Source organism: Pongo pygmaeus, chromosome 13 (assembly GCF_028885625.2).
Source record: "Pongo pygmaeus isolate AG05252 chromosome 13, NHGRI_mPonPyg2-v2.0_pri, whole genome shotgun sequence".
Taxonomy (NCBI): Eukaryota; Metazoa; Chordata; class Mammalia; order Primates; family Hominidae; genus Pongo; species Pongo pygmaeus.
In genome coordinates, this window is record NC_072386.2 from 104,374,053 (window position 1) to 104,617,845 (window position 243,793).

Consider the following 243,793-nt stretch of genomic DNA (forward strand, 5'->3'; position numbering starts at 1 on the left):
GCACCCGGTATATGGCAAATGCTCAGAACAGATTCAAAGGATTCAAAAGATTCCTCCCAACTCTGACACACTCTGGGAAGGGGCCCAGGGAAGCCTGAATCACCTGTTCCTCCATCGAAGTCGTATTTTAAGGCAATGAGCTGCCGTTATAAACATCTTGGTGTCCCTGTAATGAAAAGCAGAGTACTCCAGGATCTTTGGCTCATATTTTTTATTTGGCGTTTTGTTTTTGGTTTTGGTAAATTTTAGTGTCTACTGAGGCTTTTCTGATTTTTCAACATTTATCCACAGGTCTTGACCTTTACCATCTCAGGGAGGTAGATATTTCCAGTGATTCATGCAGTAGAAGCAATGGGCCATGGATCTCTAAGTCTGGAGACCAGCTTGGCTGTCTTAACAGGGCTCCCCCATTTCTCAGAGAAAGAATTATAACCAGGCTATATGTGCAGGCTGTGTGAGCCCAGAAAATGACAGTTACTGCTTTCCAGGAATGGGAATAAACAGATATTCACTGTACTCTCCTGGAAAAACTGAGATTGCCTAGGGGCCAATTTTGAATCAGGCAATCCAATATTTGAGCTTTTTGCCGGAGAAACAAAATGAGACATTGCTATGCTAAGAAGTTGCTAACTGAGTCAGTTTTGCTGGCGGCCTGCTCTGACGTGACTTCTGTGCTGACATTATTGCTCAGACACCAGGCCCACACAATGGCTACCCTGCTGACTGCCACTTTGCCACCAGAATGTGGGGCCTCCCTAGCACATCAGCAGGCTGAGTTCTGAATTCTCCGTTTCATTTCCTACTGATATAGCGGAATGCTGCTATTCTCCTTTTATAAAGAAACCATTGGTTTATATTGCCCCTTATTTGGGTTTCTTCATTACCATCTCTCAGAGCACAGTTTTAATTTATAGAATCTTGGCAGCTTTATCTAAATGATTTCTTATTTTGAAATTTAATTTCATTGTGATATTTTTGAGAAGAATGAAAATCGGTGATGAGTGTGGTAGACTGAGTGCATTCATGGTGCCAGTTCTGTATCCCTTCCTGTATTCATGCCTGATACTGTGTAATTGTGCATATTCTACCAGTCTGACTCAGGGTCAGCTATGGGACTTGTCTTTACCAATGGGATGCTAGCAAATGTGATTTAAACAGAGACTTGAAAAGTATCTGCACAATTGAGCTTGTCTGCTTTTGTTCCTCTGCCATTACCAAGTATGGGTGCCTGTGCTAGCCTGCTGGAGGATGAGAGACACGTGGACCAGAATCAAGTGGCCCTACTTGTCCCAGTCAACCTAGGTTAGCTAAGAGCCAGCTAAGCCCAGATATGTAAGCAAGCCCTGCTAAGACAGAAAGAACCTTTCAACAGATCTGTGGACTTGTGAACCAAATTCTTGCTCATTATTTGAAGCCACTGAGTTTTGGGTTTGTTTGTTATACAGCATTGTTGTGATAATAGATAGTGGCTTAGAATACGCAGTGGCAGACCTGCCCTTCCGGAGCAGAATCCAAGGGAACACAGCCCATGCACAACACCTCCCAGGGACTCTGGAAACAGTGATAAACAGAGAAGGAGAGGACCTTACTAAGGAGACTCAAACACTTCCACCGTGTAGGTAGGGGACCCACGTCAGTGAGATTCAGCAGAATAAAGTAAATATAAGTACAGGCTCCAGAGTTGGGCTCCTGGGTCCAAAACCCAGATTCATTTATGAGCTTCATGTTCTTGAACAAGTTACTTTACCTTTTTGTGTCTCCATTTCCTCCCTTGTAAAACAGATAGATACGTCATAAGGTTGTTAGGAGGATTAGATTTAAAATTTTTTTCAATTCATTTTTAATAACATGTATATATATTTATGGTATACAGCATGATGTTTTGAAATGATGTGGTGTGGCTAAATTGATCTATTTAACATATGCATTATCTCACATGCTTTTTTTGTGTTAAGAATACTTAAAATCTACTCTCTTGGTTATTTTCTTACCACATTTTCTTTATCCATTCATTTGTTGATGGACAGTTAGGTTGATTCCATATCTTGGTTATTACGGATTATGCAGCAGTGAACATGGAAGTCCAGATACCTCTTTGACATACTAATTTCATTTCTTTTGGATCTATATCGAGTTGTGGGATTGCTAGATCATATGATAGTTCTATTATTAATTTTTTGAGAAATCTCCATACTGTTTTCCATAATGGCTGTACTAATTTACATTCCCACCAACAGTGTACCGGGGTTTCTTTTTCTCCACATTCTCACCAACACTTATCTTTCATTTTTGTTTTTATAGTAGCCATTCTAATAAGTGTGAGGTGATATCTCATTCTGGTTTTAAGTTGCGTTTCCCTGATGATTAGTGATGTCGAGTATTTTTTCATGGACTTGTTGCCCATTTGTAGGTCTTCTTTTGAGAAATGTCTAGGTCCTTTGCTCTTTTTTTTTCTTTTGAGACAGAGTCTTGCTCTGGCGCCCAGGCTGGAGTGCAGTGGGATGATCTCGGCTCATTGCAACCTCCACCTCCCAGGTTCAAGTGATTCTTCTGTCTCAGCCTGCCAAGTAGCTGGGACTACAGGCACCTGCCACCACACCTGGCTAATTTTTTGTATTTTTAGTAGAGACGGGTTTTCACTATGTTGGCCAGGATGGTCTCGATCTCCTGACCTCGTGATCTGCCCACCTCAGCCTCCCAAAGTGCTGGGATTACAGGTGTGAGCCACTGTGCCCAGCCCCTTTGCTCATTTTTTAATAGGGTTATTTATTTTATAGCCATTGAGTTATTTGAGTTCCTTACATATCTGGGGTATTAACCCCTCATTGGATGTTTGGTTTGTAAATATTTTCTCCTATTTTTTAGGTTATCATCATTCTGATGATTATTTCCTTTGCTGTGCAGGAACTTTTTAGTTTGATGTCATCCCATTTGTCTATTTTTGCTTTTGTTGACTATGCTTTTGGTTTCATATCCCCAAAAAATTATTATCCAGACCAATGTCATGGAATGTTTCTCATTTTCTTCTAGCAGTCTTACAGTTTCAGATCTACTTTTAAATGTTTAATCTATTTTGAGTTGATTTTTGCATACGATGTGAGATAATGGTCTCATGTCCTTATGTATGTGGATATCCATTTTCCCGACACCATTTGTTGAAGAGACTGTCCTTTCCCCATTGTGTGTTCTTGGCATCTTGGTCAAACATCAGTGATCTTAATGCACTTGGAATGGCTCAGTGCAAGCCCTAGGTAAGTGTTTGTTAAATAAATAAATAAAGTGTGACCTCATTTATACCCACAGGCTGATCAAGACTGGGGGACGTCTGGATTACATTTGTCTTTTGGTAGGAAGGATATATTTGCATCATGGAGGGGCTGTTTCTCATTTCATGTAGTCAAACATTGACTTCTGAAGAACTGAATGCATAGTCAATAGCTCTCAAAAATCTGGGGAAAGACAATGTTTTCCTTTTGAAAACTCACGCTATTGTATCAATATCCTGGGCTCAGTTAATTCATCTTAATATGTTTGGGGGCAGTGCTCAATGTGAGATTTCAGGAAAGGCAGGGGGAATAATATTATCCATTCTTTAAGAGGCAGGGAAGGGTACACTACATTTCAGAAAGATATCCATTCCAAATTATTGAAATAAAAGTTTTGATGCTTAGAGAGGTAATCCTCAACTCCTTGAAAAAACTCAGCTAAAAATATTTCTTTGAAGAATCTCCAAAGCCATGACTGTATTGCATTATTATTATTATTATTATTTTGAGACAGAGTCTCGCTCTGTTGCCAAGGCTGGAGGGCAGTGATCTCGGCTCACTGCAACCTCCACTTCCTGGGTTCATGTGATTCTCCTGCCTCAGCCTCCCAAGTAGCCGGGATTACAGGCACATGCCACCACACCCAGCTAATTTTTGTATTTTTGGTACAGACGGAGTTTCACCATGTTGGCCAGACTGGTCTCCAACTCCTGACCTCAGGTGATTCACTCACCTTGGCCTCCCAAAGTATTGGGATTACAGGCATCAGCCACCGTGCCAGACTCCGTTATTTTTAAAAGTAACAGATGCAAGTCAAAATCTCATTGTCCTGCTATGGTAGGGAAGGCACAAGGTGTGTGTGTGTGTGTACATGTGTGTGCAGAGAGCTCCTTTCTCCTGAGTAAGAGTCTCTGCTGTCCCAGAGAGAAAAATGAGATTGTGCGATTTGAACAAGAGCTTAACCTCCATCCTCCTGCTGAGTTCTCTGACCACGCTTTTCTCCCTCCATCCCTCCCCTCCTTCTCCCCAATAGACATAGGTCCTTAACCAGAGCCTTTTGGGAACAGGTAGAAGGTAGAGAGATTTGAACTGAGTAAAACTGGAAGAATGTAACCATCCCCATGTACCCAGATAATGGAAAGAGGAGTAGCCATTGTCTAGAACTCGATTAAATCCTTATAAGCAATAACATGAAATCTTTAATAGGAGCTCTAAATTGCTAAGAAATTTACTGTTGGTGGGCAACCAGGGGCAAGACTACACCCCTGGCACAAGAGTTGACAAAAGGTCCATGGAAATTGCCTGGACGCTCTTAAGGAACACGAAAGACCTGAAGACCCAGCTGTGATGTTAGCTACTAGGGGGTTACTTATGTCATGGATCATGAAAAGGTCATATTTAATGTACAGTTTTAAATTGAGACGGCACTTTGGGAGGCCGAGGTGAGCAGATCATCTGAGGTCAGGAGTTCGAGACCAGCCTGGCCAACATGGTGAAACCCTGTCTGTACTAAAAATACCAAAAAAAAAAAAAAAAAAATTATCTGGGACTGGTGGCGGGCGCCTGTAATCCCAGCTATTTGGGAGACTGACGAAGGAGAATCACTTGAACCTGGGAGGCAGAGGTTGCAGTGAGTGGAGACTGCGCCATTGCACTCCAGACTGGGCAACAAGAGTGAAACGCCGTCTCATACAAAACAAAAAAAAAGAGACTCTCTGGTTCATTCTTTATAGCTGTCTTAAAAACTACCCCAAAATATAGTGGCTTTAAATAATAACCATTTTATTATGCTTCGGAATTCTTGGCCAGGAATTTGGACAGGGTGTGGAGAAGCTGACTTGTCTCTGCTCCACAATGTTTGGGACCAGGGGACTTAATGGCTGGGAGGTGAGTCAAAAGCTGAGGACTAGAATGATCTGGAATCTCTTCACTCACTGAGTGCCTGAGCAGGGAGGACTCAAAGACTAAGACTGTGAATTAGTTCTCTAATTAGTAGCAAATTATCACACACGATGGTTTAGAACAATACACATTTATTATTCCACAATTTGGATGGGGAGGACTCTGCTCATGAGGTTGCAATCAAGGGCTAGTGTTTCATTGCAGGCTCAACAGAAGGATATGCTTCTAAGCTCACTTACATAGTTGTTGGCAGGATGCAGTTCCTTTTGGGTTGCTGGACTGAGGGTTAAGGTTCCTAGTTGCCTGTTGGGCAGAGGCTGTCCTCAGTTCCTTGACATGTGGAACTCCCATGCACGGCCACTTGTTTCATCAAAAGTGGCAAGACAGAGTCCACTAGGCAGATGGGAGGTATAATCTCATGTAACATAGTCACAAAAGGGGCATCCCCTCACCTTAACAGTATTCCATTGATTAGAAGCAAGTTACAGTCTCACCCTCACTAAGAGGAGAGGATTATGCAAGGGTGAATACCAGGAGATGAGTGTAAGAGGAGGGGGGCATCTTAGAGTCCTTCTGCCACAGATGCCCACCAGAGTGGCTACACGTGGCCTCTCAACATGGCTTAGCTTCTTCACAACATGGCAGCCTCAGGGAAGTTGGATTCTTACAGAACAGCTCAGGGATCCAAGTATGAGCAATCTAATGAAAAAAGTGGAAGCAACATTGTCTTTTCCTAGACTTCTACTGTCTAGGAAGTTACTCCTTATCACTTCCACAGTGGTCTATGGGTTGAAGCAGTTGCAGGTCCATCCAAATGCAAGTGGAGGAGAATTAGATTGCAGCCCTTGAGGAAGAGAGACGAGGTTACATCGTAGGAGCACGTGGGATGGCTAATGTTGTCCCAGCTATCTTTGTTCTCTGCCAGGCAGCTTTATGTGGACAATAAAGGGATGACACAATAAAAGGAAGTATGACTTGCTAAGGTTGACTATATAAATGATTACTCAAGCAATGACACTATGGATAGTGAAAGGGGTGCTATTAGTAAATACACTGAGACAAAGGCATAAATCAGAACTGGCCAGGGCAAACTAGGATGCCTGGTTAGCCTAGACCTGCCAATATTCTCTCTGTTCCCACAGGCTGTGTGGAAGTAGTGTCACTTTATCAGGTGAACTTAGCTTGGGAATCCCAAGTGTTATCCAGCAGGGATAAGCACAGTGGTTCTTCACAACAGTGGGGCTAAGAGCACTGTGGAGAAGCCCATTATGAGAAGGAACATGCAGTCAGGAAGGTGACTGAAGAGGAATGCAAGACAAATACTTTTTCAGTTACAAGCGACAGAGTCTTTCCTTAAATTATTTTAACAGAAGCAAAATAAAATAAAGCAAGCAAAAAGAATATGGATTGACTCACATAACTAAAAAGTTCAAAGGAACTACAGTTTCAGTTCTGGCTGGATCTAGGGGTTCTAACCATGTCATTGGGACTGTGTCTTCCCATAGCTGGGCTCTGCTTTCCTCTATGTCAGCTGAATTCAGGCAAGCTCTTTCCACACGGCACCCTTTGGCTCCCCTAAACTTAAACTATATCCTCACAGTCATCTCAAAGGAAAAGAAAACTTTCCTTTCAAACTCTTAAATCTGGATCTCATTGGCTTGGCCTGTCATATGACCATCTTGCCAAGGGGACGGCATATATGAATGGCCAGGCCTGGGTCATTTGCTGATGGCACTCAGGGGTAGAGCAAGTCCACCCAGAACACATAGACTGAGCATGAGAGAAGGCTTTTTCTCCAAGAAAAATTGAGACACTGTCACCAGAATGGGGGGAATGGAGAACAGATGCCCTCTATAGCCCTCTTTCCCAATAAGCTAAAAAAGAGGGTAACCTTCAAGGAGGAAGAGAGAAATCCACCTTTAGATAATAACTGCCCAGATGCTAGACCTGGCCAATTCTGGCATTTACTTCTCATGCCAGCACTAGGAAGTCAGTAAAATTAGTTGTCTCATCACCCTTTGACAGGTGCAGAAAATGCAGCATATTGGCGGAGGAAGAGGGTAGATGTATCAGTTATCTATTGCCACAATAACGCTGTGTAACAAACCACCTCCAAAACTCAGTTACAAAAAACAATAAGCATTTACTTAGCTCTTGAGTTTGTGGGTTGGAGGTTTAATCTGGATAGTTCTTCTAGTCTCCTTTGAGCTCTCGCACTCTCTGGGGGTAGCTGGCTCTTGGCGGGGGGATCACACATGTGGTGATCAGCTAGAATAACTCCGTTTCACTTTTCTCTCCTATTCTTCCAGAAGACTAGCTTGGGTATACAGTTGTCCCTGGGTATTCATGAAGAATTGGTTCCAGGACCTCCACAGAAAACAAAATCTACAGATGCTCAAGGCCCTTATATAAAATGTTGTCATATTTGCCTATAACCTATGCACATCCTCCTGTAAATTTTAAATCGTTTCCAGATTACTTACAATACCTAACACAATGTAATGCTATGTAAATAGTTGTTATTCTGCATTGTTTAGGGAATAATGACAAGAAAAAAATCTGTACGTGCCCAGTACAGATACAACCATCATAGGCCTAACTATATTTTCAATCCATGGTTGGCTGAATCTACAAATGTGGAACCCATGGATATGAGGGCCAACTGTATTCTCACGGTGAAGGCATAAGTGCAAGAGCAGGTGCAAATTCAGTTGCACAAGCACTTTTATTTTTATTTAGTTATTTTTTTGAGATGGAGTCTCATGCTGTCGCCCAGGCTGGAGTGCAGTGGTGTGATCACAGCTCACTGCAGCCTCAAGCTCTCGGGCTAAAGTCATCTTTCCACCTCAGCCTCCTGAGTAGCTGGGACCACAGGTGTGCACCCCTATGCCTGGCTAATTTTTAAATTTTTTGTAGAGACAGGGTCTCACCCTGTTGCCCAGGCTGGTCTTGAACTCCTGGCCTCAAGCAATCCTCTTGCCTTGGTCTCTCAAAGTGTTGAGATTACAAGCGTGAGCCATTGTGCTTGACCTGCACACGCACTTTTAAAGTCTCTTCTTATGTGAAATTTGCTAACATCCCACTGTCCAAAGTCACATGGCCAAACTGGGATTCAAGGAATGGGAAATAGAGTCTATCTTTTTAGTGAGAACTGCAAAGTCACATGACAAAAAGAGCTAGATTTGAGGAGGTGTGCAGAATTGGTGCCTTTAATGCAATCAATTTCCCACAAAACAAAGAGGGTAGGGTGACTTCTTATGACTCTTTAAGGTTACTAAAGATAGATGTATGGATTTTGTTTCTCAACAGAGTTAGCATGAAATTCAGAAAGGACCAATCATCATTCTACCTCTATTAAAGCAGCTTTTTAAAACAGTCTTTCTTTAGCCACTGTAGAAAATGTTATGGTGATTCCTCAAAAAATTGGAAATAGAATGACCATAAGATCCAACAACTTGACTTCTGAGTATGTACCCAAAAGAATTGAAAGCAGAGAACTGAACAAATACTTATACATGAATATTCATAGCAACATTATTCACAATAGGTAAAAGGTAGAAGCAACCCAAGTGTCCATCAATGGATGAATGGATAAATGACATGTGGTATAGCCATACAATGAAATATTATTCAGTCTTAAAAAGGAATGAAATTCTGCCGGGTGCGGTGGCTCACGCCTGTAATCCCAGCACTTTGAGAGGCTGAGGCGGGCGGTTCATGAGGTCAGGAGATCGAGACCATCCTGGCTAACATGGTGAAACCCCGTCTCTATTAAAAATACAAAAAATTAGGTGGGCGTGGTGGCAGGCGCCTGTAGTCCCAGCTACTAGGGAGGCTGAGGCAGGAGAATGGTGTGAACCCAGGAGGCGGAGCTTGCAGTGAGCTGAGATTATGCCACTGCACTCCAGCCTGGGTGACAGAGCGAGACTCCGTCTCAAAAAAAAAAAAAAAAAAAAAAGGAATGAAATTCTGATCTGATACACACTACAACATGAATGAATCTTTAAGATTCATTGTGCTAGTGAAATGAGCCAGATACAAAAGGACAAGTATTGTGTGGTTCCACTTATACGAGAGTGCTTAGAATAGTCAAATTCATAGTGATAGAAAGTAGTACAGTGGTTGCCGGGGGCAGGTAGGAGGAATGGGAAGTTAGTGTTTAATAGGTGTAGCGTTTCCATTTGGGATGATGAAAAATTATGAAGATGAGTAGTGGTGATGGTTACACAACAATGTGAATGCACTTCATATCATTGAACTGTACACTTACAATGTTTAAAATGGTAAATTTTATGTTATATATATACTTGCACAATTTTTTTTATTTTGAGACAGAGTTCCGCTCTTGTTGCCCAGGCTGGACTGCAGTGGCACGATCTCGGCTCACTGCAACCTCTGCCTCCCGGGTACTCCTGCCTCAGCCTCCCTAGTAGCTGGGATGACAGGCGCCTGCCACCACACCCAGCTACTTTTTTGTATTTTTAGTAGAGACGAGGTTTCACCACATTGGCCAGGTGGGTCTGGAACTCCTGACCTTAGGTGATCTGCCCGCCTCGACCTCCCAAAGTGCTGGGATTACAGGTGTGAGCCACCGTGCCCGGCCTCACAATTTTTTTTTAAAGTTCCTTCTCTTGATGTTGCTATTCAAAGTTTTGGTTGCGCCAACAATCAATCAACTAATATTGTTTTGCTGCCTTACCTAATAATTGTAGTGAGCTGTGCTGGCCATAAAGAAATAATTTGCTCAGTCCCTTTTTTCAGTGACCTCACAGTTAAGTTGGGAAAATGGAATGTTAAAATAGAATAGCAAGGCCCAAAGAGTTTAAGAACCAATAATACAAGGCAAGGTGGTAACCATACCAAGTGATGGGCCAGTGACTACCACAGAACCTGAGAGGCAGGGAGCTTTTAAAAATTCAAGTATCCAGATTCTGCCTGGATCAGAATCTTGAGATTGAAGAGAAGCTGGAAAACTTGTACTTTTCAAAAGCTCCCAGGAAATTCAGATGCCTAGCCAGGGTTAGAGAATCCCTCTAAAACTATACACAACAAAATTAATTTTAGGGGTGGAAAACCCGGTTTGAAGAATTACAGCTTACTGGGAACATTGGAAATTGCAAAACTTAAAATAACTTTTACCTGGTAGAAATAAGCAACAGAAAATAAAGCACAAAGACTAACACTGCATCCAGTAAATATTGACTAAACATGGATGGAAGACCCTACATCTGCATGACAAAATTGAGATCATAAAATTTGCCTAGGAAAATTGGACCTCATGGGAATAACAGCTACAAAAGAACATATTCATGTTACGAAGAAAGATCATCAGCAAATTTTGATGTGGACAAGCTACTGATCAATGAATCAAATTTTTTTCCATTGAATATACAATGAAAAGATTCCATTCCAATGAAAATAATTTCAGTGTAGGCTTCTAGCTTTTTCAAACATATTAAATATTTCACTTTCGTTAACTTGTTATTTTGAAATAATTTCAAAATTATAGAACAGTTCCAAGAATAGGACAAAGGCCTTTTGCATACCCCTTGTTCAAATTTGCCAATTCATATTCAGTCACATATAATTGCTTTATCTTATATATATATGTATGCATATAGACATATACATATGTGTATATATTTTTTGAGAGTTGCAGATAATCATGTGCCTTTCCATCAGAAGTGTGTACTTTCTAAGAGTGAGAAGGTGATTTTACACAACCAGAAAATGATGATCAATCCAGAAATTTAACATGAATACCTACTATTCTCTAGTATAGAACTATATTCAAATTTCACCAATTGTCCCCAAAATGCCCTTTATAGTAATTTTTTTCCCACTCTGATCCAGAAGCCAAAAAAAAAAGATGGTTCAAGATCACTTTTTGCATTTAGTTGTCATACTTATCTCTTTAGTCTCCTTTAATTTGAAACAGTTCCTTGGTCTTTCTTTGTCTTTCATAACATTGACATTTTTGCAGAATACAGGCCAGTTGTTCTGTAGAATGTCCCTTGATCTGGATTTGTCTGATGTTTCCTCATGATTAGATTTGGGTTATGCATTTTTGGCAGGAATTCTGTGTAAGCACTGTTGGTTGTCAGTGCATCCCATCAAGAGTCACATGCTGGCAGTTTGTCCAATTACTGGTGAAAGAAACATTCCATTTTACTTTTCTATGCCCCACTCCCCTCATCTGCTAATGGAGATAACTGAGGGACATAGCTGGATGGCTTCATGGCTGAGCTGTCATTCCAGACATGCCCCGCCCACTGGATAGTTTTGCAGATGGAAGCTGTTGAGATCAACATCATCATTAATATCATCATCTTGACAATCTAGGATACCTACTGTGTGCTGGCATTCATTGTTTTTTCTAACCCTCATGTAAAACATGCACGTCTGTGTTATTATCCCCATTTAACAGTTAAGGAAACTGGGGCTCAGAGACAGTGGCGTGATGTGCTCAGGATCACATGGCTGGAAAGGGACTGAGCTGGGATTGGAACCCAGTTGGGTCTGAGTCCAGACAGAGCCTGAGCCCTGTACTATGACACATTGTAATTGCATTCACAAGTGTGTTTCTCAGCAGAAAGGATGGATTATTAAAGCCTCCTTTGGGAGCACCAGATGGCGAAGGAGAAAATAAGGTGGACAAACTCTTGCCATCTTTATTCCTTTTCTTTTTTTCTCATGGCCTGGGCCCATCTCCATTCTGAGATCCAGCTGAATTAAACTGCCATAGTGGGGGGCACTGCCAACTGGATTTGGGGAAGCTGCCTTCAAAGCTGACTTTGCTCCCTTCTCGGCTGTCTAGCCCTGCTCAAATGAGGTGACTCCACCCTCATCCCATCACAGAGCCTGAGTTTCCTTGTACATGTTGAAGTCGATATGGGCTGGAAATGGTAATCATAATTGCCATGCATTGGGTGCATAACATGAATTAAGGCTTTAAATAACCCTGTGGTATTAGGTACCTTATTTTGCCCAATTTTACAGATGAGAAAAACTGAGGCTTTTATAGTGGCTAATGTTACAATCTGCACAGGTCTAAGTGCAGAGACTAGATGAGATCTTCACTAGGATGCCAGGCTTTCTCTAGGCTTCATGGGCTGGCAGGCTCCATGTAACAGGTTTATGAAACATAAGAAGCATTTATTGTTGACTCCTGGGACGGGCTACATAGATTTTTGCCTCAATGCTGATTCCTTATCTGGGCGATCAGTTTGATCTCTTTCTTTCTATTTGCCAGTATCTTGCCCTGGATCTTCTTTCTCTCCGTTTTCCCTCCTGGACTCACCTCCCTGGGGGACTGCCAAGGCCTAAGGTACCTGCTTCTCTGGAGACTTCACCATGACCTGCAAGTTCCCTCCTTGAGGAAGTACGTTGCTGCTGGTTGATCCTAGCTCCTTCCAATTTCTCCCTGTGCGGGGATGGGGAAGTAGAGGAATGGAAGAAAAAAAGAAAATTCCAGTGCAAAAGTTGGAAATTTGCACCGGATCAAGACACTTGAGCCTTAAAATGGGGGTGACTGTCCCTTCTCTGCCCACTTTGGAGAAATAGTCAATCAAATGAGAAAATGCTGCCAACTTGTTTGATAAATTGCGAAGGAATTTTCTAAGACCGGATGGTATGATTTTTTTCCCCCTTTGTGTAGAGACTTGAAAGCCCAAGTCACCCTGGCTGGGCTGTTACAAGAGAGCATTTCCCTTGTTTTTTAGGTTTAAGGAAAAGTAACTCAGCTTGAGGAAGAAAACACCATTTTGTGAAGACTTAGCCTTCATTATTTTCCATGCCCTTTTGAGCCGACTGTTTCTCTATAAAGGCAACTTCTCCACCAAGACCTACCCACCAGATCTTAGCCAAGCCCCCAGGTTCTGTCTGGGACCCAAAGGCTTCTTCTGAGGCAACAGCCACCACCTGCTTGTGACACAAGTTTGACATCTGCCCATCACCTACTAGAAAAATCCTCAGCATCGTAACCTCCTGTGTTTTCCAAATGTTGCCAGACTCTAGCACAAAGAAATGCAGCTTTGGTGTGTCTCCACATCACATCCTCAGTCTCAGCGAACCCTCACAGTCCTCTATGAGGAACATTGGAGGGTTCTGCTCAGCCCCCCACGTCCCTTCTCTCAAGGCTGGGTCTCAAGAGGCTCTGTGTGTTTTGTGACCCTGCCATCTTTGGCCATAGAGGATCAGCTCCTGGTGGCACCTGAGCCAAGCTTGACTCACTCCATTCTCTCTCCCGAATTTGGATTAAGCGCAAAGACTCCAGTCAGTACTTGCTGCACTGAGAGGATGGTATGCTGACCATTTTGACTTCGTGCCCAGGGAAGCAGAGACGACCCCCAACCCAGAGAGAGGGTGGGAAGGAGGGAGAAGTTAGGACTGAGATGTCAAGAGACCTGTGGCCCAGAGTGATGGAGAGAGAAAGCCAGCCCCTGAAACTTTTCTAGTTCCTGGCTCCGAATCCCCTCGAGGCTTTGTTTCATTTCCTGCCCTTGGATACCATGATCCACCTTCTAATTTTCCTTTTTTTTTTTTTTTTTTGTTTGTTTAGCATGATTTCTTTTCTATTGGTTACAACTGAAAGAGTGTTGATAAGACTGGTAGGTTTTAGAATCCCCATTTTTCAAAGACAGACACTAAAGCTCAGAGATGAAGCCCTGAGGCCAGGATCACCTGGGTAGTGAGGGGTAGGGGAGATTCCACCTGCCGACGTGTGTGCTTTCTCTACACGAGACACTTTTTTTTTTTTTTTGAGACGGAGTCTTGCTCTGTCGCCCAGGCTGGAGTGCAGTGGCGCGATCTCGGCTCACTGCAAGCTCTGCCTCCCGGGTTCACGCCATTCTCCTGCCTCAGCCTCCTGAGTAGCTGGGACTACAGGCGCCTGGCTAATTTTTTGTATTTTTAATAGAGACGGGGTTTCACCGTGTTAGCCAGGATGGTCTCGATCTCCTGACCTCGCTACACAAGACACTTTCTAAGGACTTTACACATTACATCATTTAATCCTCAGAGCACCCCATGAGGTAGATAAAGCTGTTAGTATCATTTTATTTATTTTACTTTATTTTATTTCTTTTTATTTTATTTTATTTTTTTGAGACAGAGTCTTGCTCTGTAGCCCAGGCTGGAGTTCAGTGGCTTGATCTTGGCTCACCGCAACCTCCGCCTCCCGGGTTCAAGCGATTCTCTTGCCTCAGCCTCCTGAGTAGCTGGGACTACAGGCGCGTGCCACCACACCTGGCTAATTTTTGTATTTTTAGTAGAGATGGGGTTTCACCGTGTTAGCCAGGATGGTATCGATCTCTGGACCTTGTGATCTGCCTGCCTTGGCCTCCCAAAGTGCTGGGGTTACAGGCGTGATCCACCGAGCCTGGCCTATCATTTTAAAGATGAAGAAGTGGGGGCAAGAAGTTGAGCCATCTGCTGGAGACGACACCGCAGGTGAGGAGGACCAGAGTCAGTGAATCTGGGAACTGATGCCAGGGGTTGGGCTCTTAAAATGATGTAGTAATGCTAGTCCTGGAGGCAGTGGGCTAGGCACGGAAGGAGTAAAAAGTTTCCAGAATTTGATAAACTCAGGCATGCCGAGTTGAGCCACAGACCCTCAGAAGATGGGAGAGCCTGTGGGGGTCTCTCCCGAACCACGCTTCCACCGATGTGAGCATCTGTTCTTCCACACCCCTGACCAACAGTCATTTTTCCAACGCTGTATCACAGAGCCTGCTCCATCATAGAGCAGGTCTGGTCTTGTCCCCTGGGCGATCACAAAATATGTTGGCTCCTCCACCCACACACCCTCCCCCTTGAAGCTCTGCCCAGAGCTCGCCTGGTGTTTGTGGGGGTCCTCCCCTTCTCGTGGCTTCCCCACGCTGGTCACAGTGTCATTGCTCTCGAAAGTGAGGGGGCTAAGATATGACCACAGTGCACCTGATGGGACCATAGCCACCTCATGCAGTACCTAGCCACTTTCTTGGGCAGGTCCTCAGGACACTCCAAAAGTTCCATGAGGTGAGTATACCCTCAGTTAATTCCTGAAGGGAGACAAACCACAGCTCTGGGTGATTGCATAGTTTCTGCTGTGGTTTGGGAAATATGTGGGTTCATTTATAAACTGGATTTTGTCAGGAAGACTTCAAGCTCAGCCATTGTCCCCTGAGGATACCCTTCATGGTCCATCTGGTACAGAATGAAGAAAGGACACACTCTCCAAGGCCGAGGCCCCTGGGGAGGAGATGCTCCTATGGTTGAGATGTGCTGATAGAAGGCCCAGCTCCTGGGACCCATGGGTGGTGGAGAAACAGAAAGGGCTTGCAGTGATTCCAGAAAAAGAAGGCTGAGAAGGACCATGAGCTTTTATAGGCCAGAGGTGCCTGAAGACAGGCTGTGGATTATTCCAGGTTGGTGGTCACTGATGCTCTTGAGTGAAAGCCACAGATTTTCTCCCCCAAAATGCACATACAGACATACATTTGGTTAAGGAGTACTTCTTGGTTCCCCAAACCAATGCAAAGTCCCCATTTAAGAATCCCTGCTCTAGAGAGAACCTGCCATCTAATTAAGACCCTCCTGGAATCTTCGCTGACCCCCGCCCGGGCTGGGTGGGACCCTTCCTTGAGCTGCACTGAGCACTTCACTGTTGGCACTGTACTGCAAAGGTTTTAAGAAGGTGGCCCTTAGACCAGCAACATCAGCATCACCTGGAAACGCATTAGAAATGCAAACTCTTGGTCCCTAACCTAGACCAAATGAATTTGAAACTCGGGTGGGCTCAGCAATCTGAACAGGCTCTCCTGCTGATTCCAAGGATCACTTGCATTTGAGAAGAGCTGCTGCAAATAGTTCTCCTCTTCATGGTATGTGTCTGTCCTACTAGATACATGGCACCCGGCACATAGTAAGTGCTCAAATGAATAATTATCGTATCAAGTTTTCCTGACTCTCAGGGCAGGAGTTTTTCCTTGGTACCATACAGCTTTCAGTTGTGGTAACTGAGACCCCATGTCATTTTGGATCTGGTTTCTACCGTAAGGCCTAAGATCAGGCTTGGCTCCACTAGGCAGAGGAGGGGACCCAGCCTTGAGGCAGGTGCCCAGAAACCTTCACACAAGGATCGAGCCAGACAGACATCAAACCTGGAGCATCTCTCCAGGTAACAAGGCCCCAGCCACCTGGTGGATGAGAGGCAGGTGGACTAGGGGCTGCCTGGCCAGCACATATGCTCAGGGCTCACAGGACCCAACTCTGCCACGCTCCGCAAGCTGCCCCCACTCACCTTGGTGCCTGCTGCACACCAGCCTGGGCAGAGGCTGCCAAACCTCTGGCAGGGACATACTTACCAGGTTGGCGGGGAGAAAAATGGCCACTTTCAATTTCAATTTTTAACGAATCTCCAACTTTTAGGGGTCTGGGGGAAAGTGGTTAGAAGACTCCTCTTTTTTTTTTTTTTCTTTTGTGAGACGGAGTCCCACTCTGTCATCCAGGCTGGAGTGCAATGGCGTGGTCTCGGCTCACTGCAACCTCTGCCTCCCGGGTTCAAGCAATTCTCCTGCCTCAGCCTTCTGGGTACCTGGGACTACTGGCTGGTGTGTGCCACCACACCTGGCTAATTTTTGTATATTTAGTGGAGAAGGGGTTTCACTATGTTGGCTAAGCTGATCTTCAATTCCTGACCTCGTGATCTGCCTGCCTCGGCCTCCCAAAAGGATTATTGGCGTGAGCCACCACTCCCGGCCAGAAGACTCCTTTTAACGTCTTGTGTATGAGTGTTTGTTAAGGGGGGCAACAGTTGTGTTTCTTAATTTCATGTCTTCCATATAGGGCTAAATTCCCAGTTTAACTTATTAGGGAAAGGAGATGTCTTCTACACAGTGCCTCCGTTTCCTAAAATTTTAAAAATAACTTTTTTGAGGGTTGTAGGGAAAACATTTCTGTAACCCTTCCTGTCTCATATTGCTCCAGTTCTTTAAACATTACAAAAAAGAACATTTGATTTTTGAAGGTGGGGGCAGAAAGAAGATACCTGTTTACTCTTAATTTCCAATGCTTTTATTTTTGAAAAGTACCCTTGTAGTTTTCTTTTGGGGAGGGGCAAAGAAGGATTTCTGTTCACCTTGCATCTCATAGAAGAGCAATTCTTAACATTTTTATTCCAAAAATCAACCAGTTGTGGGAGATGTAGGATGGATCCAGTAATCCCTCCTTGTCTTTATAATAGGGCAGGTCCTTCATACTTTCAATTTTTAAAAAATCTGATTTTTTAGGAGAATAGGGAAGAGAATAGAAAAAAATCCCTTTTAAACTTTCCCAAGTCACAAGGAGGCAGTTGCTCAAGTTAAAAAACAACAACAACAACAAAAAAAAAACTGGCTATTTTGGGGTGTTGGAAAGAAATATCCTGGTTCACATTTTATTTCACATGTAAGTTTCTCAAATTTTCCTTCTCTAAATCAACCTAACTGGGGGATACGGGGGGGCGCTAATACCCCTTAACCTTTAACCCCTCTTGTCTTACTGTAGGACCAGTCTTTCAAACTTTTATTTAGAAATACATATATATATTTTAATTTGGCAAGGATAGGCAGAAACAGCTGCTTCACTGGCATTTCACATAAAAGCGGCTCCTCAAATATTTATTTTAAAAATCAGTCTGGCTGGGGGGCTAGAGTCCCCTTAACCCCTCTTGTCGGACATGGGGCCAGTCCTTCAAACTTTTATTTTATTACATTAGTTTTTTTGGTAGGAGTGGCAGGGCAATAGAATATTCCCAATAAGCCTTCCAGTCTTCCAGCAAGCCAGCTCTTGAAAACTTTTATTTCAAAAATCAATCTGGTTTTTTTTTGGGGGGGGTACAGCGGGGTACAGAGTTCCCATTAACCTCTTGCGTTCCGCCGAGAGCCGGCTCCCTGAACTTTTTTTCCAGCGTGAAAATGACATTTCCGAGGGGCTGGGGGACTGGGGGAGGGCAGAAGGGAGCCGGGGAGCGGGCGCGGGGGGCGCGGGGAGGGCAGGGCGCGGCGCGGGAAAGTTTGGGGGGCGGGTGCGCCGCGGCACGGGGGCTGGCGGACGGGAGGGCGGGCGCGCCCCTGGACCGGCCGGCTTTGTGTGCCGCGCGGAGGCCGGCAGCGCGGAGGCCGAGGCCGAGGCCCCGAGCTCGCGGGCCGCACGGCGAGGCCGGCCCGGGGGCGGGCAGGGCGGCGGGGGGCGGCGGCGGCCCCGCGAGGGGCGGCTCGGCGGCAGCGGCTGCCGCGGCGCGGCCGGTTCGGGCCGGGGGTGGGGGCGAGGGCCGGCGCCCCCCCCGCGCGCCCCCAGCGCCCCCGCCCCCCCGGCCTGAGCGGGGCGGGCGGAGGAGGGAGCGGCGGCGGCGGCGGCGGCGGCGGCGGCGGTGGCGGCATTGTGCGCGCACCAGCAGCCCGGCCCGGGAGGAGCAGGACGCGCCGGGGCCGCCTCCTCCCGCACGGACCCATGAACCAGCCGGGCGGCGCGGCGGCTCCGCAGGTACGACGGGGGGCCGGGGGCATGCACCGCGCGGGGGACCCCGGGGGGCCGGGGCCCGGGGCGCTGCGCCACTTCATTGCAAGATTTGCAAAATGCAAAGTGCCTGGGCACGTTTGCGGGCTTTTTGTGGGCGCAATCGGGAGGGTCGGGGTCCGGAGAGCACCCCCCCGGGCGCTGCGGGGTGCAAGGAGGGTGGGGGTGACGAGGGGGTCTTTTGGGGCCCCCACCCAGCGCCCCCTCCGGCCCCGGGCTCGGACCGGAGCCCAGAAAACAAAGCGGCGAGAGAACAGAGCAGCCATTTCAGTTTGGACAATTCACATTTTGCAAAAATGCAACCCCTTCCAGCTCTGCCCCCTCCCCCCCAAATTTGCAATTTTCCCCTGACCCTCTCTGCGCTCGGGGTCCCCGATGACCCCCCGGGAGGTCTTTCCCTCCAGGTCCCCCATTTTTGCAACAATCTTTTTTTTTTTAGGCCATATTTTCCTTTCTCAATTTTTTTTTTCTAATTTTTCTTCAAACGGTAGTTTTTTCCCATTAAAACGACGCCACCTAGAGGATACTATTTTGTAAATAAAAAAAGAAATTAAAATTGAAAAGAAATATTTTTTATTTCTTATTTTTTCAAAAGTTTGCACTACCAGGCAGTGGAGGGGTAAGAGATTCTTTTTTTTTCTTTTTTCGGGTGAAAATTTTCACTTTGATCTTTCCAGAAGCATGGAGACAATTTTTATTTCTGAAGCCAAATCCAGATAATATGTAAATGAAAATTAAGCTGGAATTTGAATGAATTCAGTTCTTGGAGGGGAGAAAGCAAAAAACCTCCTAAAAGCAAAGTCAGTTTGGGTACCCAACTCATTTTAGTTTGAGAAAAAAACTAATTGGAATAAAGAAAGGAGGGAAATTGTTGAGTTTAGGGAAAACTGAGAGAATTGGCTTTATGAAGCAATTAGAAATTGTACTTCATTGTAATTTGGAACTTGTTTAGCTCAGCGGGCAAAAAAAGACTAATTTCTCTATTTGGCAATATTTAAAGTTTTTCTATTTCCACGAACGAAGGATTTAAAAGAGAAAATAGAACCTAAAATGTTGGCTTTGGACACACCCAAAAATTGTAGTTTTTTTTTTTTTTTTTTAATTTTGCATTTACATTTTACTGCGTTTAAATCCTAAGATTCTAAAGAAAACAGAAACTGGAAAAGTTACAGTGAAATCCTTTCTTTCTTTTTTTCTGTATTTGTTGGGTTTTGTGTGTGGTTTTATTTTTTTGTTTTGATGGAATAATTAAGACTGTTTTCTGATTTTGTTTTCTGAAAGGTCTAGGCATTTCTTTTTTGTTGTTGTTTTATCCAGAAAATGTCAGGAACCTTTTTTGAGCACTATTAAGTGGAAAAAATGTAAATTCATACATTATACAAATTGAGTAGCCCACAGATTTGTAGGAGAGACCGCCATTAAAATAAGATATGCATAATTAACATTATTATGAAAAAACTAACAGTGGATTCACAGAAGCTCGTTTTTTATGACATGCAACTGAATCAATTGATGAAGACAAGGATTGAGGAATCCTTGGTAAGGAAGAAAATTTTCCCTTTTCTGTCTTGTTCACTCTTCCAATTTGAAAAATTTATTACTTAAAAAAAATTTAGATTGGTTTCAGGCCTCTTTGATTGTGATGTGGGGTTGGTAGTTTATCAATATTTGTTATTTTTCAAAAACCTGATTACTTTCAAAGGGGGAAAAATCCATTAGCCTTGATCATTTTGGGGGGTTTGTGACCAAAAAAAAAAATGCACAAATTTTACTGACTTAACAAGAAAAATATAAAAGAGGGATGGGCAAAAAGGAGATGAAAATTCTGATTCTTATCCATCTTCCTTGGTAGAACACTTACTTTGCTGAAGAAATGTGATAAAACACCAACTCAGCTGGTTTTAGCAGCAACAAAATAAAGGAAAAATAATCAAAATACAAACAAAAGCCAAACCCAAGGTTTGCCTTTGGAATATGAAAACATATATGCAAACAATATTTCATATGGAGGTTTTGGCCTTAAAATGAATCACATGAAGGTGAAACAAAAAAGAAAAAAAATGTAAGAAGGCAAATAAATATTGACTGAATTGAAATTTGACAGATGAAAATAAAGTACCCACCCAAAGATGAAGGGTTTTTGTGATAAATTAGTATCTGATTGAACTTGCTGGGGATTTTGAGCCTACCCCCCAAAAGTTACAATTTTTCTGTCCAAAAAGAGCATATTGTTAGGACTTGCAGGGCGGGATCTTGGAGGGACCTTGGATTGGAAATTGATGGTGGGTCACCTGGGGCAAGAAAGGAAACCCTGTGCTCCTTTTGCCAGCCACTAGCTGGTCTTGGAAAAACTGGTGGCCCCAGTCCATAGATTCCCAACCCTGTTTTGTGGAAATTTGGATGTTTAAGTGGAATAAGTCAAATATATTATCTCTGTGAAATATATTTGACAATGGCAGAGGTTTGATATTTCCCATCATCGCCATTGCATTTGGGAGATTTTATTTTTTTAGTAACGAAATCCTTCAGGGCTGACTGGTCACATTCTGACATATTTGGAATGAGCTTTTTTTTTTTTTAAGTAGCATAATTAAAAAAATTTTTTTCTGTTGAATTATTTAGGCCGATGACTAGGACGGTCAAAGAATTTATAATTTCCAAGGGGCTTTGGAGGCCTCATGAGGCAGAAGGCCTGAGTTTAGCAGTGATGAAGGAGAGATGGGCTGGGGAGGGGTGGAGGGGGATAGGGGCATCTGAGAAGAAGTCAGGGTTGTAGATAACAGGTTATTTCTGGTGCAAGGAATGAAAATATTGCAGCACGTCCCTTTGTGTGGCCTGGATCTCCTGACACACAATTCTGATTCCCTCATTCCATTCTGCTGAAATTTTGTTCTGTTGTCTATGGCTAGAAGTTGAAAATCATTTCTGGTTTTGTAGACCTGTTTTTTTTTTTTTTTTTTAAATTGGTTATTCTGATCATGTTTGTTGTAAAGGAAGTAGAGGTGCATGATGGTTCTGTTGGGGGCGGGGCCAGTTTTCTTTTGTTTCTATTGGTGTCTCTCTCTGGATTGAGATCTGACCTTGGCCTTGGCTCTCTCACCTCCTATTTTAGGTGGACGTGTGACCAGAAATGGATATGTGAGCTAATTTTTATTAGCTCCTGTCTGTTCACCACATTCTCATAGATTATTGGGCAAAATATCTGGCAAATTGGACTTGAGGGGTGGTAATTTGATGATGGGCTGAATTATTTTGGTGAAAGATTATTTATATTCAGTTTCACAGTGGAGACTCTTATTACTTAATGTTTTGCTTTTCTGCCCGAGGAGGTTTTTTTTTTTTTTTAATTTTTTCTAATGAGGTTTGAAATTTCAAGGGCCTGCTTTATAGCTTGACTTTGGAGCAAGCTAGGAAAAGAGGTTTGCTTATACTTCCAGCCCTGCACAGAGATGAACTTGAACAAGGGTTCTTGCTTTTGCAGAACGAAAGCAACAAAGATGGCTGGTCAGTATAAGGCTGACCTCTCCCTCGTCCTAGAAAATAAACAGCCAATGGCTTGTTTCACTTGAGAAACTGGGTTTTAAAACTCCTCCAGTGTCAGATACAATATTTTTCTCACTTTTGACTCAGCTCTTGGCATGCTGCTTCCTCTGACCTCAGAATCTTTACGTCTTCTCCTTGGTGGGTGATAAGAACTTCCTTGCCATATTTGATTGGATAAGCCGACTTTTCATGGTTATGAGGAAATTTTGAATTTTTTCCATGTTCTTGTGATGTTTCGGGTCAGTTGTACCTTCTTTCTGGTGATATAAAATGAAGTGGTTCTTTTCGGGAGCCCTAGCCCCCACAAGGTCTTGCTGTGTGACCTTGGACAAATCACTTTTTCCTTCAGAGCCTCAATTTTTGCATTTATAAAATGAACCTTTGGGATCAGATCAAGGATAATAATAAATAGGTTTCATTTCTGAATGTAACTCCAAGGAATTGGTTATGGCTGCCTGGATCACTGTGTTGGGAAGGATTCTGAGGCCATATCCTGACTCCCATATTCTAGAGAGAGGGGTGCAGTGGCCAAACAGCAATGTAAATCAGAGTGGAGAGTGTACCTCTTAATTACCATTCCCAGGCGAGACCTTGAATCATGGGCCATTAGTGGGTTGTGAAGTCAATTTAGTGAATCACAATCAGAATTTTTTAAAAACAAGAATAGACTAGAATATAGGGGAACAAAAAATAGCAGAGGCATACCACAGGGTACAGGTGAGTATCCTCTCTTGAAACTTGTATTTATATTTGTGGATGTATGTGTGTGATTTGAAATAGATTTCCTCCTGTGGGTCACGGCCAAAAGAGTTTGAAAGGTACTGGAGTAGCTGAGCCGCTATGATGTGCCGCAGGTATACTGCACTTTATTGCTTATACTTTATTTTTGCATTTATTATCTCAATTAACTTTTAAGTGAACCCTGTGGGTTAGGTGTCCTGTGCCACATATTTTGAGCCCTGGTTGAGCCCACTTCTAGGGCCACCTATGAAGGAAGCTCAGCCACATGGGCGGCCCAGGCACATACCCCAGCTTGTTGGCCTTGGATGAGTCTGGAAGGACATATGGAAAGGCAGATGCAAGTTTGAAGGCAGCGTCTTTGCAAGGTCTTCTTGCTGGAGAGGAGATCTAAAGTGTGTGGAGTCCTTGTCTTTTGTTCCCCACTTTTAGTTTAAATTGCCAGAGAAATTTTTCTGGAGTTAGAGAGTTTGTGTTTGTGCTATATTTAATTTAATCAGACAAAAACACAGTCTGTATTTTTGTGTGTGTGCACTTCCTTAAAAATCCCAGAATTTCTGTCTTAGTCTTCTCATCTTTTAAATGTGTCAGGTCAGCGCTAATGGAAATATAATTCAAGCCCCCGATGCGAGCCACATGTAAAATTTTTAATTTTCTCACAGTGTATTAAGGAAAGTAAAAGAAACAGGTGCCACTGATTTTAACATATTTAACTCAGTATATCCACAATACTATCCTTTCATCAAGCCATCCATATGAAAATTATTAATGTGACAAGTTACATTCTTTTGCGGGAGTGATGTTGAGTCTTTGAAATCTAATGTATTTTACTCCTATAGTACATCTCAATTCTGACCAGCCACATTTCACCTGTTCAGCAGCCACATGTGGCTGGTGGCTACCATATTGGACAGCTCGGGATTGGACCAGTTGTCGTCATCACTGGCTGGCCCCAGAAGGGTAGCAACACCTTTCAGACCTCTTGGTTTTGTTGGTGAGACTTCCTATCTGAATCTCACATGCTCTGAGGCATTTCAGCCTGTAGCGATCATGAGTTCCATCCATATAGCTCTCCTGGCTAGAGTAGCCCACATTTCCCTTTTATTTGTCCCAAAGCAGTCTTCTGCCAGGGTTAGGCCACTGTGCTGTAGTTAAAAATGACAAATGATGGCTAGTAACTCCAGGATGATGTGTTGCAGCCTGTGAGCTGTTGAAGTCAAGGAGTGTGATTCCGGGGGGCTGTTGTTTTTTGAAGTGCATTTTAAATAGAGTGTTGCCAGAGAGAAGGATGAAGTTGCAAAAAGGCAGCAGGTGGCCAGAAACAGGACTGGGGTCTGAGGAAAGGAAGGAGATCAGAGGTAAAAGATAGCCTGGCAATGAAATCTATTTCTGAGCTGAAAACGTGGCATCAGCAGGAAATCCCCCCAGGCCAGGCCTTAGGTCAGATGCATAGAGATTTTCCAAATCCACCCCAATTGGCAAAATGGAAAGCTGGGTTTGAGGTCTGCCAGACCAGAGTTTGAAATCCAACCTCATGGTGTGGTTAGCTTTGTGTGACTTCAGGAAAGTCACTCTGGTTTTGGAACCACAGCTTCTACATCTGGGAAAAGAGGGTTAATGATCCCAGCCTTGCAGGGTTGTTTTAGGATTAAATGAAGGGGTCACATGTGGAGACTCTCAGCCGGTCTGAGGACCTGAGAAGGTGGTCGATGCATGTGAGTTGACTCAACCCAGTGGCCAGGGATTCTCCATTTGGGGAGATTAAGTCCCACTGACAACACTTGGGGTAGTCCTGGAAACCTGGTGGCTTACCGTTAGCGGGCAAAGTTAGGCGACAAGTGAAAATGTAAACTCTTGGCTGTTGCTTTAAAACAGCCTGCCATCCATGGGACTTTCTTGTTAAAGCATTCTGGATGCTTTCATTCCGGGCCTGCTCTAGCTCCTTGGAATGTTTCTGGATTTGTTTCTGAGCCTGTGGCAAGGCTTTAAAAGGCATACATCTCAATCGTGGGTGGACCTGTATGTCTTTGAGCTTCTACTCATGCTGGGCCCCCTGCCTCTGGTGCCCTTTCCCTCATTCATATCTGCTTCATGAGAAACCAGACCCTCCTCGAGATCAGCTGCACTTCTTCTTCTGTCAACTCCCCCACCAAATTACCCCAGGTAGACTTCCTCTCCCTCTGCCCCCGTGGTACCTCCCAAACACTGTGGACCCCACAGGTCAGAGTTGGTTGTTTGCATTTCTGCTTCTCCAGCCAACTTGTAACATCCGTGAGGGTAGAGATCACCGGTTATTCATTTTAGGGTCTGGCGCAGAGCAGCAGCTCCATAAATATTTGATGACTTCATTTGATTTTTGGAAATAGCTCAGATCAGTGGGCTTTGGGTCTAGTGAAGAGTGGATGACCAATTTGGGCTTGGCCATTTGGTCAAAGCCAGTGTTTTATAAGGGAGCCCGAGGCACTTTTTCTTATAGCTGGCTCTGAAGCCATGGCTCCCCTGGTATAGTAAGTCCAACAGGGATCCTTAGATGGGGAAATGCTCCTTTACATGTCTTGGGGGATTTTTAAAAAGTTCTTCTGATGACTTTCACCCCTGCCCTCCTCACTCCTTTTGTATAAAGTATTTCTTTAAAGTGGATGGGGGGCCACCAGATTCCTGATTTGCAGGTATGGTGAATGGGGCACAGAGTGCCCTGTATTTATGCCTGGTCTTCTTAGCCAGATGTCCTGGAACTGAACACCAGGGGCCTGTTTGCAGAATATCCGGGCACATGGGCTCCTTCAACTTGAAGCAGCTAAGTGTGTGATGTGACCCCATCTTTGGTTGAATTTTGGTTTGCAGATGTCAAAGATTCAACGAACATTTATGGGAGAAAACAGAACCTTCTGTTTCTTTGCTTAGTTTTTTTCAGCACGTTTTATAAAACACTGTCGTTTTTAACACTCTATGGCCAATTTCAGCAAGCAAGCATAGAATCCTAAGTTAAGTTAGACATCTATCCTCAATGTTCACATTCCCATGTTTCCATATTTCTGAAATGAGGATGTGCCTTACAGTAGATTCATTCTTCTAGTGAACTTTTTCTCCCTCTTATTTCTTCTTTAAAAGCTGTTATAAAATCGATGGTGCATTTATCAGTTGAAAGCATCTTGGGATTGAGTGTTGTTGTCCTCCTGGTGGGGAGGACTATGACCTGTGGGGACTCCATGCTCTGTTTACCTCACTTTTCTCTGGGCTTGGCCCCCCCACCCTGTACAGTGAAGGCAGGACTTCACCTTGGGAAGAAACATCTGGAACTCTGACTTAGCCATACTTTCCTGCCATGTCTGTGTGTAAGTTTTGTAATTTTGCTGTGGCCTCTCTAAAAGGGGCAAGTAGCCCGTGGGAGGGAGGTGAAGTCCTGTAAATGGGGGGGGTTCTCTTCAGTACAGCCACGTGCATGAGCTGGCCCGACAACAGCGGAGCACCAGTTTGACATTTCCAAGGGTAGAACGAGCAGAGCATAGTCAGAGAGCCAAGGCACAGCTCCCCTCTGTGCTCCACCAGTTAATCATTTTATGGTGTTTGCCAAAGTACTTCATTTCCCTGCACCGTATTTTCCTTATCTGTAAAGGTGAGATGATAATATATTGATGATGATGACGACGATGATGATGCACAGGGTTCTTGTGAAAGTTGTGAGAGATGTAAGAAAAAAGTTTTGTAAAGGGCAAAGTTCTTTTCACTTGCAGCATGTTATATGTGCATCATCTAGTCCAAGGATGGTAAATAAGTAACATACATGCTGCCATTCCCCATCCTCCAGCCTGTGGCAGACATCACTAATTGACCATGGCAGTCCTTACCATTGAGTCTGGCCAGCGGCCTCAGAGTCCTTAGTATTATATAATGCTACCCATCAGTTGGGCTTAGATGGGACATGAAGCCAGTTTGTCCTTCCTTATCGACACACATACACACCCACCCCCCATGGGACATGAAGCCAGTTTTTCCTTCCTTATCGAGACACACACACACACACACACACACACACACACACAGAGAGAGAGAGAGAGAGAGAGAAACTGAGGCCTTGGGAAGAAGGTGGAGTGACTTACCCAAGACCTCAGTGAACAAGCGGAAGTGGGACTAAAAGCGTCAGATTTCTTCACTCCTCAACCAGTGCTTTTCCTGCCCTGTGCGTATACACTGTATCAAAAGGAATTAAAATTAATTTGGTCTTGAGAAATAGCGAGAGAATCCTGACTCCTCCCTTCCCTGTTATAATTAGATACCCTTGGGGTTGTCATCAAAGCAGGGCTAGATGACCTGCTTCTCTGCCTGATCCTGGAGTGATCAGGTTTCAAAGGGGAGACGCCTGTGGCTAGGCAGCTGGATTGGATGGTGTCTCTCAGCAGTGTAAGTGACATGGCAGTGGGGCAAGGCAGGCCCTGGGGTTCCTGGATGATGACCTGGGTTTGGGACGAGTTTGCTGCTTGCACACTTGTAAGTCCACAGACAAGTTCTTTAGTCCTTGCGTATCTTAATTTCTGCATCTGAGAGATGGGCTGGTAATGATTCTTCACAGAAATGACATAAGATAACATGTTTGAAAATGCTTTGTAAACTCTGACATACGTGTTACTTTTTAAATATACATTACTTTTTATAACCAGTACCAATTATTAGTGCTATGCTGGGTAAGTTGTGTAAACCGAGTCACAGACTAAGGGCCACAAGGTGAGTGGGTCCCTTCTCTTGTATGTTATTTTATCTTTTTGCCAGCCCAGGGTTCAGAAAGTTTGGAGTTTGTGGGCCTTTCACAGATTCCTTCCTGTTTGCATCTGTCCCCAGCCTCATCCTGTTTCAATCATGTATGTGGCCTGCCTAGCCCTGGAAGGCCTTGGGGTCTGGGACCCCAACACAGCCTCTACTTGTTCATCTGTTAAGTGGGAGGACGGGCCATCCTTAAACCCTTCCAGGCTTTTTGAAAGCATCGTATGAGTTAATGGACTAGAAAGTGCTTCATGAACAGCAAAGAACTGGAGAAACGTGTTGGCGACAACTCCTTTCTTTTCTTAAAAAGGAAAGGAGGGAGGCTGAGGTGAGGATGGTATTGAGTCGACAAAAAAATGATGTAAATATTTTGGCTGACAAAGCAGAATGAGGCTTTCTATATAAGCTAAAGCGAATAAATGGAGTCAGGTGATGCTTGGCCCCCCATTCAGCTATAGAAAACACAGGGAAAAACATTGCTTTCTAGTGAAGTGAGCCCTTTGTCAGGGGTCGATCTTTGATTACCAGGGGTCAGCCCTGTTCCTGGGTGAGGACCCAGGGAGGAATGAAACCTGGTGTCTCCCCCAGGGGTGGAAATGGCTCCTGCAAAGTGGAGGAGGCCTGAGTATCTCTTGGCAAGTCCCCGGCTTGCAGTTTGCTGGTAGCACTCAAAGTCAAAAGTGCTTTTGGCTTGCTTACTGGATGTGTTATTGTCCAAGACAGCATATCTGAGGAGCTAGCCATTCTTACCTCTCAGCTTTGAGCCTGTGCCATACAAATTCCTGCCTGTCCCAACATTTTTGTGGAAAATTGGGAGACTAAGGGTGGGAATTTTTGTCAGGTGAAAGTTTGCAGAGAATTTGTATTTTGTTTTATTTTGGACTCAGAGTTTTTGCAAGCCAAGAAGATGTAGTTGGGGAACTTAGAATACCCAAAAAGAATAGACGAAGACATTTTTGGATGTTGGGGAATTTTTTTTTTTTCGTTAATTTCATCAACTGGGAAAAATAACTATAAAAATTTAATTGTGTTTATGTGGGTGTTTCTTATAATGTATGCTGGAAAAGCAGAAAGTGAAACTGATCTGAAATAAAACTGAAACTAGTCTGAAATGAGGCCTCAGGGAAGAGAAACTTCCCTGGGGTGCTACTAGCCTTCGTTGGAATTTGTTGTGAGGCCTGCCTTTGTTTTATCAGAGGGGTCTAGAGCTATAAAGGTCACAGATAGCATCTAAGCCTGTGCCATCCAGTACGTATTGGTATCCACTAGTGGCACATAGCTAGGAGTAGTTGAAATGTGGGTAGTCAATCCATACAAGATTTCAAAGACTTAGTAGAAAAAAAAGACTATAAAAGTAATAATTTGAAAATACTACAGGTTGAAATGATATTTTACCTATTAGATTAAAAAGATATATTATTAATACTAATTTCACTGGTTTCTTTTTACTTTCTACTTTTTTTTTTTTTTTTTTTTAACAATGTGGCTACTAGGGAAATTTGAAATTCCCTCCATGGCTCATATAATATTTCTATTGGACAGTGCTGATCTAAGCCAACCTGCTCCTTTTATAGTAGAGGAAGTGGAACCCCAGAGAGGGCAAGTGGCTTGCTCAGGGTCACACAACACCGTCATCAGATACCTAGACAGACTGCAGGACTCAGAACCTGGCATGAGATGATGATATAGTGGTGTAGACATTAGTGTAAGTAGGTGGTTGAAATGGAGGAGGTAATGGGAGTTTTTAAGACAGAGAGAGAGAAAGAGAGAGAGATTAGTAATTCAGGGAAAAAATTATATTGTTTCCCACTTTGCTTTTCCCTCCCCTAAACATTAGTTGAACACTTTGAAAGAAAGCAAATCCAACAAGATGAGCAGAAACAAATCTAAAAGATAATCCCTGACAATTTCTCTGCCTACCAAAAAATTCCAAATTCGTTTTTGAGTTTGAACTGTGGTCTTTTTGGATCGGGTTGCAGTTCTGGGCTTGTTTGGGCGTAGAGACCCAGGTCACATTGGGGGCTGTGGATTTTGGGTCCTGCGGGGACTGGAAGCCATTCTTTTGCTAAGTCGTGTCTGCTTCCTGTAATGATTTGGGAAGGAAGGCTGCTAGAAGACCCAGAGGGCATCCTTTTATAGTGGGCAGAGCTGGCAGGGTGGGAGGTCATCTCCCTTGACTTCCAGCCTGGATCAGAGACCTGGAGGTGGGTGAGTGGCCCAGGCGGGTAGCAGCAGTCTGTAGTTTTCCAATTCAGTACTCCTGCTCTTCATGTTTTGAAAGGAGTTTGAGACATGTGTTGGAAATTCAGCTTTATAAAATTTTATTTTTTTTAATTAGGAACTTTTCAAGGACTGAAATTTAGCATTCTTATTTATCTCACATTATTTTTGCACAATGAAATTTGTCTGCCTTGAAATATAATCATTGCACATTTGCTGAGTGCTTATTATATGACAGGCCTTGGACTAAGCATTCAATATCTATTATCTCATTTAAAACAGTCACCTTGTAAAGTAGGGATTTTTTTTTTTTTTATATGAGAGAGTGGAAATTCAGAGGTGAAAGGAATTGCCCAAGGCTACACAGCTGGTAAGTGGCAGCTGGATTCAAATTTAGGTGGCCACCATATTCTAAGCTCACAACAGCCCTTTGAGGTGTTGAATCTTACCATTCCCATTGTACCGCTGAGGAAGGCACAGTAACTTGCCCAGGATGTGGAGTCAGTGGATGGGCTGGAACTTGAGACGCGGCTACCCATTTGTCTGTGGTGGATTGTTCTGAGCCATGGCGTCTGGGGAAGCTGCTCTCCCTATTTTGTGGGGCCTGGGTCTGGGACTCCCTGGCTTTCAGCCCCCAGCTCCCCATGTGCCTCAGCGGACCAGCGGGTTGTGTGTTCCATGCTCACAAAGCCTTTAATACCACGTTTGAAAACAGTTGCAGAAGGTTTGCTGTAATTAATTACATTTGACATACTTGGAACCGGGGCCTCCCGGATTCAGAATGCAAATTTATGCCCAGACAGATGTAAGGTATGCTTGGAGCCAAGAGCTCTGGCATGTCCCAGTCAGGGCCTGCAGCATCGCTCGCTGCCCTGATGGGACAGTAACAGGCCATGAGAGGTGGAGTCAGGATTCAACCCCAGGGATACCTGGAGCCCACAGGCTGTTGGAGGAGAAATAGCCCTGGGCGCTCTCCAGTCTTGGGTACATTCTTTGCTCTCTTTGGACCTTAGTTTTCCCTACTGTACAGTAAGGGCTTGGACTAGGTTGTCTCAGAAAGCATGTGCTGTTAGTTTGGGCAGGAGGGCAGTTAATCAGAGAATCAGAGGGCAATTGGAAGTATAAACAGCTGAGGTAAGAGAGGCTTGGAATAGCCAGGTAAGCAGGAAGCCTTTGGAGCAGACAAGAGAGATTTACAAGGTAAGGTCTGATTTAAGTAAAGGATAGTACTGATTGCCAGGGTTCCACGTGCAGAAATCCTCCAATCAGCGCCAGTTCATCTTCCCACCCACATACACTCACCTCACTGTCTGTATTAGATAGTTATTGCTGTGCGACAAATCACCCCAAAATTCAGTGGCTTAACGCAACAGTGATCATTTATTGTCTCATGGTTTCTGTGGGCTAGGAATTTGGCAGTGGCTCAGTTGGTCAGTTCTGGCTCACGGTCTTTCTGTGGTTTTGGTTATATGGTGGCTGAGGCAGAGTTATCTTAAAGGGTTCTCCTTGCTCATATTTGGTGCCAGGATTCTGAAGACTTGAACAGCTGAGCTCCTTGGGCCTGTCTCCCCGCTACCATCTCTCTCTCTCTCTCTCTCTCTTTCTCTCTGTCCCTCCCCAAGTGTGGTCTCTCCAGCATAGAGGCTTCATATATGGCTAGACTTCTTACGTGGCATCTTGAGGCTGCAAAGATGCATGTGCCAAGATAGATAGCACTAAGCAGCTGCAGCCTCACCTGTTATGACTTAGCCTCCAAAGTCATACAGCATCACTTCACCATATTGTATTGATTGAGGCAGTTACAAAGGTGTGCACCATTCAGAGGGCAGGACATCAACTCCATCTGTCTGTGGAGGCATGTGAGCTTTACATTGAGCATGTAGGATGGGATATATCTTGATGTGGCCATCTTTGGAAAACAAGAGCCACCATACCATCAGTGTGCCCATCAATCTGTCTGACTAGCTATCTGCCTTTCCATGCATCTCTCTCTCTACCCACTCACCCATTCCATCTTTCCACCCTTCAGACGTCTGTCCTTCTATGTGACTGTCTGTTCTTCTGTCTATCCCATTCAATCACCTAACACAGTTTGAGGACCTGTGTGCCAGGCACAGCTATGTGCATTCAATAATGAGCTTGGAGGGAGAATGAGACTAATGTTGATTGAGAACCTAGTGAATGTTAGTCCCTTGATCTTCAAAACAACTCCATGACTTAGAATTATCATCTTTATTTTCCTGGGAAGAAACCAAGACACGAGCTAAATAACTTGCCCAGGGTCATTCAGCTAACTAGTGTCAGGGCCAGGACTTGAACTCAGGACTTCCTGACTACACTGTCTCTGCATAGGATACAGGCTCTCTTTTGGTTTCTGAGTGTGAGATGTCTACTAAGAATTAGTTCTCCACTTCTTTTTTTTTCCCAAGTGAAAATAGTTTTTCTTCCCTGACTATAAAAATAACATGTTCATTACAAAAACATTCAAGCAGTACAAAAAAATGAAGATTATTCTTTTTAAAAAATCACCTGAAATGCTGAGATAACCACTCTTCATATTTTGATGAGCATTATTCAAGCCATCTCTACATATTTAAGTACATATGATTTTACACAAATGGGATTATATTCCATGCTGTTCTGAGGCCTGATATCTTTTTCTTTTTAAATTCATAGATATATTTTTCATCAGCAGCAAATGTAGATAGGTCTTCATTATTATTTTACTGACAACATTGTGTTTCCACTGTATGTATGGCCCAAAATTCAGTGTGCGATTAGATTTTGGTTATTTCTAATTTGTCATTGTTATAACCTACTCTGTGAGAACATCTTTTTCGTACAGCTTCTCACTTGTATGATCATCTGCTTAACATCACTGTGTGGAAAGCTGACTGCAGGACCACAGTGGATTTTTATTCTACATGTAGACAGAACTTGCCAAGTGTCTCCCAGCCGGATGGTATCCATTTACATTTCTATTAGGAGATTGTGAGTGCCCATTTTACACATCCTGGCCATCACCTTGTGCTTATATTTTAAATCTTTGATGGCCTGATGGGCAAACTAATGAGGTTGAATATCTGTTGGTATATTTTTATATTTTGGTTGGTATGTTTTACTTGCATTATATTTTGGTTGATATGTTTTACTTGCATTTCTTTTATGAATTGCCTGTTCAACCTTTTTGCACATTTTTCTCTTGAGGTGTTTATCTTTTCCTTTACATTTTTAAATAAAAGCTCTTTGGATTTTGGAGATATTGACTTTGTTATTTAGATTCCATTTTTTTCCCCAGACTTTTTAAAACTTAGTTAATGTTATTTAGTGCAAGTGGTGGTTAAATGCAATGTTTACTTTTTAAAAATATTTATATTTGTGTGTTTTGGATTCTTTGTGTGTATGTGTATATGTGTGCCGCATTTAAAAAGACTTCTCCATATTAAGAATTTATAGTGGAAAGGCAACCTGCAGAATGGCAGAAAATATTTGCAAATCATATGTATTTGGTAAGGGGTTAATATCTGGAATATATAAAGAAATCCTATAAATCAACAACAATGAAAAATAACTCCATTAAAAAATGGGCAAAGAAGTTGAATAGACATTTCTCCGAAGAAATATACAGATGGCCAGTAAGCATATGAAGAGATGCCCAACATCATTCATCAGTTCAAAACCACAGTGAAGTATCACCTCATACCCATTAGTATGGCTGTTATTTTAAAAAAAAAAGTGTTGGTGAGGATGTGGAGAAATTGGAACTCTTCTGTGCTGTTGGTGCAGCTGCTATGGAAAACAGTAGGGTGCTTCTTCAGAATATTAAACATAGAATTACCATATGATCCAGCAATTCCGTTTCTGGGTATATATCTAAAAATTCAAAGCAAGGTCTCAAAGAGATGTTTTTCCACCCATGTTTATTGCAGCATTATTTGCAATACCCAAAGGTGGAAGCAACTGAAATGTCCATCTACAGATGAATGGATAAACAAAATATGATATATTCAGCCTTCATTTTTAAGGCTGAAAAATATTCTATTAACACTACTGGATTGTACATTTAAAAATGGTTAAGATGGTAAGAGAAACAAGTTAAACATTTACATAACCTAACAAATCAACAATATATGATAGAATATTATTCAGCCTTAAAAACGGAGGAAATCCTGTCATTCTTCAACATGGATGAAACTTGAGGACATTCTGCTTGGTGAAATAAGGTGGTCACAAAAAGATGCATACTGTGTGATCCCACTCATAAGAGAAATCAAAGTCAAACGCGGAAACAGAAAGTGAAATGGTAGTTGCCAGCAGCTGTTGCAAGGACAATGGGCAGTTGTTAAATGGGTGAGAGTTTCAGTTTTGTAAAATGAAAAAGTTGTAGAGATCTGTTTCACAACAGTGTGAATGGACATGGTTGTCCCTTAGTATCCGTGGGGGATTGGTTCCACGCCCCGCCCCCCCGTATAAAAATCCGTGGATGCCCAAGTCCCTGCCATCAAATGGTGTATTTGCATAGAACTACGAACATCCTCCTCTATATTTCAGATTATCTCTAGATTATGTATGGTACCTAATACAATGTAAATGCTGTGTAAGTACTCTATATTTAGGGAATACGACAAGGAAAAAGTCTGTACATGTTCTGTACAGATGCAGCAGTTCATTTTAATCCAAGGTTGGTTGAATCCATGGATGCGGAACCCATGAAGACAGAGGGCTGCCTGTATACTTAACACTGCTGGATTGTACATTTCAAAATGGTTCAGATGGTCAAAGAAAAAGGTTAACACTTCCATAACCTAACACATCAAGTTTATCTTGTAGGAACATACAAGAAATATTTACGTCTTTATACCATGCAATATATGCATAAGCGGTCGCAGTAGAATTGGGTTTATAAATAATACGAGATAACTGGAAACAAGGAGAAAAGCATTTACAGAAATTATACATTTCTTCTTTTTTAAATAGGTTTTGTTATACTTAAATGGTTTATCTATTTGGAATCTATTTGGTTTAAAGGAGGGACACAGGGGTCAGGCTCTATTTTTTCCCAAGTGGTGAGCTCCTTGCTGTAACACCAATAATTGAATGATCCATCTTTTCCTGCCTGATTTGAAATGCTGTCTTTATCTTACGTTAAACTTCCATATACTTAGGACTGTTTCTGGACTGTCTGTTGTGTTCTCTTGATGTACAGATGTACAGGTATCACACTGTTTTAATTTGATCACTTTAAAGTAAACGTTAACATTAGAATCATGTCTTAAGAGCAGACTTATGAAATAGCAGATAAATTACTGCACTGCCTGCTGTGCTCACTAAGTTGGGCCGCTTTCTGGTGGACTCCTTCACTGGGCAGACTCGCCTTGTTAGCCAGACTGGCATCAATGCCATTATAGATAAGGAAACTGAGGTTGAGTGAGGTTAAGAAACTTGCTGTAGGAAGTAGCAGAGCAGTGATTGGAGCCTGAGTCTGTCCAACCCCAAAGCCTATGGAGTTCCGTTCAAAACATGCTCTGGACGTGCCGGTATCTTTCCGTAGGGACTATATAAGTACCTTATTGAATCAGATAGAATATGATAGTTGTGGCTTATCTGAAATGTTTCCCTGGCTGCAGTTAGTTGCATGCTAATATATGTTTTAATAAGTTAATTTTTAAACAATCTAGTGATATTATAGAGAAATCAGAAAATAAAAAGATCATCCTAAATAAATGTCAACCCTCATATTTGCCATTAAAATTTGGACACCTTTCCTTCTGGTTATTTTGTAAGCATATTTTTATTATTTAAGTCATAAAGTATTAGAGTTTTGTTCCTGCCTTTTCCTTCCTCTATCTTCTCTGTTAGGCTGCTTTGTCTTCCTAATGACAAAGCCATTTTTCAAGACTACATAATATTCACAGACGAGAATGAAAATAATTTATTTAACTCATACTCTATTGTTGAACATTTAGGTTGGTTCTGATTTTTCACTTATAAAATTATACTGTAATGAACATCTTCTACACATAAAAATATTTTGTTATTTTAAAACCATCTCCTTCTGATACAGTCCCAATGAGAGATTATTGGGTCAAGGGTACATATTAGTTTAACACATTTCCATATTTCCACCTGCCCGTTTTCTGGCATTTGTTGATACTAGGCTTTGGGAAGCTTTGTTCATTTGGAAGATAAATGTAATATATTCTTTAAAAAAGGCTTTGCTGACTTATTATTATGAAAGGAGTTTGTGTTCAGTGAGGAAAACATAGAGTATGTATGCAAAAAAAGAGTCGTAATTCCACAGTGCTCCAAGATGATTTTGTCAATTTCATATCTATTCTTGCTTTTTTTAATACAAATAGTAATTTTTCAGTAAATTATCTTTAAATCTCACATTTTATTAGCCAGAATTCTCTAAAAACCAGTTTTTCTGCATTTATGCTGATAGTTTGTATTTGGAGGATGATTCCTTGTCTTTCAGAATCTTAAACACCTTTTCAATTTATCCATCCACCTGACTGACCATTACATATTTGTGCCAACTATGGGCAGTGACCCTTAATAGGTGCCAAGGCGCTGAATCAATATGAATTTTGTTCACAGCCTTCTGGAATGTGCTGTAGAAAGTTCAGTGCTCTCAGACTGATTGCCAAGGGTGGTGGAGGGAAAGATGAATCTTGGTAAAGAGAATCCAAGGCAGCTTCTTGAGGGAAGTGGCATTTGAACTTAGCTTTGTATTTGTAATTGTAAATGTCTTGAATTTATAAAATGACTTGGATAGGACAATATTGTGTTTTTTCCACCCAGTAACATGGTCTGTTTCTTTATTCATTCATGCTCCTTTATGAGACTCACGTTTTGGAGTTTTCCAAATAAGTTTTGAGCATTTATTTTTAAGTTTATTCCTAGATATTTGATATTTTTGACTGCAGTTGTGACTGAGATCATTGCCCTCATTGAATATTTTGCCTAATTAATGTGGGTACATAGAAAAACTATTGATTTTTATGTGATTGTTATGTTAGTGGATAACTTACTGTATTACCTTCTTAGTTCCAACAGTTTCTTGTGGTTTCTAGGTAGGCGATAATATCATATGCAAATAATATTCATTTCCCTTCATCTTTTACAATATTGTACTTTTTTCTCTTATATTATGCATTGACTAGACCTCCTGGAACAATTTGAATAATAACAGGGATAACAAGTATTCTTGTATTATCTTATTTCTTTTTTTAGTGGGAAGGATTCTAGCGTTTTGTAATCAAGTATGATATTTTATTTTGGTTTCAGAAATGTATATTTTTTTATCACTAAGTAAGCATCCTTCTGAGTTGCCAAGAGTTTTTTATTTTTAAAATTTGTGAAGATGGAGGTGAGTGATACGATAGAGGAGTGATTTTCAATTTTCTGTATTTGAGTGTTTCTTTTGCAATGGAGTGTGAATCATTCCCCTCCCCCGCTATAAAGCTATTTAGTAATAAGAGGGGGTAAAAGGATGATAAATTTTTAACAAATGCCTTTTTATTATGTACCCAGATGGCCATATGGTTTTCTTCCTTTGATCTGCTGATGTGATGAATTATATTAACAGATTTTCTAATATTAAACTATCCTGGAAGGAACCCATTTCGTTCATGGTGTTTTTATTCTTTTAATGTATCCTGGGTCCAATTTGCAGTGTTTTGTGTCTATATCCATTAGTGAGATTGCCCTGCAGTTTTATTTTTAGTGTGCTGTTTTTGTCATTTCTTAAGGCGGGGGGGTTATGCTAGTATAGGGATTATAAATTAGAAAGCTTTCCAGCGATCTGAAACATGGAGGATAAATACATTTAAGATTATGTACTTATTGGTAGTGGTCGCTGAGATTGCTGTGTTGAGAAGGATTCTGAGGCCTTGTCATGTGTAAACAATTTAGTGTTTTGTAAGAGTGTAGGAAATGAGGGTTTAAGTGTGCATGCCAGATGTTTATTCATAGTCCCTGCTTGGAATGATTAATATTGCACAGGAATTATCTTTTCAGAGTTTAAAATAACTTGCCATTAAACTCTGTCTTGTCAGGTTTTTGGAGATAATTATTTTCTACTGTAATCCTTTCTTCAATAACATTTTGGCTTTTGCTCTTTTCATGCCCGTTTTGACCATTTATATTTTCTGAGAAATGTATTCATTTCATCAAGACTTTGAACTGTATTTGCATAGAACAGAATATAGTGTTATTTTCAGAATGTCTTCTGTATGGTTCTATTTCCTAAACTGATTTTTTTTGTAGTTGTATTATTTTTTTCTTTATTCCTTGGTTGAATGACTAGTATTCAGGGAGTATTTTGTGTTGATTTCTATTGTTTTATTCTTTCCCCCTTAAATTTTTAAAGTTACTTGTCAATTCTAACTATTTCCAGGTAATTATGCTTTTATGTTAAGTAAGCCCACCATTCTGCTTTCTTTAGATTTTTAAAAATTCTTGAGTGAAAGCTTGGCTCCTTATTTTTCTGTTTAGTAATAAAAGTGCTGAGTTGATCAATGAATTTTCCTCTGAGTACATCTTTGGTCACATCTGTAAGTGACCAAAGTCACTTACTGTGAAGTGTCGTTATTATTTTCTCCCCTAAATATTCTACAGTTGTATAGTTTTGATGTTCTCTGTAGCCTAAAGATTATTTAAAAGTATAATTTAAATTTCTTTGTGACTCCTTTTTCAATGTGTTTATTTTTATTCATTTTTAGTTTATTCTGTTGTGAGAAAGATTGCCAATAATAGTTTTTGCTTTTTGTAATTTATTGAAATTTTTGGATTCCTGTTAAATATTGTGGAAATGTTTCATCTGCTTGCAAAAGAAGTAATTTCTGTTTTTAGGGTTTTTTGCTTGTATTCACACATTACATAAGCCACTTTTATATATCATTGACTTTATTCATTGTATTTTTCAGATTCCCCATAGGGCCTTAGATATATTATTAAGTTTTTCTAATTATTTCAAGAAATTGAGAGCCTGTTAATGTCTTCTAATATTATAATATTTCTTTTGATTTTACCATTTGCTTTATATATTTTACTTTATGTATTTTATTACTAGGTCATTTAACAGAAATATACCTGCCTGCTACATTTTATTATGGGTTGTACCCTTAATCTGTAAAAATAGACCCTCCTTGACCTGTTTTATGCTTTCTACTTTCAGTTCTGGATTTTCTAATTTTTATAGTTCATTTCCTGCTTTTACCTTTAATTCTAGTGATTTTTATGAAAGCACTTCCTGCTTTCTATTGTTGGAATTTACCTTGTATAGATTTACATATTTATTTTACTTTTGCTTGTTCTATGTACTTAAAAAATAGCTACTATGTATTTCTTTTGGATATCATGCTTTTTTATGCTTAAAAACTCAGAGTCTTGAGATCTGTGTTTTTTAATATGGAACTTACACCTGTTTATATTTATTATCATAACTCATGTGTTTTGTTTCATCTAATTACAGTTTTTCCCCCTATGTACTAGTACAACTAAGAAGATGTTTTTGATTCCTTCATATGTGAATGGCAGTTTGGATAAATATAACATTTTTGGGTTATGCATTTTATCCTTCAGTACTCAAGAGATGTTCTGTAGTCTTATGTTATTAATATTTTAGAAGATAATTTCGAGGATACACGATATTTTGCTTTTGTGCTTAATTCCTGCCCCATCCCCAGCCTTCCTGAATGCCTGTATCATTCTTTTTTTCACCCTTGAAATTTGAGGCTTATTCCAGGCTCTGTGTTTTAATGTCTTTTAATTAGTTGCTGGGAACATGGCATGTACTTTCAGTCTACAGATTTCTTTCTTAATAATAGGAAATGTTTTGTTCCATATGTCCCATTGGTCTCATCTTTTTAAAATGGCAGTTATCTCTATATATCCGTATACCCCTATTGTTTGCCTTCCATGATTATCTTTACTTTTGGTTATTTTAATCTCTTTAAATTTTTTTTAGTTTTATATGTGTTTCCCCAGCTTTTCCTTTGCATCACTTACTCGGTTTTCTGCACTGACAGTTCTGCCCTTTACTTCTTTGGATACTGGATTTTGTTTTGTTTTGTTTTGTTTTTTTTGAGACGGAGTCTTGCCCCGTTGCCCAGGCTGGCTGGAGTGTGGTGGCGCGATCTCGGCTCACTGCAACCTCTGCCTGCCAGGTTCAAGTGATTCTCCTGATTAGCTTCCCGAGTAGCTGGGATTACAGGTGCCCACCACCATGCCCGGCTAATTTTTGTATTTTTGGTAAAGACAGGGTTTTTCCATGTTGGTCAGGCTGGTCTTGAACTCCTGACTTCAGGTGATCCACTTGCCTCGGCCTCCCAAAGTGCTGGCATTACAGGCGTGAGCCACTGTGCCTGGCCTGATACTGGTTTAATGGTGTTATTTGATTCCTTGCACTTTTCATTCCTGGAGCTTCTCTTTCTGTTTCACTCTGTTCTTGTCTTTAATTTTACTGAGCACACAAAGGAGTGTGTCTGAGATGTCTTTCTGTTTCCCAGAGTAACACTGTGCTCTGTATGTTTCTTCTCCGAATCTTGAGCATGATGCTTAACTCCTATTTTTGTCACCCCATTTTGTTTCCTTCACCCTCCCCCTGTTTGCCTCATTTATTCTTTCAAAATAAGGGAAGTCTTGTGTTTGGCATGTTTGACTTGGCCTGGTGTATATCCTAAAATGATGTCAGTAGCTACTTCCTCTGATTTTTAGTCTTTTTTTTTTAAGAGATGGGGTCTTGCCTTGTCACCCAGCCTGGATCATATCTCCCTGCAGCCTTGAACTCCTGGGAACAAGCAATCCTCCTGCCTCAGCCTCCTGAGTAGCAGGGAGTACAGGTGTGCACCACCACGCCCAGCTAATTTTTAAATTTTTTGTAGAGACAGGGTCTTGCTATGTTGCCCAGGCTGGTCTCAAACTCCTGGCCTCAAGCGATCCTTCTGCCTCAGCCTCTGGAATAGCTGGGACTGCTTCCTCAAACCTTGAGTGGAAAGAGGAGGGCTAGATGTTACACATTTATAGACAGATCAGCGATGCAGCAGCCCGAGGTTAATGAGGTGAGGCTGAGACTGTAGTTACCTCAATATGTGGTTCTTTCCTTTGGCTTGGTGCAGCTGCGCTGGGAAGTGCCCAGTGGTTTATGCTCAGATTCTTTCCTGGTAGGATTGCAGGGTGGGTTTGAAAGCCCTAGCTGGAAGTTGCTTAGCTTCTCCTGGCATTCCCTGTAGGTCCTGTCACCTTGGTTTTCCTTTTACCAGCCTGCCTCAGAGTCTCAAGGAGGGTGGCTGTGAGATGGTCCCTCATGATGTCCCGTGATTTGTCCCCACATCTGTAACATCTAGCAGAAATTCCTCAGTAGGTGGCTTGTGCATGACTCCTTTCCTAGATTTTAAGACCTTTTTTCCCCTAGGTTTTTTTTTTTTTGTAAAGTACACAAATTTACCATCTTAACCATTTTAAAGTACAGTTCAGTAATATGAAGTACATTCACATTGTTGGGCTACCAATCTCCAGAACTCTTTTCGTTATTCCAGACTGAAACTCTATGCCCATTAAACAGCCACTCCCCATTTCCCCTTCCCCCAGCCCCGGTAGCCTCCATTCCACTTTCTGTCAGTGACTTAGATCAGGGGTCCCCAGCCTCCAGGCTGCAGACCAGTACAGGTCCGTGGCCTGTTGGGAACTGGGTTGTATAGCAGGAGGTAAGCCAGCATTACCTGAGCTCCTCCTCCTGTCAGATCAGCAACACTGTTAGATTCTCATAGGAGCACGAACCCTATTGTGAATTGTGCACACGAGGGATCTTGGTTGCACTCCTTAGGAGAATCTAATGCCTGGTGATCTGAGGTGGGACAAACCATCACTCCCCCTACCTCTGTCCATGGAAAAACTGTCTTCTAAGAAACTGGTCCCTGGTACCAAAAGGTTGGTGACCGCTGACTTAGATGACTCTAGGTACCTCATAGAAGTGGACTCACACAGCATTTGTGTTTTTGTGGCTGGCTCGTTTCACTCAGCATAATGTCCTCAAGGTGCATCTGTGTTGTAGCACATAGCAGGTTCCCTCTTTGTTAAGGGTTGAATAATACTCCCTCATATGTACATACCACATTTTGTTTATCCATTTGTCTATTGATGGATATATCAGTTGCTTCCACCTTTTGGCTGTTACGAATGATGTTGCTATGAACATGGGTGGACAAACAGCTCTTTGAGACTCTGCATTCAGTTTTTTTTTTTTTGGTATGTACCTAGAAATGGAATTGCTGGATCAATGGTAATTCTGCATTTAATTTTTTGACACACTGCCATTTCTATTTTTTTTATTTTGTTTTATTTTTTGAGACTGAGTCTTGCTCTGTTGCCCAGGTTGGAGTGCAGTGGTGTGATCTCGGCTCACTGCAACCTCTGCCTCCCAGGTTCAAGTGATTCTCGTGCCTCAGCTTGCTGAGTAGCTGGCTGGAACTACAGGTGTGCGCGAGCACACCTGGCTAATTAATTTTTGTATTTTTAGTAGAGATGGGGTTTTGCCACGTTGGCCAGGCTGCTCTCGAACTCCTGACCTCAAGTGATCTGCCCACCTCGGCCTCCCAAAGTGCTGGGATTACAGGCGTGAGCCACGATGCCTGGCCGACAAACTGCCACTTATAAATGCGATTAACCCTAACAGTTTTTTGCACAGTAGTTAACCTCATCACTACTTTGGGTGGGTTGTACAGGGATTCTTTCCTTCATCTTACAGATGAGTAAACAGGCACAGAGAGGAAGAGGAAAAGTGACTTCTCTGAGGTGAGGCAGCAACCCAAGAGAACCTGGCAGAGCTGTGGCCAGAAGCCAAGCTCCTGTCTCCTAGCACTGTCCTCTCCCGCGAACCCAAGCTCCTGTCTCCTAGCACCGTCCTCTCCTGCGAACCCGAGCTCCTGTCTCCTAGCACTTTCCTCTCCCGCTGCTGCGAGAGAGCCTTTGTTGCACTTGAGGGTCTAAACTTTGTCTCCAGTTCTCAGGGCAGAATCTCTCCTTTTCCTCAAGTTCTCCTGCCTCATTGGGCCTCAGCGTCTCCAACTTTAAAACGGGCATCTCCTTGCCCCTTCTCCTGTCTAGGCAGCTGTGCTCTCGCCCTTCTCTGTGCGGACTTGGCCAGCCCGGTGCTTTGCTAGACACTTGCAGGGAACTGCTCTTGCGGCTGAGCTAGCATCTGCTTCCCCATCTGGTCTCAACTTTTTTCTTAATTACCCACTGAATTGGCTCTAACAAAATGCTGACAACTTGAATGAGACATTAGCTGATACATCAGCGCCCGTGCCAGGGCCTCATGGGCTTTTCCGGGACATGCCAAACCCGGGCCCAGCAAAAGACCTTGTTCCCTGGCCAGAGTCCCCGTTCTAGCTGAGTGGAAGCTCCAGCCAGGGGACAGGGTTATCACGGGGTCTCGTAGCTCATAAACGCCACTGCTTAGTGGCTGAACTAAGGCTTACGGCTTCTTAAGTGTCCTGGTGGCTGGGTCCCAAACCTGCAAGCAAGTTTTGTTCTCTCTCCTGGTGCCTCCTTGGTCCGTAATCCTCTGAGTCTTTTATTCCAAACTCCTGTTCTCCGGACTATTTCTGTTTTGCTTTGTTTTTCCTCTGCGTGTCTAACTGGTCTTGAAGCTGGGATACTAAGTGTGTCGCAGTGCGGGGGACATCGAGCTGAGCATCTGTGGCCTTGAGGTGCCTCTTCATGCCTTTTTGGACCTGTTTTTGCATCTGCATAAAGGGGTCCAATGCAGTGTAATACAAACTCTCTTTCTAACTTTCTGTGATTCTGAGAAGTAATGGCAGTGCTTCCATTTTCTCAACTAAGTAGGGTAAGAACAATCAGAAGCTGCCTACGTGAGGGTGAAGAGTGCAGACACCAGAGTTCGGCAGCCTGGATTCAAGTCTTGCCTCTGCTCCTTCCTCCCTGTGTGGCTCTGAGCAGTTTGCTAAACCTCTCTGTTTCCTCTTTGTAAATTGCAGGGTCAGGGGCTGGTTCAGAGAACCCCATGTGGAGTTAGTTATGAAGATTAAATGAATTAATACATGTAAACACTCAGCATATAGTAAGAACTCAGATGCTACCTGTTTTCTTTCCCTCCCTTTTAAAAATCATATGCCACAAGTTAATTTTGCTCAGTTTAGGGTGTGTGGCTATCTTTGTTCATGTAGGGTCCTTTCTAGCTTTATTTAGTTTTTATCCCCATTTTCTCCACCTTCTCTGCTCCTCGCCTACCTCCAAGCCACATTCTAATGTATTTAACATGCATCTTTTTGTTGATGTGTTTTTAGAGACATGCACTATTGTTTTGTGTGCATGCTTTAAAAATTTACATAAATAATACAGTGTTTGAATCTCATTCTGTTTCTCACTTTTGTGCCTCTGCTCTGTTTTTGAGATCTGTCCACATTACTTCCAGCTGCTCGGTGCAGCCACCACATTTTACCTATTCACCTCCGAGCATTTTAATCAACACCCACTGTCCCATTGTAAGGAACTACCGTAGTTGATACAACCAGTCCCCTTCTGATGGGTGTTTTGGTGTTCCTAGTTTTCTGGCTATTATAACCGGAGAACCAGTGCTGCTTGTGGTGTAGGGCTGCTGGTGATGAATTCCTTAGCTTGTGTACTTCTCATTTGCCTTAACTGTCCCCCCTCACCCCAAATAAAACTGCAATGAACATCCTTGTACATGTTTCCACATGGACCCCTGGGAGGCCTTTTTTATGATGTGTACCCAGGTGTGGAATTTAGGATAGAATGAAATAGAGAATATTTGAAGGAAGGAAAAGGAGGGGAGGCTGGTCTTGAACTCCTGACCTGAACTGAGTAAGTCATAAAATCACTTTGCTGATAAAGAATTTGACTGCCTGTTGGGCTTGCCTTGAATCCCATCTAAGGACCTCTTTTGGTTTTTTAATTTTTAACTTGAAATGCATGAGTGAATACATGTTCTTTGAAAACAATGCAAATGACACAGAAATAAGCAGAATGAAGAATAAGAATGGAAAGGACCCCTTGACATTACTTTCCATTCCCCTAAGCCCCGTTTCCAGTATGTAAGTCCTGATGACAGAGGAGTATATCACCCTAGGTCTTTTTCTTATACATTTACAGGTACAACTGTGAGCCATTCATACTGTTTTACAGCTTAGCTTTTCTCACTTAATAGGGTGTTCGCAAGGTCATTCTATGTTAGCCCCAATAAATCTGTCTCTTTTTTTTTTTTAATCAACACTCAGTATTTCATTGTAAGGATCTATCATAGTTTATGTAACTAGTCTTCTGGTGGGTATTGTGGTGTTCCCAGTTTTCTGGCTGTTATAACCAGAGAACTAGTGCTTCTTATGTAGGCCTGCTGCTGATGAATTCCTTTTGGTTTTGTACTTCTTTATTTTGCTTTTGTTTTTGAAAGATATTTTTGCTAGCTATAGAATTCTAGGTTGACAGGGTTTTGTTTTGTTTGTTTATTTGTTTGTTTCAGTACTTTAAAGATGTTGCTTCACTGTTTCCTGGCTTGTTTCTGATGGAAAGTTGGCTGTTATTCTTTGTTCCTCCGTGTGTAATGTCTTCAAAATTTTTTTCTTACTACTTTTAGGATTTTCTCCTTATCTCTCATTTTAAGCAGTTTGATTAATGATGTGTCTGTTTCTTCTACTTGGGATTTATTGAGCTTCTGGGTTCACACCAAACTAGAAAACTTTAGGCCATTATTTCTTCAAATATCTTTCTCTCCTCCCCTTCTTCACCCCTCCTTTTTTTTTTCCAAGGACTCCAATTGCATGTGTATTAAGCCTTTTGACTCTGTCCCATAGCTCATTGATGCCCTATTTTTTCCATCTTTTATTTTTCTGTGTTTCATTGTTAATAATTATTGCTCTGTCTTCATCAATGTTTTCTTCTTTAATATCTAACCTATTCTTTTTTTTCTAACCTATTCTTAATACTACCCAGTGTATTTTTTAAATCCCAGGCATTGTATTTTTCATCTCTAAAAGTTTGGTTTGGGTCTTTTTATATCTCCTGTGTCCCTATAACATGCTTATGTTTTTTTCTCTACCTTCCTGAACATATGGAGTATATTTATGATGGCTGTTTCAACATCCATGAAGTCTATTATATGTCATTTTTGTATCTCTTCCTATTAATTTTTCTGCTGCTTTCATGCCTAGCAATTTTTGATTCTGAATTTTGATTCTGAATTTTACATGGCTGATCGTTTTGGTGCTGGCTGTTTTGGGGTTTAAGTATTTTTGTGCTGTGTTTTGCTCTGTTATTGGTGAAGTCTTAGCTGTATTTGTTTCCTTTGACTGCTCTAACAAATTATCACACACTTAGTTGCCTAAAACAACACAAATTTATTATCTTGTAATTTTGGAGATCAGAAATCTGAAATGGGCCTCACTGGATTAAAATCAAGGTGTCAGCCGAGCTTCTAGAAGCCCTAGGGGAGAATCTGTTTCCCTTTCCAACCTTTAGAGGCTACCTACACTCTTTGGCCCATGGCTTCTTCATCTTCAAAGCTAGCAACATTGGGCAGAGTTCTTCTTATGTTGCCCATCTTTCTGGCTCTCTCTCTTCTGCCTCCCTCTTCCACTTAGAAGGACCCTTGCCTTGAGCCCACTCCAACCATCCAGCATAATCTCTCTATCTCAAAGTCATCTGATTAGCAAGCTTAATTGCATCTGCTTGTAGCCTAACACATTCACAGTTCTAGGGATTAGGACACACATGTCTTTGTCGGGTGTGGGGAGGGCATTATTCTATTTCTGCCTATCACAGTCATTAAATTACTTGGAAACTGTTTGTTCTTTTTTTCCCAAGACTGCCTCGCTCTGTCACCCAGGCTGGAGTGCAGTGGCATGGTCTTGGCTTACCATAACCTCTGCCTCCCGGCTCAAGCGATTCTTGTGCCTCAGCCTCCTACTGGAGGCACACGCCATCACACCTGGCTAATTTTTGTATTTTTAGTAGAGACGGGGTTTCACCATGTTAGCCAGGCTGGTCTTGAACTCCTGACTCAAGTGATCTGCCTTTGCCTCCCAAAGTGCCTATTTGATCTTTGAGGCTTGCTATTCAGCCTTGTTCAGCAAGACCAGAGCAACCTTCAGAATAGAGCAGGGTTTGGCAAACTATAGGCCAAACATGGGGCAAATCAGGCTTGCCATCTGTTTTTGTAAATAAAATATTATTGAAACACAGCTATGCTCATTTTTGTGTACTGTCCATGGCTGCTTCCACTCCACAACAATCCATGAAACCTAAAATATTTATTTTGTGACCCTTTATAGAAAAGGTGTTCTGACCCCTGGTCTGCAGGCTAATTTTCCGCCACTATTACCATATCTTTGTGAGTCCTCAACCTGATGCCCTGTATATTATGAAATTTCTCCACTTTGGCTGTTGGGAGTGTGAACTGTTCGTAGCCCTGGATGAGCTCTGAGAATGGTTCTGCTTGGTTGTTTCTGATGGTTCTTTCTCCAGCCTCAGGTGCTTTCCTTATACACACGTGCTGATCAGCACTTGGGTGAAGCTGTTGAAGAATTGCAGCTCATTCTCTGCAGCATTCTCTTCTCTGATTCCCTCTCTTGCATGTTTCACCTTCCTTGCTCTTCCCAAATTCTAAACTCTTACCTCCTCAACTTCAGGAGACCTCTGAGCCCTGCTTGGTTTTCCCCTCCCAGCCCTGCAGCTTCATCATTCTCCAGGCAGGAAGCTGGGACAATCGTAGGACCCACCTTGTTTGCTTCCCTCTCTTAGGGTGTTTTGCCCTGTGTTGCCTGTTATCCAGTGTCTAAAAATCATTGTTTGATATATTTCGATCAGTTTCTTAGTTGTTTAAGGTGGGTGGTGAATCTGGTCCCTCTTACTCCATCGTGACTAGAAGCCACGTGCTTCTTATATCAATATTATTTTGCATTGATGAGAGTACTTTTGGAAGATAGCATACCAGAAGAGGCATTGTGGGGTCATAGACTCTGTGCATTTCAAAGATATTACCAAATTGGTCCTTGTCAAGGCTGCGTTGTTTTATATTTCTGAGAGTCTCATTCTCTTAGCAGGGGTTGTAGAGACGGATGATGAACATGAAACTGCTTTCAGCTCCATAAAGTGCTGGGAAGATGCCAGAGGTTATGGCTCTGAAGAAAGGGCTTCTCCTGGCCGTTCCTCCTTTGGCTTGGGGTCTCTGATGGGCATTTCACTCTTCCATGCTATAGTCGGGCTGTAGGGTCGTTTTAGTCACTGCCATCATGTAGGACTGTTATTTCCTTAGCAAGTGCGGGTGGCTGAGGAGGAGGCTTCCTTTAGACTGCTGCTTCCTTTCCTGACATCTACTGAACCTACGAATGCCACATAATGTTCCAAGTGCTCCGTATAGTCATTGTGATGTAATTTAATTCTGCACCACAAGCTAGAGAGTTCGAGATGAAATGGAAACTGAGAGAGGTGGTGTGGTTTGCTTAAGGTTAGGCAGCTAATTCCTAGCAAAGTGAGGATTCTTTCTGCCTTTAAACCAAACCTGCCAGTTTATACAACAAACCATCCATTATAGTCAGGACCCCTTAGGTTTTAAGTGACAGAAACTCATCTCAAACTTGCTTAATCCAAAAGGGGATGTGTATTGGCATACCTACTGAAAAGTCCAGGGGTTAGCCAATTTTAGGCATGGCCGGCCCACATATGCAGATGATGTCATCAGAAATGTGCTGTTCTCCATCTCTCAGCTCTTGTTTCCTTGTGTTGACTTCTTCAGGCAGGCCCTCTCCAAGTGGTGGCAGAAATGGCTGTAGCAGCACCATGCTTATTTTTCACCCCCAGTGGAGCAGTCCTGGAGGAAAGAGAGCATCTCTTCCCCAAGGGCTTTAACGGAAGTCCCAAGGAAGGCTCTCATTGGCCCAGTGAGGGCCATAGGCTCATCCCTAAGCCAATCACAGTGCAAGGATGGTGTGTTGTTATTATTGGATGGCCCTGGGTTATTTGATTCTCTTGCTGGAGTTGGGGGCTGGGGATAGCCCATTGACACCACTTAGGTTGTGGGGACCTGAAGGGATGAGATAGTTCTGTACTGCAAGATGGGATGCTGAGGAGGCAGAAACAAAACTGTCCACTGTATCCCCTTTGGTCTCTAGAGCAAGCTCAACCACTCTGGCCCTTGTAGCTCCAATTGTTCATGATGTTCACAGGTCTGCTTGGCCCCTGCCCTGGTGAGTTGCTTCCTGGCCTGGCTTGACAGTGGCATTCTGCCCTCCCACTTGCTGGCCATTCACTGTTGTCTTGCCACCCCGGGCAGGGACTTGCCCAGGCGATGAGGCTTCCTGGCTCTCATTCCCTTTTGCTGAATCCTTATCCAATAATCAGAACCAAGAAACCCAGGCCCAGCAGGCTGAGGACACCTCCACACCACCTCTTTCATCATGAGTAGGCAAGTGCTTTCCAGAGGGTTGTCCAGGACCCCCTGCATGAGAGGCCCCTGGGGCCACCTGTAGACTGGTGTTTCTGCATCTCTGGGAGGTACAGTTGAATGTCTAACCAACTCCCCAGGTGATGCTTCCACACGGAATGTTGAGAGCCGCAGTTAGATGACTGTCCTCAAATGAGCTGGGGTTTTCTTTCAAGGACTCTCTTTCCTTCTGATGGGGTTGTTTGATTTATCCCGATTTGAGGATTCCCCTCCTTCTCATGAGAGCTGCCCCCTTCAGAATCATGGGGGTGTCACTGTGGGAGCTTGAGTCTGCAGTGTGGGATCCCTTTCTCAAGAGGTTGGCATGATTATTTTCCATCTAGTGCTTTGTGGGTCTCAAGACTTAAATTGGGAGGAATGTTAAAAGCAAGGATGACGCACAGTGTGCCTGCATTTCCACGAAACAGTGACACCCAGAGCCTCAGCAGGATGGATCCTGAGAACTGGGAGACTCGGGCAGTCAAAAGAATCTTCACGTCTTGAGCCTTTGGCTTGGGAAAGCTCAGTGACTGATGTAACAGCACATTTCACTTGTTCGTTAAGACCCTAACGCTTATAGAGAAAAACATCATCTTTACCCACTACGAGATTTCAAAAGCCTTTTCAGCTAAAGAACCCTTTCATAAATGCAATCTCACACAGGTGCTCAGGATGTTAAATACGTAGATAAAAGCAGTTTAAAAAAATGGAGGAGGGAGGACCATATTATGACTTTTGTGGGCCTTAGGCACTTTTGTCTTCATGGGCTCCTTCCTCCATACAAAAATATTAAAAATTATTTTTTGTGACTGCATTGGTGTAGAGGTGAATATATTAATATTCTGTGTTATACATTTTTTTGACCTGAAAGCTCATCTTTTAAGTTCTGATTTTAAAAGGAATGAAAGCATTTTTGTGGGTCTCTAAAAGTTTCTCTGGCCCTGGGTGCTGTGTCTGATGGGGAAGTCAGCACCGAGGGAGCAGGTTCCTATCTGCTTGGCCCCTCTCTGGCTGGCCCCTGAGGCAGCTGGAGGAACCCAGTTTGAAGACCGCTGCACAGAGTTATCTCTTGCCCCTTCTCAGGCTCTGCTTCTGCCTCACTGGGTTAGAGTAACGATCACAGAATCATGAGATACCATAATAAGGATGGACTATCAGGGCCATTCATACCCCAGCCACCCTCACCCTCCAAGAAACAGGTCTTGCCCTTCAATCTCTTAAGTGCTATTCTTGCTAAATGGTCATCTTTCCTGCCTCTGCTTGGGCCCCTTCTAGGGACAGTGATTTCATGACTGTTTTAGTCCTCCTTTTTGGTCTCCTATGGGGCTTCAGTAAGTTCCTGGGTCAGTCTCCATTTATACCCTGAAGCCGGTGAATCCCTTAGTGGCCAAGTCATTGCTGAGCTGGGATAGGAGCCAGGAGTCTGGGGTTCAAGGCGCAGCTCTGCCCCTCGGCTGCTGTGGGACCTGAGCAAGGACACTCTCTCTCTGAGCCTGAGGTGCCTCATTTGGGAAAGGAACGGGTTGGAGGTAATGGTCCTGTCTCCTGTTGCAGTTGTATGCGGTGATGCTAACGGAAGATCGAGGCGTGTCTCGGCCTGATACCTGCAGCTCAGGTCATTCTGGGACTTGTGGCTCTTGCTTGGTGGTTGGGGGCTAGAGGCTTTGTGTGTCCCTGTCCCCCTGGGTCTGGGTGGAGTATCGTGACTGGGACTTTGACCACAGGTGTGGGTAAGGAAGGGGAAAAATCAGGTGGCTTCAGATCATGGCTCCACTCCTTATGCCCTACGAGATGGGCATAAGGAGTATTATGTTGCAGACGGACTTTTCCTGAGATTTATTTAGGGAAACTTAGGGCATCTCAGGGCTCAGTGGGCAGCTGTCTAGAACCCTTGGGGTGTCATGTGATGCCCACTGAGGTTGGGAGAGAGGGGAATGAGGGTGGTGACTTGCTTTCCTCCCTGGGACTTGCTAGCCCAAGCTTGAAGGTGCCACCGTCTCAGGGCCTGGGCTTGCTTAGGGATGGGTGGTGGCTCCACAGGGTGGAAATGTTCATTCCTTTCCCCTGAGTCCAGCGCCTCCTAGCCCCTGGTGCTTGCAGGAGGATGCTCCCATGCTGTATCCTGCTCCCCGATACTCACAGCCTAGCCTTTTTTTTTTTTTTTTTTTTTTTTTGAGACGGAGTCTCGCTCCGTTACCCAGGCTGGAGTGCAGTGGCACGATCTCAGCTCACTGCAACCTCCGCCTCCCGGGTTCAAGTGATTCTTCTGCCTCAGCCTCCCGAGTAGCTGGGATTATAGGCGTGCGCTACTATGCCCGGCTAATTTTTGTATTTTTAATAGAGATGGGATTTCACCATGTTGGTCAGGCTGGTGTCGAACTCCTGACCTCATGATCTGCCCACTTTGGCCTCCCAAAGTGCTGGGATTACAGGCATGAGCCACCGCGCCCGGCCAGCCTAGCCTATTTTTATGAACTCACCACTTTCCGTCTGGCTGCCCCTTATCCCTGCTATACTAAATGGCTCTCCTAGATACACCTTGATTTTCCACCTCCCCACTTTGCTCATGCTGTCTCTCCTGCCGAGGCTGTTGGTGCCATGGCCTCCCAGACCACAGAAAGAGAGTAGGGTGCAGGATGAGTCTCCATTCTGGCCTCTAAGTAGGGGAGCCTCCTGACCAGCCAGCTTCTAATTCCAGGTCTGTGTTTGTTCACCTGGTTCCTGCTCTTCACTCTGTAATTATTGATTCCTGCCGAGTCCACTTAGCTCGAGCCAGCTGGGGTGGACCTGCAACCCAGCATCAGCTTCCGGGGCTTAGAAGTTCCTGGAAACAGTGACTTATTATTGGCCTAATAATGAGCATGTTCCTGCCAGCCAGGTGTGTTCAGGTGTGCGAGGCTGCCGTGAAGGACGTCTTCATGGGCATGCATTTATTTTCCTTTCGCTTGGATCTGGCTCTTCAGGGTTGTTTCCTCTCCCACCATTACATTTTTACTTCAGTAATTCGTCCAATTATCTACCAAGGACAAAATCACTTTCCTAAAGTGGTTCATCTGAAAGCCCTTTTTCTCCATCCTCTCTCCTGTCCTTCCTTCACACCTGTGCTCAGGACCCGTCCTCCCATCCCAGCTGACAAGAAGCTCAGAGCCCAGCCTAGCCCAAATCTGAATGAATTTCAAGTTAGCATGGAACTTTCTGCTTTTTCTTTCTTTTTTTTTTTTGAGATGGAGTCTTGCTCTGTCGACTAGGGTGCAGTGGCACGATCTCAGCTCACTGCAGCCTCCGCCTCCTAGGTTCAAGTGATTCTCCTGCCTCAGCCTCCTTAGTAGCTGGGATTACAGGTGCCCGCCACCACGCCAGGCTAATTTTTTTTGTATTTTTAGTAGAGATGGGGGTTCACCATGTTGGCCGGGCTGGTCTTGAATTCCTGACCTCAAGTGATCCGCCTGCCTTGGCCTTCCAAAGTGCTGGGATCACAGGAGTGAGCCACCGCGCCTGGCCTGAAACTTTCTGCTTTCTAATCACTGTCTTAAAACACAATTAAACCAAGTTTGTTTTTCTTCGTTATAACAAATAGCAAGTGCTCTTTATAGAAAAAGTTAGAAAACACAGAAAATTGTATGAGGAAGAAAGAAAATCACCTAGAGATCCCTACTCAGATGTTGATACTTTTGACATTTTGAGCTTTTTTCCAAGTATTGTTTTTGTTTTGTTTTTTTGAGACGGAGTTTCACTCCAGTCACCCAGGCTGGAGTGCAGTAGTGCAATGTCGGCTCACTGCAACCTCTGCCTCCCAGGTTCAAACGATTCTCCTGTCTTAGCCTCCCAAGTGCTGGGATTACAGGCACCTGCCACGATGCCCAGCTGATTTTTGTATTTTTAATAGAGATAGGGTTTCACTGTGTTACCCAGGATGGTCTCGAGCTCCTGACCTCAGGTGATCCGCCCGCCTTGGCCTACGAACGTGCTGGGATTATAGGCGTGAGCCACCGTGCCCAGCTGGTATTGTTTTTTTTTTTACTAATAGGTGGGATGGATACAAGTTCTCTCCTGATTTTTTTAAAAAAAGCTCAACATTATAAGATTCCTGTTTCCCAGTGTTATTGTAAGCCTTGAGGGTTTTGACTGTAGGTATTCCATGAGGTGGCTGTACCCTCGACAGCCCAACAGTGGCCTGTTTTGGGGGATGTTTTGCTATTTACAGTTTTTCCCTATTGTAAATATTGCTGTAAAGAATATCTTGTAAGTGAATTCATTTTCATGTTTTAGATTGTTTCTCAGACTTTTTAATCTAGAAGGAGTCTTGGTGATCACCCAGACCACTTCTTTAGTGTTAGCTTGTCCTAGAACCCGAAGGAGGGCCTGAAACACAGATTGCTGGGCCCCACCCCCAGAGATTCTGCTTCAGCAGGTGTGGGTGGGGCCTGAGAGTCTTCATTTCTAATAAGCTCCAGCTGGTGCTGATACTGCCACCGACCACACTTTGTGTGGCAGGAACCAGCCTCTGCTTCAAGGGAAGTTGGGGCTAAGGAGATTGGAGGAATGGTGAGGAGTGGCCATTTCCCAGGCCAGACCAGTGAGTGACTCCCATGCTGGGGCACTGACCCCACTCTTGCTGCCCCTGTCCCCTGAGAACATGCAGGAGAAGGCAGCATTCATCTACACAAAGGGATCTCCTCCATTTAAGTTTGATTAGGATGGGATTAGGATGGGATTTCAGCAACTCAGGCCTGGCAGATGCTGGCAGCAGACGTGTGCTTAGCGCTGGGTTATGGGTGGGGCCAGGGTAAGAGCCAGTTTAGGAAAGAAACTGTCAGAGAATATGGTGAATCATTTTAAATGTGAGTGAGTGACAGTCTTTCTAGGATGCAAGGGGTTAAGCAGGCAGCAGGCACAGCCTCCCCGGAGCCAAAGGGGGAACTCAGGAGTAAGTCGGGACTGCCTAATTAATTCAATTAAACTATTTTATAAGCTCCGCTGGTGTCAGTAAATTGTTAAAGTCTATTAAAAAATCAGTGGAACGTGATGAGGGTTGGGGATGCCACATCACCTTCCTAGAGTTCCTCCCCTCGTCTTCCTCCCCTGTCGTGGGATGCACCAAAGGAGGGATGGGAAGATGTCAGAGGCCCTGTCTGGTGCTGCCACTGACCTCTGTGGGTGCCGAGACAGATCCCACCCCTCTTGGCCTCATTTTCCCCATCTGTACAGTTAAGTGATGGACCAGCTCTTTAACATCCCTTTGGCAACAGTTACGAGGATTTTCTGATCTCTTCTGGCCTGGGCTGTTTTGTACCAGGGAACCTTGGGCCTTCAAGAAAACCCTCCAAGGTCAGAGGCGGCTGTTACTCCAGACATTCTGCTTGGTCTCTGCTCTTCCTTCACAGCAGGTTCATCTGGACAGTTTCCAGGGGCAGCTGTCAGGGCAAGTGATCTATGAGGGAGGTTCAAACTCTGGAAACAGGAGAGTGAGCAGAGTGGATTTCACCAGGAACCGCTGCCACATGTAAGAGCTGCTTTCTCTAATGCCTGTGCTGAGTGAAGGGAAGCTGCCCCTAGAATCTCACTCAGTGCCCACCTGCCCACACGCGGGGAGGTGGTATTCCCCCCTTTTACAGATGAGGTTACTGAGGCTCACAGAGTTGAAGCGATCTCAGTGTTAACTGGTAAGTGGTAGAGTTGAGATTTGAATTCAGGACTGCTGTCCCTCAAAGTCTGTGTGGTTGACTGCCTTCTTCTGCAGATAGATTTAACATAAAGCTACATCCCCCTGACAGACCCTGCAATGTGCAGCATTGGAGTCATGGGAAAGAAAACACTAGCAATGTTCTTTAGCCAGTATCCAGTTGTGAGGAACCTGCAGGAGGGGGTGACAGCCCTACCCTTGGAAGTATGAAAGCAGTTGCTGGCTGACCACTAAGGCAGGCCTCTTACAGCCAAGATCCTGCAGCTCTAGGCCCGGCTATTGCTTCATACTTTTCAGCAGTTTATGCCAGGCTTGGGAACTTGGCAGATATCACTCCTTGGTTCTTGAACACTGCAGTCAGTGTCTATCTTTGGTCAGATCTTGTTTGGCTAAACCAGTAGGGCAGGCAGCAATGGTCTTGAGGGAGGGAGGGTGGGTGCTGTGGAAAGACTGTTGTCTTGGGTTTGAGGGTAGACTTAATGAGCTGTGGATCTTAGGCAAGTCCCTTTCTCTCCTAATCTTAGAAGTTGAGCCTTGTTGCCCTTACTTCTGAAATGTGGCTCAGGGGACATGGGAGAGGAAGGTGGAGGTGAATTGAGGGCTAGATAAACCTGTGAATGGAACACACTGTGTTTTAGAAATTCACAGTGGCCATTGGGTCTTTAAAGGCTCTGAAAAGTCCTGCAGCAAAGAAAATAGATGAATTTTGTTTATTCAGCCTCCCCCAACCTGGACCACCCTTTCCCCCTCTAAGCACACTTTTTATTTAACATCCTGCTGGCTAAGATAAGGAGACATAAACACCGAGTTATTACCCTAGGAGAGAGCTGCTTTTTAAGGCGGTTGCTCCCCCGGTTCTTTCTGTGATGAGAACACCCTTTCTGTAAATGGGATAAATTGGCCCTTAGCAAGGTAATGTCTAAGTCTTCTAAGTCGGGTTTCCTTAAACCAAAGTCCATGTTTGTTCCAGGATCCCAGAGGCCTGCCAAATTGCAAGAGCCTCTTTTGGTTCCCTCTGGCAGCCAGGCCTTCAGGATGCAGGATATAGGCACCTTGGGGCTCTCCTCACGTGTGCTTATCTGTAGAGCCATTAATCTCAGAGCCACTAAGCGCTGAAGCAGAAGAACCCATTGGGTGGGACTTTGAAGTTGCCTCAGTGCATGCAACAAAATCCCAATCATTCGGAGTTGCCGGTTTATGATTTTGTAAACTGCAGTTGACCTTTTCAAAAGATTTGCTAGGGAAAATGCTAGTGTAAACAAGATCTTCAGGGGAAGAGCTCTAAGGTGTGTAAGGAATCATTCTATTTTTAAGCCTTTTGAATGCTCCCATTGGAATATAAACACTATGCTAATTATAAAAACACCTTTTCTGTTCCAAACGGGTGTAACAAGATAGAGAGGGCTGGGTAGGCGAAGGGAGGAGTGTTTAAACAGAGGTTGAACCAGAGATCAAACACCATCTGGCCACAATAGTTGCTCGTCTTTAAAAATTCTGATGTCCCACCTGTTTTGACAACTTGGATGTAACAGTCAGTAGGAGTGAGCTAGACTGGCCCCCTCATCTTCCCAGCACTGGCCTCCAACCTGACTGGCTCATGAAACTTACCTGCATAGCCCCTGATCCATTGAAATTTGCACCCCTGTCTAAGAACAGTTTTCTCTAATATTTTAAGGGCACAGTTAGCATAAAATTGCTCATTTTCTCTCCATTTAACTATAGAGGGAAAATCTTCTACCTTACTTAGCAAAACTTTCAAAGATAAACAGTTTTAGCAGCAACCGATCATTATTGAGCACCTACTATGCATTAGGCTTTGTGCAAGGCGCTGGAGTTTGGCCTCCATGTAGCTTGTTGCCTGCTATAGTCGGCATCACTGAGTGCATCTGAGGTTGCTTTCTAGCCACCAGCCAGGTGTCACTCAAAGCTTCTTCCCTGCCTGTCGTATGATGGACCTCAGCAGAAGATTCTGAAAATAGTGGAAGTGGTTCTTGCCGTTGACATTCGCTACTGTCAAAGATGAGATGAAGGACTAGATGAGCCCCTGAGAAGTCAGGCTGTTGGTTCCCTTTGAGCTTTGTGGATGCCAAGGTGAAGGGGTGGAAGAACTGGGGAGAGACTGGTGGCTTGAGGAGGGTCAGGGACACCAGCTGGAGGAGGTGTGCAGGCTTGCGGGTAGTTAATGCTGAGATTGGTAAAGGGGAAAGATAAAGCCATCCGAGGCTCTAAGGAAAAGGTAGAAAGATTCTAATTAGCCAAGGCTTTGTATGCAAATGGCATTTCAAGATGCTTAAAAATACCTTTTGAGGGAAGCTGAAAATATTAGGTGGTCTACTTGAACAGGGAGTATTTGGGGAGTGGTGGGACATAAAAGGTGTGTGTGGGGTCTCTAGGGGAAGGAGGAAAGGAGAGAGGGATAGAGAGAGGTAGATGTATGGACAGATGGACAGACAGACAGATACTAGCTATTCTTGTGGAGGACCCTGTAAACCAGGTAGAGAATTTTGCTAACCAAGGAAATGAATAATCCCCATGAGGGCACAACCTGTGTTTGCTTTATTCATTACTATGTCCTCTGTTCCCAGCATGGGCTAGACATAGTAGGTGCTTATTAAATATTCGTTGAGTGAATGAATAATGATAATTATAGTATTTGTCACATTTATCTTTATGGCAGCAGCTATATAAGGAGATAGTATTATCTCTTTGTGCTGACAAAGGTGGGCCATTCTGAGACATGCGCGTGCGTCCGTGTGTGTGTGTGTTTGTGTGTCTGTGTGTGTGTGTTGCAGTGTTGGAGAGAAGGGCAGGAACACCAGAAAGCTTTTTTTGCAACAGCTCTGTGAAATATTGATCAATTTGATTCCATTGTATGACCCAGGGACAATTTTACTAGCAGAAAATATGACCGTGTTGTATGGCTGCAATAAAAAATCACAGCCGTGAGCTCAGGCCCAGAAAACGAAACAAGCTGATGATGTAGCCTGGACCGGTGGATTCTGCGTCTTTCTGCTAGAGTTCATTTGCTGTTTGTGCCTTCGTGGTCCTGATGATAAGGTTACAGGTCTCAGCCAAAAACTTACAGAAGAAAAGCCTAAAACTGATTTCAGTTTGACCCCTCGTAAGCTTCTCTTGCAGTTAGGAAATGCCCAGTTGTTCAGTTGTAGAGGTAAGTATACCAGTGTAGGCTGGGAGCTGTCCCATGGAAAGGGAAGGACACTGAAGGTTTTGAAGCAGAGACATGATTGATCAGTGAGTATCGTGGCACTTAACCGTGGAGAGTAAGAATCATGCAGGTGGCAGTTACCCTGGTGTGAGCGTGCCTAGGAGATGAGAACTGATGAGCTTTTGGTCCCTCTCAGAATGAGAACATGTCATCCACCTAACTGTGATTCTCGTGTTGCAAGGTGTGTATCCTTCACCCAACATGGTCCCTTAACACATCTTCGTCTGGTGCTCAATCAGAAAAACATTGCTCTGTCCCAATTCTGGAGGACGAACTGGATATTAGGCTTCTAGAAAACTGGGAAGACAGTCTCCAGCAATGGTACCGTCTTAAGAGATTGTTCAAGTGAAACTTAAACTTTATATACTGGCTTGAGGACTGAATCTTTCCTAAGATGCTACTCTGCCGTGCCTTTGGGCGGCTAATCTGGCATCTTGTTCAGAAGGAACGGGGGCATGGAGAGGGTGGAATGGGGTGGCCAGCTCCCACCAAGGCAGGAATGGAGCTGAGATATTGCCACAGTTCAGTCTGACTTTGTTTTTTCTCTGTCACACCAGACATTGCAACCTCAGGGCCTTTGCACTTGCTGTGTCCTTGCCCAGCATGCTCTTTCCTAGTTATTTTCTTGGCTCATCCCTCTGGATATATCCTTCTTTGCTTAGCAAGCCTTCTCTCTATCCATTTTTTTTTTTTTTTTTTTTTTTTTTTGTGAGATAGAGGTCTGGCTTTGTCATCCAGGCTGCAGTGCAGTGGCTAAATCTCCACTCACTGTACTCACTACCTCCCGGGCTCAATTGATCCTCCTACCTCAGTCTCCCATGTAGGGAGGGACTACAGGCATGTGCCACCACACTCGTCTATTTTTTTTTTTCTTTATCTTTTGTAGAGGTGAGATTTTGTCATGTTGGCCAGGCTGGTCTTGAATTCCTAGGCTTAAGCAATCCACCTGTCCCGGCCTCCTAAAGTGCTGGGGTTATAGGCATGAGCCACCGTGTCTGGCAAGCCTTCTCTTAAGTACTGTTTAAAATTATACTATCTCCCCATTCCAATGAACGCTTTTTGGCTTCATTTTTCTTCATAGTACTGGTAATCATGTAATGGTTATTTTACTGTTTAAAAAACAATTTGTATATACTTCCTCTCTATCTTCCCACCTCTCTTTCCCAAGAATGTAAGCTTTGTGAGGGAAAGGCTTAACATATTTTTTAAAAAACTGTCATTTTGAAAGAGTTCCAGACTCATAAAAACCTCCAAAAATACTAAGAGTTTCCGTACATCTTCACCTGGCTTCCTCAAATGTTAACTTCTGTGCCCATAGTATAATGCTCAGATTATACTATGAAATTAATATTTATACAAGAAATTGGATTAATATAATACTGTTGACTAATCTGTAGACCTATTCGCATTTCACCAATGGCCCCATTAATGGTCTTTTTCCTGGCCTAGGAGCCGATCCGGGATCCCACATTGCATTTAGTTGTCTTACCTCTTTAGTCTTCACCAGTCAGGGGCAGATCCTTGGTCATTCTTTGAATTCTGTGCCCTTGACTCCTTTAAAGAGTCCCCACCAGTTGTTTTATAGAATGCTCCTCCTGGATTTGTGAGACATTTGTAGGATGACTGAGGGTGTGCATTTCCGGCAAGAATACCCCAGAAGTGATGCTGTTTTCTTCTTACTGCATGACATCGGGGACATAGGGTATTGATGACTTACTACTGGTGATGTTAGCGTTGAACACTTAGTTAAGGTGGTATCTGCCAGGTTCCTTCTCTGTAAAGTTACTCTTTTATTCTTTGCGTTAATAAGTGTTTTATGTGGCGATATTTTGAGACTACACAAATATCTCATTTTTCATCATGCTTTTCTGTCCACTAATTTTAGCATCTATTGTTGCTTCTTGCCTACAACGGTGATAACTGTGGTGTTTGCCAAATAGTGATTTCCTATTTCCATCATTCCTTCTATATTTATTAATTGGAATTGTACTGTAGAAAGATCTCTCCTTTCTCCTCCATTTATTTATTTATTTACCTGCTTATTTAGATCAATTTAGACTGCTGGATGTCTATTTTATGGGTTATAATCAATTACCATCATTATTTTTTTTCTGATGCTCAAATCATTCCAGATTTGGCCAGTGGCAGCCCCTTTACGCAAGCTCCTCTGTCCTTTGAACAAGTCCCTGTCATTCTTTGAGCATTTCTTACTTTCTGAGTCTTCAGGATGTACCAGGCTCATTTTGCACCCCAGCCCTGGAATCAGCCCTTACCCCATGGCACAGAGCAAAGGTTTTTGTCTGTATCACTCACTGTTGTATTCTTAGTGCCCATGGTGTCTGGCACGTTGTGGAGTCACAGTAAATAAATTTGGTGTGAATGAACGAATGAGAACTGGAAAGGAAGACTCAGTGGTCACCTTCCAGAGGCCATAATTCATATCCTCACTGGCCTCCCCTACTTAGTCTGAATTAGCAGTTTAGGAGGGGAGGGGCTTTCCCTCATCTCCTCACGTTTTGTCCCTTTCAGCTTATTTTCAGTTTTATCCAGTCTGAAAAGGATCCCAGGGCATCCCCGATCTCGTAGAGCAGAAAGAGCCAAGAGTGTGAGCAGCCAAGGGGAGCAGGCTGGCAGGAAAGTGAGACAGGGCTGGCAGAGCCTGGACCTGCTTGTGGCTAATGACTTGGTTGAACAGCAGCCGCGGCAGGGAGAGATGCTCTGGTGGCTGATGGCAGAGGTCCTGGGACCCCCACTGGTGTGTCTATAGCTGGGGGCTGCCGAGAGCCTCTTGCAGTCTCCCGAGATATGCAGGCCTCGCTTGAATATTTAATGAATTTTTCTTTATAAAAGATTAAAACTCAGCCACATTGGCTTTGAGAAAGCCTGTGATAATCAGATTTTTATTTATGAGTTGAATTGTATGTGTGTGTGCATCCCTGAGGAGGAAAACTGGCTGGCGGGCTTGCCATCCGTGCTGGCAGGCTGTTATGCCAGGAGCGAACTTGGCGAGTGGTAGCCTTTTCATAGTCAGGAGAGGCCTGGTAGGCCCCTGGGCCGGCTGCTGCTGGTGTCCTCCAACGGCGGGGCCAGCCCTCTCCGTGAGGAGGTGGAACTGTCCCCGTGCCGCCTCGATTCCACGGTTCAGATTTGCAGAGCAGACAGATGCCTATGTTCTTGCTGATTCTACACAGTGGTCCTGGGAAGTGGGCCAGGCAAGGAGGGTTGCCTCCAGTTTGCAGATGGAGAAACTGAGGTCCAAAAAAGGGAAGTGACTGGCTCTTCATAGTCTAAGGAGTCTGGAAGTCATGAACATTGTAAAAGTATCACAGTCGACTGCAGAGCTGATACACAGCCTTTGCATCACCCCAGGCTCCCCTTCTTATGCCATCCTCGTGGGTGGGGATGCTGAAGGCTGCAGCCAGGGTCTGGTCCAGCCTGGGCTACACAGGGGCCTGACACCTGGTTGGACCTTTGAACCTGGGGAGCATCGGGGCCCTGGGCCGAATGTCAGGGCCTCTATAGTTCCTGGGTCCAGAGTGGGGAATCACTGTTGGAAGAGATCCCAGGCATCCCAAGTTCATTCTCCCTTGGGCCTTTGTACTCCCAAGTTCCTGACAGGCCTCACTCAGCCAGTTGCCATGGCGATGCAGAAGTCACCTGCTTGATCTCTGACACTTTTGTTTCAAGTGAAGCTATTGGCGTGGAGCCCTTTAGGGGCTAGGAGACCCCTTAATGGTGATTTATGGTGGGGAGGAGCCTGCGGGGTGCAGTCCATGTAGTGTGCTGTAGTGCTTGGGAGAAGGTACTGTAACATAGAAGTAGATCTTGATTTTTTACTTATTTTCAGAGACACAATTTTTTTTTTTTTGAGATAGTCTCACTCTGTTGCCCAGACTGGAGTTCAGTGGTGTGATCTCGGTTCATTGGAACCTCCACCTTCCAGGTTCAAGCGATTCTCCTGCTTCGGCCTCCCAAGTAGCTGGGATTACAGGCACCCGCCACCATGCCTGGCTAATTTTTGTATTTTTAGTAGAGACAGGGTTTCACCATGTTGGCCAGATTGGTCTCGAACTCCTGACCTCAGCTGATCTGCCTGCCTTGGCCTCCCAAAGTGTTAAGATTAGAGGCATGAGCCACTGTGCGAGGCCGAGAGTTGCAGTTTTTAATGAGCTTACATCATAAGGTGGTGGTAAGGATTAAATGAAAGAATGGATATGAAGTGGCAAGCACAGTACCTAGCACATGGGAAGAGACACATCAATGACAGTTTGTGATAGTATCAATAGGATTTAGCATTGGAGATTTGTGCAGTTTGCCATGTGGCTAGTTGTGGTTTTGCTAAGCCATACATTTGTGTCCCACCTAGCTGAGGGTGACAGTGCTACCTGGGTAGCCCATTTCACAAGTGGAAGTCAGTTGTGTGGTGTGTTTCCCTTGCTAGCATGCACGCTCCATCAGGTTAGGGACAATGGCTGACCTATTGGTGGCTCCGGCTCAGCATGTGTCTCTTAGAACCTGACACATATCAGGTGTTCAATACCTTTGCTATTTTAAAAAGTTACTTGAACATATGTATTCATTTATCATGCAGCTTTGGCATCCACTAGACCAAAGCTGGAATCCTGGGTCCTGTGTCTCCCACCTAATACTTGGGTGTTCATAGGCAAATTATTTCACCTTTCTGGTCTGTTTCCCCATCTGTAAAATCAGGCCAGTGTTATGCACCTAGATTCTGCTCTGGACTTCAGAGAGAATGAGTGCAAAGCATACAGGCAAGCCTGTCCCAGGGTAGCATTTGTTGGGGACTGCCTGTATGATGTCTGGTTTCACTGAGTGGAAGGGTTTTCATGAGGTCAGAGATTGAGAGTTGACTTAGCCATCCACATGTTAGGCTGAGGGTGTTCTCTCTTTAGCCAGTCACTTGAAAGGCTTCTTCTTGGTTATGGCCCAGCAGAGAATCCAGTCTGGTTTTCCAGAGTCTCAAAACACCCACATCTGAAGGAGGAACCCCAGAGGCAGACAGAGTTAGGAGTCACCGAGCTTGGAACTGACCAGCTGGGAATGTGCTGTGGTCTTCCTTGAGAAGATGGGGAAACAGAACATGATCTGGAAAGAAGGAAGAAGGAACAGCTTCTGTTCTTCCCAGGGGAAATGGGACTTTCCGAACTTCATCATTCTGAAGTGCCCCACAAATCAAATCCTTTTTTTGACTACTCCTTACATAAAATATTTTTATGACAAAGCTTTCTACAAAGCAAAAGATGCCTTCTATAAAGTGAATCATCACTCCAGATGCTTCATTTGTATAAACCTGGCCTTTCTTATGTTGTAGGGAGGCTTTTTTTTCCTATTATTTGTATTATCCAAAGCAATACATGTTCGCTGTTGAACAGTTAGGAAGTTCCGATGAGCAAAAAGGAATAAAAAAATCAAAATCACCCATAACTTTCCCATGCAGAGATAATCACTTTGGATGTTGATTTTTGATGTATCAATACTTTGATGTATGTACTCAAAACACATATGACATGTACATAACTTAAAAGCTTGTTCATTCAAGAAGTATTTATTGAACTCCTACTCTGTGCGTGATGCTGGGGATAAACCAGGGAACAAAAAATAGACACAATTTCTCCAGGGGACAATTTATGCAGATAAAAGGAAGAGAAGAAATTGGAACAGAAATGGGACTGAGAAGAGACCTGAAACTGATAGCGAAAGTTGTCATGGGCTCTGAGAGTTTTGATCTCACTCTGGAGTGGTTAGGTATGAAATAGAGGACTGGATGGGGCAGAGGGAAGATAAGTTGGTGGCTGCCCAGAGGGCCAATACCTTCTATCCAAAGAAAGTAGTTGTGGTTGGTGTCATAAGTTATGTACACTGGCAGACAAGGGCAGGCCGGAGAGGGTTTTGTTTTGTTTTGTTTTTTTGCATGTGGATGCCCAGTTCCAGCAACATTTGTTGAAAAGAATATCCTTACCCCTTTGAATTACCTTTGTGCCTTTGTCAAATATCAGTTGACTATATTTGTTTGGATATATTTTTGGGCTTTCTATTCTGCTTATTTTCTATTGTTTATTCTGTCTGTTCTGTTTATTCTGATCTACTTGTTTATTCTTTCACCAGCACTACACCGTCTTGTTCACTGTACCTTTATAGTAAGTCTCGAAGTTGGGTAGTGTCAATCCTCCAACTTTATTGTTGTTCTTTGGAATTGTATTGGCTATTCTGGGTCTTTTGCCTTTCAGTATATACACTTTACAATCAGTTTGTTGATATGCACAGAACAACTTCTGGACTTTTGATTGGGATTGTATCGAATCTGTAGATAAAGTTGGAAAGAATTGAAATCTTAACAATACAGAGTCTTCCCTCCATGAACATGGAATATCTCTTTATTTATTTAGATCTTCTTTGATTTTTTTCATCAGAGTTTTGTAGTTTTCCTTGGATATCCTGTACATGTTTTGTTAAGTATTTATACCTACATGTTTTTATTTTTTTGGCACTAATAAGAATGGCATTGTGTTTTTAATTTCAGATCCCAGTTCTTCATTGCTGGGATATGTGAAAGCAATTGACTCTTGTATCCTGCAAGCTTCCTATAATTACTTATTAGTTCCAGTTTTTAAAATGGATTATTTGGGATTTTCTATATGGACAATCATATTATCTGTGAATAAAGATAGTTGTTTTTTCTTTGTTTAGTTTTTACAATCTGTATACCTTTTATTTCCTTTTCTTGTCTTAGTGCATTAGCTATGACTTCCAGTATATGAATAGGAATTATGAGAGAGGACATCTTTGCCTTGTTCCTGATCTTAGGGGGAAGACATTTAGTTTCTCTCCGTTAAGTATGATGTTAGCTGTATGTTTTTTGTAGATGTTCTTGATCAAGTTGAGGAAGTTACCCTCTTTTCCTAGCTTGCTAAGAGTTTTTATTATGAATGAGTGTCAAATCTTGTTAAATGGACAGCTATGATATGATCCTGTGACTTTTCTTTTTTAGCCTGTTGATGTGATGGGTTACACTATTGATTTTCAAGTGGTAAACCAGTCTTGAACTCTAAGAATAAATCCCATTTGGTCAGGGCATACACTTTTTTAAACATTTTTGGGTTAAATTTTGTACTATTTTGTTGATCATTTATCCACCTTTGTTCAGAAGAGACATTGGTCTGTAGTTTTCCTTTTTTGTAATGTCTTTATCTGGTTTTGGTACAGATTGAGTATCCCTTATCTGAAATGCCTGGGACCTGAAGTATTTTGGATTTCAGACTTCTTTTCAGATTTTGGAATATTTGCATTATATTTACTGATGGGGCACTCTTAATCCAAAAATCCAAAATTGGAAATGCTTCAGTGAACATTTCCTTTGAGTATCATCTTGGCGGTCAACAAGTTTCAGATTTTGGAGCACTTTGGATTTAAGATGTTTGGATTAGGGATGCTAAACTTGCATTAGCGTAATGTTAGTGTCATAGAATGAGTTAGGAAGTGTTCTCTCTGCTTCTACTTCATGGAAGAGATTGTAGAGAATTAGTATCATTTTGTCCTTAAGGGTTTGGTACAATTCACCACTTGGACTTAGGGCTTTCTTTTTTGAAAGGTTATTAATTATGGATTCAGTTTCCTTTATATTAATAGATACAGGCATTTTTAGATGATATGTTTCTCCTTATGTGAGTTTTGGTAGCCTGTGTCTTTCAAGGAATTGGTCCATTTTATCTAAATTACCAAATTTGTGGGCAAGGAGTTGTATATAACATTCCTTTGATCATCCTTTTAATGTCTATGAGATCAGTAGTGATGACCCCTCTTTGATTTCTGATGTTAGTAATTTGTGTCTTCTTCTTCTTTTTTTTTTTTTTTTTGTCTTGGTTAGCCTGGCTAGAGGCTTATCAATTTTATTGATCTTTTCAAATAATGAGCCATTAGTTTCATTAATTTTCTCTATTCATTTCCTGTTTTAAATTTCATTGATTTCTGCTCTAATTTTTATGATTTCTTCTGCTTGCCTTTGGTTTATATTGTTCTTCTTTCTCTAGTTTTCTAAGGTAGATGCTCAGATTATTGATTTTATATCTTTCTTTTTACTAATATATGCATTCAGTGCTATAAAATTTCCTCTAATCACTGCACTTGCTGCTTCCCATAAATTTTGATAATTGTATTTTCATTTTCGCTTAGTTCATAATAGTTTTTAATTTCTCTTGAGATTTCTGCATTGACCTGTGTGTTATTTAGAAGTGTGTTATTTAGTCTCCAAATATTTTGGAATTTTCCGGCAGTCTTTCTCTTATTGATTTCTGGTTTAATTCCATTGTGATCTTAGAGAAGATTTTGTGTGGGTTTCTGTTCTTTTAATCTCGTTAGGGTGCTCTTTTGGACCTAAAATATGACTCTCTTGGTGAATGTTCTGTGTGTCCTTGAGAAGAATGTGTATTGTGATGTTGTTGGATGCAATACCCTATAATAATGTCAATTAGATCCAGTTGATTGATGATGTTTAATTTAACTAGATACTGATTTTCTGCTTGCTGGATCTGTCAGTTGTTGCTGGAGGATATTGATGGTGGATTTGTCTATTTCTCCTTGCAGTTCAGTCTGTTTTTGCTTCACATATTTTGTTTCTGTGTTAGGTACATACACATTAAAGATTCTTATGTCTTCTTGGAGAATTGACCCCTTTATCATTATGTAATGCCCCTCTTTTTTCCTTGCTCTGACTTCTGCTTTGTCTGAAATTAATATAGCTACTCTAGGTTTTTTTTAAAATTAGTCTTAGTATGGTATATCTTTCTCCAAACCTTTACTTTTAATCCAAATATATCTGCATTTTTATATTTAAAGTGAGTTTCTTATAGACAGCATATAGTTAGTTGGGTCTTTTTTTTTCAATCCTTTTTGATAATCTCTGTCTTTTTATTGGCATTTAGACCATTCACATTTAAAGTGATTGATATGGTATATTAATATTACCACATTTATAATTGTTTTCTATTTGTTGCCCTTGTTCTTTGTTTCTTCTTTTGTCTTCCATTCTTTTTCTCCCTTCTCTGGAGCATTTTATATGATTCTATTTTCTTCCCTTTCAACATATCGATTATTTTTTTAAAATAGCGATTTTCTTGAGAGTGTGCAGTATACATGTACAGTTAATCTGAGTCCACTTTCAAGTAACACTTTGACACTTCATGGTTAGTGCCAGGTATCTTAGAGTAGTCTCAATTCTTCCCTCCCTTCCCTTATAACATTGCTGTCGTTCATTTCATTTATCCACATGGTATAATCATCCAGTATCCTGTTGGTGTTACTATTTTGAACAAACTGTTACCTGTTAGGTAAGAATGAGAAAAATAAAAGATTTTATTTTACTCTTATTTATTCCTTCTTTAACACTGTCCTTCTTTTTCTGTATGTTTTTCTGACCCAAATTACTTACCTTCTCTCTGAAGAACTTTTTAAAATATTTTCTGCAAGGCAGATCTTCTGGCAACAAATTCCCTCAAATTTTGTTTTTTGTTATTTCTCGTTCGTGTTGGTAGGATAATTTCACTGGATCAGATTTCTAGGTTGATGTTTTGTTTTTTTTTTCCTTTTAGGACTTTCAGTATTTCACTTGACTATCTTCTTGCTTGCATGGTTTCTGGAGAGAAATCCAATGTAATTCTTATCCTTGTTCTCCTTATAAGTAAGGTTTTTTGGATCCCTTTTGCAAAAATATTTCAATATTTTCTTTTTGTCTTTTATTTTCTGCAATTTGAGTATGATATGCTGAGATACAGTTTTTTTTGGTTTTTGTTCTGCTTGGTGCTCTCTGAGCTTCCTGGATCTGTGGTTTTGTGTCTGTCATTAATTTTGGAAAATAGCCATTGCTACTTCAAATATTTCTTCTGTTTTTTTCTTTTCTTTCTGGTATTACCATTACATTTATGCTATACCTTTTGTAGTTATCTCACAGTTTTTGGATATTTGGCTCTGTTTTTTACACTCTCTTTTCTCTGTTTTTTCTATTTATGAAATTTCTGTTATTAGCAATTTCTTTTGATTCTCTCTTAGTTTCTGTCCCTCTGCTTATATTATCAGCAGTTCTTGCATGTTGTCCACCTTTTCCATTAGAGCACTTTGTGTATTTTTTACTGGTATTTTAAATTCCCAAATCTGCACTGTGGCTCATGCCTGTAATCCCAGCACTTTGGAAGGCCGAGATGGGTGGATCTCTTGAGCTCAAGAGTTCGAGACCAGCCTGTGCAACATGGTGAAACCCTGTCTTTACAAAAAATACAAAAATTAGCTGAGTATGGTGACATGTGCTTATAGTCCCAGCTACTCAGGAGGCTGAGGTGGGAGGATCACTTGAGTCTGGGAGGCAGATGTTACAATGAGCTGAGATCGTGCCACTGCACTCCAGCCTGGGCAACAGAATGAGACCCTGTCTCAAAAATAAATACATAAAAAGTAAATAAATTCCCAAGTCTATGTCATATCTGAGTCTGGTTCTGATGCCTGTTGTAGCTGTTCAGTTTTTTGCCTTTTAATATGCCTTATAATTTTTTGCTGAAAGCTGGACATGTTGTATGTATCTAGTAGTAGGTACAGAGGTAATCAGCATTTTAGTGTGAGGTTTAAAGCCTTGCATGATGTATTAGGTAAAAGGAACTGAGGTAAATTGGCCTTTAGTGTGAGGTTTTATGTTTATCAGGTTAGGAATTAGGCTGTGTTTACAATTTATTGTAGCTGTTGGTGTCAGAGGCTAAAATTTCCTCTCTGGTCCTTGTTTTTGTCTCACCTGTTGTCTTTGGGTTTCTTTAGAGATTCCTTAAATAGTGACCAATCCTTGTAGTTCTTTCAGCTGTGATTCCATTATCATACAGGAGTCCTGTTGATGTGGTGCTAAGGTCTGGGCGAGGGGTAGTGTTCTAGAATCCTCTCATTGGTTCTCAGTCTTTTAGTGGGCCTGTGCCCCTGTGTTGTGACCTTTACATGTGCTTGTGAAATTTTTCTTTAACCCCTTAGGTGAGACAGGAAGGCTAGAGGAGTCTGGAGTTGGATATTTTCCTTTCCCTTGTGTTGAAAACTAGAGGGGGCTGGATAAGGACATTTCCCTTCCCCCATATCAATCAGACCCTGGTAAAACCCACTTTGGTTAGACCCTAGTAAATGGTTTCCCTTGAGGGCAGGCTTTTGTTGAATAGAACGTATGTTCTGCAGGTATTTCAAAATGTTACTTTGTCCCTACCCCACCATGAGGAGATTTTTCTTCCATCTTAACTCTGAGAAGCTGGTGAAGCTCATGGAAGTTTTTGTCTTTCAAGCGAGTTCATCAGCTTGTCTTAAGTTGCAATTCCCTTTATTTGCTGTCTCTCCACTTTTAGGCGCAGTGGTTTGCTCTGTGACCTCAGTTCTCTGATGGATCTAAAAAGTTGTTTAGTTTCAGTTTGTTAAGGTTTTTTTCTTGTTACGAGGCATGGAGTGACAGCCTCCAAGCTCTTTACATGTTGGGATGGAAACCAGAAGTTTGCATCATCTCTTTTTGAAAATCTCTTTGTACTTCAGTTTGGTTAGATCCTATTGAACTCTTCCAGTGCAGTGATTTTTTTTTTTATTAGCTGTATCCAGCTACTGATGAGCCCATTAAAGGCATTCTGCATTTCTGTTGCTGTGTATCTGATTTCTTGTGTTTTTGTTTCATTCTTTCCTATAGTTTCCATCTCTTTGCTTATGTTAACCATCTGTTTTTGGATGTTGTCTAATTTTTCCATTAGAACCCTAAACATATTAATTGTAGTTATTTACAATTGCTTATCTGACAGTTCCAAAGTCTGTGTCATATCTAAGCCAGTTCTGATGTCTGCTGTCTCTCTTCAGGTTGTGTTTCTTTCCTTGCCTTTTGGAATACTATGTAATTTTTTTGTTGAAAGCCAGACCTGATGTATCTATTAATAGAAACTGAGGTCATGAGGATATTAGTGTGAAGTTTTATGTTTATGTGGCTAGGAATTGTTCTGTGTTTAATGTTTGCTGTAGCTGGAGATGCCAGAAGCTTCAATTTCCTCTTTTCTTTGTTTGTTTTTTGTTTTCTCTCCCTTTTCCTGTTGTCTTTGGATTTCCCTAGAAACTCCTTCTTAAATAGAATCTGTGTCTTGCCGCTGTCTCATTTGTAATCCACTCTTATTATATTGGAGTCTTTTTGATGTGGTTAAGTATTAGGGAGAGGAAGTAGTCTATACTCTCATGATTTAATCTCAATTATTATTATTTTTTAAGTGGGCCTGCATCCCTGGGCTGTGATCTTCAGAAACATTTCATAGCCTTTTCTTCTCCCTTTATGTGAGATAGGAAGGCTCGACAGGCTGGAGTTGTCCAGTTGTCCTTCCCTTAGGTCAGATAAGTCTGTGGTAAGGTAGATTCTTTCAAGGGCAGGCCTTTGCTCTGGAGAACAGCACACTCTATGCTATTTCAGAATGATTACTTTTCCCCTGGTGTATTTTAAATGGTTATTTTCCACCCCCAACTCCACATTCACCTCACTGAAGGACAATGGGATTATTCTCTAATCTCCACCATGAGAATCTGTTGAAGCTCCTGGAGTTAAAATCTATGAAAATGTGATGACTCCCCTAAGACTGGACCCCAGGAGATTTTAACTCTCAAGCTAGTGCATACTCAGCTTCTAGCAGCTAAGTCAGTTACTGTTTAAATGTTTCTACCAGTTACCACCCCCAGCCACTGCAGCTCCTGGTAAGCTATATTTCTCTGCAGTTGACTGTCTCTCTAGATTTCAGGGTGGTTTGCTCTGTGGCCTCAATCCTCTGATATATCTAAGAAAACTTGTTGATTTTCAGTTTTTGCAGCTTTTTTCTTGTTGTAAGGATGGGAGTGATGACTTCCAAGCTCTGTACATATCAGGGCTGAAATTGAAAGTCGTCACCTGGTAGGTGTTGATGTTCTCCTATTTCAAAACTGTGCTGGAGGCTGTGGCACCCTTAAATTAGCTGGGAGACAGGGATACAGTAAGGGCTGGGGCATGTAATAATGCCTGCTGCCTTCCGCCTTCCCTCTTGGCCCTGCCTGGCCTGGCCAGACAGATCACCAGTCTGTGGTTTGGTTAGTATCCCTGCCTCTTGTCAGGGATAAATGTTGGGTGGACCAAGCTGGGCTGGGAATCTTGGATTCAGGTCTGAAATGTGCTCTCTGGGCCTCAGTTTTCCCAGCTTTATAGTGGGGATAAGGCCAAAGCTCTTCCAGTACTCTGTGCTTTAGTGACAATAACATAACCTTTAGTTCACGTGTTACCAGAGATAAGGAAATGGTTTTGGAATGAGTTGGTGTTTCATGACAGTACTTCCCGATGCCAGCTTTGTCTTTATTGTTGCTTTAAATAACAAAACGGCTTTCTAATAAAGTGGAAACAGCAGTCATCACATGACATTGTGTGAATAACCAGTAACTCAGAGCTTGTTTATCTTGGCTTTTTCCCCCATGATGAGTGTGTTTTTAAAAGCATTTCCTCTGATAACAGGCTTGGCCTATAGGGTTTTCACGTGTTCTGGGAGGAGTGGAGTGGTCCTAGGGTGTGATAAACCAGTGGCCCTCATTCATTCCTCCTTGTTTGCAAAGGAGACCTAGCATTACACATTGCGTGTAGGTTCTGAAGCCAAAACATGGGGAAATTGCCTTCCTTCTGGAATTTCCCCCAAGTTTTTGGGGGAAACTGAGATATATGTCAAGGTTACCTTTTGCTCATTTTCTTAGATAAGATGTCACTTAAGTCATCTGGGGCAGGAAAAGCATTGCACATGTTTTGTTTGCTCATAAAACTTTCATGTTGGGTTTATACATTTAAAACTAGTTTAAATCATAGTCCCAGTTCTACTACTTGAATTCCCTTAAAAATGTTTAGTTGTAGATATGCATTGAGCTTCATGATGGGAAACTTCATAGGTTCAGGGGGCTCCTATTTTTTTTTAAACTTGTTCAAAAAAAGCAGGCTTGTCCTTGAATGGATAAGAAATTATTGCCATTTTAGGCAAACAAACTCAGAGGTGTAATTTCTATTTTTAAGGCTGTTTCCCAGCATGTGGCCTGGTGCCCCGTGAAGATGAAGTGCTCATTAATGTTTGTTGAATGAGTTAGTGAGTGCAGTAACGTACTCACATTTCTGTCCTTTAAAGTTTGACAAGAAGGTGCCCAGAAGCAAAGGAGGCTCTGATTCCTTGCCTTCCTCGCTCAGCAGTGATCTTTCTTTTGAAACAAAGGCATTGCTGCTGGGGGCAACAGTGGTAGCTGTTGGTGCCTTTGGTGTTGGTATTGAACTGTCACTTTTCTGGGCTCAGGACTGTGATGATCCAACAGGATCAGTTTTTCACATAAAATTATTTCTCTTTTCTGGATTTTAGCCTTACTCGGGGGCAGGCAAAGGAAGTAAAGGCCAATAAGCAGCTGGCAATATTTTTACATTAAATTGTGTGATAATTACTCCCCCTCCATTAGAATACTGGGGGAAATAATGAAATTTACTTGGCGTTTTACTTTTTTAGGATAGAATTCAGGGAGAATGGTTAGATATAGAAGAAATAGGAAAGACTGGACACAGAAATACACCATTCACTGTTTTTCTGGATGGTGTGGTGAGTAAGGGCAGAGAGGTGCTGAGAGCTGGAGTGGGCAGAAATGGGGAGTGAATGATGGCCTGATTGCCAAGGAGCCACCTTCCGTCACTAATTCAGTGATAATCATGGAACACCTGCTGTGTACTCAGCACAGAGGCATGAGGTGGTCCCTGCCCTGAAGGAGCACACTTGTGTCGGGGAGATGGCAGTTTAGGAGCGTGGGGCAGGACTGTTGAAGATTGAGTAGGAGGTCTTCAGATGAATAGGACAGGAGCCTTTGAGGCAGAAGGGACAGCGTGTGCCCCAGGCTCAAAGGCAGGGAGTGGAGGGCACAGAGATTTGAAGTCGTGTTGGATACCAGGGGTGTGTTGAGAGACAAGGCTTGAGACTCCAGATGGGCAGGTTTAATGCTTGGCTGGGTTGGAATTTCATCTTGGGAGTGATGAAGTGTCAGGGGAAGGTTTAGGTGTGGGAAGGACCAGATCAGGCTCACGTTTTAGATTTGGGCTGATACAGTAGCCACAAGCCCCATGGGGCTGTTGAGCCCTTGAAACTTGGCTAGTCCAAATCGAGATGTGCTGTAAGTGTAAAATACATACCACATTCTGAAGACTTAGTATGAAAGATTATAAAACATCACTAATAATTATTTCAGTATTGATAGGTTAAAATAACATTTTGATACATCGGTTTAAAAAAATACAATACTAAAATTAATTTCACTGTTTCTTTTTACTTTTTTAAAATGTGTCTCCTAGAAGATTTAACATTGCATATGTGGCTCATATTTTATTCCTGTTGGACAATGCCGTTCTCTACTCCTTGGGCTGAGGGGAGGCTGTATAGTGTAGTGATTGATTCATTCATTTGTGAATTCATTTATTCAACATGTATTTATAGGTCATCTACTGTGGGCTGGGGCCTGTTGTGGGCACTGGCAATATAGCAGTGAATAAGATAAGACTCCTGCCCTGACAACTAAATGATGAATGGAATTCAGATACTGTTAGGTGCTGCAAAGAAAAAGGAAATGGATTTGGGATAGAGAGGGGCAGGTAATGGAGTGGAGGGCTATTTGAGTTTGGGAGTCAGGAAAGACCTCTCTGATAAACAGAGGTGTGCATGAAATGAGGAAGCAAACCTTGCAATTGATGGGGAACAGCATTCTAGGTGAGGGAACAGTGAGTGCAAAGGTTGGAATGAGCAGTAGAAAGGCCACAGTGGCTAGATGGAGACGAGGGGGTGCGGCTGGTTAGGCAGGGGTAGCCAGGACATGGAGGGTCATGGAGGCCACTGGGAAGGGGTTGGAGGATTTTATAAGGTTTTGAGCAGGGGTGTTGACAGGATCCAATTTACATTTTAAGAGGATCCCCTGGCTGCTGTGAGGGAAAGAATGGAAATGAGAAGACTGGTTGGGAAACTTAGAAGGGAGCCCAGGTGAAATGTGATGCTGGTTTGGAAGAGAGGACAGTAGAGAGATGGTGGAGAGAGAGTGAGTAGAGGCCACGTTGGATGAATGGTGATGTCAGACCAGCAGGACTTCCTGGCTTCCTTGGATGTGGAGCGTGAAGGAATTGAGGCTAACCCCAGTCTAGGTATTGGCCTGAGTGCTAGATGATTGGGAGCACCATTGCTAGATGGGGTGAGACTCTGAGGACCAGGTACAGGAGGAGTGGGGTGGAGGTGGGGAATGGGAGCCATTAGGTGAAATTTTAAGATGCCTCTGAGGTGCCCCAGTGCTGATGTTATGTAAGCTGTTGGATGTAAGTCTGGAGCGCAAGCGAGCAGTGGTCAGGGCTGAATATTAAATTGCTGGATCATCCGCATATAGATGGCATTTAATAGTGAGACTTGACAGCTCACCTAGGGAATAAGCCTCAGACTCGGGGAGAGGAGGAGGAACCAGCCAATGGACCAAGGAGCAACCAGCGAGGTGGGAAGATGCCAGAGGGGTCTTCAAAGCCAGGAAGAAAGGAGAGATCAAGCATGTCAGCTAAGATGAGATCTGACGAAAGTCCATTGGGTTTGGCAACACTGGGCACTGGTGACCTTGGGGAGATGACTTCAGTGGAGTCCTGTCGGGGCAGAGCTGGCTAATTAGAGAGGAATGGAATCAACAGAATGGGAACTGAGGTAGAGCCAGTCAGCGTAGGTGCATTTTGAGTTTGCTCTAAAGAGGAACAGAGTTAGGGGCATGTTCCCTAGTGCTGATATTACAGCCTGTTGCTATGCTGTGGAAAGCCTGTGGTCCGGAAGGGAAAACTGATGTTGCAGGAGAGCAGGGAAATTGCCAGCTCAGTGACCTCGGGTCCAAGCCAAGAGAAAGAAGTACAATTCCACTGGGGCAGCACGCAGGAAGAGTGACTTTAGAGTGCGTTAGATCTGGTGGTGGGGAGATGAGTAGTTTTCTCCTGATTGCTTTTATTTTCTCAGGGAAAGTAGCTGTTAGTGGAGAGCAGGTTGTTTGAGGTTTGAGGAGGGAGGTGAAAGTCTCAAATGCCCATCTAGGATCATGAATTGAGGAGGGAAATTGTTGGGCTGTACTAAGGGCCCACTGGAGGTTTGTGGTCACACATTTAAAGTCAGACAATCCACATGGTTGTGTGTGTTCTTCCAGTGTGGGGTAGGCAAGGAGTTGACTTGGGGTTTTGCCAGAGAATAAAAGGAGAGAGGTCTAAAGATGGAAAGATTAGGCAAAGGGGCAGTCATCGTGATGGGCTTGGTCTTGGCTGGGGAGGGATAGCAGTGGGGGAGGGGCATGGCAGGGCAAGGGTGACAGGGTGGTGGGTTGCAGCTCCTGTGGGGGCCAGGATTGGTGGAAGGGTCTGGGAGTCAGGAGACAGGATACTTGAAATTGAGATCATGGCATGGTGGTGTCACTGCTAAGGACAAGGTCTATGGTGTTACTTGGGAGCAGGGGTTGAGCTGGTGGGCTGGGGATAGGGGAGAGAAAGGGGACTGAAAGAAAGGAGATCCAAGAACTGGATTGACCAGAGTCAAATGAGTTGTTAGTATAGCCAAAATTGAAGACAGAAGTAATGGCGGCAGGAAAGTCAGTGAGCCAGGGACTCAACTCACGGGCACGCGGTGTCTAAATGATGCCACTAGGCTGGTGGGAGGGGTTGTCTGGTGGAGGGTGTGCTGGGCTTGATGGACTTAGACTTCAGGCTGCTGCTGTTTGGAAGGAAGTTAGAGGGTCCATGCTGTAGAGATGGCAAGGAGTGGTGAGGGGGATACTCACCCTTTGGGACACCCCAGGCCCAGCCTCAGGTCTGCCACCCACTGGTTGATCTTGGGCAGGTGACTCTTCCTCATCTGCAGAGTGTAGATGACAATTACACCAATCTCCTCTGTGGATTGTGAGGAGTAAATGGACAAAACACGTGGAACGCGCTGAAGCCCGTGTTCAGTTTATGGAAAGCACCACGGACTGGTCGCTCTTTTCACCGAAGCACATCTGTCCTTACACGGGGAAGATTCATTCCCAGAGAGAGATTTGCAAATGTGTTCCCCAAAATGGGATTGTTGGAGTGAGAATACAGCCTCCCAAGGGCACTTTGAGAGAAATGTACCCTGTTGGTTATGAGCATTCTGGCCTGTTGGTTAAGCATTGGTCTTTAGGCACATTGTGAAGAAACAGATAATGATACAAACTGGATTAAATTAATTCCAGAACTTTGTGTGACTCGAGGCAGACGTGTGGAGTCAGGGAAGGCCTTGGGTGTGAGGATGCGCCTGGCCGTGGCCCGAGCTTGGAGAGGCTGGGGACCACCAGAGTATCCTATTTGTACAGCCTTTATGCTTTCTAAGCTCTTTGGCTACAGCAGCTCCGTGAAGGAGCCGTGGCAGGATGAGGAGGGGCCTGGGGCTCAGCACAGTTAGGTCATGCCCAGGATCCCTCACAGGACCAGCTGTCCCCAGGTGCAAGCCCAAGGGGCATTAGACCTAGGGCCTGATTTAATGCAGGATCACAAGGCTGGTCAGGGGTGAGAGGGACCTCAGTGGCCTAGCTGAAGCCCCTGGGCTGGCATGGGGCTGCCGAAGAGGGTCCCCTAACCTGGCAGGAAGCTGCTTTATGGCCCAGGCCCTAGGAAGGAGAGGCTCACCGTGCCATTTAGAGTGGCCCCCTCCTGATGACCTCTGGGTAGTGCCCCTGTGGGAGCAGATGGACGTTGCCTTCCACTTTACATCATGGCCAACTGCAGCGGGTTCACTAAGAGGAGCGTCTCGCCAAGGTGAAAAGTGTCATTGCAGGAGGTAAAGCTGCAGCTGCCAGCCCAGGGGCTGGTCCTAGAGAGGGCACAGCTGATGCCCTCTGAGCTTCCATAAAGGCACATTGGGATGAGAGCTATTTGCAGTGATGGAAGCACCACCTGCACCCCACCTGGCCCTGGAAACCCCATGTGCTGTGTCCAGAGTGTGTCCTTGTTGCTGGTCGTGTCACTCTACAGAATGAGCACTGCCCAGGGCTGGAGTTGGAAACTTTGAATTTGTCCCTCCTGCTGGCTGACCTTTGAATAAACAGTCCTTTTGGGGACTCTGTGAAGCCTCCTTACCTTCACTCTTCTTCAGGCCCAATGAGTCTTAATTGGCTCCATCTTTAGGTGTGATGATGGATACCGTCTGGACTGCAAGCTCTTTGAGGGTGGGTGAAGTCTCTCCCTGCACCCTGCCCTGTGCTGTGTACTCAGGACCTGCTCAGCAAAAGTTTTGAGTGGATCACATGCCTGCTTACTTGTTCCTAAGGCGGATTTGAGGCCCAGGGCAGGAGATCAGGCCCGTTCCTCCCAGCATCTTTAGTGTGATAGTGCGCTTATCCCAGTGGGGAGCGTGGGTCATCTGAGATCACAGGCTGGGATTCTTTTTTTCTCTCTTGAGATAGGGTCTCACTCTGTCACCCAGGCTGGAGTGCAGTGGTGCAGTCGTAGCTCACTGTGTCCTCGAAATCCTGGGCTCATGTGATCCTCCTGCTTCAGCCTCCTAAGTCACTGGGATTATAGGCTTGAGCCTCCATGTCCTGTGCCACAGTCTGGGATTCCTTGTCCTTCTCCAGGGGAAGCCAAAGGCAGTGCAGCTTGGTGGTCAGAGACCAGGCTCCAGAGGCAGACAGACCTGGGTCCAAAACCCAGTGCTTCCTGACCAGTTATGTTACCATGGGCAACTCACTCCCAGAATCTGAGTCTGTTACCTCAGTTCAAAACTAGGAACAAAAAAGCTACTCGCTGATGGTGGTATAAGGATTAAATAAAATAAGTAAAGTGCCCACTATCATGTCAGTAAAAACAGATAATTTATTTAGCGAGTAGTACATATTTGTTGAAAGAATGAGTGGGAATCTTCTAGAATTTTCTAGAATATGACTGCTCCCAGATTATTTGCTTCGGTTTGTTGTTCAGGAGTTCCACAGGAGTGGGGACCTTCTGCCATGAGCAGCATAGGCTGGGAATTGGTGCAGAATTTGGAGACTGGAAGGTGCCTTGGGCCTGTGACCAAAGGTCCCCTCTGAAGCGCGTCTGTGTACTGGGGTAAGAATAGTACCATCACTGGCTTATAAGAATCAGCTGAGATAACATGTAAAGTGCTTGGAATAGAACCCGGCAGTAATACCAGAACCTGGTGGTATTTTCTTTGTCATTGTTTTACTTTCTGTTTTTTGAAGATGCTTTGAAATACCTCTTCATTCCAACATTATTTTTAAAAATCTGCTCTATTTATTATTTTTTAGCATTTTTTCTTGTTTAGCTATTTAATCCATCTGGGATTTCTTTTTGTGTGTTTTTTCCAAGTGTCTCACTCTTATCTGTTTGTTGATAAACTCTTTGTTTTATACCATATCTGATTTTCTTTATAAAACTTGATGGAGGGAGTTGAAACCTTCCCCAACCTCATTCCCCTCGCTTGCCAGAGGTAACAACAATCTAATCTAATTTGGTGTTTATAATTCTCAGATCTGTTTTATAATAATGCTATATATGGATGAAACCATAACTATCCCAAGAGATCTTGGAATTTACATTTTCCTTTTGAAAAACTTATTTCGACATAATTTCAGGAAGTTGTAAGAATAACAATACCCACCTTCCCTTCACCCACATTCCCCAAACGTTAACTGTTCCCACATTTACTTTTTCGTGTCTCTCTTTCTCTCTCTCCTCCTCTTTCCCCCACCCCACTCTCTTTATAAAATTCTTTTTCTAAACCATTTGAGACAGAAGTGAAGGCACGATATTCCTTTACCCCTGAATACTTCAGAAATGTTTCCTACAAACAAGGACATTTACGTATATAACCACAATCATTATCAGGAAATTAACACTGACAGAATACTCTTAGCAAATCTACAGACCTTACTCGTATTTCACTGTATATTCCTATGTTTTTTATAGGAAAAGAAAACCCTGGATTCTGAGTGAAATTGTTTTCCTGTCTCTTTCGTCTCTTCCAATTTAGGAGAGTTCCTCGGTCTTTGTCTTTCCTGACCTTGACATTTCTTATGAGTACAGGCCAGTTATTTTGTACACTGTCCCTCAATTTGGGTCTCTCTGATGTTTCCTTACAGTTATGTTCAGGTTAAGCACTTTGTGCAGTAATGCCCAGAAGTGATGTTGTGGCTTTCTCAGTGCATCATATCAGGAGACAGTATTACTTATTGAATAGTTTATTCCTTTTCGCACTGATTTGAAATGACACAATCACAGTTTTCTAAATTCTCATATATACATGGATCTGCCATTGGGCTTTTTAGTCTTTTAAATTGATCAGTTTTACCTAATTATGTGCCTTTTTTTGTTGTTTTTATTACTATGCCTTCCTAGTGTGATGGCATATGTTAGTCTTTTAAAAAGTGTTTCAGATTTGTACCAGGGGGCTCTAAAAAGCTGTTCTTCTACATGAGCTTTATATCAACTCCACAAGGTCTCTCAAAAGTCCTATCGGGATTTTGACTGGAATCACATTGAATTTATAGATTAATTTTGAGAGAACTGACATATTTATGATATTATATCTTCCCATGCAGGAATGTGTCTCTTTAGGTCTTTGATGTTTTTAGGGAAGCTTCAGGCCCTTTTTTTTTTTTTTTGAGACAGGGTCTTGCTCTGTTGCCCAGGCTGGAGTGCAGTGCCATGATCATAGCTCACTGCAGCCTCAATCAAACTCCTGGTCTCCAGTGATTCTCCTGCCTCAGCCTCCCAAGTAGCTGGGACTACAGGCACACATCACCACACCTGGCTAATTAAAAAAAAAAAAAAAAGTTTTGTAAGGACAGGGTCTTACTATGTTGCCTGGTCTTGTCTTGAACTCCTGGCTTCAAGTGATCCTCCCTCCTTGGCCCCCTCAAAGCGTTGGGATTATAGGCATGAGCCACCACACCCAACCCATGCGTATTTCTTAATAGGTTTGCTTATTAGTGTTTTATAGCTTGTGTTATTTGTAGGATGTGATTCTTCCTCCCATTATATTTTCTTTCTTCTTTTTTTTTTTTTTTTTTTTTTTTTTGAGACGGAGTCTAGCTCTGTCGTCCAGGCTCTAGTGCAGTGGCGCAATCTTGGCTCACTGCAACCTCTGCCTTCTGAGTTCAAGCTATTCTTCTGCCTCAGCCTCCCGAGTAACTGGAATTACAGGCATGTACCACCATGCCAGGCTAATGTTTTGTATTTTTAGTAGAGATGGGGTTTCATCATGTTGGCCAGGCTGGTCTTAAACTCCTGACCTCAAGTGATTCACTCACCTCAGCCTCCCGAAGTGCTGGGATTACAGGTGTGAGCCGCCACACCCGTCCCGTCCCATTATATTTTCTGATTGATTATTGTTGATATGTAGGAAAGCTGTTGACTTGCGAATATTTATCCTGTATCTGGTTACTTTGCCAAATTCCCTTTTGTTTTAATAGTTTTCCAGTTGATTCTCTTGGATGTTTTATTCAGGCAATTGTATCTGCCGTTAATGGCATGTTGGTTTGTTCCCTCCCAATATTTATGCTTCTTGTTTCTTGTCTTCAACTTGGCTAGCATCACCAGAATAAAATTAAATAATATGGTAGTGATATTGGGCATTCTTGGTTATTCCTGACTTTAATTAGAGTAGTTCTGGTATTATATTATTAAATATTTGAGGGAGGTTTTTGAGAGATACCCCTTATGGAGATGTAAAGAAATTCCTAATTATATTGATCAATGGTTTTTTTGTTGTTTGTTTGTTGTTGTTGTTGTTGTTTTTGCCTCATACTGTCTCAGAAGACTTAGGATGATGTCTTTTGGAGTTGTATTACTTTTGTAATTTAGTGCCATGTTCTATTTGCTAACATTTATATAGGAATTTTGGATCTATATTTATGTAAGATTTACCCATACTTTTCTCTTTTAAATTATCTTTCCCAGTTTTAATGTGAGAATTATGTTGGCTTTGTAACAAGAATCGGAATGGTCTCCTCCTCACCCCTCACGATTTAGAAAACATAGATATAATTTGCTTATTGAAAATTTGACAGAATTTACCAGTAAAATTATTTAAATAGTCTCAATATTTTAAGAATTCAAATTTCTTCCTCTAATTATTGGCCTATTTGTTTTCCATTTCCTCTTGAGTCAATTTTGGGTAATTTTTGTTATTTAGAAAATGGTCTATTTCATGTATAATTGAAGATATATTAATATAAAGTCTTCTCTCCTTTCTTCTTCCCTCTTTCCCTCCTTCCCTCCCTCTGATTCTGTAGTCATAGCCACTTTTTCATTTTTTAATATTTCAGATTTATTTTTTAGTTTCTTAGCCAGACACATGGTAGGGGGTGGGGTTAGCCATTTTATCAGTAATTTCCAAGAACATGCTCTTATATTTAATATCAAGTGTTTTGTTTTCTATTTCTTTCACTTTTGTTTATTTTTATTCATTTTCTGTTTTCTTTTGGCTTATTTTGATCTTATTCTTCTTAGTTCATTTCTTTTTTGAGTGACTGCTTTGGAAATATCCCATGGGTTTTGCCATATAATGCTCTCATTGTTCATTTTTAAATAGTCTGCACTTTGTTTTAATTTCTCAAAAAAAAAATACTCCTCCAAATAACCTTTAGGTTACATTTCCAAGTGGTTAAACTTTTTGTGGCTTTTGTTTAGTTTTATTGCTTTGTGGTCAGGGAATATGGCCTGTATAATTTCTTATTTTAAAAAAGTTATTGAGGTTTTTTTTGTGGCCTGTCACATGATCAGTTTGTAATTGTTCCATGGATTTTTGAAAAGATGTGTATTGTTTTATAAGTACATGTAAAAATACATCAAACTGGTTGTGTTTTTCAAGTCCCTTATTACTGAGTGTTTTTTATCCTCATGTTCTGTCCATTTCTGGAAAGTATGCTTAAGTCTCCTATTGTAACTGATTTTTTTCTTCCCGTTTCTCCTTTTCTTTTCTTTTTTTTTTTTTTGAGACGGAGTCTTGGTCTGTCGCCCAGGCTGGAGTGCAGTGGCGCGATCTCGGCTCACTGCAGGCTCCGCCTCCCTGGTTCACGCCATTCTCCTGCCTCAGCTTCCCGAGTAGCTGGGACTACAGGCGCCCGCTACCACGCCCGGCTAATTTTTTGTATTTTTAGTAGAGACGGGGTTTCACTGTGTTAGCCAGGATGGTCTCGGTCTCCTGACCTCGTGATCCGCCCGCCTCGGCCTCCCAAAGTGCTGGGATTACAGGCGTGAGCCACCGCGCCCGGCCTTATTTTCAAGTTTTTGTTTTCTGTATTTTATGGATACGTACAAGTTTATGACTGTATATCTTTTTGTTAGTTTAATTTTATATCAGTTAAAATTTTGGGGGGGTTCTTGGTGATTATTTTGTTTGCCTTGGAGTTTGTTACCACTTCTGATTTTTATTGACATATGCCTGGTGTAGTTTTGTCCATTATTTTTGTAAAAAAACTTTCTGTTTTAAAATAATTTAAGACTCACAAGTAGTTGCAAGTACGATGCCGAGAGTTCCCACCCTTCATCCAGCTTTCCTCACTGATAACATCTGGCATCCCTGTAATCCCCTTTATTTTAGCCTTTCTGACTCTCTTTGTTTTAGCTCCTGGCCTACCTGTGCCCCCCAATTTGTGATATTCTACCTTTTAACAGAAAAATTTATATATCATTCATATTTATTGTGATTTCTTGTTTAAGTGTCAGTTTCTTTCCGCCACCTAATTTTGGTTTTGGTTTTCCATGATTTTTTTTCCTAGCCTATCATTGGACTGCCAAAGTTTTCTTTATTCCCCTCTTTTCTTTATTTATCTTCTTTTTCTTCCTCTCCTTTCTGCTTGTCCCTTCCCCAATTCCTTGCACTTACTGATTTGGAATTCATAATTGTATTTCTCATTTCTGACGTTTAAATTTTTAACAAACATATTTAAACTTGGGCAAGAATAAATCTCTAATTTTCCCCAAGGAATCCTCCCTCACCACAAATATTTGACCTCTAAGGGCATTTACATTTTCATCATTCTCCTTCCATAGTTTGTTTTTAGTAAATATGGCATGGAATTTTATTTCCAACTTAAAACTTTTTTTTCTGCATTGTTTTTGGGGGTTATGTAAGAGCTTCCTTGAGATTCACAGCTCTTATTTCCAGTTACTGTTTAGACTTAATCTGTTTTGTTGGATTACTTTCTCTTTCTTTAAAAATTCTGTCTGATGTCTTCTTTCTTGGATTTATTTTCCTTAATGTTTTTCAGAAAATGTGCCCAGGTGGCCTGAATATCTTTGCATTATCTGAAGAGGCCATTATTTTTTCTCACATTTGAGTGATGAGTTGGTTTGCATTTGAATTCTAGGTCCAGAGTCCCCTTTCTCAGGATCTTGTAGCTGCTGCAGTCTTGTCTTCTGCCTCTTGATCTTGCAGATGAGAAGTCTAATACTAGACTGAGTCTTACTTCTCTATGGGATTTTTTTCTTCTATGAAAGCATTTAGGATTTCCTTTTTATTTTTGGAGTTGGGAAACTTTTATCAGGAGGTGTCTAGGTGTCTTGTTTTATTCTTCTTTAGCACTTGGACCTTTTGTAATGAAAATTTCAGCCTTTTGTACTGTTCTCTTCTCTGCCATGCAGAGCTGAGTGAATATTGGGTCTTCAGGATAGAGAGACCATGAGACGCTGGCAGCCAGATTGCCCAGGATGCCAGGTGCAGCTGGATAGCTGGTCAACCCTCTCCAGACTCACTTTCCTCCTCTGGAAAAGGCAGGTGAACAGCTCCTACCACATAGCGCTGTTGGGAGATGAAATAGGACACAACGGACAAAACATTTAGGACAATGTCTGGTGTGGAGGAAGTGGTCAATACGGGAACTGTTTTTTCTGTAATTCCTCATGGGTATCAGAGATGGAGGAAGAAGTGGGCTTTTGAGCAGGACTTTGAAGGTGGACAAGATAAGACCTTCTCTGAGCCTCAATCTCCCCACTGAAAATGATGGAGCTTGATAGGTTTTTAGGTAATAGTTCTCTTTTTTTTTTTTTTTTTTTAATTTCACACAGAGGAGAGTGGCTTCATGGGATATAATTTCTCACTCCTGAATCTCAAGTCTTCCTTCCTCTTCCCTCTCTCCTTTTTTTCCATGGTGTTTGGTCTTTCTGGTGAGTGTGACTTTGTTGAAGGTAGAATGCAGGAGTTGAAAGAAGCTTTTACTTTGCCATAGAGAAAGAGTGGCCTACCTGAGTCTGTTTTGATATGGTAAATGAAAAGGTAGATGTCTTTGAGCTTGATCTATTATCTGGCATGCCCTCCAGTCTTCTCTGTATCCATAGCCACTCTATTGGGCTGTAAGCTTACCTGTGTTTCCCCAGGCACTGCATGCAGTAGGTGCTCAAGAAGTGATTTTGGAGCAGAAGATGAATCAGTGCTTCATTTTTCCTACCTGGAGAAACGATTGTATCTCACTTCACTGGGCAGGTCTCCCTTGCATTTGCTGTTTTATAAAAGATTTTATTTGTGGTTGAATGACAGTCAGTTCTTTCAGGAAAACGAGAAAAACTGGTTTAGAACCATTGTGAAATTCCATTTTAATAGCAACAAGACCAGGCTCTGGCAAGTTCAAAAAGGGCAATCAAGAAATGCTTGTTTGCTCAACAGAAAGAGCTATTTAGGTGGTTACATGGTTCAGAGTCACCCCCAAACTCCATGTAATTTTCAACTTCTAATGACTTTTTTAGCCTCTAAGGTAACTGGCGAAAGTGTAATTTATTTAGAGGAATGTCTTGGGTTGGTTTCATCAAGTTGAGGATTGTCCCAGGTGCATCTGGAAACATTACCAGGAAGAGAAGAAACTCCACTGGGAAGGAGATAGGGTGGGGCTGTGATTTCCAACATGTCTTCACTCTTCCTGGCATGGTTTACAGAGCAAATGTTTTTGAGCATCTTTTTTCTGTCTGGCACTGGTAAGACAAGCAGGATGCCATCCTTGCCCTCCAGTGGCTCAGAGCAGGCATGGGAATGGATCATTGTGATAGCCTGTGGTAAGTGCAAACTCTGCTCCTAGCTTAAGTGAGCCAGAGGGTCAGGAAAGCTTGCGGCTGGGAGAAGATTGTTGGGTGAGGAGAGGCTCAAGGGGGAGAGAGGGAAGAGAAGGGAGAGTGCTGGGCAGCAGTGACTGTGCGTACAGAAGCCTGGAGCCACGTATGATGCACTTGGCAGCTCTATATCTTGAGTTCTGTTAAGGAGTGTCTGGGCAGGGTGCAGACCCACATGCAGTGGGGCTGGGGAGCCCCTGTATCCCATCTCGGGAGCAGTTGCCACTCAGCTACAACTGATTGTTGCCATGGCAGAACACAGGTCCAGTGTGGCCAGATCTTCTGTTTTTTTTTTTTTTTTAAGAAAAGCTGTAAATCTGAAGTTTTATGTAAAACCTCCCAAAATTTCTAATCATGACAACTAATTGAAAAAAGAGGTCTTATAAAACCCAAAAGTCCCACTCCAGGCCATTGGTTTATGAAACCTGTTTAGGGACTAGAGAGAAGCAGAGGGGACGAGGGGGACTGAGGTCCCCTGCCCTGTCTCGGCTGTGCCCTGTGTAGCCTTCCCTGCGCCGGTGGTCAGGATAGTGGAGGGCTTGGACTTCAGTGTTGAAACAGAGTGCAGGAGACTTTGGAGAACTTTGCTCTTCCCCTGACCTTGCTTTGCTGTGATTCAGAGAGTAAGAGTCAAGTGAGGCTTAGGTTTTCAGGTTTCCTCATTTTAATGCCTTTTCCTTCCTTACTAAATCTGGATGGGGAACGTGATAGGTGATAGTTGAGGCTGGATTGCCCCTTAGAACTGTTAGACTCCCTTTGCTGCTGCTCACACCTCGCCCTGCACAGTTTGATCCAATGTGGAATTTCTCCTCTTTCTGCCTTCTTTTTCTGCTTTATTGAAAATTGGGGAGAGGGCCAGATAAATACACTCTTGGGCCTAAACGAGCCCTTGATGTGCGCTTTTCTGCCTCACTAGTCAATGAATGCTCGTCTTCCCCCTAGAGTAGATGAAAATAAATCTTTTGTTTAAAATTCTTTCTATTTTTTTTTGAGACAGAGTCTTGCTCTGTCACCTGGGCTGGAGTGCAATGGCATGGTCTTGGCTCACTGCAGACTCCGCCTCCCAGGTCAAGCGATTCTTGTGCCTCAGCCTCCCGAGTAGCTGGGATTACAGTTGTGTACCACCACACCCAGCTAACTTTTTTGTATTTTTCATTGAGATGGGATTTTGCCATGTTGGCCAGGCTGGTCTTGAACACCTGGCCTCTAGTGATCTGCCCACCTTGTCCTCTGATTGTGCTGGGATTACAGGCATGAGCCACCGTGCCCGGCCATACTTAAAATTCTTCAATACATAACACAGAGCTATCTAATGGAAATGTCATACAAGTCGCATGTATAACTTGAAATTTTCTGATATCCGTGTTAAAAAAGGAAAAAGACACAGGTGAAATTAATTTTCATAGCATATTTTATTGAGCCCATTGTATCCAAAATGTTATCAATTCAACATGTAATTATAATAAAAATTCTTATTAAGGTATTATACATTTTTAATTTTTTACAAAGTCTTTGAAATCAGTGTGTGTTTTCCTCGTGCCAGCCCATCTCAGTTTGGATTAGCCACATTTCAAAAGCTCAGTAGCCACAGGGGGCTAGTGGCAACCATGTTGGACAGTGTGGCTGTAACAGATGCACATAAAAAAGTGACATTCCGCAGATATGAAGCAGTGTGCAGGCCACCTGTGAACCTGTTAATGAGAATGACTCATTTGATCGTGTCGTGGTCAGCTCTCCATTCTCCTCAGGGTGAATCTACCAGCCCGGTTCCCTTTCCAGCCCCATCACCTCTCTCCCTACCTCACTCTGTCCTGCCAGGCTGGCCTTCTGTTCCTTCCTCTAACATGCCCAACACCTTCCAGCCTCTGAGCCCTCACACATGCTGTTCCCATTGCGTGGATTATGCCCCCTTCCCTCATCTCCTCTCTTTGCTTGGTTTAAGCCAAACCATGTTTTCAGGTTAAATATCAGTTTTTCAGGAAGACATTTCCTTACGTCCTTGCTGCCAACTCTAGACTAGATTGTTGCCCTGTGGGATGCTGTCATGGGGGAAAGAGAGGAGTGTGTTCGTTCTCCGCATGTACACAATGATAGTTATCTAGTTATTGGTGAGATCTTGGCTTTATGTTTCTCTGCTTCATTAGGTGGTGCATGTCAGGAGTACAGGGGCCATGACTGCTTTGTTCACTTGTTTTGTCCACGGCAGCTTGTATAGTGGCTGCAGAAAATAGATGATCAGTAAATATGGGATGAATGACACAGGGCTGAGATTCAGTCTTGTAGAGTAATCCGGGCCCATGGGACCTCCAGAGGATCCAGACCCCTAACAGTGGGCCCAGGGCGTCAGCCCCTGTGGCCAGTCCTGGGTTTCCTGCTTTGTTGTTGGCAGAGTCAGCCTCTCCCTGTCCCTCTCTTGACTGGCTTTTGGTTGCCTGTAAATTATATTTTTGGTGGCTGTTAATAAAAATATAGGGCTGGGGGGAGAAAAAAAGACTTCTCCTAATAGAATTTTATTAAATGGCACTAGTTTAAAAATGTCTCGTAAAAAGTTAATTAATTTGGGATTTGGGGATGAAAGGCGTGATATAAATGTCAGTTATTATTATTACAATTTCAGCCTCACGCTTATGCTCTTGATCCAGTCCCTGATCTGGAGTCTCTGCTACTCCCAGGGACTGGCGGCTTTGCTGAAATGCTGGAGGCAAATTTGAGCTTTGAGGCTCCATCGGGGACAAAGAGGACCTCGCCAAGTTAGGCTGTCCTGCCTTTTCTTCTAGAATAATGCAAGGCCTTGAGAGTCAGCACCACTGTCAGGGCCAAGAGCTGTTCAGAGCAGGATGGTCTTGGCGCTCTGCGGAGCCCCCTGGGCCAAAGCAGCCAGGAATATCAAGGCCACAGGCTTAGCCCCCTCACGGAAACCTGGGGTGTTAAAGCTTTCGGGGCTCCAAGAAATTACAGCCGCATTCTCATTTTATGGAGAGGGAAACTGAGTTTAAAAAGGGGCGGTGGCTTGCCTAGCCCAAGGTCACATAGCAAGTTAATTAAATTTATGGAGAAAAAGGCAGTGAATGCAATTAGTGAAGTGGGGGAAGTCTTCCAAAAAAAAAAGATTCAGGCAATTTATTGGTGACAAGTCTAGAAACTATTTTCCAAGGAAATGGGGAGTCCTGGGACTTCTCATGAGTTCACAGAGGCAGGCAGCCCTTCACTCCTTCAAGACATCCCACCTTCATCCCCCTGATGGCAGACACCGCACCTAGAGGAAGGGACTCGGCCCTGACCCAGTGTGTAATTACCAGTGTGAGGTGTGGGCAAGCTGCGATGTTAATCAGCATCACCGCTGAAGAGTGAGTGTCTGCGTGCGTCTTTTGCCTCCTCTCTGAGAGGGGCTGTGAAAGTACCCCTCGCAGGATGTAAACGGGAGTGTGTGTGTTTATGTGCTGGAAATGGCAGCAAGCAAGTTGGGGATCTCACGCTCTTGGACTCATCTGTCCTTGCAGAGCTGCAAGGGAGCCTAGTGGCTGGTTATTCCCAGGACCCTTCCTGCATGCCATCTCTGCTACAGAATTCCTGACAGATGTTTGCTTGTTTCCAACTGGGCTCACCCACATGTTCCCTGCAGCCCATTCCATTTGAGGTAGTTCTGGGAAAGCCTGCCTCCTCCTGACTGTCTTTGGTTCTTAAATCTGTGTTCTGTTTTGGGGACAACACAGACAGCATCTCCCCTGTCCCCTTCTGAGTGGAGGCCTGTTGTTATCCAGCACCACCACTGACAGAAGTCATGAGCTTGCGGAGCCTGCTGCAGAGGAGGGGCTCAGGGAAGGTTTGCAGAATGAAGCAATTTGGTGCTCTCCACAAAGAATCTGTCCTGGGGCTCTTTAGTGAATCCTTCTACACTGGTTGGCTGGAATCGTCCAGGGGATTTTGGAATCAGAGCTGGATTTGAACCTGGGCTCCTTCACCTGAGCAAGATATTTAATCTCAGTAATTCTCAGTTTCCTCCTCTGGACAATCGAGATAAGAATACTTACTCCACAGCATTACCATGAAGAGGTCATGTGTCTAGAGTGTTTAGTACACTGCTGAGCACATGTGATGGTGGGAATAATTATAATGTACTCGTGACACGTGACACCAGCCAGGTCCTCCTGCTAACGTGTTCCTTGAGGTGTCCATCTTATCACTGAAGTCCCCAAAGTCCTGCACAGGGCCTGACACACAGACCCCTACCGGAACCTTCCAGCTCCTACAGCCATGTGCCTCTGATTCTTAATGACTGTTGAACTGAACTGAGCCGAATTGAGAGTTCTGGCCTGCGTTTTACAAGCTCAGAGTCAGGCCTTCGGGAGACCCCTTGGGATGAGGCTGTCTGTATTTCCCTGAGGCCAGACCAGCCTTGGTGTGGAGGCTTCCAGGCTGGTTCGAGGTCTCCCCCAGCCTTTCAGAATGTGAAAGCAGCCAATAAGAGTCTCAACTAGAAAAACAAGTGCTGCAGCTCTATTATGTTTTATTGGAAATAAAATTTTTATTCTCTTTCTTCCCCCCTTCTCCCTGCAAGAAAACCACAGCTGCCTCAGACTTTGAAGTCCTTTTAAGTTGCAGGCCTAGAAGAATGGGAGGGAGAGGGGAGGTCCAGGCCATCCCTTTGGTTGCCATGTTGCCATTCTTGACAAAGAGCATCAGAATGGCAGCTTGTTTTTTCCTCAGTCAATGGCAGAGCTGGGTAGATTGCATGGATGGAGATGCTGTTGGCCTCTCCAGGAACAGAGCAGCCTCCCCCGCCCTCATCTTTATTGGATTTCAATGAGTCTTTCTGCTCTGGGTCATACATGCAGTGCGACCTCATAAATGGAGCGGTGGAATTTTCACTCCCTTTGTACTGAGGGCCTCAAGCATACTCCATCACCATTGTCAACCCTGGATGGGTAAAACGCAGAAAACCGGGCAGAACTGATTCCTCCCAGGCAGCCCTGAGACCTGGAATATGACAGTTCTAAGTTTCTAGGCACTCGCTAATCAGAACGCGGAATAGGGTGGGAAAGCAGAGATGACATTTCCCACCTCGTGCCCGTGAGTCTTCTCTGGAAATCCAGATCCTCAACACTTTTCTGTGGAATGTATCAGGGCCTTCAAGAGAATGGGCAAGGCTTTGGGCCTCACAGCTTTGCAGCTGTTGCATCAGAGGAAGCCTGTAGCCATGGGAGTTAGAAGGCTCTAGAAAGATTCTGGAGGCCCTCTCAAGCTGAGATGTTTTTAATCAAAAGTTAGTGGATTAAAAGGCCATGTGTTATTTAACCAGATGCGCCTGGTAGTTGCCAGTTAAGTGCCTGTTTTGTGCCACTCGTCCATCCACATATTTTTGAGGGCCCAAAATGTGCCAGCCATTGTGCGAGGAGCCAGCAGTGGGAGTCCCTGATGTTGAAGGAGTGGGAGTCCCTGATGTTGTGGTAGTGGCTACAGAAGGCAGCACTGGTAATAACAGGAAGAAAGCAGTGCCCCCCACCCCACAGATGAGATGTGTACCCAGGGTCAGATCTGTTGATGGCATTATTTCTGCACTTACCAGCTTGGTGGGGAAGGTTCCTGCTTTGCTACATTTTGAAACTGGGAGTTTGCTATGAGATCATCTGTTCTCCCGCTTCTTCCCAAAAGGGGGAACTCAAGGACAGTGGGCAGTTGATCTCTGCCTATTTACTCAGCCTGTAAGTGGCAGAGATGAAGCTTGAATGCATGCCTTCCCGGTCGTCAGTCCAGATCTTGTAATTAGATGAAATGGGTGACAGAAGAGTGAGGCTGGTGCACCATGGGATGGCTGTAATTGCCCGTGACATCACCTTGCGTCTGACTTCTGCATTGGAGCTTCACATCTCCCACATGGAGGTGGCTGCTGGCTATTACAAATTGCTGCATGCATTTGAAAAGATATAATTAGAGAAGGAGCATTTCCATTGTAGTCCCACATCAAGGGCTGGGTGTTCACAGTGTAAGTCCTGTAATTCAAGGGGTCAGTGGCAGAGATGGTCCTCTGATGTGAAGAGTTCCTTTGTCCTCCACCATCCCTCCAGACCCCTGTCCTCTCTGTGGTCCGAGACAGGAGTTGTTTTTACAGTCCCTCGGAGGCGTATGGTTCTTCCTTACGGCTGGTTCCTCTGCATCCGTACCACGGGGTCATCCAACTTAAATGCCTGTGTTGTCAAGGTGCTCACTACCTCAGTCAGACTCTTTCCCTGGAGGAGAATGTTCCTCTTCATCCTGAGCTCAGAGCTGCCTCCTTCTGATTTCTGTCCCCAGGGGTTGTATGCTCCCCGCTCCTCTCTCCCCTCCCGGACTGAAGGGCAGGTCTCTGGCCCTACATGGTCCACCTCTGTCGGCCGCCACCACGCTGGCTCCGCCTGGGAGAATCCTGCCCGCCGATGTGTAAGTGTGTCACTGCCAATAATAGTGCGAAGGCTCCAAATCTGAGGGCCTTTCTAGGATCGTTTCCTGATTAATTAGGTCAGCATCTCCAAAATCAATTTCCAGCGAAGGTGCGCCGCCTGGTAGCGCCGTTCCCTGCCCAGCCAGGCGAGGGAGTTGGCACGGGAGGCAATTCCCTGGCCTCTGGTGCAGTTCAGGTCTTGTCTCTACCTCATCTCTTCTGTGATTATCCTGACTTTTTATTTTATCTGCCCCCCTCAAATCTTCCATTAAACCCCCGTAGATCCTGCTTCAAACAGGCAATTAGACTAACAACGTAATTATATCCCTCAATGCTAATTGTAACTGGTTTAGGGGAAAAACAAAGAGAAAGAGGCTTCAAAATCTCCGGAAACTAAAAGCAGCGGTTATGGTTTCCAGGTATTTTTCTTCCCTGTGTGTTTCTTTGAGAGCCCTGGTTGCTGGCAGGCTGGCATCTCTGTAGCTTGCCCAATGCCATAAGGACCACTGTATCTGTCCCCCTCTTCTGAGCATGTGCTAGTTGACACCCCCACCTCTGTCCTTCTCTGGGTTCCTGGCTCTGCTGGCTGTGTCTCTCATTGTGTCTCCCTGTCTCAACCACTTTCACCCTATCAGATGTGGTCGGGTTGCGGGTGTTGGAAGAAGTAGCATTTCTTCTGGCTCTTGCTAGCGCTCCATCATCACCAGTAACCATGGGTTGATGATCCATGTGAGTCTGTCTTGGGGAGATTGGAACCCGGGCAAGCTGGACCTGGTCTCAGGGTTTGAGCCCAGCCAGGGTTATGTGACGAGGCTGCTATAGGGAGACATCTTGCGCCACCTGCCTATACTCAGCATTTTCCGGGTCTGTTTTTTGGGCAAGGCCTGCACTCTGTGAATAAGCCTTGGTCTCTGCCTCCAGGCTGTCCTCGGCCTGGGGAAAGAGGCATTCAAATCATTGAATGGTGGGACCGCTGGGAAGAGTAGACATCAGAGGGGCTCCAACCCGGCCTCGGGTGGCAGGTGAGATGGGAAGTGGAGTAGGGCAGGGTGGGGACATTCGAGAGGTTCCCTGGTGGAAGGGATGTCTAGGATGAGACTTAAAAGATGGGGAGGAGAGTTGGCCAGGCAGTGAGCGTGGAAGCAGGTCCAGGAGCCCTGGTGTGGCTGGAGCATCTACTGTGAGGGTGGCCTTGGTGGGAGCTGAGGCTGGAGAAGAGCAAGGACTATGTCTCTGAGGAGGAGGAGGGGGAGGGGAAAGGAGGGAGGGGGAGGGGGACGGGATCAGACTTGTGTCTTACAAAGACCAAACAAGCTACAAGTGGAAATTGTTGAATGGGAGGGGGCTTGAATGGAGGCTAGAAGGCTTGTTGGAGGGCTTTTGAAAAAACCTAGGTGGTTTTTCATGAATAACAACTTGCTGTGATGGGGCTGGACTAGCTGTGTGGCTTTGGGGTGGTCGCTTAACCTCTCTGTGCCTCCCTTTCCTCATCAGATTAAAGGGAGGGTATTTATATTTACCTTGCTGTGTTTTAGGGGACATATCAGAAACAGGCAAAGGTTCTAGTTCAGTGTTTGACATAGAATAGGCATCCAAACAATATTTGTGAATAGGGAGCTTTTACCAGGATGGCTTGGAGCACTTTTTCCAATATATATATATATATACTCCTCTCCCATTAACTGTAGTATTTCCAGAGGATGAGAACTCAGGCAGTTGTATGTTGAGGGGCCTCTTGAGTCCATAGCGGCTTTTAAGTTATCATGACTTTTCCCATCTTGGAGTCGTGTCCCAAACCTTGACCTCATGGCTAAGGAGAACAAGTGTGGTTCTGTGCCATTTTCCTTTTCTTAGAAACTGGGTTTCCCAGTTTGATGATTGAATGTGCTGACACCGTTTCCCTTTGGGCAGATGGGACTCAAGTTGCCACCGCAAAGCCTGGGGTGGAGACTTGGTCATCATTCAGACATTGATGAGCTTGGAGCCCCGCTTTCTTTCAGTGACTGCCTTGAGGCTTTCATGGCACTCCATATGGGCCATTTGGTGCCAGGTATCCCGGCCCTGGGTTTGCCATCAGTTATGTGGACAGGGCGTTTCATTAAAATTTCCATTAACTGTTTTTTCTTTTTTTAAGCCAGTGAGCAATTTATAGATTCATTAACTTTTTACTACACTTGTGAAGCCAGGAAGAGGGGAATAAAGGAAATGAAATATTTGGTCCGCAGCACTTCACTAAAACATGGTGGCCCTTAAATATGGAGAGAAAAGCTGGATAATTAAGGCTGGTTTGAAGAAGCATTTAGGAAGGGCTGGCATCTTCCAGAAGGATCCAGAATTGGAATATCCTGGCAAGGAATACCACCTTTTACCACCCCTTCCCTGCACACTGAGTAGCTGATCTGTCCTTTTGCTCAAAATGATTGATTTTCCCCACTGGGTGTCTGTCCACCCCCTGATGACAGCCTCTCATGCGAAGCATACCACCTCAGGACTAACTCTGACTATGACTCTGAATGTATTTCCTTGGTTGGGGGTGCAGTCTGACTCCTTGTAGTCCTCTCATTGCATTCCCTTTTGGGGGAGTTAGGGATGGCATGATGGTTGAGTGATGGGTCTTGGGGCCAGATAAGCTTGGGTTCAAATCCAGGCCCTGCTGCTAACTAGCTATGTGATTTTGGATAAATGTCTTCACCTCTCTGAACCTTATTTTTTTAATCTATAAAATCATGGCAGTTTTAGGAACTGAGAAATCTCAGGAAAGCGACAGTAGTATGTTCTACCACACACTAAGTGGTGAGGACAAAATGGTTTACTAAGGATGCCTGACCCACATTCACATTCCAGACTTGCCATGCAGTTGGACTGCTCACCTACAAACATTCTCAATTGAATTCCATTCCCTAAAACAGCAAGGCATGTCTCAGGACATCAGTTTCCCCTGCTGGAAAGTAGATGAATAATCTCTAGTTAATGAGGATGTTGGATGAGATCAGACACATTTAATGAGCCTTTTAGAGTTGCTGGCACATAATAGTATCTTAATACATACTAGCAGTCATATATCTATTGTGGCTGCAACTACATGCCATATAAAAACTCTGCTCCCAGGGTCTACTGTGTTAAAAAGGCAATAGGCTTAAAGATGACTTTCCCCAAGAGCCTCTTAGAAAGAAAAAATCTCAGTACGTGAAGGTACTTTGAGGTCATCCTGTTTGGCTCCCAGGTGGAGCTTGGATGCCCTGAGTGTTGAACTTCCCACTGAAGGGGTGTGTACCCAGGCCTGTCCACAGGAGAGATGGTAAAGGCAGGTCTTCGTAGAGTCACAGTCTTCTTCAATCAGGAGTAGCATGGAACCCTAGGAAATCACCTCATCCTAATACCAGCCTCTATAGATGTACAGCATGAGTATTTGAAAGTATAATGAATTTTTCCTCAAAAGTGGTAATAATGGAAAGCGAAGCAAGAAAGAGGAAAGTATCATTCAATTTTGAGCCATCCAGGCCAAGTGCTTTTAGGGATACTGCATATATGCATGTGGTATTTGTTTGTGTAAACTTTATGTAAAGTTATATATAGAGAGTTTGATTCTGTTCTTGTCACTTCAGTCAGTTAACCTCTGCTTCTTCCTCTCTGTAACGGAAATCATGACTCCTACCTTGTGAAGAATTAAATGAAGTAATGGATATAAAAAACCACTAAACAAATGTATGTGGGGGATTGATAGAATATGTTATTCCTGCCTCACTCCAGACTCAGGCTTCCGGGAACCTGAGTCACCTTCCCCTTTAAGGATGCTGTGTAGACACACTCTCTGTGCTGGGCTGTCTGGTGGGCACTGGGGAATCCAGAGGCACAGCCCCTGCCTGGGAAAGATGGATGGTCCTGCTGTGAAGACAGGTCATAAAAAGATGACTGAGTATAGCAGCTGGTCGATCAATATCTTTTGAATGGTCCAGGCAATAAGTGCTTTAAGAAAACAGGGGAGGGAGATTGCCCCTGTGGCCTGGAGGAGGTGGGAATGGAACCCAAAAGGAAGGGGAAGGGCCCTTTCTTTCTTTGCAGAATGTGGTTAAATGAAGCCTTTAGCAACAACTAGGACAAAGAGGTTCTGGGGGGTGAGTCTGTGTGGGGTAGGAATGCATTTGCCTTTTATGATACTGTTCAGCAAACTGCAAAAATGTCCTGCGTGCCTCTGGAGTGTCCTTGAATGTGGAAAGTTCTGGGGCTCTAGGAGTGGGTTTCCCCTAGCCCAGCTGGTGTCATACTTTGGTTCCCAGAGCCTCTGATCATCATCCTTACAGGTCTGGTCAAGGGATGCTTCTAGAGTGTCCACTGGGTGCTTGGGTCTTCTGGGCAGGGGGTTGAGAACAGCATTACCCTTCCTCATGATGAGTTTTCTGTACTTTTCTCAGCAACACTGGAGTTACAGTACGCTAGAAGGATACCCAAGCAACCTACATGTTGGGGAACTGGGCTGTGTGGCCAGGCATCCATTTCCCAGACTTCCGGAGTTCTTTAAACTCCAAGCTGTGATTCCACTGGATAGTGCAGAGGATGGTGCAGTTCAAGACAAGGCAGTTCTTGCTGATGAGGCTGGAGTCCAAATGGGGGGCTGGACTCAGGTGGACTCTTTGGTTAGCTCTGCAGGGCAGTGTCTTCAGGTGGATCCTGCACTTCTGGAGTTTCCTATCTGAACTGATTGGTTGGTTTGACCTCAGTTCCATGCCTTCCTTTTCTCTGCCGTGCTCTGTATTGCAAGGAATTGCATTTCCTAGGTGCTCTTGCTCTCTGGCCTTCAAAAGTTTAACCAGTAGGATGCTCATCAGGAAGACTGGAATGTGAAAAGGGAGGGAGAAGCCTGGGGTACTCCTTCTCACCCATTCTCTGCCTCTGGTGGTGTTTTCTGTTTAGCTCCAGCCCTTCCCTCTATGGTCCACTCCCAGTGGGCAGCCCTTTCCATAATTTTACTTCTTGCTGGACAGCCCCAGTTTCTGATAACACCATTTCATCCCTTTTATCTCTCCAGGGCTATGGGTGGTAGCAGCAGCTCCCCCATATGCTGATATCCCTGGTTTTCCCTGTTTGCCTTCTCTATTCACTCATCACCTGTATCCTCAAATCCTTATATTAAATTGCCTCCGTTTAAAGGGCCTAGAGTGACTTCTCTTTTTTTTTTTGTCCTAGACCCTGAAGGCTATTCCCAAATCAGACCCCTTAGAGTGTTTGACTGGGTGTTGCCACCCTGACTCACCCCGTGGAAGTCACTGTAAGCTCATGACTGCCCTAATGAATTCAAGGTACCAGATTTCCACCCTCCCGCCACCACAAAGAAAACAGAATTGTAGAATAATTTCAAAATAGTCTGGTTGTCTAGATTTCTCAGCAGGCACCCATTGGGATGTGCAGAATTACAATCTTTCATTTCTTCATGGGCCTCTCATTTTGTAGGAATATGAGTGATTCCTTCCTTTCCAGCTGTGAGAGGAACTATTTTGCGTCTACTATTTTGATTTTGAAAAAAATTCATGCAGTTGTTCTCCCCCTCCCCCTATTTTCCTGGGCTGTTGATCTTGTGATATATTTATAGAGATTGTGGTTGGCTGACCAGGAGTTATTTTGCAATAGGAATTTATAAGATTTCTACTTTGAGCATGTGTTCCAGACTTTTCTCTCTTAAAAAAAAAAAGAAAAAAAAGTCTTACTTAGAACATCTACTTTGCCCTTCTGTAATTATTTCTCTTTCACAGCAAAAGTAAGCCCTTCACTTTACACGTATTTTTTTCTATGTATATTTCTTTTGTCTCTGGTCTTCTTTTTTCTTTGATGTCTCTTTTTACTACATATTTTAAAAGCCCTCAGCTTCTTTCTTCTATGTGGGAATAGGTTTGCAAATGAAAATGTGACCGGAAGAAGGGTGCTTTGGGGGTCAGGAGGCCTCAGTTTCTCTGTCTGTAAAAGAGGAGCATCCCAGCACTTTGGGAGCCTGAAGCAGATGGATCACCTGAGGTCAGTAGTTCGAGACCAACCTGACCAACATGGTGAAACCCCATCTCTACTACATACAAAAAGAAATAGCTGGGAGTGGTGGCTCATGCCTGTAATCCCAGCTACTCGGGAGGCTGAGGCAGGAGAATCACTTGAACCCGGGAGGCAGAGGTTGCAGTGAGCCAAAATTGTGCCACTGCACGCCAGCCTGGGCAACAAGAGTTAAACTCTGTCTCAAAAAAAAAGAAAAAAAAAAAAGAAGAGCATTGGACTAGATTAGAGGGGGCAAGCATGCTTCCATCCTCAACTTTACCATACTCACTGCAGACATTAGTAATCAATCACAGCACTCTTTCTAACCGAGCTCTGCTGTGACCTCAGAATCTTTCTCAACACATGGTCCCAGGCAGCCACTGCTAAGTGGTTAGAACAGGCCATTCTTAAACTAGATGAAATGATTCCTTGGACCCCATTCACCACCCTGGCTCTCTGACTATTGGAACTACAATTCCTTTATGTTTTAAACCAGTTGACTGACTTTCGTGAAGCCCCATCTTAACGTAACACATCCGTAGCCCTAGGTACCATGGAGCCACAGAGAAGCTGAAAACAGCAAGCCACCCTCACGGAACCTACAGTTTGGTGGGGAGCAAGGCTGCAGAGTGGCGACGTTCTTAGGTGTGCTCAGGCACCTTCTTGGTGCTCTAGGATGTTGTCCTGTGGTCAGGGAAGGCTTCCTAGAGGTGGTTAGAGTAGACTGTTGTCTAGGCAGTGAGACAGCATTAGCAAGTTTCAGAATTAAATGGGTCCTCAAAATTCTCTAGTTCATAGCTAGGGAACAGAGGCCCAGAGGAAAAAGGGACTTGCCCAGATTTGAGTAAGTGGTAATAATTATAGCTAAAGTTTACTACTAATAAATCATTTTATAAAAAGTAATGATTTATTTAGGTGTTACATACTACTTAATAAGTGTCAGACGCTGTTCTGAGAGCTTTATGTATTATGAACTGATTTGGTCCTCAGTCACCTTGTGAGGTCAGTACTGTTATTATCTCCATTTGACAGATGAGGAAACTGAGTCACAAAGGTTAAATGACTTACCCAGTGACACACAGCGTGTAAGTGGTGGAGCCAGGGCTCGAACCCAACCCATCTGCCTGTAGATACTATGCTGGGAACTACTGTGCCAAATAAATCCTGCTGGCCGGAGTGATCAGAATATGTTTGGCTTTTTAAAAAATAATTTTACTTACCACCATCAATGTAATCTTAATGACATCATTCAGATCTGTGGCTGTCTCATGTAGTGTTGTTAGCACTGGCTGAGAATATTACAGACTTTCTATCACTTCATCCACCCAACAGCCGTGGCATGGGGGGATTTTTATCTCTATTTTACATCAGAGGAAACTAAGGCTGAGAGACGGGATGTGTCGAGCTACTAAGTAGCCCAGGCAGAATTTGAACTCAGGCCTGACTGACTCCAGATGTCAGAGTTGGAATGTTTCTGAGAGGCCATCAGTCCAGCAACCTCATTGAACAGATGGGTAGTTTGAGGGCCAGAGACTGCCTCTCGAGCAAGTCAGAGGAGGGCCTGGTGCTAACAGGGGTCTCCTAGAGTGTAAAGTTCCTCCTCCCTGGTGAGGCCATCCAGATATGCCAGACATGCCAGCACCCTGGCCATATCAAAGGAGGCTGAAGCCTTCAGTTCACTAGAAGAGATTTGAGGACAGCCTCTTCCCCTACTGCCATACATAGAAATACCTAAGGGGGTGACTTAAAACCTTGTCCCTGAATTCTAGGTTCACCTAATTTGGAGTTTGCAACCCTTTGTATTTATAATAGGTTTTTCTCTCCATGAAGCAAAAAAAGTTTCCTTTTTTTTTTTTTTACCCCCAACCCCCACTTCCTGCTGATCTGAAGTGAATATTTATCACATATTTAATGAGTAATCTGAGTCTCAGCTTGGTGAGGCTGTACCAGGACATGGTTTATGGCTGATCTGGTTTTAACTCGCTCCAGGCGGTTTTCCCTAGAGTTTTCTGTAAAATCATAAACCTGGAGAGAGAATTTTTGTGGAATTCAGTCACATGACTCACTCTTTTGTAAATTGAGAGATTAACTGTGACTGGAAAGAACTGAGATGCATTTCTTTTTTAAAAAAGAAAACAAGCAGAGCAGCATTTATGCACCCAGAGGAGCATGTCCACGCTGAAAGACAAGGGGGCAAGTCACTCTCTCCAAGGTCACCCCACCAGCCTTGGAGGCAGAATGGCATAGGGTTTAAAAATGTGGATTTGGACTCAGAGTATCTGGGTTGGAGTCCTGGCTGAGTCTTTCCCAGCCGGTCCCTGGACCCAGCATGTCTCTAAGTCCTCCCCTGCACATGGGGACTGGTGACATCCCCACCTCTTATGGTAGTTGAGAACATTAAATGAGATGGTGCATGCTGTACCCTGAGCCAGGGCTGGCACACGGGAGGTGCCCAGTGGATGCTGGCCACTTCTAGATTGCTAGGATTATCTTCATTTGAAGCCCTTTATGCTGAATTGATGATACTAGCTGGCACTACATAGATGGAAAGACCCTGTTCCAAGCACGACTAGCTCATTTAATCCTCACAATGGCTCTGTGAGGTGGGCAGTGGGATCTCCCCATTTTACAGATAAAGGAACTGAGGCACTGAGAGATCATGATGCATCCAGCATCCCACTCACACGTCTGTGTCCAGACTGATTCCCATAAACATCACCCTGTTGCTGCTGCTGGCTTCTTTCTTCCTGGTGTACTGCTGGAGCCTGGGGGCATTTTCATTGCTGGTCCCTAGGAGGGAGACCAGACTTCGCCTTGCCTTAGCTCAGACCTCAGCCAACCCTCCCTGGACTTTGACATCTACCCCCTAACTGGTCTTGGTGTCTGTCATCGCCCTAGCCAGCAGCCTGTTGGAGGACAGAATTCTGACCATGTTACTGCCCTGCCTGGAGCCCCTGATGGCAGGTGAAGGATATATGGGAGCTCCCTGCTATCCCTGAGAAACTCTTTTGTAAATGTGAAATTTCTTCAGTATAAAAAGTGTTTTAGGCCGGGCGTGGTGGCTCACGCCTGTAAATCCCAGCACTTTGGGAGGCTGAGGCAGGCGGATCACCTGAGGTCGGGAGTTTGAGACCAGCCTGACCAACATGGTGAAACCTCGTCTCTACTAAAAATACAAAATTAGCCGGGCGTCATGGCACGTGCCTGTAATCCCAGCTACTCAGGAGACTGAGGCAGGAATTGCTTGAACCTGGGAGGTGGAGGTTTTGGTGATCCGAGATCGCGCCATTGCACTCCAGCCTGGGCAACAAGAGTGAAACGCCGTCTCAAAAAAAAAAAGTGTTTAAAAAAATAAAAACAACACCTCACTGGGCCTGATCTAGGAAAAACCTCACTCTTTTTGAAACAACATTTAGAACACTTTCTGATCCTGCCCAGCTGGGGGAACAGAATGAACACACATTAATCCACCAGAAACTGTTGTAGTACCTGTTGGATTCATGTGCAGACTGAGGGCTCCAGCTGTGGTGGCCATGGGATGGGAACCAAACTGTGCCTTGGGTGGTGAGTCTCACATAGCCCTGCAGGGGAGGCTGCTGCCTCTACCTCTCTGCGGATTTCCCCCTTTTCCTTTATTTTTTTATTTTTATTTATTTTGAGATTAAGTTTTGCTCTTGTTGTCCAGGTTAGAGTGCAGTGACGCGATCTCAGCTCACTGCAACCTCCGCCTCCCGAGTTCAAGCGATTCTCCTGCCTCAGCTTCCTGAGTAGCTGGGATTACAGGAGTCCACCACCATGCCTGGCTAATTTTTTGTAATTTTAGTAGAGACAGCGTTTCGCCATGTTGGCCAGGCTGGTCTCGACCTCCTGACCTCAGGTGATCCACCCGCCTCGGGCCTCCCAAAGTGCTGGAATTACAGGCATGAGCCACCTTCTCCTTTAAACGTCGTGACTCAGGCCTCGGGTTTGGAGGTGAATTCTCCTATTCTTCCATCCCTCCCAGGAGCCCAGGTCTGTGCATGAAGGAAATGAGGCCCTCTGCACATAGTCTAAGACTGGCAGGGGTTTCTGCTGCTGCAGTTTATTTAAACAACAACAACAACAACAAAAATCTGTGTTCACAGAGCAACTAATATGTGCCGGTGTCTTGCTGGGTGTTTTCCTCACATTATCTCAGTTGGTCTGTGCTGCTCCCAGTAGCTCTCAGTCCTGCAGCTTTCTCTCCTCCACCACCTTCCCCAAACCACCATCATCTCTTCCGTGGAAGGGGACAGTGGACTCTGTGCTGGCTACCGCCTCCCGTCTACGTACTGCAGCTCGCGGTTGTTTTTGGGGTGCATATGCCTTCCAAGTCTGTCCATAAGCCTCCAGCTCCCTTAGCCTGACTTACAGGACTTACTGATTCCTGACTGTTGACAGTGATGTCAAAGACAACGATGATGATGATGAAGACTGTATTAGGGTCTGGATCCAATCTGCATGGCTGTCTATCAGAGAGAGGAGAAGAATCCACCTGTACCTGGAAACTCACAAGAAGCAGACAAGACCCACACTGGTTCCATTCCAGGCATGCATGATTTATGTTTTAACACTGGACCTCAGAGAGCCAGGGTTTGGGAAAGACATAAAAGGTATCATAACTGAGAGGCGTAAAGAAAGTGGTCATTTTCCCTGGCTTTTACTTGTAGTTGGAAACTTGGCCAGTTAATCACGATGTCTCTGGGGCCTCCTGTGGAGAAGATGCCTAGACCTGGTTTGGGGACGGTCATCACATTTCTGTTCCATGGAGGATTGTGGCCACTCTGCAGCAAATGAAAAGGGGAAAGATCAAACCATTGCTCCTTCCCCTTCAGAGCTGGAAGCTACCAAGTCCAGAGGGAGGCGTGGGCTCTGGCCTGGGGGTCTAGTCAGGAACTCCTTGTGTGAGCCTGTGCATGTTGGGTGGGTTGGGCCCTTCCTTCATTGGTGAAGCCTTCAGAGAAGGCTGCAACCCAGCGAGGTTCAGGGGCCTGGGTTTCCCAGCTGGGCAAGGTGGTGCCCTTTTCCTCACTGCCCTGCACGAGGTGCATGTCGCTCCCTGCCATCCAGCCTGTGTTAGCTTCATCTGCATCTAGAGTTTTATTCCCCCTGTTGAGTGTGAGCTCTGTGCTCCTTATTCCAGCATCCCTCCTCATAGAAGCTCTTCCTGACCCCTGAAGTCTGTTGGATCCTCTTGTCAAAGATGCTGATGGAACCCAGACCTTTACCTTCAGAGCATGTATCTCAGGTGGTAATTATAAACTGATTGATTGAAGCCATTAAGTCATCAATGCCTGTCCCCTTCACTGTTCTTGTTGCTGTTGTGTCCCCAGTAACTATTTTAGTTCCCAGCCCATAGTAGGCATTTGCATCATAATACATAGTGGTATTTGGGTGAATGAATAAAGAACCGGGTCTGATTCATCTTAGTATCCTCCACCGGCCAAGGCCTTGCCCAGAATCACACATCTGATAGGAACTTCATAAATATTTATGGAAAAATGGCACGAACTCATGTGAGTTCCAGTTCTTTCAGGCCAGGGTCTTCTCTGGCAGCCTCTTGCCACTCCTCAAGCTTGGAACCTAGGGCAGTCAGTGGCTTTGAGTTACCATGTTCAGTTGGGAAAGAAAACACAAAATTAAAAACCAAGTACAATGTGTTAGACACATACCACTGAATACGATCTAAGAAGCAAGGTCTAATTAGAGAATTTATCATATATTTGGTTTCCCAGGAACAGAATCCTCTTTGTAACTTGCAAAGCTCTTTATAATTTTTTCAGCATTGGCCCTGGCACTTTTAAATCGCGTTTTTTAGGGATACCTGGTGAATAAATGCTGGAGCTGCCTGTGCTTGAGTTGGAGCTCTGTAGCTAGACAGAAAAACAGTTCATCCATATGGTTTAGGGCTAAGTTTTATCCATTGGTTCCATAGGGGAAGGGCCAAGTATATAGAGGAAATGGCTGTGGACTTGGGGTGAGAAGATGTGTGAACCTTGGCCAAGACATTGGTGGTGGTATGACCTTGGATAAGTCACTTAGCCCCTCCAGGTGCTTGGTTAATTCTTGGTCAAAGAGGGATAGTTAAACTGCAGTGTTTTCCCTGCAGGGTTACTGGGAGGATCTCATTCAGCGTAACTATCTGTAAAGTATTGTGCTAATGGTTAGTATTCTTATGTGTGGGAGAAATGCAACTCCATTTTCCTTGGTGCCAAAGCCCATGATTTTTGGAATCTTCTTTGACTCTTTCCTTATCTCATACCCCACATCTAATTTACCAGCACCAACCAGTATATTCAGAACTCAACCTTTCCTCACCCTCTTCAGTCCCTGCCACCGTCGTCTTTTCCCTGGACCGCTCCATAGCCCCGCCAGCCTTCTGTTTCCCCCCTGGCCTCATGGTCTCCTTTCAACACAGCAGCCAGAGTGATCTTTCTAAAATATAAGTCAAAGTATGTCACTTTGCCAAAAACCTTCTAGTAGCTTTCCAGAGTAGAAGCCAAGGCTCTTCGGTGGCCTGCAAGGCTCTGCATGAGCTGAGCTCCCATGGTCTCCCCTCCTCTTGTCCTCATGTACTCTGCCTCAGGTATCCTGGCATTCTTGTTGTTTGCCAAGCACACCAGGCATGCTCCTGTCCTGGGGTCATTTGCACTGGCATCTACTTTGCCCCAGATACCACATGGCCAACTCTCTCACCCTCTTACAGTGTTCACCCAGTGATGCCTACCCAACCACCCTACTTAAAATTGCAGCCTGTGGCTCCTCCCTTGTCCCCAGCATTCCTGACTACTCTATCCTTCCCTGTTCATGACTCCCCCGCCTCCCCCACACACCATAGAACTGATTACTTTCAAGCATGCTATATGTTTTACTTATTTATTACGCCTAATGTCTCCCCCCACTTGAATGTAATTGCCACAAGGGTATGGATATATCCCAACTGCCTAAAATGATGTCTGGCATGTAGAAGGAGCTTAATAAATGTTTGTTGGATGAATGAGTGAATTCTCCTAATTTGAGTCTTGTGCCTCAGTGGGGGAGACAGAAAGTTACAAGTTTTGGGGATTCACTGGCTTTTGGAAAGGAAATACATATATAAATAAAGCTTGAGTTGTTTCAGACCAACTGTCCTCTAAATACTAGGGGACATAGAATCATCCTCTGGGCAGGTCCTGGGTTGATGGGTGCTTCTTGCAAGCGCAGTGCCCCCTGCAGGCCTCCAGGTTAAATGCAGTTGGTTGCACCCACTGCCAAGGCCACATATCTTCCTGCAAGGTTAATTTTACCAGCTGGTCGTTTAAAACAATGTTGATGTTTGTACTAACATATAAAAATATATGAAATATGTATTATGGTGTCATATGTATTTGGTAGTTTGAATGTAACATTCAAATGTATTGGTAAGAATTAGTAAGCTACAAGACTTCAAAGGGCATTTGAGCATGCAGAGAAACTCCCATTTCTCTCTGGGTTCATTCATGTTCATGCTTCCCTTCCATAAGGGTGCAGAGAAGCCTGAAAAATACCACTGGGCATTCAAAATTGTCCCCTAGGGGATTTGAGGTCATCCACCCAGAGCCCAGCAGAGTACTTGCCACATAGTAGGTTTTCAAGGACTATCTGCTGAGTGAATAAAGGAATGATTAATTATTTGAGGTCAATTGATAATATTTCATTCAAGCATGATTGCCAATGCACCATTCATCTAAGCAACCTCATTGTAAGTATTTTTTTGAGAAACAATCATAATTAACAGAGTCAACTATATTTGCTGAGTATGCCCTGTGCCAGTCCCTGAGCTGGGTGCTGGTGACATGGTCATGTGTGGGATGTGGTCTTTGGAGGAGGGGCGGCACACACCTTGGGGGGTGACAGACGCTTCAGGAACTGCAGCCCCAGTCCGAGTCCCGTAGAGTTGGTTGATGTCTGCGTGTCAGCAGTGTTGGGAAAACAATGAACAGGGACAAATTAAATCTAGCTGGGGGAGGAGGGAACCATTCAATTCTCTAGAGACCAAGTAATTTTTGAGTTGCGGTGGGGGAGAAAAAGGCAAAATCCTAATTATAGCACTGTGAAAATGTGCTGTGCCAGGTCTATCCTGAACTTGGCTAGCTGAGGCGCCATCTTGGAAATGCCCCCTCCAAGATGGCGGCCCCCCTCTGCCCTCACAGAGCTAGGGGCACTGTGAGGCCCCCACATTTGTGGCAGCACCTCAGCCTCCCCGAGCCTCAGGCTCGGCTCTCTTATCGAAGAAAGGCATTTCATTCTTCGAGATCAGGCAGCCAGGACCTAAGGAGCTGTTTTTCCTCCATTGTGCAAGCATGACAAATCATTAATTTTTGATTGATTTGCTTAGAATTATGGGCGCCCCAGCATTCTTTCCGCCGCTGAACAGCTGTATAACAAATGGATATATCAGTGTGCACAAAAGATTGGAGATCTAAGAGAAGCAATTACATTGGCCACCCTCCCCCCACCCTCACCCCTTCCCGGGCAATGAAGGGAGGAAATTTTTACCAGAAATTCCTCAAGTGGCTTAAAAAAAAATGCCATTTTATAATTGAATTAAATCTTTATCTCTTCATCTTTTGCAGCAGGTTTTTCCAAACACACACTGGTTCCCCACGTGCTTGGGTTCTAGCCATCCAGGAAGAATCTTTAATAATGAAATTTCAACTTGTGAGAATTAAAACCAAAATGAAAAAAAGGAAAAAAAGAAAAGAGCAAATTCTACCCCTCCTTTTTGCTTTTTTTTTTTTTTTTTTTGGTTGCTGCTATTCCTTTAAGATTTTGGAACCATACCAGTGCACTAAATGTGACCTCCATAACTTTTAAATTAAGAATTTATGCTGGCTTGAAATTTATGAAATATTTCAGCATGAAAGAAAGCCTTTTTCCCTCAGGAAAATTGAGCAATAAATCACAGCACTGTGGATTTACTGCCCTAGAGCCTGCGAGAGATAGGATTTTTTTTTTTTTTTTGCTTCATTCTGAAAAAAAAAAAATGTAATCATATAAGACAGCTTAGCTGCTATCCTCCCACTCTCTAGAATTTTTAATTTCAGCTGTTTCTGCTTGGATTTATTTCCAATATTCCTGCTCGGCTTTTCAATTTCCTCAGTTATTAAATTTTAATTCAGTGCATTAGCATTTAAATTAAAAAAGGGTTTATTTTATCGAAATCGTTGGCCAGCCCCCATCCCGGAGCACACGAATTGCCTGTTTCTGCCATTTGCACAAAATGTGAAATGCAGCTAATGTCTTACAACTTACATTTGCACAAATTTAGAAATAAAATTTCTGGGTTTGGAATAATATTTTCTTTCCAAGAAAACCCTTAATAAGAGAATGGAAAAGAACAACTTCACATTCATTTGGGAGGGAAGAGGAGGGTCGAATGAAACCAAAAATAGCCTTGCCCAGGTCCTGAGGGGAAACTGGTGAATAAGGAATGGGTGGGGATGGGAAGGGGGGACAGGCACCTTTATGCGGGGCTGGAGGGCTTGGATATACCTTCACCCCAGCTTCACGAGAGTGAGAAGGAGGACCTCCCTGGGGTCCTCTTTATTTTATTTGCCATAGAGGAGTCTGGTTTTAAGGTTGGGTCAGCTCAACATGGAGTGGGGGAGACGACCTGATTTAACCTCCTTCCCCCGCCCCCACTTTTTACCTATGGAGAATCTCAGGTCCAGAGAAAGGAAAGAGCTTGTCTAAGGTTCAAAATGAGACTCAGAGCCAGGGCAACAAGCTACATCCTTAAGGAGCACCCAGTCCAGTGGCAGAAGATGGTGGAACAACAGCAGCTGCAGTGGGAGTTTCCATTACCTGAGTGATGACTACGTATACCAGGGCTGCGCTTAGTACTTTAGTGACATTACCATCATTCTGGCTGCACCGTTGGAGAAGGCCTTTGGGCTGTGGTGGTCTGGTGGCCACTCACGAGATGCCAACTTGCAGCTTGGGATTTGGGGAAGACCTTGAGGCAGAAGACCCATGATCTATCCCAGGCTGGCTCTGTGACTCGTTCATCTTATACATATCATTCTGTTTTTCTGTGCCTCAGTTTCCTAGACCCAATAAATAGTGGCCTCTATAACTATAGGGTTGTCAGTGATTATTTTCATTATTATAGCCAAGTACTCACTAAGTACTTTTACATGCTATTACATGTTTTACCTTATTTAAGCTATCTCAAGTCTCAAGCCAGTCCTGTGAAGTAGGTCCTGTGATGAGCATCTTGCCATTTTGCAGATGAAGAAATCAAGGCCTTGGGAGTACATGTGACTTGCTGAAGATCACAGAGCTAGAAAACGGCAAAACCAGGACTTGAACTCAGACGATCTAACTCTAAACTCTGTTCTCTTAAGCTTCGGTTCAAATTGAGACTCAGGTCAGATTACACAGGGTACAGATGAGTTTGTTATTTAGGTTGAATCATATGAAACTGCTGGTGTTAGAACATTTTGGCCTCAGCACATGGCAACGTCAGAGGTTCAGCTTAATCCACTTGGAAGGAATGGCTGTGATGTATTTGTAAGGACAGACCACACCGGCCTGGTGTGTATGGAACTCCACCCTGGGAGTTGGTGTTCCCAACACAGTGGGCTTTGGCTCTGTCGTCATGGTGTAGCTGGACTCGGCCAGGCCCACATGCTGTGATTGCCAGGTGCTGTGATACTGACACATGTGTCTTGGATGTCTCCCACTGAATCCATTGTCCATCCATATCCCAATGAAGCGACTCTCATCTGCCACCATCTGAACATCCCACACCCTGCCCGGGTAGAACTCTCCTCTAGTTGCCCCAGTTTCCCAGCAGCACCACCTGAGTCTCTGCAAAAGTATTTGACAACTCTTTGAATATTTTTAGCACTTTCTCTTTGTTTTGTAAAAATGGGTGGAAAACAGAAATGCGTGCAGCTACCAGTAACACGAAGCTGAAGTACCATTCACTCAATAAAAGAAACAAAGGTGGAGGTTATTAGGCATGCTGAAAACAGAGACTCTTATCCCACACTCGGTCACGTGTTTGCTGCACTTGAGCTGGTCAACTCTGTGTGAAATTGTGAAGGAAAAGGACAAAAATGACAACTTTAAAAGTGTGTGTGACAAGCTAAAAATACACGCACAGAATTAAGTCTGAAAGGCGAGAGATCCATTTGGGAGTTAACCATTTTTTTAAGATCTCTGGGGCAGAATTTCCACCCGTACCACTTCTGCTGCTTATGATACAAATATTCAAACAACTTCAGCCTGTTCGCTTTGCATACAAGTTTTTAGGAATGCAAGATGTCAGAAAGAGGCTGTAATTGATCTGTTCTTTTGCTCCCAGTGAAATGATATGCAAACCGTTTTCTGCTTTCTTGTTTCTTCTGTTGAAATAATACATGGGCAGCCCATTAATTTCTTCCTCCCCGACCTCACATTTCTCCCTCCCTATTCGTCCTTAACCTTTCCCTTTCCCTTGTGTGGGAAATAGGAGCCGTTTGATGTCACCCCATTTCCCGCTTGGCTCTCCTGAATGTCTGTGGGAAGTAAAATGCTCCAGAACTGAGGAAGTTGGACTTTGGAGTGACCCAGACCTGAGCTTATAGCTGTGGGACTTTCGATAAATAAATTCTTTGACCTTCTGTGTTCTTGCCTGTAAAATGGGGATATTATGGGGTGGAGGGGGGAGGACCTATGGTGAGGATTAAATGAGAGAAGGCATTAATGTCCACATCCTAGCGCCTAATGGGAAGTTCTCCATGGGGAGCAAGTGTGGATGCCCGCTGGGACCAGACGGGCTGGGTGATTATAAGGCAAGAGGGGGGGATAGAGGCTGTGGAGAACCAAGTATGTCAGCTCTAGCTGCCTGTCACCATGTAGGACTGGGTATCATGGGGTTATCCAGTTTAATAAGAGATGGTGGGCTGGGCGCGGTGGCTCACGCCTGTAATCCCAGCACTTTGGGAGGCCGAGGCGGGTGGATCACGAGGTCAGGCGATCGATACCATCCTGGCTAACACGGTGAAACCCCGTCTCTACTAAAAATACAAAAAATTAGCTGGGCGTCGTGGCGGGCGCCTGTAGTCCCAGCTACTCGGGAGGCTGAGGCAGGAGAATGGCGTGAACCCGGGAGGCGGAGCTTGCAGTGAGCCAAGATCGCGCCACTGCACTCCAGCCTGGGCAACAGAGCGAGACTCCGTCTCAAAAAAAAAAAAAAAAAAAAAAAAGATGGTGGAGATCTGGCCTTTTTTCAGTGCAATTCTTTTATTTTTATATATTGCCAATTTGTTTGAATGGAAGTCTGCCATCTGATTTTGCCAGTTTGCAACTTCTCATAAGCACTCATCAAAAGATGTTTTATTTCAGGTCCTCAGTCCTTCATCCGCAATCCTGAAATTCAAAAAAACTCAAAAAGTTTTTATAACTGATGAGGCAGCAGAACTTGACCTGAAGGGAGAAAAGGCTAGTGACGGTCCTGATTGTTGTCTTGTTGGCATTTATCCTACATAGGGTTACCTATGCATATGTTTTACGATAAAAATATCAATGTGCTTGATTAGCGGGGGCTCTGCCAGGGTTGTTTCAAAATATAAGACATAGGACGGTACATTACCTTTCTAAAATTGGAAAAATTCTGAATTTGTAAACACATATGCACCTGAATTTCAGACCTGTATTAGCCTATGATTCTTATTAGAAGTGTTCTGACAAAGCTCGGGAATATATCTTCAGCTGGCGGTGGTGGAGGATCTAGGTATTGTTCCCAGGTCTGCAACCTCTGTCAGCCTCTGCATTGAGGTCCCTCTGAGCACTGGTCTAGGAGTCAGGAACCCTGGAGTTTATTTTCACGAGACTTCAGGCAGCATCCTCTGCGCCCAAGGCCCCAGTCTCTGCATCTGAACCAGAATTGTATGATTTCTGAAAATTTCATTTGATCAGCTTTATGTCCCCCTCCCCCACACCCAAATAAAAGAGATTAAGAACTGGCACTCTCTTGCCTTCTGCTCATAGGGTTGGGAGAAAGAATATTTTAACATAATAGGATTTTTTCCCTCTGGTTGGTAGGAATAAATCTATAGCTACTGTTTTATTGGAACTCCCAGCTGAAAATAAAAATGGTGCAATTCAATCTCAGATTTAGCTGGTTACTTAACTTTTCACTGAGTTCCCAGGGCAGTGCAGTTGCTGAGTTTGTGTTGGCAGTGGGTGCTCAGTGGGATTTGAAGGGCCAAGCAAATGGGGTTGCGGGGAGGTGTTCTGACTCCCTTTTACCACTGGGCACAAGTTTGTCCAGCCTGGAGGAGCGGGACAAGGTCTTGTGGCCAGCTCACCCCACAGTCTGAAGGCTGGTATTCAGTGGGAGCTTGATGGGGTGGCAGCAGGTCGAATCTACGTCTTCTGCCTTGGCTGATGTAGGTGTTTTGGGTTTCTTTTGCAGGCTGACGGAGCCAGTGCAGCCGGAAGGAAAAGCACTGCGAGCAGGTACACTCCCTCTCCCGCCCCCAGCTTTTCCACCCATCGACTCAGGTCTTCATGACTAAGTTACCATTCTCTGGTCCTCACCTTCCCCCTGAAAGCATGGGTGATCCAGGCCAGCCCTCCTTGGCAAGAAGTATCCATACTTCCCCAGAGAATGTGAGGTCATGGAAAGCATTTTCCATGTGGGTACCTGTGACAAGAAGCCAAGGATGGTTCATTCCTGAACCAGCCATTGGCCACTCAAGTTGAGAACGTAGGAGTGAAGCATAAGACTAGGCAGAAAGACCTGGGCTGGAATTCCATCTGGGCTGCTGCATGGCAAACTCCTGGGGCAGCCAGTCCCATCCTTGTCCAGAATCCATTGGCCTATGTGCTAGTGTCATGTGCTCCTCTCTCTTCACCAGTCATGCCAAAGCAGGGGATGGGATACTCTGATTAGCCAGGGTGGAGAGGGGGTGGCCTGTCCTCACCCTCAAGGATGGCAGGAGAGGGGAGAGGGGTGGTCCCCAATGGAGAACTGGACTGTTTTTACCAAAGAAGGGAGAGATATCAGACAGGCCCAAGCTGTGGACATCATGACAGGTGTCACAGGTAGGTACTTGGTATGTTAACACCCATGCTGCCGCTGCTGTTGCTGCTGTTATGTTGGGTAGAGCAAGGCTGGAACGGCCACGTGACCTTTATTTGGGGCTTTGGAGGCAGAAAGAAGGTAAGGGACAGACAAGAGAGACGGCTCCCCTGAACACATACATAAAATCTAGAATCGATCCTAGGGTTACCTGTTAGAGCTGAAGGTCAGATTGTGAATGCCAAGCAGAGAAATTTGCCTGTTAGCCTGTGAAACACTAGTTCTTTAAAATGTTAATGGATTTTTTTGTGTGAGAAAAAAAAGGGTTCTTTCTGTGGCCCAATAAGTTCAGAGGACAGTGGGTTAAACAAAATTAAAAAGGTTTATTTGCTGTGGGACTTTCCAGATCTTTTAATATGCTAATGTGTGTGCTTGAGAAGAGAGAGCCAGAGAGAGAGAGAGAGAGAGAGAGAGAATCATGTTTCTCAAACTTCTTAACCATGGGACCCCTTTTTTTGACGTTCATTGCATTGAGCAAGCGTTCCTTGGAGCGTACTTTAAGAAACCATGGAAAGACATTGACATTCTCTGAGCAGGAGAGTAATGTGTTCGGCTTGGTGTTTCAGGAATACCACCCTGGCAGCCATTTGTTGGGTGGATTGGAGGCTAGTAGAATAGAGGCCATTGTACCAGGCCGGAGGTCTCTGTAACCCAGAGACCTGTATTGTGTGGCAAATATTTTATGCTTTGCAGGCTGTATGATCTTCGTGGCAGTTTCTCAGCTCTGCCAGTATAATGCAGAAGTAGCCATGGCGATACATAAATATGCCCATAAATGGCCATAGTTTGTCAACCCCTAGTCTAAACTGACCCGTACCTGAGAGCCTCTGCAACTTCTGTTCCTTGTGTCTGGAATGTTCTTTCTCTGATCTTCCCATGATGAATGCCCTTTCATCTTTCAGATCTGGAGTCAGTTCTAACCTCAGGGAAGCTTTCCCTGACCCCCTGTATCAAGGTACCTGCACCCCAGTATGTGGTGTGTGGCCTTCATAGCCTTTTTATGCTCTTTAATTATTTCATTTTCATTATTCGTTATTTCATTCCCTCCCTGTGTTCCTTTTTTTCTGTCTCTCTGAGAATGCCAGCTCCATTGGCAGAGAACATGTCTGTCTTGTTCACTGCTGTGTGCCTGGCCTCTAGCAGGCTCTCAGTACGTGTTTATGGGGTGGGCACACTAGATGAGATGGAAGAAGATGTGCGAGTGACATGGAGACAGGGAGTGTGGAGAGGAGCAGGTAGAGCTTAGAGACGGTGCACTTGGGCCTGTGGTCCTTGGGGGTGACCTATGTAGCCAGCAGCTGCCCAGCGTTTTGTGTTTCTCTCCTGGGTCCCTAGGAGTGGAATTTGTGTAAGAACAATGTGTGAGGTTGTGGCCTGCGGGGCACTAGCAGTTGTCAGACCGGTGCCTGGAAGTGTTTCTTGGATCAGGAAATCAGGACTGGAAGGGGCATTGAGTTTGCCTAGACCACCCTGTCATTGTGCAATGGGGAGATCGAGGCCTTTGGGAGGAAGGGCCCTGCTTAGGGGCGTATAATGAGTCAGTGGCTGTGTTGGGCCTTGAACGTGCCAAAGCTGGTGCTTTCTCCACTCCTCAGTGCCGTGCCCAAGTGAGGGTCTAGACAGCCTCTCCCACTTTCCTCCCACTTTCACTAAGCACCTGCTCTGGTAGGCCCAGTGCTGTATGCTATGAACTCAGATGGGTTAGGTGCTAATTTATTCACCCAGCCAGACATTCAAGTGTCTCCTGCATGGCAGGCACTGTTCGAAGTACTGCGTGAATGAAGAGACAAAGCATCACCCACCCCTCGTCAGTCCTGTGGGAATGTGGTCTGCCCTCACTTTCTAACGCATGAATCGCTCCTACACGAGCACCTCTGCCTGGTAATTGTAGCCGGAGAAGAACAGGCAGGTTTTCCCACGGTGGCTGCCTGAATCTCTGAATTGAGTATTATCCCCCTAAGGCTGTAGTTGGTGGAAGAATGCTGAGATTGATTGGAGATGCCTGCCCAGTCAGAGGAGGGGTAGGGTGGCATGTGAGACATTGATTTGTTCTCCCTGCTAGCCTAGGCTCTCCATCACACATAGTGACTGAGCCCCTGTGTTACCACCATGGCGCCGGAATATGCATCAGGAAGGGCCACCCAAACCTGAGGTTGTGTGTGGCTTAAGGTGTAAAAACAGACTTTCTAATAGTAATGACTACCATTTGGTGAACATTTCTTTGTCAGGCTCTGAGCTAAGTGATTTATGTGTATTAATTTATTAATTTTTCTTTTCTTGGAAACAGGGTCTCATTCTGTTGCTCAGGCTGGAGTGCAGTGGTGCAATCTCTGCTCACTGCATCCTCTACCTCTTGGGCTCAAGCAGTCCTTCCATCTCAGCCTCCCAAGTAGCTGGGACTACAAGCATGCAGCACTACCCCTGGCTAATTTTTGTATTTTTTTGTAGAGCTGGGGTTTCACTGTGTTGCCCAGGCTGGTCTCAAACTCCTGGGTTCTAGTGATGCACCCATCTTGGCCTCCCAAAGTGCTGGGATTACAGACATGAGCCACCGCACCCAGCCTTTATTTATTAATTTAATGTAATCTTTTTAACAACCTCGTGAGAGAGATACTCTTATTATTCCCACTTTACCGATGAGGAACCTGAGGCATAGAGAGGTTTACTGGCCCAAGGCTGCCTAGGTGGAGGTAGGCAGTAGAGCCAGGAAGTCTACCTGAGTCTGACTTCTGTGATGCACTTACTCACCACACCCTCCTGCTTCTTGGTGGGAAGGGATCAGTTAACACGTGTTATAGGAGCCTGTTTGGGGCCAGGGACTGTGCTGTAGGCTGGGGGCCTATCAAGAAGGTGGGACTCTGGAGGAGCTCACAGGCAAGTTTATAGATTCAGTGATGAAAACTAATCCTTTGAAAGACCAACACACTATTACTTATATAGTGACTTGATGCTCAGTCTGAGAAGTGAATTATATGTTAAACGTCAAGAGAACGTTGTTGTGCCTGGTGCAGTGGCTCACCCCTGTAACCCCAGCACTTTGGGAGGCCGAGGCGGGCGGATCACTTGAGGTCAGGAGTTTGAGACCAGCCTGGCCAACATGGAGAAACCCTGTCTCAACTTTAAAAATACAAAAATTAGCCAGGTATGGTGGCACGCACCTGTAATCCCAGCTACTCAGGAGGCTGAGGCAGGAGAATCACTTGAACCCAGGAGGTGGAGGTTGCAGGGTTGCAGTGAGCCAAGATCATGCCACTGCACTGCAGCCTGGGCAACAGAGTAAGACTCTGTCTCAAAAAAAAAAAAAAAAGAGAGAACATTGTCAGTGTGGTGGCCTTAGCTGACACCACTGGTGATTTGACCATGGCCAGGTGGGATTTAGATGGGTAGACACTTTGTAGAGCATTAGAGCTCATTTAATCCCTGCTTCAGATGGAGAAATGAAGGTCCTGAGGTTCCCCAAAGTCAGAATTAGGTTAGACAGCTCTGAGTGGAATGACCTTGGAGGACCCCCAGTCCTCTAACGTGGGCTTCTACCCCCAGCGATGCTATGGCACACTCTGCTACTACGCCAGGGTCTGCTTTTATCCCAGCGCCTTCCTCTTGGCCTGGAACACATAATGTTATTCCTCCAGAGGGCCTCTGGCTAAACCCCAAAATCAACAGCATGGGCCGCTACAGAATTAGTGTTAAATTGAGGGGGACAAGGAGAGGTGGTGTTTCTGATCTTAAGAAACAACCGAATGTGGTTTGGTTTACTTCCCTGTAACCCAAACTGGGTCGATTTTACAAGACCAGTGATCCCAGCACTTGAGGTTAATGTCGATCTGGTGTGTAGGTTACAAATCATGTAGCACAACTCCAGCCAAACCCCACTTATTCTAAGAGTCAGGGGGGCTGTGGGGCCTTAACTTTGGAAAATTCTGAAGGAAATGCAGTTTTTGTAATCAAGTAAATGCAGTTACAGACTTGGTGTAATAAAGAATTATATATAAATATATGTATATATATTTTTCTTTTGTCAGCTGAGGATTTTCAGAGCTGGAAGGACTAGAAAATCTAGTCCAGCCCTTTCATTTTAGAGATAAGGAAATCTGGGATAGAAGAGGTTAAAGGGCTCATTATTTTGTTACAGGTTGCCCAACAAGTGAACAGGATCTTGTAGACAAGGAGATTGGGGAGGAGAATAAGAAAAGATCAAATCTCATCCATTCATTCCACAAATATTTACTGAGTGCCTACTAAGTGCTTGGCACTGACCTGGGTGCTGGAGGCACAGCAGTGAATGAAACAGACAGAAATCCCTGCCCTTGTAGAGCTGATGTTGTAGTGGGAGTAGAGCAGCTGTAATAAATACATAAAATATATGCTTGTTAGATAGTAACAAGTGCTGTGGGGGGAAAAGCAGAAGAGATTGGGAGAGCCGGAGACAGTGTTGCCTCTCTAATTTGAGCATTCAGGGAAAGTGAGTCACGAAGAAGGATCTGAAAGAGTGGTGGGGGCCGAACCAAGCAGTCATTTGGGAGAAGTGCATTCCAGGCAGAGAGAACAACAGGTGCAAAGATCCTGGAGCTGGAGTAGCAGCAAGGAGGCCAGTGTGGCCATTGAGGCCCTTGGAGACCGTTGTCAGGACTTTGGCCATTCCTCTGCGTGAGATCAGGAGCCACTGGGGAGTTTGAACAGAGAAGTGGCATAATATGATTTGGTTTTAAAAGGATCATTCTGGCTGCCAGGAGGATAAGATGTGATGATAGGTGTTGCCAAGGGTTCAGGACAGACAGGACCTTACACAGTAGGCTTAGAGCTGAGTTTCTGAAGGGCTTTTTTTTTTTTTTTTTTTCAGGCCTGAGGACTTTAGTTCAGCAAAGGATTATGTGTAGCCTGCATCCAAAAATGCACAGCCTCCTGTGTGTTTCTTGGATGGCCCCAGAGTGGAACAGCTGTACTCCTGTGGTCTCCATTCTCCATGCCCCCCTGCACCCCCTGCCTGGTCTGTCAAGCATCTTCCTCACCATCTCTAGCCCTGCTAAGGGCCAAGCAGCCTAGTGCAGAATGGAAGCGCCCAGACTGCCTGGATTCAGATTCTGGCACTGCCCATTGCCTGGTTGTGTGACCTTGGGCTCATTACCTAGCCTTCCTGCATTTTGGCTTCCTCATCTGTAAACTGGGGATTATATTAGTACCTCCTTCATAGTGTTGTCAGTGACGATTAGGTGTAATAATATATATACCCTTAGCACAATGCCTAGTTCAAAGCAGGTGTTCAGTAAACATTTATTTTTATTACTACCGTGGTGGATTCTGGTTCCTAGGAGGAGAGAACGTGGGGTGGCAATTGATTCCTTGTAGAGCCTGGACAATGGAGAGAGGGCTGGAGGGAGGGATGACGATGATGGAGCTCTTATTTGTTGAAGGCCTACCGTGATCCAAATATGTGTCTTGTGTCTTATTTGATCTTCCCAGCAGCCCTTTCAGATAGTGATTGGCATCCCTCATGTTCAGAGGGAATTGAGGAATAGACTTGTCTGGAGTCACCCAGATGGTAAAATGGCTTTCAATGTAGCTAAGTCTTGTTCTTTAATTAAGCCAAGATTTTTCACGGGTGGACCATTTTATCTGATAACCACATGTGTATGGCTGCATAATTATTTATATCTTCTTCTTGTTTACCATTTTGGTTTTCAGCAGCAAAATAAAAGTAGCCCTAAACAACGCAATTTCCTTTGCACAAAATTTCACAGCAATACAGATTGAGTATTCCTAATCCAGAAATCCAAAAGGCTCCAAAATCCAAAACTTTTTGAGCACCAACATGATGCTCAAAGGAAATGCTTATTGGAGCATTTCAGATTTCTGGGCTTTAGATTAGGGATGTTGAACTGGCAAATGTAGTGGAAATATTCCAAAAACTGAAAAAAATAAATAAAAAATCCAGATACTTCTGGCCCTGAGTGTTTCAGATGAGGAGTATTCAACCTGTAGCCAGCCCAGTGCTAGTCAATGAACAGTATGGTATTAGCAGACTGAATTATTTTGGAACGGGGTATGTTTTGGGAGATATCTTCATCTTGACTCTAGATTTATGTTCCTGTTACTGGAGTTCAGATTTCATTTCTAGAAATGTATTTCCAGAAATATTCTCACCCTACCAAAATTCGGGCAAAGTTTGTCCACAAAAAAATCCTAAATTGCAGGTTGAATGGGGGCTCATGTACTTATTCCAAAGGGGCCGGTTGCTTTTTTGGTGGGCTGTTTAATTAGTTACCATTCAACCTAGGCTCTGTTAAATAAGACAGATTCTTGAAAATTCACATACAGTCTTAGGTCTGCCCTCTGGAGACAGCCACGGAAATGCAAACCACAATTCACATCCATCAAGATCCATGAGCTGTTTGTGCCAAAGGGCACTTGAACTTGGAGTGGTCCAGCAAAGGGAATTGGTGGAGGTCTCTAGGGAACTCAGTCCTCCCTATCAGCACATGCCCTCCACGTATGCTCCTTGAGCAAAGTAAGAAAGTTCTTCTTGTGAACCTGTGGCTGTTAGTGCAGAGTGTTCAGAATCTTGCCTTGTCCTGAAGCACAATATCGAGAATGTGAAGTAGGAGGACCTGACCTACTTGCTTCTTGAGGCCTTTAGTAACAGAGGCCCTTGATCTGAGAAGGCAACCCAGGAAATTTCCACAGCCTCACCATCTGTCTGGCTCTGCTGACAAAAGAGAACATGCTCACCCTTGGCTTGAGCACCCTCCAGACTCCATGTGGAGTATGACAGTTTACAGTGTCGGGACACCTCAAACCCACCTTCTTGATCACTCCTGCCTGGCTGTCCTGCAGTGGACTTGGCTGCAATGTGGGTCTCCCATCTCTCCTCTTCACTGCTGCATGGAGGGTGGCCTTGTCCCCCACTCCTTTTGTTTTCATAGGGGCTAAAAATTCCTCCTCTACTTCCATTTATGAGTACTCCACTGACGGCCTGTGAGCTCGTCTTTTTCATAGTTAACCTAACTTTTCACATTTTGTCTGGTGTATTTAGTAGGGGCGGGAGAAAAGAACTAATATGCATTGAGTTCCTATTAGGTATAGGGCACTTTACATCCATCCATCCTTTAATCTTCCAGAGTATACTTAGTGGTAAGTATAACAACCGTGATTTGCACATGAGGAAGGGAAGGTGTGGACAGGGTAGGGCTCCTAGCAACGATCCCTGCATCTGCTTTGTCATCCCCAAGCACCTTGTAAGGACTGGATCATGTAGTTAAAAGAGTCCTGTGTGTGTGTCCAAGGGCAGTGTGCCTCCAGGCAGTGAGCAAACCAGGGCTGAGTTCTCACTCTGGGGTGTTGGGGCAAGAGCTGGTTGGTTGTCACACCCCTAGTCCTAGAGACTGCAGGGTGGAGGGGAGGAGGGCAGTTGTAATGCCAGGACGGGGACAGCACCATGGAGAGAGAGCAAAGCTATGTTAGCAGCTGGGCAGCACTGGGCATCAGCTGGCGATGTGGGCAGGAAGGTGGAGGGGTCGCAGTTCTGCTGGGGTGCTTCCTTATCCTTTCATTCCTAGGAGAAGATGGCCAGAGGAGTTGGACCTCAGAGAATTAGAGAAAGGAGTAGTTGCTAAGTCATAGCCTTGGCATGAAGTAACGTGAACAGAGGGAGTGTGTTTATCCTTTGTTTAGACGTCCAGTGTGAGGGCTTAGGGATGGCCTCGCTCTTTAGTGGTTGAGCTCCCTGACTTCTGGGGTCTGCATGAGACCTCATGTGTGCAGGATGGTCTTTGCAGGGTGGTGGGTCTCCGCAGGACAGTGAGCATGGGGCCCCTCATTGGCCTCTACTCCCTACCTGTCTGTTGGGGATATTCTATCTGGGAGACAGAGAGGTGGCCCCTCAGAGAACAGTGCACATTGCTAATTGGTCAGAATTGCACCATTGCCGGACCCACTGGAAAACGAAGGTAGCGTATCTGTTTAAAATGCCATTAACACTGCTTCTTCTTAACATCCTGGGCAATCTTCCACATGCCACAGCACCCTCGAAAGAAGTTCCCAGCTTTAACTGTTGAACCCCACCCTGCTAAATTTTGGAGTTTGTGATTTGACAAGATTGCCCAAGACTCTTGCTTTCCCCCAGTCTAGGTTTAAATTAACCAGGGAATTTACTGTTAATATTTAAATCATATACTATCTTTGTGAACTGCAATATTACCCAACGTTGTGGCTGACTAACACCATACAGTGAGGAAAATTAAGTGCCTAAGAATTATCTCCAGCTAATGACATATTTATGCATTGTAGGTTACTTTGAATTTCTAGACTGTTGAGTTGTTTAATAGGTTAATAGTTTTAATCTATTAATCTAATCTTTTCTACTTGACTATTTATTAAAATATATCAGTGATACATGACAGAAATGGAAGTACAGATCATTTTGAGGGTTCTTAAGGAACAGGTGATGGTGTGAGGATTTGAAACTTAGGCGGAATAGTAAGTACCAGGCATGGGCCTCGCTCCTGGCATTTGTGGACACTGTGGTTCTGCTCCATGTTCTCTCTCTCAGCTCTCCCAGGCTGGTGATGAAGCTATGACCTTTTTCCCACGATGGCTTCTCTCCTTGTCACTAAAAGCTGGAGACTCTTTATGTCTGAAGGACATGTTTGAGCACAGCAGCATTTGAAAACACATCAGGGAGAGAGAGAGAGGCAGGCGGCAAGCACAGAGCCCAGGCGCTTTTCTCTGTGGAAGAGGTGGGACCCATCATTCCTTTCCTTTATTTCATGTCGGTGTGACTTTTAGCATCTAAAATGTGCCCAGTTCTGTCTGTATGCTCAGGAAACAGCAAAAAACAAGGGAGTGTATTCCCTGTGTCTTGGGACTTCTGGCATTTAGTCATGTGTGTGTTCATTCATTCAACAGGTGTTTTTATTATTTTCTCTTGAGAAGAGAAAACAAAAATTATCCAAATGGTTAAAAGCCTAGACTTTGGAGTCAGACAGACCTGGTGGAATTTTGATTCTGTCACTAGGAAGCAGGGAGACTGTGAAAAAGTCACTCTGTTTCTCCAGTCCTTGGTTTTCTTATTTAGAAACCAAAAAATGCCTGTATCAGGCATTGCACAGAAGGATGAGATGGTGTAGGTGTGAGGCCCGGAGCACCGCACCAGCATGTCATAAGCATTCAGTACACCACAGCTGCCCTTGGCATCACTCTCCGTGTTATTTGTGCCATTTGCATCATGACTGTCCTCACCAGCATCACGTCCACCCTGCATGCTGGTGTGTTTTGTCTGGTCGTTTTCTGTTTGTGTCATTGAGCAGACCTTAGCTGACACCTGCCAGAGGACCAGGCAAAAGGATACAAAAAGCAGTGGGTAGAGCCCTGGCCTCTAGAAATCTTCCAGAACCACATGGAATTAATTAGAGGGCAGATTTGGAGTTCTAACAGGGCAGGAGCCTATTAGAAGCAGAGAGGAGCGTTTCCAGAACCGCTGGTGGGAGAATGAAGGCTCCTGAACCATTAGTGGGGACAGCCACCCTGTCACCTTAGGGCCTGAGTGTATGCTGATTGGTGGTCGTGATGGTGACCCTGCACCCTCAAGAGAGAATGTCAGGGTATTACCAGGCTGCTGTATCTTGGCATTTCAGAAGGTGGGAAGAGTGTGTTACATTTTAGAAAATTTTCATCAGTTCACCAGAAGGGATAAAGATATAACTTTGACACTCAAGAAATAAGCTTCACTTATTCAGAAAATTGGCTTCTGTGAAACATCGCTAACCTATGTTATAATAAAGTCCAGATGAATGAGTCATTCTTCAGTTCTGAATATTCAGTGAAGCAGCAAAACCATCGACAGTTACAGTGATGTTGATGGATTGATCACAGAAAAGTGTTGCCTGGATCAGAGGCTACAGGTGCCTCCAGCGCCATGCTGACATTGACCTTTCCTGGGCTTGGTCCTTGGTTCACTTCGTAAACAGCCTCTTGCTGACCATCACCCATGTGCCAGCCACTGCTCTGAGTATCATGAACCAAGGAGACAAAATCTTGTCCTCTAGCTCACGTTCTAGTTGAGGAAACAGACAGGAAAGTGGACAGAGAGGTAACAGAGTACACTGAGTGGGTAGATACTGGGGAACCATAAATGAGTTTCAGCCAAGGAGTGACATGGCCTTGGCTGCTCTGTCCAATATGGATCCCAGGGCAGTGTATAGGGGAAAGGGAGTTTGGCTGTGAGATGTTTACAAGACAGGAGAAAGGGGGAGGTGGCTTGAACTGGAGTGGCGGTCGTGGTATGGTAAGGAATGGTTGGATTCTGGACATACTTTGAAGGTGGATCTGGCTGGGTTTGCTGGTATATTCGTAGTCGGGAGTGACAGAACAGGAAGAGTCAAGGACAGTTATAGAGTCTGGGCAGCAGGAGCTGGAAGGTTGGAATTACTGTTAGCTGAAGTGGAGATGATGGTGGTTATTTGATTGTGTTGTCTTAGATTGCAGGTTTTAGCCGGAAGAGTGCTGGGCTGGGAGGCAGAATTGTTTTCCTGTCTTGGGGAAGAGATGTAGCAGCAGAGTTTTGGACCTGTTAAATACGAGGTGCCTGTTAGGTATCCAGATGGAGATGTCAAGCAGCTGGGGGTTTATGCAGGTCTGGAGTTCGGTGGGGGGCCAGTCCAAGCTGGAGATACAATTTGGGATTCAACACCATGTAGTTAATATTTAAAACTAAGAGTCTAGCTGTATAGTCCCAGCTACTCGGAAGGCTGAGGTGGGAGGACTGCTTGAGCCCAAGAGTTCAAGACCAGCCTGGGCAACATAGAAAGACTCTGTTTCTTTAAAAAATTAAAATTAAAAAAGATAAATAAGAAATAAAAGTACAAGTCTCCATGAGATCACTTAGGAAATGAGTGTGGATAAAAATACAATAGGTTCTAGAACTGATCCTTGGGGCATATCAAGTTGTAAGAGCTAGAGTGATGAAGAGGATTCAGCACAAGAGATAAGAATGTCCAGAAGGCCAGAGATCCACCAGGGGAGCACAGAGCAAAGTGGGCAACCAGCTGGGTGGAGGAGAAGGGGGCCGTGTTAGAGGCTGCTGCTAGAGGCAGATCCGATGGGGACTGAGAAGGGACCACTGGATTGAATAGTGTGGCAGCCACTGGAGACCTTGAAAAGAGAAGCTATGGTGGAGTAGTGGAGGCAACAGCCCATTGGACTTAAAAGGTATTACCAAGGAGCCGGCCTGCCGATATCAGCAAGTAGATAAGAATCAGTTGCACTCATATAGTCAGTGGGTGGGAAGTGGGTAGAGTTGGAGGACTTGGTCAGTGGGCAGAGTCCTGTCTGGATGTGCGTTAATGCATTTAACATCCCATGCATGCATGCATTCATGGAGAGTGTATTTAAGCTCAGCTGGAGAGCAGTTCACCTTCATTCCTAAGGAGTGGAGTTTTATCCTAGGGGGAGTTAACCAAGTCATTATTTACACACTGTAATTAGAGGCTTTTTTCTCCACCCTTAACATTGTTAAAGGTGGGTGAGATATGAGAGTAAATGGCACCCTTTGGAGGAAGAGCAGGGGTCCTCAGGCTGAGTCTTGGGACGTAGATGTACGCCTTGCTCCCCCTCTGTGTAAGGAGACACACACGTCTTGCTGGGTAAAGGTCTGGCCTGTGTAAGGGCCTTAGATGTCTCTGATCCCTGCTCACTCATTGTGCACATTGGAAAACTGAGTCTTGGGGTAGGCAGCCAGCCCAGGGAATCAACAGCAGAAATAGGACTGAAGGCCAGGGTGCTGAGCATTGCTCACGTCTACTAGGACTTGGTAGAACTTTTAAGCATCAGCATTATTGGCAGAATGATGTGGAAATTGTGCTCAGAAACAAAGCCGCCATACTCCCAGGCACCTAGCATCAAGGCAGACTGTCCTCCGACATGCCTGAAATGGCATCTCTTTGGGCCTCAGATCCACTGGTAAGTTACTTGGTTGCGTTGTCTTAGGCTGCAAGCTTTAGTGGCAACAGTACCAGAACAAGAGCCAAAAAGTTTTCAGACTAAGCTCATCACTAAAAATTGTGTGACCTTGGCCATGCCTTTCCTTCACCTGTGTGCACTGAGTTCTTTCTGTGGGCCAGGCATTGTGCTAGGGCTGGGGATACAGATGTGAATAAAACAGACCCGGGCCCCGTTCTGTGCCTTGGTTTCCCCATCTGGCCACGGGGCTCTTGTCAATGCCAAGCGTGATGAGGTGGGCATGAGGTCTTTGAAGAACTGTCAGGTGAGACCCAGAGAGGAGAGAGAGAGAGAGAGAGAGACTTGTTTGTTTCTGAAACCTCCCTGGGCAGAGTCTGCAGACACATTGGCCTGGCCAGACGTAGTAGCAGGATCAAATAGGAATAAAGCAGAAGAAAACCAAGGGTAGTAGAAGATAGTAATTTACAAACTTCACTGCTTTGGAGCTGTTTCTTCAAATTTCATGTTACACCATGTATTGGTTGCCTATGGCTGCTTTTGCTCCTGTTGCTTCACTACAACAGAAGTTTATACACTCCTTGGGGTCAGAAGTCTGAAATCAAGGTGTTGGAACAGTCAGATTCCCTCTGAAAGCCCCAGGGGAGAATCTGATCTTTGTCACTGCCTGCTTCTGGTGGCCATCGGCATTCCTCGACTTGTGGCCACATCATTCCAGCTGTACCTCTCTGGGTGCATTGCCTTCTCTCCTCTGTAACTTCTCTTCTGTCTGTCTTAAATCTCCTTTTGTCTTATAAGGGTACTTACTGCATTTAGGTGTCACTCAGATAATCCAAGGATGAGCCTAGTCTCAAGATCCTTCACTTAATTACATCTGCAAAGACTCTTTTTCCAAATAAGGTCATATTCACAGATTCAGGAGATTAGGACGTGGACATATCTTTTAGGGGGCTACCGCTCACCCCACCACAGAGAGAAAGAGGCCTAAGTCTGTATACATCAGGCAAAAAGCAAAGCTGTGTGTATTGAAGATGGGGAGTCTTAGAGCCTTGCTCAGCACTACCATCCCCATTCCAGCCTCATAGGTGTATCTAAGAGCCATTGCTGTGGAACCCCTAGACCTTCAAGGAACATACTTTGAGAATCATTGCCTTAGAGAAAGGCCAGCTGTCTTAGGGAACTTCTTGGGCAGGGATCCACTTGGTCTGGCTTCTCTCCTGGTCAGCTTGCACAATTAGTAACCGGTGACCACAGATAGCAGGTACTTACTGAAAAATATCCTTTTAATGCTTGACTTTGGATTTTATGTTGAAGTGTGACTCGGGTTAAATATAAAATTCATAGCATATCTTGAGCAACTATTTTGTAGTTATCTATATATAAATCTATTTTACAGCGACACAAATAGAATAGATTATGGAGTGTCAGCATGTAGATAGATTCCGAGTGCTTTTTCACTAATATACCTAATGATTCGTGCTGAGAATATCCAAGGGCTCCACTGTACATTTAAATGGATATAATTAAAATAATGAGCTCTATTTTAAAAAATGATACATGAAAAAAAAATTTTAAGGAAGTTAGAAGGAGCTGCGCCACTAACTCAAAGTGATATAAGTACTTCTGTGATTCCATTGTTATTAGGACACCTAATTAAATGCAAAGCATTTGAGAAAAGCAACATTTGGGCTTGTAAATCTAAAGCCTGGAAGTCGGGGAGAGGGGGAAGAGAAGGAAGTTACCCACGCCTTTGTCGCGGAAAGGACTCGGGGGCATCACGTTTAAGGGAGGGGATGGTTATGTGCTGTTGTGCCCTTGGGCGATAGAGGGCGGCTCACTGGTCCCCATCTTCTGTGAACTCAGTCAGGAATCTGGCTGGTCATGCAGCTGCAGCTGTATTTGCCAGTGTGAACTCTGATTTGTTTGGGGTGGGAGATGTGGGTACAAGAACTAGGGAGAGGCTGCCTTTTCATGGGAGAAAGACATTCCCCTGTGCCTGACTCTCAGCTCCAGGTGTTAAGGGCACTCCAGGTGACCTGAGACTCTGGTGGTTCAGTGGAAAGAACAAAGGATGGGGAGTCTGGAGATGCGAGTTCTAGTTTTGACTCTGCTACACGTCCTGTGCCTTTGGAGAGGGCCTCTCCTGTGATGCATTCATGCCTGGCCCTGTTGCAAATGGGTGACCATCCATTCTAGAAACCCATCTCAAGGATATACTCTGCTCTTCCAGTGGGCCCCAGGGAGTCTTAGGAGGCATATGTCCCAGTGCCTGCTTACTAGAAGGCAGGTATCCTTTTGGTCATTCAGCAAATATCGTATTTATGGAGCACCTAATATAGGCCTACTGGATGCTGGGTATAAGAGGTGCACAACACTCCCAAGGGCCCCCCCTACTTAGGACAAGTGCAGTTTGGTGAGCCAGTGTACAAAGCATTTTCAGGTAACAGGGCTGCAAAGGAAATAAAACAAGGCAATGAACTAGAAGCTAGACTGGAATTTCGGGAAGGGGATGAGCGAGTCAAGATGAGTTCATTAGGACACAATGGGAGGATGGCTGTCAGAGTCACCTGTGCAAGGAAGATGTGGCATTCAGAGAGGGAGTCTGACTCTGCCTCAAGCAAGTCAGGAAGGCTTCCCAGAGGTGAGGATGTCATCATGAACCAATGTCGTCATCATCATGGCAGCTGCCATTCGTGGAAATCCACTCTGTGCCCGCCCCCGCAGCTGGCAAGAGTCATGGTCCTTCTTTAACAGACAAGGAAACAGAGGCTCAGAGAAGGGAGTCCCTTGCTCAGGGCTGCAGGTGTGGGGGTGGGCAGATGAGAGTTCCACCCAGCCTGCCTGACTCCTACAGCTCCTCCCTTCCCCTCCCAGGATGCCATGATGGTGGTGAGGACTTGAGAGCAGGAAGGGACACTGAATCTTTTCAGATGGCATGGTCAGGTGCTCTTGAGGCCTCGGGTGGAGCTTCAGAACACTGGCTGTGAAGAAAGCCGGGGTAAGGGAGTTCTGGGCCGGGGGCCCCATCTGTTTCATCTCCTTCCGTCTCTTTGCCCACTGAGCATCAGGGCCCTGACCATTAGCACCCATGAGGTCTTAGCTAGGAAATGGGAATGTCAGCTGCTTTCTTTACCCCCCAGCTTGAATGTGAATACACATCATTCACTATCAGCTTCATCAGCATGACCACCTCTGCAGCACTAGACAAAGTCCTTACTCCCTCACCGCCTATATCCCATTACTGAACAGTGGTAGAGCTGGCATTCAAACCCTCGTTGGTCTAACTCCACAGCCCATGTGCTAAACGCCTGTGCCACATAAACTTGCATCCTCTGCACATGCCCTTCCCCTGCCCGCCATAAAAAAGACAATAGGTAGATAACAATGAAACATCTCCACTGGTAGCTTACTGTTCTAGGTCCTATGTAGACATTACTTTGTTTTGCCTTACAGCACTGTGGGGTGGGTACCGTATTTGTCCCCATTGTATGGATGTGAAGACTGAGGCTTAGAGGAGTCAAGTCACTTATGTAGGAACCTGCAACTGGCAGTTTTGAGATTTGACCCTAGGATGATCCAACTTCCAAGTCTGGTGCTTGGCCCATTTCACTCCCGCCAGGCCATCAGCCAGTCTGCTCCAGTGCTTCTCGTGACGGGGAGCTCACCACCTCCAGGGGATCCCCTTTTCTTGTTGGCCAGCAGCAGGAATCACCTCCCTCTCTAAAGCCACACCTGTCCTCTTGTGACTTGCTGGACCTGCCAGTTCTAGTTATGTCTTAGGCGTCACAGAACTTGAGACTTCTTTGCCCTGTGGTGTCCTGCAGCTCGGCAGGGCCGTGTTCCCCTCTGGGGGGCCAGGGGGACTCTTGCTCATGATATTATCCCCCACAAAAGTGGCAGCAGCCCGGAAAGCCAGGGAACCTCCTGTCCTCCTGCTCACCCATGAGCACCTTGGTTTTGGCTCTGGCTCTGTTCTGGATGCCGAAGGTCAAAGGTGGGTGATGTGGGGCAGCCTGGGCTGTGGGTGAGGAGGCTTCCCTCTGCGAGTTTCTCTCCCAGTGCAGGCTGCCTGCATCAGGTGCCCGTCCCACCTCGTACCACCCACATGACTTTGGGTACGTTATTTCACCTCTCAGTGCCACAGTTCTAGACTGTAAAGTGGAACTAATACCAAGATTTCCTTCCTAGAGTCATTGCTAAGGATGAAAGGAATTAGTATGTTAGAACAGTGCCGGGCACATAGGAGGCTCTGTTTAAGTGTTTCTTAAGTAAATTAAGGAAATGAATTCTGAGGCGATTGAATCATGCAGTTTTACACTTTCTTACCGTGGAGAAGGGCAAAAGCTCAGACAGTATGTCTGGTGGCCCTGATGGGACAGACGCATGAGGAGGAGGCGCCACTGGGTGCCAAAGAAGCTCTAACAGTGTGTCATTATTAACAATGGTCATGGTGACCGTGTCTTGAGAGCAGTTCCAGGCCAGGTGCTGTGCTGAGTACTTTCCATGTGTTCATTGATTAAAATCTGCATGACAACCCCGTTAACTCCATTTTGCAGACGGCGAAACTAGGCTCAGAGGTTAGGTGGCTGGCTTGAGGCCCACAGCGAGGAAGTGGTTGGCGCGATAGCCCTTGCTCCTGACTGATTTTCCCAGCATGCCTTTTCACTCGTGTTCCATCCATCTGAGTCCTGGCCTCCTGTATGAGTCATCTTGGGCTGCTGTTAACAGAATGCTGTGGGATGCCATGCCTAATGCCATAGGCTTAATTAAACAACAGAAATGTATTTTCTCACAGTTCTGGAGGCTGGAGGTTGTGATCAGGCTGCCAGCACGGTTGGGTTCTGGTGAGGGCTGCCTCCTGGCTGTAGAGGGTCACCCTGTCACTGTGTCCTCACGTAGGGGAGAGAGCAATCTCTTTCCCTTCTTACAAAGCCCCTCATGAAGGCCCCTCCGATATGACCTCATTTAACCACACTTAACCTCCCAAAGACCCTTTCTTCAGATCCAGTCACACTGGGGGTTAGGGCTTCACCATCTGAATTGGGGGCACACAGTTCAGTCCATAGCACCTCCCCATGGCCTTCCTCTATCCTCTCCTCATTAGATGGGGGTTTCCCTCTCTATCTTTGCTCAGTTTCCCAACCTTTCTCCACCTTGGATGAAAGCTGAAGCTGAGAAGGACAGCAGATGTGATTAAACCCATGCTCCTGTGATAAACAGGGCTGCTGAAACCCAAAGAAGAGAAAATTCTTGCCCAAGGCCACACAGCAAGCCCACTGTAGATACGAGGACTGGAGCCTGGGTGCCTGAGTCCCAGTCCAGTGCCCCTGCTGTGCTGCAGTTGGAATGCTGGCATCCCCTGTCTTGAGTCTGGGCCTCAAAATTCACAGACCATGCTCTCCTCTGGCACGGTGGAGAGGCTGGCATGGCCAGGGCAGTGTCTCTGGGCCTGGAACATGACTCGATTTCCCAGTATGTGCACGCCTCAGCTTCCCCGCCTCACAGACAGCAGTCATGGGGATGCTTCCCTTGTCAGAAGGATGTGGGGCCCTTAGGATGATAACATGGACAGCTGTGTTGAAAGGAGGATGCTTCAGGAGTGGATGGCAGGGACCTGGCTTCCTGCCTTGGCCTGTCCCCGATTTTACGTCTGGCCTGAGCAAGTCACAGCTCTGCTTTAGTCCTTAGTGTCCCCCTCACGAAGGACGTTCAGTGACCCACGCCCTGCCCTCTTCAGAACTGACATCATTACCTCGAGGATGTTTTCCGATGTTTAAAGAGCCCCCTCCATGCCATAGTGTTGGCTCCATGACATCTCAACCTAGTGAGTCTTTTTGAATTGGAGTTTCCCATTTGTAAAGCAGGAGCGGGGAAGAGCCTGGACGAGATCCCAAGCCTTCTCGCCTAGGAACGAAGGGAACAGCACTGGATATTGTGTACATCAAAGCACTGAAACCCTTACCGCGCAAAGCGTAGTTTGAGGCCCAGCAGCCCGGACCCCACCTGAGAGCTTGTTAGAAATGCAGAATCTCTGAGTGAGGCGTGGTGGCATGGTGCCTGGAGTCCCAACCACTCGGGAGGCCGAGGTGGGAGGGTCGCTTGAGTCCAGGAGTTTATGTTCTGCCTGCGCAACATAGTGAGACCCATCTCTAAAAAGGAAAAGAAATGCAGAATCTCAGGCCCTACCCCAGAACAGCTGAGCCAGAATCTGCATTTTTTTCAAGATCCCCAGCTGATCTGTATGCACACTGAGGTCTAAGAAGAACTGATTTCAACCAGCTGGAGGTGCCCTTTTAGGTCACTTGTAACTCCAATTATGATAAGTGCAAACAAATAAGTGGCAAGTGAGGCAACTGGGCACATCTAGACCTCTTGAGACTTCAGCTTCCCCAACTGTAAAATGGATGGAGTTGGAGGCTTTCTTGCTCAATGGTTTTCAAACTGTGTTCTTTGAAGCCTCAGGGTTCCCTGAAGGAGCCTCAGGGGTAGCCGTGGGGGTTGTGTTGGAGGCTAAGGGGGCCGGGGGCCCTAGCATTCACTATGCACACAGCCTGGCATGTCCCTGTGGTGCCATGGGCTGGTGGGCTCCTGTGTCGATCTGGAGGAAGAAGCTACTGAACGGAGTTTCTTCTTTCCCAGGGAGCGCTTGAAGCGCAGCCAGAAGAGCACCAAGGTGGAGGGCCCAGAGCCAGTGCCAGCCGAGGCCTCGCTGAGTGCCGAGCAAGGAACGATGACGGAGGTGAAGGTGAAGACGGAGCTGCCCGATGACTACATCCAGGAGGTGATCTGGCAGGGCGAGGCCAAGGAGGAGAAGAAGGCGGTCAGCAAGGATGGGACCAGCGACGTGCCTGCCGAGATCTGCGTGGTGATCGGCGGCGTCCGCAACCAGCAGACCCTTGGTGAGTGCCCAGCGTCTGTGGTCAGGGTGGAGCCCAGGGTGGGAACATGGAGTCAGAGTCCTGGGGAAAAGGGGCCTGGCGCCTCTGCCCCCTTCCTGGCTGAGAGAACCTTTGCTGGCTTCCCTCTGCATTCAGGGAGAGATCTCAGCTTCTTAGACTTGCCTTTGCTTGTGCAGTTTCCGGCTGTAGAGCTCTTCTTTATCTGCTGGGCAGCAGGACCCTATCCATCCATCAATACCCTGTTTAAGTCAAATGCCTGGAGCCTTCTGGGGGCCCAGTGAATCCCTTTGTCTGTCTCAGGGCTCCCATACCCTTGGGGGGTCTCGCACAGCCCTTACTGCTCAGTGTCCTAAATGCCTCTCTGCTTTTCTCCCTCCTGGAGGGAGGGAGATCCCAGTGCCAGTGCTGCTCAGAGCAGATACCCCATCAGGATTGGATCAGTGACAGATGGCGCTTCCCCTGCCTCTTCTGGCCTGGGCCAGGCCCAGAGGAGCTCTGTGGAAACTCACATCTTAGCAACAATTTCTCTCCCTCCCGTCTCCAGCATTCACCAGGGATAACCCTCAGGGGCCCCCTGCACTGCTGCCAGGTTCACAGACTCAAATGCCCACGAGGCGCAACAAATATGTTTATTTAGCATAAATAGAGATGAGCCAACAGGACAGGTGGTGGGGACCGTGTCCAGTTAGAGAACGCACGCCGCGTGTGTGGAGGGCGGCTGCTGCTCAGCTGCTGCGCTGACGGTTGCTGGGTGGGGATACGACTCAGCGTTGCCACATCTCTGGACAAATCACATGCCAGAAATGAACATTTTGATGGGAGTTCTTTTGGCTTTAAATGTTGGCAACCAATTGACCTTTTGAAATCTGCCAAACAAAACATATCTGTGGGTCAGACTCCCTGTGGGCACAAGTTTGCAACCCCTGGTCTGTGAAATAAAGTCCTCATTCCTGTTATAGAGGCCTTGCCTGGTCTGGCTCCAGATTTCTGCTTCCCTCCACACCCTCCTCCACGTTTCCAAGGCTCAGTGTGTTCTTAGAAGTGCTGCTGCTGTCCCGGCCTCTGCTGCCTTCCTGATCCAGCTCTGGCTCACCTCCTACTGACTTCCAAGCACCTCCATCCTCTGGGCGCACATCCTGTATGTGGCACCACAGCCTCGTTTCTGCAAGTTTAGACTCACGTCCTGGTGCCTTTTCTTCCCAACTGTTGAGAATCATCCTCAAACTCCCTTTCCCAGCTGTTCCCTGCTGGTTGTGACCATCTCAGCCCCACCTGGGTCATGGCAGCATCCTGCTAACAGCCATGCTTTTGCAGCTTGCCTGCCCTCTGCCCTGGCTGCCAGGAGGCCTTGGCCAAAACAGAACACCGACCATGTTGCTCCCCTGCTTATAACCCTGGGACTCCCCACTGTCTCTAGAGTCGAGGCCAGAGCATTAAGAGCCTCTGTAACCTGAACCTTCTAGCCCCATTTCTTGCTTCTGGTCTTCCCAGACCTTTCATTCCAGTGTAGTCTGCTCTTCCTGTACTTTGTGTATGCTGTTGCCTCTCCCAGGAATGCCTTCCCCCATTTCCACTTGCCCAAATGCAACCTATCCTTCAAGGCCAACTCCAGTGCCACCTCCTCCCAGAAGACTTCTTTGGTCTCTTCTGGTGAGAGTGGGCTGTTTCTACCCTGCTCCTCAGTTGGTGCACTTTCTGCTTTCTTTTTAGATTAGAGGGGCCCTGTCTGTGCCTCTCTCTTCCATGAAAGTGGAAACCCCTAGAGATTGGGGCTCCAGGACCTGCCTGATTTATGTCTCCATGTTCCCTGCTTCCACTCCGTAATACCAAACAAAGTATTGGTTTCTGGGAGTGGTGATGTTGACACTGGTGCTGCAACTGTCAAGGTGGGGCCAGGTTATGCTGCAGTAACAAAAGATCCTGAAAGGTACAAAATATCTTAGTAGCTCAAAACCACAGCAGTTTATTTCTTGTTCACACTACACGTCCATTGTGGGTCAAGAGGGAGCTCTGCTCCCCTCTGGTCCCAGACTAAAAGCTGTCATGTAGAATGCTGCCAGCCAAGTGACAGAGGGAAAGCACGCTGTGGAGAGACCTACGCTGGCAATTAACTGCTGCAGCCAGAGAGAGAGGTGTTAATTCCGCTCACAGTCATTGGTCGGAACTAGTCACATGGCCCCACCCAACCTCAAAGAGGCTGAGAAATGCCATCCTCCCGTGTGACAGAATAGGGGTGAACCAGGAATGTTTGGGGAGGCGCAGGAGTGACTTAGGCCAGTGTGGAATGAGAGAGTGAGTATTTTCAGGGGCCTGCGCTGACGTTCCTTCATCCGTATTCACTCCCTGGGGCCAGGGACTGTGTTAATCACTGGTGGATTTGTTAGTTAATGGAGAAGACTTGCCATTGCTCTCTTTGGTATCTGTGTGTGTTAAGACTCATTAGACCCAGTGGCTGTTTCTGCCCTTCACTAGGAGATACCCAGGGAAGGATGGTTGAATCTGAATCCTGGGATAGAGCCAGCGGTCTGGATTCAGTGGGGAAAGCCTTGGGCAGCTAGGCCAGGGAAATGCTGGGAATCTTCCTTAGGCCAGCTGCCTGCACAGTGAGAGCCCCAGGACCCGTGAGCCTCATGCCAGCCACCGATGCTGATTTCCAGCTCAGCTGCTGCTCAGCAGCAGGGTCCTTGGCCTCGCTGTGCCTTAGTGTCCTCCTGTGTTAAATGAGGCATGGTCCCCATCCCGGCCACCTCATGGGCATGGCCATCCAAGGCGGCAGTGGAAGGAAACAGTGTAGCCTGAGGAGAATGAGCTGGGATCCTTGGACTGGGAGTGAATCCAGCCTCCTTGACTTAATAGGTGTGCTACCTCGGGCCCTGTCTGTCTCAGTTCTTACAATTACGAAATCATCAGGCTCTCTGAATATTCAATGAGATAATGTATGTGAAGTGCTCAACATTGTGCGTAGTAAACAAGTAGCTAGTATTCTCAGTAGTACTAATATTAATAGTATAAAATGCCTCTTCAAGAGGAAGGAATAGTCATTGTTTCTGCTTTTTCCAATCTAAGAAGTAAGCCATTGTGATATATTGAAACGATGGGATGGGGAAGAAAGTCGGCGCAGGATAAGGTGTTAGAAGACAGGGGTTCCAAGTGGGCTTCAGTTTTCTCCCCTGAGAACTGGACTGGGAAACCTATCTGGACCTTGGTGTTCCTTCTAGTACTGCTTCCCTCCAATTCAGGGACTTTGAGGATCTTGTAATCTGCTTTCGGCAGACCCTTGTGAAAAAGATTTAGAAGCCCCAGTGACAAGGGACATGTGGAGCTGCCATGGTGGAGCTCTACAGAAGCAAGGCCAGAGTGCTCCCTGCTGTCACGGCAGCTCATCTTGCATGCTGGAAGTCAGGCTCTTCTGCCTAGGGATGGGGGTTTTCTTCCAAGGGTCAGGCTCAGAGGAAGCTGGCTTGGCCTCATCACCAGGAAAGAAAGACATTTAAAAACAAAATCAGTGTTAGGGTTGAACCTTTTGAACTCCTCTCATCTCAAGATGGCAAGTAGATTCTAACTTGTGGGTTAAGTCCAAACAGTTGCTACTGGCTGTAAGGAGTTCTCTGTTGAGGATTCTAAAGGGTGGCATGATTGATTGTTGATGTCTGCCCTGGATGTAGAGGTGGGCAGTGGAGCTGTGCGTGCTGTCAGTTTGGTACCCCTGACCTCCTTATTTTATAGAGGGGCAGACAAGGCCTGAGGAAAGGATGAGAGTTGCCCAGGGTCACCCAGCAAGTTGATGACATTTTCTTTCGTGTTATGAAGGGCCTACTCCACCTCACAACACCTACCTCCCACCTGCTTCTGAAAGTGTATCGAGGGAAATCTCTCCCAGGGACCTGGCTGGGGTGGGATGCTGGTTAGAGCTTGCTTTTAAGTGAGCTCCTGCTGCAGTGTGCATTCATTGTCGTGGTCGCTGGGCATGGGGGGTTAACGTGTTCCTGGGGCACTTGGTGGGGAGTGCTGGGTGCTGTGGTGCCACGGGCCTCCTGAGTACTTTGCTCACCCAGCCTTGCTCCGGGCTCAGAGACGGGCTCTGTTGCTGAGTAGAATAGTGTTCCTGTTCAGTCACCCAGGGCTGCGCCGTGAGGGAGCCTCCCCGAGTCCACACGGGCCCTTTAATAGCCATCAGACAAACAATGTTCCCAGTGACACAAACATTATCCAAGGCACTTCCCATGGAGGAGCCCGGGTCATGGACACGCAGATGGCATTGGCAGCTTCTCCTGCTGGAGTCAGGAGGGGCATCAGTGCCCAGGAGGCTGGCTGCCAAGTTTGCAGTGGTTGCTGCTGCTTCCCTGCTGCCCATAGAATTCCCTGTGCTGAGAAGGGTGTCTCTCACTCCGAGAAAGAAAGTCACCGCCGTTGGAGCTGGTGCAGGGTTTGGGGGCAAGACCAAGAGCTTCCTTTTAGAGTAAGAAGAGCAGAGATGATAGATACTAAACTTCATAACTTTGTTGGATAAAAGCAGAAATGAAAGAAAGGAAGTTAACAGACGTCTGCACCCACCTGACAGGCTGCATGAACAGCTCTGTACGGCAGCCCCAAGAAGGAAGGGCAGACCACACTTGAGGTTTCAGGGGCTCCTCTAGGAGGAGGAGTAAACACAAGGCACTACCATTGCTCCTGCGGTGCCAAGGGCCTCCTGAGTACTTCGCTCACCCAGCCTCACTCCGGGTTCATGGCAGTCCCATGTTCATGGCAGACACTGCAAATTGATTTATGTACATTTTCCAGTTGATTACTGTACATTGTACTGTACATTGTACAATCCTTCTCAACACAGTATGCCAAGAGGTCTCTGCCAGTCAGCTAGAATTGAAAAATTAGAAGTGGAAACCTACTTGCCATTCTTTTTGATGAAGATAAGGCAAGTTGGGTTTACAACAATCAGAGCATCCAGCCCTTAGACTATTTCCTGGTTCTAAGAGATAAGGATGCCCACATCCCATTATGGTGGTCCAGGTGTACTGTCAAGCAGTGGGTACTCTTTCCTGTGCTGTGAAACCACTGGTCCTTAATCCTGAGGTGTTTACTAATGAGGGAGTCCAGGGAGAGCAGTAGGGGCCCGGAGACCCGAGACTTAACTGAGTTTCCTTAGTAGCAGTGCAGGAGACCGTGGAGGGAATGAGTGGCCCAGACTTGACTGCTCTTCACATGAGGGACAGGGACCAACTGGGTTATTCCCCGATAGTGGAGACCTGAAGTGGGGGGATGTTGGAATCTAAATATTCACAATTTATAGCATTTTGCAAGGTGCACATGGAGCAGACACATTGCAGGGTGTCCTAGCCAATACGGAGAAGTCTCCAGGAGGGGATTTCAACTCAGTAAAAGGAAGGACTTCATGTGATCATGGGAACTGTTTGGTAACTGGACATAAGCATGTGAGGGAGTGAGTTTCCCATCCTGACACAGGTGATCAGGGAGGGTCGCTGGACAAAGTGCAGGAGGGGGAGTCAAGGATAAGATAGATGGGAGACTGGATTCTGCAAGAATGTTTGTTTGTAGGCAGCAAGCTTTCAGGACCGACGTACAGAGGTGTTCTCACACACATAGGGCAGCCCAGAGAGCCAGGAAAACGGGAGGAAGGAGCTCCAGCCAGGAGGCAGCAGCCAGGCTATGGTGCTGGAAGGAGCAGCAGAAGAGCTTGACAGTCATTCAGACACAGCCACGTGGGTTTCAGCCTGTGACAGACCCAGGCAGCGTAGGTGCCAGGTCCTGCTTCATCGTGCCAGCTGATAGTTAGTTTCCTGTTTCAATAGGTTGTTGGCAGGGCCTCACACAAGAGCCTGCCAGAACCAACACTCAGCTCTTTGCTGCAGCCACTCGGAAAGGAGGAGTTCTGGCCACCCTCCCAGGCGCATCCTGTCTCTGCTACTGACGCTTCCTCTTGTGGTCTGAAGGGTTAGAGGGTCCCTGTTAGAAAGGGCCCCTGGGCTGTAAGTCAAGAGCCCAGGGTTTACCCTACGGTGGGGCCTTGGATAAGCCCCTTAACTTCTCTAAGCCACCGTGTCTTGAATGGTCAGTAGGTAGAATAAAAGTCTGCCCCTCTTTCCAGTAGAATTGTTGGGGGCAGAGTGATGTAACAGGTATGGAAGTGTTTTTAACAGGGGACAAAAAACGTAAAACCAGTACCACTACTATCAGCTGAAACCTCAGGACGTTGATACCTCTGGGGTTACCTCTAGAGTGACAGGAACCTAAAAGGCCAAGGTTTTCAAACATTTGTTTTTGCTCAATACCTCCTAAAAGAACTTTGAAAACTGTATATTCTTTTTCACATGTTTGAGTTGACATCTAACGTTTTTATCCAAAGTTTAAATCATTGCACAGGATATAATTTCCAGGATATTGTGTAAAAAAAAAAAAAAAAGGTGGCATTTTGGAAATAAAACTGTGAACCAATTTTCAAAATGTATCCAAGGGAATCCAAACACTACCACTATTTGATATCCACCATCATCACTTCAAAAACATATGAACAAGCCTATCTTTAACAGTCAGAAATTTTACGTCTTTCCTTTTTCTCCTTGAGCTCATATTTCCAGTCCACTGCCCCCACAGGGTTTTATCCTAATGTAAAATATATTGTTTATGCTTGAAAGTCTTTTATTGATCACTGCTGCACACTCATCGCCGTAACAAGATGTACATAAATTGAAATTGAAATTTCTAAAAAAAAAAAAAATTTCCTGGGATCATAAAGCTCTACATTCTGCAACTTTTTTTTTCCAGATTGAGTTGTTATTAGCATACAATTCATCAAAAATAAATTTAGGTAAATAGTAAATGTAAAAGTAAAAAATTATTGAGAATGCATCTCTTAATGAAATGGATAGGGCTTCATTTCTTTCTCAATTGGCTCATGTATCTGTGAATTAATATTTCTTATTGCTAGAAGGAGACAAAATTCGGCATTAATTTAATTCGTGTCTTTTGGTTTTTGTAGGTCTAAGTGCTTAGAAAGCTCAGTCACATAAATAAGTAGCTGGCAGTGGATAGAGTTTTGTTTTAGCAGTGTCACTCAATTCTTTGAATTCCTTCCAAGTTGTATGCCAGAAATCACACGGGGGTCTATCATCAGACGATATTTTTAATGGTGTCTTCGCTGACAACTCCATTAGATCCTCCTCTAATTTTGTTGAGAGCAGAGAGTTGGAAGTCACCCGATTCGAAAAAGGAGTAGTTCTTGGTCATTAGATCCACTCACTTTCTGAGCCCGACACCGGTATTGTAGGGTCACCTCTTTGCTTGGAGCCCCAAGGTTTTCATCTCTTGGGACAGGCACCGTGGTAGGATTAGGGGTGGGTGAAAGGATTGTCTTTTGTTTGTAACGTGGCACAAGGGTGAAGGTGAGAGTGAGAAGAACCAGCGAGTGGGGCCTCCCACCTGCCAGATTCTCTGGCACATTGATTTTAGGAAAGAATACATTTAGAAACTGATGATTCTCTTAAGGCTTCGTAGACCTACTTACCCCTTGGGCAGCCACCACACACCCCCAGGAGATTTGTGCTTCACTCGGAAGACCCTGCTCCAGAGGACATTTGGTTTGAGGCCAAGCCCCAGAGCCTCAGGAAACCCACTTGTCCATGACTTCCCTGTTCACATCCCCTGTCCTTCGGCAAGCCCTGGACCCAGCTCCTGTTGCATGTTTGAACAGAGAGGGCTGGACACACTCCTAAACATTTGTTCTCTGAACAGTGGCTCCTGAGATGCTCCAAGCTAAATATGGGACTGTCCATTGTAAGGAACCAGCCTTCTGTCCCTACCCTTGTGTTTTTCTTCTCTCATTCACCGGCTTTGGATTTCTATCTTGTCACATTTTGTGTATGATGAAAGGTGTCTGAGCTTCTCTAGACGTGGCTGGGTGCAAAGGGTTGCTACCCCACATTCTTTCTCAGAAGCCTGCATCCTCTCCTAGGCATCTTCCCAGCGTCCCCCTCTGTGACCTCAGGAACTAGACCCCCTGTCCTCACCTGGTCTGTCTGATGCTCTGGGAGGGAGCTAAGCCAGGTGTTTAGGGAAAGTGCTCAGTGGGAGCTGTGAACTCGGATTTGTTGGGATGGCGGCTGTTGCATCACTTGTGATAGCAGGAATGGGGAGAGGAAAAGTGCGCTCCTGCCTCCTGTGTGCTGGTGAGCCCTGCCAGCCATCCCTGGCAGCAGTCCCAGGGCTCTCAATAGGGGACTCTGGGGAGTCCTATGGCAGCACCAGACATAGTGGGGGGCTCTGCTGCCCTGTAGCATTTAAGGAAAGTGCCATGACTGAAAGGAACACACAGCTTGCTTGGCATCCAGCAGGTGACCTGGGGTGGTGGCAGTAGCATGGCTCTGGATCCCCAAGGCCTACTTTGAGCCCAGTTCCTTGCCAGCCACTAACTGAGCTGATGCTCATCCTTGCAATGGATGTTGAGTTGCCAGCCTCTTGAGGACTTCTGGGAAGATGGTGGACGGAAATGAGACCTGGTAAAGGTTCTATCTCTCTCTTTCTTTTTTTCTTCTTCTTCTTCCTCTTCTTTCTCTTCTTTTTTCTTCTTCTTCTTTTTTCTTCTTTCTTTCTTTTTTTTGAGATAGGGCCTTACTCTGTTGCCCAGGCTGGAGTGCAGTGGCATGATCACAGCTCACTGCAGACTCGACCTCCAGGGCTCAAGTGTTCCTCTCACCTCAGCCTCCCAAGTAACTGGGACTACAGGTGTGCTCCACCATGCCCAGCTAATTTTTGTGTTTTCTGTAGAGATGGGAGTCTTGCTGTGTTACCCAGGCTGGTCTTGAACTCATGAACTCAAGTGATCTGCCTGCCTTGGCCTCCCAAAATGCTGAGATTCACCGCGCACAGCCCACAAGCACCATTTCTTCCTGGTGCTTTCCAAGAGGCTAGTTGTGTGGCTTGGGAGCAAATCAGATCTGACCGACCTCTGGTGCTATGCGTTACCCCTCTGGTCCTCACTTTCCTCATCTGAAAAATGGGGATAATAATCACCTTTACCTGCTGGAATTTGAGGATGAACTGAGCTGGTGTGAGAAGCCCCTGAGCCAGGACCCCGAGCCCACTAGCTGGCTGCATGAACTGGGTGAAATGCTGCGCACAGCTGCCCTAGCCTCTGCTTCCTCACCCATGCCATGGGGCAGAGGTCAGTCTGCATGGAAACATTGCAGATGAAGTGAGCCCAGACTGGTGGTGATGGTGATAGCCATGGTTCATAGAGGAAAAAAGTGGCTGGGATGAACAGAAGAGGGAGTGTGCTGGGCAGGGAGTCAGGCATTGGGGCTGAGGACTGTCTGAGCTGAGTCCCCAAGAAGGCCCTCCTTGTGCCACTGCATCAGTCTGAGTCTGTGGTGGCCACCGGCCAGGGGGATGCATGGACACTGCACCCGTGGACCACATCTCCTCGGAGGGTGATTTTGCTGGAGGGTTTTTGGGTAGAAATTGTGTGTTCTAATCATATGATGAATAAGAATATAGAGAAAACACAAAACTGAATTCGGGGAGCTGTTGGCCCATGGCTGCTATATTCTGCCGTGTGCCAGCCTCCCTGGGGAACATGTGGATGCCCCTTGGCCAGCACAAGGTTTTTAATGAAGACGTAGGCAGTGTGATCTTGTCCACGCTTCTCAAAGTGCAGCCAACTTCACCCCTTCCCTAACCTTCCAGGCATTCTCCAACTTTAAGGGCTCTTTCTGATTTCTTACGTAATTCAGATGGAAAAGCGCCCGAAGGCAGCCCCCACGGTGGATCTGTGCGAAGCCGGTATTCAGGGACCTGGATTTTTGACCAAGCATTGAGATATGCATCTGGTACGTGATAGCCAAGGGGTAGTGCCTGATCTGGGGCCAGTATGGGTGGGGGCACAGCTGGACACAGCCATCAGCTACACACCTGAGTAAGCAGGGCCTGCTAGCATCTCGGGGTAAAGAGGGGCCGCCTTCTTCATCCCCTGTCCTGGCTACACGTGAGCAAATCTGACTGGGACCCTGGAAGTACTGGACTACTGGAGGGACGATAGAGCATGTGGAAATCTGGACGCCTAGAATGTCCAGAGCATTTTGGCAGCACTTCCTATGGGCCGCAACTCTGAAACAGGCCAAGGAGACAAAAGGGTTCTAAGCCAAATGTGTTTGGGAGACCCTGGGTTAAACAGTAGCTGACCTCTCTCCCTGCAGGACTTCGCAGGGCCTGCAGCTGCTCCTGTGCAGTGGCCTCCCCAGGACAGGCCATGCCACGAGGTCTCCCTCATGCACACTTGGCCGTGGTCCTCTTTTTGCTGGGGTGCATTCAGGAAGTTGGGTTCCAAAGAATAAACTTCGGAAAATGCTGCTAGTAACAGCAGCTGACCTGTATCGTGTGTCTGCTGTGGACCAGGCCCTGTGCTAAGGAGCCACCACGTTATCCCTCACAACCCGTCCCCCTGAGGGGTGTTCAGTGTTACAGAGCGGAAACCTGAAGTGTGGGTGGTTCCATGACTTGTCCAGGGCTCCCTCTGCTGGGACGTGGTGAGCCAGGGTTTGCACCCAGGTTTGCTGGCATCGCTGCACTGAGGGCCGCCCCTCTGGTGAACTCTCCCCATGCCCCGCCTCTCTGGCCCCATCACATAGGGGAACCTGAAGCCCAGAGTCGGGCTGAGCGAGGCGCAGGCGGGGGCCCTGGGCTTTAGGCTGAGTGAGGGACAGGCGGGGGGGAGGGGCCCCTGGGCTTTAGGCTGAGTGAGGGACGGGGAGGGGGGGCCCTGGGCTTTAGGCTGAGTGAGGGACGGGGAGGGGGGGCCCTGGGCTTTAGGCTGAGTGAGGGACAGGCGGGGGGGCCCTGGGCTTTAGGCTGAGCGAGGGGCAGGCGGAGCCCTGGGTTTTAGGCTGAGCGAGGCGCAGGCGGGGGCCCTGGGCTTTAGGCTGAGCGAGGGGCAGGCGGGGGCCCTGGGTTTTAGGCTGAGCGAGGGGCAGGCAGGGCCCTGGGCTTTAGGCTGAGCGAGGGGCAGGCAGGGCCCTGGGTTTTACGCTGCATGAGGGGCAGGCTCAGGGTCCCTCCTGCCAGCACACAGTGCTCAGTCCAGAGACTCCGTGTGCCAGACAGGCTGCCTCACTCTGCATTGGGGGTCAGGAACCAGCCGAGGAGAGGCTGAGGAGCCATCATGCCCCCCATGACTCCCTCTGTCGGGTGACACCTGCAGGCAAGGCTGCATGTGCCCTCAGCTCTCCCACAGCTTGGGGTGAACTCCATACTGCCTGCCAGTCGGGCCTTGGCTTGGCTGTAAACAGTATCTACTCCACTGACTTGGGCCCCCCACTGCAGTTGGGCCAGGGTCCTGCCTCTGTGCCCCCAGGCCCTGCATTTGCTGCCCTAACGCCATCATCCTGCGTTGTCCCCGTGCCAGCTGGCCTGAATGCTTCCTATTAGACGGAGGACAGGGAGCGCACCTTCCTCATTGCTGGGCCTCAGTGCCCGGCACATTGCGGGCACTCGTAAATTCTTCACTGGTTGAAGGGGAATTGGCAGAAACTGCTGAAGAGTGGGTGGAGGCAGCAGGAAGAGAGATGGAGGCAATTACTCAGTGACAGATGAGTACAACAGCAAGACACCATGGATTTATGGAGCCCTCGCTGTGTGCCAATCACAGGGCTAAATACAAAGAAATATGCAATCTGATCTTTGCCCTCCACGTGATTGTATTTTTCCCTGTGTGACAAGGGTAATACACATACAAACCACTAAATAACAGACTACTAAATCCCACGCTGGTGTTAGGATGACAGCGGCCCTTGGAGTGACCCACAGTAGTACCAGTGGCACCGGTCCCGTTCCTCAGTACCTGTGGTGTGCCAGCCGACTCACATGATGAACCTCGTTGATACGGACCTCAGTCATGAATTGTAGGAATCAGAGTCCGGTTTTGCAGGTGGGGAGACAGAGGCTCGGACAAGTGAAAGGTTGTGTCGGAGATCAAAAAAAGGATGTGTCCGAGACCAAACAGATAAGGCAAACTTGTCCAGCCCACGGCCCATGACTGCGTGTGGCCCAGGGTGGCTTTGAATGCGGCCCAACACAAAGTCATAAATTTTCTTAAAACATTATAAGTCTTTTTGTGATTTTTTTTTTTTTAGCTCATTAGCCATCATTAGTGTTAGTGTATTTTATGTGTGGCCCAGGACAATTCTTCTTCCAGTGTGACCCAGGGAAACCAAAAGGTTGGACCCCCCTGAGCTAAGGGATAGCAGAGCTGAACTAGGCTTCAGACTCCACATCCAGTGCTCTACCAGCTTCGCTTCGTGCCTCAGGTACACACTCAGGAAATGGGCCTCTGCTTCCAGGCAAGACTAAGAGAGTAGGAGTTGATGATCTTCACCTGCACAGAGGGTCTGGTCTTGTGCTGGAAAGTCTTCATGCAAACTCAGTCTTCACACCAACACACTTGAATCATCCGCATTTTTCCCAGGAGGAAATTGAGGCCCAGCCAGTAAACGGCAGAGTTAAGACTCTTATCCCAGGTCTGTCTCTCCCATCCCCAGATGCTGGGTACCAGAATTCCCTGGGGACCTTGGAATAGGCAGGTCTCCACCCCAGCCACTCTAGATTGCTAAGCCTGGAGTGGGCCGGGGCCTCTGCATTTGTCCACACTCCCTGGCTGTTCTGTTAGGAAGAGCAAGGCCTGGGCCCAGGTGGCATCAGGCCTTCATGAGGGCTGATTTAGGTGGAGAGCAGGCAGGGTCTCTGCCCCTGGGGTCCCTGCCAGGCTGGATCTGAGGGGCTCTTCTTGGCTTCCTACCATGGGCCTTTGCTCTGGCCTCTACATGGGCAGGCTCATCTTTTAACCTCTCTGCAGTGCTCACTAGGAGCTTGGCCAATTCAGTCTCCCTGCTCCTGGGAGAAGGGCCTGGCAAGGGGCTGGGGGGGCCAGGCATTTACACCATGTCGGTCTCTGTGTGTCTGAGGGAACAAGACAACTCCTCAGCAGGTGTGTGTGGGGGGATCCTCTCCTTGCCGAGCCTGTCTAGAGTAGGGCTGGGCACTTCCTACAGGGAGTATAGGGCTACCCCTACAAGGTAGGTGCATGTGGTCCCATTCTGCAGATCAGCAGACTGAGGCTTCATGCATCTAAGGAAATTACCAAGGTCATGCTGCTGGTAAGTGACAGAACAGGGACAGGGACCCAGGTGTGTCTGATTCTGTCTTAATCTCAGTCCCATTTCGGCAAGGAAAACGGGTTGCTAGAAATTATTGTAATGCATTGAAGTAATGATTTCCTTATGTGGATGCAACTTATTCCTTTCAGAGCACTTTTATGTTCATTTCCTTTTTCCCCTCAAGGTATAGGGCTGAGAATTAGCTGAAGAAGTTACCTTCTCCATTTTACAGGCTTGGAAACTGAGGCCCAGAGATGGGGGGGTGCCTTGCCCAAGGTCACCCAGAGAGTGGGAAGCAAACCTGGATCTAGACCCAGGCTTCCTGACTTCTAGCTTGGTGCTGCCTCCTTGTCAGGCACCATCTCTGCCCCTGGGACAGAGAGTTAGCCACACTTGTAGGTATCGCCTGTGGGTCCTGGGACCTTGTGGTCACAGAGGTTGGGTGACCAGTCCTTTCCTCTTCTGTTTTCCAGGGTCTTATGAATGTGGAATCTGTGGCAAGAAGTACAAGTATTACAACTGCTTCCAGACCCACGTGCGGGCGCACCGAGGTGAGAGGAGTGTCCCTGGGGCAGAGCCCAGGGGCCGCACCTCCCACTGTCTGTCTGTTTCCCATTTGGGCCCCGTGTGGGTGACCCCAGAGGCCGTGACAGCTCCAGCCTTTCCCATTCTCCTCCCACTTTCATCAGTAGGACAGGGTGCCAGGCAGGAGAAGGGAGGCCTCCTGATGCGGGACAGCTCGGGTGTGGGAGGGGAACTCCGCAGGACACACCAGACCTGTGCCCCAGGGCACCCCCTGCTCCCCATGGGCCTCATGCCTCCCAGAACATCTCATCACTGCTCGGTGTCAGTGGCCCCCACAGGGCACTTGCTGGGGTCAGTGTGTGTGTTCCTCATGACAAGCTTGGGAGTTGTGGATAGGAGGGGCGGCGTCTGTTCCTCCCGGAGCCTGGCAGACAGGGAGGAGAGGCTGGCATCAGGAGCCCGGGGCGGGACTGTGAGCTCTTCCCCTGTGGCTTCCATCTTCTCTTTTGCACTTGGCACTGGCCCTATCATCGGCCCGGTAGCCTCACCCCCATCCCTCTCTCTCTTTGCAGACACCGAAGCCACCTCAGGGGAGGGAGCCTCCCAAAGCAGTGAGTACTTTTTCCTCCTCGTGGGCTGCTGAGGGCCGAGGGCTTGGGGTGGGACGAAGAGGAGCTGCTCGTTCCCTCCCCCAGAACTGCTCCAGGTGGCCTCTGAGAGACACAGTGCTGGGGTCCAAGCTTTGAGGCCAGACCATCCTTACAAAACCGCAATGCGGTACCTCAGAACAGCCCTTCCCAAAGCGTGCTCCATGGCAGGCTCATTCTGGGAAGGTTAGTGGGTGTTCTGTCCATGATGATTTCTCTGGCCAAGTAACTTTGGGAGACCTTGAGTTTCACTAAGGTGAGCAGGTTTCTTTCTTGTGGACATTTCCAGCCCTTCACTGACAGACACAGCCGTGCGTCTCCCATGGATGCCCTGGATATGTAGGTCCTTGTGTTCTTCTGACTCTGATTCATGACTCTGGGGCTCCGTAGTTGACTTCTGGGAAATGCTGCTTTGGAGAGTTTTCTCCTGAGCCCCGACAGCCAGGGGCACTAATTGCTTATTGGTGATTTGCCCTGGGGTGCCATATCCCAGCACCTGGGGCAGCACAGGGCCTTGACATCTGCAACAGCGCTGCTGCTCACAGGCCCTGCTTGCCATCCCTCCAGTTCTAGACCCCAAGCTCCTGGTAAGTGAGCAGCCAAGCTGGTGTAGACTAGGATGGAATCTCCCCACCGAATAATAAGAAGCTTCAGAAGTCATAGTTCCACATGTAGGCATGTCGCCAACAGAAATGTGTGCATATCTGCTGAAAGATGCAAACTAGAATGTTCTTAGCAGACTATTCCTAACAAACTAGAAGCCCCCAAATGCCCAGAGCTCATTGAATGGATAAGTAAGTCTAGTGACACAAAAGACTACTGTAAAGTAGTGAGAATGAACAATTTATAGCTACACACAGCAACATGGATGACTCACAAACAATGGTGAGCAAAAGAGGCCAGGCGTAAACAGAGTTCATTCTCTAAGATTCTGCATAGAGAAAGGGCAAAAGCAGCTAAAACTAATTATTGCCGGTAGAAGTCAGAAGAGCGGTTCCCCTGGGGAAGGGGCTTCAGGGTTCTGTTTCTTGAGCTGGGTGCTGGTTACATGGGTGGTTTCAGTTTGTGGAAATTGAACAAGCTGTGCACTTAGGATTTGTACACTGTTCTACACCAGGGGTTAGCAACATTTTTCTGTAGAGGGCCAGATGGTAAGTATTTTAGACTTTATAGCCCAGACGTCTCCGTCGCAAGTATTCAGCCCTGCCCTTGTAGTGGGAACATGCCAGGAACAGAGATAATATGTAAATGAATTCCTTACCAAAACAGATGGTGGGCAGGATTTGGCCCACAGACTGTTGCGTGCCAATCCCCGTTCTACGGGTTTGTTACACCACACCATCATAAAAAAAGATTTTTAACATAATAAATAAACATTACCACCCCCTGCCCAACAAAACCCCAAACCAGAGCAGTTTGAAGAGGTGCCGATGGCTGAAAAAAGATTTTAACTGGCCTGGGTCCCAGTAGCATTTCTTCTAAGGCACTTTCCCATCCACTCCGTTTGGATTCTTATGCCAAAGGAGAGGCTGGCATATTCCAGAGAGGAATCTGAGGCCCAGGTCGGCTAGACACCTGCCACAGGACCCCAGCTGGGAGGAGATGGGAGCCGGGCCCTCCCCCTCCAGCCCCGCCTTTCCTGCCCCTGCCACTGCCCCATCCCCAGCCCCAGCCCCAACCCCAGCCTGGTCCTTGGCTCCCATCTCCTTCAATAGCTCCATTCTTTTCCAGCTCCCATGGACTGACTGCGGTCAGCCACACATTTAAAGAACTTCCCTATTTATCTTTCCTTCCTCAGCTATTCTGGGCCCCTGGCCTCTCCAGCAGCCCCTCAGTGATCTGTTGTGTTCCGTCTGGCTTCTGTTGTCCGCGGGCTTGCTGGCTGCTGACGGCTCTGTAGCGGGGGTATTTTTAGTCCTTCCGTCACTTTTCCCTTCCTCCCTGTGGAGTTTCCTCCCTGCGGCCATTGCGCACTATTTTATTCTCAGTCCCGCAGCCCTGCCCTGACCCAGACTGGCAGCACCTGCTTAGAACGCCTGGCCTCCACTTTACAGATCCCTGGCCATGAAGTCATGGAGCCAAAAGGGCCCAACTGAGAAGACTGAGTCCAGCCCACCCATTTTGCAGATGAGGACACTAAGTTCCAGAGAGAGGGAGTCATACAGGTTGTGAGCAGTGGAGGCGGGCCTTGAAATGAAATGAGGTCTCACACATTCTATTAACAGTTCTAGGACTTTTCATTTATTTATTAGGAAAATAGTACAGTCATACATAGAAGCAGAAAGACATATTCACTCACCCATCTGTCCACTGAGGAATAAAAGATTAGCTCCTCATGCTACTGTCATATTGATATTTGTGACAGTATTAGGTTACATTTGGCAAGTATTTATTGGCTGTTCCTTGTGTTCCTTTATTCTTTATTATAACTCTGGGAAATGAAGAACCTCTCATTCCCATTTTACAGATGAAGAAACCGAGGTGCAGAGGTTAGGCAGCATGTCTGAGGTCTGCCGCACTTATAACTGGTAGAGTTGGGTTTGATTAGGCAGCATGAATCCAGAGCCTGCCTCCCTGAATGGATTCACAGTGGCATTCTGAGAGACACCGAGATCTCGTGTCTGAAAATGCAGCGGTTCTGAAAACGTGCTTTCACTGATAAAAAAATGATTCTGCTCTCCTTTTTGGGGATAACCCTCTTGGCCTAATCATTTCCTGACTGAGGAAGACCTGGGAACGGGCTCCCCATCCATGTCAAAGAGATGTCACGGTGTCAGAGCAGGGTGGGGGTATTCTCAGCAGCAGAAACCTGGGGGCTCACGTTTTATTGGAGGTAACAGATGTGGCCCTAAAGTGAGGGGTCAGGCCCAGCTGGCCAGGGAGGCTGGGTAGAGACAAGTGGGCAGGTGGCGGCAGATGGTGGGTAGCACTGGTCAGCTTAGGAGAGGAATGTCAAGGCAGAGCCCGGTCTGGAACCAGACCCCGGGTGGCCTTGACTTCTGTGTCTCTGTTCCTGGGCAGGTGTCCTGCACAGAAGGCAGGGTTGCAAAAGAGACACTGGGGACCATGGTCTGGATGGGACCAGATGGGGAAGTTGTCTAAGTTGATTGCTGGCCACATGAAAGGATTAAAGCCTGGGCCAGGCACAGAATCCTAGAACCACCATCCTGGGAGAGGCCCCAGGAATCAGCTCATCTACATCCCTTTCCCAGCTCCCCAAATTATGGGGGAAAACAAGGAAGCAGGACCAGCCTCTCCTGCCCCACGCCCTGCCACCTCTTTCTTGGATGATTCTGGTATCCAGCATCCTCAGAATGTCTCCAAGGAACCTGTGGCTCCTTGCTCAGGGACCAGTTTGTGTCTGGGGCTCTGGCACCTGCTAAGGCATTTTCAGAGAATACGAAGAGGTGAAGCTGGTGGTGGGAGGGAGAGGTGGCTAATGCCATTTGTGTCCCTAAGTTCAGAAGGTGGGGCCAGAAACCTTCCCACAGAATTACCTGGCAGCGTAACCTTGTGGTAGAGGATTACATCAGATCCTGTATTTGGGTTCTGAGGGACAGGAGGGGGACCAGGAGAGAGGTACCCCACCAGCCCAGTACTGATTTGCAGCTTATTCAGACAGAGAAGGGCCACATGCCCTGACTCAGCCTTAGCTTGGAGTTAGTAAGTGCTTGAATCCTAGCTCTCCCTTCCCCTCCCTACACCAGGCAGCCTTGAGCATATCACCAAGCCTCCCTGTGCCTGGGATGATGGAATTGATAAGCCCTCCCTGCATCAGCCCAAGGAACACACACATGAGGTTCGTGCCAGCGCAAACGTTAGAGTGTGCCATTGTGGAGGGGGTAATGTCCTGTGTCCAGCCTCAGATGTTGGGTAGACCCAGGGGATCATCCAAACTCCGACCTCATGTTAGTTACCTATTGCTGTGTAACAGATGTCCCTAAAACTTAATGACTGGAAACAACAAGCATTGATTATCCCTCAGTTTCTAGGGTCAAGAATTTGGATATGGCTTTGCTGGGTCCTCTGCTGCTGGGTCTTTCCCTGGCAGCAGGCAAGGACTTGGCCAGGGCTGTGGTCTCATCTCAAGGCTCAACCAGGGAAAGAACTGCTTTTAAACTCACTCATGTGGTTGTTAGCAGGGTTAACAACCCTGCTAGGGTTCTGTCCTTCCCAAGCTCTTAGACTGAGGGCCTCACTGGCTGTTCACTAGAGGCCACCCTCAGCTCCTGGTCACGTGCGTCTCTCATGGGGCAGCTCACAACCCAGCAGCCAGCAGGTGTGAGCTGGAGAGAGAAGGTATGCTTGAGACAGAAGTCCCAGTCTTTTGTAAGTTACCCTCAGAAGTGATATTCTGTCACTTTTACTGCATTCTGTTCATTAGAAGTCAGTTACCAGGTCTAGTCCAGACTCACAGGGAAGGAAGGGGTGATGTAGGGCGTGAGCATCAAGAGGCAAGGAGCCCTGGGTGCTGTCCCCAAGGCTGCTCATCACAGGCCCTCCCAGCTGTGCTCTTGGGGCAAATCCCTTCTGATCCTCAGTTTCCTCGTGTGTAAAATGAGAGACTGCTTCCTCCCTCTGCTGCAAGAATGGAGGAGAAGGAGGGGAAGAGCCTGGCCTGCTGCCCTGCTTGTTGTAGCATCTGGGCATGGGTGCTGCAGTGACTGTTATTCTCACAGAGCTTCCGCAAAACATGTGCCAGATCATTTAGGAACCAGGCCCTGAGGAACTCAGCTCACCTAGGGCAGGTTTGGGGGTTGGTTTTGGAGTCCCTTCTGGGCTACCAGTCACCTTGTATGGTCTGGATCTCCACAGAGGACCCTGACACCCCATCCTACATCCTGTGGACCCAGGAAGCAATACAAGGCTGGCTTGGAGTGGAGGGTGGGGCCAGCACTGAGGCAGGAGCTTCACCCTCCTGTACATCGGGGAGGAGAAGCTGGGTGTTCCAGGGGGTAGGTGATGCCATGCCCTTCCATGGTCCAGAAGACTTGGGCAGTGCCAAGGTACGGACTGGCTCAGGAACTGATTCTCCATGGGGTCATTCAGCTGGAGCCAGACTGGGCTAGTTTCATCTTTGGTTTCTGAGATGATCTGGCCAGAAAAACCCCACCCCACAAGACTGAAGCCCTGGTAACCAGGTGTGTGTTTTCATCCCGTGCAGACAATTTCAGGTACACGTGTGACATCTGTGGGAAGAAGTACAAATACTACAGCTGTTTCCAAGAGCACCGAGACCTGCACGCAGTGGATGGTGAGTCAGGCCCCTCACTCCCTGGAGTCATGCCAAGAGGCACCCTTCCTCGGAGACACCAGCCCCCAGCCCTCCCCGCCTCCCTCCTCCCTCTTACCCAGAAAAAGGCCAGGCAGTAGCTGGAACCGTGAGGGGAATGACCAGCCCTAGAGGATTCTGGGGGCGGGAACGTCACCATCACACTCCACATACACTTCTATTTAGGTTAACCCAAGTGAAATTGCCATTTTTATAGGTCAAAATCAGTAGAATATTGGAATTTCGTAACGAGTCATTTTGTAGTTTCATATTGAGCATTTGCATGTTCTGATGAAATTAAACCGGTTTTAAAAAACAAATGATGGCCTTTTAGCATCTTAGATTATACAATTAGAAATTAGAACAATACATTTAGCCAACACATATTTGAGTCTTAAAAATCCTAGAAAGAGGGTCTTAGACCTTGGAAGGGCCTTAGGGGTTCCCCATCTAGCCCCACACCTTCAGCCCATCTTGAGCTGTGACAACCAGGCCCACCACCTGTTACCACTGGCCCATCCCTTTTCTCACCTCCTCTTTCTCTCTCCTCCCAATCTCTTCCTCTTCCTCTTTTCTCCTGCCCTGGCCCCTTGAACCCATGATGGCAATCAGAAACAGATCCAGGCAAACTGTCTGCCTGCACCATGGGTGGGTGCCCATCCTAGTGAGGACAAGGGATTGAGGCCCAGGCTGTGTCCTGGTTGGGATGTATCCTCGTGTTGTCCTGATTTTGGGGGGCTTCCACAGTGGCCAGGGCAGTCCTCCTGGGCCCCAAGGCAAACCCACAGGGATAGGGGCTGGGAGCAGCGGCAGAGGCAGCTCTGGGCAGGGACTAACAGGGCTCCTGTTGTTTCTTTCCTTCTGCGGCTGCCGCCTCCCGCCCGGGCGCAGTGTTTAGTGTGGAAGGGGCCCCTGAGAACCGGGCAGGTAAGTCCTTGGTGTCTGCTCACCTCCCCTGTCCCCGGCTGGGCTCCTGAGACCTGGGGGACCAGGGCGCTAAGGGCTGTATGTTCTCCCACAGACCCCTTCGACCAAGGTGTCGTGGCCACTGACGAGGTGAAGGAGGAGCCCCCGGAGCCATTCCAGAAAATCGGGCCAAGTATGCGGGATTCCCTCTGGGGCCAAGGGCTGGGTGGGGGCTGGCCAAGGGAGGCAGGGCTCAGTCTCACTGCTAGGGCAGGGGTAGCAGTGGGTGACATCACTTAACTGCACCAATGGTGCCCAACCTGTCAGTTGGTCCAGTCAGTGTTAGGACTGGAGCTTTCGAGGAGCAGCAGGGCAGCACAGGGGCAGTGAAGGCAGCCAGGCTGGGGCTGAGTCCTGGCGCTACTGCTTACAGGCTTGGTGTCCTCATGGTCTGTTAGCCATCCTGAACCTCAGCCTCCCCACCTGTGGAGTGAGGATGACATTTCCCCACAGGTTTGTTGGGGGATTAAATGAGATCCTGGATGTGAACCACTTGTTAGCACAGTGCCTGGTACATAGTAGGTGCTCGGAAAATAACACGTTGTAGTCACCTGAAGGGGCCTATCAGCGAATGAGCTGTCCAGGGCAGCCACAGGCAGACTCTCTGTCTCTGTCCCAGGACACCCCTTGAGGGCAGGAGCCACACACATGTCTGGCCTGTTTTTGGTAAACTGGTATTGAGTGTTGTGGGCACACAGCAGAGAACAGGACACATGTGGTCCTGCCCTTGGGTAATTCAGATGGGGCTTGCGGGTGGGGGGACAGCAGATCATTGAACAGATAGTTCCAACACACCTTGCAGGGAGCTGTGGGAGGCCTGAGGGAATGCTGGAAGCTTTCGGATGGGGACGAGGGTAGGAGATGAGCCCCAGCATCCCATGCCAAGGCAGGAGAGCCCTGCTGGTCCCAAAAGTCGATGATGGCTTCAGGTCTTACAGAGACTTGAATGCCAGCAGGCAGCATCCTCAGGCGAATGAGCCAGAGAGTTTTTACTAAGTGGAGAAGGGACTTGATCCAATTTGCATTTTAGGAAGCCCCATTTTGCTGCTGGGAGGAAGATAGATTGGGAGGGGCTGGGTGGCCAGCCTAGGGCAGGTGCTGTGGGACCACAAGTGAGTGAGACTTGTCCTTTCCAGCTGTTCAGGAATTGCCATACCTGCTGTTTATCTCTCTGTTTTCTGTACCTCACTTACTACCCAGCAAGAAGAGACCTTTATGGTCTCTGCTTCCTTCCAATAAGGATCTAAGGCAGCTTGTAAAAATATACACAAAAACAGAACAAGCAGATGAGGATATCTGAGTGAAGGAAAATCAGAGGAGCTGAAACACTAAGTTGGATACGTTCGTCAGGGCAGAGCTTGATCCCAGCTCTTGGAAGGGGTTGGGTGGGTCGCCTCCCCCTCCCCCTCCCCCTCCCCCTCCCCCAAATGCTTTTTCTTCCTCATCCATTGTCTGTGGTCATGGGATGATTCTTTGCTTTCTTCTTAACTCTTCTGAAAGCATTCAGGAAACTGAAGATGAGATAATGTCTATAAAGTGGTTAGCACAGTGCTTGTCACATGCATAGTAAACACTCGATAAACAGGAGCATAAAAATCATCTTAAAGATGAAGAATATGGCCGGGCGCAGTGGCTCACACCTGTAATCCCAGCACTTTGGGAGGCCAAGATGGGCGGATCACCTGAGGTCGGGAGTTCAAGACCAGCCTGGCCAATATGGCGAAACCCCGTTGCTACTAAAATTAGCCAGGCGTGGTGATGCACACCTATAGCCCCAGCTACTTGGGATGTTGAGGCAGGAGAATCACTTGAACCCGGGAGGTGGAGGTTGCATTGAGCTGAGATCGTGCCACTGCACTCCAGCCTGGGTGACAAGAGTGAGACTCCGTCTCAAAAAAAAAAAAAAAAAAAAAAAAAAGATGAAGAATATGACGAAACCCTCCGTGCTCAAATACGAGAAGTTAGACGCTACAGGGGAAACACAGATGTGAATCAGGCATATTTGCAGCATTCAAAGAATTCTGGCTGGGCATGATGGCTCTTGCCTGTAATCCTAGCACTTTGGGAGGCCGAGGCGGGTGGATCACAAGGTCAGAAGATTGAGACCATACTGGCCAACATGGTGAAACCCCATCTCTACTAAAATACAAAAATTAGCCGGGCGTGGTGGCATGTGCCTGTAGTCCCAGCTACTTGGGAGGCTGAGGCAGGAGAATTGCTTGAACCCACGAGGTAGAGCTTGCAGTGAGCCGAGATTGCACCGCTGCACTCCAGCCTGGTGACAGAGCAAGACTCCATCTCAAAAAAGAATTCCAAAGAATGCATAGTTTGGTGACTATGACAGATATTCATAGGCAGATATAGGACAGGAACAGAGGATCTGTGACCTCCCTGTTGAGTATCTGTCTAGGATCTGGCAGTGGTCCCAGTGTACTGCTGCTCTTCCAACCGTGTCATTTTCCTTAGAAAGATGGGCTTTGAAATCAGACAGGCTTAGGTTTCAATGCTGTTGTCACCAGCTTACTAGCTCCTTACCCCTTGTGAGTATCCCATAAGTTGGGGACAAGCACATCTCTGAATTTTCCAGTGCTGTTGGAGCACACACACATAAAATGTTTCGCCGAGCACCTGGCTCATATCCAAGGTGTAGTGAGACCTGTTACTGAGAAAGAGTCAAGGGCAATAGTTTTAGAGCCAACCGAAATAGGACTCCCAGCTTGACACTTAATAGCTGCATAATGTCCTACCAGTTTTCTAATCTGTCTAATCCATAGTTTCTCTACCTCTAAATGGGCTGATGACAATAAAACTCACCTTTCAGGATTGTCATGGGGCTTAGATGAGATTATATTTGTAAAAGAATTAGCATAGTCCTTACACATGCATGCAAAGCATTAAATAAGTGGTACCTTTAATTACCCAGGAAGATGCAGAACAAGATGAAGTGTGTTCTCTGTATCTGTAACTAAGTCTGACAGACAGCCAACGCAAGGACCTGGGAGGAATTAATCAAATTATTAGGAGTGTAGAATTGCATTGAGAATATCAGACTGGGTCTGGCTGCCAGCGTGCTCCCAGCTGGACTGAATGGAGCTGAGACTGCTGGTGTGGTGTGAGACCATCCCTTGCTGACACTCAGGAGCTGCCTTGTGAGACAAAAATGTTGCTTCTTCGGCTCCTGCTACTTATAAGCAGGCCAATGCTACAGAATGCGAAAAACGATTAGCCAGTAGAGGCACATGTGTTCTGAAGGGACTGATTGCCCAAGTAAAGCTCTGTAGTCAGAGGAAGAAGAAACACCCTGGCAGGAGTGAGTGCTGGGAAGTACACCTTTCACATCAGCATCAGCTGAGCGCATTAGAGAATTAGGTACTTAGGTTGGAAGAAGCCCAGGCAATGACAGAGCGGAGAATCCTGCTAGAAAAGAGAATTGACCCAAGAAGCCTTGTGGGTTAACTCGCTCTTCATCTGCATATCCAAGAATTACTTCCATGATAATGGGCAGAGGGAGAATCAAGGAAAACTCACTTGTGTGGTCTGTTGAAACAGAGTAAGTCTGGAGTCATGTATGGGTTACTTGATTTTTATGCCTGAATAAGGAAGAGTCACTTGAATAATTAAAAAAAAAAAGAGAGAACTATGTAAATTCCACATAACAAGAAAAAGAGAATTTAAGAGACTCAGAGAAGAGCACACCTCTGAAAATGATCTACCACAAAATCTAGAAGACCATTCTGTTCGACAACCTCCATCTCATGTAAGAAAATGTGACCTTACACATCCACTTAGGCTGCCACAACAAAATATCACAGACTGGGTGGTCTGAACAATTTATCTCTTACAGTTCTGGAAGCTGGAAAGCCTGAGATCAAGGTGCCAGCATGGCGGGTTTCTGTTGAGGGCTCTCCTCCTGGCTTGCAGATGGTCACCATATGTCTGGACCTGATGGTGAAAGGGAGAGAGAGCAAGCTTTCTGGCCTCTCTTCTAATAAGAGCACTAATCCCATGGTGGGGACCCTACCCTTATGACCTCGTCTAACCCTACTTACCTCCCGAAGGCCCCATCTCCACATGCCGTCACATTAAGAGTTAGAGTTTCAACGTATGAATTTGAGGATGGGGACACAGTTCAGTCCATAGCATGACCCCTGTGAAAAGGGAGCCGGAAGTTGTATGGTGAAAAAGCAACAGAATAAGAAGGCAAAGAGAGAGGAGTGAGACGAGGAAGGATTTCAGGGAAGCAGAAAACGTTAAGAACAGAATTAAAACCTGCATTCTATGTAGTAAAGAGCTGAGTTTATCTGCAAAATTGGAATTAGTGATGTGAAGGATGAACTTGAACAGATGAAGATAATGAGAGGAAAATATGATAAATGGGGAGAACAGGGAGCCAGTTTCAGATAATTGATGTTATAGTACCAGTGGCCAGAAACAGTGCTCCTAAGATCTAATAGAAGAAAAATTTGCTCAGCTAAAGGAAGACCTGTATATGCAGATTTAATAGGCTCATCATGTGTCAGATAGATTTGGTATAAAGAGACCTGTACCTACATAGATCTCAGTGACTTTTTAAAACTATAGGAAAAAAAAAAACCTATATAAGCATTCAGGCATAAAAAAGCAAGTTACCTATACATGAATTCAAGGTGGACTTGCCTCAGACTTCTCTTCAATACTACATCTTAGAAGATAATGGATAAGTTTTGAAGGGAAAAAGTTGTAATCTAAGAATTTTATATCTAGACAAGTTGTGGTTTGTGTGTAAAGAGAAAAGCAAGGGCTTAAAAACGTACTTTTTTTTTCTATGTGCCCATCTTCACAAAATTATTTGAAGATATACTCTGGTGAACTAAGTTGTAGAGTACATGTAAAGACTCAATTGTGAGAAATTCATAGTATAAGAGGAACTGTGAGTAGTAAAACAAGATAAACTAGAAGTTAGTTTAAAATATTCCAAATCTGATTATAAAATTGCAGAAGGCAGATTTATTCTAAAATATTAAAAATAAGAGTTTTATTTTATTTTATTATTTTTTTTTTTTGAGAGAGAGTCTTGTTCTGTTGCCCAGACTGGAGGGCAGTGGTGCAATCTCTGCTCACTGCAAGCTCCGCCTCCCAGGTTCACACCATTCTCCTGCCTCAGCCTCCCAAGTAGCTGGGACTACAGGCACCTGCCACCACGCCTGGCTAATTTTTTTATATTTTTAGTAGAGACGGGGTTTCACCGTGTTAGCCAGGATGGTCTCGATCTCCTGACCTTGTGATCCACCCATCTTGGCCTCCCAAAGTGCTGGGATTACAGGCGTGAGCCACCACGCCCAGCCAGGGTTTTATTTTTTTAAAAGGAAGGAGGAATTGGGGAGGGCTACAGTAAAGTAGGTTAAGCCTTCCTATTCATAGTGTGGCTCCAGACCAGCAGATCAGCATTCCTGGAAGCTTATTAGAAATGTATATTCTTAGGCCCTACTCCAGACCTACAGGATGAGAATTTCTCTAGCAAGCTATGTTGTAACAGTGTTTCTAGATGATTCTTTGACGTGCTAAAGTTTGAGAAATACTGGATTAAACTACTTTTCTCCATGGTGATAGACAGAAAAATGTCATTTCACACTTGACTATTAACAATTAGAGAAATATATCTTATATACTGTCTAATTGTCTAAAACAATAGAGAAAATTGGAAAATAATGGAATATCAGAGAATAATGGAAAAATAAAGAGTTCATATATCAAACAAGTGGGAATTAAGGCAGCAATCAGAAAGGGTGGAGCATGAAGAAGACTTGTAAAACCAAATCAATTATAGCAATAAAAGCAAATGGCATAATCTCCTTTATTAGAAGGCAAAGCTTGTCAGGTTGATTTAAAATAATCCAGTTATTAATGGTTTATTAGAGACATTAGAGACAAGGTTAATTCCTTATCTTTACTCTGCACTTGAGCTTCTCTTTCCTACTTCCAGAACTAGATTAAATTCCCTATCATGGGTTTTTATAGCACTGCATATGTCTCCTTGAGAGCACTTACTGTGGATGGAGTTTTAAATTTGTCTGAGTGACTCTTTGATTTTTTGATCTCCTTTTGTTAGACTGTAAACTCCTTGAAGGCAAGAATTTTGCCTGTTTTTGCTTAGCATTTTGTGCCAGCACTTAGCACAGTACCTGTTTAATGAATGACGGTGCGAGAAAATATAGGGACATGTATTTAGGTACGTATAAACAAATAGAAATCAGGATCTGACAAATTAATTATCAAATTATTTATGCCAGACAAACTAATAAAACAGAATAATTAAATGTTACAGTAAGCTTTCCCACACATCAGAATTTTCTGGAGGGCTTGTTAAAACATGGATTGCAGGACACAACACCTAGAATTTTTTTTTTTTTTCAGTAGGTCTTAGGTGAGTCCTAAGAATTTGCATTTCTAACAGGTTCCCAGGTGATACTGATGTTGCTGGTCCAGGGACCACACTTTGAGAAGCACTGTGTGGGAAAATAGTTTTATGTTACTAAATACAGTTCACAGTGAAGATTTTGATCCCATGAGCCTTTAGGTATCAAACAACATTGTTTCCAAATATATAAAATAAATTTAGAAATAAAGTGAAGTGGAAAGATTTATCACAATATTTAGTCTTTGACAGAGCAAGTAGACAAACAAGGTTGTATAGAATTTAAATAATATATTTAATACAGTTGATCTAATAACTGTGAATCCTACCAAGAGCAAGTAACTTACCATTTCCAATGTTTATGAATCAGTTACAAAAATTATTTAACTACTAAAAATTGTATAGCGGGAGAGAAAAACCATAAACAGACTAATAAACCAATTAAGAAAAAATTAATTTTAACACGTATAACAAAATGTTGATATCCTTAATCTACAAAGAGTTTGGCGATTTCATAAACGTCAATATGCCTGTAGAAATGCTGGCTGTAAACACAAAAGGAAAGTCACAAAAGAAAAACAATAGTTAATTAAACATGAAAAATAATCAATTTCCTTAGAAATCAAAGAAATGGAAAGTAAAATCAGTGTAATATAGTTCTTCTCATCAGATAGGCAGAATTTAAGAAGATGATAATACTTAATGCTGGCTGTAGTGTGCATAAACAGTCATTTTCATACCTTTCTGGTTGGGATGATGGTGCTATGGTTAGCAAAGGCCTTAAAAATACATACCCTTTCCCTCTCTTGAATTTTTCCCCAGGAAATAATGTGCAAAGATTACATGGAGTAGCCTTTATTTTGTGATAATGTGTAAAATTAATGGGTAAATGTGCAAAAATTTCTATAAAAACATGAGTCACAGCATTTTTTTTAATAGGGAAAAAATTTTGAAACACTCAATGTCCCTTGGTGTAGGGGACTGGCTCAGCAAATTCCAAAGTCCAGTGGGAACCATGCAGCCAATAGATGCAATAGAGATCAATATTTATTGATTGGGCAAGATGTCCACAAAGTAATGTCGATTGAATACACCAGATTACAAAGAGGATATTGATCAGGACTGGCTAATTCAGGGCTCACAGGAGCCAGACAGGTGGTATCAGTGAGAGAAGCACACCCCAGATGAGACAGAATGAAGAGTGGGGACCAGGGCACCCTCCCCCAAGGGGGTAGATGCTGCTCTTTGTTTGGGGGTTACAAATGACTGAAATTTCTCTTTAGTTTTTATTTTGTATTTGTATTTATCAGTATTTTATAATTTTCCCCCAGTGAACAATATTACATCAGACATTTTTAAGAAGAAAGAAGTTAGGCAGTGCCAAAAGAGAGGTAAAGATAAAGTCGGGTGGGACTTGAGAGGAAGAAGTGACCCCTGCTGCTAGTGGGTGGGGGGTGCTTGGGGGCAGGGAAGGTCCTGGAGATGAGGGGACCCCGGGTGTGGCCACTGCAGAGGGCAGGGCTTGCAAAGGGGCTGATGAAGAGGTTGGTGTTGGAGGTCAGCACATTTCTTGAGCACCGGGGCTGGGGTGGAGCGATGTGCCAGGTACTGTTCTAAGCACTTGCCATCTAAATTTAATCCTCACAGCAATCCTACAAGGTGGTCCTATTATGACCTCCATTTTATAGATAGGAAAACTGAGGCACAGAGAGGTTAAGAGACTTGCCCAAGGTTACCCAGCTCGAAATGTCTGAGCTGGGATTTGAATAGGGGTCTTCTAACTCCAGAGTCAGAATTGATTCCAGTTGATGGTCCCAGAATGGGGAGGAGTTTTTTGGGGGGTGGGAGCACACTGATGCTTCTTGGTGGGGGCCAGTTGCACATTCTTACACCTTCATTTCCTTCCTGGACAGAAACTGGCAATTACACCTGTGAATTCTGCGGCAAACAGTACAAGTACTACACTCCCTACCAGGAGCATGTGGCCTTACACGCCCCCATCAGTGAGTACCTCCTCCTGGTGGGGATGGGGGTTGGGGGACCGGGGACAGGGTGGGCCGGCCGTTGGCCAGCCCTCTGGAATTTGGCCAGGAAATGGTGAAAGCAAGGTGAGCTCAGTTCTGGGTCAGTCTTTAGGTGTTAAGTCTGACCCAGGGCCACCTGTCTACAGTGGCCAGCATAGCTGAAAAGTCCCCCTCTTAAGCCAGAGCACAGTCCGAGCCCTCCCTTAGTGGACTCAGAGTCCTGTGCCCATGTGATTGGGGTGAGGAAGGTGGACATCACTTGTCCAAGTCCTGCTGTGGCCCTCTTCTAGGTACCTCTACATCACAAGGTTTATGAATCTCCACCCCCAAAGCCAGTTCCCCGTGATGCAGCTTCAGTCTGAACAGATGCAGGAAGGAGCCCAGGCTAGGGGCATGGTTAACTGGACAGCAAAGCTCCCTCTTGGCCCTTGATGGTGGGAAGCTAAGGAGGTGGCAGGAACCCTGAGCTGGGAGTCAAGCCCTGGCTGTTAATCCCAGCTGAGTCCCAGGCCTGCTTGTGTCCTGGGGCAGGCCCCATCCTGACCCTGGACCACCATCTCCCACTCTGACCAAGAAAGGAAAGGGCTCTGAGGGCCCTTCCCACAGGGACATCCTCACCTTCCATCCTCCTGGTGCCTGTGAGCCTACCTTACTGATTTCCCAGCTCCTTTTCTGGATATTAGAGGGGTCTCCATCGTCAGATCCCCGAGTATATGAGCTAGGGGGCCCATCAGCCTCCCTGTCTTTCATGTACAGGTGCAGAAACCAAAGTCTGACAGGGGCGGGGCTTGTGCAGTCTCAGGGCAGTAGGGCTGGATGTTTAGCAGCGTTTTTGGAAGTGTTACTGGTTTTGTTTCTCACAGCAGAGCTGTGGGGATCCCTCTCCCCATTCTGTGGATGGAAAGACTTTGGTCCAAACGGAGAGGGAGGGTTTACAGAAGGTCACTGGGGGCTGAAGCCCCTTATAGTCTGGGAAGGCCCAGGTCCCTCCTGGAGCCCTGCTGTTGGGATACCAAAGGTATCGGATAGGGAGGGAGAAGTATTCAGACCCTGGAGGGTGGTGTAGGTAGCTTCCCCAGGAATTCCTCCCCTCTGGGCAAAGTGGCAGGGGCTGAGGGGTCTTCCTGTGGGCGAGAACTCCAGTCCCGAGGTCGAGCACTGGGCTGAGATTCTCATCCCTGCTTGCCCCTCACTGCTCTGTGACATTTGTGCCTGTTGCTTTCCTTCTCTGAGCTCGTTTCCCATCTGTGAAAGCTGTTTAAGGTCTTTTCAGCCCAGGATCTGGATTATAGATATCTCTGACATGAGGTACCTGCTATGGCCCCACTGGAAGAATCCATTCCACCTCCCAGCCTGGGCTATATGGGTCATTCAGTACCCACCACAGAGCCAGATCTTGTGTGGAGAGAGAGAATGCAGGATTCCACTGGGTAGGCACCAACTGTCCAGTTGACCCACTTGTGGTGCTGATGCCCAGGCAGCAGGGCTGTGGTCGGGCTTGAACACCATGGCCTGCGCCCCTCTGGGGATCCAGCTTTCCATAAGCAGGTACAGGGCAGCCATGTCTGTGTTCTCCAGTGAAGCAGCAACTGCCCTGCTCCCTGGTACCCAGGCTGGATGCTACCCAGAATGCACTCTCAGTGAGGTGTTAGCTACAAGGCCAGACTATAACCTTGGGTTCAGCCTTTGGAGACTATCTTCAGTGCTTCCTGGGACAAGTTGAGTAAGGCCATGGAGTTAGTAAGATGGGGAGCTTGGCTTTGAATTCTGGCAGGCAGGCTCCAGGCCCATACTCAACCATGAAGCTATCCTACATCCCATGTCAGATGGTAAAGCAGAAAGGGGTGTGTCTCTTCCACCCTAAGTTTTTCCCTGACAGCCTGGTGCATCTCTCCTGAAGGGCTGTCTACTTTTCTTTCTCTGTTCCTCACTTTCTTTTGCTTTCTGTTATGAACTCTCTTTCTTTCTTTCTGTATCTGCTTGTTGAATTAATCTCTCTGTTACCTACTGAAGTCTGGGGACTCAGGGATCATCTGTGTTTAAAATACAGCATGAGGGATTTAGCCTAGATTCAAGAGAGAATTATTTATCCAAGGCTGTCCAAGAGATAGCTCCTGCGGTGGCCTCTGGCTGGTTCTAGAGATTTCTGTGCCAATGGACTCCTTGTGGAGGCAGGGGCGGGACTTGAGGGCTTCATCGGGTGGTATCCAGGGCTGGGACTTGAGACTCTGGGTCTGATGAGTGTCCATAAGGCCACAGGCTGACTGTGGAAGAATTTCTTAGAATTTGTGTCATAGAATCTATATTCTTTTATGTCTGACTTCTTTTGCTCAACAGAATGTTTTTAAGATTCATATTTTATCATATTCTCATGTATCAGTTGTTCTTTCTTTTTTACTTCTGAGCAATGTTCTATTGTATGAAAATACCATTTGTTAGCCATTTACCTGTTAATTTGGGTTGTTTCCAGCTTTAGGCTATTATAAATAAAGCTGCTATGAAAATGCTTATATGAGGATTTTATGGGCATATGTATTCATTTCTTTGGATACATACCATGGAGTAGAATTACTGGGTCATGGGGAATAGTATGTTTAACTTTTTAATAAGTGACAAACCATTTTCCAAAATGACCATAGCATCTTTCACTCCTGCCAGCTGTGCCTGAGTTCCACTTGCTCTATGTTCTTGCCAACATTCGATGGCATTGGTCTAATTCCAGCTATTCTAGTGAGGGGATAATGGAATCTCACTGTGGTGTTAATTTGTATTTTCCTGATGACTAATGACATTGAACATCTTTATATTTACTTATTGGCCACTTACATATTTTACTTTGGAAATTGTCTCTGTAGGTCTTCTGCCCATTTATTTGGTTGGGCTGTTTGTCTTTTTTATTATTAAGTTGTAGGAGTTCTTTATATATTCCAGAAGGCCTGGGTTCTTTGTCAGATATATGTACTGTGGATTTTTCTCCTAGTCTCTGGCATGCCAGTTGATTTTCATACAGCATCATTTGATGAACAGATGTCTTTCATTTTGATGAAGTCCAGTTTATCATTTTTTTCTATAGTTAGTGCTTTCCGGGTTCTACCTCAAGGATATCCTTGCCTATCTCAAAATGGTAAAGATACCCTCTTTTATTATCTTTTAGAAGCCTTATAATTTTAGCTTTTTCATTTATGTCTGTGATATATTTCAAGTTTACTTTTCAAATGATGTGAGGTATGAGATGAGATTCATTTTATTCCATACAGATACCTGGTTATTACAACACCATGTGTTGAAAAGATTATCTTTTCCTATTGCATTGCACTGGTACTTGTGTGGAAAGTTATTTGAATGTATAAGTGTAAGTATTTTTCTCTTCCGTTGGCCTGTTTGTTTATCTTTATGCCTATTCCACATGATTTTACTTAAAGCTTTCTAGTAAGTCTCAAATCAGCTACTCTTAGTTTTTCAACGTTGTCATTTTTTAAGACTATTTGGCTATTCTAGGAACTTTATTCTTCCATATTTATGTTAGAGTCTTCTCTAATTTCTACCAAAAAAATGCAACTTGGAGTTTGTCTGGGATTCTATTGAATCTATAGATCGATTTGGGGAGAATCATCATTACAATAATATTGGGTCTCCCAATCCGTGAACATGGTATATTTCCCCAAGTATTTAGGGCTTATTTAGTTTCTCTCAGCAGCAGTTTGTACTTTTCAGAGACGTCTTGCACATATTTCATTCCGTATCTCCAAGTATTTTATGGTTTGTGACACTACTGTGACTTTTAAATTTAATTTTCCAATTGTCTTTTGCTATTGCATATAAAAAAATCAATCTTTGTGTATTGAATTTGTATATTGCAAATTTGCTAAATTTACTTATTAGTTCTAATAGATTTTTTGTAGATTTCTTAGGATTTTCTTTTGCATATTGATGTCATCCACAAATAAAGACAGCTTTATTTCTTTCCTTCCAATCTGTATTCTTTTTATTTTTTTTCTTCCTCACTATTCTGGTTAGGTCCCTCCAGTACAATGTTGAATAGAAAAAATTAGTGAATATTTTTGCCATGTTCCCAGTCATAGAGTTCAGTTTTTCATTGTTAAGCATTGTGTTAGCTAAAGTAGGTTTTTATAGATGCCCTTTATCAGTTGAGTAAGTTACCTCTTATTTATAGTTTATTAAAAGTTTTTCTTATAAATTGATGTTGCATGTTTTTTTCCTCCATCTTTTGAGGTGATTCTATGGATTCTTATATTCTCTTCTGTTAGTACTGGTGAATTACATAGACTTAAAAAAAATTCACCATTCCTATACTTTATTAAAACACATTAAGAATATCAGAAAGTCAAACTGTAAAATGAACTGAAGAAAGTTACAACCTGGGGATGATTATTCTTTGCCAGATAAAATGACTTCCTTCTTTGAAGCTTCTGTTTTTTCTTAATAGGATATATTTAAGTTGTATAACTTGATTATTTCATATGTATACGTTGTGGAATAACCCCACAATCAAGTTCTTGCATAGGCATCTAAATTACTTAAAGATCCAAGGTTAGTTTATAGAGTAATTAGTTTTTAAGAACATGTTTTCCTCTCACTTCTATCTAAAATTCCTCAGGATTTTACTTGCTTTTGATACCACTCCCAAAACTGTCTCCTCAAGGGCAGGGAACTACAGTCCTAGGATTAGCAGAATGCCTATATTTAATCAGTGGTGTGTTAATGAAGGTCATAATTAAGAAAATGAATATTTCTGGTGAAGCTTTTAAATATTGATTGAAGTATATTGTCGTACAATAAAGTGCCTGTTATTTAAAGTGTACAGTTTGATATGTTTTGATCTATGCATGCACCCATGAAAGGGCCACCACAATCTAATTAACATACCCATCACCCCCAACAGTTTTCTCATGCCCTTTTGTAATTTGCTTACCACTTCCCCATCCCGAGGCAAACACTAATCTGCTTCCTATTACTGTAAATTAGTTTGCGTTTCCTAGAATTTTACATATATGGAATCTTACAGTATGTAAGTATGTATTTTTGAAGGGAGAGATCTGGCTTCTTTCACGCTGCATAATTATTTTGAGATTCATCCATGCTTACATGTATCAGTAGTTCATTCTCTTTTGATTGATGATGAGTAGTATTCCATTTCCAGATAGATATACATGCCACAATTACTTTGTTCACTTATGGGTGGATATTTAGAGTATTTTTGGCTGGAGTTCTGGAGCTAATACAAATAAAGCAGTTATGAACATTTGTGTACAAGCCTTTGTAAGGACAAATGCTTTTATTTCTCTTGGGTAAATACCTAAGAATGGAATGGCTGGATCATATGGTAGATGGTTGTTTAACTTTTAACAACAGCCATATTGTTTTCCAAAGTAGTTGTGCCATTTTACATGCCAACCAGCAGTACAATTTTCTTTTCTTGTAATGTTCTTGTCTCATTGGGTATCAGAGTGATGCTCCGGGAAGAGTACTCCCTCTTCTTCAATTTTCTGAAGAGTTTATATAGAATTGGTATTATTTTACGTAAGTATTCTATACAATTCAACAGTTAAGCCATCAAGCCTGAAATTTTCTTTGTAGGAAGGATTATTTAGAAATATATTCCATTTCCAAATATTTGGGAATTATCCAGATTTTTTGTTGTTATTGACTTCTAACTTAATTCCATTGTGGTCAGAGAACATATTCTGTATTTTCCAATCTTCAAAATTTATTGAGATAAGTTTTATGACCTACCTTATGGTCTCTTCTGCTGCGTGTTTCATGTCCACGTGACAAAAAAAAAAAAAAAGCATCTCGTATTGTCAGTTAGGCTAAGTTGGTTGATAATGTTGTTCAAATCTCTATACTCTTTCCGACTTTTTTTTAAATTAGTTTGTCTTACCAAGTTCTGAGAGAGAAGCATCAAAATTCTCAACTCTAATGGTGGATTTGTCTGTTTCCCCTTTTATGTTTGTCAGTCTTCGATTTATGTAATTTGAACCTTTGTTATTAGGTACACACAGTTAGCATCATTATGCCTTGATGAATTGACCCTTTATAAAGTCGTGCAGTGCCATTCTGTATCTCTGGTAATGCCTGTTGTCCCGAAATTTCCTTTGTCTGTTACTGTAAGCCATGACAGCTTTCTTAGGATTAGTATTTGCATAGTATATCTCTTTTCATCATTTTATTTTAATCTACCTTTATCTTTGTATTTGAAGTATGTGTATATAGTTGGTTCTTATGCCTTTCTTTATCCAGTCTGGTAATCCCTGCCTTTTAATTGAAATGTTTAATTCATTTACATTTAATATACTATATTAATATGGTTAGATTTAAGTTTACTATCTTGTATTTTTTCTGTTTGTCCCATTTGTTCTTGTTAATTTTTTCCTTATTTTCATGCCTTCTTTAGTATTAATCAAGTATTTTTTTAAAATGCTTCTTAGCTTTTTAGCCATAACTCTTTTTCTTTAGTGGTTTCTCTATGATTTATAATATACATGTTTAGTATGTTACAGTCCACCATGAATTTATATCATAACACATTACATATAATATAAAAGCCTTACAATGGTATACTTCCCATTTACTGCCCTCCTGTCCTTTGTGCTATTTTTATCATACATTTATGCCTACATGTGTTATAAACACAACAATTACTCTTTTAGCTTTAAACAGTAATTTGTTAAAGTAACTGAGAAATTAGAAAATGCCTTTTATATTTACTTACATATTTTCCATTTTCTTTGCTTTTCTTTCCTTTGTGTACATTTGAATTCCATCTATTATCATTTTCTTTAATTCTTGAAGAACTTCCTTTAACATTTCTTATATTGTAGGTCTATTGGTGAAAGATTCTCTCAACTGAAGATGTTTTTATTTCACACCTTTTTTTTGAAGGATTTTTTTTCTGGATATAGAATTCTAGGCTGATAAATTTTTTTTTTATGTTTAAAAATGTCATTCCTTTGTCTTCTAGCTTAAGTTGTTTCTGATGAAAAGTCAGAGATCATTCTGATGGTTATTCATCTATATTTAGTATATCTTTTTTCTCTGGATGCTTTTAAGTATTTCTTGGGTTACTAGTTTTTAAGCAATTTCATTATTTGTGTTTATCGTGTTTGAGATTCATTGAGCTTCTTGGATCATGAGTGTACATTTTTCATCAAATTTGGAAAATTCTCAGCCAGTATTTCTTCAAATGTTTTTCTTTCCTAATCTCTCTTTTCTCTCTTGTTGAGACTTTAATTACACAGATATTTGATAATCAATAATGTTTACAGATCAACTGAAGCTCTGTTCATTTTTTCAGCCTTGTTTTCCCTCTGTGCTTCAGTTTGAATAGATTCTATTACCCCATCTTCAAGTTCACTGATCTTCTCTTCTGTGGTGTCTAATCTGCTTTATTAGAAAAATCCATTAAGTGATTTTTTTCAGCTATCATATTTTTTTTCAGCTATCATATTTTATTTCAGCTGTCATATTTTTCATCTAAGTTTCATTTGGTTTCTTTTTATAATTTTTATTTCTCTTCATTATTTTTCATCTTTCCTGTCATTTCTGTATGTTTCTGTTCACTGGTTTTTCTCTTGATTACAGGTCACATTTTCCTGTGTTGCCTGGAAAATAATTGTTTCTTCCATGCTGCATCCTGGGAATGCTATGTTGTTGACTTGATTTTGTCTTCCTTTGAAAAGAGTTTTGTTCTGGCAGGTAGTTAATTATAAATCAACTCAATACTTCAAAAGCTGTTTTTTAAGCTGTGTTAGGGCAGATCTAGAATAGTTCTTATTCTGTGGTTAAAACAGCTCTTCTAAGGCATGGCCTTTCTGGCCGTTTCTTAGCTGAATGCCTGAAGTATTGAGCAAGGTCTCGCCTCTCTGGCCGGGGGGATCTCCAAAATATCTCCTACTCTTGTGTGACTTTTGAATCTTCACTCACTTCACAGCCCCCCCACCCCCATCCCCCATTAGCTATTTTCTGCTAGGCTTTGCAGAGACTCACTCTGCACACATATAGTTTGGTATTCAGCCAGATTTCCAGGGGGGCCATCTGCACATTTCTGGAGTTCTTTTTTGTTGCACAGTTCTCTCTTCTTTGTTAATTTGCTGTGCAAATTCTAGCCACCTCAAAAGCCCTGAACTCAGATCACTGTCTCCTTCATTCACTGAGATGTTTGGGCTTCACCTCTCTCTGCCCTGGTCCAGAGGGGCTCCCCAGGCAGAGAGCTAGAGTGACCATGGGGCTCACATCATGTCTTCTCTGCTGAATCACAGTTCTGTACCGCCCTTGTCCAGCTTTATAGTTGAATATGGCAGGAGGCTAGTCTTGTACCAGTTACTCCATCATGGCCAGAAGTGTGAGTTCTCCAGTTCTCTTTCTAAGATGAAGATCCACGAGGAGGGGTTCCCAGATTGACTCCTCTTGCATCCCCTCTCCCATTCATCTCCACCTCCAACCTTTGAGCACATGATTCCATTTGCCTCCAATGCAGTTTCATCCTCCTCTACCTCGTGGAAGTTTCGGGGAAACCCCCTGGCCTCTCCACTTCCTTAATTGTGTGGTTGCTTTTCTTGAATCCTTGCATTCTCTAAATTTTTTTGCTCCTTGAATTCTCTAAATTTTTTTGGTCCAGTTAAATTTTCAGCCTTCTGGGAAGGAGACCACAGTGCTCTGTTATTTTTTAGATATCTCTTGTGTGTAGATATTGCGTGTGTGATTCCTACAGGGGAAGTCAGCCAGTCTGTCTGAGACTCTTTCATGCTTAGGAAGAGCTCAGGTAGGAATTCCAGCATGACAGTGTTCCCTGTGAGGTCAACAGAGGGAGCACACTGTTAAGTAAAATGAGTCAGGAGCCTGGGACATTGATCCTGGCCCAGCCCAACCCACCCTGTGACCCAGAATTGATAGCCATACCTCTCTGAGCTTGAGTAGCCCCATCTGCCTTATACTCTTGGGACCACTGGGAGGATAACATGTCAGATAGCTTCATGGTACCATTTTGTGCCCTCATTGGGATCCCATCTTTGATGTGCTCTTCTTCAGCAGTTCTGACTTTAAATTTTCTGGCCGTTCATGCATTGATACACGAATTCCACAATGTCTCTTGAGCACTGTGTTTCAGGGAACATGCCAGACACTCTGTGCATGGCGGGCAAGGCTGACAGAGTTCCTGCTCTCTTGGAGCATACACGCTAATGGGGAGAGAGCCATTGTTCAAAGGTCATACTGTGTGTCATTACTGACGGTGATCAGTCCTTGGAAGGGAAGACAAGAGGGGACTGACAAATAAATGGTCCCAGGTGGGGAGTTTTGGGGGAGGCAGACTCCCTAAGGAAGAGATCTTTATAGTATGTAGGACCAACAGTCACAAGTTTGAGGGAAGAATGTTCGAGGCAGAGGGAATAGCATGCACAAAGGCTATGAGCTTGAAAGAGAAAGGATATTGTAGGATATGAGAAGGCAAGGAGCTCAATGGCCTTTGAGGAAGCTGGAGAGGGGAGCAAGTCCCAAGCAGGGTGGTCAGAGCACACAGGTGATGCCCTCAGGCCTATGATACCATGTGCTTTATGCATGTTCCTGAGCTCCCTGCCGCAGGGAAAGAGGGGGCTGTCTCCCTCAGAATGCCAGGATCTTTACAGCGGGAATTGTAGACTCTGTAACAGGCCAATCCAAAGGGGCTCCTATTCTGCAAGGATGGAGCCTGAGGCCTCAGAGGGAAAGCAGCTTGATCAGGCTGTTGCTCAGAAACTCTGTTCCTGTGTGGGTCACTGCCTTGGAGAGCAGAGGAGTGCACGGCCTTGTGCCAAAGGCATCCTTGCACAGCTGGCAGACTTGAGACCTGTCTCATCTCAGCACTAACTTTGTGTGTTGCCATCAACAAACCTATTATGTCTGTGGCCAGAATAAGCCTTTGGGCCTCGGGTTTTTTTAATCTCTGAAAAATACCAGTCATAGCTGCTTACATTTGAAGAGCAGTTTATCATTCAGGATGCTTCTGAGACTTTCTTGGATTCCCATAAAGTCCCCGTGAGGCTGGTTGTGCAGAGAGGGTCATCCCAGTGTTGGTGGAGTCGAGGAGGGGAAACAAAGGCCGAGAGAGGGGAGGTATAGTCTCCAAGATTGTGGAGGCCGAGGGTTACAGAGCTGGGCTTCAGAGGTGGATTTGCCTCACTCCAGACTCAAGGCTAGTTCCATTACAGTGAATTACCAGCTGTGGTCCCCAAACTCTGCCTCACACAGGAAGCCAGCAGAGATATTAGAAATGGACTCTGGGTGCCTATTGCAACATTGAATGTGTCGGTTCATTCTGTGGCTTAAAAAAAAAAAATTGGAAATTATGAGACGAGCAATCCCCTGGTGGGACTCAGGGGCCTCTGAGGCCCTCGGCTCAGAAAGAGAGACAGAGAGCGGGAGAGAAGGTATACAAGTGTCCTTTGCTACCCAGACCTCTCAGTTCCTGATTCAGGAAGGGAGAGTCCCAAGAGTGGCAGCTCAGGTCACAAGGGACAGAAGCGTTTTCCGCAGACTGAGGCCTTGGGATTTGTTTCTGGGGCGGGGGTGGGCAGATGAGGGCTTGTTTAAGTGGGGCATGACTAAAGAACTCCCTGCTCCCGGCATTTGGCCACCACCGTAGGCGAAGAGTGGGTGACCCTCCACGGGGGAGAACAGGCAGCCCCAGTCCTCACAGCTCACCCCATGCACCAGCGTGGTAAATGAAGGACCGTAGAGTGGCTTTTTCTTTTTGCATCCTGCTTCTTTGGGCCAGAGCTTCGCCATCTGTGCCAGGAATGAGCAGAGGTGGCGGGCCAGGGGGCCCTTTCATTTGGGCTCTGCAAACAGTGCCCAGGACGGACGCTGTCTTAGGTGCAGGGAGATAATGGGGTCTGCCTCCACCTGCCTGGGCCAGGGCAGCAACAGCCAGGTCCTTCGCTAGGTAGGTCAGGGCTGTGGCCAGGCACTGAGTCAAGACAGTACCCTCTGGTGTTACTAATTCTTGGGGGTTGTATGAGCCTCTGGTCAGTACCAAAGGGCCCCCGCTTCCTCTTGCTGCCTAGCCCCCTTCCTGCCCTCAGGGAGAGTTGCGGATTTTGCATGATCTCTGAATGAGAAGACCACTGCCCCCTCCTCTTTTGTTTTTATGGTGGAAGTGTGGCCAGGTTCAGGGCTTGGCCACCACTGCTAAGGGTTCAGGGGAGGGTGAAGGAGGCCGACTGATGCTCTCCCAAGACCACAAGAGGTGGAAACCTCTTGAGAGTCAGCCCCTGGTTCTCAGTGACTCCAGCTTCTACGGAATTTTCAGGTGAGGGAGGCAGGGGGCCTGGGTAATGGTGATGCAGGGTTCCCGAGACAGCATCCAGGAACTGCTACACTTATTTCAGTTAAAGCATCAGGTGTCCCCTAAGAGCAACAGTTCCCAGTCAGTGCCCACAAGGCGCCACAGAGCCCCTTGCCCTAAAACCTTGGAGGGACTATCAGGCCCCTCTGCCTCCCCCCAGCCCCAGCATGTCCCTGCCTGTCTGCTTCCTATTGTAACTTCCAAGCCAGCCTTCCTTTAAAGGAAAAGGAGCTTAGAAACCAACATTCTAGAAGATGCACTTGGGCCTGGGTTAACTAATTCAGATGCCCTAAGAGCCAGTCAGTCCAGAGACTGGGCTGGTCAAGGGTTATGAGTGACCTACACAGTAGGCTGGTTGGTGGCCTCCAGATAACTAAGCGTGAGCTGACAGAAGGTTCCAGACTCCTGGACTTTCTCTGGCTCTGAGTTAAGTGAGAATTCTTGTTCTCTGTGGCACAAGAAGAGGTTGGACAGAGACAGTCCCAACCCTGGAATGTGGGGCTGGTGGCCCAAGAGGCCACTCACTCCGCCGGCTGGGAGGGCCCTCAGGGACTGAGAGCGTGACCCTCTCAGGTACTGCCCCCGGGTGGGAGCCACCGGATGATCCAGACACGGGCTCTGAGTGTTCACATCCAGAGGTCTCCCCGTCTCCACGCTTCGTGGCAGCGAAGACCCAGACGAACCAGTCGGGGAAAAAAGCTCCGGCCTCCGTGGTCCGATGCGCCACCCTCTTACACCGCACCCCTCCAGCCACCCAAACCCAGACGTTCCGCACTCCAAATTCGGGATCTCCGGCGAGCAAGGCAACCGCAGGTACCAACGGCCTATGTGACCCCCACACTTTCTCCCCCACTGCCCTTCTCACCACCTGCCACAGCTGTGCCTGGGGTTGTTGTTGCCTTGGAAGAGCAAGAGTGGCAGTCCCGTAGTGATCTGGGACAAATCTGAGTCCCAGCTCTGCCTCTGGCTGGCTCTGTGACCATGACAAGCCACCTAACGTTTCTGAGCCAAGTCTTCTCACCCTAAATCAGAGGGTTGTACAAGGAGGTTTGCAAACTTTTTTTTTTTAAGTAGTAGAATACTTTTTCCCAAATCGTGGCCTGAGGGGCCTGTTTTGACATTCTTCACAAGGTTTAAAATTTTTTGTAGTTAATTTCCAGCTTCTGAACATCAAATTTTATGTAAAACTTTTGATTTCTACCTGACATTGAAAAGTCAGATCTGGCAGTCCTGGACCCACTTTCCTACAGGGCAACGATTGGCTGCCTCCTTGAGTAGAGTGTGTGCTCTGCACTTTTCCACATCCCCACCACTCCCTACTGCCTCCCCAACACAATGGCCATGTGGCAGGTGTCATTTCTCATTGTGATCACACTGTTGTCTGTCTTACATCCAACCCAGTTCGTCTGTTTCTGTTGCCTGCCTGGACCCTGTTGGCATGAGTTTGCATCTCCCACATTTCAGAAAACTTAATTTTTAAAAAAATTTCATTTCAACAAGGATCTGCTCTGAACAAAGCAGGGTAAGCTGGATGGTTGACCTAGATCTCTGGTCTCTTGCCCTCCCACTCTGTAGCACTACCTGTGAAACTCCTCCATGAGATACAGGCCCAGCAGGAAATCAGTGGATGCCACCATTTCCTCAGTTCACACTGCAAAGGACTCTGGCTCCAGAGGGGTAAACAGACAGTAAAAAGTTCCGAGAAGTTATTTCCTCCAGAAAAACTGGCCAGACACACTGTGTGCTGAGGACCAGCAGTCAGGAATTCTTAGATTCACGCTTGGATGGAACCAGCCCTGGGCCACCTGCCAGGACTTGTGGGTTGTAGGGCAGAGTGATGATGTGGTGCCTCTGGGACTGTGGGCCCTTCAGTTGTCCTCAGGAGACCAAAGCCATTTATTAAATAAATAGATGATCAAGGTGAGAACTCAGGTAAAGGATCCACTTGGTTCATTCGGTGACTGACAACCCAGCTGAGTGATTAAGCCATGCTTTCCTTTACTCCTCAGTTCAGGAGGCTAATTTTGGGCGAGGGTATGATTCTTTGAAGATATGTTTATTGTGCTTAGATCTCCCAAAAGGAGAGTAGTCAATCAGCCTTGAAGGTCATGGTTTTTCAGGTACCGTGTTGAGAAAAGCCAGTAGCCGTTGTGTTTTTCACCAGTAGCATAAATTAGTTAGAAGCAAATTGGTCATCACGGTCTCATTGGTGATAGATATTGGCTCCACTAAATAATGGAATCATGGCTTTCAAATCTTGCTTTCTCTCTTGGACTTCGTGGCTGGGAGTTTTTATGCCTGCGGTTTCTGCAGAGGACGGCCCACAGGGTGTGGTACGTGGCCGGTCTCCAGCTTCAGTGTCTCTGAGTAGGCATTCAGCAAGCTATGGGACAGGCCTTAGGCTGTCTTCATGTGCCTTGGAAGACTTGTGGGTGGGACTCACCTCTGGATTGATAAGCTGGGCAGGTCAGAGTGCATCCGGTTGGGAGCAGGAGCCTGCATGGGAGGTAAGACAGTATGTGGTTGAGGAAGAAACTGTCAGTCACCTCCTCATCCTGGAATAAGTGGCCCTTTGTGTGTATATGGGCATGTCCCTGTATGGGATTTCACCTCTGGTACTGCAGGTTGATTTTTCAGCCAGAGGTACTTGTGGCAAGGAAAGCTATTCAAAATGTGCATTATCAGCTGAGCAATGTAAGAGTTTGCAGCCTCAATTGTGGTAAGTTCTACCAGCATGCTGGTTAGAAGTCCTCCATATATGAGTACCAGTCACCCAACGTACACAAGGATGAAGATGGAGTAGGCAGTCACCTCTCTACCCCAGGCCTTTTTCAAAAGGAAGCACCTGCCCCTAAAGTGAAGTCTGATTCTGCCATCTTGGAGGGTTAGGAGCACATCCAACCCCAGTAACTTGACAATCTCACTCTTTCCACTGTTTTTTCACCTGTGAAACGGGAATGACAGTGCAGCCCTCACAGGGCTCTTGGGAGAATTAGAGGGAACTTGGATGTAAAGTATCTGGTCCAGTGCCTGGTACATAGGAGGTGCTCAGCGAATGAGAGCCCCCGACCCCTTTCCCTAGACCAAGAACAGAGGGGCCTTCTGTGCCAATTTGTAGATGCTCCCTGGGACCCTCAGCCCAGGCATTTCACAGACACATTTTGAAGGGAGGGTCGTCCTTGTAATGTTAGCTGCAGCCTCTGCAGGAAGGAGCCTGTGTCAGGAGACGTTGTTACAGTGGGATGACAGGGGCCGGGGGGAGGTGGGAATTGGGCAGGTTCTGCAGGCACTGCCTCTGGCTTCCTTTCCCATCGTCCCCGTGACCATCCGCAACCCTGGCGCCCACAAACTAAGCACTTGCTCTTCCAGAGCAGGGTGGACCAGGTGAGAGTGGCATTTCCCGAAGTGCATTCTCAAGATCACCAATTTTCTGAGATATTTCAGAACCTAATGTTTTAAAAATGGGGTTCTGTGGGAACCCCTCTTATGTTTGGGGAAGGCTAGGTTAAGTAAACCTAAATGGGTCTGTTTCCGGGCACACTTCTCGGAGCCTTTGATATCTTTGGGCAAGTTGTTTCTCCTTAAAAAATGGACTGGGTCAGCTGCACATCCCAAATTGACTGGTTCCCTGAGGTCTTTATCTCTTGGATTGTCCAGCATCCGCCTCATGCCCAGAGCACCTTGGAAAAGCTGGGCTGTCTTCCAGCTCGGATCATCCGTTTCAATACCTTCTGCAGGTGGGGGTGGGGGATAAATTCATGGTTTTCCACCTGGTTGGACCCTATCTCTGCATTGCAGGGTTTCCAGAGAGCACTTGGGAGAGGGTGGGCCCCTCAGGTAGATGGCAGCCTGTAAGCAGAGACACCCCAGTAGTCACTCAGGGGGAACCCATCCCGTCCGCTGGGGGAACACCGACCAGACTTTGCCTGGGTTTGGCCTCTGGGGGTGTGGGGCTGCCCCCGCTCTCCCTGTCATGCCATCTTGCAGGAGGCCCTCCCTGTCACCAGGGACCACTTAGCTGATGGAACTGGAATCACCAGAGAACATGCTGTCGTCATCTGTGCGCTTTGGTGGGGCCCGTGGCAGCAGAATCTGACAGGGAGTGGTGGGCGGTAGAGCCAATGATCTGCTGTCACGGTTGTGGCTCTCCAGGAGCCAAAGATGGGAGACTCAGGCCCATTTGCCATCTGCTCTCCAGCTGGATTTCATCTGTGTGTTTTTGGCCATGACACTCCCCCCAGCCCCCGTGCCTGGGCATCCTGGGCACTGCCAGGAGGGTCTCTTGGGGCCCTGCCAAGGGACTAGGCCACTCAGAGGGTCCTGGGGAGGTCTGGCTTGAGGTCCCGGAGCCCTCACTAGAGCTGGTTGGCCCAGCAGAGTCCTTGGCCTTCACCCAGCCTACCCCTCCCTTGAGACCTAGTGCTGACCAATCACCATTGTTTTCTTTCTGTCTCCCGTCCCCCACCCAGCAGAAAGCGCTTTTAGTCGGAGAGTAGAAGGCAAAGCACAAAACCACTTTGAAGAGACGAACAGCAGTTCGCAGAACTCCAGCGGTGAGTGTGCCCCTTGACAGCCATCCCGTGCGGCAGCTGCCAGCTTCGCCCGCTCCCCACTGGCAGCCGCAGCAGCATCCTGTGGGCTGGGGTCTTTGTGGTGTATTATGGATCTTGTTGGGAGGAGGCTGGGAGCAGGGAATTAGAGGGAGACCGCAGAGGCAAGAGGGACCTTTTCTTTCAGGGACATTCCTCTGAGCCTTGGGCATCAATGGACAATGCCTCCTCTCTGTCTCCCCCATGGAGAGAGCAACACCCTTCCCCATAGCCTGCGGCATCAACTCAGCTGACCCCAGATGGTTGGGCCTGAGAGAGCCACTGCTATGTTTTTAGGGTAGACGTCTCAGCCAGTTTCTTTACAGGAGAAGCAAAGGAAGTGCAGTAGAGAGAGCTCTAAGAGGCCGGGCGCCGTGGCTCACACCTGTAATCCCAGCACTTTGGGAGGCCAAGGTGGGTGGGTCACTTGAGGTCAGGAGTTCAAGACCAACCTAGCCAACATGGTGAAATCCCATCTCTACTAAAATACAGTAGCTATAATCCTAGTTACTCAGGAGGCTGAGGCAGGAGAATCACTTGAACCCAGGAGGCAGAGGTTGGAGTGAGCCAGGATTGCACCACTGCACTCCAGTCTGGGTGACAGAGCAAGACTCTGTCTCAAAAAGAGAGAGAGAGAGCTGTGAGAGCCAGAGGCCCCAAGTTCTGGTCTCATTTTGGCCCTGGAGCCACTGGAACGAAGATTCTCTTCCAGCCCCTACTTGCTCGAGTGGGTTTAAACTGAGGCTCCGGGTGGTCTCTGGCGCCCCCTGATGCCTGCCTCTTGCGGGACTGCAGCAGAGCCCTAGAATGTCCAGAGCAGCAGCCAAGGGGCCTCTCCCACCAGACCCGGGGTCAGCCTTGCCCTGGCTGGTCACCAGCAGCCTCTGTCCGAGCAGGACACAGCAAGCTGGTCTGTACCCTGAGAGGCAGGTCAGGAGGGGATTCTCATTGTAGTTACATTAGGGGAAGGCACCCACTCACTTTCTTGCATGGTTGAAGTTTAATTCCCTGCATATTAGGTGTCAGCCTGTGCCTAATATAGTTTAATTCACTACATATTAGGTGTCAGGCACTGGGCTGGGCACTGCCTGGGTGTGGACAGGTGACGAACACATCACAACCGTCGGGGACCCTCTGAGACAGCCAGGAGCCCAGACTTGAGTGTGGAGGCATCTGCCTAGTAACAGGAGCTCCACTTCGGGCTGTTATCCACATGTGAACCCCAGCTCCGCCACTTACTAGCTGGTGACTTTGGCTGGTCTCTGAATCCCTCCTCTGCTGTAAAGTGGCTTGACGAACACACATAGCCCCGTGGTGGTTGTGAACATTCAGTGAGTCCCTGGCACAGATTACATACTCAGGTGTTAGGGTTTTTTGGTGGTGATAGTTGGTCATTTTTATTTTTTAAGTAAACCAAGTGATTTGATGACTGCTCTGCGGAAGGGAATGAGGTTTTGAACAATGTAATCCACACAACCTCTCCAAGAGGTGGGCCTGAAAGGGATGGAGTGACTTGCCCAAGGCCACACAGGAATAAGTAGCAGCGCCGGGCTGGAACCGAGGTCTCCAGGTGTGCCCTGTGCTCCCAGCCAAGCCATGCTGCACCCCCTGTGCGTCCCCCGCCCCCAGAGCTAATATTCACAATCGGGAATGATAGTGCAAGCACGGCTGCTGCTGCTGCTGTTGGCAGCCGCCATTGATTGAGCGCTTACTGTGTGCCTGGCGTGTGTTCAGAGCTTTATATGTCTTATCTGTCTTCCTCCTTTCCACAGCCCCATGGGGGTCAATGTTATTGTTATCCCCACTTTTTGGAGTGGGAAACTGAGGCTCAGGAGAGGTGAATTGCTGCCTTAGGTCCCCCAGATTATAAGTGGTGGAGCCAGGATTCCCCATCTAGACCATCTGGCCCTGCTGTGCTGCCTGCTGCATTTGAGGCTTGCCAACCTCTGGCAGTGCCAGGAAGTGAGGGAGAGATGCCAGCCAGCAGGAGCCCTCCAAAGCACAGCCGCTCTTGGTGGCTGCTCTGGTGTTTGGTATCAAACATCCCCACCCTGGTGCCAGAACCTAGAAGTAGCTGCCAGCTCCCTGTCCCGAAGTGAGCTGCCATGCAAGAATGTCTTCTCACCAGTACTCATGTGTCCTCACTCTTTGAGAGTGAAGGGTGTCCCAGAGGGATGGCAGTGACTTGTCTTGCCCTGCCTGGTGGCCCCAGCACCCACAGTAAACCTTGATCCTCTGAAAGGCATGGCCTCTGTGTCAAGCCTCCCCGCAGCCCCACCCCAGATTGTGAGCCTTCCTCTAATATGCTCCCCGCTCCTCTGAAAGCCCCATCTGGCTCACTGGTTATTAAGAATAAAAATTATGACTATCAGAACAGCAGAACTAGAAGAGATGGCTAAACTGTTTCTCTTTTGCAGAAACTGCAAGTCCCCTGATTTCCAACCCTTTCCCTCTCCTACAGAGTAAGTGATGGTCCCGTCGGGGGGCTGGAGAGGGCAAGGCAGGGCAGGGAAGGAACTCAGCCAGCCACGTGCTCCTGGAGCCTCCAGGCTGTGTGAGATGGGCCTTGGGCCGCCCTCCCGGGCAGACCCGGAAGCTGGTGGAGGCAGGCCGAGGTCCAGCCCTGGGCGGGTGGAGCAGTTTGGACGGGGTGGGGCAGAGCCCTGACCAGCAGCAGCCTTGGCTCTGCTGCCCCAGCCCTGGCAGGAGCTCAGGCCTTCCCATTCACAGTCATCGGGCAGCCTCAGGACACCTCTTCCGAGCCCCATCGCAGCCCTCCTTTTTCTTCTTTTCCTTGCTCTTCTTCCCACTCCTCTTTCTTTTTCCTCTTCCTTCTCTCCTTCTCCCTCTTCTCTGCCAGGCACTGACGTGAATGCTAAGAGCAGAGAGCTGAGTGATCCAGGCCCCTGCGCCCTTGTGCCTATTCCTACGCGTGCCCTCCCTTCACTCCTCCCTCTCCTCCTCCCTTTCCCCATCAGATCCCCACTTCCTCTTGCTTCTCTGTGGCTTTTTCCACTGCTTACCCTTTTCCTTCTTGTTTCCCTTATGTCTGTTACCTTGGTTTTTGTTCATTCATACATTCATTCATTTGTTCACTTGGCAAATAGTGACCTCATGTGGTTCCACAGAGAGAGCTGGGCTGTGACACCATGAGACTCAGTCTCTGCCCCAAGAGGGCCGTTGGTCTGTTGATGTTGATGTTGTCCTCCCTAGCCCCATCTCAAGTGCGCCGAACAGTGGCTGGCACGCAGTAAGCACTCAATAAATAGCTGCTCAATTGAGCTAATGGTCTCTCTCTGCATGGCTTCCTCTCTCCATCGTTCCTTCACCCAGCTTCTCCCTCATGGGTCTAGTGACAGGGGAGGCAGGCAGGCTGGGCCCGGAGTCCTGAGCACAGAGACCCAGTGTGTGTTTGGGTTCTCACTTGCAAAGCTGCCTGCAGCCCAGCAGAAGGTGTCTGCGTTGGTTCCACCCCTCACGTGGCTGCCTCATTTCTCCCTCCAGAACCCTATACCTGCGGCGCCTGTGGGATCCAGTTCCAGTTCTACAACAACCTGTTGGAGCACATGCAATCCCACGCAGGTAAGCAGGATACGGCTTCTCTCCCCCTCTCCTTCCTCAGTTCCTGCAAATTGAAGAGATGGTTAGGGCCTGACCTGAGGCCCCTGGGGAAGGCCGCTCTTTCCTGGAAAATGGTCACAGGACATGGAACCTGCTTGCAGGGAGCCCCAGTCAGTCAGTTATTAACACAGGCTGGTCTGTGCTCTGCAGGCGGGGGCAGTGAGGAGGCAGCACAGGCTCTGTGGGAACACGGAGAGGTGGGACAGAGTTGACGAGACTTCCTGGAGGTGGTGGCCTCTTGGCTGGTCCTAAAGGCCAAGTAGGAGCTAGCCTGGAAGCGAAATGTGCAGGTGGAAATGGAGCATGGTTTGAGATCAAGGTGAGCAGAGGCAGAAGGTGGGGATAGAGAGACATGCAGCCCAAGGCAAGCTGGGTTAAGTCCTGCCTCAGAGCAGTCTCATTCACTAACACCCTATGTCCCAGAATGCAGTTGGTGCCCAAACCTGAGGACACATAAGAATCACCAGGAGGGCTTGCTTGAGCACAGATTTCTAGGCTCCATTGTGAATTTGTGATTCTGTAGGTCTGCAGAGGTGGGGACTAGGATTTGCATTTCTGGTGTCTTAAGACAGTGCTGATGCTACTGGTTCAGGGACCGCCCTTTGAGAACCACTGCTCTAGAGCTACAGGTGCAGTCATCTGCTCTCTAGGCAGCCTTTTTATTACGTTTCACCGTGGTGAAACACGAGTCTCAGGGAGACGCTATTTGCTGGAATAAGTGAATAATTCCAAATTCTCAGTGGTTAAACATACAGACCATTTACTTCTCACCCACATTATAGCCCAATGCACGTGACCTAGTTGGGTGGCTTCCACATGGTGATTCAGGGATCAAGGCTCTTTCTTCTATTGGCTCCGTCCTCCTCTAGATCTTCAGCGTCCTCTCTCTTTGTGGATGGGGAGAGAGGCTATGGGGCAGGCACACTTCTTTACCATTTCAGACCACAAGTGACACCTGTAAATGCTCAAATTCCAGTGTGGAGAATTAGTCACATGACCAACCTGAATCCATGGGCGGAATCGTGTCCAGAGCCACTGTCCCGGGACAGCTGGCCACTCTGCAAAGGGAAACGTGAGTCTGGGGAGGCAGTTAGCTGTCCCTCCACCCCTTTCCCTAGAGGAATTCTCTAGAGGCATTAGAAATAATGGGTGAGAAGTGCCTGACATAATGGTGCTCAGTAATTGGTAGCTGTTGTTATTTCACCTGTTATTGTTATTGTACAAATCTTTCACATCATCTCCCAGGTCTGGCCTGACTGGCATAGAGTATTACAGGACTAGAATCTCTTTTAGGCTAAGTACTGTTCTATTAGTGTAGTCTCTATCATTCATTCATTCATCCAGCGTATATTAATTTGGAATCTGCTGTATATTAGGCGTGAAATCAGATGATCTTTTGGGGGAGCCTATTATTTGTTTCTAATAAACTTGAAATCAGGACAGAGCTCTGGAGTGGCAGCCAAGGCACTTGCCTCGGAGACCTGCTCTAACTGGTGTGTCTGGGTGGTGTGTGACCTCCTGCAGGAAGCTGTGTCTCCATCTCTAAAGCAAGGGCCTGAAAATCCCGTCTCCAGCAGCCTTCCGCACACCACGCTTCCCGCCCCCTGCTTTCCTTTGCCGTCAGCCGTGCCTCACCAGGGAAGGCCTTGAATGCCAGCTCAAGGTGTTTAGACCCCATGGGGAAGCAGGATCCCCGGGCTAGGGACAGCAGTTGGCAGGCTGCTTGGGAACCACTGCCTGAACATATCTCTTGGTCCTGAGACTCCCACAGCACAGCCTTCTGCACTCCTCCTCTGAATCCTCGGCACTCTGCCCGCGCGTTGCCAGCTTCTGGAAGCTGAGCTGTGATTAGGGAAGAGCCTTGGTGCCAGTGCTTTCCGATCCCTGGAGGCCATTAAAATGCAAATAGGACTGAGCCTTGAGGTGGCCCCACCTCTCCCAAGCATCTTGACTTGTTTTCGGAGTGGAACCGTGGGCTGCTTTGTTCTGGTTCAGCGCAGCCAGAGAATGCCTGGCCGGCAATCCAGCGCAAAGCCAGGCTGAATCCCAGCCACACTGAATCGGGATTAAAGGCTTGGCTCCATAGAGAGAAATTAAGCATCATGAGCTGCGCAGTTCACAGCGCCGACGATAAGGAGGATCAGCCTTGAATAACACCAATCTCATTATGGGGCTGCTGAATGGCACAGGGTATTTCCCGCTAATAAACTTCCTTTCTGTGCTGTAGGAAAACCTGGCGTGCCTTGGTGACGTTGGAGAAGCATGCTTTGGCAGTAATAATACCAAAGATAGCTAAAATTTTGTGAGTGCTTTCTATGCGTCACTTGTGGTACTGAGAGCTTTACACAGGTTATTTCATCAGATCTTCCTGATTAGGTAGTTGACATTTTCATCCCCATTATGCAGATGATGAAACCGAGGCTCAGAGAACATAATCACTGGCCCAAAGTTGCACAGCTCCTAAAAAAAGCATCCAATAGCATTTGAGCTTTTACGTGGCGCCAGGCCTTGTTCTAAGACTTTTACATATATTCACTCATTTAATTCTCAGAACAACTCTCAGAGTTAAGTGCCCACAACAGTTCCACTTCATAGCTAACGAAACGGAGGCACAAATTGGTTAAGTAACTTGTCCAAGGCTATGCAGTCACTGTGGCAGGCTGTGGATAGGATTCCAGCTCTCACAGTGAGCTCCAGAGCCCATGCTCTCAACATCCACTCTGTGCAGCCTCAGGTAGACCCTGATGGAAGGTTAGCAGAGATGGAAGCCCTCTCAGAGGTCGTCTCTTTCAGCCTCCTCATTAAAGTACAGCCAGGAGGACCACAGCTAAGAGAGATTGGGAGACTTTGCAGACAGCAAGCAAGCTGGCAGCTCATGGGTTTAGGATTTTGGAGGTGACCACACCTGGTTTGTTTCTTTCTTTCTTGTTTTTTTTTTTTTTTTTTTTTTCCTTTGAGACAGTCTTGCTGTGTCACCCAGGCTGGAGTACAGTGGCACGATCTCAGCTGTATACCTGCAACTTCTGCCTTCTGGGCTCAAGCGATTCTTGTGCCTCAGCCTCCCTGGTAGCTGGGATTACAGGCATACACCACCAAGCCTAGCTAAGTTTTGTACTTTTAATAGAGACAGGATTTCACCACGTTGGCCAGGCTGGCCTTGAACTCCTGGCCTCAAGTGATCCGCCCACCTCAGCCCCCCAAAGTGCTGGAATTATAGGCGTGAGCCACCATGCCTAGCACCACACCTGGTTTCTAACCCCTTTGAGCCACTTCACCTCCCAGGACCTCAGTTTTTCTGTCTGTGAAGTGGGTTTATTGGTATTCTCAGCAGGGCTGGGTTGAGGGTTCCAGACATGACGGATGTAGAGTATCAAGGGCCATGGCACATTCTAAGACCCAACAACAGCAGATGCCTCTTTTTCCATCCCTGTCAGAAATACCTGCTGTCTCCTGCCTGCAGTGGTCTCTCTCTGGGAAGCAACCTTTATTCCAGCTTTGCATCCAGCCCTTTACAAATGTACATGTGAGAGAGGGGGAGGACACACAGGAAAGCCACACTGAGGAAACCTTATTTTCATCTCAAGCTATAAATCAAGCCTTCCACAGAGCTTTTAACTCATTTGTATTGGGAGTGGTACCTGTGGCATATGGAGAAGAAAAAGTCTTAAATCAACCAATATTATACATTGTTATTTAGTACAAGTTGAAGAATCTCAATTCTAAGTCCTATGGAAGGGCAGAGAATAAGAATCATTCCTGCAGCTTACCCTGCCCTGGCACTTTGGATGGAAGAGAGAAAACTGAGACCCAGAGAGTTGAAGTACGCAATTCAGTGTCACACCATCGCAGAACTGGGTTCAAATCCAGGGTTTTCACATCTCTGTACTGTAGTAGAGAAAGTAAGAAAGGCTACTTGTTTTCATTTTTTTTTATTATTGTACTTTAAGTTCTAGGGTACCTGTGCACAACGTGCAGGTTTGTTACATATGTATACATGTGCCATGTTGGTGTGCTGCACCCATTAACTCGTCATTTACATTAGTTATATCTCCTAATGCTATCCCTCCCCCCACCCCATGACCGGCCCTGTGTGTGATGTTCCCCTTCCTGTGTCCAAGTGTTCTCATTGTTCAATTCCCACCTATGAGTAAGAACATGCGGTGTTTGGTTTTTTGTCCTTGTGATAGTTTGCTGAGAATGATGGTTTCCAGCTTCATCCATGTCCCTACAAAGGACATGAACTCATCCTTTTTTATGGCTGCATAGTATTCCATGGTGTATAGGTGCCACATTTTCTTAATCCAGTCTATCATTGATGGACATTTGCTATTGTGAATAGTGCCGCAATAAACATACGTGTGCATGTGTCTTTATAGCAGCATGATTTATAGTCCTTTGGGTATATACCCAGTAATGGGATGGCTGGGTCAAATGGTATTCCTAGTTCTAGATCCTTGAGGAATCGCCACACTGTCTTCCACAATGGTTGAACTAGTTCACAGTCCCACCAACAGTGTAAAAGTGTTCCTATTTCTCCACATCCTCTCCAGCACCTGTTGTTTTCTGACTTTTTAATGATTGCCATTCTAACTGGTGTGAGATGGTATCTCATTGTGGTTTTGATTTGCATTTCTCTGATGGCCAGTGATGATGAGCATTTTTTCACGTGTCTGTTGGTTGCATAAATGTCTTCTTTTGAGAAGTGTCTGTTCATATCCTTCGCCCCCTTCTTGATGGGGTTGTTTTTTTTCTTGTAAGTTTGTTTGAGTTCTTTGTAGATTCTGGATATTAGCCCTTCATCAGATGAGTAGATTGCAAAAATTTTCTCCCATTCTGTAGGTTGCCTATTCACTCTGATGGTAGTTTCTTTTGCTGTGCAGAAGCTCTTTAGTTTAATTAGATCCCATTTGTCAATTTTGGCTTTTGTTGCCATTGCTTTTGGTGTTTTAGACATGAAGTCCTTGCCCATGCCTATGTCCTGAATGGTATTGCCTAGGTTTTCTTCTAGGGTTTTTATGGTTTTAGGTCTAACATGTAAGTCTTTAATCCATCTTGAATTAATTTTTGTATAAAGTGTAAGGAAGGGATCCAGTTTCAGCTTTCTACGTATGGCTAGCCAGTTTTCCCAGCACCGTTTATTAAATAGGGAATCCTTTCCCCATTTCTTGTTTTTGTCAGGTTTGTCAAAGATCAGATGGTTGTAGATGTGTGGTATTATTTCCGAGGGCTCTGTTCTGTTCCATTGGTCTATATCTCTGTTTTGGTACCAGTACCATGCTGTTTTGGTTACTGTAGCCTTGTAGTATAGTTTGAAGTCAGGTAGTGTGATGCCTCCAGCTTTGTTCTTTTGGCTTAGGATTGTCTTGGCAATGCAGGCTCTTTTTTGGTTCTATATAAACTTTAAAGTAGTTTTTTCCAATTCTGTGAAGAAAGTCATCGGTAGCTTGATGGGGATGGCATTGAATCTATAAATTACTATAATTTATAGTATTTTCAATAGGCATTGAATCTATAATTACTTTGGGCAGTATGGCCATTTTCATGATGTTGATTCTTCCTATCCATGAGCATGGAATGTTCTTCCATTTGTTTGTGTCCTCTTTTATTTCGTTGAGCAGTGGTTTGTAGTTCTCCTTGAAGAGGTCCTTCACATCCCTTGTAAGCTGGATTCCTAGAAATACCAAGGCTACTTGTTTTCATTGGAAATTGTGTTTCCCCTTTGTGAATGTAAAGTCTGTCTATGAAAATAAATGCATTCTCTGCATTGGGAAAATGCAGAGACGTTAGAAAATAAAGAATCGACCATAATTTCACTATTCAAAGCTGATTGCTGTTACCAACTTAATAGGTTTCTTTACAGTTTATTTTAAAATCGGATTTACAGAGATATAATTTACTAGAAAAATAAAATTTACCAATTTGAAGAGTACAGTTTGATTGGTTTGGACAAATGTATGCTGTTGTTTAACTACCATCACAATAAAAATACATAACAGTGGCTGGGCATGGTGGCTCATGCCTGTAATCCCAACACTTTGGAAAGCTAAGGAGGGAGGATTGCTTGATGCCAGGAATTTGAGACCAGTCCCTGGACAGGGACAACATAGCATGACCCTGTGTCTAAAAAAATAAAATTAAAATTAAAAAAATTTAGAGCAGGTGCAGTGGTTCACACCTATAATCCCAATACTTTGGGAAGCTGAGGCAGGAGGATTGTTTGAGGCCAGGAGTTTGAGACCAGCCCTGGTCACCATAGCGATACTCTGTCTCTACAAAAAATTTAAAAATAAGCCATGCGTGGTAGCACACCCCTGTAGTCCCAGCTACTTAGGAGGCTCAGGTGGGAGGATCACTTGAGCCCGGGAGGTTGAGGCTGCAGTGAGCTATGATGGTGCCACTGCACTCCAGCCTGGGCGACAGAGCAAGACCCTGTCTCTAAAATATAAAAATAATATTACCATCAACCCAGAAAGTTCCTTCATGCCCCTTTGCAGTCATTCCCTTTCTCCTACCCTAGCCACTGGCAGCTAACACCTGCTTTCTTTCATTGTAGTTTTGCCTTTAGTGGATTTTATTATATATGGAGTTCTACGGTATTTAGCCTCGTGTCTAACTTCTTTCGCTTAACTTTTGAGGTTTGTCCATGTTCTGTGTTATCAATAATTCCTTTATTTTGCTGAGTTGTATTTCGTTGTCTAGATAGATCACAATTTGTTTATCCATTCACCAACTGATGGTCATTTAGATCTCCAGTTCGGGGCTATTATGAATAACGGTGCTATGAACATTCATGTACAAGTCATATATATGTGTAGACATGTTTTTAACTCTCTTGGGTATATACCTGGAAGTGGAGATACTGAGCTGTAAGGTAATTTTGTTTAATCCTGTGAGGAATTGCCAGATTGTTTCCTAAAGTGGCTGCACCATTTTTACATTTCTACCAACAGTGTATGAGGATTCTAATTTCTCCATATCCCTGTCTACACCTTTTATCATCTTCCTTCTTGATAATAGCCATCCTAGTGCATGTGAAATGGCATTTCATTGTGGTTTTGATTACATTTTTCTGACAGCTAATAATGTTGAGCATCTGTTCATGTGCTCATTGGCCACATTGGCAAAGGATCTGAATAGACATTTCTCCAAAGAAAGATATACCCAGTAATGGGATTGCTGGATCAAATGGTAGATCTACTTTTAGGTCTTTAAGGAACCTCCACGCTGTTTTCCATAGTGGTTGTGCTAGTTTACATTCCCACCGGCAGTGTAAAAGTATTCCCTTTCTGCCACATCCATGCCAACATCTATTATTTTTTTATTTTTAAATTATGGCCATTCTTGCAGGAGTAAGGTGGTATCGCACTGTGGCTTTGATTTGCATTTCCCTGATCATTAGTGATGTTGAGCATTTTTTCATATGATTGTTGGTCATTTGTATATCTTCTTTTGAGAATTGTCTATTCATGTCCTTAGGCCACTTTTTGGTGGGATTGTTTATTTTTTTCTTGCTGATTTGTTTGAGTTCTTCATAGATTCTGGATATTCGTCCTTTGTCAGATGCATAGTTTGCAAAGATTTTATCCCACTCTATGGGTTATCTGTTTACTTTGCTGATTATTTCTTTTGCTGTGCAGAAGCTTTTGTGTTTAAGTCCCATCTATCTCTTTGTTTTTGGTGCATTTGCTTTGGTGTTCTTGGTCATGAGTTCTTTGCCTAAGCCAATGTCTAGAAGTGTTTTTCTGATGTTATCTTCTAGAATTTTTATGGTTTCAGGTCTTAGATTTAAGTCTTTGATCCATCTTGAGTTGATTTTTTGTGTAAGGTGACAGATGAGGATCCAGTTTTATTCTTCTACATGTGGCTAGCCAATTATCCCAGCACCATTTGTTGAATAGGGTGTCCTTTCCCCACTTTATGTTTTTGTTTGCTTCATTGAAGATCAGTTGGCTGTATCTGGCTTTATTTCTGGATTCTCTATTCTGTTCTATTGGTCTATGGGCCTATTTTTATGCCAGTACTATGCTGTTTTGGTGAATATAGCCTTGTAGTATAGTTTGAAGTCCAGTAATGTGTTGCCCCCAGATTCGTTCTTTTTTCTTAGCTTTGCTTTGGCTTTGCAAGCTCTTTTTTGGTACCATATAAATTTTAGGATTGTTTTTTCTAGTTCTGTGAAGAATAATGATGTTGTTTTGATGGGAAATCAATTTGAATTTGTAGATGCTGTTGGCAGTATGGTCATTTTCACAATATTGATTCTACCTATCCATGAGCACGGGATGTGTTTCCATTTGTTTGTGTCATCTATGATTTCTTTCAGCAGTGTTTTGTAGTTTTCCCTGTAGAGGTCTTTCACCTCCTTGGTTAAGCGTATTCGTAAGTTGTTTTTCTTTTTTTTTTTTTTTTTTTTTGGTTTTTCATGGGGGCGGTTTTTTGGCAGCTTTTGTAAAAGGGGTTGAATTCTTTTCTTTTTTTAATTTATTATTATTATACTTTAGGTTTTATGGTACATGTGCGCAATGTGCAGGTTAGTTACATATGTATACATGTGCCATGCTGGTGCACTGCACCCACTAACTCGTCATCTAGCATTAGGTATATCTCCCAATGCCATCCCTCCCCCCTCCCCCCACCCCACAACAGTCCCCAGAGTGTGATGATCAAAAGGGGTTGAATTCTTGATTTAGTTCTCAGCTTGGTCACTGTTGATGTATAGCAGTGCTACTGATTTGTGTACATTGATTTTGTATCCTGAAACTTTACTGAATTCATTAATCAGTTCTAGGAGCTTTTTGGATGAGTCTTTAGGGTTTTTTAGGTATATGATCATTTCATCAGTGAACAGCCTTTGCCCATTTTTAATTGTTTTTTTTGGATCCTTTTATTATTGAGTTGTGAGAGTTCTTTATATACTCTAGATACAAGATCCCTATAGATAATTTGCAAATATCTTTCCCATTCTGTGGGTTGTCTTTTTACTTTCTTGATGTCCTTCGAAGTATAAAAGTTTTTAATTTTGAAGTCCATTCATCTATTTTTTTCTGTGCTTTTGGTGTCATATCCAGGCAGTGGTGTCAAGAAACCACTGCCTAACCCAAGGTCACAAAGACTTAATCAGTTCATATGTTTCCTTATAAAACTCTAAGAATTTTATACTTTTAGCTCTTACATTTAGGTCTGTATTCCATTTTGAGTTTATTTTTATATGTGTGTGAGGCAGGAGTCCAATTTCATTCTTTTACATGTGGGTATCTAGTTGTCCCAGCACCATTTGTTGAAAAGACTGTTATTTCCCCCCATAGAATTGTCCCGATAACCTTGTCAAAACTCAGTTGACCATAAATGTAGGTGCTTATTTCTATATTTCCAGTTGTATTCCATTGATCTATATGTCCGTCCTGTGCCAGTATTATACTGTCTTAATTACTATAGCTTTGTAGTAGTTTGGAAATCAGGAAGTATATTCCTCCAACTTTGTCCTTTTTCTAAATTGTTTTGGCTATTCTGTATCTCTTGCATTTCCATATGAATTTCGGGATCAGCTTGTCCGTTTTTGCAGAAAAACAACAACAATATGGATTTTGATAAGGATTGTGTTTAATCTAGATGAGTTGGGACATTCCACGTTCATGGACTGAAAGACTGAATATTTTAACAGTTTAAGTCTTCCAGTCCATGAACATGGAATATCTTTTAATTTACTTCGGTCTTATTTGAGTTCTTTCAACAGTGTTTTTAGTTTTCAGTGTTCAATTCTTACACTTTTTAAAGTTTAATCGTAAGTGATTATTTTCAAAGCTATTATAAATGGAATTGTTTTCTTAACTTTTGGAATGTTTATCACTAGTATGGAAAACTGCCATTTTGTTTTATATATTGATCTTGTATCCTGCACCCTCGCTGAATTTATTAGTTCTAATTGTTTTGTATGTATGTGGATTCCATAAGATTTTCTATATACACAATCATGTCATCTGCAGTTAGAGATCATTTTACTTCTTCCATTCCAATCTGGATGTTTTTCTTTTTTTCCCTAATTGTCCTAGCTAGAACTTCTAATACAGTCATGCACCACATGATGTACATGATGGACTGCATATATGACAGTGGTCCCATAAAACTATAATATCCTATCTTTACTATACCTTTTTTATGTTCAGATACACAAATATTTACCATTGTGGTACAGTTGCCTGAAGTATTCAGTACAGTAACACACTGTACAGGTTTGTAGCCTAGAAGTAGTAGGCTATACCGTATAGCCTAGGTGTATAATAGGATATACCATCTAGGGTTGTGTAAGTACACTTTATGATGTTTGCACAATGACAAAATCTCCTAACAACACATTTCTCAGAATATATGCCCAACATGACTCTACATGTTGAATAGAAGAAATGAGAGTGAGAATGAACGTTCTTTCCTTGTTTCTGATCTTAGGGAGAAAGCTTTCAGTGTTTCATCATTAAGCATGATGTTAGCTGTGGGGGTTCTGGTAGATGCTCTTTATTAGATTGGAAAACTTCCCTTCGGTTCCTAGTTTATTGAGTGTTTTTATCATGAAAAAGGTGTTAGATTTTGTCAAATGCTTTTTCTGCATCTATTGAGATGACCATGTGATTTTTGTCCTTTACTCCATTAGCATGGTGTATTACATTTATTTGTGTGTGTTTAATCAACTATATTCCTGGAGTAAATCTCACTTGGTCATGGTATGGAATCCTTTATCTATGTTGCTGGATTATTACATCACAGGATCACAATTAGGCAGCCAGGTTCATAGCAGAACAGTAATACTGAAAACAGCAGAGCCAGAAACCTAGGACTTGGGAGTGTGGTTAAGCAAGCTGTGGTATATCGTATATGATAGAGGTACATGTGGCCATGGGTAGTGACAAGAATGTGACTCAGACCATTTCCTATTCAGAAATGATCCCATAAACATGTCAAGGAGTAACCGTGCATCCAGGAGAATAGGCGTATACCAATTACTTACAACTGGATACAACTGCATATGTGCAATTAACAAAAAACTAGAGAAGTATGTGGAGGACACATCCAGGAACTGGGAACCTGGGATTATGTCCAGCCCTGCTGCTGTTTTCTCTGTGATCTTGGGCAAATCTTTTCTTATATCCGAGCTTCAGTTTCCATGTCTTACAGTGAGGGGTTTGATAATTTGGTACTTTGTGTCACACATGGCTTTGGTTTTATTTTGTTCATTTCATAAAATTTCTAGTAAATATACTTAAAAAATGCAAACTTTGCGGAAGTGAGAGAGTATGAGGCATTTTTGGCCACTTGGGGGGTGTGACCGGTACTCCCTTCCCTCCATATCAGCTAGAACTCTGTGGTTGTGTGCAGGGAGTAGATGTGGGGTTCCCAGCAAGGCTTGGGATCCAGTGCTTCCCATTTCCAGAGAGTTTGCTCCATACCACACACTGTGCTCAGCTCTTCCTGATTTAGCTCTTGTTAGTCCTACCAGCAATAGTGTAATGTCCATATGATTACCTTAGTTTTTCCAAATGATGAAAATGAGGCTTTGCAAGCATAGATAGTTGTCTGAGGAGCCAGGATTTTAACCCAGACCTGTGTCCCAATGGCCACATTCTGCTGTTACCCATCACACTCTAGTTCTCATCTTGTTCCTCAACAGGCCTCTTACCCTTCTAGGTAACACACTGTCCCCTTTGTGCCCACAGCTGACAATGAAAACAACATCGCCTCCAACCAGTCCCGATCGCCACCTGCTGTTGTAGAAGAGAAGTGGAAACCTCAGGCCCAGAGGAACAGCGCCAATAACAGTAGGTCTCCCCAAGCAGGGCTGGACCTGAGGGTCCCCTTATGCTCCAATTGTTCCTCTCTGCCCCCCATTCCCACCATTTGTGCTTCCTGTGATGTTGTAAGATGATGCGTGATAGTTTCAAAGCACTTTTATACCTAAGACCTTATTTGCAGGAGTTCTTAACTCAGGGGATGGGCAGAAGGAGGCCCAGGGAGAGGAGGTGACTTTTTTTGTGGTCAGAAAGCACCAATTTGTGGCAGAATCAGAACTAGAACCCACCTTTCCACAATTTCTGCTGGTTGCTCTTTCCTGACATGATGATCCCGTGTATCTTATTTCCTGAAGATTCCCATATTAGAGGAGATTCCTATATTGAGGAAGAAATTAGACTCGTTGGCTTCAAAGATCTAGGGGAATGACATAGACCGTTATTATGTTGCATACATACCACTACATTCTATTCCCATGTCGATGGCAGTCCTTACTAATCAATCATAGAACTTTATCCCTGTGAGACCGTCACATATTAAAGGCAGCCAGCACCACCCATGTGTGTGCAAGAGGAAATATATTTGCCATTCCCAATACTAGATGTTTAGAGTATTAGGCTACTGCCACTCCTAGCAGCCTTGAATGCCAGAATTAATCCCATCTCTCTTTGTGTCCTCTGCCAGCCACTACCAGTGGTTTAACACCCAACAGCGTGATCCCCGAAAAGGAGCGGCAGAACATCGCAGAGCGGCTGTTGAGGGTCATGTGCGCCGACCTGGGTGCACTGAGCGTGGTCAGCGGGAAGGAGTTCCTGAAGTTGGCCCAGACCTTAGTAGACAGTGGTGCCCGCTATGGGGCCTTCTCGGTCACTGAAATCCTGGGCAACTTCAACACGCTGGCACTGAAGCACCTGCCACGCATGTACAACCAGGTGAAGGTGAAAGTGACCTGTGCCTTGGGCAGCAATGCCTGCCTAGGCATCGGTGTCACCTGCCACTCCCAGAGTGTCGGCCCTGACTCCTGCTACATCCTCACAGCCTACCAGGCCGAGGGCAACCACATCAAGAGCTATGTGCTTGGTGTGAAGGGTGCAGACATTCGTGACAGCGGCGACCTCGTGCACCACTGGGTGCAGAACGTGCTGTCGGAGTTCGTGATGTCGGAGATCAGGACAGTGTACGTGACGGATTGCCGGGTGAGCACGTCCGCCTTCTCCAAGGCTGGCATGTGCCTTCGCTGCTCAGCCTGTGCCTTGAACTCGGTGGTGCAGAGCGTGCTGAGCAAGCGGACGCTGCAGGCCCGCAGCATGCACGAGGTCATCGAGCTGCTCAACGTGTGCGAGGACCTGGCAGGCTCCACGGGCCTGGCCAAGGAGACCTTCGGGTCGCTGGAGGAGATGTCGCCACCGCCCTGCTGGAACTCGGTGACGGACTCACTGTTGCTGGTGCATGAGCGCTACGAGCAGATCTGCGAGTTCTACAGCCGGGCCAAGAAGATGAACCTCATCCAGAGCCTCAACAAGCACCTGCTCAGCAACCTGGCGGCCATCCTGACGCCGGTGAAGCAGGCAGTCATCGAGCTGAGCAACGAGAGCCAGCCCACCCTGCAGCTGGTGCTGCCCACCTATGTCAGGCTGGAGAAGCTGTTCACGGCCAAGGCCAACGACGCAGGCACCGTCAGCAAGCTCTGCCACCTCTTCCTGGAGGCGCTCAAGGAGAACTTCAAGGTGCACCCAGCCCACAAGGTGGCCATGATCCTGGACCCGCAGCAGAAGCTGCGGCCTGTGCCACCCTACCAGCACGAGGAGATCATCGGCAAGGTCTGTGAGCTCATCAATGAGGTGAAGGAGTCCTGGGCCGAGGAGGCCGACTTCGAGCCTGCTGCCAAGAAGCCCCGCTCTGCCACTGGCGAGAACCCCACAGCTCAGGAAGATGATCGGCTGGGCAAAAATGAAGTGTACGATTACCTGCAGGAGCCCCTCTTCCAGGCTACCCCTGATCTCTTCCAGTACTGGTCGTGCGTTACCCAAAAGCACACAAAACTCGCCAAGCTCGCCTTCTGGCTCCTGGCGGTTCCGGCCGTGGGCGCCAGAAGCGGGTGTGTAAATATGTGTGAACAAGCGCTTCTAATCAAACGGAGGCGGCTGCTCAGTCCAGAAGATATGAATAAACTCATGTTTCTGAAATCCAACATGCTTTAAGACTTGACTTCGGGGAAAAAAAAAAGAAAAAGAGAAGATAACATTAGAAAAAAACCACACAACACTGTCACAAACAAAGAAAAGGAATTTAAGTTCTAAACACTGTGGACCTCATTATAAATGCCCCCTGGAAACTTAAGTGCTTTTTTTTTTTATATGTGTGTGTGTGCCTGTGTGTACACAGCCACACGTATGTGCACATGTCTGAACACGTGCTGTGGTTATGGGGGTGTGGGAGGGTCTCTGTGCTCATCTCCATGGCCAGAGAAACTTCGCACATACATGCACACACACACACACGACCCTGGTGCATGTACACACGCCTGTGCTCGGATGGGTGTGCATTGAACTGGGCGTGTCAGGAAAGCTGAGCGATTGGGAAAGAGGGAGATGTTTCACCTCCTTTTCTCAGTAAGGGGGCTTTAGAAGACTCCGCTTTCAGGTGTGCAGATTGGCAGAAAGCTGATGTTGTGAAATGTTCAGGCAGCTGAGATCTGAAGTGACTTGACGCTCTCTGTCCTTCATCCCAGTCCTCCTTTTCCCTCCTTGACCCTCTTCTAGCCCTCCCACCGCCCCGATCCCATTGTGCACCCCCCCCGATCCCATTGTGCACCCCCCCACACACCCTCGGCTGCTCTGCTGTGGACTCTCCACACTGCATCAGATGGACGGTTTCTGCACTGGACTTTGTTTCTCGTTCACCTTCAGGGCATTGAGCTGCTGCCTTTGAGATACCCCTTGGGTGTCCCGGGGCAGCCGCTTTAGAAACACACCTATCTATCTCCCCAAATCAGGAAAGGAGACTTAAAGAGTATAAAGCTGACATTTTGCTTTTTAATATAAGAGAGGAGAAAAAGACATTTTTCAGAGAAGTATAGATACTGTCTCCACTCCCTAATAATTTCTCTCCCTAACATTTTAGCAATTTTTACCTTGTTTGGGGGTTCATTTTGTTTCTTCAGATTTGATTTAGACTCTGCTAGGAGGCACTGAATGTCTATAACTTATGTTTTGGAGTTTTGTTTTTTTACTTGCCCCTTTTGTTCCTCAAGTCACACTGTAAACTAGCTCATCTCAGTGGTATACTCAGTATCCTACGGTCTTTCTTGGCCTTCCCTGTACAGTTCGGTTTTCACATATTCGAACGGCCAAGACCAGGTTCTTGGCTGTGCTATTTGGAGACCAGGGGTTGGGGAGGAGTCAGGGGTTCCACAGCTGCAGGGTTTGGTGGCTGTAGGGGAAGCAGTGGTTTGGGAGTTCTGAATGTAAGTGCCAGAGCTGCCCTCCTGGTCCGCTGTGCGTGGTACCCGGTGTGCATCACACTACTCACCCCCTCCCCGACCCTGGCAGTCCACAGCGACTCCAAAGTCAGCCCATAGTCACATCCACCACACCTCAGACCTGCCACAGCCTCTCCTCACTTCCCAGGACCCTGAGGCTTCCAGGAGCTCTGCTGCCCACAGCCCTCGGGGTCCTCACTCACACCTCCGACTTCCAGGACGGCAGTGAGCATGGTGCCTTGTGGCCCCAACAGTTGATGTTCCAAGGGTGGGATGGTGTTCGGCCATGTTTGACTCGATGCTGTGAAAGATGTCTTCAGGCTTCTCTCTCCTGTTCCCCCAGCTGTGAGCAAATTAGGTTCTACACACACAGTTCAGATGCCAAGGGTGACACCCCATTCCCTTCACAAGAGGTGGTTCTGTCACAAATCAGCACTCCACCCCCACCACACCTCTCAGTGAATAAAGTGCTGGTGGTCTCACTCCCCTAGCGACCCTTAGCCATGGGATGGGGTGGTTACACTAAGGCTTCAGGCTGAGAATGGCCATCATGGCGGGAGGCTGTTCGCAAAGGCACCTTCTGTCATCCTGGGGTTGGCTAAGTCAACTCCACCCCTTCCCGATAATAAAGCATTACTCAACTGTGAGATACCTCGACTACAAAAAGCACTGTACCACAGCCCTCTCCCCCGGGTCCATGACGGGAGCAGGGAGTAAAGTTGATTGCAAACCTCATGAAGGCTTAGGATCATGGACCTGGAACATAGTGTTGGGGGCCAAGCCTGCACACTTTGCCTCATGAGAACTCACCCAGCTCTCCCCTCGAGTCTTGGACACACTGAAATGGATCAAAGTGGGCCATTTCCACATTTGCTCTAGCAAACTGTGGTCTCAGGAACTACCATGCCATTTCCTCTCCTGGAGAAGTTCTAGGTATTCCCTCCACAACATTTCCAACTGGGGGACCGAGCTCACTTATCAGAGAAGAGCCGCCATCCACACTGGAGCAGGAACGGGGAGAAATCCAGACAGGAACCTCATGTCACTTCCTAGGGAATATGGGAAGAAACATCAGCAGACTTCTCAGTTGGGCCTTTGGAGGCGTTCTGGAAGGTGGCCTCAGCATCACTGATGATTGACAGATGCCTACAGCAAAAGGTCCCTTTAGCGTTGCTTGACTGCTGGGGAAGGGACAGTGACTGGCACTTTGACCCACACAAGGATAGGAGCTGCCTACTTTGTGTGGTAGGTGAGAGCAGAGCCTGGGAGACTCCCATCCTCCCTCTACTTGGAGCAAAGTTGTGCTGGTGATGCCCCATTATTGGGCCAGTTGATTAGAAAATAGGCATTTCACTTTCTTGGAAAGCCATCGGACTAAGCCCAAATGTGCATTTAGAGCACTCAGCATTCTCCTCTTTGAAGCATGGGATGTCTGTCCTCCAGGAAGAGATTTGATCTTAGGTTGTTACCTCCCTTTGCCTTCTTTTCCACCTCAATTCAATACTTAGGGGTTGGCTTGCCTCTGCAGGTTTGATGTGAATGCCACTAGGTGCTCAGAAGGCTGTCGTCTGGGGCTGCCTTGTCCAGTTAGATAATAAGATAGTAGATGATCATTTCTTGCAACCTCTGGTTCCCTCCAGAAACTGCTGTCACCAACAGGAAAGGCTGTACCAAGGTGCCCTCTTCTCAGACAGGCTGTTCTCAGAGTGCAAATCCTGCTGCAACTAACAGCTTAACAAAACCCAAAGATCTCACAGGTCCAGCCACTGGCCCCTTTATCTCCAACAATATCCACCTCACCAAATTCTAGTTCAGCCAAAGGATTGAGACAGGCTCTTCCAGTTCATCTTCTGGTGTCCAGCCTGACCTTCACATCTGGAAGGATTTTGTCATCTGCCTCCCAGTTCTGGGGCCACTGTAGGTCTTTCCATCACAAGCCTTTGAGGGATCTGGGACCAGGAATTTGGGCCGTTTCTACCATATTCTCAGCAGCCTAAGGTGGTGGCCTGCTGATGTGGAGACAACTCGCCTTGAGCCATGTGGTCCCCAGGACAGAAATGGCCTTTGTTTTGACATACGTGGACCCAAGAGGGGAGGTGAAGAAAACACACCTCCACCTGGCAAGTTTTTCTCCCTCATCTGAGGTCAGTTTGCTTCACCAACAAAGCCCAAGCCAAGAACTGCAGCGTTGAGGGTGGTCCCTCAGAGTGGAGTAGCCCGAGGAATCTCAGGTCCACCAAGAGCAGTGGTACCATCCGGGTCATGGGTGGATGCCCTTGTTCTGGCACAGTTCTCCACTTCCCGATGCCTGGCTTAGCCAGCCAGGCCTCCCTCTAATGGCATTTAGTAACCAGGAAACAAAACGCATGCCACCTGAGCAAAACTGCCTGCACTTCGTCTCTGGGGGTTCACCGCACAGAGGCCAACTGCCGCATCACCAGCGAGGAAGCTTTGCCACCATCCTGCTTGGCAGCTTCACACTTGACATCTGGGGATTGGTTTTTGGCTGGAAAAAGGGTACCAGGGTTTCCTGGCAAGGACAGGAGGGCAGTGCAGTGACACAGATGAGAAGCTGTGAGTCTCCAGGATTCAAGGAAGCCACCAGGTGTGCAGGCTGGGAAGAGATATCTCTTTCAGTTTGACCCTTTATCTCCTGCACTTTTAAAGAAACACCAGAGAAAAAATCTACAAGGCGTGTTTCCACTGAAGCTGAACCTCTGCCTTTAGGAGTCCCCTATTTTTGAGCAAGGCCACCTGCTTCCCCTGGACTTCAGCTGGACTCCTTGAAGAGTGGGCTTCTGGAGAGACGTTAGGAATATAGCACATGCTCTCTGGGGGCCACAGGGTCATCGGGAAGGTTTGAAATGAAGATGGGATGTGGCTGGAGCAGGCTGTGAGATGGCTCCATTGGGGACACTCCCCTCATCTTGTCATCATGATGGATATGCTGGAAGAGGAGGTGTCTCAGTGAGCCGCCCCAGGTTCATAGCTTTGCCCTCGCCTTGGCAACAGCGGCAATGCCTCTATCTCTGGGATGCAGCCTAAGGAGGGCTCCTAACAAGGCCGATGATTTAGACAGAACAAGAGACTAAGTAAGGTCCAGCCATCCCCTGGAGCCAGTATGTGGGAGCTCCTGTCCCCACCAGCCCTGCTCCAGCCCCCATGTCCAGCTGGGCCAGAGGAAGAACTGGGAAGGAGGCAGCCCCTCCCTTTCACTGTGGCTAATGTTTGCTAGGCCAGTTATGGTGAACCAATGATACAGTGTTTTCCCTCTTAACGTTCCCCTCCTGGTTTTGCCTTTTCAGGGTTTTCTGGGGGATTTTGTTGTAGTAGTTGTTTTTCTTCCTCTCTCATTTGGGTTTGAGGATTGTGGTCGGGGGAGCCCTGGCTTTCACCAAAGGAGCCCAGTGGTTTCTGTGGAAGACGCGCCCACTCCCACTTTAATGAGGGTGAAGATTGTCAGGTCACTGTTTGACATATTCATGCCCCGCCCCTTCCCCCCCCCCACCCGCCCACCACGGGTGTCGCTTTAAAGAGTCAATTCTTGTACAGAGAAGGATTTGCTAGGTTTGCATTTGGGTGTTAGCATCACGACCCACGAGGGCCCTGCCCAACCGTGCGTCCCATGGGGCACCTTGACTCTTCAAACCAAAATTCCTTAAAGGGGCACAGCCCAGCCTTGTCCACAACCTCAGGGGCCTGGGATTCCTGTGGCGCTTCCTGAATTCCAGGTTGGCACAGATGATGAGGTCTGAGACCAGCCGGAAGGAGGGGCCCCTCCCACAACCCAGGTGCCAGCCGGTCTCCGCCTAGGACCTTCCCTCCCACCCAGCCAGGGTGGGTGGCATCCCACGCGGTGAAACGAGCTCGTGGACTGACCCGGGGCTGGGCCTTGCCAGCCAGGAGAGAGCGAGGGCCTCACGGCGGGGCTGGCCCAGGCAGCTCGTCCAGGGCCATTCAGATCCCAAGCATCAGGAAATCATTTTGTACAACCACCCGAAGCAGAGATATTTTTTAAGAAGCGTAAATTATTTTCAGTTGTTTTCTGATCCTACCTTTTTCTTTTCCCCACAACTTCATGCCAGTGATTCGTTCACATCAGGTAAATCTTGAGAAAGCCTTGGTGCCCTCCTCCCCACCCCCCACTCAGTAACCACGTGCGTGCACCCCCGCATCCTTTCTCAGTAGTTAAGACGTTCTAGGCAATACCATAGACACATCTGACTGTGTCTCTCTCTTGGAGTGCAAGAAACTCAAGTCATCTTAAAAAAAAAAAAAACAAAAAAAATTTACAAAAAAACAAACACAAAAAAAATATCTTTTTTAGGCCAGAGTTTTCTACAGGTATTAATGAATATTTTTCTTAATCCTTATAAGTTTTATGTGTTTAATATTTCTTAATACCGGTAGCATTAATTTATACTTTTGTAGCAACACAATATTTTTATAAACAGCCGGTGCTTGGCTCAAGTCTTCACGAGGGGTTTATGCAGGGCCATCTTGGGGACCCTGTGTACCATGTACTGTATTTAAAAAAAAAAAAAAAGTTACCTAGTGTCACACTTGCTGTGTTAATTAACAAAAGACGTTGTGTGCGGTCTCCTGTATCGGTGTGGATCCAACAGCTCTCCAGGGAGTCACATTGCATGGGGGTTGAGTTGACGGTTCTTGTTGTGATACGTAAACCCCCGAGACCAAACTTGAGGGTTTATTTAGGGTTTTCTGTTTGTCCTTTGGGTTTTTGTTTCACTTTGTTTTGGTGCCGTTTCTCCATTTACAGCCAAATCAGTTTCATGATGTTCAAAACATTTACTGATGTCAAATGGAGGAAAGGAATGAAAAAAAGATTTTTACAAAGTAATAAAATTTAAAACTGAGCTGTTTAATGTTGCTGTTTTTACCTGTCTGTTCTTGTCCAAAAGTGGAACATTCCCAGGGAGAAGAGGAACGTTCCACTCGGTTCTTTAAGTCGCCAAAAGCCCCAGCCCAGGATTCAGTACCTCCCCTGCCCCCCGAATTCTTGCAGCACTATTTCCCAGTTGGTTGATGCCAAGGCAAAAAGATACCTTTTAACGGTTAGAGAGGATCAGTTGCTTAAATGATTTCATGTCAGTGTTGTATTTATGGTTTTACAATAAAACAACCTTTAGGAAGATGCAGCGTATGGTGTTTTTTTTCTTGGGTTTGAGGTTGGGCCATACTGTCCAGTTAGGAGCAGAGCACCTGCAGGGCCCAGGTGAGTGGAGATGGGCCAGAGACAGGGCACCTGGGGTGACAGCACACATCCATCCCAGTGGGACACTGTGTAATGCTGGCATCGTTGACTTACCTGTGGTGACGCTAGTATCAGTGACTTACCTGTGAGCTCACAGCTCATCTCTTGAACCAGACCTGGCTCAGCCAGTGTTTGATAAATGAGGGAGGGGCATGGTCGAGGAAGATGTGACCTTCCTGGGCTTGTGGAGCATTGTCCCGTGGAGGAAGGGATGGATTTAGTCTCCATCCTCCAGGTCTAATGCCTCAGGCATATGTGCAGGTTGGCGCTGCCCTGCGGTCATCTGCAAGGCTCCTGTGCCCCTTTACCTAGCAGCTTTGGCCCCGTAAATGGTGTGTGTGATGTTATAACTGTTGTGTGTATCGTCCATGTGCTGGGGAAGAGTGTCCATGGCTTTTGCCAAATTCCTGATGGCATGAGGGACTCTGAACAAATTAGGAATCAGCGCCCTCCACCATGAGCTGCTAGAGGCCAGCCCTGGTGGGCTCACCAAGCCTGATGCCTGCCGTTGAGATGTGCAGACACCAATGCTCTTCTGGAATAGAAGCAAACCAAAGGCCAATCAAGGGAGAAGAGACACCAGCAGGCAAGCTGGAGCCTGAGCAGGAGGGAGTGACCACTCCTCCTAGTGGGTCCACCGTTAGAACAGCCCCTTAACAGGTGAAGCTGCCATCGTGCCATCCAGGTGAGTGAGTGACAGACACCCCAGGCCCTGGCTTGACACCATCTTTACCAGGTGTGGGCAACTCTGCTTCAAAGTAGAGGATGTGTTACTTGATCACCTGGAAAAATTCCGTCAAACCGCACGTGTAACAGCACGAAGAGGCTATTGGAGCACCAGCCCTGTCCTCAAAACCATCCTGCCTTAGGAGTTTCATGCTAAATGAACTGTGTGGATGTTCTGAGCTGACAACTGAAGTTTCATAGAGGAGTTTCTATGTAGCCTACAATGAAGTCAGGAGTCCTGCTGTGGCCAAAGGAATCCTCCTCCACACTCTTGAACATCACAGTCAAATAAGGCCAGGGCATGGCCCGGGAGCCCTCACAGCTGAAGGAGCAGCCTCTGGATTGAAAAAAAATGCTTTAAGAAGGGGGAGAAGAAAAGATGTTTCTTTATTAAGCAGCTGCAGCTCCATTTATTTTGTAATGGAAATAAATGAGTGTGCCCAGCACCTTTGAAAGAGAAATTTTGAGGTGAGACTACTTAAGAATGGAGTGAATCTTCAAGGTAAGGGTGTCCACTGTGCGGAGAAAGATTCCTGGCGCTTTCTGAGATGAGCATTGCAAATTCCTCAGACTCGGGGTCACAAGGTGCTGCTCCCCAATCCCACCCCTGGGGGTTAAAAGCTAGGGTACATTGATTTTTAAATTTATTTTTAGTGAAAAGTTGTAGCAAATGTCACAGAGTCAAATGCCCCTGGACCAGGCAGGTCGGCGAGCAAAGCTGGTTACATAAGGTGAGGCCCTTGCAGGGGGGCATCTCTGCTAAGCCCCAGCTCATCGTTGGCATCAGGATGCCAATTATTTTTAAGAGAACTGAGAAACCCAGATGTTTATGTGGAAACTCAGTTTTCAAGTGACAAATTCAGAGCTGTGAAAAAATGCCTCGGCCAGGCGTGGTGGCTCATGTCTGTAATCCCAAGACTTTGTGAAGCCAAGGCAGGAGGATCGCTTAAGTTCAGGAGTTCAAGACCAGCCCAGGCAACATGGTGAAACCCCGTTTCAACAACAAAAATACAAAAATTAGCCAGGCACGATGGCACGCGCCTGTAGTCCCAGCTACTCAGGAGGCTGAGGTGGGAGGATCGCTTGAGCCCAGGAAGTCAAGGATTCAGTGAGCCAAGATCACGGCACTGCACTCCAGCCTGGGTGACAGAGTGAGACCCTGTCTCAAAAAAATAAAAAAATACCTCGTGAGCAATGTGTCCATCCACTAGCTGAAGCTGGCCTGTACACCTGCAGCTCACACCTTCCAATTTAAACATTTTATCTTTCAGTTCAAGTCACTTCAAAATATCACTCTTCAACATGGCCCCTTCAAACTGTCGTGGCTGGCTGGCCCTGGTATGGGAGGCACGTGTGGAAGGAACAGGATGTGGACACAGGATGGGAGGACCTTTATTAGTCCCAGGCCAGAGGGCCTCTCACTTCTCCTGGACAATTGCCTGTCTCCCTGCACCTGACCCCACCTGCTTCTGCCCAGAAAGTCCAGGCCATGACCACAGATGCTGTCCCTCAGGGCAGTCTTTTCTGTTGGAATCTGTAAGCCCCACACTCTGGATGTTGGAGGAGACAAAGGGAGGGTCTTGATGTGTCTGACCCAGGGGACTGCAAAGCTTTCAATCCCCAAATCCTTGTCTCCAGGTTCATCCCCTCAACCAGAAGTATGGAATCCCTCCTTCCTTCCTTCCTTCCCGGTCCCTCAAGCCAATGAGCTAAGGGCACAAGGGGCGAACCCAGGACTGAACTAGCTACCGGCCCTTAGGATGCTGGTCACCCACAGAGAGGAGGAGGTAGGGCCCTGCCTGGGTTTCTTCTGCGAGGGTCAGCTCTCCACTTCAGAACACACAAAGCTGGGGCCTCCAATCCCTCCACAGCCACAGCAGCCATCGGGGCTGTGGGTGGATGCAGTTAGCAAGAGATATTTATAAATCACGTGTTTGTAAAGCCTGTGTGTCTACACTGGAGTCTCCTGGAGTTGTGTTCTTGGGCCAAGTTTGTCCTGAGCTGCTCTATACAGCCCACCTACTCCCTTTCCCAAGGGTGAGGAGAAGCCAGCCCAGACCAAGGGCTTCTGGCCCTGGGCCAGGGCCCAGCAGTTGCACTGGACACAATGTGAAGGCCAGTGAGCACTTTCCTTCCAGGACAAAGGCCCAGGGGAAGGTCCCAGGGGATGGGCTCCCCAGGGCCATGCAGAGAAACAGCTGAGGCTTTCCAGCTCCAGGCAGCTGGTTCTGGGGATGTGGCTGCAGCTGAAGTAAAACCCTGGGGAGGTGTTTGGTACAGCAAAGGACAGGGGAATTATTTCAGGCATTTGTAGGCTGTCTGCCCTGAGCTCCCTGGGCACAGCAGGACACAATTATTTCTTCTGAGCCTGGGTCACTGATGACCCATCGAACCTCTCCCAGAGACAAGTCCCCATAGCTTCTTCCTCCTTTCTTTCCTAGCCTTATTAAAACAAAACAAAATAATCCCATTTTACACTAATGTAAATAGAACTTTGATTTGTTTCAAAATTTGCATAGCCAACGTCATGTACTGAAGATAGTTCTATTATGTTTCCAATGCAGTTTTCACTTCTGGGGAAAGCTGGGGTTGCATATGGCCCCACCCTGGCTTTTTCTCCCCTCCGCCACCCTGTTACACTTCTGATGACAATGAACAGTGAGCACACAGAATTTCAGGAGTTTACAATTTAGTTTTTATTTGGACCCAGGTTGCTTGGTGCTGCCTGCCACAGGACCCCGGGACAGACACTGGCCATCCTCTGACTTGCAGACCGGCCAGTTGTCAGTTGGAGAAGCGCAGCAGCTCCTCATCCCCTGTGGACACAGAGAGACTCAGGGAGGGGTCCGTGGGCAGGGACACCCAGGGAAGGGAAGGCAGCTGTCACTTGGGGCCAGAAACCTCTGCTTGCTGAATGATTTATCTCCAAAGGGTATTCCACAAAATGATCAGATTTTTTTTCCTCTTCTGGTTTACAGCAGGTGCCATTTTCCAGTGGGAAAATCAAGGCACAGATATCTTCAGTGGTTGCTGTTCCCTGGAATGCTATTACTGTTACCATTGTATTGTTGTCGTTATTATTAGTAGCAGTTGCTGTTAGCTGAGTACTAACTCCGCGTCAGGTACTGGGAAGGCTGGGAGGCAGGTGCTTTGTCCCATTTTACGAGAGAATACTGACACTCAGATTGGCACTTGCTCAACGTTGCAGGCGCAAAATTAGAACCCAGCTCTTCCCCACTCCTCAGTCAGCCATGCATACCCTCTGCCGGTGCCTGGCTAGTAACTTCCCAAGGCCCAATTCTAGCTGGGGTAAGGCCCCAGGCTCAGCCCCATTTCAGAGAGTAGATGGGCTACTTACCAGGTACAGAGTCCAGAACTCAGCTCTCCAGACCCCTACTCCTCCCAGGGCCCTCCCACCTCGACTCCAACAGCCCCTCGGCCCAGCCTGCCACCCTGCAGGGCTGCCTACCATCACCAGGGACACCGCAGTACTCTCTGCACTCCTTCTCTGAGTAGAACTTGTTCCCGTTGCCCTGGCAGCCCCCATAGGTGAAGAGGACGCACTTCCCCTTGACAGCATCAAATGCCCAGAGCTGGATGAAGGCTCGGCAGGGGCCCCGGACTATGGGGAGATTGCAGGCCGCTGTGGAGTGGAGAGAGGCATGGAACTTGAGAAACCCTTGTGACTGCTGATCAGACATACATGAGACTGCTGAGCCAGAGGGCCCTGCTCATCTAGAACACCTCATCCCTCTTTGACAGATGGGGAAACTGGGGTCCACAGAAAGAAAATGATTTGCCCGAGGTCCTCCACATCCAAAGGTGGAATTCCTAAGATTTCAGGAAACCGCCTGGAGTTCTACCACTGGAAGGTCCTCTGTTAGCTACCTTTTCAATTCGCAGGTGGTTTACTTGAGGGACAGGGTCTTGAGGGTGCAGAGCGCACAGGGGTGGCGGCCCGCACTCACCCACAGTTCGGCAGGTCTGCAGACACTCCTTTTCTGTGATGAAGTTGTTACCGTTGCCCATGCAGCCGCCATACTGGAAAGTCTCACAGGCCATGGATGTGCCATTATAGAAATACCTGCTGGTCATTCCCATGCAGGGACCGGCCGAGTAGCCCAGCTGGCAGGAATCTAGGGAGGGGCAGACCAGCAGCACTGACCAAGTGTTGACTGTGTACCCATTATCAGGCTGGGCACTTGATATGCACCATCTCATTTAATTTTCACTAAAAGGATTATCAATTCTTTTTAGATAAGCAAACTGACTCTCAGAGAGGTGAAGTAACTTGCCTGGGGTCACAAAGAGCTAAGATTCAAAACCCTGTCTCCAAAACCAGTGCCTATTCCACTCCATGTCATGGGGAGTTACCAGTGAACCACAGGCCCACTGTCCCCCTGTATTGGTCTTGTCTGCCCCAAAACTCTGTAATAGTAGTTGATGACATATGCACCAGCACCCACACTGGCCAGCCTGACCTTTTCACCAAGTCCCACCCACCCTGCCTGTGCTCCCATTGTTCCTTGCTCCCTGGAATGCCACCCTCCATAAAACTTTACCTAGATGCCTGGACACAGTGTGAATTCCCCTCTACCCATGAAGTCCTCCTGATCCCCTCACCCCTCCAACCTCTCAGCTCCCCCCGCCCTTTAGCTGACCCTTCCTTTTGGGCCCATCACCTTCTCCCTTGGATGCCTTCCCCACTAGACCAGAAGTTCCAAAACGACACGAGTGGTGTATGTGACCCTAGTGCCCAGCACAGGGCCTGGGGCAGAGCAGGGTTCAGTGTTTGCTGATCGAGTTGGAGAGGAAGTTGTTATGTCATGGACACTGTCAACTACACAAAGCATTCACATGTCCCTCCCCAACTTCCTCCTACAAGAGCCCTGATGTTCAGCCCCACGGGCTATTATCCCATAATATGGATGAGGAAACCAAGGCTAGGAGGCCACACAGTCATACAGACAGGGCAAGAACCAGCTTCTAATCATGGAGTTGACAGTTCTCAAGCCCAGGTCGATGCCTCATGCTCCTCTCCCTGCCCCCACAACCCCTGGCAGAGTGCAGAGTACTTGATTTGCCTTTTCTCAGTCCAGCCCTTGAGTCTCTAACAGATAAAGAGACTTTGCACTGATAAGAGCAGCCGGGGTGAGCCAACTGTGGGACCTTCCTTTCTGGAGTATGGCAGAGGGGGTGAAAAGGCAGGTGTTCTTTACCTTCTTTCTTGGTGACTTCAGTTACCAGTTGCCCACCCCCTGATCCTTCCTCTTCTTGGGGTAGCACAGCCCTCCGGACTCTCTGCGGGGGGAGAGAAAGAGAAGAAGCAGTTGCAGACTCCTTGCCACTATTGCTTTCCTGTACCCCTGGAATACAGAAATGAACAACTTGCTTTGGGAATCAGGGTGTAGGTAGGAACACAGCTCTTAGGCTGGTTAAAGGACTGTTTTCCCAAAAGTATCAACCTGAATTCCTGAACGGGCATCAGAGGACAGATTTCTGGTCTGAAATGAAATTTAAAACCATGAGGTATGACAATAGCCCCATATCCAACTTCCAGTTGAAGTGCCTAAAGGAATATAGTCATGAAAAAAGGGTACTTCCCAGAGTTGGAAACCAGGGGAGAGCAGCACCCTCACACTAAAGATGTGAAGGCATTGTTGCACAACAGAGCACAGGTGCAACTGGTTTACAGGAAGGGCTGACCAGATCATCATTAGCTGCTTGCAGAAAAAAAAAAAAAAAATCCAGAGAGAAAGAAGGGACCCTGAAACTGATCGTAACTCCTTGTTGTGGTGGTGGGGACTGCAGAGCAGGGCAGGCTGCCAAAGCTGTCAAGAGGGCCTCTGGGTGTAGAGTCCCTGAGGCAGGATCCCAGGGCAATTATAGAAGAGATGAGCAGCCCTGCTCACAGGTGAGACCTGGAACTTGAGAAGGTAGCTGTAGTAATCTCAAAATTTCCCATCTCCTTTTCAGGGGCAACAAAACACTGTGAAAACTGTCAGGGACTTTCACTGTCTTCCAGACCAGTCTTAAGCTGGTGGCATATAGGCTTTCCTTGATGAGGATAGAGAAATGGAGAAAAATCGTGGGACAAGTTAAATACTGCAGCTGCCAGAATTGGGTTGGGCTGAAGAAATACCCTTACTAAATGGGAGATATTCTGGATCTTCTGGAATTCAGGTTGATGGCAGTAAGAAACAGAAGAACACTTAAACCTTCCCTGAAATTCAAGATGACATGCATCCAAAAAACAAGAAAAAAAGATGACATACATCCATATAACAGGAGCCAACAGTGATGGAAATGAATATGTGAAAGTAGAAAATTGTTGAACATTAAAATGATGTCGAATTTAACCACACTGTAGAGATGATAAAGTGCAGTTTCCATGCTACAGGAAATAAATCCACATAATATGATTTCCAGAAGAGAAAATCAATATAGAAATAATAGAAGAAAACTTTTTGAGTTAAAGAAAGATTCGAGTTGCCCAATTATAGGGAAAAAGGGAATCAGGCAAAATTACTGAAGAACTCCTTCTTGGACATTCCTAGGGACAAAGAATAAAGAGCCTGGTGGCCCTCAGAGTAAATGACAGCATTTAACGACAGAAGCCCCAGAGCAATATCTGAGGGTTTTAAGAGGCAAAAGGTTGTAACCCAGGGATCCTTCACTCATCCAAGCCACTGGCTGTATGATATAACCACAGAAAGACATTCTCAGCCTTGCAAGGATTCAGACATTTGCCACCCATGTATCTTTCCTGGAAAAATTACTTGTAGAAATAGTCCCACCAATTAAGAAAGAAATCTAAATGCCAGAAATTAAAGATGGAATGTCAAAGGAATAATGATAAGGTATAAAGCCAATAAAATATAGAGTTTTACAGTAAATAATTGCTAGCATGGTTATGTCATTTACTGGAAATATTTAGAAACAATTCTTTTTTAAAAAAAATAAAGGTGGGAAATGTAAACAATTTCAGATCATAACCACAAAAACAGGTATGGGGAAAAATCTGAAAGGATGAACATGGTGAGAAACAGGGGAAATAGAAGTGTGCTGTATTTCACTCTTTTGCAAGGGGAGTCGTTAGCTTTGGTTTTATTCTTGACATTGATAAAGAAATACAGATTCAGTTGACATCTGGATTAAAAGAGCAGATTGAAACTCTCCTCTAGAGTTCTCCCCCCAATACCTAACATTTAGCAAAAAAAAAAAAAATGAGTTTAAAAGCATAGCCCCAGCCCCCAAATTGTCATCAGTGTCATTCAAACAAGGAAAGGATCCCAACTTAAAGCCAAAAACTTTAAAACTCGCAACCAAGGGAAAAAACACAAGACATTTTGGAACTGAATAGAATGGCTCAGCTGTGCCCTCCAACCTCCAGGCCTGGTATGTCATCAGATTTATTCTTCTTCCTAATACTTCTAAATCCAGAAGGAGAAAACTGAGGGGCACCCCATCCCTTTCCTTTCCTGATAGAGTAGTAGTGAACATGCCTTTTGGAGAGAAAGGAGTAAAAAGCAAAAATGGAGTTCACGCAACGGGCGGAATGGTAATAAAAGTTCCAGGGCTAAGCAATTGAGTGCTCCAGGACACGTTGCCGTGGGATGGACTATATCACCCCAGCCCACACAGAGATAATAAACCCCATCCAGAACCTTCAGCAGTCCTTCCAAATAGAAGCAGAGGAAGGATGTTATGGATTGAACTGTGACCCCCAAAATTCACATACTGGGTTCCTAACCCCCCAGAACCTCAGAATGTGACCTTATTTGGAAATCAGATTGTTCAGATGCAATTAATTAAGATGAGGTTATTAGGGTGGACCCTAATCCAATATGAGTGGTGTCCTTCTAAACGGGCGATTCACACACATAGAGAACTCCCTGTGAAGATAAAGGCAGGAATTGGGATGATGCTTTTAACAAGCCAAGGAACACCAGAGACTGCCAGCAAACCACCAGAGGCCACGGCACAGATTCTTTCTTGAAGCCCGCAGAAGGAACCAACCCTTCCAGCAACTTGATGTTGGACTTCTGGCCTCCGGAACTGTGAGACAGCAAATCTGTGTTGTTTAAATCCCCAGTTTGTGGTTGTCTGTTACGGCAGCCCCAGGAAACACACAGACGGTATTCAGACCCGCACGTGCACCTCGGGGCAGCTCATTACCCCATCCCCACCATTCCCTTGGACGTTACAAAAGTTGATGAACATAAAACACCCAGATCTTACACTAAAGTAGGATGGGGCTGGGGGAGGTGGGATTGGGCTCAAATTTGGTGGGAAGAGAGCCAAGGAGTAAATGACACCTCCCATTGTACCAGAACAAACAGGAAGTCTGGATAAAGCTGACTAAGAAGAAGCAAGATGAAGAGAAATGGTACAGAAACTACCCAAACCCACCTCAGAAGTGAATAAAAAAATAACCTGAATAAGAGAAAGAGCCCGGCTGTGGTGGACACCTTCATAACCTACCTGGATTTCCCTCAGCAATGGATGTACTTTCTCAGTCGCTGGCAGTGCTACTGTCAGACAGCCCCCAGGGGTCAGCCCCTTTTGGGGACTGTGGCAGCTAAAGGAGCCATCTCACCCAAAGTCATGCCCACCTCCCAGACTGATCAACACACGGGTATTAGGGCTCAGCCCCTTTGCAGCATCTTGGGATGTCTCTGAAATGTCAGAGGTCCCTGTAGTGTTGGCTGAGGCATTGTAACTGCATCGCAGCTGGACTGCTTCCTCTGCCCTATCCTGCCTTCATGCCTTCTCCCCTACAGGTGTTGGTCCTGGGGAACCCAACCTGTGACACCAGAAGAAAACAGAACTCAAGAAACAGAAGGAAATTCCTCAATGCCTTCAAGCTATGGAATTACTTAATTAGAACATGCATTTATGTGCATGTGTGTGTGTGTGTGTATGTGTGTGTGTATGTGTGTGTGTGTGTAGAGATGGGGTCTTGCTATGTTGCCCAGGCTGGTCTTGAACTCCTGGCCTCAAGCAGTCTTCCTGCCTCGGCCCCCCAGAGTGCTGGGATTATACACATGAGCAAAAACAACAGAATAAGATGAAAAGAGAAAATCCAATCCTACAGAAACAAATTGAGAACCAAAACAACATAATTCAGAACCAGCAAATAAATTAGAAATAGAAATAGCAAGGAACAGAGTGAAATGACAGTCTGCACAAAGGAATGACTGCTAAAAATGCAATGAATGTCATAGGAGAGAGACTAGTGATAATCCCAGTGAATGCAGATAGAAACGACAAAGAGATGAAAGCGACTGGGGAGAAACCAATAGATGTGGAAGGCAAAGATGCTCCCAGATGAGAGAACAAGTGTTCCTGAAGTAGCAAAACCCAACAAAAGGAAGGAAGATAAACCCAATGATATCAAGAGAGATTTCCCTCAAACACAGAAGAAATGTAATCTGTATATGAAAAGAGAACATTGAATTCCAGGATGTGTTATTATTATTATTATTATTATTATTATTATTATTATTATTATTTTGAGACAGAGTCTTGCCCTGTCACCCAGGCTGGAGTGCAATGGCGCGATCACGGCTCACTGCAACCTCTGCCTCCCAGGTTCAAGCGATTCTACCGCCTCAGCCTTCCAAGTAGCTGGGACTACAGGCCTCAGCCACCACACCCGGCTAATTTTTGCATTTTTAGTAGAGATGGGATTTCACCATGTTGGCCAGGATGGTCTCGATCTCCTGACCTCTTGATCTGCCCGCCTCACCTCCCAAAGTGCTGGGATTACAGGCGTGAGCCACCATGCCTGGCTCAGGATGTATATTTTAAATAGAGACAAGGTCTCACTGTTGCCCAGGCTGGAGTGCAATGGTACGATCACAGCTCACCACAACCTCTGCCTCCTGGGTTCAAGCGATTCTACTGCCTCAGGCTTCCAAGTAGCTGGGACTACAGGTCTGCGCCACCACACCCAGCTAATTTTTGCATTTTTAGTAGAGATGGGGTTTCACCATGTTGGCCAGGATGGTGTCGATCTCCTGACCTCTTGATCTGCCCGCCTCACCTCTCAAAGTGCTGGGATTACAGGCGTGAGCCACCATGCCTGGCTCAAAATGTATATTTTAAATAGAGACAAGGTCTCACTGTTGCCCAGGCTAGAGTGCAGTGGCACAATCATAGCTCACTATAACCTAGAACTCCTGGGCTCAAGCAATACTTCCTTCTCAGCCTCCCGAGTTGCTGGGACTACAAGTGCCACCCACTGAGCTGGCTAATTTAAAAAACAAACAAACAAACACACTTTTTGTAGAGATGGAATCTCGCTATGTTGCCCAGACTGGTCTCAAACTCCTGGCCTCAAGTGATCCTCCTGCCTCAGCTTCCCAAAGTGCTGAGATTACAGGAATGAGCCACTGCACCCAACCCCCAATAAATTTTTAAATAGAATTTTCAACATCAAGACAGGTTTTGTTAAGATGTTGATTTTAATGATAAAGTTTTCCCAGGCATCTGAACAGAAGAAATAAATTGCCTACAAAGAGAAGAAATATCACACGGGTCTCGGGCTTTTTCATAGCAATAATCAGCACTTGAGAACAATGGAGTAACATGTACAAAGTTCTAAGGGAAGGCACACACAACCCGAGACTGTCACACCCAAGCAAAATGGCATCAAATATGAAGGAAACTGACTGACCTTCTCAAACATGGGAGAATTCATGGACTGAAACACCCATGAACCCTCCTCAAAAACACCACCTGGCAAAGGAATGGCACTAATTAAGAGAATAAGAGAAATAAATAACTCAGGAATGGAGAAGCTGTGGTTATATTCACTACAGGTAAGAACAGAAACCACTAAAATATAGAACTACTCCTAAAAGATGGGATTATGGAGACAGAGAACATGGGAATGGTATCGATCTAAACAATGTAAAAGACAAAAAGAAGAGTTGCAACAGAGTTTCACTCTCAAAGAGAGTGCTCCTGTCTGTCTTCCCAGTCACGGTCGACTCACGGAGACAATAAATATACTCTTGAAAAATATACAGTGATGGCAGCCTCTTAAATGTCTTTTCACAACCTTGACTTTAGAAGAATCTTTAGGACATAAATCCTCTTGTGAATAAATATTCATTTGAAGATCAAGCAGTCCACTTCAGTTTCTTTAAAAAAAAAAAAAAAAAAAAATTCAAAAGGCCAGGCACAGTGGCTCACGCCTGTAATACCAGCACTTCGGGAGGCCAAAGCGGGTGGATCTCCTGAGGTCAGGAGTTCAAGACCAGCCTGGCCAACATGGCAAAAGTCTGTCTCTACTGAAAAAAAAAATACAAAAATTAGCCAAGCGTGGTAGTGGGCACCTGTAATCCTAGCTACTCAGGAGGCTGAGGTAAGAGAATCACTTGAACCTGGGAGGCAGAGGTTGAAGTGAGCCAAGATCATGCGACTGCACTCCAGCCTGGGTGACAGAGTGGGACTCCGTCTCAATTAAAAAAAAAAAAATTCATGTAAAACCACAATTAATGCTTTTAAAAATTAGAAATAGCACTTGTAATATAATCCCACTTAATAACAGTATATCTAAATTTGATCATCCATTTGTCCTTTTTTCTATAAGTCCTTTTATCCATATGTGTGGCAAGATTCCAGAAACTGTGTGACTGCTGATAGTTTTGAGGTGGTGAGATTTAAAAAAAAACAACCAAAAAAACCCTTTACTTACCTTTATATTTTTCTGCATTCCTCTAATTCTTCATAATGACCATTTATTAGTTTTGTAAGATCAATGGTCATTTTCTTTTAAAATATAGGAGCAAATATCTAATGTGTTAACTGTTAATTCTACATAGGAACAAGGGCATTTTGTCTTTTGTGGGGGGTTTATAGTTTTGCAATTTTCAAGAATATTTTTCTAAATAAATATCATATATATTTATATATATACACACATATATATACACACACAGATATCTACCCATGTACATACATACATCAGTAGAATAGGATATATAATTTTCCAAATAATCAGAGAAAAGAGAATGAAGAAAGCATAATCGATATGGCAAAATGCGGGAAAATAAAAGGGAAGCATAAGAGAGCCCCCAAAATCAGAAGGCAACATAGGAAAAGAGAAGGTTTGAGAAGCTGCTTGTTCTCAGGTTTGCTGATTTTTGGGGAAATCAATTGATTTATTTTCATGCTGAATATCATTATTTCATTATTGAGTATTATTATTTCATTATTGAGTGTTTTACTTCTTTTAGACACTTTTAGGCACTTTGCTAAGAACTTTTCTATATGTCATTAAATTCTACCACAAGCCTGGAAGGTAAGTGTAATTATCCTGTTTTGAAGATGAGAAAAGTGAGGTCCAGATGGATTGGCAACTAGTCCAGGTGGCAAAATCAAGATGGAGCCCCAGTGAGTCTGACTTCAACACTCATGCCCATCGCTGCCTTCTCTCACCCACTCCCCATGACTCTGCCTCCCCCCCACCCCCGCAGCAGGATCAAGTGTGCAGCGTGCTTGGGGCAGACTGGGGTGGGATGGGTTGGGATGGGGTCGGGGATGAGGCACTCACCGGGATTAAGATGGGCTCTGGTTCCTGTTCCCCAGGGACACATTCACCTAGGTCACAGAGCAGGAGAGAGGAGTGAATAAGAGGACCAGGCTCAGGGGCCATCCTAGACCCAGATTTGTTTCTTTGGTGAGCATCGTGCTGGGAACTTGTCATGCCTTAGTCCACTTCATGAATGGTCCCGCCTGTGTGGCTTGCTCAGGGCCATTCACTGGAAAAGCAACAGACTGGTGGCTGCACCATCATTACCATCTGTCCACTCCACCCCACCCCACTAGCATCATTTTATCAGCATCACGGAAAGAATAGCAATAGCTAACACTGACTGAGCATTTATGAGCACAGTGCTATTTTACTTAATGGTTTTATTGCATTGCCTTTTACAGCAACTTCTAAGGAAGGTGTTATAATGCCCAATTTACAGATGAGGGAAATGAGGCTCTGAGAGGTTGAACAGCCAGAGGCCACACAGCTAAGTTTGAATCCAGGTGCTCTTGATGGCAGCAGTGGGCCATCCGGAGTGGCCGCTGCCATCACACTGGCTGCAGTGCGGAGGCACGAGCATTGGTGGTAGGAGTGACTGTGGAAGTGGCAGTGGTGGAGCTGGGACCCCTGTGCCTCCCATCCCTGAGGCAGGCAACTGTGCCACCCCCATCCTCATGCAGCCAGGTAGACCCCACTCCCAGGCCCAGAGCCTCTGTTGCTCCAGACTCTGGCCCCACCTTGCCATTCTCGCCCACCATCACTGCGGAGAAGTTGTGGGGAGGAGGCTGACAGTCCCCGGAGCCCACCTCTGGGAGCCTCCTGGAGCCTGCCACCCTGGGGGCCGTCACAATGGGGCTGGGCTGAGTCACCTGCCAGCAGGGGAGCAATACAGTTGGGCAGAGAGGGCCCCTGAGGCAGAGCTGGGCCCAGGGCAGTGCTGCACTTGCACACAGAGCGTGGGGCTGGGCCTGGGGCATGGGGCTGGGCCTGGGCCTGGAGCTGGGGCTATGCTTCGGGGCCCTGGGGTGGGAAATGGGAGTGGCGCCCACTTCAGGGACCCAGCCAGTGGCGTGGCCACGAGGCCCACCCCACTGAGGGCACCAGGTTCCTGTGCCTTGGGAGGAGGCTCTGTGTGAAGCCACCAGGGGCCATGTCCCCAGGGTCCACCCCACATTGGGGTGACCATCAAGCCTGACACTCTGGACGGCTGGGCCTGGGGTCTGCAATCCACTCCTGGAAGCACCCCTTGGTCAGGGTTGCAAGCCAGGCAAGGGGAGCCTCAGGCCACCCCTGAGTGCTGGGGCCATGGAGGGAGCTTGCCACGATGTCATCCCAGCCCCAGACATCAGCCTGGGCCCAGCAAGGGCCCACAGCCCCTGCCCCAGGCTGCAAAGGGGTGTGGCTGGGGCTGCATACCCCATTGAGCTGGTGGGAGCTGGGCACAAGTGGGAGCCCTGCCCCTTCTGAGTTGGTGGGGCAGGAGCTCCCCAGGTGCAGCAGCCGCCGCCCTGCTGCAGCTATGGACCCAAGCATTTCTGCACTCTCAGGGGCCCAGGAAGTTCCCCTGCCCACCACAGACTCTAGGATGCCTGCTCCCACTGCCTGGCTTCTCTCTGCTGTTGATGCCTGCTTTATTTTGGAGCAAGATCAGGGCTGAGCCAGGGTGCTGTTGCAGCCTGGACAGGTGTGCACATGCTCAGGGCAGTGCTGACAAGCCAGCTCCCAGCTGCCTCAGCCCCCTCCAGACTTTGGGTGCCAACAAGCATGGGAGGGAGGCTGAGTGGGGGCTGATGGCAGCCTGGCACTGGCCTGCAGGCGCCTCTTGGCATGAACAGCCTGGGTGCCATGAATAGCAGCAAGAGGCTGACAGGCTCCTGAGTGGAAGGAGGCTGATCCCCAGTGAAGCCCCACCTTCAAGCTGGGGAGGGCCTGAAGGCTGGGGTCTGGGCCACCAGTCCTGTGAACCAGATGGGGAACTTATGGTGCTTTTCCCTGGGCCTACCCATGGCCGCCCATGGGCCAGTCAGTACAAACTTGCATACAGAGCGCCCATAAAAACCCCAGACTCAGCCAGATTCGAACAGAGGACAGAGAGACAAGGGGAGACTATGGGATGACCTGCCTGCAGAGAGGAGACACACACTCTAGGGCCTCCTCTCTGCTGAGAGCTGCAGCCTCAGCAGATGATCTGCCTGCAGAAAGGAGCTTCTCATTCCAGGGTCTCCTCTCTGCTAGGAACTGAACACTCATCAGAACACCCTGGCTGCAGAAAGGAGCTGCCCACTGCAGGTCCCCTCCAAGCTGTTCTATTGCTTAGTAAAGCTCCCCTTCATCTCGCTCACCCTACATTTTTCTGTGTACCTCATTCTTTCTGGTCACAGGACAAGAACTTGGGACCCACAAAATGGCAAGGCTAACTGTAACACAAACAGGGCTGAAACATGCCCTTTGCTCACCACATTGCAGGTGAAGAGAAGGAGATAAAAGCTGCAGCCCTTTGGGGAGCCCAGACCTGGGAGCTCCACCAGCCAGGACTGTAACTCCCTCTTTGGGGCCCTGCAGTTCCTGGCATCTCCAAGCTTCCAGGCACCACTCCATTCCCTGGTGCCAGCTGGGAAATCTGCTTGTGGTGCACCTGGTCCAGCCATAGCCTTACAGAGTGCTGGCACCATGCCAGCACCTGGAGCTGCCCACCCCATGGCAGCAGCCAGCATGTTTTGACTGCAGTGGCTGGACCCCAGACTCACTCACACATCCCCTGCCACTTCATGCCTGAGTTGCAGTCTCCCTTGGAGGTGTGGGATCCAGGCCAGTAGCATGAGCCAAGCGCAGTCTACCAGGCCAAGTGGGTGGAACAAGTCCAGCAGGCCCAAGCAAAACTCAGGCAAAGGCACCACTGGCCACAGAGGTTTCCAGCCAGAAAAGCAATGCCCCAAAGATCCCGTAACACTCTGATTCCTGAGCCCACGCTCTTAATCCCAAAACTCTTTTGCCTCCTAAGAGGTATCTGTGGATTCTGGCTACAACCTCCCTGAGGCACATGGCAGTAGGATGAACACTGAATGGGTTCTAGTCTAAGCTCTGCTAGGAATAAGCTGTGAGACTTGGAGCAAATCCATTGGCTTCCTGATTCACTATGGAGGGGAGGCTGTGGCACCTCTTTATCTCAGAGGGTTATAGTAAGGACCCAGGGGCTGGGATGGTCTCTGGCGCCCACAAGGGATGAAGAGGGGACAGGAATTTGAGGTGCAGGGGTGCTATGTACCTCGGTCAGCCATGGTGAAGATGGAGTCCTCAGGGATGCCCACACCCTGGGCAACCACTCTGAAGTCCTGCAGGAGGGTTTCCCTCAGCTGCGGCGCCCGCCCTGCAAGGAGGAAGCAGAGGAGACGCCTAGAACCACTAGATGCTTGGAGTGGAAGGGCCTGAAATGATTTTGCCCAGTGATTTTCACTTAGGGAAAATTTGAAAACTATTGATGCAGTTTAATCTATTTGATACACTGAAGGAAAGACAGGCTCCCAAGGGGAAGAGGGGGTCCCTCCTAGGTTCCCACCCAGGTCTCCTGAGTCCCCACAAAGGACTCTTCCCTTTTTTTTTTTTTTGAGACGGAGTCTCGCTCTGTCACCTAGGCTGGAGTGCAGTGGCGTGATTTCAGCTCACTGCAAGCTCCGCCTCCCGGGTTCCCACCATTCTCCTACCTCAGCCTCCCGAGTAGCTGGGAATACAGGAACCCGCCACCACGCCCGGCTAATGTTTTGTATTTTCAGTAGAGACGGGGTTTCACCATGTTAGCCAGGATGGTCTCGATCCCTATTTTTTTTTTTTTATTTGAGACAGGGTCTTGCTCTGTTGCCCAGGCTGAAATGCTGTGGCACAATCATAGCTCATTGCAGCCTCATATTCCTGGGCTCAAGTGACCCTCCTGCCTAAGCTTCCTGAGTAGCTGGGACTGCAGGCACATGCACTATGCCCAGCTAATTCTTTGATTTTTTGTAGAGATGCAGTCTCAGTATATTGCCCAAGGTGGTCTCAAACTCCTGGCCTCAAGCAATCCTCTTGCCTTGGCCTCTCAAAGTGTTGGGATTACAGGTGTGAGCCACAGCACCCAGCCCCCACTGGTCCTTTAAGGGCCTGGAGGCTCTGTAATTCTCTGGGCCTGGAATTTTAGAGATCAAAAAAAGAGAATTTCACCTGCTCCAGTGAGACTCAGTGATTGTACCTTTCTCCAAATCGGAGTTTTGTCAGAAAGAAAAAGCAAAACTCCCTGTGCTTACCCACTCCACTGTCCATAAATCAATGTCCTCCCACCCTTAACGCCAATGGACACATCTAGTAATGAGCCTTTACCGTAGAGCTTGGCAGTAATGGTGGGTCCATGACGGCGGCTGAATTTCTTGGTCAGGAAAATGGCATACTCATCATAGTTGGTGTGGACCACATAGGACTCCATGGTTATGTTCCATTCTGCATGGGAGGTGCAGGCAGACCAAAGGGATCAGTGGTCAGTAGACTCTTCTAGCTGGAGGTCCGTCACCTGTTTACTCACACATCATCTCCTCATCCATCCATCTATCCAGCCATGCCTTCCATATCTGTATTTATCAATTCATCCATATTCAATCTCTCCCTATCCACCCATCTATCTCCTCCATGTACTCACATTAATTCATCCACCATCACTCAATCCATCTATCCTCTCCATACATCAATTCTCCCTTCCTTCCTTCTTTCCTTCCTTCCTTCCTTCTTTCCCCTATCACTCCATCAATTTACCTATTAGGTAACTGACTCTTTGACTCATTTATCCTTACATATATTCAGTCACCAATCATTTGTTCATTCATCCATCTATCTAGCCAAACATTCATATATTCAGCTGTAACACAATTGTTTGGCACATAGAGCATATTCAATAAACATTTTCTGAACTAACAAATAAATTAATGTCCAAATCCTTCTCTCACTTAGCATCATGCACTCTGTACATGGTAGATGCTTAGTAAATTGTTATCAGCTGATAGCAGGTGCCTAAGAAGACATGAACACTGGTGAAATCAACACCATCACCCTACTCTGGGCATGGGCACCGGTGGGGCAGGGAAGGAGAGAGGGAAGGGGAGGGGAGAGGAGGATAAGGAGGAGGAAGAGGAGGAGTTGTTTGGGGGAAGGCTAGATGACATCTCAGCTAAATGGAAGGAAAGGTTACAGAGGCAGAGGGAGCTGAGGACATCAAGGTATTTTCAAGCAAAGGAGAGAATGCGTGTGTCTCTTTCCACTCCACTTACTGGATTTGTGATAGAGAAACTTCCCATCAGTATCTGTTTTCTCATAAGCTCCAGACGTCTCCTCACAGACACCTTTCCTAGAAATGAACAGATCAAAGGGAAGGTCACTCCTGGTAGAGATCAGGGTCCTGACACTCAACCCTCCTGCAGGGCTGTTTCCAAATGCCTTGGTTTTGGGGTTTTTTTGTTTGTGTGTTTTTGTTTGCTTTTTAATTCGGAAATGAACATTTCCAAATGTCTTGTTTAATCCTCACACTAGCCCTGAGAGACCCCCATTTTCCATATGATGGAGGGACACAGAAGAAGAGACAAATCCATGCCATCTTCCTGGCAAAGCCAGCACTAAAGCTGCCTTCCTTAATCAAATTTACACATTATACTGAGGCAGGAGGAGCTGGAGTGATGAATTCCTGCAGTCATCCATGTATTGTTCTGTGTCTCTCTTGCTCCAGTTTTCTCATTTATAAAATGGGGATCATGATAGTTTCTACCTCACATGGTTAGGGTGAGGGTCAACTGACACATATGTAAAGAACTTGGAGGAAGCACTATACATGAATTAGCTATTATTGTTACAATGAGCACTATTTATCCAATGGATATTTATTGGGCAGCACCTATGTGGCAAGCCGTGTGCTACATGGCAGGGATACATGAGAGAGCAAGACAGACCCCATCCCTTGGGGTTCCTGGAGCTTGCAATTGCATGGGTCAGGCAGGCAGGAGAGAGGCAGATGCAATCAGTGTGAGAAGTATCACATGGGGGTAAGTGTGAGGTCCTCTTCGGGCACAAAGAAGGGCATGTAACCTGAACCTGGGTGTCTGGGAGGGCTTCCTGGAGGAGGTGACATGAAACCTGAGTTCTGAAGAATCCACAGGAACTAATTAGCCCAGGGAAGTGAGGAGAGGTGCTCCCAGTAAAAGGAACATCAGGTGCAAGGACCTGGAGGTGTGAGAGTTCCAGAACCGAAAGAAGGTCCACGTGAGTAGGACTCAGAGTACATGGCAGAGTGTGTGGCAGGGAGTTCTGGGTGCTGGGAGGGTCCTAGAAAGCCACATCAAGGGTTTGAATCTTACTCCCGGGGCACTGGGGAGTCATGGAAGGGTCTTGAGCAGATGTGAGTTTTCAAAAGGTCTTTCTGGCTACTGGGTGAAGAGTGGATGGGGTGGAAGGGTGGAGATCAGAGGTGGGGAAAGAGTAGAGAGGTCGTGGCAGACAGCCAGGAAAGAAAGGGAGGTGGCTTGGACCAGGGTGGTGGCAGTGGAGAGGGGAGAAGTGAACAGGTTGGGGGGATTTAGGAGGAGAATGGGCAGGACTTGATGATGGGTGACACGGGAGAGAGGAGCCCAGTTCCCAGGCTGGGTCCCTGGGGGGCTGAAGTGCCCACACTGGGCTAAGGAATGCCCAAGGGGGAGGAGCAGTTTGCAGAACAGGCACAGTGCTGGGACACTGCCCTTGAGGAATAGGACGCCTGAAAGGGGCCGTCCTGGTGAAGAAGAGTAGAGGGATCTGGGGTTCAGCAGGAAGGTCCTGGCTGGAAGCAGAGATCTGCAACTTCCCAGGATGGACAGGGCTGGGAAGGTTGTAGGTCTCTGGGTCTCTCTGAGCTTTCTGGCCCCACCCCAATGCTCACCGCCAACGAGTGCTGGTCATGCTGATCTCCGCCTCTGTAGCGCCCTCTCCCAGCACCAGGGTGCTCACTGTCATCCTGTCCATGATCTTCTTCAGCCAGGGGCAGGTGGAACCGATGGCCAGGTTGTACCACTTCCCATAGATCTAGGAGGCAGGTGAGCTCTGGGGGTCTGCATCAGTCTCAGACCTCAAAGCACACCTGGCTGACATCTCCTCCCCACCCTCCACCACCTCCACCTCCTCCTCCTCCTCCTCCTCCTTCTCCTTCTTGAAATGACTTATCCTTTTAAGGGATAATGTCTTATGATGAATCAGAGGCCACACACCTTCAAGGGAGGACAGATCCCTAAGAGTGGCGTTTCAGGCATCACAGCAAGCCCAGGAAGCAGGTGTGCGGCTGAGGTCCCAACCTGCCCTGCAGAAGGGCTAACTCTTTCAAGATGTGGGATCTGTCCATAGCTCCATCAACCACTGCTCCCCAAGAGCTGGAGTCCTGTCTTTTACTCTTCCAATGATGGGGTGTTCCCCACCTCGCAAGGCAGCCCACAGCCCCATGTTAGGAAGTATTTCAAAAGTATAATGAACATGATAGGGTCATTCAGGATAGGCCTGCTTCCTCTTCCTCCTGAAAGTGCACGGGACAGCTGAAGGAGCCCTCGGGCTCCTGCGGAACAGGCCATTGTGCCCCACACCCTTTGCGTCCCAAACTGCCACAGGGACCTGCTCCTCATTGCCCCTCTGCCACGACCTTTCCTTGTCCCTAAAAGTAAACAAAACCCACATGACACCACAGCTAGAAGGTTCTGAGACCCTTCATACAGACATGGAGACAGCCCCAGGTTGGCAAGGGTCTGCTCAAAGCCACCCCGGGATTTAGGGCAGAGTGGGGGCTGGAAGGCAGCTCTGGCACTCCACACTTGCAGGAGTGTCCTGCCCCAGTCCAGGTCTCTCCTTGTGCCCAAGCCTCTGAATGTCCCCCAACCCCAATCTCTGTCCTGCTTCACCTCTTGCCCACATGCCCAACCCGAAAGCTGCTGGCCACATGCCCACGCTGTGCCACCCCAGGTGTCTGTCCACAGTCAGGCCAGGATGTGGGCAGGGGACGCAGGAAGAGCCAAGGGAAAGATGCCACAGAGAGGGGAGTCATTCGAGAAGAAAGGGCTGGGAGGTCTGGGCAAAGCTAGGTGTCTGCACGGTGGCTGCAGGGCAGTGGCAGGCAGGACAACGCCTTCTCTGGAGCAGGTTCCCATTAACACAAGGGTTCCCTTTGGAGCCCACGAGGACAGTGCAGAAGGTGAGGACGTTTGACTCATAGAATGTCAGCCAAGAGGCCCACGGAATGGCAGGGGATAGAGTTGTACCTTCAAAGGATCCCATAATGCCAGATGATCTGAGTGGAAGCCTGAGACCCCGAGACAGGCAGCACTTGCTCAGCAGGGCCCATCTGCCTGGACTCCCCATCACCACATCCACCCCACCACAGAGAGCGGCAGCCTTACCCGAGAGATATTGAAGTTTTCCTGCACTTGGATGTTGTCGGGCGGCGTCGGCACAGGGCCAGCGCTCACTGCCAGGCAGGCGCTCAGCAGCAAGAGCAGGGCCCTGAGGCTCCTCATGGCTATGGGCTCCTCTGCCTTGGTGTATCCCACAGGCTCGGTCTAGCAACAGAAGGGCCACCGCCTCCCTACAACAGGGTAGCTGTGAACTGAGGCTAGGGAAGGGGCGTGTGGCTTGTAGTTGACCTCAGTGTTTGCCCTGCTCAGCTGGGGCCAATTACAGCCCCAAGGCCAGCTCCCATCGATCCCTGTAGCCTGGCTGGGGTCAGCAGTGCCAAGAGGCCGGGGTGGCTGCTTCAGAAGAGGCATTGGCCAAGCACAATAGGGCCCTGGAGCAGCAGGGTTGGGCTCCACCCCCCAAAAGTCCCCCGCAGGGGGCATGCGAGGATGGGGAGCGACCTGGCCTTTCTGCTGAGTCATGCCGTCTGGACCTCACAGCCCTGTGAGCCAGCAGGTCAAGCCTGATTGGGCCCATTTCTCACAGGAAAAAAACTGAGGCCCAAGGAGAGGAAGTGACTTGCCAGAGACCTCAGGGAAGTCTATGGGCAGAGCCAAGACCAGAACCCAGGTATCCTGTCTCCAGAGTTCCTTCTCCAGCCCCCAGGCTTGCCCTAACCTTTGCAAATAATAGAGACATTAACAATGATGACTGTTACGAGCTTCCGTTCATTGAGCCCCTGCTATGTGCTGGCTGTGTACCAGGCACTTTACACGTGCCACAGGTGTCCAGTGAATCCCCACAACAAGCTTATGAAGTAGGCGCTATTTGTCCCCTTTACAGGCAGAGGAGTTGAGTCTCCAAGAAGTGAAGTGACTTGCCCGGAATCCCTCAGCCGGGAGTGGAGTAGCTGGGAAGGGCGTCGTTGAGACCATGGACGTGGGAGCCAGGCAGCCTACAGTGGCACTCACTGCTGTGTGACCTTGGGCAAGTCACTTTACCTCTCAGTGCCTTGGTTTCCTCATCTGTAAATGGGGATAATAATAGTTCCTAGCTCCTAGCATTGTTGAGTGAGCACCTGCAATGCGCTAGGACAGTACCCAGCAGAGAGTAAGAGCTGAGTGTTTGTGGTGGGTTGAACAGTGCCCCCTCCAGAATCCATGTGCATCCTGAACCGCAGAATGAACCTGATTTGCAGATGTGATTAGTTAGATGAGGTTGAACTGGATGACAGGGGTTTTAAATCCAATGACCGGTATCTTTATAAGAGAATGGCGAGGGAGACTCAGACACAGGGACACAGAGAGAAGCAAGGGGAAGATGTGGCATGAAGTCGAAGACAGAGATGGGAGGGATGCAGCAACAAGTCAAAGATCACCAAGGATTGATGGCAGCCACCAAAAGCTAGCAAAAGGCAAGGAAGGATTTTCCCTAGAACCTTCAAAGGGAACATGGCTCTGCTGAAAACTTGGTCTCAGGTGTCTGACCTCCAGTGCTGAGAGAAGACACATTTCCTAGCAGCCCTAGGAAACGAACACAGTAGTTATTAAACTTAAGGTTTTATTTATTTATTTATTTATTTATTTATTATTTTGAGACAGAGTTTCACTCTTGTCACCCAGGCTGGAGCGCAGTGGTGCGATCTTGGCTCACTGCAACCTCCACATTCTGGGCTGAAGAGATTCTTGTGCCTCAGCCTCCCGAGTAGCTGAGATTACAGGTGCCCACCACCATGCCTGGCTAATTTTTGTATTTTTAGTAGAGACAGCGTTTCACCATATTGGCCAGGCTGGTCTCTAACTCCTGACCTCAGGTGATCCTCTCATCTCAGCCTCCCAAAGTGCTGGGATTACAGGCATGAGCCACTGCGCCCAACCTAAATTTAAGTTTTAAATGAGAATTTTTTAAAACCCAGGTCAGTTGTCCGTGAGCTCACATTCTTGCCAGCAGTACCACAGGCCTCTCTATGAATTTCCCTTCTCCAGTGGTCAAATCTACTGTCCTTACTTCCTCCCTGCTCTTGGCATGGAACATTCCATACTCTCAGCCACCTCTCTGCTAGAGCTGGGAATGACCCCTTCGGGCAGGCAGTCCCAAGAATAAGACCCCTGCTTATGTGAGAATCAAAGGATTCCCCCATGTAGTCAGTGCAGAAACAAATGGTGTATCATGTCCCTTCTGTAAGATTCAGTCAGTACATCCCTCTTTCACTGGTATCCAGAACAAGTGTGCTTCTATTCATAAATGTGTTTCCTTTGCTCCGTCACCCTAACCTTGGCCAGTGATTGGATTCCCTTCTTGCTTTGGCTGCTAGGAAGCTCAAAGCCATGATGTAAGTTTAAGCACAGTTACTGTCTTGGTTTAGCTTTCTGGGACAGTTATCTTCGTGTTCCTTGTGTTCACAAAGTTTCTCAGTCTTTGATGTTTTAGTTAATGATGGTAGTGAGGAGGTGGTAACCCCCAACTTCTCCTTGTTCTGCATGATTGGAGGTGGCTTTCCCTCGCTAAGGACCACTTTCCTTATCTGTGAACGGAAGAAAACAGTTCTTGTTCTGTCTGTCAAGAGGCCAAGAGAGACAATGTGTGAGGAAGTGTTCTGTAAACTGTCCACTGCCTTACCTGTGTGGTAGCTCAGGGGTGTCTGCCATTGACAGAGGCAGGCCTGGCATAAGAATAAATAAATAACAATGAACCATTAATAGGAATAAAGTCATCCTACTAAGCCTGCTTACAGTGCACCAAGATGGCTCGCTGACCTTCATGTTGGGCCTGCATGACTACAGTTATCAACCCCATGGTCCAGATGGGAAGCCTGAGACATGCAGGGGTGGAGAAGTCCCAGTCCTAGCCTCTCTTGGACAGGGCTGTTCATTCAGTTGCACAGCCTCTCCCGGGGGTGGGGAGAGGCCCAGAGGATAAGTCCAGGATGTTGATCTCTTCTCCTGCCTCCAGGAATGTTTGTGCTCCTGAGATTATTAACCAGAGCAAACAGAGAGTAAATGCTGCCAAGAGCCACTTGGACTTTTGACTGCTTTTTAAAAATTAACCTTGGGACACAAGTTGCAAGACCAACAGTTGTCAGAGAGCTGCTGCCCCCTCTTCCCCTTCTGGCTGCTGGGGTGGGAGGATGGAGGCTCTGGGGTCCCTGCCCTTCTAGGGGGCCCAGGGGTCTAAGAATCCATGGGAATTGCTAGGTTCTGAAACCATTTGGTTGTGGGGGAGGGTCCTGCGCCTCACAGGAGGCCTCAGAGCCTCAGGGGTGCCCAGTGCAATATGGAATAGAGGCCTCGATTTTCAGATGCACATACTGGGGCTCAGGGAGGGGATGGGACTTGGTCAAGGTCACCCAGTGTGTGGCCGAGTTGGGGACAGATAGGCCTGACTGTAGCACCCAGGCTCTCCCCTCATCATTTATTCTTGTGTCTACTTATTCTTTTGCCAAATACACACTCCATGCTTGGTGCTGAGGACAGGATGGGCATATGACAGGCCTCCCAGAGCTCCCTCGAGGCCTGGGGTTGGGGAACAGACGAGGTGAGAAGGTGATAAGACAGGATGGTTGCTGCAGTGATCGGGGAAGCAGAGGCCAGGACAGGGGAGTCAGACTCCAAGAGTAGGAGTGAACCGGACAACAGTGCAGGGGGGTGGGTGCATGGGGGAGGGGAGTGGGTTCCAGGCACAGGGAACAGCAATTGCAAAGGCTTAGAGGAAGAAAATAGAAAATTATTTTTATTTTTATCCAAAAAATACAAATAAATCCACAGGTCTGGAGCTTGGGGACAGAAGGGAGTGGTGAGAGTGAGGCTGGGGAGGTGGCTGAGGTCCAGTAGGTGGGATCGTGTTGCCGGGCCAAGGGGTGTTGCTTGGGAGTGCACAGGGGGCACTGGTGGGTTTTCAGAAGTCAAGGCCAACCAGATTAGTAATCGGGAGAGATCAATCAGAAGGTAACGTAAGCTGGAGACCCAGGAAAGCAACTCCTTAGGAGATTTTCCAGGAAGAAGGAAGGGGCCGGGCCAGGGCACTAGGACCCAGTGACTGGACCCGCAGGGACATCAGGGACATTGACTGGGACTCAGACCAGAGGGTGTGGTCAAGGTTTGAGTCCTCCTCTGCCAATGGTGGAATGATAAGGTGACTTTCTCTGTGACAGGAGGCCTTGCCTCCAATGTCTGACCTTGCTCAATTTCCACGGCCTCATGCCACAGCATGTCCACTCAGGGTCCCCATGGCATAGCTGGAGGTGCACAGCACCCATAACTCCATGACTGGTGATGTGGAGGGGTGTTCTCACTGCCCTGTGATTTCTAGGCATCGTTACGTCCCTACAACTCCGTCCCAAAGAGCAAGTCCACCCAGAGACTTGAGTCCTAGTCCTTGTGGCTTGCTGGGGGACAATGGGGCAGTCATTTCCCTCCATGGCTTCAGAGCTGACATAATAACTGAATGAGGGTCACTTGTGAAAATGCACCCCAAGTGTGTAGATTCGTAGGACCCCTGTCATCACAGGTACTTGGTACCGCATGTGCTCCAGCTAAGGACTCCATACATAGCTGGAACTGCACTAAGGTGTGAACTTCCCTTGTCCACCAGGGGGCAGCAGAGAACTTCCAGAAAGAACCACCAGGGTTTGCTCAGATTGTTCTGTACAGATGGAGACAGGCCAGGAGCAAAGTCTCAAAGAGGTACAACGCGGGCTCGTGCCCAGGCTTCCTTGCCCCAAGCCTACTTAAAATCCCCTGGTGAGTGTAAAACATTTAGCGTCTACCTTGCCCATCCCCACCCTGCTAGAGAGCTTGGTGCTTGGTTGGGGCCCTTAAAAAAAATAGTTTTGCTGGGGAATCAGAATTGGGTGCAGTTGCTGCAGACCACGAAGGCTACTATAACTTTACTAAGTTCTTACTGTCTGCCAAGTCCACGCAGAGCACTTCAAGAGCGTGTCGTTCTAGATCCTCTATTAAGAATCTTTTTGGAGTGGAGTGGCTCAGGCCTGTAATCCCAGCAATTTGGGAGGCTGAAGGGGGCAGATCACCTGAGGTCAGGAGTTGGAGACCAGCCTGGCCAACATAGTGAAACTCCCATCTCTACTAAAAATACAAAATTAGCTGGGCGTGGTGGCGCACGACTGTAATCCCAGCTACTCGGGAGCCTAAGACAGAAGAATCATTTCAACCCGGGAGGCAGAGGTTGCAGTGAGCCAAGATCACTCCATTGCACTCCAGTCTGGGCAACAAGAGTGAAACTCCATCTCAAAAAAAAAAAAAGAATCTTTTTGTGGGGTGGTGGGGAGGGAGAGCATCAGGAAGACGAGCTAATGGATGCTGGGCTTAATACCTAGGTGATGGGTATATCTGTGCAGCAGTCGTGGTACCTGATTACCTATGTGGCAAACCTGCAGCTCTGCACATGTGCCTCAGAACTTAAAATAAAAGTTGAAGAAAAAAATAATCTTATTATGCTGGTAGCCCTATTTTGCAGGTAGGGAAACTGAAGCTAAAACATCAGGTGATCATGCGTTGAAGGTCACCCAGACATTCAATTCAAACCAAGATCTGTCTCTGTTACACTTAAGGCACTCTGCGGACCCTATCTCTTGTCTCTTGGCTAGATCTTAGGCCATGTTCTTTAGACACTTGGAGCTGATGAGTCTCACTTCACTGGACTCTTCACAGCCGAAGTCAGGCCTATTTCTCCCTTTCCCAGCCAAAGGTCATCTCAGCATCTGCTATATCAAGTCCAGACCCTCTCTCCCTCCTTGGGGCCCAGCACTGTGCTGGGTGCATAATAGGTGCTCAGCCAACAGTGCTGACTGACTTACTCAGAACCACGGGGGAGATTTAGGTCAGATCCCAAGAAGGACCACCCACGCAGAAGACAGCTGAGGGAGACTGGGAAATTGGACTTACCACATCCAAAACCCCTTAACCTTGTGTTCAATGAACGAGCAAAGGAAGGAATGACTGGGTTCTCAACGGCAAAATTTATAAAGCAAAGACCCCTTGCTCTGTGGTGGCTTGTCCTTGAGTCATCAAATTTGAGTTTGTCTGTGTATTATGGCCTGGAGTACCCCCAAGGCATTGTCCGGCATGCTGTGATGATTAAGCTGCTGAACTTTATATCCAGACAGACCTGGGTTCCAGTCATGACTGCAACCCTTTCCTGCCTGTTTGATCTTAGCTAAGTGACTTCACCTTTCTTTCTCTTCTGTTAAATGGGGTTAATAAGAGTTCATAGGGGTGTATGAGAATTAGATGATGAGAAGCATGTCATGTCCTTGCTCCTTGGAGAGAGCTTAGTCAATAATAAACGTTGGCCCTGGGTCGGGGTGCCCTTAGATGTTGTCAGTCGAGGTTCCTGATTGCAGGAGTGGGTGGCTTAGCCTAGAGAAGCACTCCTGCCCTTATAATCTTTGGAGCTCAGAGTGTCTTTGAGATCAGAGCGCCCTGGGGACAGAGCTTGTGGCCCAGGATCTAGCTCCTTTTGCACCCCTGAGGAAAGGGTTACCAAAGAATAAACTTCCAAAGGCCTTGTCTGTGTCCAGGGAGGGGACACAGGCATATTCCTGCTTGTTGTAGGCCAATCTTATTGTCCATTGAAGCAGGACCTCCAGGGACCTGCCCCAACTCCTGGCTGACCGAGTTGATGCAACTCAGCATCTCTGGAAAGACTAAAATTGCTCTTTCCTGAAACCACGAGGCAAGCTGAGCTCTCTGGAAATTCCCACCGGCCTTTCTTCAGTGAAGACAAATGGATTTCTCTGAATCAGTTGCCTTGGAAGGGCAGTGAGAACTCTTCCCTGGCTCTTGCCCTTGGGCGACAGAGTCCTTCTTTCCACTTCTTTCCCTGGAAGAATCTGTGTTAGGAAGGGTCTCCCTGGAGGAAGGAGCCAGCCAAGCTGGATGTCAACAAGTTCATGAGTCTGTAATACTGAGAGTCCAGAAGTTGACACAATTCCTCCCCCGCAAGTAATGATAGAATGTTTGTGCTGAAAGCATCCATTAGTAATAATAACAGCAATAACAACTAGCATTTATTTAGCACTAACCATGTGCCAGGCTCTGTTCTGAACAGTTTATACGAATTCACTTCTAGTTCTCACATCATCCCCTGTGAGCATGTATTGACTCCTCATGGGGTAAACCAATTTTATCCCCACTTTACAGAGGAGGAAACTGGGGTTCAAAGAGATTCACTCTTTGCCCAGCCTCCCACAGCTGGTATGTTGGGCAGATAGAGGGTGAGAAAGGGAGAGGGTTTGCCCAAAGTTCTGTAGCCTGGAGACCACGGAAATGTCCTGCCTCCACCCAGGGCCCTGCCCCATGGAGAAAGGCTGGGCTGCAGGGCTGCACTTCTAATTGTCTAGATTCCAGGTCAGGCACTGGGTAGTTTTTAAAGAATCCCTTTGGTGTTGGGGTGGTGAAGGATCCACCACTGGCGGGGAGGTTGAGAAAGTCCCTTCCTCTGCTTGGTCAAAGTGCCTCTGCGTGGTCTGGCCTTGCTGGCTTGTGCCGGGCTTTTGTGGAGAACAATGTCTCTAGGAAGGCACCCCAACTATCCTCAGGGGTTCCTAAGTTGGACAGAAGCTGATCCTCTACCTGTCTTTCCTCTGTGGTCCCACTGGGTGGCACCTGGCATGGTGGTTGAGGCCAGCCAGGTTCAAATCCCGCTTCTGCCACCTACTGGCTGCGTGACCTTGGGCAAGTTCTGAGCCCCTTCCTGCCCTGGTTTCCTCACTGCAACTTGACAATACTGACAGTACCTACTTCTCAGAGTTGTGAGAAATGAGCGAGTTAACACATGGCAAGCGCTGGGAGCCGTGCCTGGCACCAGATAAACTTTTGCTATTATTTATCCCTTTGCCTCCTGATTGTTGCTTTGCTTGTCCTTTCCCCCATTTGGTTGGAAGCTTCTTGAGAAGAGGGCAGTGGCCCAGGGTCAGGCTGGTGCCACTTGTATCCAGCAGAGGCGGCCTGGCCTCCAAGTAGGGGCTTGGTAAACATGTGACAATCAGGAGAGCCATACACTGGATGAGGGTTCTTGAGAAAGACACATCTGCCCAACTTTCAAAAAAGTCCTCTCAAAGGTCTTCTTTGCCAGCCCGTGTAGATGCCAGTGATAGCCAGGGACTTGTCTGACATACGCAGGAGGTCTGTGTCAAGGCAGGCTTTGAACCCAGGTCTCCAGATTCCAGTCATGGTCTCCAACCCCAGCACTAACCCATCTACAAGTTCCAGTAGCTTCCAGTCTGTGGTTCATAACAAGACCACGCCTACTTGCCCAACCTGCCCTGCCATGCTTGTTTGCCTAAAATAAAGGAAGATGAGTCGCTGGACGCTAAACAAGAAGATAGAAATGGAAAAAGGACATTGAAGAGGACACAGAATATGCCATGAAGGGGCTGAATCCTATCAGAAAGGGGCTGGAAATGAATATGAATTTGGAGCAAATGTGTCATTAGGCAAAGAGAAGAAAGACCTTGAGGGAGGGAAAGCAGGCCCATTTGGGATGCTGAGAGAAGGCTGGTATCGCTGAAGCAACAGGATGTTCTTGGCAAGAGGGTCTTCACCAACTCTCATAATGACTCCAAGTTTTGGGGTCTATCTGGGAGTTGGCCCCCCAGACAAGGCCTCACAGCCTTTTAAGTACAAGTGTCCACAGGAGTGCTCTTCTGGAAGCTTGTGCCATCCAACTGCAATGCTTTCTGCCATGCTCCTCATCGTGCAATGAGAGGGGACTGAGAGTTGGGATCCCCAAGGATCTGGAAAACTCAACCAAGGATCTGGGCAGCCAGCACTCTAGAAACCCACGGGTGGCCTTCAGAACTCTGGTAAATGTCCTTTCCCCACTACATCCCCGCTAAGCCAAAGATTCCAGAGAATCCCTCCCGACTTGTCTACAGTGTTTTAAAATTTCAGAAAGATCTTCTAGGGGTTTGGAATCTTGGAAAATTCCTATAGTGTCTCAGGATTTCCAAGAGCTTCCCCCAATTCTAATGTTCCGAAGTAGCAGAGACCTTCTTTTGACAGTTCTTGAGAACTACTACCATGTTTCGGGGTCTAGAGAACTGCCCCCAAGTTCCAGAAATCTGCAGAAGGCCTGTAGCTTGCAGGGCTCCAGAAGTGTCCTTCTGAGTCCACAAGTTCTCGGTAAGTACCAAATGAATTTGAAGGGTCTTGATACATTACTGGGATCCTTTGGAATTCCCCCAGGGTTTAGGGATCCTAGAATTATGGCAGTTCTAGAGGGAGGATGCTGACTGTATTAGTCTGTTCTCATGCTGCTAATAAAGACATACCCAGGACTGAGTGATTTATAAAGAAAAAGAGGTTTAATGGACTCACAGTTCCTCATGGCTGGGGAGGTCTCACCATCATGGCAAAAGGTGAATGAGGAGCAAAGGCCCGTCTTATGTGGTGACAGGCAAGAGAGCATGTGCAAGGAAACTGCCCTTTATAAAACCATTAGATCTTGTGAGACTTATTCACTATCACGAGAACAACACGGGGAAAACCCCAGCCCCATGATTCAATTACCTCCCACCAGGTCCCTCCCACAATACATAGGAATTATGGGAGCTACAATTCAAGATGAGATTTGGGTGGGGACACAGCCAAACTATGTCACTGACTGAGAGATGGATGCATGACTTATGAGACAAGGGTAGTGAAGGCCAGTCTCCTTGAGTCCTACGACTCTCTCTGGAAAAGGGTTTTGCCGAGCTGGAGTGTGAACTGGAACCAGGAAACTGGAAAATCGTGGCTGGCTCCAGCGGGAATCGTCCAAACATGAATGAACCAGTGAGGCCAGGGTCCCCCTGGGTGGTCCCGCTCCATCCTCCCAAGTCGATTAACGAAAGCTCTCACACTCTCACGCTTAGTGCCAGGGCCTCCCCTGCCTGGGGCTGAGGACCTCCCAGCAAGCAAGCCCACAATGCAGTGAGATAAGAGTTCTGGGGAATGGGGAGGAGCCCAGGCAGGAACCTGCAGAGCCACCCAAGCTAACATGGCATTGAAATTACCAATATTAGAAAATAAAGGCTTTAGGGCACTCAACAGGCTCAACCTCCCTGTTCAGGTCTCTGTATAAACATTATCTCCAACAGAACTCCCTGCTTAGGACTGCATCCCTGCCCTAACAGAGCTCTACTCTCCTGCTCTATTTTACTCCATAGCATTTATCACCATCTGACATGCCACGTATTTTGCCCTCTTTCTTGTTTATTGTCTGTGTTCCATGAGGGTAAAAGTCCTATGCTTTATTCAGTGCTAGCCCATAGAAAGCAGGTTCTCATAGAATGTTTGCACTGAAAGCATCCATGAGTAATAATAATAGTAACGACAACCAGCATGTATTTAGCACTAACCACATGCCAGGCTCTGTTCTAAATGGTTCTGATCAATATATATTGAATGAATTTTTTTTAACCTGATTGTCAATTCCATCAAATTGTCATGTTGACTAAAGGCTGCTTTTGGCAAAACTGTCTGCAACTGGCAAAGCTACGTGCTTCACTCTTTCCACGTGTCAGGGAATTTCATTCCAAGACAGTTTTGTAAGGGGGTACTGTTACTGTGTTCATTCTGGGTATAAGTGACTTGGGCTCAGAGCAGTTGAGTCACTAGCCCAGGATCACTCAGGGGTTTGAGCTTGGGTGGCTCCGTCTGTGGCTTAACCACAGCCTGCTCTGCCTGGTCCGGCCGCCTGTGGTATCTGGCTGTCACCTTCTGTCCCTGGGCTCTGCCTCCACAGATTCTGGCCTTCCAGGAAGCCACCACTGTTGAAAACCTCTAATGTCCAGTCACAAGTGTGGTCTAACAATTCCTGGCCATGGGGGCTCCAACCCAAATGGACCCCACCAGTCCCAGCTTCAGGGACCAGCCCTGCATAGACTCAGGAGCCAAGGGCCTGCAGTGGGGGAGACCCAGAGAGGCCCAGCAGTCTGCCCCAAGTCACACAGCACACTCAAGCATCCTTGAGACACCTTGCGCTTATCTTTGGGTCCTCACTCCGCTGGGAAAAAGGGGGCACATTCCCAAAGCCAGTTTCCAGAATGATGGGTAGGAGAGCACTGAGTCTTTCCTTGCTTAGTCCTGCACCGGGGAGTGTGGTGGGGTAAAGGGATCCTGATTTCCTCAGGCCAGGTCTGAGAAGCACAGTGGCCAGTCTGAGTTCTGTTCCAGATGATGGCTGTGACCTCCCTCCAGCAACCCCAGCTGCTCCCTGGCTGGCCCTCTGGCCTCAGCCTGCTGCCTCCCAAGGGCTCTCCAAGCCTGTGGCTAAGGCTGGCCTGCCCGGACCTTGCCCAAGTCCAGGGCGTGGGTCTGAGGGGATGCCCGGTCTGAGGGGATGCCCAGCCCGAGGCCCAGCTCAGGTACTACTGGCTGAGGTGTCTCATCTCCTCTGTGCTGGTCTCTTTATAGTCCCCCACCTCCAGCTTATCCTTGCCAGTCAGGCCACCTCCCACGGGTGGCCAGCGTGACCTAAATACAAATCTAGGCTGGTGATGCCTTAAGACCCTTCCATGGCTCCCCTTTGCCCTTGGCACAAGCCCAGACTCTGGCTGTGGCCCGGATGGCCCTGCACTTCCTGGCCCTGACAAGCTTTGGAACCTCAGGGGTCTGTAGCCTTTGCGTCCACAGCCCCTCCACCTTCCCTTGAACCCAATGCTGTCTACCCTCCTACAAGCCTTAGTCATGGCCTCCTTGGGAAACCTTCCCTGACCCCGTCAATGATCACTGATCAAGTGACCTTCCTTTGTGCCTCCACAGTCCCTTGGGCTTCCCCCAGCCCATGTGAGGTTGTAAATGCCTGTCTGTCCTCCACCAGACTCGGCGCTCCCTGGAAAAGCCACCTTGGCCCTTGTCTTAATTGTCACCTTATAGCTTGATTTGCAGTTGATGCCAGTGGTGTTTTTGCTTTGTTGTTTTTCAAGGCTGGAGTGCAGTGATCATGGCTCACTGCAGTCTCAGCCACTTGTTTTCAAGTGATCTGCCTCAGCCCCCTGAGTAGCTGGGACTATAGGTGTGTGCCGCCATGCCCAGCTAATTTTTTATTTTTTGTAGAGACAGGGTCTTACTATGTTGTCCAGCCTGGTCCCAAACTCCCGGGCTCAAGCAATCCTCCAACCTTGGCCTCCCCAAGTGTTGGGATTACAGGCACCCAGCCATCAGTGTTGTTTGTTGAATGAATGAATGAACAAATGAATGAACCATGTGGGTCTGTTTCCCTAACTATAAGTGAAGAGTTAGGTTAGCCTCATAGCTCTTTCTATAATGGGCCCTCTCTCTCCTTCCCGTAATTCCTCATGTCATACTGGACTTCTCCATAACCACAGACCCACTGTATCTGATATGGTTTGGCTCTGTGTCCCCACCCAAATCTCATGTTGAATTATAATCTCTAATATTGGGGGAGGGACCTGGTGGGAGGTGATTGGATCATGGGGGCAGATTTCCCCCTTACTGTTCTTATGGTAGTGAGTTTTCACGAGATCTGGTTGTTTGAAAGTGTGTAGCACTTCTCCCTTCATTCTCTCTCTCTCCTGCTCCGCCATGGTAAGATGTGCTTGCTTCCCCTTTGCCCTTCTGCCATGATTGTAAGTTTCCTGAGGCCTCCCAGTCATGCTTCCTGTACAGCCTGCAGAGCTGTGAGTCAAACCACTTTTCTTCATAAATGACCCAGTCTCAGGTAGTTCTTTACAGCAGTGCTGAGAACAGACTAATACAGCATTTTACTGGGTACTTATGCCATGAATCAGATATTGTTCACAGCCTTGACCCTCACTAGAACTCAGTGGGAAGGAAACTGTGTCCCCCACTTAATTGACTGAAAACCAGAGTGGTCCAGAGAGGGAACAGGGCTTGCCCAGAGTCCCAGCACAGATCTGTGGCACCAGAAGCCAGGCCCCCTGATCCCCACCAGCACCAGGACCCATAGTGACACAGAGTGAGCCCCTTGACCACCCATCTCCCTGTGCTCCAGGCCAAATCAGTTTCCCTCATGCCTCCTTCATGGAGATGCTTGCCATTCAATTCCCCCCCGCCTACCCAATGGCATATAGCAGTTGCTTAATCAAAACTTGTATAATACGTGAAAGGAGGCTGGCTCACGCCTAGAATCCCAGCACTTTGGGAGGCCGAGGCAGGTGGATCACGAGGTCAGGAGATCAAGACCATCCTAGGTAACATAGTGAAACCCCATCTCTACTAAAAAAAAAAAAAAATACAAAAATTAGCTGGGCGTGGTGGCACATGACTGTAATCCCAGCTACTTGGGCGGCTGAGGCAGGAGAATCGCTTGAACCCAGGAGGCGGAGGTTGCAGTGAGCTGAGATTGCATCACTGCACTCCAGCCTGGTGACAAAGCTAGACTCTGTCTCAAAAAAAAAAAAAAAAATATATATATATATATATATGAAAGGAGATGGGAGCTTGGGATATTCCAGACTGGAAGGGGACACACATCTGTGCCAAGAGTCCTAGCCCTTCCTCTCTCTAATTCCCCACGGGGAAATGACTGACAACCCGAGGATAGAACCAACCAGACTTGGAGCTGATGCCTCTCTTTATTCATGTATTTCATCCCCTGCTGCCTGGTTTCTCCTGAATCACCTTGCTCCCCTAAATAGCACCCCAAGTCCCCACCCCTAGCCCAGCTGCAGGTGGAGTAGCAGCTGCTGTCTCCATTCAGCAGATGGGCAGACTGAAGCCCAAGAGTGCGGAGCCCAGTCTGAGGTCACACAGCAGTCTCCTGGGTTCCCACTTGGCCTTCAACGGGGAGGGAGGACTTGGCCTGGGCTCCGTGCACCCTCACTGCAGGGTGGCTGGCTGCGGCCACGTCGCAGGGAGCTGCCAATCTGGTCTCTGAGGGCCTCCAGTCTCTGGGCCAGGTTTGGAACCCCGGCCCCACCTAAGGAGCAGTGAGACTCCAGGCCTGCCCTCTCCTGGGCCCTTCCCCACCCAGGTCCATCTGGGTCCCAACATTCTCTGGAGAAGCCTCAGGGGGTAGGTACCCTCCACCCTTCCCCCCACCCCACCACCATACACCATGGGCTCCAACATACATCTGGGCATGCAGATGCTCCTAAAAAGAGAATTCCAAGTCTGGGAAGTAGAAAGATCTTAGAAGCCACCTCTCAACACCCACCCCATTTCAGAGATAAGACTGAAGCCTGGAGAGGGTGGGTTCTACCCCAAGACCACAGAGAACATTAGGGGCCCCTCCCTCTCTCCCTTCTTCACCTCTGAGCCCTGGTGATGTCTTCGGGGGCCTCACGGGCAGGGGAGGTGCAGAAGGTACCACCTCCTCCTCCGTCAACATCTCTGCCAGGACTCGGGTCTGAGTCCAGTCACTGTGGCTCCTGGGCCAGGGTGAGTTGGGAGACGGGAGGTGAGCCTTTGAGTTCCCAGACCACCCCTCTCCGACCTCAGTGCCCCAGGGAGGGACCCACCTCTCTCTTGGGCACTCGGCAGAGCCAGGGCTGCATGGGGGTGCCCAGGGTGGGGGCCTGGCAGATGGGGACCTGCCACCTGAGGCCTCAGGGTCCAACACCTGTAGGAAAGATGAGAGTCCACTCTAGGTGACCTCAGTCCTGCCTCTCTGTGTCCCACCTACCTGGTGCTAGCCATGACACTCCACCATGCCTACCCCACAAGGTACCAAGAATGTCAGGATGGCATAAAGGGGTGGGGTCTTGGTCGCCTTCTGTGTGCAGCAGGTGGTTCTTCTACCGTCTTCTCCTGAGACTAGAAGCCTCCTGAGAGCAGGAACCATGTCTGGTCTATTTCTGACTCCTCAAAGAGCCCAGAAGAGAGGTTGGTATAAAGCAAGGAGCTTGGGGGGTTACTGAAGGAGTGAGTGAATGTACGGTTCAGTAAATCCGTAAGTGAGTAGATATGTGAGTCAATGAATAAGTGAATGACAGAATGAATTCCTGGCCCTGACAGGGCAGGGTGGGGAGGAGGGAGGGTGAGGCAAACTGCTATTTCAAACCCGGGCAGAGGGAGTCCTAAGCCAGCCATTCACTCCCCATGATCCAGCCTGCAGCCCTGGAATCCCTGGGGCTCTGGATTGATGACTCCTGGATCAAGGTCTCCAGTTCTCCCAGCCTTCCCCGACTCCCGCCATGGCCTTTCCTACCTGGGGCAGGTGGCGCTCCCTTGGCAGGCAGGCCCAGTGGGCCAGGGGCACTCGACACAGGGGGCAGATGTGGCAGCAGGGGCAGGAGTAGAGGGGAGGCAGTGCCTGCAAAAGGGTGTGTCAGAGACTCCATGACATCCCTACTCGTCACCCCTCCAGGCTGGACAGTGAGACTCACGTGGCAAGGGGGAGCTGGGGCCATCAAGCAGGGACACGGTGGGGTCAGGTCAGGGCCCCGCTGGTGACGGTAGCAGGCAGAGAGGAGCCGCCTAGAAAGAACAGTAGGGTCTATGCCTGCAGCCTCCAACCCTATCACCACGCTGGCTTTCAAATCCCCTTCCCAGCTAATACTCCTGGATCCCGTACCAGGTACCGGGCCCCATTCTCAAGGTTTTACATGTTAACTCATTCTCTCTGATCTTTAAAACAAGCCTAGAAGTAGGCACGATGATGACTCCTGTTTTACAGAAAAGGAAACCCAGGCAGTGAGAAGTTAAATGACTTGCCCCAGGTGACACAGCTAGTCGGTGGCAGAGCTGGAAACTGAACCTAGTTGGTCTGAATCCAGAGGCCAGCCTCAAGCATTTCATTAAGCCATCCCTTTTCCCAGCTGCCCTCTGTCCGGAGGCCTGGCTCCAAGCTGGTGGCTCTGCTTACCTCTCTAGTGCATGGACCTGCTGGGCCAGGATGCGCTGCTCATTCCGGGCCAGGTCTCGGCTATCCTGCAGCTGGCTCTTTTCTTTCCTAGGGGAGATCACAAGCCCGGAAGGGGTAGGAAATGGGGCTGGGGTGGGGCATCAGTCAACTCCTCCTCATTGCAGCATAGCACTAGCTCAGGAAGCAGGTGGGGACATAGGGGAGCCAGGGAGAGGGAGAGGAGGCAGCTTGGCAGAAGCAGCCTAGCAGTGATGAGTTGGGGGCAGCATCCCTCTGGCTGTGGGCTGGGCCCTACCTGAGCCTCTCATTCTCCAGCATGAACTCCTGTAGCATCTCGTACAGGTTCCGCTGGGTCCAGGCCACCCGGGCCCCACTGAGCCCTGAGGCTGCAGGGAAGCAGGAGGTGGTGGATCCACAGGAGCCCCAGACCCTATCCCCATCCTACTCTGCCTCCAGGAAGCCCATACCCTTGCAGTCCATTTGGTCCAGCTGGAACTGCAGGCGACGGTTCTCCTCCTGGAGCTGCAGCATCTCTGTCTCCAAACGCTGGGGCTGCTTTGCCACAGGAGACTGTAGGGAAACAGGCCCAGAGCCACCTTTATGGTTGCGTAAGTCGTGCACTGCACAAGAACTTCCGGGTGTGGGAAGTAACTGGGGCCTAAAATCCAGCCCATGCTTCATTCATCAGCCTTGCATCTTGGCACAAGGCTGTATCTGCCTGGAGGGGGCACCTTGTCCTAACTGGACTGTCCTGGAGGGCCCCACTCTGAGCTGGACTCAGCTGTGAGTCCAATCCCAAACTCAGTTCTGTCCAAACCTTGGGCCAGATAATGATTCCAAACAAGACCCCATATTAGGCCCCACATCAACTCCCACTTAACCATGATACCAACTGAGCTAGACCCTGAATCATATCCCAACTCAAACTCCAACCCTAGACCTGCCCTAAACCTGGCATGACCCTGGCTGGGACCCTGACCCCACCCTATACAACCATGACACCATTTCCAGGATTCCAACTCTAATCCCAACTTTGACCCAGTCCAAGACTTCAATCAAGGGACTCAGGATCCAACTCCTGCCTGATCCCCGAGCATCTCCACTCCTGTCCCTCAGCTTGTGCCTGCCTATACTCACCTTGGGGGCCTGCGGCCGGGTGGTGACCCGCTGAGCTCGGCTTGCATATCGCAGGGTGCTGAGAGTCTCAGGAAGGCACTGGGCTGAGGGGGACACGCAGGCCACCTGGGGAGTACACTCCCCCTGAGCGCTCCTCTCTGGGGGCCCCTTCCTCAAGACCCAACCTTCCCTGCCAGGCCCCGCTTAAGTACCATGAGGGTGACCCCGCGCCCTCCCAGTGAGTCTGCCAGCAACTTGGTGAGCTTGCTGTCCCGGAAAGGGATGTGGCTCTGCTTCCGCTGTGGGTCCAGCAGCAGGGAGATGCAGTGACCTGGGGAGGGAGAGCAAGAGTTAGGAAGGTTACATCACTTGCCCAGGGCCATCAGGCTGGGACGCTGCAGAGCTGGGCTCTCCACCCAGGCCTGTGTCGCCCTAAAAACCCATCTTTCCACATGATCTCATGACTCAGTCAGATCGGCCTCCACCACCAGACCGGGACTCTTCGAGGGCAGAGAAGGCCCTGTAGACCCTGACCCTCAATGCCCAGCAAAGTGCCTGGTACTCAGGCACTCAGCAGGAAACTTCTAACAAATGGATTGTACACAAAGGAGTTTCGCGGGCATCTCGCATGCATGCCACAGAGGAATACTGAGGGCCCAGCCCCTGAGGATCTCCAGGTCCGATACCCTGGGGTAGGGACGGGGAGAAAGCTCAAGTCCCTTCCCCTTACTGGGCCTCAGTCTTCCCAACTGCACAAGGGACATGCCAAATGTTTCTGAGGGTTCATCTTCTGCAGTTGAGTGGTTCTATTTCCCAAATTAGCATGGAACTTTATACACCCTTAGAGTTTATACATTCATAAGCAGTGTTTTACGAAGGGAGAAGTCAACAGCAGAGCTGGGGCCAGAATGGGGCCTCTGGTTTCTGGATCGCAGCTCTTTAACCCTCTTCTATTTACTACAACTCCTCTGGTATCTTCCGCTGTGGAGAGCTGTGAGCCAGGCACAGAAGAGAGACAGGAAATCACACCGGTGGCCCCCAGGTCTCACCCAGGGCCAGCAGGCTTCGGTTGATGCTGTTAGCCTCAAGCATCAGCTCCCCACGGGATCCCGTGGCTGCTACCTTCTCGCTGCCTGCCAGGTCCACAAAGCACAGCTTCCCACCAACAGGGGGCTCCCCAGGGTCCACAGAAGGCATCTGCTGGGCCTGAGGGATCAGAGCTTCATGGGGACTTGGGAGGGACTGTCCCCATCAAAGCCACAAGGTTATGGGACCAAGGGTTTCCACTATTACCCCCCATGCACACCCAAGTTGGTTTATATGTCCAGACACAGACCCTTGCCGGGTGGCCCTGGGTAAGCACCTTCCCAGGCTGGAGCACTCACAGTTTGACGGCTGATGTAAAGGGTGAGCAGGGCATGGCTTCGGCTGGAGGCCTGGTTCAGGGTGTGGGCTGAGCTCCTTCGACGGCTGAGACCTGGAAGGGAAAAACATCAGGAACTGGACCTGGTAGGAAGAACAGGTCATCATCAACAAAGAAAAAAGGAGCAAAGGAATCCTGGCGGAGGGGCCAGCCTCATGCAAAGGCAGGGAGGCAACAAAGTGGGTGTTGTTCAGGGAACGATGGGATGTTCGGTCCCGCTCTAGCACAGATGGGTGGATGAAGGATAGAGAAAACTGAGCAGAAGAATGACAGTCAGATCTGCATTTTATAAACATCTCTCCCACTGCTTCGTGAAAGGAGGGGGAGAAACTGAGGCAGCGAGATCAGCTGAGAGGTGTGGCACAGTGCTGGGGCCAGAATCCACAGTCAGCATCTCCAGTGCCTGCCAAAGGAGGGGTGCCCAATAAATACTTGATTTTAAAAAAAGAATGAGGCTGAAAGGGCCTTTAGGCTAGGCTAAGAGGTATGACCTTGATCCTCAGGGCCCTGGAAGGGTGGAGGGTCTGGAGGCAAAGAGAGATGGGGTTTGCAGCATAGAGGAGAATGGATGCGCAGGGGAGAGCCTTGAGGTGCAGAGACCACCAGGGAGCAAGAATGAGGCCTGACTGAGGCCGAGGCCCTGGGCTACAGAGGAGAGGCTGTGAAAGGAGTTTGGAAGGCAGAATTAGCAGGCCTTGTTGGCAGTGGGGGGAGGGGGTACCCTTGGGCCATGCTTTTGAATTGTAGTTTACTGGTCCTTCCCCACCTCCCCCAGGAGTCATTTCTGAAGCTGCAGCTGCAGTCTGGGCCCCAAGTCCACACTCAGTGAACAACTGAGGAATGGGCACCCCTACCCGCAAAACTCCCCGCTGTCAGCACACACCAGTTTGCAAAAGTTCCATCAGGGCCTCCAGACTCCCAAATTCCACCACCCGCAGCTGCTCCACATAGAAGCCCCGAGTCTTGTTCCAGCGAACAGGGAGGGGCCGGGGAGACCCCAGGCTCAGCAAGTCCCGAACCTGGGAGGGGAGGGAGGAGAGTGAGGGAAGAGGATCTTTCTGAGTCCACCCACCCCCAGATCTTACTGACAACAGTCCCCACCGCCCCTTCTGCCCTTTGATCCAGGCTCCCTGGAAAGAAGCGCTCCGTTTCCTCATGGGCTGTCTTTCTATTCCTCGCATTCCCTTACCTGCTCATTGTAGATCTCCAGATAAGAGGCGCGAAGGGTGACAGGAGCACCCAGGTGCTGCACGCGGTCTAACAGCCAGGCGAAGGTCCTCTGCATGATGCCAGCCAGGCTGGGGGGTACGGGCACCCCCTCCCCCTGGGGGCAAAACCAGCTGAGCCATCGTCATCTCCACAGTAATAACTACCCTCTGTAGCGCATGTATGATACCGTGCGCCGGGAAACGTGCCAAGTTTCCAAACAATGGCTCATTTAATTCATAATCGGTACTGTCACTTCCATTTTACAGATGAGAAAACTGAGAGCTAGGAAGGGGCCAAAGTTGAAGCCCAAATGCTCCAAATTGGGCAAATCCCTTCTCTTTGGTCCTCAGCGTCCTCGTCTGCAAACAAATGGGTCAGGCGGCATCGTCCCAGCCCCTTCCCTCTGGGAGTCGGCGCCGCCTGCGGCTCCCCAGGGCTTCCAGCCCACCCAGCCCCGCCCCGCCCCGCGGGGGCTCCGCCGGCGCTCGCCCACCTGGGGAGGGGGTCCAGTCAGGGTGTAGGTCTTCCCGGAGCCCGTCTGGCCAAAGGTGAAAACAGTGCAGGAGAAGCTGCGGGCGGCAAGGGCGTGGCTGGACTCGGGCGGCTACCTGAGGTGGGGGCTGGGGGTGCTTCGGGGCCCCGCCAGGCCCGGTGCGGAGCGGAGGCGAAGCTTCACTCACCCGCGCAGCGCCAGCTCCCCCAGGCGCCGCACGCCGCACGCCCGGAACACGTCCTCCTGCGTGCGCGCCGCGTCTAGCACCGCACCGAAGCGGAACGCCACTTCTGGACCCCCGCCTGGAGGGCTCACCTGGCGCGGGTGGGGCAGAGGAGCGGGGCACTCTGGAGGAGGGCGGGGCACCCTGGAGGGGCGGGGCACCGTGGAGGGGGGCGGGGCACCGTGGAGGAGGGCGGGGCACTCTGGAGGAGGGCGGGGCACCCTGGAGGAGGGTAGGGCGCTCGGTGAGGCACTCGGTGGGCGGGCACCCTGGGGTGGGTGGGGGACACTCAGTAGGGCCGGGGCATTCTGGGGAGGGTGGGCACCTTGGGTGGGCGGGCACTCAGAAGGGGCGGGGCACTCGGAGGGGTTGGCACGGCGCACCCTGGCTGAGGGCTGGGCATCCTGGAAGGGAGGGGCACTCTGGGGAGGGTGGGGCACCTGAGACAGGACCACTCCGGGGGAGGGCGGGGCCTAGGGCAAAGTTGTCTGGGGGAAGGGACCTGGCGTCCCCGGGATTTTTTATTGGGGAGATAGAGGGAGGGGTTCCTCACCTGCAGAGTCCGGGTCCCTGAGCAGTGCAGCACGCTCTGCTGCCCTCGACGCAGCTCGGCCGCGCTCATGGGACGTACCCTGGGGTCCGACAGAAGGGCAGATGGTACATCCTGATGTCTTCAGCGATCCCTGCCTCCCCCAGGTGCCTCCTAGCCAACTTATACCCACCTGAGCACCACCTGGATGGGCGTTTCCGGCCCCTCTGGCCCTTGCTCCAGGCTCCGCGCGAGATCCCTGTGGGCAGCAATGCGAGTTATCATACCTGCATCTAGCGGCTGTTCAGGACTCCTCGAACCTCTCTGAAGATCCGCTTACCCGTCGGGTGACCCGCGTTCCTCCATGTCCTGCTCTGCACACGGAGTTAGCTCCGCCCGCGTCGCCTTTATTTACCCCCCGCCAATACCCTCCCTTCTCCACAACACTGGGACTGTCTACACACATCTTGCATTCCCACCCCATCCCCCATCCCAGGCAGCCATCCATCCGGAAAGACTCCAGCTGCCCAGGGCTAGCTCGTTAAAGATTTACCCTTCCTCACCCCTGCGGTGGAGAAAGTCTCTCCCAAGCTAGGGGACCCCTAGCTAGGGGGTTCTGGAGTCTAAGGATCCCTTGCTCTTGACCAGTCCTCACAAGAGGGACCCGTGGGACCACCAAGACCAGCCTCCTTTGTGCCCAGATGGGGATACCTAAGCAGATAGGAAGGACTCAACCAAGGCCACAGAGCTAGCCTGCACAGGACCAAGCTTTTCCCACCCTCTCCACATACCCCCCACTCCCACCCCCAGCAGCTCAGCTCAGGGCCCAAGAAGCGGCACAGGTCTCAGTCAGCTCTAGGGACGACCTGGCTGGATTGAGTCTCTGAGCTGACCTGAGAACAGGTTTCCAGGCATCTGGTAAAAACACTGGGGCACTTGCCTCTCTAATGCCAAAGTTAATCCTAGGCCAGCATGATTGTTTAACCCTCTCCTGGTCTGGCTTATGAGAACAGCAGAGATGTCTGTGAATGTGCGGGGATGGGGCAATCACTTATTCTGTGCCAGTCTCCATGCTGGGCACCAGGGCAGAGGAACCCCATGCAGCCCCTGACACTTCCCAGCTCATAGTGTGGCTGGGGAGATGGATAAGTACAACCCAGCAGTGTGTAGGGCCTTTAGGGGGAGTACAGAGGCCTGTAGGAGCCAGTGGGGGTGGGGAGGAGGTGAGGGTATTCCAGGCAAAGCAAACAGGAGTCAGGATGGCCAGGGTGGGGAGATGAGTGTGGCATGGAGAGGTAGTTTGAGGCTGGACCTAGCTTATGGTGGGCACATCAAGGAGTCTAGACTCATTCTTCAGGGAACCAGGAAGCCATTGAAGGGTTA

At 46.6% G+C, this 243,793-nt stretch overlaps 3 protein-coding genes across 38 annotated transcripts; 1 reads left to right on the plus strand and 2 right to left on the minus strand.

The window, feature by feature from the left end:
• Nucleotides 1-18,292: 18,292 nt before the first annotated feature.
• Nucleotides 18,293-195,980, plus strand: ZNF618 (zinc finger protein 618). Of its 36 annotated transcripts, XM_063649825.1 has the most exons (18): nucleotides 18,586-18,671; nucleotides 111,351-111,394; nucleotides 116,860-117,006; nucleotides 130,608-130,867; nucleotides 140,614-140,709; nucleotides 144,501-144,578; nucleotides 145,125-145,163; nucleotides 150,364-150,453; nucleotides 151,363-151,398; nucleotides 151,493-151,570; nucleotides 159,163-159,222; nucleotides 159,745-159,834; nucleotides 171,770-172,009; nucleotides 175,666-175,749; nucleotides 178,203-178,247; nucleotides 179,290-179,367; nucleotides 191,109-191,210; nucleotides 191,866-195,980. In XM_063649825.1, exons 4-18 carry the CDS (start codon nucleotides 130,699-130,701, stop codon nucleotides 193,380-193,382), a joined length of 2,802 nt encoding a protein of 933 aa, XP_063505895.1. In that variant the 5' UTR covers nucleotides 18,586-18,671; nucleotides 111,351-111,394; nucleotides 116,860-117,006; nucleotides 130,608-130,698; the 3' UTR covers nucleotides 193,383-195,980. The 36 variants fall into 36 exon arrangements, with proteins under 36 accessions (XP_054358070.1, XP_054358082.1, XP_063505887.1 ...); XM_054502095.2 differs by lacking the exon at nucleotides 116,860-117,006 and having other exon boundaries at nucleotides 18,293-18,671; XM_063649817.1 differs by lacking the exon at nucleotides 116,860-117,006 and having other exon boundaries at nucleotides 18,520-18,671; nucleotides 175,669-175,749.
• A 7,355-nt stretch (nucleotides 195,981-203,335) lies between these two features.
• On the minus strand, nucleotides 203,336-221,975 carry AMBP (alpha-1-microglobulin/bikunin precursor). Its single transcript, XM_054502525.2, has 10 exons — nucleotides 221,631-221,975; nucleotides 220,133-220,275; nucleotides 218,499-218,575; nucleotides 217,561-217,677; nucleotides 216,476-216,577; nucleotides 213,229-213,275; nucleotides 205,883-205,964; nucleotides 204,632-204,799; nucleotides 204,133-204,306; nucleotides 203,336-203,479 (listed from the first exon to the last, which is right to left on the minus strand). The coding sequence occupies exons 1-10, from the start codon at nucleotides 221,745-221,747 to the stop codon at nucleotides 203,448-203,450; spliced, it is 1,059 nt and encodes a 352-aa protein (XP_054358500.1). The 5' UTR covers nucleotides 221,748-221,975; the 3' UTR covers nucleotides 203,336-203,447.
• A 13,085-nt stretch (nucleotides 221,976-235,060) lies between these two features.
• On the minus strand, nucleotides 235,061-242,878 carry KIF12 (kinesin family member 12). Its single transcript, XM_054502117.2, has 19 exons — nucleotides 242,751-242,878; nucleotides 242,604-242,669; nucleotides 242,435-242,513; nucleotides 241,846-241,973; nucleotides 241,659-241,734; nucleotides 241,146-241,280; nucleotides 240,840-240,975; nucleotides 239,919-240,010; nucleotides 239,583-239,739; nucleotides 238,746-238,864; nucleotides 238,555-238,659; nucleotides 237,885-237,987; nucleotides 237,713-237,803; nucleotides 237,418-237,504; nucleotides 236,939-237,029; nucleotides 236,761-236,865; nucleotides 236,072-236,172; nucleotides 235,863-235,981; nucleotides 235,061-235,530 (listed from the first exon to the last, which is right to left on the minus strand). Exons 1-19 carry the CDS (start codon nucleotides 242,774-242,776, stop codon nucleotides 235,391-235,393), a joined length of 1,956 nt encoding a protein of 651 aa, XP_054358092.1. The 5' UTR covers nucleotides 242,777-242,878; the 3' UTR covers nucleotides 235,061-235,390.
• Nucleotides 242,879-243,793: the final 915 nt, after the last annotated feature.

Excerpts from the sequence above, each read along its gene's own strand:
- ZNF618 (XM_054502095.2), top strand. The coding sequence starts at position 18,639 with ATGAACCAGCCGGGCGGCGCGGCGGCTCCGCAG. Across the intron at positions 140,710-144,500 it reads AGCATTGAGATATGCATCTG|GGTCTTATGAATGTGGAATC; the intron begins GTACGTGATAGC and ends TCTGTTTTCCAG. Across the intron at positions 178,248-179,289 it reads CCCTTTCCCTCTCCTACAGA|AACCCTATACCTGCGGCGCC; the intron begins GTAAGTGATGGT and ends TTCTCCCTCCAG.
- AMBP (XM_054502525.2), bottom strand. The coding sequence starts at position 221,747 with ATGAGGAGCCTCAGGGCCCTGCTCTTGCTGCTGAGCGCCTGCCTGGCA. Across the intron at positions 216,578-217,560 it reads CATTACTGCCAAGCTCTACG|GGCGGGCGCCGCAGCTGAGG; the intron begins GTAAAGGCTCAT and ends TCCTCCTTGCAG. Across the intron at positions 204,800-205,882 it reads TGAAGTCACCAAGAAAGAAG|ATTCCTGCCAGCTGGGCTAC; the intron begins GTAAAGAACACC and ends GCCCCTCCCTAG.
- KIF12 (XM_054502117.2), bottom strand. The coding sequence starts at position 242,776 with ATGGAGGAACGCGGGTCACCCGACGG. Across the intron at positions 241,974-242,434 it reads CAGGGACCCGGACTCTGCAG|GTGAGCCCTCCAGGCGGGGG; the intron begins GTGAGGAACCCC and ends CACCCGCGCCAG. Across the intron at positions 241,735-241,845 it reads GGGGAGCTGGCGCTGCGCGG|CTTCTCCTGCACTGTTTTCA; the intron begins GTGAGTGAAGCT and ends TGCCGCCCGCAG.